The sequence below is a fragment of the Hemitrygon akajei genome, chromosome 6 (assembly GCF_048418815.1).
Source record: "Hemitrygon akajei chromosome 6, sHemAka1.3, whole genome shotgun sequence".
In the NCBI taxonomy this organism is placed as follows: Eukaryota; Metazoa; Chordata; class Chondrichthyes; order Myliobatiformes; family Dasyatidae; genus Hemitrygon; species Hemitrygon akajei.
The window spans coordinates 133,026,867-133,315,224 of record NC_133129.1 but is presented as its reverse complement, the minus strand read 5'-3'; the positions used below and the strand labels follow the sequence as shown (position 1 = coordinate 133,315,224).

General features: G+C 41.1%; 4 protein-coding genes and 1 long non-coding RNA gene across 9 annotated transcripts in view; 1 reads left to right on the top strand and 4 right to left on the bottom strand.

Moving 5' to 3' along the window:
• The window catches only part of LOC140729489 (anoctamin-9-like), a 128,133-nt gene extending 41,795 nt beyond the window's left edge, over positions 1 to 86,338 (bottom strand). For 2 of the 4 annotated variants that reach the window (XM_073049271.1, XM_073049274.1), the window contains exons 1-14: positions 86,117 to 86,338; positions 71,727 to 71,795; positions 65,193 to 65,306; positions 56,028 to 56,164; positions 54,415 to 54,476; positions 52,110 to 52,174; positions 44,975 to 45,063; positions 31,116 to 31,250; positions 26,386 to 26,482; positions 25,976 to 26,036; positions 25,286 to 25,368; positions 24,085 to 24,189; positions 14,763 to 14,927; positions 14,161 to 14,197 (exon numbers count right to left, since the gene is read on the bottom strand). In XM_073049271.1, the coding sequence (XP_072905372.1) occupies positions 14,161 to 14,197; positions 14,763 to 14,927; positions 24,085 to 24,189; positions 25,286 to 25,368; positions 25,976 to 26,036; positions 26,386 to 26,482; positions 31,116 to 31,250; positions 44,975 to 45,063; positions 52,110 to 52,174; positions 54,415 to 54,476; positions 56,028 to 56,164; positions 65,193 to 65,306; positions 71,727 to 71,795; positions 86,117 to 86,245 (1,348 nt within the window). In that variant the 5' untranslated portion in view covers positions 86,246 to 86,338. The remainder of the gene's footprint in view (positions 1 to 14,160; positions 14,198 to 14,762; positions 14,928 to 24,084; positions 24,190 to 25,285; positions 25,369 to 25,975; positions 26,037 to 26,385; positions 26,483 to 31,115; positions 31,251 to 44,974; positions 45,064 to 52,109; positions 52,175 to 54,414; positions 54,477 to 56,027; positions 56,165 to 65,192; positions 65,307 to 71,726; positions 71,796 to 86,116) is intronic. The other 2 variants (XM_073049273.1, XM_073049275.1) reach the window with 2 other exon arrangements.
• A 40,671-nt stretch (positions 86,339 to 127,009) lies between these two features.
• Positions 127,010 to 136,564, bottom strand: tssc4 (tumor suppressing subtransferable candidate 4). 2 transcript variants are annotated; one of them, XM_073049269.1, is made up of 3 exons: positions 136,156 to 136,564; positions 134,073 to 134,145; positions 127,010 to 128,655 (listed from the first exon to the last, which is right to left on the bottom strand). In XM_073049269.1, exon 3 carries the CDS (start codon positions 128,574 to 128,576, stop codon positions 127,533 to 127,535), a length of 1,044 nt encoding a protein of 347 aa, XP_072905370.1. In that variant the 5' UTR covers positions 128,577 to 128,655; positions 134,073 to 134,145; positions 136,156 to 136,564; the 3' UTR covers positions 127,010 to 127,532. The 2 variants fall into 2 exon arrangements, with proteins under 2 accessions (XP_072905370.1, XP_072905371.1); XM_073049270.1 differs by lacking the exon at positions 134,073 to 134,145.
• A 150-nt stretch (positions 136,565 to 136,714) lies between these two features.
• Positions 136,715 to 276,031, top strand: slc67a1 (solute carrier family 67 member 1). The gene is made up of 10 exons (XM_073049268.1): positions 136,715 to 137,054; positions 181,268 to 181,365; positions 192,867 to 193,012; positions 193,104 to 193,236; positions 233,686 to 233,795; positions 236,039 to 236,149; positions 241,115 to 241,215; positions 268,004 to 268,105; positions 269,076 to 269,196; positions 271,389 to 276,031. The coding sequence occupies exons 1-10, from the start codon at positions 136,944 to 136,946 to the stop codon at positions 271,553 to 271,555; spliced, it is 1,200 nt and encodes a 399-aa protein (XP_072905369.1). The 5' UTR covers positions 136,715 to 136,943; the 3' UTR covers positions 271,556 to 276,031.
• On the bottom strand, positions 194,263 to 211,685 carry LOC140729487 (uncharacterized). The gene is made up of 3 exons (XR_012099338.1): positions 211,353 to 211,685; positions 209,924 to 210,083; positions 194,263 to 194,845 (listed from the first exon to the last, which is right to left on the bottom strand). It is a non-coding gene; the product is annotated as an uncharacterized lncRNA (long non-coding RNA).
• Positions 276,032 to 277,615: 1,584 nt separating the features above from the next.
• On the bottom strand, positions 277,616 to 279,399 carry phlda2 (pleckstrin homology-like domain, family A, member 2). The gene is made up of 2 exons (XM_073049267.1): positions 278,873 to 279,399; positions 277,616 to 277,939 (listed from the first exon to the last, which is right to left on the bottom strand). Exon 1 carries the CDS (start codon positions 279,294 to 279,296, stop codon positions 278,886 to 278,888), a length of 411 nt encoding a protein of 136 aa, XP_072905368.1. The 5' UTR covers positions 279,297 to 279,399; the 3' UTR covers positions 277,616 to 277,939; positions 278,873 to 278,885.
• Positions 279,400 to 288,358: the final 8,959 nt, after the last annotated feature.

Genomic DNA, 288,358 nt, shown 5'->3' with positions numbered 1-288,358 from the left:
CAGAACCCGTGGGTTCTAAATGGACATCCCTCTATTCTGAGGCTGAGCCCTCTAGTCCTAGATTCCCCATATAGGAAACATCCTCTCCACATCCACTCTATTTATGCCTTTTAACATTTGGTAGGTTTCAATGAGATCTTCCCTCATTCTTCTGAATTCCAGTGAGTATAAGCCCAGAGCCATCAAATCCATCATATGATAACCCTTTAATTCCAGAATTATTCTCACGAACCTCCATTGAACCCTCTCCAATGTCAGCACACCCTTTCTTTGATTAGAAGCCCAAAACTTCTCTCAATACTCCAAGAGAGGCCTCACCAATGCTTTATAAAGCTTCAACATTACAGCCTTGTTTTTATATTCTAGTCCTCTCAAAATGAATGACAACATTGCATTTGCCTTCCTGACCATTGACTCAACCTGCAAGTTAACCTTTAGGGAATCCTGCATGAGGATTGAATGATAACACAGTATTTCATCTGTCTCTTCTTTGCCCATACTCTTAATCTGTGTAAGTCTTTTTACAGCTTCCCTGCTTCTTCAAAGCTACCCGCCCTTCCACCTATCTTTGTTTTGTCCACAAACTTGGCCAAATCATTGACATATATGTAAAAAGAAGCAGTCTTAACACTGACCCCAGTGGAACACCACTAGTCACTGGCAGCCAACCAGAAAAGGCTCCCTTTATTCCTATTCTTTGCCTCCTGCCAATCAGACAGACCTCTATCCATGCTAGTGTCTTTCCTGTAATACCGTAGTCTCTTGTTAAGCAGCTTCATGTGCGGCACCTTATCAAAGGCCTCTAAACTCAAGTACACAACATCCATCGATTCTCCTTTGTCTAACCAGCTTGTTATTTTCTCAAAGAATTCAAACAGATTTGTCAGGCAAGATTTTCCATTGAGGAAACCATGCTGAATTTGGTCCATTTTATCAGGTGCCTTCAAGTTCCTCATCCTTCATCTTCCCATCCACTGAGCTCAGACTAACTGGCCGATAATTTTCTTCTGCCTCCCTTCCTTCTTAAGGAGTGGAGTGACATTTGCAACTTACCATTCCTCCAGAGCTATTCCAGAGTCTAGTGATTCTTGAAAGATCATTACTAATGCCCCCACAATCTCTTCAGCTACCTCTTTCAGAACTCAAGGATGTAGTCCATCTGGTCCAGGTGACTTGTCTACCTTTAGACTTTTTCAGCTTCCCAAGCACCTTCTCCCTCGTAATAGCAATTGCACTCACTTCTGCCCCCTGACACTTCTGAACCTATCTTTAGAATACTTCTTCTTTGAGATCAACCTTTCCTGCACCTTCTGAATTTCTCCTAGAAATTCCAGCTATTTCTATTTTGCCGTCATCCCTGTTAGTGTCGTCTTCCAATCAATTTTGGCCAGCTCCTCTGTCATGCCTCCATAATTCCCTTTACTCCACTGTAATACTGATACATCTAACTTTAGCTTGCAGGGTGAAGTCAATCATATTATGATTATTCTTTCCTAAATTTCCTTTACCTTAAGATCCCTAATCAAATCTGTTTATTACACAACACCCAATCTAGAATTGCCTTTCGCCTAGTGGGCTCAACCACAAGTTGCTCTAAAAAGCTAACTTGTAGGCATTCTAGAAATTCTTTCTCTTGGGATCCAGCACCAACCAGCTTTTCCCAATCTTCCTGCGTACTGTAATCCCGCATGGCTATCATAATATTGCCCTTTTGACATGAGATTTATATCTCCTATTGTAATTTGTAGCCTACATCCTGGCTACTATTTGGAAACCTGTGTATATATATATTCCCATCTCCCATCAGGGTCTTTTCACCTTTGCAGTTTCTTAACTACCCATACCGATTCCACATCTTCCAATCCTATGTCACCTCCTTCTAAGTATTTGATTTTATCTTTACCAACAGAGCCACTCCACCCCCTCTGCCCTTTTGATACAACACGTATCCTTGGATGTTAAACTCCCAACTGTCAAGCTATATAAAAGCTTTCTCTACATCAAACCAAACTGATTCTTTATTAACTTGGTCCTTATGAATACCAGATTCCAAACTTAAAACCGAGTCTATGATCATTCTCCCTTCATGAAATCCAGTTTGGTATACAGTTAATTTTCCTGGAACCAAACCCCCATGGATACGGAGGGTGGACTGTACTTTCCACAAAATAAGAAAGCCTTGCTATAGCCATTCATTCCATTATCTACATACTGTACCTGTGAACTCTCAGTAAAATTGGAAGGATCTGATTGATCCCTTAACAGGTTTCAATATAGGGATAACAACTGCTGATTTCCAGGAAGGAGGAAGTGTTCCTTTAGGCCATATTGTATTAAAGAATTCCAAAACCAACATAAGTTTCAAACTTGATAACCATGTAAACATATTATAACAAATATCATCATTCCCAGGTGATGTTTGACCAGAACTATCAATAGTCCTTTTAAGTCAGCCAATATAAATTCAACATCCAAACAGGAACTGGAGCAGTTTTTTTCTCAGCAATCTGAGAATTGTTTGCCAAAACTGTTTCTCAATAAAACATCTCTTCTTTACATAAATTGCCGAATTATGTACACTGAGATACAGTATGTTTTTGCAAATAATTCTGTTGTTCAGAGTCAGTACCTGAAACCTTTACCCCACTATATATAATTGATAATGCATCAAGTTTTCTAAATCCAATCCATTTTGCATATCATAACCCAAACTTCCCCTCCCTGGATATCTTTCCCTATGCTATCACAGTACATTCTCCAATATATTTTCTTTGCCCTGCTCACTACTTTTCTCACTATGGCTCGAGCTCTTTTATATTGTATGAACGACAATGGCTGAAGTTTCTGAAAGCAGTTTGGAGGGCACAGGAAAAATACATCCTAAAGATGAAGATTAGTTGAAACAGTGGATGAGGCAAAAGAGAAAATATAATATAGCAAAAACTAGTGGGAAGGTAGAGGGTTGGGAAGCTTTTAAAAACCAACAAAAGGCAACTAAAAAGGCCATAGAGAAAAGATGAAGGTCATGGAGATTGCAATATGCAGGATTGGGAGAATCAGGTTGGTGCTGGATCGCAAGTGAGGGAATTTATACAGTCCCTACAAGATGGCTTTTTAGAGCAGTTTGTGGTTGAGCCTGCTAGGGGAAAGGCAATTCTGAATTGGCTGTTGTGCAATGAACCAGATTTAATTAGGGAGCTTAAAGTAAAGGAACCCTTAGGATACAGTGATCGTAATATGATAGAATTCACCCTGCAGTTTCAGAGGGAGAAGATAACGTCAGATGTATGTATTACAGTGGAGTAAAGGAAAAATGAGGTAACTGTAGTTGTCGAGGGAAGTCAAAGACAGCATAAAAGCAAAATGGAAGGCATATTTTATAGCGAAAATTAGTGAGAAGTTAGAAGTTTGAGAAGCTTTTAGAAACCAGCAGAAGGCAACTGATAAAAACCATAAGGAGAGAAAAGGTGAAATATGAAGTTAAGTTAGTCAATAATATAAAAGAAGGTACCAAAAACTTTTTCAGTTATATGAAGAGTAAAAGAGAGGCAAGAGAGGATATTGGACAGCAGGAAAATGCTACTGGAGTGGCAATAATAGGGGGAAAAGAAATGGTGGATGAACTTAATAAGCATTTTGCGTGAATCTCCATGGTGGAACACACTAGCAGAATGCCAGAATGTGTAAGTACCAGGCAACAGAAGTGAGTGTTGTTGCTATTACAGTACTAAAGAGAAGATGCTCAGGAAGCTGAAAGCACTGAAGGTAGATAAGTCACCTATACCAAATGATCTACACCCCAGGGTTCTGAAATGGATAGCTGAAGAGATTGTAGAGGCATTAGTAATGATCTTTCAAGAATCACAAGATTCTGCAATGGTTTCCAGAGAACTGGAAAATTGCAAATGTCACTCCAGTCTTTGAGAAGTGGGGGGGGGGGGGGGGGGGGGGGGGGGGGTCAGTAAAAAGCAAAGTATATGCCAGTTAGCCTGACTTCATTGGTTGATAAAATATTGGAGTCCATGAATAAGGATGAGATTTCGGGGTACTTGGAGGCACATGATAAAGTAGACCAAAGGCAGCCTGGTTTCCTTAAAGGGCAAGTCTTGCCTGACAAATTTGTTGGAGATCTTTAAGAAAATACCTGGCAGGATAGAGAAAACAGAGTTTGTGGATGTTGTTTACTTGAATTTTCAGAAGGCCTTTGACAATGTGCCACACTTGAGGCTGCTTAAAAAGATAAGAGACCATGGTATTACAGGAAAGATACTAGCAAGGATTTAGAAGATTGTCTTGTTGGCAAAAGGCAAAAATTGAGAATAAAAGGGGCCTACTCTGATTGCCTACCATTGACTAGTAGCATTCCGCAGAGGTCAATATTGGGAACCCTTCTTTTCACGTTCTATATCGATGATTTGGATGACAGAATTGATAGCTTTTTGGCCAAGTTTGCAGACAATACGAAGATAGGTGCAGGGACAGGTAGTGTGGAGGAAGCAGGGAGTCTGTAGAAGGTCTTAGACACATTGGCAGAATGGACAAAGAAGTGGCAGGTGGAATATAGTATAGCGAATCAAAAATCAGAGGTGCAAAGGGACTCGAAAGTCCTCGTACAGGATTTCTGAAAGGTTAACTTGTAGGTTGAGTCAGTGGTAATGAAAGCAAATGCAATGTTAGCATTCATTTCAAGAGGACTAGAATATAAAAGCAAAGATGTGATGCTGGGGCCTTACAAGGCATTGGTCAGAGAGCACGTGCAGTATTGTGAGCAGCTTTGGGCCCCTTATCTGAGAAAAGATGTGCTGGCATTGGGGAGCATCCAGAGTAGGTTAATGAGAATGATTCTGGAAAAGAAAGGGTTAGTGTATGAGAAGCTTTTGATGGCTCTGGGTCTGTACTTGCTGGAGTTTAGAAGAATGAGGGTGGGGGAGTCTCTCAACTATCTATCAAATATGTAATTGTCATTTGAAACCTATCAAATATTGAAAGGCCTAGATAGAGTGGATGTGAGAGGATGTTCCTTATAGTGAGAAAGTCTAGGATCAAAGGGCACGGCTTCAGAAGAGAGGGGCATCCATTTAGAACAGAGATGAGGAAAACTTTCTTTAGCCAAAGGGTGGTAAATCTATGGAATTCATTGCCACAAATGGCTTTGCAGGCCAAGTCATTGCGTATATTTAAGTCAGAGATTGATAGGTTCTTTATTAACTAGGATGCCAAGGGCAACAGGGAGAAGGAAGGAGAATGGGGTTGAGAGGGATAATAAATCAGTCATGATGGAATGATGGAGCAGACTCGATGGGCCAAATGGCCTAATTCTGCTCCTATGTCTTATGGTTCTATGGTATGAAAGTTGAATAGGAGTAACACTGCTTAACTTTCCAAAAAGCCTTATTCTACTCCTTCGCAGCTCTTTTACATTCATCCACCCACCAGGGAACAGCTCTCTTTTTATTATCTCCCAAAAATCTGGGAATTGTTTGCTTAGCTATTGAGTTGAGTACACTGCACAAGTTATTACTCAACTTGATAGCCTCCAAAACCAAATGATCATATAAACCATCAAATACATCCTAGTTTGTCTGTTCTAAAATTTCATGTTGAGATATGAGAAACGTCCACATCTATTCCCATTGTACAGATAATGGGGAAATGATCACTCCCCACTGTTGTATTGTGATACATTTCAGTTACACACACCTGTTATAACCTCAGATACCAGCAAAAGGTCTATAGCAGAAACAGTGTCATTAAATAGATTTCTCCTTGTACTCCTACCATCATTCCAGCACACCAAACACTTTTCTTCCAGAAAGTCTTCCATTTTCCCATTTCCACCCACACTTCCCAATATATTACAAGGGGTTATAAAAAAATATTATCCGTACTTTACTATTCTTTTCTCAAATTTCAACCACAATCGACTGATAAGCAACTCCAATTTCCATAAGTCTATGTGCTATCCTGTTTTTGACAAAGGTAGCCACTCCTCCTTCATTACCCATTTACAGATTGTGTCTTATATCAACATAATCTTGTATCTTAAAACTTAAACAAGATTTCAGCCAGGTTTCCTGCACACTTAAAACATCAGGTTTATTTGGTAAATCTTCAATAAATGGCTTAAAATTATTGGACCATTAGCTAAGATCAGAAAAACCATCAACAACCTGCCTTTGAAGTCTGAACTTTATTTACTCCTCCTTGTAAAGCATCATTAATAACCTATAGTTTTATCTCTAGATGTTTTCTACAGCTTAATATAATTTTAATCTTTTTCTGTCCTACTTTTAGTTTGTGCTGTACAATTTACCACATTTGCCATAACAGTGACAAACTTTAGTTTATCAACAATCAGAGTTACCTTTGTTATACAATTATGCACTTTACATACTGTCTTTAATCTATATATTTTAGGTCCTATTGACACTGTCTTCTGTACTTTCTGCAGAGCCTCTGCATGTAAGTCCATTTCCACACGAAAACACTGCACTTCACACTTTTCTTATATACAGGCCACCATTCATAAATAGATCAAAGTTCCCCTCCACAGTTGCAATAATCATGTTCTCCACCACATCTACCACACCACTTTTTACCCTTACATACAACTGCTACACAGCCAAACCTCTGGCAGCGAAAGCATCTCAGAGGGGACGACACATAGATTGAAACCATATAACTCATACAATCTAAATCTGGTTACTTTTTCCATCAAATGTGATCAACACTGATAAGCTAACTGTTCTCATTCCACCACAAAACCCTTTTAAATGTCTAGCATCCATAACTTTTCCCCTGACTATATTATTTTTAACTTGATCCATGAATACATATAGAGGCACTTCAGATATTATTCCCCAAACTACTGTGTTCAATATAACTCTGACATGTTACTTTCCTTCCTCCCACAGCTTTTAACCCCAAACTTTTTTCATATTGATAACTATCTTTGCAAAATATTAAGAGTGCCCCATCTCTTCAAGGTTTTGCACCAACAATACCTCCCTATGCTTTTTCCAAATCCTTAGTTAGTCTAATTGGATTGATACCAGAAACAGGACCACATTCAAATCTCAACAAAACCTTAGACTCTTTCTTCCTTATTTTAAATTTAAATCCTATCTACTGCCTTCATCACTGAATGATAAGCCACTACAATCCTTAATTGGCTGCTTATTTTACAGTTTCCTAGAAACCTGTCATTCGCCTTCCTCCATACAACTACTATTACCCGATATCAGCTCCCATTTGCTACCTCAATCTTCTCTGTCACTTCCTGCTATCTCTACCTCCCCTTCCTCACTGACAGCAACTCCCAACAGCAGACTCAGTCCTTTGCTCCAACCCCCAACTTTTTTTGTGCAGACGTCACAGTGGAGACCTACATAGATTGATAATGTACATCTTTTTACTGTGTCTCAGTACATGTGACAATAATAAACTAATTGTTAATTATGCATTACCCACAATGTGGGAAATTGGCTATACTGTATATATTCTGACCACAAAAAGCAAGACAAATCCAAGCCAGCCAATTATCACAAAATCAGTCTGTTCTCAGTCAGCAAACTGATGAAAGCTACCACAACAGTCTATCAAGTGACAATTACACATCAGTAGCCTACTCACCAACACCTAGTTGCATTCCACCATGACCACTTAACAATCAACAAACTGATTAAAGTTACCACAACAGTGCTATCAAGTGACAATTACACATCAGTAGCCTACTCACCAACACCTAGTTGCATTCCACCATGACCACTTAACAATCAACAAACTGATTAAAGTTACCACAACAGTGCTATCAAGTGACAATTACACATCAGTAGCCTACTCACCAACACCTAGTTTGTGTTCCACTTAACTCCAGAACTCATTGCAGCTGTGCTCCAAATATGGACCAAAGAGCTAAGCTCTGGAGATGAAGCAAGAATGACTGTCCTTGATATGAGGAACCAATAGATTAAGTATGGCATCAAGGCAACTTTATAAAGGTTGAAGTCAATGGGTGTCAAAGAGAAAACTCTTCAATGATTGGAATCATATCTCACACAAAGGAACATGGTTGTGGTTCTAATAGGTCACTCATACCTCTGTTAAAAACATGGGTGCATTAAGAACAAGAGTGATGAACTTAGAGTATGGATCAGTACACGGAATTATGAAGTACCATTACCGAGACTTGGCTGTTTCAAGGGCAGGATTGGTTGCTTGATTGTTTGATGTTCCAGGGTTTGGATAATTTAGAAGGGATAGGATAGGAGGCAAGGGTGGAGGCGGGATGTGGCATTGCCAATCAGGGATAGTATCACAGCTGCAGAAAGGGAGAATGTCATAGAGAGATTATCTACTAAGTCAGTCTGGGTGGAAGTCAGAAACAAGAAGGGGGTGACAGAGACACTGAAGAGCAGATCAGTAGGCAGATCTTTGAAAGGGGCAAAAAAATTGGGTTGTTTTCACACTTCAACTTCCCTAATATTGATAGGCAGCTCCTTGGTACAAAAGGTTTAGATAAGTCATATTTTGTTAAGTGTGTCCAGGAAGGATTCCTGACACAATATGTAGGCAGACTGACTGGAAGAGAGGCTATAATGGATCTAGTATTAGGCAATAAAACCTGGTCAGGTCACAAAGAAGAGAAAATCGGCAAATGCTGAACATCCAAGCAACACACACAAAATGCTAGAGGAACAGCAGCCCAGGAAGAATCTATGGAAAAAAGTACAGTCAACGTTTCAGGCGAAGACCCTTTGGCAGGACGGTCAGGTGACAGAATCCTTGGTGGATATGCATTTTGGACATAGTGACCACACTCCCTAACCTCTAGGTTAGCTATGGAGAAGGGTAGGAGTAGATACTGTGAGAAAACATTTAATTAAAATGGTATTAGGTGTGAACTTGGGAATGTAAATTTGGAAGAAATGTTCTCAAGTATCCTTAAGTAACCTGCACATTTTTGCTGTGGTGCATTTCCTTGTTAAAGAAGAGGTAATAAAGATAATCTTGAGAATTATAGACTAGTGAGTCATACATCATTGGTGGGCAGTGAAGAAGATTCTTAGACAGGATTTATGACAATTTGGAGAAGCATAGTCTTATTAGGAGCAGTCAGCATGGCTTTGTGAGGGGCAAGTTTTTCTTCATGAGCTTATTGAGTTTACAAAGAGGTGACAAAAACTGATGAAGACAGAATGGTGAATTTGGTGTATGTGCATTTTAATGAGGCCTTTGACAAGAGTCCCCATCGTAGGCTCATCTAGAAAGTCATGAGGCATGAGATACATGGAAACTTAACTGTGTGGATTCAGAATTGGCTTGTCCGCAGAAGACAGAGTGGTAGTAGATGGAATGTATTTTGTCTGGTGTTCTGCAGGGATCAGTTTTGGGATCCCTCCTCTTCATAATTTTTATAAATCTCTTGGATAAGGAAGTGAAAGGGTGGGCTATTAAGGTTGCAGTTAACACAAAGTTTGGTGATGCTTTGGATAGTGAAGAAGGGTGCAACAAGATATAAACAGAATGCAAAGCTGGGCAGAGAAGTGGCAGATGGATTTCAATCCAGAAAAATGTGAAGTGATACACTTTGGAAGGTTGAACTTGAAGGCAGAGCACAAAGTTAATTACAGGATTCTAGCAATGTGAAGCTACAGAGTGATCTTGGGTCCCAAGTCTACAGATCCTGCAAAGTGGCCATGCATGTTGGCCAATAAGATGTTTTGTGTGTTTGTCTTCATTACTTGGGGTACTAAGTTCAAGACCTGCAAGGTAATGTTGCACCTCTGTAAAATACTGAATAGATCACACTTTGAGTATTGCGTTCAGTTGTAGTCGTTTCATTATGGGAAGGATGTGGAAGTTTTAGATAAGGTACAGAGCATATTTACCAGGATGCTACCTGGATTGGAGATCATCTCTGGTAAGGAAAAATTGCATGAGCAGGGGCATTTTTATTTGGAGTGAAGGGTGATGAGAGGTGACTTGATTGAACTGTACAAGATTGTGAGAGGCATACACAGAGTGGACAGTCAGCACCTTTTCCCCAAGGCAGTATTGACCAATACCAGAGGATATCTGTTTAAGATGAATGGAGAAAAATTTATGATGAGCTGTCAGAGGTAAGTGTTTTTTTACAGAGAGTAATAGGTGTCTGGAATGCACTACTAGGAGTGGTGATGAAGGCTGTAACAGTAAAGACATTTAAGAGACCCTTAGGCACATGGATGTGAGAAGAATGGGCTGCATAGGGTTAGATTGATCATGGAGTAAGTTGATATAGGTTGCATAATATTGTGGGTTACGGCATATTGTTCTATGTTCTTGTATCCCGGCTGTGCTAATCCTTCAGGAGTTTATCCATATATCTTCATCAATGCCCTTCCTTCCATTATGAGATCAGAAATATGAATGTTTACTGATGATTGCACAATGCTCAAATCTACTTGCAACTCAGCACATGAAGCAGCATTTAGATAGAAGGCAAGACTGTCAGAAAAAACTGAGAGAGCCCAACAGGAACTATCAGATCCACTTAATCAGATGTTATTTTCATTCTCTGTTGGGTGGGTTTTAAAAGATTACTAAGAATTTCCGTTTCAGACATCCCTACTAAATGTCAACCTTGAAGAATAAAGCATAAATTGTTAAGATGTATTTGTTGAAATTTTTTTCATTTCCTCATTTCTGGGATCTAAGCCATTGTTTTATGGTTTCATTTCTTGAAGCTGATCGCACTTCCTTGTCATTAACAAGGGATTAAATATTGTGAAAAGATCAAAGACATCTATCTTACAGAATTGTAGGCCTAAGAAATTGATTAGCATTGCTAATAACTCATATAGGGAACATGATTTACTAACAGGTGACTGTTTTAAGTTCAGCTAAACATGTTGTGGGTACTACAAGAGTGGAAGGAGTCACAAGCATAGAAAGATGTTACATGCACATCAACAATGGAGTTAAGCCATTTAGTGGGGTGACTCACTGGACCAGGGACATTTCACTCCACCCCAATAGGTATAATATGTGTAGAGTAGCTAATAGAAATCCCATTAAAGCTAACAGTAAACGAATGAATAGACTGCAGTAGAAGATATATAAGTGAATTGCATACGTCATGTCATGACATTGCCACATGATACATGCACACCTTGCTTAAGATACACATGACATTAGACTTGCATTTCTGACTCCTTTGTTTTTGTTTCACTTAATTTTATGTTTTGAAGTTAGAAAACGTAACAAAATATGTGATTTGTGTTAATAATCAACACAACCAAAGATGTGCTGGGCACAGCCCACAACTGCTGTCCCATATTCCAGTGCCAACATAGCATCCCCATGGGACTAAGGAAAGACCATGCTGCTCAGAGGAATCATGAAAGTGAGGAAAGCAGTGGGCCATTTTAAACAGTTTTTGAAGGCAGCATATCTAAGAAAACTTGTAATTTGTTTATCAGGCAATTACTTGCGAAATGTAGCTTGGTTTTAAGCTGGAAGAGAATTCAAGAAGCTTCAGGAAAGTTGTAAGTATTCGGCTTTTGTGAGTATAAAGAACCAGAATCTACTCTGTGGATTAAAGTTCTTGCATGAATTTCAAGTGGGAGACAAGAAGCTGCTGTAAAAGTAGATGCAAAGATGCGAAGTCCAGTTGGATGAGTGGAGGACCAAAAAGAAAGAAGCGATAGGAAAACAAAAGATTCAACAGATGATGTTGTGGATGAGGAAACCAAGAGGATAGATCAAATTGTAAAGGAAGCAATAGAAGGATTAATAAGAGAATACTCCAGTGAACTAAATGCACCTTCCCAAGATCCCGATGCAATCCTAGAAAGAAAGAAAAGGAAAAGCAAGAGGAGGATGACCTAAGTGCTATGGACTTGAGAAACTGAGTTACAGAGAAAGGTTGAATAGGTTAGGACTTTATTCCCTGGAGCGTAGAAGAATGAGGGGAGACTTAATAGAGGTATATAAAATTATGATGGATATAGATAGAGTGAATGCAAGCAGGCTTTTTCCACTGAGGCTAGGGGAGAAAAAAACCAGAGGACATGGGTTAAGGGTGAAGGGAGAAAAGTTTAAAGGGAGCATTAGGGGGGCTTCTTCACACAGAGAGTGGTTGGAGTGTAGAATGAGCTGCCAGATGAAGTAGTAAATGCGGGCTCACTTTTAAGAAGAACTTAAAACAGGTACATGGATGAGAGGGGTATGGAGGGATATGATCCAGATGCAGGTCTGTGGGACTAGGCAGAAAAATGGTCTGGCACAGCCAAGAAGGGCCAAAAGGCCTGCTTCTGTGCTGTAATGTTCTATGGTTCTATGGAAATGGCAGAGGATAAATGAGCCCTAATTTCTCGAGAAAATTAGCAAATTCAGAGATACTCATAAAAAAACTAGAAGGAAAAAAAGGAAGGCAAGAAAAAGAAAAACAAGTTGAAAAGGCCCAAAGCAAATCCAGAGAGAAAAACCAAGAAAAGGAGAAGAAAGGTGTCCAGAGCAGTCAGAACCACCTCTTGCAGTCTCAGCATCAACTACTACAACCACCATGGAGGAGGCGCCAGAACCTATGGTTGTTTCACAGCCACATCTTATCTACTGAACACAGTGATTCCCCTTGTCAGGAAAGACGTTATCCCACAAGAGTAATCCTCCACAGCAATTAAATCTCTAGGCCTAAATGGGACAATTTAAAATGTACTATGCTGTGGAAGTCTATTTAGTAGTTGTATTCTATAGAATGCAGTATATATAGTTGGGATGCATTCTATATTGAATTGGAGTTTATTGCTAAGCAGGGAGGACTGCTGTGTGTATTTAATATTTCATTAGTAGTAAATATATTGTTTGATTAAGCTTTCTTCTTCATTAAAATAATTAATTATGGATTATATGCAAAAAAGTGAATTGCATGCATGACACTACCATGTAATACATGCACATTTAGCTTACAGTTAACACGAAGTTAGATACTTTATTCCCTTATTTTCCTTGCAATTAATTTTATGTTCTGGAGTTACAAAACATTACAAAATATGTAATTTGTGTTAACAATCAACACAAATAAGGATGTGCTTGGTGCAGCCTATAAGTGCCAATATAGCATGCCCACATGTTCAGCAGAACAACACAAACAACAGTGATAACAAGAAAACAAGCTAACAACAGCACATCAAACCCCTTTTCCACTCTCCTATCCACTCACACACACAGACAAGCCTCCAACCCCAAGACAGGTTGTCTCCGGGCCTCTAGTCCTTGGCCCTGGAAGGATGAAGTGGTTTGTTTCATGTTAATAATATTTGAAATGGAGATAAACATATGTTCACAGAGAGTAATTGTTGGCTGAGTTCACAGCAACCACTCATTCACATGTTTCCCATGAGATAAAGAAAAGGAGGGAAGATAAAAGCAGAAGAGAGAAATCAAAAGAATTTTAGGATGTATGTTGTACACATTTCTCTGACATTAAATGCACTTATTGCACCTATTGAAAAGTCATGGAATTGAGGAAATGAGAGTGGTGGAAATAAAGACGGCATGTGATAAATGGCATAGTGGAGAGTAACGTTGCACACCTATGCTGTGTTGTTATCCAGTCATGCCTCACCCCATAATAGTTATCAGGAATGTAGACTTTGCTATCTAATGCAGTACTAAAATTTTGTATTTTTGCTGCTTAATGTAAATCAATGTGTGGCAATCAGAATGAAAGAAAAAACCTACCAGAGGTCCTTTAAGTCCCATATGGTTCCCAACTTGCTGTGTGGTTTGCCCCTTATGTTACTGTGACTAAAAGCAAAGCTGGTAGAGGGGATCTTTCGATCTAATTTTGCAAGGTAGAAGTGTGTGCGTGCAGAGTACAGGCCATTTGTCCATGATGTTGTGCCAAACCTTAAACCTACTCCAAAATCATTCTAATACTTCCTCCCACATAGCCTTCCACTTTTCTTTCATATCATGATGTCATTACCACTACAAAATACAGTGGGGAAAATTACATCCCTGCTGAAGACCAATCATAACAAGTGGTGCCAAGTCCAGTCTCCCAATGTGATCTCCATCTGAAAAAGGTATAAACTCCTCAAAACATTTTCAAAATGCTTTTAATACACATAAGAAGGTGCCTTTTCCTATAACCCAGATTAGAGGCATACATACCTAAATCACATAACTTCTTCGCAAGTTTGCGATTAATCTGTAACACAAAAACGTCAGCAATTATTTGACAATGAAGTGACATATTTTACAAAAGGATAGTAGCCAGAGTAGGATTTGCCTTTAAGATGCTAATTTTGTTTGTTATTAATTTATTTTTCCATCCATTCCCCTATCTCTTTTTCCTCTCCTTTATTTAAAGATCAATTTCTATTTTTTTCTTGTCCTTCTATTAGGGTGTTCCATGTGCCAAGGACACACGTAAAAGATTCAAAACATTTTCTTTAACTTTCCAGTTGTAATTTTAAATGTATGTTCACTAGTATTTAAAATGCATGTAGCTCATTGAACAGTGGGATTGTTTTATTAAAATCTCTCATAATTTTGAACTTATCCAATAAATTTCCCTTATGAATTTGGGAGCAAAGGGAGAATGTTAGTCATTTGCTCTATTTATTCACTAAACTTAGGTCTTATCCATGTACCTCAGTATGTATCACAGGCGTGCATAAAGGTTTTGTAAATTATATACAATAAACTCTTGCTATTACAATAAAAATAAAATGGAATCCTGATAAGAAAAAAGAAGACTGCCAATCTCATACCTTAGTCATGATGAGAATTGTAAGGAAATGCAACAAAGCACCAACAGCCACAGCAGCTGTATAGGCATGATCACTCAGAAACTCTGATGAAGATTTTGTGAACAGGACAGCAACAATAACCCGAAATATCACAATTCCAAGAGCAATGCCAATGATTACTGTAATCTGTAAAACAGCAAGAAAATCAGACTGAGCAATTATACATATACGTAGTTAAGGAGAAGTAATGTAATGTGGATAACATGGTAGGCAGGCAAGTATAACGTATCAATAAGGATCACAAAAAGCGCAATGAGTAATCCAATAGCAAAAATACTACAGATTTGAAACACAAACACGAGGAAATCTGCAGATGCTGGAAATTCAAGCAACACACACAAAATGCTGGTGGAACACAGAAGGTCAAGCAGTATCTATAGGAAGAAGTACAGTCGACGTTTCAGGTCAAGACCCTTCATCAGGACTAACTGAAAGAAGAGATAGTAAGAGATTTGTAAATGGGAGAGAGAGGGGAGAGGGGGAAATCCAAAATGATAGGAGAAGGCAGGAGGGGTAGGGATGAAGCTAAGAGCTCAAATGTTGATTGGCAAAAGGGATACAGAGCTGGAGAAGGGGGAGGATCATGGGATGGGAGGCCTACGGAGAAAGAAAGGGGGAGGGGAGCACCAGAGGGAGATGGAAGGCAGGCAAGGAGTGATTGTGAAAGGGACAGAGAGAGAAAAGAAAGAAAGGGGGCATGCATAAATAAATAAGGGATGGGGTAAGATTTGAAATAAAACAAAATGCTAGAAATATTCATTAGCTCAGGCTGCAACTATGGAATGAAAAGTAGAGTTAAGTAGATTTGCCCTTCATTTGATAGTCAGATGAAAGGTCATCAGCTTGAAATGCTAACCCTATACTGGAAGTTCTAATGTCAACCATGCAAGCTTAGACTCTTCTGCTAGAGTTTGGTATTCCATTTTTATGGAGGTTTTGAAGAAGTGACAACTTAGACTGCTGGACTAAGCTTGGGGGTCAGTCGTTCTGGTGCAAGAATCTGTTTGTGCACTCCCAGGAGGAATGCAGGTAGGTAGAGGGGCAGGTAATTTTGAGGAAGTACAGAGGCTACAGAATGATTTAAACAGATTAGGAGAATGAATGAAGAAATAGCAGATGGAATACAGCAGTGGTTCCCAACCTTTTCTATGCCCCACACCCCTGGGAAATGTTTGATTAATGTTCGCACCCCCTACAAAAGTAATATCACATTTGAAGATGAAGAAGTCTAATTTCTAATTATTGAACCACATACAATACTGCGGGTGAACAAACTGAACTTAAAAAAATAAGCTTTTAACTCCGTGCATAAAATGCAAATATAAATTGAGCGATTAGATTCGAATTTATTCAGAAAAAGTTGTAAACAGTAAAATCAATCCCAATTGTGAACGTAAAATTCAATGACTTCTTTGCTCCTGCTTCTCATTCAGGATTTTGTCAAAACGTGGAACTTTCTTGCTGATTGCGATCTGCAGGTCTGCCTGTGGATTCAGGCGATTCTTAAATTTTGTCTTGATTGACAAAAGAGAACTGAATCCAGATTCACACAAGTATGTTGTTCCAAATGGAATGAGGACACTGAGTGCTTTTCCACCAAGTCTTGGGAACATATCCAGTGCTGCACACCAAAACTCCTCCAAAGTCTTGCTTTCAAATTGCATTTCAAGAGCTCAATTTGTCCGCAAATCAATAAGATCTTCCTTCAGCTCTTCATCATCTGACATTTTCTCCAAATTGTAGGAATATGGATTCATGATCCATTCTTCTGAAATCTTCAGGTCTCCAGCAGCAAAACATCCATCAAACGATTCTGACGACATTTCCAAATGAGCCACGATTTCTTGACGCACAGTAGGAGTTATGGATCTAGCATCATCAACCATCTCTTCTAGTGAAGGAAAATTAGAGAGACTGCCTCTTTCCATCCTTCGATGCCAAAGACGTAACTTTTCTTTGAAGGCATTCACCTTTTCACAAGGCTTCAATTTGTTTATCCCTTTTCCTTGAAGAGAAACACTCAGGTCATTCATACGAGTGAAAATGTCAGCTAAGTAAGCCAGCATTTGGGCGAATTCCTGTGATTCCATTGCCCCAACCAGATCACATTCACGCTCCTCCAGAAAAACTTTAATTTCTTCCCGCAGTTCAGAGAAGCAGGTTAAAGCTTGTCCTCGTAACAACCAAAGGACTTCTGTGTGGAAAAGCAAAATTGAACGCTCACTTCCCAGATCCTCACAAAATGATTTGAAGATGCGATGGTTCAATGCACGCCCCCGATCCAGTTGATGATCTTCACACAAGTATCAAGGACTTTCTTCAAATTTGGAGGCAATGTTTTTGATGCTAAAGCATGCCAATGAAGAAAACAATGGGTAACTTGCAAGTCTGGAATCTCCTTTTTCATCAATGCAGAAAAGCCAGATTTATTTCCAAGCATTGCAAGTGCCCTGCCAGTGCACACAGAACCAATGACTTTGATATCTAAATCATGTTTGGCTAAGAAGTCTTTCACCAGCTGCATCACATCCTTTGCAGTTGTGTTTGTGTTCAGATCTTTACAAAGCAGGAGATCTTCCTTCACAGCACCATCATTGACATACCTCACTAATGTGATGAGTTGACTACAACTGGAGACATCAGTTGACTCATCCAACTGAATAGAGATTTTAAGAGGGCTAGCTCTGACATCTGAGATGACTTGGTCCAAAATATCTTCACTCAAATCACTGATTTGGTTGTGAATGACATTATTTGATAGGGGCACCTGTTCAAAATTTTTTCTTGCTTCTTTGCCCAGGATAATTGTTGCCATTTCCAGTGCACGTGGCTTGATGAGATCTTCTGCAATTGTATGGGGCTTCTTAGATTTGGCCACTTTATATGCCATTTGGAATGAAGCAAGAAGTAGTGGTTTTTCAACAGAAATGAAACCTAATTTTGGAAGAGTTCCTTGTGAATCAAAACGAGCTCTTTTGATTTTCAATGACCCAACATCATGTCCTTCAACATCAGCTCTGCCATGCTTGTTCTTGAAGTGCTCTTGAAGCTTGGATGGCTTCAGATTTGAGTTGGAAAACACAACGCTACAAAGAATGCACTGGGGTTTTTGCAAACCATCATTTCCTGTTGTGCAAGTGAAACCAAAGCACACATAGTCATCATTCCATTTCCTTCTTTTTGACATGATGAAGGGTTAATGAAGGGTTAAGGATAAAGAGAAAAATATGAGCTAATATGAGAAAAACTATCTGATTAAGTCAGGGATGACAGCTTTACTCAACCAGACAAGCCTATAGCAAAGTATCGCAAGAAATACGCTTTCAAATATTATATTACGATGTTATCTGCGGTTACGCCAAGATAAATCGTCAGGTGGAAATGCTACGGGGACGCATCGTGACTTTTTAGGCTACTCTCTACTGAATTTACACACCTACTTCCGATGATTACCGGAGATATGAACTCCCATCACACGATTCAAAGTCCTTGGTGCTAACCATGATACCTCCTCAACTAACACAATTCAAAATTATCAACGATTCAAGAAAAAAACCTTTTAAGAGAAAAAACACCTTTGAAATTCAAAAACTTCTTTAATGCATTGAGACAAATACAAATGAATGACTGCAGCTGCTTTTTATCAAAATGCGGCTTTTTAAAATTTTATAATTGAATAATTTACCTACTGTCTGCGGGTTTGGTTTTAACGTGAAGTTGTTACTCAATGGTTGATTCGGGATGTATAAAGATTTTGGCATTATGAGATGATTTTTAACTCTGAGATGTAACCTTCTAGCTAACATTGATGAGACTCCTCAACTCTGAGGTGTAACTTCCCAGGTAACACTGATGAGAATCCTCAACACTGACTCGGGCAGCGGGAGACTGGAGTGAGTTTACGTCTCTCTCGACTCAGGCAGCGGGAGACTGGAGTGTGCTTGGAAATAAACATTACTATCACTTCTCAAGGCACACTGGCAGCTGGCTGAGTGATGACTCGTGACTCGTCACTCAAGGACACAAGCCACTCTTTGTCGCACCCCCTGAAATTCCATCTCACACCCCCTGGGTGTGCGGGCACCCCAGATTGGGAACCCCTGGAATACAGTGTTGGAAAGTGTATGGTCATGCATTTTGGTAAAAGAAATGAAAGGATTGACTATTTTCTAAATGGAGAGAAAATCCAAAAAATCTGAGGCACAAAGAGACTTGGGAGTTCTTGTGCAGGATTCCCCAAAAGTTAATTTGCAGGTTGAGTCTGTGGTGAACATGTTAATGCAATGTTAACATTCAGATCAAAAGGACTAGAATAGAAAAGCAAGAATGTAATGTGGAGAATTCATAAAGCACCAGTGAAGCCTCACTTGGAGTATTGTGAACGATTTTGGGCCACTGATCTTAGGAAGGATGTGCTGAAACTGGACAGAGTTCAAAGGAGGTTCACAAAAATGATTCCAGGATTGAATGGCTTGTCATATGAAGAGCATTTGATGGTTCAGGGCTTGTAGTCGCTGGAATTCGGAAGAATGAGAGGTGGCTTCATTGAAACCTATCGAATGGTGAAAGGCCTTGATAGAGTGGATGTGGTAAGGATGTTTCCTGTGGTGGGAGAGGTTAAAACCAGAGGACACAGCCTCAGAATAGAGGGGCATCTTTTTAGAACAGAGATGAGGAGGAATTTCTTTAGCCAGAGAATCGTGAATCAGTGGAATTCTTTGTCCCATGCAGCTCTGGAGGCCAAGGCTTTATGTATATTTAAGACAGAGGTTGATAGATTCTTGATTGATTAGGGCATGAAGGGATACAGGTAAAGTGTAGAGAGAACAGAGCAGTGAGCTAAGTACACATCCTTGAGGTGCACCAGTGTTGATTATCAGCACTGATTATTCTGAGGACATGAAAGAGGTGTGGACGGTATGTTGCTGCCAAGGTGCCAGGATCAGGGATGTCTCAGATTGGGTCCACAGCATTTTAAAGGGAGAGAATGAACAGCTGGAAGACGTGGTACATATTGATACCAATGACATAGGTCAGAAAAGGGATGAGGTCTTGAAGAGAGTATATAGGGAGTTGGTGCAAGACTCAGGAATTGGTGCAGGCGGCAGGGTTTCAGATTTGTGGATCACTGGAATCTCTTCAGGGGAAGGTATGACCTGTACAAAATGGGTGAGTTACACCTGAAATCAAGGAGAGCCAATATCCTTGCAGGCAACTTTGCTAGAGCTGTCAGTGAGGGTTTAAACTAATTTGACACAGAAGTGTGAACTGGAGTGATAGGATTGAGGATGGCGCAGTTGGTAGACAAGTAAATGCAGTGTGACTGATATTATGAGGAAGAACAGTCAAAATTCAGTCAGTGGGATGAGTTGAAGTGTAACATGGGGGCAAAGTCGAAAAGGGTGATGAATTCAGGACTGGAACTGTCCCATTTGAATGCGTGCTATATATGGAATAAGGTAGATGATCTTGTAGCGCAGTTAGAGATTAACGGGTTTGACCGTTTGGGCATCACTGAGCCATGGCTGAAAGAAGATTACAGTTGGGAGTTTAACATCCACGTATACACATTGTATTGAAAAGACAGGTAGTAGGCAGAGATGATGAGGTGGCTTTGTTGGTAATAAATGAGGGGATCTCATTGAAACCTATCGAATATTGATAGGCAGAGATAGAGTAGATGTGGAGAGGATGTTTCCTCTGGAGGGGAGTCTGGAACCTGAAGGCACAGCCTCGGAATAGAGGAATGTCTCTTTGGAACAGAGATGAGGAGGAACTTCTGTAGGCAGAGGATGGTGAATCTGAGAAATTCATTGCCACAGATTGCTGTGGATGCCAAATCACTGGATATACTCAAAGTGGAGGTTGATAGATTCTTGATTAGTCAGGGCATCAAAGATTACGAGGAGAATACAGGAGAAAGGGTTGAGAGGGATAATAGATCAGCCATGATGGAATGGCAGAGCAGACTCGATAGGCCAAATGGCCTAATTCTGCTGCTATGTCTTACAGTCTGAAATGCTGGAAGAACTCAGCAAGTCTGGCAGCATCTATGGAGGGGATAAATAGTTGAAGTCTCAGGCCAAGGCCCTTCAGGACTGGCAAAGAAAGAGGACAAAAGCCAGAAAAAGAAGGTGGTGTAGAGACACGGAACACCGACTGTTCATTCTCCTCCATAAACATTGCCTGTCATGTTGAGTTCCTGCAGTATTTTGAGTATGTTGTTGAAGAAGTAATTAATATTAGTTATTTTCAATTCATTTCTGTGTGTCCAAACTGCTTTCGAATTGATCAAGTACTTCTGAAGTGCAGTCATGTAGTACAGGAACAGGATTGAAAACAACTCCCAAAGAAGCAACACTGAAACTACATTGTGCTTTTTTTTACTCAGAAGTCATCCTGCATGGAGGATTGTGCTTTGTCAAAATTTGTTACTTGTAATCGTGGGAACAGGAAGTGAAAGTGGAGCAACAGGAAGCGAAAATGTATGAGGAGAAAAAAGTTGTAAGATTATGATAAGGGACATCATTACTGCTTGTACTTGTGTATGAAATATAGATCTTAGATTCACTTGAGATCCCACTTGACCAGCACATGTCAGCAACCCTTGAAAACTTCTTCTTAATCTAAGTAAAAGGCCAATATAAACCATGCAGAAAGGCAAAGGGAGCTGATGCTTCGGTATTTTAATAGAGGCATTGTGGGCTTCAAGTCACAAATCTCTTGTTTGGCAGTAATTCATCTCTTTTTTAAAATGCTAGCTATGTTAGAACTGTCACATAATGGTGCTGTTAGATTTCCTTCACCGGAAACACTACAGTAGGTCAATTTGGTAATTTTTAATACTCTCAATGGCATTTTCAACAAATATTGACTTCCTAGTGATAATTAATGAGCGATAATGATTAAAGATAACCCCAAATCTCTATTGTAATCAATTTTCCACTCTATTATGCCTTATCATCATCTGCCTGAAAGTCAAAACTAAGTGATTCACCATACCAAACACTATTTATATCCAACTAAGAGCAATGCCTTATAATCCCATGCATGTGTCCCCTTAGTGATTACTTCACATAATGCCTTTAAATCTTATTACAGTTATAACTATATGTGATCGTAGCCAAGCTGGTGAGTGGTTGCTTCTTTGGAGTGAAAGAGGTACAGAAGGCTGTCAAAAATGACTTTAAGCAAACTTAGCCCATATGACCTATTGCCATTATGCACCATTTCATTCTGAGCAGCCCCAGCCATTTGAATTTTCTTATTGAGTGGCAATTGAGGACACTGCAAAACTAGTCTTGGTGAAAGCATAAATAAGACATAAGATTAAAGAGCAGAATTAGGCCATTTGGCCTATTGAGTCTGCTCCACTGTTTCAACATGGCTGATCCAATTTTCCTCTCTGCTCCAATCCCCTGCCTTCTCCCCGTATCCCTTCATGCCCTGACCAATCAAGTATCTTTCAACCTCTGCCTTGAATATACATAAAGATTTGGCCTCTACAGCTGCCATGTGACAAAGTATTCCAGTAATGCACCATTGTCTGGCTAAAGAAATTCCTCCTCATGTCCATTCTAAATTCATTCTAAAGTCCCCTCTATTCTGAGGCTGTGTCCTCTGGTCTTAACCTTTCCCACCACAGGAAACATCCTCTATATATCTAGCCAGAGTGTCCAAGACTTTTGCACAGTACTGTGGCAATTTTACGTATTGCACTGAACTGCTGCCGCAAAAAAAAATCATGACATATGTGAGTGATGATAAACCTGATTCTGATATGGGTCTCTATTGTGGACTGAGAATAGGAAGGAGGCAGGGAGAGGGGAAAGATGGTTGGGAAAAGGGGAAGGGAGAGGGGAGGGAACAGGAAGTACCAGAGACATTCTGTAATGATCAATAAACCAATTATTTGGAATAAAATGACCTTGCCTGGTGTCTGAGAGCTGGGTGTGTCTGCACCCATGCCAACCCCCTCCTACTCCTGGCACTCCTCTGCCACCTGTACCACACCCCTCCTGTGGCACTCCACCATCACCATTCCCAACATCTTTTGCTCCCGCTGGATTTACAGACTTGCTGTCCGCTCCACATCGACAAATACAGTACTGTGCAAACATCTTGGGCACCCTACCGAGATATACGTGTCTAAGACTTTTACACAATACTCTATACCAGTGATATTAAACCTGATTCTGATTTCCTGCCTGTTCCTTTACCTGTGGACTCCCAATCACTACTACACTTCTCTTCATCCACCTTCATTTCTGAGCCACAGAGCCAGACTCAGCGGCAGAGATCCAGTCACCGTACCTTCCCCCTGATAGATCGTCCCTCTCCCAATAGTTTCCAAAGTGGTATACTTATTATTGAGGGGAATGGCTAATCATCTACAGCATCAAATATGGGTCAAATTATGTCATTCCCTGTGCAATACTCTTTTTGGAGCATTACTGAGGAAGTTGGTTCATATTTTCCTTCAACTGTCCATCATTGGACACCCTTTTGATGATTAAGTGTCCATAATATAGCTCTAGACTGTAATCCCACTCAGGTAGGTCCAAAATATACCTTTTATTCTTTGAGTGCCTCCTTATTACACAGCTTTGATCTTTGTATCCCAAGTATCTCCTCTCAGACCTCTAGTCACCACTCATCCTAAGTCTCTCTATTCCCCTCAACGTGTATACCCAACTCCTTTTCATTTAAAGATATTTGCCATAGAAACACTGGTATGCCCACACTCTGACCATTTATCTGACCACCCATAAATATCAAATAAATAGACACTAACAACCAACCCCTACCCACTAAATTTCCTGATAAACCACAGCCCCAAAGTACCAACTATATTTTTCCCTTTGTCCAATCAGCTAATCCCTGATCAACATAGGCCACAACCTCCCCTCCAACCAACTGATTAACGCTACCTCCTCCTTGAAGTGCATACCCTCATATCTAGCTACTTACTTGATCACTATTTCAACCCAGAAATAGGCTCTGATGCTGAGTGTAGAACCCACCTAATCTGACCAGATTACCAAATCACTGATTCAATTTATACCCAAATCCTATTCAGTCCTATAAAAATGCTAAGTTTTTTTCAGTCATCTTAGTGTCAGCTAAATCTAGGTGCACTCTTGTTACCCCAAAACATCTGAGAGTTCATATACTATCTGTACAGCATACCATTATTATCTGTACAGAGTTTTACCATTGCAATATCCTTTCTTTGTAGTTTGTATTATCAATTTCTAGTTAATATAGTGACATATCTACTTACCAGAATACATGCCAGCAACATGACTATCGTTGTGCGTTTGTACGAATGTTGATATTCTTTAAGTCGGTTAGTAGGGTTGTATATTAACCCAAGAATCAAATCCTCCTGGTGTATAAAATAAATCCATGTTGAGATTCCATTTTTTCATAACCCAGTAAAAATAAAATTTAACTAAGAACCAAGCCAACAGTTAAGTAAGAAACCTCTACCCTAAAGTTGGGGAGTGTATGCACTGTAAAGCTTATTTGTCTCTGTTAATTGTTCCTTTGGTCCTAATAGTTATTGATAGTGTATTTTTCATTGAGGACCCTCACAGTTAATGATGGTTCTCAGTCAATTCCATTTTGAAACATGGCAACTAGAATGGCCATGGCCATGGCAGCCAGAGGCAGAAATCTTCCCAAAGGGAAGAGGAAGGTCAATTAATATCTGAAAGGGAATCAGTGTAAGGGCATCCTTTTCAATTAGGATTGAGTATCAGATTGGAGGTTGTTCATCTTGTTTCAGAGAGAAAGACAATTGATATATTGCCATTAATCAAAACTATCAAAGAGTTATGGATAGAAGCAGGGACGTTGAGTTAAATTGGAGAACAGTGATGATTGTTTTGAATGATTGAATCATTTTAGCAACAGAATAACCTACTTCATTAATTAAATTGGCTCTTCAAAGATTACAAAAGGAACTGGGAATTACAGGTTAGAATGACAGATTTGCATCAGGTACACATAAAAACAATCAAGATGGCAGAAAAAGAACTAACTTTTAAATTGATGTTTAGTTTTCATTTTACAGCCATTTACTGAATGTAGGAATGAAATACAGCCATTTCAAGCTTTCAGAGCTATTGACGGTCATTGCATTAACAATATGCATTAAGAAAGTATCTTATATTTTAATTATCAGGTTATTTTCTATGGCAACCTAGTGGTATATTTTGTTCAAATCCAAAAAGTTTACAATAATTAGGTGTTTTAGGACTTCTTAATTGAACTAAAAGTCATTGACCAGTAAATCTTGGTGATTCACAACTCATATTGTATCTTATAAATCCCCCAAAATTGTAAGATGATTTGTGCATTAATAATACCCTCGTAATGTGCATTGTAATTATTAATCTTCCAGCAAATCCAATATTGTAATCACAACAACTCTCAAAACATAAATCTAATGTTTGTAATTCAAAACATGAACATTTTACCTCATCTTCATCCCAGTGATACAAATCCCACGAGCTGACAGCTTTTGCCCGGGCTCTTTTCCATATCTCCAAAAATACTGTAGCTATGTTTTGAGAGAGAAATATTTACTGAATCTATTGATGTTCTATAAGTAAATAATAATGGACCATTATTAAGTGAAAAGTCAATATAAGTTTCATGTGATAAGGCTGAATGTTGTTTAATGAGCACTTGCAATATTAAAGTGACAAGTAGTAGGATGCATAAATTCAGGAAATCAGGTTAATCCATTAAGTTATATTATTGTAGCCCTTGGAAATGCTACAAATGGCTTCATTTTACTGGCCTAGGGTGCAGAACGATCTGCCTGAGTCTCCACTCCAGACCATTTACCCTGCTGTACACTGTACATATTTATGAGCAGATAAGGGCAAGGTTAGGTCTAGTTGTAATGACTACTATACTTATTGTTTGCCCTTGCACACAAGAAACCAGCTGTTTGGGTGTACTCTAGTTAACTGATTTTGCTTGATTTTGATTTTGCTATTCTGTCAATAGGGATTACTGAATTCAGAATGTTGAAGAAATGGTATTTATGGTACAAATGTTTTGTGATTTCCATTGCTGTTAACTTCAAATTTAACACCCAGATCTCTTTTTTATATCAACAAATAAGTGGAAGGTAACATTGAACTGAAGAAAATACATACCCCAGATTGCCATGATCATTGCAAAAATAACAGTTACTTCATGGTCAAACAGTTGTGTAACCTGCAGGAATAGAATTAAAGAATTAGTCAACAGAACTGTTCACAAATGACACAGTGCATGAAGTCATTTTAGCTTTTCAATCCCGATGTATGAATTTATTCCTTGCTTTAGCCAATAATAAAGCAGAGCAGAGAACATAGATATGAGCAACATTTTAGTGAGGAGGTCTAGGAAGCAAAATGAGACAAATTTCAATTTGCTGTACAGCAATGTAAAATTAAAAGAAAAAAATTGGACTGTTGCACAAAATGGTGCCAATGTGAAAAGCCAGTGGTTGTTACTTGTTGTCTTATCTGGAATGGGATCAAAACATTTCCATCTCACCTCTGCCTTCCTAAATATACATTACCTTTGCATAGGAACAGGTTTCATTGAGCCTCCAGAATTGACAACGTTGATCACACAGTGGGCACATAACAATGTCAGTAGCACTGCAAATTTCCTTACTGGTTCATGGAAAGAAAAGACAACCAATTAAACCTGTGAATAAAGGTTAAAAAAAATACAGATGCTGGAAATAGGACATTTAAAAAATAATATATGAACACAGCAGGCCAAGCTGCATTTATGGAGGGAGAAAATGAGTTAATTAACCCGCATCAACGTCGAGTCTTTCCAAACATTTGCCTCGGAGATTTCTTCCTTTTTCTTGAAACATAGTTTGACCACTCCTATTGCTAACAGAGGCCTTGGCCATATTTCCTGACCTCAGGTCTCAACCAATCTCTTCCCAGACAGAGGAAGGATAACATTCACCTACTCCTCACTTTCCTCCCCTCCAGCCTGCATATTCAAAGGATCTTCCCTCAAAATTTCTGCCACCATCAGTTTTCACCACTAGATACATGTTTTCACTAGCATTATCTAACTGCTGAGTGTTTTCTATAGCTGTTTTCCATAGCTCTGTTTTCCATCGTTTTTATGTGTTCCTTTGCCCATATTCCCTCTGCATGCTCTCATTAGCCCACCAATCAGATGGCTTCATTAATAGCTAATCACCACAACAACTCTGCCCTCACTCTATCAAAGATCCTTCCTTCTACCTATCCTTCCACACTCTCTCCTCAAATTAAACCTAACTTGCTTTCTTTAATTGTCAGCTCTGGCAAAGGGTATTTGACCTGAAAAATTAACTCTGTTTCTCTTTCCCCAGATAATGCATGATCAAGCTTGGTATTTTCTGCATTTTCTTCATTATTACAATTAATAATAATTATTATTATTATTATTATAAATACTTTATAGATCCTGAGTGGAAAATTCTTATGTAACAGTAACAACATTTAAAAACATACTTAGCCGCATATTAGTCTGTATAATCTTAACTGTAATATATGTAACAGGTTCATTGTTGACTCAAAGAAAACTCTTTCTATTGGTACTGCATCCATTTGAGTAGTACTCATAATCCAACCTTCAGCTTTGGAATTCCTCATCAAAAATGCTGATCTGCTTTCTACACCTCTATCCATTGTTTCAGAGGTTTCAAAGGTACATTTAATGTCAGAGAAATGTATACAATATACTTCCTAAAAAGCTTTTACTTCACAACCATCCACGAAAACAGACGAGTGCCTCCAAAGAATGAATGATGGTTAAATGTTAAAACCCCAAAGTCCCCCCCCCAGCTCCCCTCCCTTCTGCATGTAAGCAACAGCAAAGCAAAAATCCTCCCCCCCCCCACCAGCAGAAAAAAAGCATTGGCTCCGACCAAACCGTGCTGCAAAGCCACAAACTTGCAATACCCCAATGACTACTCGTTCACCAGGTATTCAACATTCCTTCCAATAATTGTAATTCAATAATTTTGAATTGTGTTGTTTTATTAGTTATATTTGAAAAATTGAACCAAATTTAGCAGGTGATGAAAAGCAGCTTATGAAATCTGCCTCTCCTATGCACAGACAATAGATAATAGGATAACCAATAGCTATTCCGACCGAGTCAAAATAAATATTACCAAACAATAGTGGATGAAATAATCAATAAGACAGATGAAATAGATGTAAGTGTATTTTTAAAAAATAAACTAGTGAATCTGCAGATGGAGGGGTAATCTAAGGTTGGAAAGTTCAGTGTAGAGTCCTAATGGAAGTTGAGTTGCTGTGTTGGGTCTCATTGTAACAGAGCAAGGTAGCTAGAAAAGTGAGTGGATTAATGAACTAAAGTGACAGACAACCAGAAGAGGAGGTCGGTTTCTATAGACTAAATACAGATATTCAACAAATGATCAGCTTATGTGTGTTTGGTTTCTCTATCGTGAACACTGGAAAAAAATACACCATATCGAAAGAAGTGCAAATGATGCATAGCTTTCGCTAGAAGGACTGTTTGGATCCTGTTTCCTAATTCTGATGAAGGGTCTCAAACCTGCAACATTAACTCTGCCTTTCTTTCCACAGATGTAACCTGACTTGCTGAGTGCTTGCAGCATTTTCTGTTTGTTTTCTAGATAATTCTTCAATAAAATTTCTATAGTCGTCACAGGGCTATTGATTCTAAAGTAGTTTAGGCCAGTGTTGGAACTGCAGACTTTTTCATATTTGGGACAGGAGTTCCCAGACTGAACAGTTTCAGAAGTGGCATGCTCCCTCAGCCACTTACACATCTCTTCTCTGAATTGCTGCTGGATGGATTTGCACCTCTCAGTGCCATCTCAATTGCTATTTCTCCGTTTAGAAAGGTCATTGTGCAGAGATTCCAGCAATCAGTGGAGATGTTGCATTTCAAGAAGGCTTTATTGTAGACCCAGGACCAATATCAACACCCTACCATAGATCAAGATAGAGTAAGACTGTATTGATACTTAGAGCTAGTGCAGTTTCAGCAGAAGCACAAATAGTGGTACTTCCAAGCCTGGGGTAGCATTGATATCCCTTGTAATGATTCTGTTCCCTATTTAGGTTCTGCATTTACTGAGAAGAGAACTTGTCCACTACTATGTACAAATCAAAGCTAAATGGAGATCAGTTAAAGTTTTGGACAATAGTAGTGAATCTATGGCATGCATGTGCAAAAATGTTGTTACCACACTGCATGCAGTACTTCCCCTCAATTTTTTAAATCCTATTCATAATAATAAAGATAGTGATTATCTTTACTGCCAAATCAAGCAGTGATATTTTTAAAATGTGGTTACACTTTTCAGCTTGATCAGAATGTGAGATACACCACCAAAGAAACAAAAACATTCAAATCATGGGAGAAGTGGCAGAGATTTTCAAGAGTGGAGGGTGAAAGATTTGGCATGATTAAAAAGGGTTTTGTGAAACAGTAGTGTGCAGGACTTCCTCCATAAAGCAGAATTATGATACTTTTCATAAATGGCTTTGTGATAAAAGTGAGCAAGAACAAAACAAATACAAATTTTCTCAAGAAATTGGCAACAAAAAAATGCAGTCAAATATTTTGATGGCATTTATTTCACTCAGTTCCAACTTAGGTGCTGCAAATTTTGAAGTTTCAAAGATCATTGTTCAACATGGAAAAGCACTCAGTGATAGGGAATATGTTCAGGAATCAGGACTGGAGTGTGGTCCTTTGATCAGATGACATCCATTGGTAGGCTTTCATTGTAATGGAGGCTTGGTTACAAAAGCCAATCTTAAAGAACTCAAGAAATGATGGAAATTGTAAGCAAGGTAATTAATTTTACTTCTGGGTTTGTTTTTTTAAAAAAGAGTTTTAGTATTTAACAGCAAGGTGAATGTGATGTACACAGGACTATTTATATATTAGTGATGTTACATAGAAAACCTACAGCACAATACAGGCCCTTTGGCCCACAAAGATGTGCCGAACATATCCTTAGCCGAGAAATTACCTAGGGTTACGCATAGCCCTCTATTTTTCTGAGCTCCGTATACCTGTCCAAGAGACTCTTAAAAGACCCTGTCGTATCCGCCTCCACCACCGTCACTGGCAGCCCATTCCACCACTCTGCGTAAAAAACTTAACCCTGACATCTCCTCTGTACCCACTTCCAAGCACCTTAAAACTGCACCTTCTCATGCTAGCCATCTCAGCCCTGGGAAAAAGCCTCTGACTATCCACACGATCAATGCCTCTCATCATCTTATACACCTTATATGTTTGTTGGCTTAGAAGGGGTTCTGTCCTTAAACAATTTATTGCATGTTTGAATGAAATTCATCTGTCTAAGAGAAATGAGAAAAAATTCTTGTCAGGACTTATATGATGTTTAAGCAACACACACAAAATGCTGGAGGAACACAGCAGGCCAGGCAGTATCTATGGAAAAGAGTACAGTTGACATTTTGGGTCAAGGCAGTTTAGCAGGACTGGAGAAAAAAGATGCAGAGTAGAGTTAAAAGATGGGGAAGAGGGAGGGAGAAACACAAGGTGATAGGTAAAACTGGGAGGGGGAAGGATGAAGTAAAGAGCTGGGAAGTTGATTGGTGAAAGAGATACAGGGCTGGAGAAGGGAGAATTTAACAGGAGAGGACAGAAGGCCATGGAAGAAAGAAAAGGGGGAGGAACACCAGAGGGAGGCAATGGGCAGGCAAGGAGATAAGGTGAGAGAGGGAAAAGTGGATGGGGAATGGTGAAGGAGTGGTGGGAGGGGAAGGGTGCCATTACCAGAAGTTCAAGAAATTGATGTTCGTACCATCAGATTGGAGGCTACCCAGACAGAATATAAGGTGTTGTTCCTCCAACCTGAGTGTGGCTTCATCATCACAGTAGAGATTCAGTACACTGAGTGAATGACTCCAAAACAGGAACCTCCTGATAGATCTGTTCCTGGCTTCAGCCATTTCTTCCAGGTCGATACCAAAGATACAAAACCCTAAATCTAACTCTTATTTTCCTAATTCTGATTTTGGCATTTACACTTTTGCACTCAATACTACAGGTGCTCACTGCTTCTGCATCTATTGTAATTATTACAGTGAGAATATTTATATATTTTACTCGGGTCATTTAGCCTCATGTCTGTACAGCTGTGATTGAGCTGGTGATCATCAACAGTCGGTACAAAATCTCTATTAAAAATTATTATGATTTGAAATACTAGCAATTCATCTACCCAGTATCTGGAAGACAGAAGTAATACCATACCTCACTTGATTGTTTTCAAAAGATATAAATCCATATAGAAAGACAAGTACTCCAGTTAGAGCAGCAGGGAGCAACATGGTGTTGTACCAGCCAAGCCAGGCAAAATATAAGGCAATCCGTTCTCCAAAGTAGTCCCTGCAAAAAGAGACATACAAAAAGTTGCATTTCTACTATTGCATTTATAAATGTATGAAAGACATAGCAATAGAAATTATTTCTGCAAATATCACATTTAGTCTTAATAAAAGGGCTGAATCAGTACAGTATTGAGCCACAAAACCATGAACCACAAATTCAAAGTTCAAAGTACTTTTATTTTATATATATTGTTACGTACCCTTGTCACGTGACTGGGGTTGAAGCTATACTGGACTTGAGGTAATGGTCTTGTGATGGTGGAGTGATGTCATTTTCCTGCCAGTAGAGGTCATGTGACAGGTTTTTTTTTACAGGGTATAAAAGGAGGACCCCTCCCTGTGAGGAGGGGCAGTTCGTGGCTGGATTTGCCATGTTGACTTCATGCCACTGCGTGATTTAATGTTAAGACGCAGTTTAGTTGAAAGATGAAGTTTTATCTAATGCCTAAAGTTTAAAAGGTCATTGCCAGCTGTTTCTTTATAATACTGCTAGTTGAGAATCACTGGAGAGTGAAGATCGGAGTTCGGGAGTTAAAAGATCGAGGAGAATCGATTTCTATGGTGAAACAGGTTTGACCTTGTTTGATCCTCATTCGGAAGGAATTCGTTGACTGTTCTCGTGTTAATCCCTGTGAAATAGCAGAAAGGATTGGGAACAGTTCTGTAAAGGAAAGGTCAGTGCCTTTAAGCCGTTCCATTTGTCCATCTACGTAAATTCTTTGTGGGAAAAGTTCGATTTGGGAACCAAAGCAACACGACGTGAAAGAGAACTTAAATCGTCTTAAAAAGTCTCTCCTTAAATGGACTGTGAGCATTTTGAACTTTTGCAATACTACTTTGAAGAACTGTTTTTACAACATCGCTTTAAGAACTGTTTAAGCTGCCACACAGCAGCTGATTTCCGGTTACGTGAGTGGTTTGTTTACTTTTGGGGGGTTTGTTTTCAGTGTTTAATAAACGTGTTATTTTTTATAAAAACCCCTGCCTCACTCATATATTTATTGTTGCTGAGTCTGTAACATAAATATGGGGGCTCGTCCAGGATTGGATCATTTGAGTTTAAATGCTTGTTAAATTTTGAATCGGTGTTTTGGAAACGGGGAATACTTGATTCTTTTGTTTGATTGGCTTGTGAGTGGTATTCAGCAACAATGAATATTGATGAGTTTCTGGCTTCGCCAGATGCGGAGTTGTTAGCGAAGGCAAAAAAAACTGAGGTGTCTGAGATAGCTAGTAGATTGCAACTTAAAGGTGTTTTGAAGTCTACATCAAAGGCTCTAATACAGAGAAAAATCGCGTCACACTATGTGGATTTGGGTGATTTTGATGAATCGATTTTAGAGTCGTTTCCAATAAGTAATCTGGAGATGCCGTTGCAAATCGAACAAATGAAGTTGGAACAAAGTAAAGCAGAATTGGAGCGTTGCAGGTTAGAAGCTGATCAGAAAAAAAGGGATTTTGAATATGCAATGACGGAATTAAGGTCTGGGAATCAGTCTTCTGGTTCTAGAAAACCATTTGTTGCTAGTCAAGAAATTAAATTGGTCCCACCATTTAGTGAAACAGAAGTGGAAAGAGATTTACAACATTTTGAAACTATTGCTCAGATTTCAGAGTGGCCGAAAGATAAATGGTCAGTGTTGTTACAGAGTGTAATTAAAGGCAAAGCACAACAAGTTTATACAGCTTTAACTGCTGCGCAAGCACTTGATTATGATATTGTGAAAAAGCATATTTTAAAAGCATACAAATTAGTCCCAGAAGCGTATAGAGAAAGATTTGGAAGTTTGAAGAAGTCTGTGGAAAAAACTTATGTGGAATTTGCCTATGATAAAGCTGTGTGTTTTGAGAGATGGGTTTCTTCTAAAAATGTAAATGAGGACTATAATACATTGAAAGAGCTGATTTTAATGGAGGAATTTAAAAGAAGCATTCCTGTTGAAGTAAGGACCTACTTAAATGAGAGGGATACTGATACATTGCAGGACTCTGCTAGATTAGCTGATGAGTATGTTTTAATCCATAAGAATAAATTTCCTCAGGGCAGAATTTTTAAGAGGAAAAATAACACGGAGACTCAAGGTAAATCAGAAAATAAATCAGAAGTTAATGAGAAAGGTAAGGAGGAAGGAAAACCTGTGAAGGAAAGACAGTTTGGTCCTATTTGTAACTATTGTAAGAAACCTGGCCATGTAATAGCTAACTGTTTCAGATTGAAAAAGAAAGAGAAGGAAGCAGTTCCAGATGCTTGTGTGCAACATACTGAGGCACCTGTAAAATTACAGGGTTTGATAAACACAAATGAGATTTTGTTAGAGTCTGACCAAGTTAAAAAGGGATATGATCATTTTATAACTGAAGGGTTTGTATCCTTGAAAGAAGGATCTACTCTGGTGCCAATAAAAATCCTTAGGGATACTGGAGCTTCTCAATCACTGATGTTAGACAGTGTATTGAAGTTTAATGAAGAGTCTGATACTGGTGAGGTAAATTATATAAGAGGTGTTGGGAGTGATTTTATGCTTGTACATTTGCATAAAGTAAATTTAAAGTCAGGGTTAGTTACAGGATTTGTTAAAGTAAGATTACAGCACAGCTTACCTGTGAAGGGTATTTCTTTATTGTTAGGTAATGACTTTGCAGGTGGACAAGTTTTTCCTGAAGTGCATTTGACAATGGAGTCGGAGGAACCAGAGATGAATTCTAACACAGATTCTTCCTGTGTTGTGACTAGAGCTATGGCTAAAAAGATTGATGTGCAGAATGAGGTTGTTACTCATGTCTGTTTAACTCAGGATTTGAGTTTTGAGGATGTGTCAGAGACTTTCTTACCTTCGTTGTTTCAACAAGATTCTTGGAGTAAGTCTGACTATGAAGATTTATCTCTGTCTCGGAAGGAGATGATAACAGAGCAGAATAGGGACCCTGAAATTATAAAATTAAGGGAACAAGCTCTACTAGATAGTGAAATTGAGAAGGTGCCAGTAGGATATTACTTGGAAAAGTGAGTGTTGATGAGGAAGTGGAGATCACCTACAATTCCTGCAAGTGAGGAATGGAATATTGTTTACCAGGTAGTTGTCCCTAAAGTTTATCGAAATGAGATTTTGACTTTAGCTCATAGTGTGCCTTTAGGTGGACATCAAGGGGTAAGGAAAACTGTGGGCAAGATTTTAAAACATTTTTACTGGCCTGGTCTAAGAAAAGATGTGGCGATGTTTTGTAAAACGTGCCATTCTTGTCAAATTGTGGGTAAACCAAATCAAGTTACACCAGTGGCTCCATTACAACCTATTCCAGCATTTGGTGAACCATTTTCTAAAGTTATTGTAGATTGTGTTGGTCCATTACCAAAGACAAAAACTGGTTATCAGTATTTGTTGACTATCATGTGTACTTCGTCTAGGTTTCCAGAGGCAGTACCACTTAGGAATATAACAGCTAAAACTGTGACAAAGGCCCTTATAAAATTCTTTACTTATTTTGGATTACCTAAGGAAATACAAACTGATCAAGGCAGTAATTTTATGTCTGGATTGTTTCAACAGATAGTTTATAAATTGGGAGCTAAGCAAATCACTTTGTCTGCATACCATCCAGAATCGCAAGGTGCCTTGGAGAGGTTTCATTCTACCCTCAAGAATATGATTAGGACATATTGTGTGGAAAATGAAAGTGATTGGGATGAGGGTATAAACTTACTTTTATTTGCAGTAAGGGAATCGGTACAAGAATCTTTAGGTTTTAGTCCATTTGAACTTGTATTTGGGCATAGAGTTAGAGGATCTTTAGCTTTATTAAAAGAACAGTGGATTAGTAAGGAAATACACACTAATTTGTTGGACTATGTTTTGAAATTTAAGGACAGGTTACATAAAGCTTGTAGCTTAGCCAAGGAAAATTTAAAATTGGCTCAGGAGAAAATGAAAACTTGGTATGATAAAGAAGCTAGGATGAGGATGTTTAAGCCTGGAGATAAAGTGTTGGTTCTTTTTCCAGTGCAAACGAATCCTTTACAAGCTAGATTTCATGGTCCTTATGAAATTGTGTCTAAAATCAATGATGTGGATTACGTGATAAAAACTCCAGATCGTAGAAGGTCAACACAACTTTGCCATATAAATATGATAAAACCATATTTTGGGAAACAATCTGATACTGTGACTGTTGTGGTTAGTGAGAATGAGTTTGATTTAATGAGGAACATGATAGATGATTCATCTGAATTTCATTCTAAGTCCAACATTGTTTCTGTTAGGTTACCAAATTCAACCATTCTGGAAAATATTGATGAGAAATTAGCACATTTACAGCCAGAGCAGAAGCAACAGATGAAGGAATTAATTTTTAAATATAAGGATTTGTTTCCAAATGTTCCGAGGAGGACTACTATAGCTTCACATGATGTAGATGTTGGAGATGCCAAACCTATTAAACAACACCCATATAGGATGAACATAGAAAAATGTGAACTTGCTGAGAAAGAAATTAAATATATGTTAGAGAATAATATTATTAGACATTCTAACTCGAATTGGAGTTCACCCTGTGTTATGGTGCCAGAACCAGATGGTAGTATTAGGTTTTGTACGGACTATAGGAAGGTGAATGCTGTAATGAAAACAGATGCATATCCAATTCCTAGAGTAGATGATTGTGTAGATAAAGTTGGAAAAGCAAAGTTCCTTACAAAGATTGATTTATTGAAAGGGTATTGGTGTGTTCCATTAACGGACAGAGGTAGAGAGATTTCTGCATTTGTAACTCCATCTGGGTTATATGAATATAATGTTCTTCCATTTGGGATGAAGAATGCCCCAGGTACTTTCCAGAGGATGATTAACTCTGTAATTCAGGGATTGAAAGATACTGATGCTTATATTGATGATTTAGTGACAGGAAATGATACTTGGGAAGCACACATTATTGCGGTGGAGAAATTGTTTGAAAGGCTTTCAAAAGCTAACTTAACTATTAATTTAGCTAAGAGTGAATTTGGACATGTCACTGTGACTTACCTTGGTTATGTTGTGGGTCAAGGTAAGGTAGCTCCGGTTCAGGCAAAAGTTCGGGCAATTTTAGAGATTCCCACTCCAACGGGGAAAAAGACTCTCAGAAGATTCTTGGGAATGGTAGGATATTATCGAAAATTTTGTGAGAATTTTGCTTATGTTGCCCTTCCATTAACTAACCTTTTGCAGAAGAATGTGAAGTTTGTGTGGACAGTGCCTTGTCAAGAAGCATTTGAAAAATTGAAAACAGTGATATGTCAACAACCTGTGCTTAAGGCACCTGACTTTGAAAAACCTTTTTCATTAGCTGTAGATGCTAGTGATGAGGCTGTGGGAGCAGTATTAATGCAAAGGAATGAGGGTGATGAGGTTGATCATCCAGTAGCTTACTTTTCTAAGAAATTTGATAATGTTACGAATGTGCCACAGCTCTGAGGGGCCGAAGGGTGCGGGGTAGCCCCCTTCTTTGTGAGAATCGCAAGATCACTATTAAGTCAGTTCAGGAGACCCAGGAAATGAGAGAAAGACATGCAGAATCCACAAAGAGTTTGGAATGTGTCCTGGCCTCCGAAAGGTGGACCCAATGATACCGGCTATTGTCTCTTGGAGACGGACTTGTGTATTGCATCCTGTACGATGCATCGAAGCCCCAGGCAATGAACCGAGGAGGAGGTTGGTGGAGGGATTGCATCATCCCAACCTGATTGACACCTGAGACCCTGTGAGTCAGGATAAAAAGAGGGTCTGTGGGAACAGCCCCTCAGATGCACCAGAAGAAACGCTAGCGATCCCGTAATAGCAAAAACCAGTGGAAGGCCACGTGCGTCCGTTTCCATTTGCCCCGGAATCGGTGGCCTTTACCACGGAAGAATGGTTTTTAGCTAACAACGGGGAAATCAAATCCCAACGACTCTCGAAGGATTGACATCATAAAAGGAATGGGCAAGTTTTAACCCGTCTTTCTCTCCAACCAAAGAGCTGCAGCTGGAATGAACTAAAGTGACTTTTATATTTCCATCGCACAATACGTTATCCCCTAGACAACGATAGAGCTATTTCTTATTGATTATTATTATACCCGCGCTTTTAGATTTAGTATTGACAACGTATATTATTTGTATGTTTGCATTGATATTATTTTTGTGTATTTTTATCAATAAATACTGTTAAAAATAGTACCATCAGACTTCAACAGACCTCTCTATCTTTGCTGGTAAGTGACCCAGTTACGGGGTACGTAACAATTGGGGTTCTCATCTCAGGATTTGACACCAATTTGGGAGGCCAGTGAATCGGGCTTGTAAGTCCAAACTTGGATCTGGTTACGCGGGTAGCCAGACGGGAAACCAGCAAAGATGGACGTGGGTGAATTTATAGAAAATCCGACTCTGGAGGCGCTAGAGGCGGCCACCAAATCAGATTTGATAAATTTGGTGAAGGGGTTAAACCTCGCAGAGGTGAGGTTGTCAATGAAAAAGCGGGAGGTGCGAAGGGCAATAACTCAGTATTATATTGGGAAGAATGTGTTTGCAGCTGAGGTATTGGAAAATATCCCTGAAAAGGTACCAGCTAGTGGGACGGCTCAGTTAGAGTTGGAGAAATTAAGGTTGGAACATGCAATTAAGTTAAAGCAGCTGGAAGCAGCTGAGAAGGAGAATGAAAGAGCTGAGAGAGAAAGGGAGCATGCGCTCCAGCTAAAGGAGTTAGAGGTGAAACGGGAGCAGGAAAGAGCTGAGAAACAAAGCGAGCACGAAATTCAGTTAAAACAGCTGGAGGCAGCTGAAAAAGAGAAGGAAAGGGCCAAGAAGGAGAGGGAGGCAGAGAAACAGAGGAAACATGACTTGGAGATGGAGAAGTTAAGGCAAGAGCAACGAGTTCAGGGGTCAGACCGAGAGGAGCGGTTTAATGTTAGTCGGGAGTTGAGGTTAGTACCTCCGTTCAAGGAGACGGATGTTGATAGTTATTTCTTGCTTTTTGAAAAGGTGGCAGTGAAGCAGAAGTGGCCCAGAGATCAGTGGGTGGTGTTGTTACAAAGTGTGTTAAAAGGGAAGGCACAGCGGGCATATACGGCATTGTCCATGGAGGAGGAAGAGGAGGAGAGTTATGACAAAGTAAAGGCGGCCATTCTCCGGAGTTATGAGTTAGTACCTGAAGCGTATAGACAAAAGTTCAGGAATTTAAAGAAAGGGTGGAATCAGACGTATACTGAGTTTGCCTATGAGAAGGGTGTGCTCTTGGACCGTTGGTGCACAGCAGAGATAGTGGAAGAGGATTATTGGCGTCTCAGGGAGTTAATTCTGATTGAGGAATTTAAAGGTTGTGTTTCAGAGGATATCCGGATGTATTTGAATGAGAAGCCGAATAAGTCCAGCTCAGAATTTGCTAGGTTCGCAGATGAATATGCTCTAACCCACAAGACAAAGTTTTCCTCGAATAAAAGTTCCCAGAGAGACCGTGGGAACGATCGAGAAAGCCCACCGGCTGAGGCAGAGGTCCCGCCGGGAGCTCGTGGTAAGATTGAGGGGGAAAGGCAAGACGGCCAGAGATTTCCGGGCTTGACCTGTTTTAATTGTGGAAAAGGGGGGCATATTGCATCTAGGTGCTTTGCTCTGAAGAAAGAGACAGGAAAAGGGAAAGCAGCAGTCCCTATTGGATGTGCCGTGGTAATCAGTAAATCAACAAGAGAGCCCCGGGTAGACAGAGTACGAGAAGGGTCTGAGACTTGTATGTCAAACGGAACCGTGTCTGTGAGGGAGGGAGGTACCCCAGTTCCAGTACAGATCTGGAGAGACACGGGGGCTGAACTATCATTGATCAGCAGTAAGGTACTAGATTTTGGTCGCAAGACGGGAATGGTAGCTGTGAAAGGAATAGGCAAAGGGACGGAAATGGTGCCCTTGCATAGGGTCATTATGAATTGTGAGCTAGTCTCTGGACCAGTTGAAGTGGGGGTGCGATCAGAATTCCTGAGAACTGACGCGGACGTCCTTCTGGGTAATGATTTAGCCGGTGGTAGGGTTTGGTCAGCAATGACGCTGACGAGCCGGCCGGTGAGCGTTGCAGCCCCACCCCTAGCGTCCAAGATCTATCCCGCATGCGCGGTTACTTGCAGCATGTCGAGAAAGGCAGCTGAGAACGAGAGCAGTTTAAATCTGGCCAGTATCGATTTGGCCGAGACGTTTTTACCGACCCTGTACCACGACGGTTTAGAGGGTGGTAAAACGAAGAGTAGTAAAGTGAAAGAGAGTAAGGGAGAGGTGGTAGACCTGCCCTTAGCAAGGAGAAAAGTTCTAGAGGCAGGAGATAAAGATGAGAAACAGATAGAGCTGTTAAAAGGTCCAGAGTTGGACATGGATGATCTGTCTGGTTTGGCAGAACTGTTTGAAGAAGTTGAAAATTCTAAAGGTGTTCCCGATAATGAAATGAGGGCAGTCCTAGATGAAAAGGGTGCCCTTACCTTGAAGAAGTCTGCTGGGTTGGCAGATGAGGTTGTTTCAGCCCGCGGGGTTGAGTTTACTCCGGAAGGGAGTTGCCCAGAGAGTAGCTGGGAGAATCAGGGGAATTTAGAGTTTGGACCGGGTACGGGTATTGAAAACCTGGAAGAGGCAAATGTCCCGTTGGAGTGTGTCCAAGATGTGGATGCACATGGTACTGACCCTAGTAATGAAGCTCAGAAAAAGTCTGAGGTATTTGATTCAGTTGACAAGGAAGGCAGTCCTTGTGGGTCAGATAGACTTGGTTCAGCGAAGAAAGGGTTAACCTTGGTAATAGTGGGAAGTGAGAGTTCCCAGGTGTTTGTGCTCGAAGGTGTGTTAAAAGTTAATGCGGAGATCAAAAGTGGGGAGATGAGTATCATCATTGAAGGAAACGGGAAATATGTAGTTCCCCAATCGAATGAAGAAAATTTAAAACCTGCGGATCACTTACAGGTTGAGTTGGAAGATGACGGGGCCCCCCATGCTATTGTTATTCCAGGGTGTGGTGTGAAAAGGCAGAATTTGAAATGCTGCTTGAACAAAGAGTTCGAACTGAAAACTAATAGCCTGAAGGGTCCTGAAGAGAAAGCTAGCAACTTGCGTAAAATTAAAGAATTGGGTGGAAATTCAGAAGATGGTCTAAGTTTGGGACACAGTGTTGATAAAATAACTCCTATGAAAGAAGCGGGCGAAAGCCTATTTCGCCAGGGTACCCAAGCTCCCCACGTGGGAACTAACCGGAAAAGAGACGAGGGTTAATGGGGACGCCATTTTTAAATAGCAGAAACCGGTTTTAAGGGATTTCGACAAAGCCTGTGAATAATAAAAGACAACCCCCATGGAAGCCTGCCTGTTAAGTTTGAAAGCAACATAACGATTAGTATTTGCATGAACTTTTGTAGTATACACGTAAGCTTAAGATCACAACTCTTTAGTTTTATTTGCTGAAGAAAAAAATAGGTGGTTACTAAATTGGAGTCTGATGCTACAAGACTTTAGTAGGGTACAAGATGTTAAGGTATTAAAGGAAGTGACAATTGTAATTGGTAACCATCTAGATGCTGAGTTGAATGTATAACTGTATTACTCTGTAGTGAAAAGGAAAAGCTTTTGTATTGTGTTAGATTCTAAAATCCTGTAAGACTCTGTACTACTTCGTTTTCACCGCTGGTGAAAACGCTTTGAAGAAAGGGGGTGTTACAAATGTGCCACAGCTCTGAGGGGCCAAAGGGTGCGGGGTAGCCCCCTTCTTTGTGAGAATCGCAAGATCACTATTAAGTCAGTTCAGGAGACACAGGAAATGAGAGAAAGACATGCAGAATCCACAAAGAGTTGGAATGTGTCCTGGCCTCCGAAAGGCGGACCCATTGATACCGGCTATTGTCTCTTGGAGACGGACTTGTGTATTGCATCCTGTACGATGCATCGAAGCCCCCAGGCAATGAACCGAGGAGGAGGTTGGTGGAGGGATTGCATCATCCCAACCTGATTGACACCTGAGACCCTGTGAGTCAGGATAAAAAGAGGGTCTGTGGGAACAGCCCCTCAGACACACCAAAAGAAACGCTAGCGATCCCGTAATAGCAAAAACCAGTGGAAGGCCACGTGCGTCCGTTTCCATTTGCCCCGGAATCGGTGGCCTTTACCACGGAAGAACGGTTTTTAGCTAACAACGGGGAAATCAACTCCCAACGACTCTCGAAGGATTGACATCATAAAAGGAATGGGCAAGTTTTAACCCGTCTTTCTCTCCAACCAAAAAGCTGCAGCTGGAATGAACTAAAGTGACTTTTATATTTCCATCGGACAATACATTATCCCCTAGACAACAATAGAGCTATTTCTTATTGATTATTATTATACCCGCGCTTTTAGATTTAGTATTGATGACTTATCTTATCTGTGTGTTTGCATTGATATTATTTTTTGTGTATTTTTATCAATAAATACTGTTAAAAATAGTACCATCAGACTTCAACGGACCTCTCTATGTTTGCTGGTAAGTGACCCAGTTACGGGGTACGTAACAATAAGCATCAAAGAAATTATTCGACAATAGAGAAGGGATTGTTATCTCTTGTTTTAGCTTTAGAATATTCTGAGGTATATGTTGGTACAACTCAAAAACCACTCATTGTTTACACTAATCATAGTTTTTCTGAGTAAGATGAAAAACAAAAACAGAAGATTATTAAATTGGAGTTTGATGTTAAAAAAGTACAATATTGTGATAACTCATATTAAAGGTAAAGATAATGTGGTTGCTGATTGTCTATCTCGATGTTGAATGTACAATGTAATTTTTTTATGGAGTGGTTTTTTTACAATTGTAACACTCCTACTGTATGGTAAGATGTTATATGATGATACTGTATTGTATATTGTGTATGTTATAAAATTTATACATTTGTTTTTCTTGTAAATGTTAAAATTTTTGTTCTTGACAGAAATTCTTTTTTGGAGGGAGGTGTTACGTACCCTTATCACGTGACTGGGGTTGAAGCTATACTGGACTTGAGGTAATGGTCTTGTGATGGTGGAGTGATGTCATTTTCCCGCCAGTAGAGGTCATGTGACAGGTTTTTTTTTACAGTGTATAAAAGGAGGACCCCTCCCTGTGAGGAGGGGCAGTTCGTGGCTGGATTTGCCATGTTGACTTCATGCCACTGCGTGATTTAATGTTATGACGCAGTTTAGTTGAAAGATGAAGTTTTATCTAATGCCTAAAGTTTAAAAGGTCATTGCCAGCAGTTTCTTTATAATACTGCTAGTTGAGAATCAGTGGAGAGTGAAGATCGGAGTTCGGGAGTTAAAAGATCGAGGAGAATCGATTTCTATGGTGAAACAGGTTTGACCTTGTTTGATCCTCATTCGGAAGGAATTTGTTGACTGTTCTCGTGTTAATCCCTGTGAAATAGCAGAAAGGATTGGGAACAGTTCTGTAAAGGAAAGGTCAGTGCCTTTAAGCCGTTCCATTTGTCCATCTACGTAAATTCTTCGTGGGAAAAGTTCAATTTGGGAACCAAAGCAACACGACGTGAAAGAGAACTTAAAACGTCTTAATAAGCCTCTCCTTAAATAGACTGTGAGCATTTTGAACTTTTGCAATACTACTTTGAAGAACTGTTTTTGCAACATCGCTTTAAGAACTGTTTAAGCTTCATTGCTTTAAGAACTGTTTAAGCTGCCGCACAGCAGCTGATTTCCAGTTACGTGAGTGGTTTGTTTACTTTTGGGGGGTTTGTTTTCAGTGTTTAATAAACGTGTTATTTGTTATAAAAATCCCTGCCTCACTCATATATTTATTGTTGCTGAGTCCGTAACAATATATATTGTGCATTCGGGTGGATGGAGCTCATCAGCCTGGGAAGGCAGTCCATCAAAGAGAGGGAAAACTCTGATTTCAAACCTCTGCTGTCTTGCAGCCATACCCACTCATGGGAAAGGCTTCGGGAGTAAACCCTGAGGACAAATCCAGAGCTGGAGTCCCTAAGGCAGTCCGACGTTGTCTTCAACCTCATTCTGGCAACTCCTGCGATGACACTGGTGCCAAACTGTATCAGCCCTTGCCCTTCCCTTGGACAACATCGGTGGCGTGGAGAGGGGAGATGTGCTGCATGGGCAACAGCTGGTCTTCCATATAACCTTGCACAGCCCTGCGCCCTGGAGAAGTCCTTCCAGGCACAGATCCATGGTCTCGCAAGACTAATGGATGCCATACATATATTATGCAACCTTGAGATTTGTCTCCTTACAGGCAGCCACAAAACAAGAAATCTGAAAGAACCCATTTTAAAAAAGACTAACAAACACCTGATGCAGAGAAAGAGAGAAAAAAACACAAATTGTGCAACAATAAAAGCAAAGAACGGCATTCAGAACCAAAGGTAGTCCATAGGCATGAAGGCCAGAGCAGCTGGAGCAGTACTACAGCCTCAGCCTTAGTGCCGCAGAGAATGGAGTAAAATTTGTAATAGAGCAGCAAGCAAAATTGGCCTAACCCTTGCCTCTGGTCCTGACACCCTGCTATTTCAATCCATCCAGTCCAGCATTTAGATCATCCAAACATTGGGTCATCCTTTGCACTAGGATCAGGGCCCTGTCACATTGATACACTCTGGGCCTGGAGCTCGTCGCCATGTTTCAACCCAAACCCGACCTTTCCAAACTGGCCAGCCACTTAAATCAATCAGATCTAGATCTCAGTTTAGGTGAATGGGTTCCGAAACTCCTGCACTCCGACTTTTCTCTGCTTCGCAAGCCCCAACTCCATCACAACCATTTCTCAACCTCGCTCTGACCATAAATTCAAAGTTCAAAGTACTCCTTGAACATGCCTCAACCTTGCTCTGACTTTGCATCGCACCTGCATGTCTCGACCCTCGAGCCAGCCTTGCCTTCGCTCGCCTCTTCATTGGTTGTGGTGAATGTTTACCACTACTTTCACAGAGAAAGTATTATTAATAAAGTGATTGGTTGTACTTCTTGCTTTATGAACCATTAGTAAGTTGTCATCCATCTTCAGTAGTGCCATCTTAAACCGCTTTTTCATATGAAAGCCAATGTCTTAACCTATTAAACTACACAGATCCTTAGAAATGTTGCAGCCAAACAATGAAAAAACATTAAGTGATGAAAAGAATTTAAAAATAGTAATGTTATTTTCCCCATTTCCCTATTGTCATTGTCCTTAACTGAAATCAATTGAGAAGAACTGGCTTAGATGATTCGTGCAATTCACTGCAATTTTGCACTCAGTGATTGGAATCCATGAGTGTTGATGCACAGATAGGATATCTGAGACATCTACTGTACACCCTTGATTCATGCACAGCATCATGAATTCATAGGCACATGACAGAAAATTTCAACTATTCCACTTGGACTTGGAGTTGCCAGCCTTCTCTTCCAAGATCCCAGGACAGTGAATATAGAGAATCAGCATAATTTTGTTGCTTTTGTACTCTGTACCTCTTCCCAAATTATCCAGGATTCCCTATCCCTTTTTGACCACATTCCTAACCTCTTCTCCCACTTTCTACTGTGTGCATCTTCTCCTCTGGTTCTGTACCCACTTTGGTACTGCACTTTTTCAATTAATTTTGTCATTTTTGCTCTCCCTACTAGAATGCTTTACATATTACTCTGTGCAATATTGTATAATTTCATTCAACAGCACACATGTCTACAAACACAGTTTAAAGTTGAAAATCATACAACAAGTTTCACTTTACCTTATTTCATTAATGGGTTGTTTCTTAAATAAGCATTTCCACTTCGCCCATTCATGTCGCAACTTGCCTCCTTTCTCAGAATTATTCTGCTATGCAAAACAAAAACAAACCAGAATGTCAAAAGATTACTCAAATTACTGAGGATTAACAACATCTTTTGCAAATTCCTATCTTTCCTGCTAAAAATTTGCATGACTGGGCTCTTCTATCATGCAGCAGAAACATACTGCAACACTTTTATTGTGACAGATATCTCAAGGGCCTTCTCCAGAAACGTGAAAACACATGCTGAACATAAATAGAATGGAAATAACTCGAAAATGGGTTGATATTTGGTTTGAGTTGTTCTCCGATCTCGACAATCCATTTGAAACGTTTTGACACCATACAAGCAGAAATCATCTGTGCACTGTTCACTTATGGTGTGTCCTCTGAATGCTTGGCTCTTATATACTTATCAATTATTTGATCAGTCATCATTACTTGATGATGACCTTGAGATGCTGGTGTTCAGCCCCTTTCTTGAAATATCACAGTTCATTTGGTGAGCTACTTCTGCGTGGGTGTTGCATAGAATAAGTCAACATTCAGTCATTATAACAGTTCAGAGATTTAGATCCAGTGATGATGAAGAATGCTGATTTACTTCTGTCCAAATGATTTGAGATTTGGAGAAGAAACTGCAGATATGATGCTATCTGTCTTATTGACAAAGAACAAATATCTGGGAAGTGCTCTCTAAGCAGCTTTGTAAATGGCATGTGTTGTGTATTTAATATTTTAGTAATATTTAAATCATCTTGTATATATATATTGGTTGATTTAGCATTCTCGTTCATTTAAATGATTCATTATGAGTTATCTGTATAAATACCTGAATTGTATTTGTCATGACACTACCACATGATATATATGAGCCTCACTTAAAATTATACCCACATTGCTGGACTCCTGTGTCTTCCTTTGAATAGGTTTAATGATTTGAAGCTACAAAACATAACATTGGCAATAAGGTACTTTTAAAATGAACCCAATACGACTGTTGACCTGTTAAAACACAGCGAGAGATGGTTAAAGAAGGACATGATCGTGTATTTTTTTATAAGGCAGAAAATGGAAGAATTCATGGATTCATAAAGAGTGAGCACCAGGTGATAATAATCATAAATAAAAGCAGAAATGGCTAGCTACGTAGTAAAAAATTGTCGTGTTTGATTACACGAAAGGTAACTGGAATACCTATGCTGAGCTAAATCAACAATATTCTGAAGCAAATGAAATAGCTAATGAGAAATAAGTGCTTTGAAGTTTAACTGCTCCAACCAAACCAGCAGAAATGCAGGAACATTTAAACCTAAGCCATTGTTGATTACAGAACACTTTAGGTTTCAGAAGTGGAATCAAAAAGAAGGGGAATCTATTTCAGCGTAAGTGATTGAACTGAAGAGATTATCTGTGCATTGTCAGTTTGGTAATGGGCTTAATGATGCACTGAGAAATTGTTTAGTTTGTGGAATCTTACAGAAAAAAACATTCAAAAATGGCTCCTAACTGAAGCTCAACTCACTTCTAAATGGACAGATGAAAAAGTGTTTCAATGGAAACTGCAGACAGAGGCACAATTAAGTTGCACAAAAATGTAGTGTCTACACAGAAACCAGCCTGGCCAAACAAATTGTGTTACCATTGTGGCAGGGGCTCACATACACCAGACCAATGCAAGTTTAAAGTCAAAACTTCCAGATAATGCAACAAAATAGGACATAACCAAAAAGCATGCTGCATAGAAAAGATAAAAAGCCAAGTTACATTTCAAAAAGGAGCACAAATCTGCATGCTGTTGATGATAAATCTGATAATAATGGGAGTGACACAGGACTGCATAGCCTTGAGATTTACAATGTAAAAATTAACAACAGACAAGCAATATGGCTAATGCCAGGAGTGAACAGCAAATTAATTAAAAAGTAATTAGATACTGGTTCAGCTGTTCCAGTCATTCCACAAAATGAGTTTGAGCAGCATTTCAAAGATACCAAACTGAAGCCTGCAGATTTCCAACTAAGAACGTATACTGGAGAAAAGATTACTCCTATGAGAATGACATTCGTAACTGTGAAATACAACAACTAACTAGCCACATTAAGCTTGTATGTGGTAAAATAAAACAGGGCCAGCACTGTGTGGGCTGACTGGCTGTGGCAACTACAATTTTATTGGAGATCCATCCACAATTTCCATACCACATCCCCTACAATGAGCCATTTGTAAGCAAATTCAGAAAGGTTCTGGATGATGCCACAAATGCCTCCATGCTGTAAACCATGAACAGTTGCCCAACAGAGGAAAAACAGGTGTTGGTATCAATCCCTGTGCCTCTAGTTGGAAAGCACATTGGACAAAGGAAGGGCCATGCTGCTCAAAAGAGGCATGAAAGTGACAAAAGCAGTGTTCCGGCTACAACAGTTTTTGTAGGCAGCGTATCTGAGAAAAGTTTTGATATGTTAATCAAGTAATTACTTGCTGGAAAAGACTTCAAGCAGCTTCAGGAAATTTCAGCTTTTGTGAGTATAAAGAACCAGAATCCACTCTGCATGTATTCAGGTTATTGCCTGAACTTCAAGTGGGAGACGAAAAGCTGCTTGTACAAGTAGATACAAAAACCAAAGCGCAGCTGGAAGAATGGGAGGTGAGGAAGAAAGGAATCATCGGCGATGATAAGTAGAGAATTTGTCAGATGATGTTGTGGATGCAGAAGCCAAGTGGAGAGATCTGATCGTAAAGGGAGTAATAGAAGAATTAATAAGAGAATTCTCCAGTGAAGTGAATGCCCCTTCTCAAGGACAAGATGCTCAAACCATAAAGTGAGAAAAGGTCAAGAACCGTCAGAACCACTTCCTGCAGCCTCAGTGTCAACTCCCACAAACACCATGGAGGAGGCCCCAGAACCTGAGATTGTTTCACAGCCGCTAGTCTCACCTGCCAAGCAGAGTGACCCCCCTTTCACATAAACAATGTTCTTCTCCTGCTGAAGCATCTGAATCCAACTGGAAAATTTTAATAGGCATATTGGAAGGGGAACTCCAGCTTCAACCTGCCACATCGTGTTCACGTCCTGAAAGGACAAAAATGCCCAAGTCTTGCAAAGCTCCACTTAAATCTTTTGGCTTCCAGTTATTGAATAATTTGTATGTTGCTCAGAGATCAATCCAGCTGTTCAAGACATTCAATTTTCTGAGTTGCTTCCTCTTACATTGATAGTGCAGGCACACTTCCAGATCCCAATCTGACCAAGTTACAAAAGTGCAGAGTTTTGTATAAGGAGCACACTGCTGAGATCCATTGCACAAGAGTAAGGAATCCTCCACAGTGATTAAATGGGATAATTTAAAACTTACTCTGCTGTGGATGTCTATATAGTAGTTGTACTATATAGGATACTGTGTATATAGTTGAGATGCATTCTCTAATGAGTTGGTGTTTATAGCTAATTAGGGAGGAGTGTTGTGTATTTAGTATTTAAGTAATACTTGAGTAATCTTGTATATATACATTGGTTGATTAAGCATTCTTGTTTGTTTAAATAGATCATTAGAAGTTATATGTATAAATACCTGAATTGCATACAACACGCTACTGCATGATACATGCGTGCCTTGCTTAAAGTAAACACAAAGTTAGACCTGCATTCTTGGACTCCTATGTCTTCCTTTTAAGTAGTTTAATGCTTTGAAATTACAAATCATAACAGTATATACTGCACTTTTTGTATTCTGATGCAGAGGGAATGAATGCTTAAGGTTATAGATAGGATACCATTCAAGTGGATAGCTTGTTATGGATTTTGTCAAGTGAAGTTGGAGCTGTACTCATCTAGTGCAATGGGAAGTATTTCATTCCACTGCTGACTTGTGGAAAGGCTCAGGGTGAAAGGAATTTACTCATTCACAATCATCTCTGACACTCCCTTGTAGCCATGCTTTTTTTATCTGTCAGATCTAGTTGTATTTCTGGTCAAAGGTGAACTCCCTCAAAATATTGGTCAGGAGAGACTCAATGATTGCAAAGCCATTGGATGTCAAGAGCAGGTGATTAGACTCTCTCATGTTATAGATCACAATTGGCTATTGTTATTGTGGTGAAGATGTTTGTTGCTACCTACCAACCTTTGCCTGAATGTTGACTTGGACCTGCTGTTCGTACGCATAACTTGTTGATGAGTTACATAGAAATTGAACATTGTACAATCATCAGTGAACATACGGGAACATAATTATCTTGTCAGTCCTGACTAATGTATAAATTAGTGAAAACTTTCAGGTAATAGATTAATTATTTGACTATAATTCCTGGTATATATTTTAACAGAACTTTTATCTGGGCTCAATTTGTATATACAGCTGTTCATTTTGAAAGGTTTCTTCCACCAGTTTTGAGTTTGGACCCTGCAATATGATTTGATTGTTCTATCCCAAATATTTACTTAATTACTGCCCATTATACTGCTGACATTTAGGGCAGCAATGAAGGTCCTCCATCTCTGTCTGTCCTTGCCCATCTTCTCTATTGTGCTGTAGGTGTGGTTCAGGGTCCTCATTTCCATCTCTACAGCATGATGCTAAGTTGTACTTGCTCCCCCTTCAGGAGTTTCCTCTGCCCTTCAGGAGTCCAATGATGTGCTGTCTTGATGATGGAGTTGGCCTCTCTTCTCATCACGTACAACATCCATCTCCAACATTTCTTCATGATGATTGTGGCCATGTCCTCTTGATGACACTGAAGAGTAGGGTGTGGTTGGAGAGCTTTCTTAACCAGAAAATGCAAAGGATCTTCTGGAGGCTCATGGTGTCGAATGGTGACAGTCGTTCTCTGTCATGTGCCAGCATTCTGACCCATACAAGAGTGTGGGCAGAACACAACTCTGGTACAGCTTCACCTTGATGTGGACACTATACATAGTGATCCACACATGTTGGTCATTGATCTGAAGATGCTTCTAGCTTTGCTAGATGTCATCCTTGGCTCCACCATCCTGCCAAATGATGCTGCCCAGGTAGGTGAACCTGCCATATGGCTTGAGGGGAGGAGTAGAGTCTCCATTGAGGTAATAGATTATTTATCTTACTATAATTCTTGATATATATTTTGTCACAGAGCATTTACCTACCTATGCTTTGACGGAAGGAGTAGACTCTACATTGAGGGTCAAAGTCTATGTCTTGCTCTTGCTGACTCTTGGGTCCAGCCTGTCCACCAAAGGTACGTAGGCATTGAGTTTTCTCTTGCATGTGCTAGAGTGTATGTGATAGTAACACGAGGTCCCACATAGTTGTCTATAAAAGTAGACTTATCATCTTTACAGTATGGGGCTTTATCATGAAAAAAATATTGCTGATAAAACAAATGAAGATAATTGGGCTAGGGACACTGCTCTAAAGAACTCCTGCTGTGATAATTGGCCTTCAACACCTAGATTCATCCTACTTTGTGAAAGGTACTGTTGGATGTTAATCCTTAGATATCCATTAACATAAATTTTATTTGGCTCCTTGATGCCACATCTGATCAAGTTAAGCATTGATATTCACACTGCATCTCTGGAATTCAGTTCTTTGTTTCACAATTGAACAACGGCCAAGGTGGGCCTGGCAAAAATCTGACTAATGGTGAGTAAGTTATGGATGAATAAATGCCACTTAAAAGCACTTGGCAACACTTTAATCATTTTGCTAATGACTGAGAGTAGTTACTGTTTAAGTAGTAATTAGCTGCTGCATAGAAATACCAGGATAGTGAAAGGTACATGGAATGCATGTAAAAAGTAATTATTTTGTATTTGTATATTTTTTTGTACAACTTGATTTATAAATGGGTGGCATGGTAGTGTAGTGGTTAGCACAACACTTTACAATACAGTCAACCTAAGTTCAATTCCCGCCGCAGCCTGTAAGGAGTTTGTACTTTCTCCTCGTGATTACGTGGGTTTCGTCCAGGTGCTCCGGCTTCCTGCCACGGGGCAAACACATCCAGTTGATAGATTCTTTGGTCACTATAAAATTTGCCAATGATTAGGCTCAGATTAAATCAGGGTATTGCTGGGCTATGTGGCTTGAAGGGCCAGAAAGGACCTATTCCGTGCTGTATCTAAATAATAAATAAATAAATAAAGTTGGCTTTACTTTCAGAGTATTTGACCTTTGGCTGCTTTTGTTTTCCCACCATTACCAGTTTGATGGTCAGCAACAAAGATAAACATGGGGGTGTTGAAGAATGGGGATTTGTGACCGTCTTCATTGATATCTTAACATGATTAGTTGGCCATGGTCAGTGCATCCTAGAAGGATCTCAAGCTAAAAGTTGATAGCAGTCTGTACCTTGACAGCCACTGCAGTGCAGTCCATGAACAGCAATACCGCAAAGAGAATTGCTTGATGGGGATGACATTACTCTAACAATTTTTTCTTTAGTTCTTTCCTTAAAATTGCAGCTTTTCTTCAAAAATTAAATTATTATGAATTTTATTTGTTGCCTTTATTCAGAGTTTCACTGGTAACTCTATCAAGGCTACCCTTCTTTCATTAATAATGACACAAACTTGATTGGAAAATTTTTCCATTTCCTAGGCCTCTGCTTTCACCTTTTCTCCTTCAGGAAAGAACAAGGATAGGGTTCCCCTAGTCTTTACCTTCTACTCCATGAGCCTCCACATTCAACAGAATATTTCCTGCAATTTCCATGATGATGACATTATAGCATAGTTACACTTAGATCTTCTTTTAAAACACGGTAAAATTATTTTAAAAGATTGTTTTCTTTTTTATTAAGTTGAAGGTAGAGCTCATTAAACATTACACAATCCATCAATGAAACAGATTCAGTCTAATTCAAGAGAATTTCAATGCAGTCATTTCATGAAATGTTAAATTAAGATCATATCTCCTAGTTCAAATGATTGTAAAAAAAAAGATTTCTGCGACTATTGGACTAAAACCAGATTAATCATTTCATTTATTGGCTGTTGGTTTTCACTATAGAATTGCCTGGTAAATTTGCCTACATGCAAAAATATTTCATTGTATATGTTCCCACACATGATAAGGCACCAAATAAATGCAGAATAAAGAATATTATTTACCTCATGAAGAGGGAAGACTGCCTGAAATGCACCATCTTTCAATAACTTCCTCAGAGAAATGCTGTCTAAAATGAAATTAAAACATGAAATAAGATATCGCTCTGTTTCTACCAATAGCAATGCAGTCATAAATCACCACTTTCTAGATGATTGCTGACCATTGCAAAGCACATTTACACAAGTTTCCAGATGGGGAGTCAATTCTTCCAAAATTAGACATGGGTGAGGTTGAAAAAATTAAAAAGAGATACAAAGTCAGAAAAACTGTGAAACCACACATGGGTTTTAAGTTTTAGCGCAAATGAAATAAATGTGATGCAAGACAAGAGATAAAAATAAATATAACTGGAAAAAAGCAAAATGATCTGGATGATTACAAAGTAAGTATGGATTAGATAAAAAAGGGCGGCTGGTAAAAGAAACAATGGCATTTGGCAGTAAAAACAAACAGTTAGAAGAATAAGGAGAGAGAAATTCAAGTTAGTGGTGTTATGTACCCCTAGGGTTCATATTTTCTGTGGACAATCACTTTAAAATGTCGGGAGAATGAGACTGGCTTTTGGATACTGAGCTGTTACAAAGAGAGAGGGAGAGAGAGAGAGAGAGAGAGAGAGAGAGAGAGACCTGGTGAAGGGTCTCGGCTCGAAACATCGACAGTGCTTCTCCCTATAGATGCTGCCTGGCCTGCTGTGTTCCACCAGCATTTTGTGTGTGTTGTTTGAAGTTTCAGCATCTGCAGATTTCCTCGTGTGTGTGATAATCCTGGCCTGGGTTGGTAGTTTTACCACTTGAAGATGGTACCTCAATGATAAACTACTGTTGGTGATAATCCATATGTGGATTCTGTTTGAGTATCCTGTGGCCACCACTTTGGGATGACCCATAGCTGAATTCCGGTGTGAATTCCACTTGGGTTGAAAGGATATTCATTGAAGATCACTGTCGGTGATACTTCGTGTGTGGAGTGGAACGACTTCAGAGATAAAACCTACTGCTATTGTTATTTTGGAATATGGACATAATTGCCTTCTCACAACATGCGCCTTTGGATTACAAATCTCTCTCTCTTACCAACAACAGCAACCTCGTGCATTGAACTGACCTTTCTTACATATAATCGTAAGACTGTACCCATTTACCCCTAGGTTTGAAAGAGCCTGGTTTTGGTTCCTATTTCAACACTTCTGTATATATCATTGCTAACCTGTTTCATATATTTTTGCATTTTATATTACTGTATTGCGTAGTTTACTAATAAACACTATTAGTTACTAGTGATACCAGACACCAAAGAATTTTCCATTTCTGATGGTTCTTTAACCCGGTCACGGGATACGTGCCAGTGGTAATGAAAATGTATTTTTTGTGTAGTTAAGAAGGAAGTACATGATTGGCCTTAGTTTATAAAGTTAAGAATTCCCAAATACTTTAGCAAAAACCCTCTGAAACTATAATGCACTGTTACCCCACAGCACCTCATCCTTCTACCACATCTCATCCTTTCATCCAAAATTATCACTTCATATCTCCATTCCATCCCATGTTTGCCCATTTCACTTCATCTGTGTCCTCCAAAAATGAGTCAATCTGCTACCTTTCTGATTTGTGTTCTATGAACCTTAAAGTTATGTCCTATACATTTCAGTCAAAAAAATGTTTATAAACTATTTCTAAAGCATTTAAGGAAACAATAATCTTACTTAATCCAGATAAGCAGACTGTCAAGATCAACTTTAATATTACAGTAAATATTAAGCAAGCTGGTGCACAAATGAGTGGAGATATGGTTGGGAATCTCAAAACTGCAATTTTCTGTGAGTGGTATGGTTTCTTTACCTTTGTACCTATTGTATGTAAAAATTACTATGTTGCTTTGGTGAAGGTGGGAACATGTAGAAAACAGTACAGCTGCTCCTGGCTAAACAATGGCACCTATTTATCCAGCCCTTCTCAACTCTACTTACCTCTCAAGTTTGCCTGAGACTGGTAAAATCTAGCTTACAGAGATGACAAATAGAAGATGTAGTACAATAGAAGCACGTTTTATAGGAACAATAAAATTTACCTGAAACAAAATAGCAGAAGTCCACTAAGATCAACAATGAAATTGGTATTGTGATAATTATAGTTATTATTGCAAGAAATATTATTTAAAATAGAATTTCCACTGATTAATTTCAAAATTAAGAGCAGCCTTCATAACTTGAGACAGCAATGTACATACTTAATTGCACACCTGCAACTTTGTGGCATTAGTCAATTTGTCCTACAGGCTTCTGTATATTAGTAAAAATATGTTGTTTACCCTTTTTATCACCATTCTTTGGACACTTTGTTTTCCACAGAATAAAATTTATAATTCGTATTCTGCAATGAACAAAAAAATTAACATATTAGCTGAGGGTAATATGCAAGAATTCTCCAAAAATGACAAATGCTGTATCTATAGAAGAATAAATGAACCCACTCAGTCTTCTCAGAGCACTTGCATTCTGTGAGTTATTCATTTTAGTCTGTAATTTTATGGATCATTTCTTGATAATTCTGGATTATTTGCACTTATGAATGCCATTAGTTTTATCTATTTATAATTCTGAGAAAAAAATCATTGCTGTGCATGAGATTCCATATGGCTTAATTAAAGTTCATACTAATATTCGTGTGTGTGTGTGTGTGTGTGTGTGTGTGTGTGTGTGTGTGTGTGTGTGTGTGTGTGTGTGTGTGTGTGTGTGTGTGTGTGTGTGTGTGTGTGTGTGTGTGTGTGTGTGTGTGTGTGTGTGTGTGTGTGTGTGTGTGTGTGTGTGTGTGCGTGCGTGAGAGAGAGAGAGAGTGAGAGCGACCAAGTAGGTCATTCATTCCATTTTAAAAAAGTTGAAACAGAAATGTGTTAGTGAGTAACAAGTCCACCATATGGGTGGATGTGTGGGGTTGAAAATGCACATGTGGAATGGAAATGGTCATCAAGGGTTATGAAATCTTGACAGCTTTTGGAGGGCAGGTTAGAGAGATATATTTTACACACATACACACTTAAAACTGCTAAATGATTAGGTAGAGCCATTTTCCCAGATGGGTTCCCAACTTGCATTTAATTCTGCTTTGACTGCCTTTAATAAAAGATCTGTTGTCCCTGCATGTTTTGTTACTAGCTTTGCTTCTGTTATTTGTTTTCTTAAGCAGCAGCCTCTAAATACTACAGTGGTGAAGAAGATTTTGAGGAAAAGAATGGGAGTGAGTGTGATAAGAATAAAGAATAGGATTCCTTATATACAGCAGCGATGATGGCAGGCAAGGGATATGACATGTATAATGGTGTGTTTGGAAAAAATACAATCAGACTCAACCATTTGCCCTATATATGGCCCAATATTGCTCTGGCTGAACAGTATCATTAGGATCCCAGGAGAGGACAGAGAAAAGAAACCCAGCAGTAAATGAACAGTGGAAAGCAATGTTGCACGGTTGATAGTAGAGTTGAAGTCATCCAAGACACGTAACTCATTTACCAAGGATAAAGTCTCTTACAAGAATAATGTAAAGAAGGGACATTTAAACAGGAACTTCAGAGACTTTGAAGAGTTACAAGTTACATACAGCCAGGCACTGAAAAAAAAAGATTGGTAAATATGGTCAGGACTTTGGAAACATGGCATAGGGTGGATGGTGGGGATGTGATACAGCCATGAAATTGATAAGTGCCACATCTGTCTACAATATTACATAACTATTTAGAGATGATGAGTATTCTTAACTGCTCTCTTCAATGATCAAATACAAAATTATCACTTGTAGTCTAATTGCACATTATGGTTCCAAAATGATCTGTCTAACTCCATTACTGCACCTTATATAATGATATGAATCAGACATACTTGACAAATTATTGAGTACATATAAATAATTAGATAATGTCAATACCTGGTTGATTCTGTGACACTGTGCAATTTACAAACAGCATATCTTCCCTGAGACACGTTTGTGTGATGAATGTACTCCTTAAAGATCTCCTCACGAGCTTCAATTCCAAAATACTGATTCTGGGAATCTTCTTTTTTCTGAGATAGAAGGAAACTGTTATGCTTCCTTAAATTAGTTTGCATGTTTTTACACTTTAAGTATCACTTTTATGAAAGTAAACAATAGAAATTGTTTGAGGATTTAGGAAAACTGGATCCCTCTTTTGTATTGCATGCCAAAAACTATGGATGCTGCGAAACTGAAATAGAAACAGGAAAGTTTTAGAGATGTCAGCATAACAGGCAGCATTTTTTCATGGTACATACTTACTCAACCACTGGCAATGTAACACCTGTCCAACTACCTCACCCCTTCCCACCATCCAGGGATCCAGGCAGTCTCTCCAGATGAAGCAACTATTCACTTGTACTTCTTTCATTTTTAGAGTAATAAATTCAGTATGCCCTCTAGATTGGACAAACCAAAACCAGATTGAGTAATTACCTTGCAGAACCTCTTTGTTCAGTGCATAAATATAATGCTAAGATTCCAGTTAACTGTTGTTTTAGTTCTCATAGGCATTCCCACAGTCTTTGATCTATCTGTATTTGGCTTTCTGTACAGTTCAAATAAACCCCAATGTATGTTCAAAAAGTGACAATTCATTTTCCACCTGGGTCTTTACACTACTTGGAACTCAGTGTTGGTTAACCGGAACATATGCATGAGGAGATTGTCATCTTTGTTTCCCTTGTAAGGAAACATCTGAAAAGAGGTAAACATTTACTGCAGTCAGTAAATATAATGGTAGAAAATAGAGTGGATAAAAAGTGGTGCTATGCCTCAATTTAATTCTCTAAATCTGTCAATTTACCCATAGAAATCGTCTAATAAACCTTGGGGAGGTGACATTGTGAAGGATATTATGAATGTATAGTTCAAACAGACAGAGCAAGTGGAGGTAATAGTGAAAAATAGCAAACAGCTTCCTGGGTTACCAGTTCCAGTATTCCACAACTGCTTATGAAAGAGATTTCCCTATGACATGGAAGGAAGCCATTTGACTCATCGAGTCTATACTAGCTTTCAGGGAAACCCCATTATTCTAATTTCCTCACTTATCTTCCTGTGACTTATTTGTCATATCACCATCAACTCTGCACCAACTAATATGAGAGGCAATACATAGTAGTCAGTTAGCCTAAAATGAGCATAGGGAGAGACAACACACCAGAGCAAATTCCGATCAATTACAGAGATAATGTGCAAACTCCACAGAGGCAGCATTGGAGGTCAGGATGGAGACGTGATTCAGCCGTGTTATCTACAGCTCCTTTGTGATTTGATTTGATTTTATTTTATTGATGTACAGTGTAGAATAGGCCTTTCCAACCCTCTGAGCCATGCTGCCCAGCAATCCACCGATTTAATCCTAGCCTAATCAAAGAACAATTAACCAACCAACTGGTATGTCTTTGGACTGTGGGAGGAAACCAGAACATCTGGAGGAAACTCAGAGGGGCACAGTGGAGAATGTATAAACTCCCTACAGGCAGTAGTGGAATTGAATCTGAGGCACCTGTACTGTAAAGCATTGTGCTAACTAAGCTACCCTACCACCACATTTAGAAGCTACTGCCACATTCAGAATATGCTAATAAATAAACAAAAGTTTGGTATAGGAGTACAAAATACTGCAAGAGTTATCATAGAATGTACTGCATGAGCATTTCAGATTTATTGAGTATGGGATTGTCAAAATATTAAGCAAGGGAGTTCAAAAAGACAAAGCGAGCAAGTTAACATTAAGTTCACTTTATATTATCCCTTTACAGAACTCTGCAGCTTCCTGGTTTACTATGATTTGTAACTTCAAAGCATTAAAAGAAGACACAGGATTCTGGGAATGAGGGTTTAATTTAATGTTTACTTTAAGCAAGGCACGCACATACCACGTGGTAGTATGATGACATATGTGATTAACATTTTTACATGGAATGCATAATAAATTATTTAAATGAACAGAATGCTTTATCAAACAATATATTTGCCTATCACCACAATAGGTCTACAGTGGACGCAACCTCATTGGCTCTTCAAGTGGCCTTAACTCTCCTGGACAATACAAATACCTATGTCACGATGCTGTTTATTGACTACAGCTCGGCATTTAACACAATCATTTCTACAGTTCTGATCATAAATCTCCAGAACGTGGGTCTCTGTACCTCCCTCTGCAAATGGATCCTTGAATTCAGAACCGGTAGACCACAATCTATGCGGATTAGAAACAACATCTCCACCTCACAGACAATCAACACTGTCGCACCTCAGGGCTGTGTGCTCAGCCCACTGCTCTAATCTCTCTAGCACCTCTGACTATGTGGCTAGGCACAGCTCAAATGCTATCTATAAATATGCTGACAATACAATCATTGTTGGCAGAATTTCAGATAGTGACAAGGTGGTGTACCAGAGTGAGAAATATCAGCTAGTTGAGTAGTATCGTAACAACAACCTTGCACTCAACATCAGTAAGATCAAAGAACTGTGGACTTCAGAAAGGATAATCACACAAGGGAACATTCACCAGTCCTCATAAAGGGATCAGAAATGGAAGGAGTGAGCAATTTCAAAGTCCTGGGTGTCAATATCTCTGAGGATCTAACCTGGACACAACATATCGACATAGCTATAAAGAAGCTATGACAGCGGCTACTTTTCATCAGGAGTTTGAGAAGATTTGGTATGTCTCCAAAAGAACTTGAAATTTTTGACAGATGTACTGTGGAGAGCATTCTAACTGGCTGCATCACTGTCAGGTATGGGGAGGCTACTGCACAGGATCAAAGTAAGCTGCAGAGAGTTGTAAACTTAGTCAGCTCCATCATGAGAACTACCTCCACAGTATCCAGGACATATTCAAGGAGTGATGCCTCAGAAAGACAGCATCCATCATTAAGGACACCCATCACCCAGGTGATAACTTGCTCTTGTTGCGGCCACCAGGAGGCAGGTACACACTCAAAGATTCAGAAACAGCTTCTTCCCCTCTACCGTCTGTTTTCTGAATGGACTCTGAACCCACGGACACTGTCTCACTAACTTTTGTATTTCCATTTTGCACTACTTACTTAATTTAACTATTTAATATATATACCTACTCTAATTCACAGTCTTTTCCCATTGTTATGTATTGCATTGTACTGCTGCTGCATAGTCAACAAATTTCATGACATATGTGGTGATATTAAACCTGGTACTGATCTGATTTGGATATATACAAGATTACTCAAACATTACTGAAATATTAAATACACAACACTCCTCCCTGCTTTGCTATAAACTGCAGGAAAATAAGAATGCATCTCAACTATATACACAGTATATTATATAATACAACTGCAATACAGACACCCACAGCATAGTAAATGTTTAAGTCATCCCACTCAGGTTGAAAGATTTAATTGCTGTGGAGGATTTCTTAGTGTTGTGGGGTAACGTTGTTCATGACAAGGGGGATCTCCCTGCTTGTCAGGCAAGACTTGTGGCTGTGAAAACAATCCCAGGTTCTGGTGCCTCCTCCATGGTGGTTGTGGGAGTGATTCTGACAGCTCTGGACACCTTTCTTCTTCCTTTTACATCTTCTAGTTTGTGCATCTTGATATTAGGAAGGTTCATTTAATTCTTATTAATCCTTCTATTGCTCTCTTTTTGATCTGATTTCTTTGTTCTCTCATCCACAACTTTTTCTGGCTAATCCTCTGTTCTTGTATCTCCTTTGACTCCTCTCTTTCTGGCCTTTCATTCAACCAGCTGGGCTTTAGTCTTTACATTTACTCTCAGAAGCAGCTTTGTGCCTCCCACTTGAAGTTCATGCAATAACCTTAAATGCACGCAGAGCAGATTCTGGTTCCTTGTACTCACAAAAGCTGAATGCTTGCAACTTTCCTGAAGCTCCTTGAGCTTCCAGTTTAAAGCCAAGCCACATTTCACAAGTAATTGCCTGATGAATATATCAGAAGCTTTCTCGTTGCAGACAAAATCTGGGAGTACAGTTAGACGAGAAGCTTAACTGGACTGCCAACACAGATGCCTTGTGCAGGAAGGCACAGAGTCGAATGTACTTCCTAAGAAGGTTGGCGTCATTCAATGTCTGTAGTGAGATGCTGAAGATGTTCTATAGGTCAGTTGTGGAGAGCACCCTCTTCTTTGTGGTGGCGTGTTGGGGAGGAAGCATTAAGAAGAGGGACGCCTCACGTCTTAATAAGCTGGTAAGGAAGGCGGGCTCTGTCGTGGGCAAAGTACTGGAGAGTTTAACATCGGTAGCTGAGCGAAGGGCGCTGAGTAGGCTACGGTCAATTATGGATATATCTGAACATCCTCTACATAGCACCATCCAGAGACAGAGAAGCAGTTTCAGTGACAGGTTACTATCGATGCAATGCTCCTCAGACAGGATGAAGAGGTCAATACTCCCCAATGCCATTAGGCTTTACAATTCTACCGCCAGGACTTAAGAACTTTTTAAAAGCTATTATTAAAGCTTTTTGAGATGGTGATTTAGATGCATATCATATTTTTTTACTGAGTTAAGTATTGTATGTAATTAGTTTTGCTACAACAAGTGTATGGGACATTGGAAAAAAAGTTGAATTTCCCCATGGGGATGAATAAAGTATCTATCTATCTATCAATCTATCTAAAAACTGTTGTAGTCAGACCACTGTTTTCATTACTTTGTCGCTGAAGGTCCTTCCTTGGTCCAATGTGCTTCCCAAACAGTGGCACAGAGGTTAGCACCAACACCTGTCCTCTGTTGGGCAGAAGTTCATGGTGTTCAGCATGAACAAAGTCATGACATCATCCAAAATCTTTCTTAAATCACTTTCAGTTGACTTTATTATAGGAGATGTGGCATGCAAATGGTGGATAGATCTCTAGCCAAGTTGTAGTTGCCTCAGCCAATCACACCTCCACAATGCTGGTCCTCTGTTTGTACCACATAAATGTTCAATGTGACTTGTTGGCTGTTGTATTTCACAGTTACGAATGTCATTTCCACTTGAGTTACCTTTATTACTGTATAAGTTCTTAGATGAATGCCTGCAGACTTCTATTTACAATCTTTCAAATGCCTCTCAAATTCATTTTGTGGAATGACTGAAATAGATGAACTAGTGTCCAATTACATTTTAATTAATTTGACATTCACTTCTGTTGTAAGCCATATTGCTTGCCTGTTACTAATTTCCACACTGTAAATCTTAAGGCTACACAGTCCTGTGTCTCTCTCATCATTACCAGATTCAACAACAAGGCGCAAAATGTGTCCAGTTTTGGCTGGGCCACATATAGACTGTCTGTGGACACGATAAGAAGAAAACCAGATTTTTCATCAACAGCATGCAGATCAATGCTCTTTCTTGGAATTGCAATTTGACTTTTGCTTTTTCTTTTCTCTGTGCAGTTCATTTATTTTGTCTGCACAACAGGTTCTTTGTAAGGTGTCCAAATTTGTTGCATTTTCTGCAAGTTTCAACTTTAAATCTGCATTTCTTTGGTGTATATAAACCCCTGCCACAATAGTACACAATTTGTTCAGCCAGGCTGGTTTCTGTCTACATGCTGAAATTTTGTTCATGCTCCACTTCCTTTTGGTTCTGCTGATGAAACTTCAAAGCAAACTGTATGCCTTTAAACCCAAAGCATTCAGCAAAATTGTTTCTCAATGGTTATTTCATTTGCTTCAAAATATTGTTGAATTAACTCAGTATACATGAGCCAGACACCCATTGTGTAATCAAACATGTCAATCTTTCCAATATAGCCAGCCATTTCTGCTTTTTTCTGATTATTATCACCCTGTATTTACTGTTTATGAACATTTGAATTCTTCTGTTTTCCGACTTTTGAAAAAAATTATCGTGCCTTCCCTGCCAAAGAACATGTGCTGCACTCTATCAATTTTCAGGCTGTGCCTTCTTGTTCTGGACCCCCACTATAGGAAACATCCTCTCTACATCCACCTTATCTAGTCCTTCCAACATTCTGTAGGTTTCAGTGACATCCCCTCACTTTTTTCTAAATTCCAGTGAGTACAGGCCCAAAGCTGCCAAATACTCCTCATATCTTAACCCCTTCATCCCCGGAATCAGCTTTGTGAACCCCCTCTGGACTCTCCAATGACAACATACCCTTCTTGAGATATGGGACCCAAACTGTTGACAGTACCCAAGTACAGCCTGACTAGTGTCTTATAAAATCTCTGCATTATCTCCTTGCTTTTATATTCTACTCCCCTTGAAATAAATGCCAACATTGCTTCTTTACCACAGACTCAACCTGTAAATTAACCTTCTGGGAGTCTTGCACAAGCACTCTTCACCCCTCCTTTAACCCTGTGATACTCCATTAATGAACCTTCTGGGAGTCTTGTACCAGGAATGAAAGGGTTATCATAAGAGGAATATTTGATGGCTCTGGGTCTGTACTCGCTAAAATTCAGAAGGATGAGGGGGATCTCATTGAAACCTTTCAAACGTTGAAAGGCTTAGACAGAGTAGATATGAAAAGGATGTTTCCCATGGTGGGAGAGTCTAGGACAAGAGGGTATAACCTCAGGATACAGGAGTGCCCTTTCAAAACAGAGATGCAGAGAAATTTCTTTACCCAAAGGGTGGTGAATTTATAGAATTTGTTGCCACATGCAGCTGTGGAGGCCAGGTCATTGGGTGTACTTAAGGCAGAGAATGATAGGTTCTTGATTGGACATGGCATCAAAGGTTACGGGGAGAAGGCCAGGAACTGGGGTTGAGGAGAAGATTTTAAAAAAGGATCAGCCATGACTGAATGGCAGAGCAGACTCAATGGGCCAGATGGTCTAATTCTGCTCCTATGTCTTATGGTCTTATGGACTCCCTCTGCACCTGTGATGTTTGAATTTTCTCCCTATTTAAATAATACTTCCTTTTACCAAAACGCATTGTTATACATCTCCCAACACTGTATTTCATCTGCCCATTCTTTCAACTTGTCTGTCCTACTACAATTGCATTGCTTCCTCAGCACTACCTATCCCTCCACCTATCTTTGTTTCATCCACAAACTTTGGCACAAAGACATCAATTCTATTATCTAAATCATTGACAAACAATATGAAAATACCGGTCCCAATACTGACCCCTGAAAAACACCACTAGTCACTGGCAGCCAGCCATAAAAGCTCCCCTTTATTCCCACTCACTGCCTCATGCCTGTCAGCCTATCCATGCCAGGTTACTTCCTCTAATGCCAAAAGCATTTTATCTTCAGCCATCCCCTCTCTGCCGTCATCCCCGCCAGTGGCCTCCTCCAATCCACCTGGGCAAGCTCCTCTCTCATGCCTCCGTAATTCTCTTTATTCCGTTGTGATACTGATACACATAACTTATGCTTCTCCCTCTCAAAGTGCAGCATGAATTCAATCATATTATGATCACTGCCTCCTAAGGGTTCCATTACATTAAGCTCCCTTATAAGATCTAGGTTATTACACAACACCTAATTTAAGATAGCCTTTCCTCTAGTAGGCTCAAGCACAAGCTGCTCAAAAAAGCCATCGCATAGGCATTCAACAAATTCCCTGCCTTGCAATCTGACACCAACCTGATTTTCCCAATCTCCTTGCATATTGAAGTCCTCCATTACAATTGTGACATTACACTTATTACATGCCTTTTCCTGCTCCCTTTGCAATTTCAAGCCCACATCTTTGCTACTATTTGGAGGTCTATATATGATATATATGACTCCCATAGTGTTTTTTTCACCCTTGCAGTTACTTAACTCCATCCACAAAGATTCAACATTCTGACCCTATGTCACCTCTTTCTAAAGATGTAATTCCATCTTTTACCAACAGAACCACACCACTGCCTATTCCTTTCTGCCTGTCCTTTTGATACAAGTATATTCTTTAATGTTAAGCTCCCAACTATGGCCTTCTCTAAGCCATGACTCAGTGATGCCCACAACGTTATACTGACTAATCTCTAATTGCACCATGAGTTTGTCCACCTCATTCCAAATGCTACGTGCATTTAAATACAGCATCTTCAGTCCTGTATTCTTCACCCTTATGAATTTTGCCTCTGTGGTACAATTTAACCCTTTGCTCTGTCTGCAGTTGTACCCATTCATTGGCTTGTCCTTCCTTACGTTCACGTTGCACTTATCATCCACTTGTAAACCAGTTGATTCATCCTCAGGTCTATTGGTTCCCAACCCCCAACATGATAGCTTAAACCACTCCCAACAGCTCTAGTTAACCTGCCCGCAAGAATATTGGACCCCCCTCCGATTCAAGTGCAACCCATCCCTTTTGTACTGTTCACACCTGGTCCAGACAAGGTCCCATTTAGCCAGAAATCTGAATCCCTGCCCCCTGCTCTAATTCTTCAGCCACGCATTTATCTGCCACCTGATCCTATTCCTATCCTCACTGTCCGTGTCACAGGCAGCAATCCCAAGATTACTTCCTTTGAGGTCCTGCTTCTCAGCTTTCTTCCTAACTCCCTGTATCCTGCTTTCAGGACCGCCTCTCTTTTTCTAGCTATGTCATTGATACCAATATGTACCATGACTTCTGGCTGCTCACCTTCCCTTTTCAGGATTTTGTGGACACGTTCAGAAACATGGTGGCCCCTGCCCCTGGGAGGCAAACTACCATCTGTGTTTCCTTTTCGTGTCCATGGAATTGCCTGTCTTATTCATCTCTGAGTAGAAAAATAGCTTAACATATAGTGGACTGTGATTATTTTTGAAACTTTTACTGATCCATGCTTGTAAAATTCAAGTGGATTCCTAACTTGAACAAACAAATAATGGAACTTGGATTAGGACCATCCAGTCAATACAGTACTTCTGCCCTGTTTGTATATCTCATCAGTTCTACACTTTTAAAATTCCTCTCAAAAATCCTTACAAAAATCATTATCAGTTCAATTTACATTAAGTGTTTCAACCAGTCATTATTTATTAAATCTGTGTCAAAATTCTATTCAATGAAAGTGTAATTTTAAATCTTAAGATATAACTTTTACAGTTAAATTCATTCAGATTTCACATTGATATAATTCTACTCACCATTATTCGGAAGCCCTTTTCATTTAATTCTCTCAGATAAAGTTGCCTATTATTTTTATTTTTGTCATTGGCATTCTCTGTTTTTTTCGCTACTAGGACAAAGTCAATGTTATCCTGAAAAATAAATACATAATGATTCTGAAAATGGGTTTAGAATGTCAAAACATAGCAAACATTTACATTTTCCTACAGAGCTCCATCTCCCTTCAGACTTGTATTTCATTTGGACTGAGCATGTTTGCCAGTGCTGATGTCCTGCAAATTCTACTCTGAGAATGCTTAAAGTGTCAATATAAAGGGAGCTCAAATTCCTGCTCTTCGTCATAAAGGGCTAACGTTGGGGTAATACACAGGAAAGCTTATTTCCAGACTGATCTGATAGTGTTCTTTAGAGCATATAATGTGGTGTATTTTCTGCATTGAACTCAAACATCACACGAATGGTCAACTATTCCATACTATATCAGTGGTCTGTGTAAAAGCCCAAATCGTCTCCAAAATGACAGCAGTTGGTGAAGTTCTTGTATACAGCATCTTGCATCTCTTTTTATGATTTATCTGTCGGGAATACTATTTCAGAGCAATGTAGCATGAGTTGAACTCTGAAAGTAATTACTGAGTTAAGAAAAGTTTTTAGGTGGTTACAGAGCAACTGGGGTTCTCCCTATCTAGTCAATGAACCTGAATGACGATGTTCAACTGAGTAAAGAGAGAAAACATGATACCTACTGTTAGAGTGATTTTTGGGTTTAGAACATTTACATTTAGCAATCGCCAATTTTCAAATCGGAATGTTAATTGTAGATTTAATTTAAATGAACAATACCTTCCTAAAAGCCATGAAACAAGAGACCAGACAATGCTGATTAAAATTCATTTATATGACTGTGGTGTGGGTGAAGTTTGGGTGTAGTCTCAAAGAAAACATTGTAAATATGGAATTGTCCTTTGAATGCACATAAGATGTGTGTAGTGCAGGGCATAGGCAGACTTTTTGACCGAAAGCTTCTCCATTTGATGCCTGCTGTATCTTGTTTTGTCAAATAAAGAGGCTGCTTCATATCTACCAGTACTTTTCTCTGGTGACTTCATTCACACAACAACATTTGGTGTCAGGAGTGGAATGGTACATGGGCAACTACCGGGACCGCCAGCAATGAAGAACGATTTCACTCTTTTAAGGGGGAAGTGAAGCAGTGACTGTGGGGAGGTGAGAGTAACTGGGAAACAATAATGGCAATGATTCAAAGAGATGATGAGACAGCCATGGATTATGCAGATCCTAAATATTGAGCATATGAGGAATATTTAGGGTTGGATAATCCAGTGAGGGACAACCCAGTCTTCCTGAAAATGATGAAGGTAGGCCTGAGCTCAGCACACTGGGAAGCTTTAGATTTAGGGATAGCAGCGGGGTTGACCTACTCTGCGATAGTTTCAGGGGCCTGTGAGATAGACCAAAGAAAGAAAGAGAAATCATAAAGTAGCTACAGTGGATGCAGTTGCTGTGATGTCGCAGAAGGTTTATTTTGTGTGCTGGCAGCCACGACACGTAGCAAGGAACAGCTGGAATAGGTGGGGGAGGGTAAATCCGGTGATATACTACAGCTGTGTCCTATCAGGACATGGTTGGTGCCAGTGTTCAAAAAAAGAGGAAAGAAGAACAGGTGACAGTCACAGCCAACACACAATTGCTCACCCCACCAACGCCCAATCTGACTGTTGATCAGATACTAGAATTAGGGACGTGGCTTCAAGATTTGGGGGAGTAGATTTAGGATGGAGATGAGGAGAAACTGCTTTTCCCAGAGACTGATAAATCTATGAAATTCTCTGCTCAATGAAGCAGTAGGGCCTACCTCAGTAAATATATTTAAGACAAGTTTGGATAGAATTTTGCATAGTAGGGGAATTAAAGGTTATGAGGAAAGGTAGGTAGGTGGAGATTGAGATGATTGAATGGTGGAGCAGCCTCAATGGGAAGATGGCCTACTCCTGCTCCTATTTCTTATGTATCAAAGAGCTGGTGAAGTCGGCGCATAAGTCAGAAAAAGATGTGGCGGCAGCCCCCACTGCCAGTGCTGGTGACTGTGGATGTACACAAGGGCATTGTTAGGGCACTGGAAATGTGATATGTTAGTGGATACAGGGACATTGGTATCGATAACTGACCTACCCTTGCCAACAACTGGACAGACTACTTATTTTACAGGTGTAGGAGGAAAATCAGTGAAATAAGGAAGAAGTGAGTCACAGATACTCAAAGTTGGTGGAATGTAGGTTCCAGTGTATTTCTAGGTGTTACCCAATAATGAGGGCACTATCTTTGCACTGGACATCCTAAGAGAAGCAGGGGCCATTATAGATTCAGGAAAGGGAGAAATAGTATGGACAAGCCGGGGGCAGTGAACACGTACAACCAACAAAGAACACAACATAGCCAGTGTAGCTTCACTGGCAGCAATTCAGGGTATAGTGAAAGAATGAAAATGCCAGGGGATACTTAGAGAGATTGTGTCAACTACTAACTCACCTATACGGCCAGTAAAGAAGCTCGATGGATCGTTTTGGTTAACAATAGACTACACTGCCCTTAATAGCAGGTCATTTAGGGGCGATAGCCAGTGTTTTAGAGATACTGTGAGATAAGGGGTTTGAAGTCAGTCGACACAAGGCTCAGATAGGAAAACAAACTGGACAGTATCTCGGCTACATCACTTCACAGAGGAGGAAGGACATGTCAGATGACAGACATTGGCAATCAGCTTCATGCCCCAGCCAGTATTGGGGGCGAGTAAGGTAATAGGTCTATTCAATTACTGCGTACTTTCTGTGTTCTCTGCACTAGTAGCCCAGATACAGGCCTCAATGAAAGGAGGGAAGCCCCCTCTGGAGGAAGATGGGTGTGAGTTAAGGAAGGCTTTTACAGATATCAGGAAAGCCATGGTCTCTGTAACTGTGCTAGGATTAGTGGGTGTGGCTCACTCCTTTCATCTAGATGGCAGCAATGAGGGAGGGCACTATCGATGCAATGCTCCTCAGACAGGATGAAGAGGTCAATACTCCCCAATGCCATTAGGCTTTACAATTCAACCGCCAGGACTTAAGAACTTTTTAAAAGCTATTATTAATGCTTTTTGAGATAGTGATTTAGATGCATATCATATTTTTTACTGAGTTAAGTATTGTATGTAATTAGTTTTGCTACAACAAGTGTATGGGACATTGGAAAAAAAGTTGAATTTCCCCATGGGGATGAATAAAGTATCTATCTATCTATCTATCTATCTAAAGTGCAGTGGTGCAGGACCACGGGGACACAAGAAGGCCAGTGGCATATTATTCAACCAAAGAGACACCCATTGCAGTAGAACGTCCCGGCTGCATAGCAGCTTTAGACTGCACTACCTGGGCCCTGAGAGAAGTGAACCAGCTGTAATGATGGGACAACTCATACTACACACTCTCCATACCATTGCAGAGCTCATGAATACAGGGAGTCTGAGAGCAGTCACCAACAGCAGATGGGCAGGTATTCAGCACAGGCACCTAATACGACAACTGCTGGAAGCAGTGAGTCTGCCAGGAGGGGATGGCAGTAATTAAAGTAAAAGTTCCCCAGAAAGGGGAGGGTACGGAACAGAAAGGAAATGAGTGAGCAGACATCGGTGTGGAGAAGGCAGCAGAGGAACGAGAGGCCATTGAAATTGCAAGTGTGCGGGAAGAACTGACTGAAGTCAGTTTAGCAAGATTATATGAAGGTTTGGCAGAAGAGAAGGAAAAAGGGAGCAAAGGAGGAGCTAGATGGGAGCTGGACACACAGGGAGGAAGGAGTCTCTGTGGACCCACCGTGTATTAGGCAGATACTAAAGTTATATCATGAGGTGATACATCAGGGAAGGCAGAGCATGATCTCAACCCTCCTGCAGGACTTGTGGTGCCAGGGAAGGGAATGTTGAGAAATTATGCCACCATTGTGTCAATTGTACCCAGCATAACCCTATGGAGGCATAAAGCTGCAGCTGGCAAACCAGCCACAGCTGAGGGGACCCGGGAAAACATCCAGATAGCCTTCTGCTAAACAGCAGGAGGAGAAGCTACTATCTTGTAATCATGGATCACATCACCCGGTGGGTAGGGGCTTTTCCAACAAGGAACTGCAATGCCAGCACCACTACATGGATAGTTCAGGAAATCCTCCCAAGGTGGTGAACCCCAGTCCAGGTAAACTCAGAGCAGGGAACACATTTCACAGGGCAAGCAATGAAGGAAATGTACCAACTGTTAGGGATTTGACAACGGTTCCATGTACCCTACCACCCTCAGAATTCAGGAATGGTAGAAAGGATGAACCTAACAATCAAGAACACCTTAGCCAAAGCTATTGCTGAGACAGGAAAGACACGGGTTGATGTTTTACCAGGAATCCTGATGAGATTAGAAGCAACCACAAACCGCTTGCTGGGTTTCACCCCCTACTAATTATTGATGGAGCAAGCAATGTGACTCATTTATTGGGTAATTGTGGGTTTTGGTGAACTGGGTGTTTCAGGGATAGAATGATACAGTATGTGAAAGACCTTTGTAAATGTAATGTATGCATCTGTTTCTTTTAGAGCAATGACACCCCCCCCCCACCACCACCTTATCACTACATATTAATCTGTTGTCTACGCATGTTCGTTGTCCTCTCTCCCTTTCTGCAATGTGAATAGATCAGTTAAAGCCATCTCCTGTGTGCGTGTTTTTATTTAGTTGCTGTGTATTTGTGTACAGACACAACAAATTGCCGACAGGTACAAATCTGAATGTCAGAGAATATCACCAACGGCACCGACAGTTACGGGATTAAATACGAAGAGTTAAACGGCACAAGAAGGCTGTCACAGACACTAACAAACGTGTGAGTACCATGCATAGTAACAGTGAAAGACACGCTAAATTTAAAGTGAAAATAATGTAGGGATGGCTTCATTTGGGGAAGTTGACAAATTTGATAGCACTAATGAAGGCTGGGAGACATATAACAAGAGGGTTGAACTGTACTGTAATGGGAACAACATAGAGGAGCAAAAAAAAAGCGCCCCTACACTTCTTAACTTAATGGGTGCAAGAATGTACAGTCTCTTACACAACTTAGTAACCCTTGAAAAGCCAGCAAGCAAGACATTCAATGAAATTGTTACAATTTTACAAAGTAACTTGAGTCCTAAAGTAACTGAGAGATTTAGATTTTACAAAAGGAACCAGTCAAAAGATGAAAGCCTTTCTGAATACATTGCAAAACTGCGTAACCTTTCCCAGTGCAGGGACTTTAAAGATGGACCTTCTGATGCATGAAGAGACAAGCTTGTATGTGGCATGCATAGTCAAAGCACTCAACTGAGGTTACTGGTAGAAAGCGACCTAGACTCAGAACAGGCATTGACAATTGCAATATCGTTAAGAGCCCAGAGCAGAACTACAGAAAAGGTGGTTAGAATGTGAAATGGACAAAATGGTGTACAAAGCCAAAGATGTTATCAATGTGGTAAATCCTTCCATGTTGCAAATGACTGCTGGTTCAGAGAAAAAGTCTGCAGAAAGTGTCACAGAAAAGGTCACAGAGAGAATGTGCAAGGCAGACAAAAACCAAACCAAGTGAAAAGTCTCAAACACAAAACACACTGCAGATGCTGTGGTCAAATCAACACGTACAAACAAGCTGGAGGAACTCAGCAGGTCGGGCAGCATCCGTTGAAATTAGCAGTCAACGTTTCGGGCCGAGACCCTTCATCAGGACTAAAGAGGGAGGGGGCAGGGGCCCTATAAAGAAGGTGGGGGGAGGGTGGAAGGTGCCAGGTGAAAAACCAATCAGAGGAAAGATCAAGGGGTGGGGGAGGGGATAGGCAGGAGAGGTGAAGAAGGAATCTAAGGGGAAAGCCCTATGGGTAGTGGAAGAAGGCAGAGTCATGAGAGGTGATAGGCAGCTGGAAGAGGAGACAGAGTGAAAGTGGGATGGGGGGAGGGAGAGGGAGGGAATTACCGGAAGTTGGAGAATACGATGTTCATACCAAGCGGCTGGAGACTACCCAGACAGTATATGAGGTGTTGCTCCTCCAACCAGAGTTTGGCCTCGTCATGGCAGTAGAGGAGGCCATGTATGGACATATCCGAATGGGAATGTGAAGCAGAGTTGAAGTGAGTGGCAACCGGGAGATCCTGTCTGTTGTGGCCGACAGAGCGGAGGTCACCACTCACACACTCCAACTGGTCACCAAGGGAACAGCCAACAGGCATAAGAATGAAGCCACATTTCTGAAGACTGAATGACAATGTTCAACTGAGAAAAGAAAAAAAAACATGATACCTACTCTTCAGTGATGATTGGGAATGTCAATAGCTCCATTAAGATACTTATAGTTCGATGTAGAACAAGTGAGCACCTATGGGTCACAACCTTTAGAATTCATGCCAGTAGAATGGCAGCATTCACAATTTTCAGAATTACTTATTTTTTTATGATTTATTCAAATATTTTAAAAATAAAATTACCTGTATATTATTATCCTCAATTAGTGGGCCCTCCTCTTCACTGCAGGGTACAATGTTAATCATTTCATTCTGGTAAAAGAAACATTAGATAAACTGATATATATGCTGCAGTTTAGTGTTCACATCTGTAAATATAGAATCTTCATGGATATCATTGCCTAAGGTACTAAATTCCAAAAACTGCAGGTTATTTAATAATAAAATGACATGCTATTTTTACTTTATTGATTACCTTTCACACCGAAAGTTTGGATAAAATATCTGAAGAATGTAAGTGCCATTACTAACAAGGAAATGACATGGAACTTTAATTCTGCCTTTTTTTAAAAATCATAGGAACTGAGAGTAAATGAAGGCTAATGTGGTCTTTTAAAATAAAAGATTGGCAAATTAATTTGTTGTCCTAAACAATCCTTTAGCAGTTACACATCCTCATCTGAAGTCATTAAGTGGATCTCCAAGCACAGCATACAACTTAAATATCCAGCTTAAATATCTACACACAAGTAGAGTTTTGAAGTTTATTTTTTAAGCTCATAAATCCCAATATGAAAAGTCTGATACGTTCAAGGTCGATTGAGTATCTGCAAGCCCAAACATACCTACTGGTAATGAGTAACAAGGACAGTTCCTGTTGTAGACTCTGGGATAAACTAAAGGAAGTCATCAAACTTATTATATGATTGATAGATCCTGCACACTAATCCAGAAAAATGTTATCAAAAATTGCCAAGAGCATAACAATTCACTACCAATATTCCTTCTTCCATATGGCATCAACTCATCCTTTGTTTAAGTGTGTTATCATGAAAATATAACTAGGTTTCCTTTTTCACTGAACAATTATTAGATAATATGAACTTTAAAATAAGAGAAAAATAAAACTGATTGCTCTGGGGAGGAGAGTGTTGAATATTTAATATTTAAGTAATATTTGAGTAAACTTGTAAATTTGTTGTTGATAAAGCATTATTGTTTGTTTAAAATAATCATTACGAATTATATGTATAAATACGTTAATTGCATACGTCATCACGCTACCGCGTGATATGTACCTGCCTTGCTTGAAGTAAGCTCGAAGTTAGACTCACATTTTCAGATTCCTTTGAAATAGTTTAATGTTTTGAAGTTAAACAGACCCAAGTAATATAAAGTGTGAAGTTACGTTTTGAATTTTAAAACAGACCCATGGTGGCTACCAACCTGTTCAAGCGCAGTGAGACTTTCGAACTAAATATAAATGCAGCGAGAGCAACTGCGAGTAAAATAAGCACAGCCCAGCACATGGAGAGATGGTTGACTTTTTAAAAAAGCAGCCAGCACATGTTCTATGGAAGGGAAGGCATGTTTGATTGCTCAGTGGGTAGTTGGCTCAAGTGTACTAAACTATTGGAACAGTATTTTGAAGCAAATTAAAAAGCCAATGAGAGTCAAATGCTAATTTTGCTGCGTGCATTGAGTTTAAAGGCATACAGTTTGCTTCGAAGTTTGACAGCTCCAACCATACCATCAGAAATTAGGTTTGTTGCTATTGTAAAAGTAGTGCAGGAACACTTAGAACCAAAGCGATTGTTTATTGCAGAACACTTTAGGTTTCATAAGTGGAATCAAATAGGAGAGTCCGCTTCAGCTTACATGGCTGAATTGAAGGGATTGTCAGGATTGTCAATTGAAGGAGCATTATCAGTTCAGTAATGGGCTTAATGATGCACTGAGAGATCATTTAGTTTGAGGAATATGGCTTACACCAGAAGTGAACAGCAAATTAATTAAAATGGAAGGCTCAGCATTAAAGAGAAAGATATAAAGATTCCAGTAATGCCCAATTGTTTGGCGTAACAGCTACAAATTTCTTATTTTCCTTTGTTTATTCATTTTCAGGAACTGGGCTGGGTAAGACCAGAATTTTATCATCCAACTATGTATGTTGAAAAGGAAATGGTGAGCCATCTTTCTGAATTGTTGCAATATTTTTATTAAAGATATTTCCTCTATGCTTTTGGTAGGGTGTTCCAGAAACAATGAAGGATTAGCAATATGTTTTAAAGTCAGGATAGTGTGTAACTAAAGAGAACCTGCAATTGGTAATGTAACCAAACACCTGAAGCCCTTGATTTCTTAGTGTTAGAGATGACCAGTAGAGGTGGAGTAAGAAATTAATAGTTGTGGTGAAATTCAAACTGGATATTATTGAGCAGATCCTTGATGAATATTTGTCATTGCTGGTGAAACCTTCCATCACTTTGAGAAAACTGATTGGGCTGTAATTAACCAGATTGGATTTGTCCAGCATTTTGTGAGCAGAATATACATGGGCGGGAGACGGTAATGCTCTGACTATGGTATTCTGGTGGTGACAGAACTTAATATTTAGGATGGAAGACTCTGCTTCAATCAAGTCAGCTACTTTGTCTCAGATGGTGTTGACCATCTTGAGTTTTGCTGCAGCTGTACTCATTCTGCAGAGCAGAGGACATGCCAGAAAATATTTCAGACCTACCTTGTGAGTTATGGAGAAGCTATGAGGTGTGAAGTAATGAGTTACCCACTGTAGGACATCCATCATCTGATCTGCTCTTGTACTCACTGTGTTGACATTGCTGGCTCAGTTTGTCCTTGTTTATCAGCAAGTTGATGGGGTGATCCCAGAGACTTGTGTTGAAGATGGTTACCAATGGTACATTTCACAAACTAATCACTAGATAACACACACAAAATGCTGGTGGAACACAGCAGGCTAGGTAGCATCTATAGGAGAAGCACTGTCGACGTTTCGGGCCGAGACCCTTCGTCAGGACTAACTGAAAGGAAAGATAGTAAGAGATTTGAAAGTAGTGGGGGGAGGGGGAAATGCGAAATGATAGGAGAAGACCGGAGGGGCTGGGATGAAGCTAAGAGCTGGAAAGGTGATTGGCGAAAGTGATACAGAGCTGGAGAAGGGAAAGGATCATGTTCCACCAGCATTTTGTGTGTGTTGTTTGAATTTCCAGCATCTGCAGATTTCCTCGTGTAATCACTAGATAAATTCAGTTTTCAATTGTGATTTGTATGATTATAATTGTGGTGAATTTTTAAACTGACTTTTTTTTCCAAGCTTGCAAAATATGAAATGCTCAAGGGGAAGTTAAATATAATTCAAAAATCCACAATTTCAGCTGAATTAAATCAGTACAGTGACATTGGGACAGTTTTTACACAATGACCAGAATTTTTTCTTTGATTCCTAAAGTTGTCATAGCCAGAGGAGGTAATGGGGATAAGCTCCCTCTATTAAATGCTCCCAATGCCATGCATCTCAAATAGTCTCTGACACACAAGTCTAGATGCAGGCCTTCACGTGTGGTTAGCTTGGAGTCCCTAAGACAGTCCTATGTTGAGTTCGACGCTGATTCAACACTGATGGATAGATGCTGCCTGACCTGCTAAGTTCCTCCAACATTTTGAGTGTGTTGTATTGGTCTTTGCCGTTCCTTTAGATGCATCAGCTGCATGCAGAGCGGGAGCCTGCTGCACGGGCAACAGCCTGCTCTCCATATTGTACTCTCCTGGCTTGTAGATCACATAGACAGCTAGGACACAATATACACGGTGACTGGCACATGTGCAAGCATTTGGCATTTGTGGAAAATATGTATCCCAAGTAAGCCACAAAAACCTGATGGAAGCCAAATTATTCTGCAACTCTTACGGGGAATTGCAGCTATTGAAATTTATTTGAATTATTCACAGGGAAGTTAAAATTCAAATTGAGGTTTGAGATACCATTGAGGAACAAAATTTGTTAGAACAGCAAGTGTCAGTAATAATAAAGCTGAGTGTGATTTAGAACAGTTAGTTAGAACAGTTATTTTTATCAATTAAAGACACCTAGATATATCATACTGCAGCGAGCATTCGGTCCATAATGACACACAAGGAAGCTCGTTAAACTCAACAACAGTTTTATTGTGATAAACACAAAAACAGACCAGGCACCATGACCCCAACCAGTCTCATACAGATGGGGGAGATGAGCCATCACACACCTTGATTACAGTTAGGGTGACCCATAAATACACAAGCGAATAACTAAGCTACAATAACCCAAGCTAAAATGTAACAATAAGTGAACTGGAACTTACCACCACAATCCCACAAAGGCATTTTGACACAAGAACAATTAAAAGAAATGCAGGGGCAGGCTGTCGATCACCCCCCCCCCCACCCAAAGTGCCACTCTGCCCCCACCCAAGGGGTCAGCAACCCCAGAGTCCATAAATGACAAAGTCCAAAAATTCCGGTGGGGGTCGGTACTGTCGCCTGGGGTGCTGGGGGATTCTGGAGCCCTGTTTGTGTGAGATAAAGAGGCAGGGCACCCAGAGTGTTGGCAAGGGCCATCATGGTGCCAGCCGGTCCTGGTGCAGCACGACTGCCTTCCGCTGTTCAAGCAACCGCACCCAATATTCCACATCAGAGATGCAGTCGAGCACCTCTCCCAGCCCCTTCCAGTGGCTTCCCAGCCTGGGGGATAGTTCCTTCTTCTGGGAGGGGCAGTAGACCCATACTGGGGCCCCCACCATGTACTGCTCACTGGTGCCCTAGACTGTCAGCCCGGCTTCTTCTGGACCGTGCAACCATCGCAGCAGTGCAAGAACAGCTCCACATCCTGCCTGTACCAGGCCAGTAGAAGCATTCGCGCAGCCTGCCCAATGTCTCTGCAACTCCGAAAGGGCACAACTGCTCTGCCCGTGACTGAACGAAACTGTAGAGCGTTGCGGACTCAGCACAGCACATTACAGAAACCAACCTCCACTCCGTTTACAGCTCTCTCTGCCTTGGTAAAGCAGCCGACATAATGAAAGACTCTACCCACCCTAGATGTTCTCCCTTCTGCTCTCCCTCACTGAGCAGAAGATACAAAAGCCTGAAACCATGTACCATTAGATTCAAGGACAGCTTGTATTCAACTGGTAAAGACTATTGAACAGTCTCCTTGTACAATAAGATAGACTCTTGACCTCACCGTCTACCTTGTTATGGCCTTACACTTATTACATGCCTGCACTGCACTTTCTCTGTAACAGTAACACTTTATTCTACACACTTCATTTCACCTTGTACAAAATACACTGTTGTAATGAAATGATCTGTATCAATTTTTCAGGAAAGATTAACCATAGATTTTTTGACAGGTTGCTCAACATTGCAAAGATATTTCCATCAACATGGTCCTATCAAGTACCCTAGCAATATTTAATAAATTATTAGATGCTATAATGGGGGATTCTGGGTTTGTAAACTGGTTGACTGGTTAACTGTTTGTTGACAAACCAGTTCTCCTTGGAGCGACGAAGGATGAGAGGTGATCTGATAGAGGTGCATAAGATGATGAGAGGCATTGATCGTGTGGATAGCCAGGACTGAAATGGCTAACACAAGGGGGCAAAGTTTAAGGTGCTTGGAAGTAGATACAAGGGGTGTGTCAGAGATAAGTTTTTCACACACAGAGAGGTGAGTGCATGGAATGCACTGCCAGCAAAGGTGGTAGAGGCGGACACAATAGGGTCTTTTAAGAAACTCTTAGATAGGTACATGGAGCTTAGAAAAATAGGGAGATATGAGGTAGGGAAATTCTAGGCAGCTTCTAGAGTAGGTTACATGGTTACAAGAGCCTGTAATATGCTGTAGACTTTCTACGTTTCTATGTTCTATGTTAACTTATGCAAATCTGTGGTAATTAAGAAAAGCACTGACAAGAAGAGACATGTTTCAGAAAGTTTCATCACATTGCAGTTTGAGAGAATTTGTTGCTTACAAGAAATGATCAATGCCTCACATAGCTTCCTGTTTTGATTCAGCCTGGGTTTCACCCTGTTTCTATAGGGTTACTTTATCAGCTATTCAGTACTTTTTAGTTGGAGAATTTCAGATACAAGCTCTATCACATCCCTTTCATCTATTTATGACCTCAAAATAGGTCAAAGTTACTGTCACTTTATTGTATATGTTTGAACATATTGCTAAATGGAATAAATTGAGCTTCTGCTTCATTATAATTTTATAGCATGCTTCATTACAATAAGTATAATTCTAAAATAGGATTATTTGTTCATTTCCATAGATGCTGCCTGACCTGCAGATATTCCCCAGCAGTGTATGTGTGTTGCTTTGAATTTCCAGCATCTGCAGAATTTCTCATGTTTCTTTTATGTTTTTCTTATTATGCAAGTATATTGTGTTTATTTCATTACTTGGATAGATAGTTATTTATGCATATACAGAAGGGGTCCCAAGGCTTGGTTGTAAGATTCTGTTGTCAATTTCCAAGACCACATCCATCAAGCCAACCTACATTGATATTAATTAATCTTAGTTTATTTTATTAGAGTCAACAGGATTAAAAATCCTTAAAATCCATAAAAGAGGTGCTGCTGACAGTGGTCAAACTCACTCAAGAAGTGATAAGCCCCAGCTCTAAAAGTCTAGTGGCTAAGTTTGTGTTTTGATGGGTTCAGCACCATGATAAATCCACTTTTTTTTTTACAGCTGTGAACATCTGCTTTCCTTTTTGCATTGTTGATTTTTATTGACTCTTACAGTGTTCAAAGAAAAGATGGCTTCTTTACTTTATCAAAGAAAACATTGTAATAAATTAAGGATGCCAAAACTATAGAAGAAGTAGTAACGTTAAAATGATTTACTAGACTGATTTGAAAAAAATGATTGCTTTTTGGTGTTCATTGAAGCTGCAGCAAAGGGAAAACAAACCCTCCTATTTACCTTTTCTCTCTAATGGAAGTGCCATGAACAAGAGGACATAAGTAAGAGGCCAATCATTTAAAACGGAGGTGTATAGAAACAGGATTATAGGACCCCGAACACTAGGCCTTAAACTCTGTTTTCACTGATTCACAAACCTAGAGGGTCGTCTGAATTTGTTTCTCCTCCCCACACGAAATCCAGCTCCAGAACCCACCAACAACTTGCTGACCTATGGGAGGGGGTGCATTGTCCACTCTCTGCTGGTCCAAAGTCCGACATCCAATCACAGATGTCCTATGTCCATGTCCGCTGGTCTTCGAATGTAGATCAGAGAATTAGACTCCAGCCTGACCTCTAACTCCCCCTCATCCCTGTCCCTAAATTCTAACCTGACTCATAACTCCTCTCTCTGTCTCCAAGACCATCCTTACAAACCTAAAATCAATTAAAACTCAAACAATTAAATAAAACAACAAAATCTAATAAGAGGGCATTTTTCCTAAACTAATAGAATTTATTGTAAGCTACAGGCCTTCGCTCAGCTAAGATAGGTCTAGCATTTGTGTGTAAATACTAGTGAACACCATTCTCCCTCATCCTGATTCTGGCCCCAGATTAGAGCTAAGCAGCTTTTTCTATCACAACCCGAAGACAACATTTAAACTTCAAACAATATTGTTTGATGGGCTTATTTGTCTAAGATTGAAAGTTGTTTTTTATACTTTGTCTATAAACTTCAGAATTTTCATTCTATACCTACTTCTCCACCAGCTACTACACATTTATCTGCTTAGAACTGAAAAAATTGCTGTGCCATTTCCAAGGAAAGTTAAGAATCAAGTGTCACATACAAAATGCAGTTGGAACGCAGCAGGCCAGGCAGCATCTATAGGAAGAAGTACAGTCGACGTTTCAGGCCGAGACCCTTCGTCAGGACTAACTGAAAGAAAAGATAGTAAGGGATTTGAAAGTGGGAGGAGGAGGGGGAAATTGAAAATGATAGAAGAAAGGAGGGGGAGGAGCTGGAAAGTTGATTGGCAAAAGGGATACATAACTGGAGAAGGGGAAGAATCATGGGACGGGAGGCCTAGGGAGAAAGAAAGGGGGAGGGGAGCACTAAAGGAAGATGGAGAGCAGGTTGGAGGCTACCCAGACAGTATATAAGGTGTTGTTCCTCCAACCTGAGTGTGGCTTCGTCTTGACAGTAGAGGAGGCCATGGATAGACATATCAGAATGGGAATGGGACATGGAATTAAAACGTGTGGCCACTGGGAGATCCTGCTTTCTCTGGCAGACAGAGTGTAGGTGTTCAGCGAAACAGTCTCCCAGTCTGCGTCAGGTCTCACCAATATATAAAAGGCCACACCGGGAGCACCGGACGCAGTATACCACACCAGCCGACTCACAGGTGAAGTGTCGCCTCACCTGGAAGGACTGTCTGGGGCCCTGAATGATGGTGAGGGAGCAAGTGTAAGAGCAGGTGTAGCACTTGTTCCGCTTACAAGGATAAGTGCCAGGAGGGAGATCAGTGGGAAGGGAAGGGGTGTGATAGTCAGCTGGTGTGATATACTGCATCCGGTGCTCCTGGTGTGGCCTTCTATATATTGGTGAGACCTGATGCAGACTGGGAGACCATTTCGCTGAACACCTGCGCTCTGTCCGCCAGAGAAAGCAGGATCTCCCAGCGGCCACACGTTTTAATTCCATGTCCCATTCCCATTCTGGTATGTCTATCCATGGCCTCCTCTACTGTCAAGATGAAGCCACACTCAGGTTGGAGGAACAACACCTTATATTCCGTCTGGGTAGCCTCCAACCTGATGGCATGAACATTGATTTCTTTAACTTCCATTAACACCCCTCCTCCCCTTCTTACCCCATATCTTATTTATTTATTATCCCCCCCCCCTTGTTTTCCTCTCTCTGCCCCTCTCACAATCACTCCTTGACTGTTCTCCATCTCCCTCTGACAGCATGGCCCAGATAGTGGGAATCTTTGATGATAAATGTTGCCTTCTTGAGGAAGCACCTCCTGTAGATACTTTTTGATGGTGGGGCTGCAGCTTTTTATTTTCCTGTGCATTGGATTGCCTTACAAGACCATAATGCAACCAGTTAGCAGACAGTCAAAAGTACATCAGTAGAAGTGTGTTCAGTTACATGCTGAACGCCCTTCACCTTCAAAGTAAGTGAAGACGTTGGTGTGCCTTCCTTGTGACTACTCGGTGTGCTGGGCCCATGACAAGTCATCTGATATGTGATTGCAGAAGAACTTCAAACAGCTAACACTTTCCCACTGCTGATGTCTGGATTAGCCTGCCGCATTTTCACTTCCTGAAGTGTCACTGAGTGAGAAGTTGATGCTGTAGCACCATTCAGCCGAGCTGTGCTCAGCTACATAGTTATGAGTATATGGAGAGTATAGCGGCTTTTACTTGCATTGTCAAATAAATACTGGCTTGGCTTAACCCCATACAGGTTAATGGTTTCATTCTGCCTGCTCAGTAAACTGATATCCATATACACCTTTCATTCCTTGGGCAATTACTATTACTTAATAAATGGACATTGCTTTTTCAACCTACTTTCCACAATAACCTTACAAAAGTCCTCCAGGTTATTCAGTTTTCCTCACTGCTTTTAATGAATTAAAAATTTTCTCATTGACAAAATTTTCATACCCATTTTTTTAACTAATTTGGCATTTTCTATTTTTATTTCAGATTCCCAGCATTTACACCATGTATTTTGCCTATTTATTTTTACAATGGCTGTACCCCATCCATCTACATTCTGTAAAAGATAAAATTATTCTATGAGTATTCTATGGACCCAGTATTTCTAAAGTCTCACTTCTAGGTTGACTTATTTGGTAAAAAGAGTAAATTACAAAATATTGGATGATTAACGGATACATAAATGGTTAGCGTGGTCATTCTATTTATTCCATCTTATATAATGAACTCAAAGAGATGGCAAATGCAGAGTGTATTTCTCTTGTTCATTGCTGATAATTACAAGCAACATCAACATAAAAAAAGCACTGGGCAAAGAACGTTCAGCACATTTCTCCCACAACATCCTCATATTATCTCCCTATTGAGCATTCTAGCTGAATAATTTATTTTCACTCATGAATACTCAAGGGAGTATTCTGGGCAAATGGTTCCTGATTTCCAAAAAGTAGAAATCATTTTCCGACTTGCGTATCTTTTTAACATCAACTCAGTCCAGCTGCATCTATAGTAACCATTTCCCTCCCCCACCCCCTGCCCTGCAACACAGGAAATATTAAATAGAACTTTTTTTTGACTCTAAGCAGTAACTAGTAGATCACAAAAGAGAAAACAACTAGGATGCACAACAGTTGTAGATCTACTACTGCACATCTCATAATTACTGGAAGATGTTTTCCAGACATCTCTGGTATATGCACCTGGACCGAATGCCAACTCTGGTGCCCAATCAAATGAGCCAGTCTCTGATCTGCAGTTTGGTCAGATTAGTGCTATACCAATGCAGAAATAAAGAATGTACTTGGTGGCAATTCTCTGCACAACAGCAAGCTAAGAATAAATTCATTCATGCCCAGGCTCAATATGTGAATCTGGTTAGCACCCACTTTCTTTGTGGTAGAGAATTCCAAAGACTTACAATCCTCTTGGAAAACAAATTTCTCATCTTTTTGGCCTTCATGTTCTGAATTTCCCCTACCAGAGAAACCATTCTCAGCTAGGTAACCATCAAAAGATATAGATTGTCAGATCCTCTTATTTCAATATGATCATCCCTCAGTCTTCTAAATGGTCCAGAGAATATAGGCCAGTATTTCCTCAGTAAGGCAATGTCCCTAGATATTAATTGAATTGTACTGCTTCCAGTGTCTTGGCAATTTAAAATTATATTATTGACTTATTTGAAAATATCCAAGTTAGCTGATAACACCCAGGGTAGATGGGAAATGAAACTGTGGGAAAGACAAAAAAAAAGTCTTCAAAGAAGATAGATCAGGGGTCACCACCCTTTTTTTCCCACGGACCAGTTTAATATAGACATTATTCTTGCAGACTGGTCGACGGTGGGGATGGGTGGTGGTTGTTAATCACGATCGGAATATAGGCGACTATGTAAGTCACTTATAAGTCAATAGCATCATAAAATTTTAAGTAACATTTGGATATTAAACACACAGTGCATATTTTCCTCGTATGAACATATAAAATCATTGCAACACATCAATATCGCTGAATCAGTGGGAGACCTGGGCTTATTTCCCTGCAACAACATGGTCCAATCGAGGAGTGATGGGTAACAGCGATACTTGAAGGGGGTTCCTTATGTCCAGTCTATTCCATAATTTAGTTTTCATGGCTCTCAGCACTTGCTTCTGTCCTGCTTGCTCACATTTTTTTCCCGCTCAAAAAACTCAATGGGTTTGTCTTTAAGTGCAGGGTGCTTGGCCTCAAGGCACCGAAGCAGTTTTGAGGGCTTCATTGCCTCATTAGATAGTCTCCCACCCGCCTGCCGCCAGACACCTTGGTGAAGTGCGGCTGGTCGTGAGTGGGATGAGAGGATAAGGTAAGGGCCGGAGGTCCCCGTGGTGGTCGCAGTCTGGAGAGAGCGAGCAGGAGTGTGACAGGGCATTCGCCCGCCCCCCTTGTAGGTAGGTAGGATCTATCGGCCGACAAAAGTTTGGCTCGAGGGATGACTTTCAGTAGATCCCAACGAGTTAGCTGCTCTGCTACTTTACGCAACCCTGACCCCGAATTAGATCGTCTGCGAATATTTTAGCACCCGGTTCCCCACGAACATTCGGTGTGGTAAACAGGTTTAGAGGCAGCGTCCATCTGTCCGCGCTCCAGGCCAGTAGCAACAGCACTTCTCGCCCGCCACGCAAGGTGGCTGGTTACCCGAGACCAACCAGTGATCCCTGGCACTAGGGTATCACTGCGTTTGGGCGACTGATGACCTTGCGTGCGTTCAAGTTCAACAGTGGGCGTAACAGGGAATGAGGAAAGGTACTGACTCATATTGTTTCGTATCACCAAATCATTATCATTTCCTCACAGCCCAGTAGCACATGATTTGCGGCCCGGTGGTTGGGGACCACTGGAATAGATAGTAGGCTAACGGGATGTGCAAAACATTAGCGACTAGAGTATAATGTAGGAAACTGTGAGATTGTCCACACTGGTAAAATTAATATTATTTAAGTGGTGAGATTAACAAATGCAGCATTCCATGTGTGATCTTATCAAAGCCTCATACAACTATAACAAGACTTTTCAAACACACACAAGACGTTTCAGTGTTTTAAGTCACAGCTCCTGCAATAAAGTCAACATTCTATTCCTATTCAATTGTTTCTCCACTCCACCCTGACCTTTTTCCTGAACACCCAAATCTCAAACATCAGCATTCAGTTACATATAAAGTTTTTCTGATCCCTCCTTCCAAAGTGGATAGCCATGTTTCCACACGTTATACTCATCCTACAATCCTTTTATGCATTCAATTAATCTCTCCAGTTTCGTTTGCAAACATTTTGTGTCCTCCTTATACTTTCTTTCTCTCCCTATTTCAGTGTCATCTGCAACTCAGATATATGACCCTTGGTACCTTTATTTAATGCATTACTATAACTTTACATTGTATGAACATGGCGCTGCTCCTTGTGGCTCCCTATCTTTGCATCTTGATATCTGTGATAATAACAAACCAGGTATCAATTACTCTTCCTTCATACCTAATAACTTTAAGTTTAACACTCTAGATTTGGACTGATGATTGTCACTAAAACAGAATGCAAAATCCTATATTATGAATACATTTACAAATAATCCTTTATAACATTATTATTTGTTTCTTGCTAGTTCTAAAGCAGCCTGTTCACTTGAAGAGTCCACCATAACAAACTGTCATAAAGTATTTCATCAAATCATCCACAAATCGGCCTTTACCAGTTTGATTGTGTGTGAATATTAAAGTTGCCCAAGATTATCCTATTACTTTTTTTGTGTAAAGATTTCTGCCTTTGTTCATTTGGCAGCTGTGTGTGTAAAGGCTATTATTTCAAACCTAATCGACTGCTTTGTCGATTTGTTTCATCGGCAAAGTAATGGAATTACCTGGAGGCTATCCATTTTAATTCCTATCCCCAATTCCGTTCTGACATAGATGGTTCATGGCCTCCTCTTCTGCCATGATGAGGCTGCTCTCAGGTTGGAGTACCAACACTTCATATTCCATCTAGCTAGCCTCCAACTTGATGGCATATAATAAACTTCTCCAACCTCCGGTAATTTTTCCCTTCCCCTTTCCCCTTCCCTCTTGTTCAATTCCTCATTCTAGCCTCTTACTTCTTCTCCTCCCCTGCCTATCACCTACCCCTGGTGTCCATCCTCCTTCCCTTTTTCCCCCATGGTCCACTCTCCTCTCCAATCAGATTAACAGATTCCTTCTTCTCCAGCCTTTTGCCTTTCCACCTATCACCTCCCAGCTTCTTACTTCATTCCCTCTGGGGGTGGGGGTGGGCAACCTACCTGGACTTCACCTATCACCTTCTAGCATCTTCCCTCTCCCCTTCCTTTCCAATCCTGATGAGGGTCTCTGCCGGGAACGTCGACTGTTTATTCACTTCTACAGATGCTGCCTCACCTGCTGAGTCCTCCAGCATGTTGTGTGCATGTTCTGGATTTCCAGCATCTGCAGAACTACTTGTGATTAGGTCAAACTCCTGGATTTCCATTTGTGCCTTTAGTTCACCTACCTTGTTAACACTGCTTTGTCGGTTAAGCTAAAATCCCTTTATCTTTGACATTTCACTAACTTTCCTTATTTAACACGGCTGCTGCATTGTTGCATTATCCTTTTCTGTAAACTCCCCTTTTGTCAAGCATTGCTGCACGTTGGCCCGTCTCTTCCCTTACAAAAGGTTCGCTAACACAAGACCTGCACTACCACAAATTTAACTCTCCGATTTCCTTCAACTATGTACCATTATGCACGTGAAGCTAAATGATACCCTGACAGAAAAACATAAACGAAATTGAACTTTTATTAGTCGCGATAGGTTTGCAAAATCGGGCGGTTCCTACTGCTCATCTCGTTGTACTGAATTACCTGGACTTGAATTGATAAGGAGGCCGAGCACATTATCCTGGTGGAGTATTGGCCAACTCCGTACCAACCTATACTCGGAATGCCCAGGAAACTGGGAGCAGGGCAATCTCCCTTTCAGGGCTCAATGTCAGACTATCCTGCTCTGAAATCAATAATTGTCGCTCTTTCCGTTTCCTTCCCAACAAATCAGTCTTTCAAAACACTCAAAACACTTTCACAATTGTACGTGATATTTCAAACACTTCAACCTTCGCTGTGACCCGGAAAATAACACTCAGCCCCTATCTTCACATTTATTTTTCTCCGGTTTTGGAGAATAAAAAAGCAAATACAAGAATATATTGAAACCGAGAGGCGTAATTCTATTTCTCCTAGTCAATAGGTTCAAAGTACCTGTCACACCCTTATGTTTGGAAGCTTTATTTATCAAAAAAACTCAGGCGTTTGTGCTGAAGGAATAACCGCGGTTCGAGACAGGTAAACGCCTGAAGTTTGACGGAAACAATTGGTATATTTGTAGACTTACCTGCTCCATTATCTCGGAGTGCGATCTCGTGCGCTGGAGTGTTCCCAAACTAAAGGTTAAGTTTGAATCCTGCCGATGATCAGTGTCCAGATTGGAATTAGCAGTAGCTCCCTTCGAGGGACATCTCATCCACTTGGCTAACAACCGCTTCTGTTTTCTTAGCTTTCTGATCGCTACGAGAAACCTCTCAGTTGCACAGCCTTATGTTCCCAACAACCCTCGGCTACGACTTCCTCATTCCGGGACCGTGCAGCTTGAGTAATCTCGTGCGAACCTCAGAGCTCGTTCGTCCTACTTTAAGTTTCAAGCTTGGAGTGAAAAGCCCGGTTCCTTGGAAATTTCCCTGAATAGCCAGAAAATAAATTATCAGAGACGTGCAGCATTTGTGGCAATCCGCGATAGCAGAATCCCGTTACTAATTTAAGATTCACTTTTCTATCCCACATGGTGTCAAGGAGCCTCCACCATTTAGGGAAGATGAAACTAATTGGGAGGAAATCTGCCCCATGTCATTAGCGTATAACATCTATATTTGGATCCTGGTTTGAGAATTTTCCAGTAGATGCCCATACTTGCTAGAGATGAGTAAGGGTTAACTCTAGCATTGGAGATTGTGAGGAAGAGGAGTGGGGTTACAGTTCTACAATGCTTTCCAAAAGTAATTGACCTCATCCCCCAAGGAAATGGCCATCACCCATTCCTGCTTCTCTTCATTACCCAGTGACTCAAAGCTGAGGTGTACTTTAGTTATTTCCACATTCATAGATCTGGTGGTATTCAGGTTGTGTGCAGGGAAACAGAATTAATGGTTCAGGTTGATGACCCTCCACTTCAACATTTGGGAAAATTTGGAAGTTCAATTATTGGGAGAGAGGCCATTAGAGCAAACAGAAAGTTTGTGATGGAATGGAGACCATAATGAGGTGGTACCAGAATAAGGGTGTAGATGTCAGGGCCACCTATCTATAAAAACACAGGAGATGGCTGAGGTTATTAATGTCTATTTCTCCTCGCTGTTTACTAAGGGGAATATCATGGATGCTGAAGAAATGATGGTAATAAGTAGGGAGGTCTTGAATCATTTACATATTATGAAAAAAGAGCACTTGAAACACATCAAGGTGGACAAATCCCAAGGACCTGGCCAAGTGCAACCACGGAACTTATGGGAAGCCAGAGAAGAAATCAGAGAAGCACTTGTAGTGATATTTGCCTCATTATTAGTCACTGGCAAAGTTCAAGAAGATAGGAGGGTAGCCACTGTTGTTCCATTCTTCAGGAAGTGTAGCAAGGACATGCCAGGGAACTACAGGCCAGTGAGCCTGATTTCGGTTAAAGGGAAGTTACTAGTTCTGTGGGACAAAATCTACCATTGCTTGGGTAAGTCAAGGTCCGATCAGGAATAGTAAGTGTGTGTGGAAGGCCATGTCTAATGAATCTTTTGGAGTTTTTCAAAGGGTTAACTAAGAGGATAAATGAAGGTAGGTAGGGCAGTAGCTGTTGTCTATGTGGACTTTAGTAAGGCCTTTGACAAGGTCTTGCATGGTAGGCTGATCTAGGTTAGATTGAGGGGCAACTAGTGAGTATTCAGAATTAGTTTAATGATAGGAAGCAGAGGGTAATGGTTGAAGGTCAATTTTCCATCTGAGGCCTGTGACTAGTGGGATGCCACAGGGAATGTTGGAACATGTATTACTCATTTATGTAAATGATTTGGCTACAAATGTACAGGGCATGATTAGCAAGTTTACTGATGAAACTAGATCAGGGAGCCTTGTTACTGTGAAGTTGGTTGATCATTTATGGGCATGGGCTGAGGAATGGCAATTAGATTTCATCTTAGATAAATGTAAGGTGATGCATTTTGGAGAGTCAAACCACTGTAGGGTTTATATAGAGAAGATTTAAGTCTGGCACTACTTACTGGTTTGAGTGACAACTTGCTGGATGCCAAAGAAACAAAAAAGCAACTAAGTGCTTCATTATTCACACTTTTTTCTGGTAAATGAACATAGCAAACAGTGGCCAGTGGTTCCGTGCTGGAGCAGATCTGAATCACTTGTACGAACTGGCATTTTTGCTGTGTGGCTAGAGTCTCGCTGGAGCAGGACAGTTGCAACATGTCTGGACTAGAGTTGATGGAGCGGACTCGGAGGCCATTCAATGCTGCAGAGCCCAAGTGAGGTATGAAAAGATCCAAGGTTTGATTGATTTAAAGGCCAAGCCAAATTGGAAAGGGTGGATAATTGGATGTGGCGGAGCCAGGGGAGGCGGGGAAAGATCTGAAGTTTGATTGATTTAAGTGCTGAGTCAAATTGGAAAGATAGGGTATTGGCCGTATTGAGCCAGATTGCAATGCTTGTGGTGTCGGGGTCGGAGGCAAGAGACGGACTGGTTCAGCTCGCTGATCTAGGGGATCTGCTTGAATCTGTGCTGGACTGACGCTGTGGCCTGCAGCTAGTAGGCTTCTGAATCAGTTTGGTGATGCCTGGCATTGCGAACTTCAGTTCTGAATACTGTTTGCTTGCTTTATTGTTTGCACAATTTGCTTTTTGTTCCTCTCTTTGCACATTGGGTGTTTGTTTTTAATGGGTTCTTTTGGGGTTCTTTGTTTCGTGGCTGCCTGTAAGGAGTAAATCTCAAGGTTGTATAATATATACATAATTTGATAATAAAACATACTTTGAACTTTGAATGGCAGGGTCCAGATGAGTACTGTGGAACAAAGGGACATGAGAGTACAAGTGCACAGTTTGCTAAAAGCCGCCATGCATGTTGACAGGTGATAAAGAAGGTGGTTTGCATACTGGCAGTAGGGACATTATGTCACATTTATGTACAGCATGTTATTGGTGAGACTGCACTTGGAATATTGTGTACAGTTTTGTCGCCTTGCTAGAGGAAAGACTATCTGCTGGGGAGGGTGCAGAATAGATTTATGAAGATACTGCCTGGACTAGAGTGTCTGAGTTGCAGGGAGAGGTTGACCATGCTGGGTCTTTTTTCACTGAAGTGCAGGGGAATAAAAGTTGGCCTCATAGAAGTTTATAAAATATGAGGAGTATGGATATTGGACTGTTATAGTCTTTTCCCCAGGGTTGGGGGGTCCAAAATTGGAGGGCACAGATAAAAGATGAGAGGGAAAGATTTAAAAACAGACCTTTTTATACAGAGAGAGGCAAGTACCTGGAATGAACAGCCAGAAGAAGTGGTTAAGGCAGGTACAATTGCAATTTTTAAGAGGCATTTGGATAGGTGCATGGAGGGGAGGGTCGTGGTGGATTATGGTCTGAATGTGGGCAACTTGGACTAGCAGGGAGGATGCAGTTGTTGGCATGGACTAGCTGTGCTGAAGGCCCTGTTTCTGTGCTGTGTAACTCTACGATAGGGAGCAAGGTAGAAGTTCACATATTGCATGTAGAAACCAGTCAAACTATCAGTCTATTAAAATTGCTTGGTCAATATTCTCAAATACGTCCTCAAAAATAGATTTGTTGAGTCACAACACATTTTTTTTCAGTGTAGGAGATATAAATATTAAGTGTTCAGTAAGTTACTCTGAAAGCATATAACCTTATAGTCCAATTTGGTCATATAACCCAGGTCTTCCTGCCACAGCCAGGTCTCATCACATAAGAAGCTTCAGTATTGTTGTACTGTTTATTTTTTAACTTGTGTCATAAATGCACCTCATTATTTGTTAATTTATTTGTGGTAATATTACTTTATGTGTTGTGTCTGTAAGTTATATGTCCTGTGTTGTGAACCTTGGTTTGAAGGAACATTGTTTCTATGGTGGCATACAAGTGTACAGTTGAATGACAATAAACTGCACTTGATAACAAAAAAATCTGCAGATGATGGAAATCCAGAGCAGCTCAGACAAAATGCTGGAGGAACTCAGCAGGGCAGACAGCGTCCATGGAAATGAACAAACAGTCGATATTTTGATTCTTCGGGACTGGAAAGGAAGGGAGAAGACACCAGCATAAAAGGGTTGGGGGAGGGGAAAGAGGATAACTATAAGGCAATAGATGAAGCTAGGTGGATAGGAAAGGTAAAGGGCTGGAGAGGAAGGAATCTGATAGGAGAGAGGAACATAGGAGAAAGGATAGGAGGAGAGGAACTGTGGGGTATGATAGGCAGGTGAGAAGTTATAAGAGGCCAGAGTGGGAAATGGAAGAACAGGGGAAGAGGAGAGAATTTTTTTTACCAGAATGAAAAATCAATATTCATGCCATCAGGTTGGAGGCTACCAGACGAAATATAAGATGTTGTTCCTCCACCCTTGGGGTAACTACATCATGGCACAAGAGGAGGCCATAGGCCAACATGTCATAATAGAAATGGGAATCTGAATTGAAATGTTTGGCCACTGGTAAGTTCCACTTTTGGCAGAGGGAGTGGAGGTACTCATCAATACGGTCCCCCAACTTACAACAGGTCTCACCAGTGTAGAGGAGGCCACATCAGGAGTACCGGACACAAAAGACAACTGCAGCAGTTTGCAAGTAAAGTGTTGCCTCACCTGGAAAACATGATAAATTTCATATAAGGTTAACTTAAATGCTAGATTATATCACCTGAAATCTGTCTGTACATTGTATGTTTTCTAAAATTTAAGGTCAGGGAATTTGGGCCTGGAGCGCTACTCAGTATCATGGATAAAGAAATAATTAAATGTCAGGAAACAGAGCAGGAATATGCTGGTCTTCCTTACTCCTGCAAGAGGTCGTGTGGTTAAACTTTAATCTGCCTTGCGTAAATGTAATGTTTACCTACTTTAACTGATCTTCAATAGCAATCCAATGGTTGTAAAGTGCTATAGATTGTTACATGAGATGGTTTCTTCCTTGTGTGACTTACTGATACCACAGTGTACTAATGGTGGAGAGATAAAATGGTTAGGGGAGTGTGACAGGATGCCAGCAAGCAAATGCCATTCTCCTAGGTATTGCTACAATTGCATATATCTAAGCAAATACACAGTATTCTATCACACTGCTGACTTACAGGCAGACTAAAGGCTTTGTTGTTCATTACTGAACAACAGCTTTGACCTGCTCTTGTAACCATAGTATTTATGTACCTTAGTCCAGTTGAGTTTTTGGTCAGAGCTGTTGATAGCAGAGGACTCAGGAATGGTACCAGCATTGAATGCCAAGGTTTGATTATCTTTTAAATGGAATCTATATGTCACAAGCCAAGCCAGCAATTATTGCTTGTACTTGGACACCACATTGATGCAGTTGGGTAGAGTGGTACAATGGTGCAATGGTGCTGCTGATAGAGCCACTGTCCTAAGAGCTATATAGCAATACAGCATGGAAGCAGCTCCCACGACCCTTCCAGTCTACATTGACTAGAGGATCCTCCCTGTTGTCTATATTCAGCCCATAACTCTCTAAGCCCTTCCCTCCATGTACCTACAGTATCTTTCCAGGTACTCACTACAACCATCGAGAAGTTACCTCTCAGCACTCTTTTAAATCCTTCCCCTCTTATCTTGCATCTGCACCCTCTAGTTTTGGATTCACCAACCCCGGAGCACCTCCTGGTTACCTAGGTACATTTCAGTCCTCTGTTGCTATCTGTGTGGAGTTTGTCTACATGGGTTTCCTCCACCTGCTCCAGTTTCTTCTCACATCCCAAAGGGTTAAGCACAATAGGCAGCGATTCAATCAGAGAGAGGAGAAATGGGTTAAAAATTCTATATCTGAATGCACGAAGTGTCAGGAATAAGGCAGATGAGCTTGAAGCCCAGGTGCGAATGGGTAACTATGATGTTGTTGGGATAACGGAGACATGGCTGCAGGGAGATCAGACCTGGGAAATGAATGTACAAGGGTATACGTGCTATCGTAGGGACAGAAATGTGGGCAGAGGGGGTGGGGTGGCCCTGTTGGTGAGGAATGAGATTCAGTCCTTTGCAAGGGGGGACATAGGGTCAGGAGAAGTAGAGTCTGTGTGGATAGAACTGAGGAAGAGTAAGGGCAAAAGGACCCAAATGGGTGTTGTCTACAGGCCACCAAACAGTAGCATGGATATTGGGTGCAAGTTGAATAGGGAGTTAACATTGGCATGTGGCAAAGGTAATGTCGCAGTAGTTATGGGGGATTTCAACATGCAGGTGAACTGGGAGAATCAGGTTGGTGCTGGACCACAGGATAGGGAGTTTGTAGCGTGCCTACGGGATGCATTCTTGGAACAGCTTGTACGAGAGCCGACCAGGGACAAGACTATTCTGGATTTAGTGTTGACAGGATTTGATAAGCGATCTCGCAGTAAAGGAGCCATTAGGAGGTAGTGATCACAATATGATAAGCTTTTATCTGCAATTTGAGAAGGATAAGGGCAGCTCGGAGGTGTCAGTGTTGCAGATGAACAGGGGAAACTATGCAGCCATGAGGGAGGAGCTGGCCAAAGTTGACTGGACGGATAGCCTAGCAGAAAAGACAGTGGAACAGCAATGGCAGGTATTCTTGGGAATAATGCACAAGGTGCAAAATCAGTTCATCCACCAGAGAAGGAAGGATTCAAAGGGGGGAAAGGGGCTTCAGTGGTTGACAAAGGAAGTCAGAGACTGCATAGCATTAAAAAAAAGGAAATATGACAGAGCTAAGGTGAGTGGGAGGACAGATGATTGGGAGGTTTTTAGGGAACAACAGAACTTAACTAAAAAGACAATACGGGGAGAAAAAATGAGGTACGAACGCAAGCTAGCCAGGAATATAAAGGAAGATAGCAAAAGCTTTTTTAGGTATGTGAAGAGAAAGAAGATAGTTAAGAACAATGTTGGGCCCTTGAAGAATGAATTGGGTGAAATTGTTATGGAAAACAGAGAAATGGCAGAAGAATTTAATGAGTACTTTAGATCTGTTTTCACTAAGGAAGACACAAGCAATCTCCCAGATGTATGGATGGGCCAAGGACATAGGGTAACAGAGGAAATGAAACAGATTGACATTCGGAAGGAAACGGTGATGAGAAGACTGATGGGACTGAAGGCTGACAAATCCCCAGGTCCAGATGGTCTGCACCCTAGGGTACTAAAGGAGGTGGCCCTGGAAATTGCGGATGCATTGGTAATCATTTTCCAGTGTTCCTTAGATTCAGGATCAGTTCCTGAGGATTGGAGAATGGCTAATGTTATCCCAATTTTTAGGAAAGGAGGGAGGGAGAAAACAGAGAACTATCGACCTGTCAGCCTGACATCGGTGGTGGGAAAGATGCTAGAGTCCATTATTAAGGATGAAATAGTGGCATATCTAGATAGCAGTGATAGGATTGGGCTGAGCCAGCATGGATTTACCAAGGGTAAATCATGCTTGACTAATCTGTTGGAGTTTTTCGAGGATGTAACCAGGAAGTTAGATGGGGGAGATCCAGTGGATGTAGTGTACCTCGATTTTCAGAAGGCATTTGATAAGGTCCCACATAGAAGATTGGTGGGTAAAATCAAAGCTCAGGGCATCGGGGGGAAGGCATTGACATGGATAGAAAACTGGTTGGCAGATAGAAAGCAAAGGGTAGCGGTGAATGGGTGTTTCTCGGAATGGCAGGTGGTGACTAGTGGGGTGCCACAGGGCTCGGTATTGGGACCATAGCTGTTTACCATTTATGTTAACGATTTGGATGAAGGCATAGAAAATAACATCAGCAAATTTGCTGATGATACTAAGCTGGGTGGCAGTGTGACATGTGATGAGGATGTTAGGAGAATTCAGGGTGACTTGGATAGGCTGGGTGAGTGGACAGATACTTGGCAGATGGCGTTTAATGTGAATAAGTGTGAGGTTATCCACTTTGGGAGTAAGAACAGGAAGGCAGATTATTATCTGAAGGATATAGAGTTGGGTACGGGAGTAATACAAAGAGATCTCGGGGTCCTTGTTCATCAGTTACTGAAGGTGAATGAGCAAGTGCAGCAGGCAGTGAAGAAGGCTAATGGAATGTTAGCCTTTATTACAAAGGGAATTGAGTACAAGAGCAAGGAAATCCTCTTGCATTTGTACAGAGCCCTGGTGAGACCACACCTGGAGTATTGTGTACAGTTTTGGTCTCCAGGGTTAAGGAAGGACATCCTGGCTGTAGAGGAAGTGCAGCGTAGATTCACAAGGTTAATTCCTGGGATGTCTGGACTGTCTTACGCAGAGAGGTTAGAGAGACTGGGCTTGTACACGCTGGAATTAAGGAGATTGAGAGGGGATCTGATTGAAACATATAAGATTATTAAGGGATTGGACAAGATAGAGGCAGGAAATATGTTCCAGATGCTGGGAGAGTCCAGTACCAGAGAGCATGGTTTGAGAATAAGGGGTAGGTCATTTAGGACAGAGTTAAGGAAAAACTTCTTCTCCCAGAGAGTTGAGGGGGTCTGGAATGCACTGCCTCAGAAGGTAGTGGAGGCCAATTCTCTGGATGCTTTCAAGAAGGAACTAGATAGGTATCTTATGGATAGGGGAATCAAGGGATATGGGGACAAGGCAGGAACCGGGTATTGATAGGAATTGATCAGCCATGATCTCAAAATGGCGGTGCAGGCTCGAAGGGCCGAATGGTCTACTTCTGCGCCTATTGTGTATTGTCTATATGCAGGTAGGTAGATTAATTGGCCACTGTAAATTGCTCCTATTGTGTGGGTAAGCAGTAGAGTCTGGGGTGAGTTGATGGGAATGGGAGAAGAATAAAATGGGATTTATGTAAGGTTATTGGGTATGAATGTTTTGTGATCAGCAAAGACTCGGTGGGCTGAAAAGCATGTTTCTGTGACCCTGATTGTCCTTAAGAAGATGACATTATCTGCCCTCTTGAACCACTACAGTCCTTATAGTGAAAGCACTATCATGGTATTGTTGGGGAGAGAGATACAGGATTTAGAGTTACTGATGACCAAGGAAGCTCAATAACATCCGAGTCAGAACGGTGCAGCCTAGAAGGAAATCTGAAGCGGGTGGTTTTCCATGTGTCCCTCTCATTTGTTGGTGTTAAAGGCTGTGAACTTAGGAGGAGCCTAAGTCAGTGTCTGCAAGTGTAAAGTGTAAAGGTGGGGTTTGGGTACCAATGAAGTGAGCAGCCTTGACCTAGATGGTGTCAATCCCCTTAAGTGTCATTGGAGCTACATTCACCCAGGTAAGTGGAAAACATTCCATTAAAGTCCTGATTGCTGCATTGTAATTGGTCAGGAGGTAAGTCACTCACTGAAGGATAAACAATCTCTGCACTATTCTTGTAGCCACAATATTTATGTGTCCATTCCATTTAATGCTAGGATTGTGGCAATCACAGGACATTGATAGTAAGCTAAAGCCAGTTAGACTTATTTCATTGCCTGGCAGGTTTGTAGAATGGATGATATTTGCTACTTATCATTCTAAGCCTGAATGTTGTCTTGCTGTAGGTCGAGGTGTGGATTGATTTAAATGCTGAAGAATTGCAAATGAAATTGGGCATGATGTAAGTTATCTATTTTTTAGCCTTCTGATGGTTGGAAGGTCGTAGATGAAGCAACAGAATATGGTTAGGCTAGGACGCTGCCCTCAGGAACCTCTGCTGTGATTTCCTGGGTCTAAAATGATTGATTTTCAACAATCACACCTGCCTTTCTTTGTGGGAGGTATATCTCTGAAAGACTTTGAGGTCTTTTCCCCTTGATGCCCACTGACTTTAATTTTACTTGGGCTCTTTGATGCCACTCTTGGTCAGTTGACTCATAGCTGTCAATCTCAGTTCACATCAGGAATTCAGTTCTCACTATGAAAATATCTAGAACTGAGTGATCTTACTGAAACTGATTATTAGAGAGTAATGCCACTTGATAGCACTGCTGTTATCCCTTTCCATCATTAGGCTGATAATTGAGAATAGTTCGATTGAACGGTAATTAACTGGATTGGATTTGCCGTGCTCTTTGTGATGTATATCGGCAAGTTTCCATACTGTCAGGTAGGAGCCAGTGCTGTAATAGAACTGGCACAGCTTGGGTAGAGGTACAATGAAATCTGGAGAGAAGACCTTCCAAACAACAACTAGGATGTCATCTGTATCCATGTCAGACAAATGTTGTGGAAAAGCTGGGTCATGTACGTGTTTATATTAGGGAGTAGCATGTCATACTTTTGTTCCAAAGTCTAGGCCTAAATTCTCAGGTACTCCTGATTTTGGGGATGTAGGAATAACTGGCAAGTTCAGCTTTTATTATAAGTTGTTAATGTCTTTAGGAAGTTTTAGAATTAGAATTTTTTTATTACATCCATCTCACAACATGAGAGAGTAAAAAATCTTTATATTGTATCTCCGTTGCAATGTTGAAGCAATAGGGAAGGGAAATGTGGGAGGATACTGCCCAAACACTAAGATTGTATACCTAATTGTTTTTTATCATGTATGTAGTCAGACACAATGTGCAGTCAGATATGCAAAAAGATAACTGTGTATTAATAATTCTGATGGCCTGGTGAAAGAAGCTGCCCTGTAGCCTGTTGGTCCTTGCATTAATGCTGCGATACCGTTTGCCAGAAAGTAACAGCTGAAACAGTTTGTGGTTAGGGTGGTTTGAGTTCCTGATGATTCTGCGGGCCTCTTTTATGTACCTGCTGCTGTAAATGGCCTGAATATAGGAAAGTTCACATCCACAGATGCACTGGGCTGTCTGCACCACTCTCTGCAGTGCCCTGCGATGAAGGGTAATACAGTTCCCGTACCAGGCGGTGTCACAGCCAGTCAGTATACTCTCCATGGTGCCCCTAAAGAAAATCATGAGGATTTGGAGACTCATGCCAAACTTCTTCAGCTGCCTGAGGTGAAAGAGGTGCTGTTGTGCCCTTTTCACCACACTGCTGGTATGTACAGTTCCAGGTGAGATCCTCAGTGATGTGTACACTGAGAAAACTACTCACCCTTTCAACTACAGTTCCATTGATGTCAATAGGACCTAGCCTGTCTCCATTCCTCCTGTAATCCATGATCAACTCCTTCATTTTTTCAACATTGAGTTTGTCCTTATAAAGAAGGTATCCCCATAATGTTACTGATCAGGAGTTCCATTATTTAGATTAGGCGACAATGAAGGAAGAGTGAAATATTTGCAAATCAAGGTGGTTTGAACTTCTGCCTTCTCTGCGCTGCTCTCAAATTCTTCTTATTGCTTAACCTATCCTAATGATGCATCTGCTTCCCTGACAACTGGAACAGGGAGATCAGACTGCAGCTGTCATCTGTGAACATTCAAGTCAATGAAGGAAAATCAAGATAGTAATATCTTGAAGTGAATTCTGCCCAATTTACGTACATAATTTGGAGAGGAAATTGCAGTTGATGGCATTCCTGTCTACCTGCTGCCTTTTTGTTTCCCAATGATCATGGTTTGAGTTTTGAGGAGTCTTTGATGAAACCTTAGCCTTCTATTAATGTGCATAAGTGCTGCTCTATAGCAAGTTGATGACAACTGCCATAATTCTGATGATGATTGAAAATTGCTGGTTTTCAAAAATCACATTGTTTTCACTTCTCTGCTTTTTCCTTCCTCTATGACCTCATTCAGCCTCTATCAGCCTCAGCTCTCCACACCTTTCTAGTTTAGGTTTCCTGAGCATCCCCAAATTTAGTCACTCCACTGCTATCTTTCCAGTATTTTGATGACTATACTTGCGCTCTTTCCCGCTCTCATACAGAACTCAAAACTAACTGCTTTCACTTTCGCTTGTTTCATCTCAGACAGCCATCTCCAAGAAAGCCAGGTTGATGATTAACACCCATTACAAACCCACAGATTCCCGCAATGATCTGAACTACACTTACCCCTGTCCTTCGTCCTCCAGTAACTCCATATTATTTCTCACTCTGACTTGCTGAGTATTTCCTGCTTCTGTTTTAAATAATACTGATTTCAGCCATGGTTGGAGCTAACCCAGCAATCTGCAAGGTACAGTGAATTCTAAATCTCTAATGTGCTTCCTTCTTCTCTTCTGAACTCTGAGCAGTGTTATGAATTATAATACACACATTCAATAAACATAAAAATGTAAAGAATAACCTTCCTGCAAAAAATTAACCTTAATTGGAAATTATCAGCAATCTAACTCGGTTTATTGCAATTAAAGTTCAAAGTAAGATTTATTATCAGAGTACATACATGCTACCACATGCAACTCTGACTTTCATTTTCTGTGGGCTTACAGTAAATCTATAAAATGGTAACTGTAAGCTGTAAACATCAGAATTTAAGCACCAGTGTTTTGTGGCATTCTATCACCAACACAAATTGCCAAGATCGGAGAACGACTCACTCCAACTGTGTAAACCTTATACAGCCTTGAGAGTCGTCTCCTTACTGGCAACCATGGAACAAAGAAACCCAGCAGAACCCATTTTAAAAAAAGACCATTGAACACCCAATATTCAGAGAAAAAAAAACAAATTATGCAACCATAAAAGTAAGCAAATAGCATCCAGAATTGAAGTTTATGTAAGTGAATCCATAGACACAAAACAAGGCATTCCTGCAACCGATTCAGGAGCAGGCCTCAGTCTCAATGCAGTGCAGAGCCAAGTAAATGTGGAGCAGCGAGCTGAACTGGCCTGTCCCTTGCCTCCGGCCTCAACACCCTGACCTTTTCAATCTAACCTGCTGCTTAAATCATCTATACCTTGAGTTGTTCCTTGGTCTTGAACCCAGGCCCTGCCGCTTCAATATGCTGGTGCCCCGCTGCCTCGAATCGGCCTGTACACGACCCTTCCAATTTGGCTCTGCGCTTAAATTGATCAAACATTGAGTCTTTCCTTGCTCTCAGGCCCAGGCTCTGCATCGACTCTGCCTCTCCTCAGTTCTGCCACATCAAATCACCTCCAAGTCTGCTCCAGCAATGGCCAAACATTGGCTCATTCCCTCCTCTCAGGGCCGGGCCCCACCACCTCAATTTGGCCCGCCATGTCACAACCATAATGCACCTTCAAGACAGAAATGCTAGGTCATGCAAGCTGTTCAAGAGCTCAATTCTGAAAGGGGAATTACAGCAATCGTTTACCAAAAAAAGTGTTATTAATTAAGTAGGTAGTTGTTTTCTTTGTTTTGTTCTGACTGAAAATGAATAACCACAAATCAGGAGGGGTGCATCTAGCATTGTCAACTCTAGCCGAATGTAGGGTTGCTATGGCAATAAGCTGTTCATGAAGCATGCTGATGTGGGCTATTACAAAGAAAGAAAAGTTGAAAACCTGTGAATCTTGTGGTTGGTGCTGTAAGAAGTATCCAGCAGATCAGAGAGCAGAGGGTGAAACAAATTAAATTCTCAACAGAACTAGGAGTGGTTAAAATACTTTGAATTACTGAAAAGGAAAAGAAAAGGGAACACAGGTAATGTCAATGCACTTTGGTGAGAGAAACCAAAGGGCAGACTATTATCTAAACAGGAACTGCAAAGAAGTGAAGTGTGAAGGGGTCTAGGTGTACTTGCACATGAACCACAAGATTAGCAGTGGTTAAGAAGCAAATGACATATTGGCTTTTATTGCAAAACGGTTGCAATTTAGAAACGTGAGAATTTTATTACAATTGTACAAAGTGTTGGTGAGGCCACACCAAGAGTATTGTGCATACTTCAGTGTAGTCTGCCAGAACACAAAGTACATCAGATATTTTATAATCTTAAGAACAAATAGCAGGCAACTCAATACGACTTCAGTAGCTATTATGATACTATCTACTTCAATATTTTGTGTTTGACAAATGCTTCTTTTGAATTTCATTATTACAATGGGAGCATACTATGACAAGACTCCTCTGAATGTTCAGTTACCTTTGTTCAGATAAAGACATTCACACACAAATTTATGAAGGCCAATGTGCCAAGTGCTCTCTTTATGACCCTATCTACCTGGGACATCACATTCAAGGAACTATGGATCTGTATTCCCAGATCCTTCTGTTCTACTGCACTCCTCAATGCCCTACCATTCACTATGTATGTCCTGCCCTGGGTGCCCTCTCAAAGTGCAACACCTGATGCTTGTCTGCATTAAATTCCATCTGCCACTTTTTACACCATATTTCCAGCTGATCCATATCACGCTGCCAGCTATGATAGCCTTCCTTGCTGTCCACGATACCCCGAATCTTGGTGTCATCTACAAGATGCAGTTTACCACATTATCATCCATATTATTAATATAAATGACTAGCAACAAACCCAGCAGTGATCGCTGCACACCACCAGTTACGGCCTCCACTCAGAGAGGCAACCATCTTCTACCACTCTATGGATTTGACCAATGTTAAATCCAAGTTATTATTTCATCCTGAATGCCAAGTGACTTACCAATCTGGAGTACCTTCCTATGTGGGACTTTATCATTGGCCTTGCTAAAGTCCATGTAGACAGTATCCACTGCCTTGCCATCATCAGCTTTCCTAGTAACCTCATTGAAAAACAGGTTGGATCATTAGGTTGGTTAAGCATGATCTACCATGCAAAAGCCATGTTGACTATCCCTATTCCAACCCTGTCTAACCAAACACTTATATGTCCTATTCCTTTAACACCTTCAAATAGTTCATCCACCAGTGACATCAGAATCACTGGCTTATAATTTCCTGGCTTATTCTTAGAGCCTTTCTTGAACAACAAAACAACATTAGCTATCTTCCAATCCTCTGGTACCTCACCTGTGGCTAAGGACATATCAATACTTGTGCTAGAGCCCCTGTAATTTCTGTACTAGCCTCCCACAAGGACCGAGGGGACACCTTGTTAGGCCCTGTGGACTTATCTACCCTAATTTGCCTCAAGACAGCAAGCACTCCCTCTTCTGTAATCTGGACATGGTCCATCACTTCACTGAAATTTTTTTTCAGTTGGCTCGTCTCCTGAGTAAATACAGAAGAAAAAATCCATTTAAGATCATCCTCCTTTCTGTCAGCTCCATACTTAGATGACCATGCTGATCTTCAAGTGGACTAATTTTGATCCTTGCTACCCTTTTACTCTTGATAGATCAGGATTCTCCTTCACCTTGTGTGCCAGTGCAACCTCATGCTTTATTTTTGCCTCCTGATTTTCTTCTTAAGTGTTCTGTTGCATCACTTGTAATCCTCAAGCACCTCATTTGTCGCTTGCCGCCTATATCTGCTATACACCTCCTTCTTCTTCTTCACCAGGGCCTCAAAATTCCTCAAAAACATAGGTTCCCTAAACCTGTAAGTCTTGTATTTTATTCTAATAGGAACGTACAAACTCTGTACACTCAATATTTCACTTTTGAAGGCCTCCCACTTACCAAGCATCCATTTGCCAGAAAACAACCTCTCCCAATCCACATTCTTTCTGCCAGATCCTTTCTGATGCCAGCAAAATTGGCCCGTCTCCAATTTTGAATCTCAACCCAAGGACCAGACATAGCTTTCTCCATAATTATTGTGAAATTATGATCACTAGATGCAAAGTGTTCCCCTATGCACTCTTCTGTCACTTGTCCTCTCTCTTTCCATAATAGGAACTCCAGTATCACACTCTTTCTGGTTGGGACCTCTATGTAACAAATAAGGAAACTTTCTTTAACATATTTGACAAACTCTATCCCATCTAGTTCTTTTACAGTATGAAAGTCCCAATCAATATCTGGAAAGTTAAAAGCACCTGCTATCACAACCTCATTTCTCTTGAGGTTATTCTGCTATCTCTCTACAAATTTTGTTCTCTAAGTCCTGCTGACTATTTAGAGGTCTATAATATAGTCCCAATAATGTGGACATCCCTTTCTTATTCCTATTTCCACCTATATAGCCTCTGCAGATGAACTCTCCAGTCTATCCTGCCTGAGCACTGCCATGACATTTTCCCTGATGAATAATGCCTCCCCCTCTACCACGTCTAAAGCAATGGAACCCTGGAACACTGAGCTACCCGTCCTGCCCCTCCTGAAAACAGTCTTACTAATGGCTACAATATCATAATTTCACATGTTGAACTATGCTCTAAGCTCATCTTCAATACTCCTTACACTGAAACAGACACAACCCAGAACATTAGTCCCACCATGTTCACCTCTTTGTCTGCAGGCTTAACAACTGCTTTTCCCACAACCACTCCACTAGCTACCCTAGCACTCTAGTTCCCATCCCCGGCAACTCTAGTTTAAAGCTCCCCACCCCTACCCTAAGCAGCACTGGCAAACCTTCCTTCAAGACTATCAGTCCCCCTCCAGTTCAGGTGCAAACTGTTCCATATGTACTCTAGGTGAGAGCCCAATGATCCAAAAATCTGAAGCACTCCTTCCTGCACCATCTCCTTAGCCACATGTTAAACTGTACTATATTCCTATTTCTAGCCCCATTTGGAGATGATTACGGGCAGCAGTGGTAAGAACACCCTTTGCAAGACCCCATTACCCTTCCTGACTATGTCATTAATATCAACATGGACTACAACCTCTGGCTCCTCCCCCTCCCCTTAAGAATGTTGTGGACTTGATCCAAGTTATACTTAAACCTCCATCTGGAAGGAAACATACCATTCAGGAATCTCGTTCTCTTCCATATGATCTCCTGTTTGTTTATTTCCCTAACTAATGAATCCCCTATCACTACTGGTTAAGGAAACAAATAGACAGAAGGTCATATGGAAGAGAATGAGATTCTTAAATGGTATGTTTCTTTCCAGATGGAGCTTGTCAGCCACAGTTGACAGCTCACCTAGGAGAAGGAAAACTCTGATACCAAACCACCACTGCCATGCTATACCCACTCAGAGGAAAAATCTGGAGCTGGTGTCACTCAAACAGTCCTACATCGAGTTCGATGCTGACTGGCAACTCCTGTGACACCGCTGGTATCAAACTTATTGGTCTCTGCCGTTCATCAGCTAAGTGGAGAGCGGGAACCTGCTGCATGAGTAACAGCTTGCTCTTCATATGGTCCTTCGCTGGGTTGCATACTAGCTTGTGTATCACATAGACAGCTAGGGCACAACATCCACGGTCGACCCTGACGAATGGAGGGCTCGGGACTGTTTGCCTCTTCTCTCCCCACCCCCTTACCCTTCTGAGTCACAGAGTCAGACTCAGTGCTAGAGAATGGACTGCTGTGGTCTTCCTTTGCTAGGTCACTCTCCCCAATAGTATCCAAGACAATATAGTTGTTATTGAGGGGAACAGCCAGAGGGGTACCCTACACTGGCTGCCTATTCTCTTTCCCTCTCCTGACAGTTACCTAGTTTCTAATGTCCTGCACCTTAAATGTAATGAGCTTCCTGTATCTTCTGTCAATCACCATTTCAACCTCCCCGATGATCCAGAGTTCATCCAGCTTCAACTCCAGTTCTTTAACACGGTCTATAAGAAGCTGAAGATGGATACACTTCTTGCAAATGTAATGGTCAGGCATACTGGAGGTCTCCATGTCTTCCTACTGTCCTAACATTCCCACTGCTCTGACTGTGCATAAGAAAAAAGGAAAGAAAGAAGGAAGGAAGGAAAGAAGAAACAAAAAAGGAAAGGAAGAAGTAAATAAGGAAGGAAAGAAAGAAACCAGAAACTTATCTTAGTCTCCTTTCCTCCTAGCTGAAGCCTCTTGAGCCAAAGCTTCACTTTCCCACTCTAACCGGGGCCCCCTCCAAAAAATGGCTGATCTGTTTAAACCCAACATCTTTTCAATGCCCCAGCCAAGTGTCCAATAACCCAAATGATCCCAAGCTCCAAAGAAAGTTCCCAACATGATCTGCTTGCATTTTTAAATCTGACACTTACCACAAACAATAGCTCAAGTGATCTCAAACTCTACTCTGCCTTCTGTAAAAAATTAGAAATAGAGGCCTAATGTACCCAACCTGTCCCCATTCCACAAAACTGTCATTCTGGAACGAGGGGTAACTTTTCTCCACTTCATATTAACATATTGTACTATTACTTAAAACAGCTTTAATGTTGAAGCATTCTTATTCATGCATTATGCACGAGACCTTTTTCAAAGTTTAGGCTTAAATATAAATATTACATACGTATTTGTGCTCCCAAAATGGATTTTCATCTCATGGTATTGATAATGGCTAACAGACAAAAACTTATGTCAGGATCCTGTTCATCGGCTATAGCTCAGCATTTAACACCATCATTCCCACAATCCTGATTGAGAAGTTGCAGAACCTGGGCCTCTGTACCACCCTCTGCAATTGGATCCTCAACTTCCTAACCAGAAGACCACAATCTGTGCAGATTGATGGTAACATCTCCTCCTCGCTGATGATCAACACTGGTGCACCTCAGGGGTGTGTACTTATCTCACTGCTCTACTCTCACTATACCCATGACTGTGTGGCTAAGCATAGCTCAAATACTGTCTATAAATTTGCTGATAATACAACCATTGTTGATAGAATCTCAGATGGAGATGAGAGGGCATACAGGAGCGAGATATGCCAACTAGTGGAATGGTGTCGTGACAACAACCTTGCACTCAACTTCAATAGGACGAAAGAGCTGATTGTCAGTAAGACTTCAGGAAGAGTAAGACAAAGGAACACATATCAATCCTCATAGGGGGATCAGAAGTGGAGAGAGTGAGCAGTTTCAAGTTCATGGATGTCAAGATCTCTGAGGATCTAACCTGGTCCCAACTTATCAATGCAGCTATTAAGAAGGCAAGATAGCGACAGTACTTCATTAGGAATTTGAAGAGATCTGGTACGTTAACAAATACACCCAAAAACATTCTGACAGGCTGAATCACTGTCTGATATTGGGGGGGGGGGGGGGGGGGGGCACGGGTAGCTACTGCACAGGGCCGAAAGAAGCCACAGGGTGTCATAAATTTAGTCGGCTCCATCTTGGGTATTAGCCTACAAAGTACCCAGGATATCTTCAAGGAGCAGTGTCTCACAAGGACAGTGTCCATTATTAAGGTCCCCCAGTGTGCAGGGCACGCCCTTTTCTCATTGCCACCATCAGGTAGGAGCTACAGAAGCCTGAAGGCACATACTCAGTGTTTCAGGAACAGCTTCTTCCCCTCTGCCTTCCGATATCTAATTGGACATTGTCCATGAACACTACGTCACTTTTTAAATATATATTATTTCTGTTTTTACATTATCTTTAATCTATTCAATATACATATACTGTCATTGATTTACTTATTTATTTTTACTGTTTTCTTTCTATAATATGTATTGCATTGATCTGCTGCTGCTAAGTTAATAAATTTCATGACACATGCAGTTGATAATAAAGCTGATTCTGAATTCTAGATGATGAAAACTAGGGCCAACAAAGACCACAAGCTCCGACATTTACTGAACAAAATATGTTAAATCACAACTCTACAGCAGTGTATTCAGGGAAGATTGCTGTAACAAATTAAGCTAAAAGCATGTTGATACAAGTTACAAAATAATTTGGCTGATCCATGTTTGGCAGTTTTCATTGTGTTGGTACAGGGCAGGGACTCTAGTGAAGTGTAAGTAAGGAGAAGTGCATAATGAAAAAAAATTGCAGATGCTTGAAATCTGAAAGAAGAAGAAATGATAGATATAACCGATAATTACTATGTTTACTCTGTTACTTCCCAATCTTGAAGATACACTGGGAAAGAATGCAGATCTGGGCAGAAAGAGGGCACTGAGTATTCTGAAAAGAAGAATGAGATTTTAAAATTTGAATCATTGCTAATTCATGAACCAAGTAAGCAAGGCATGAGTTAATAGGGAAATGGGATGTGATGTAAATTAAGATATTGTCAGCAGAGTTTTGGATGAGCTGAAGTTTGAGGTGGCAAGGTAATAAACTATGGGACTTTATAACAGCCAGTAACACAAGCCATTTATCTCCAAGGTGCATCAGCACTAAAGGTGCATACTGTGACATTATAGACTTCAGCATGAAATGTTCAATAATTTCATATGTTATTTATAACTGTGGAAATGTGCCATTTAACACAATTATATGATTTTCCTGGTTTAGTACAATAGTGTTTCAGCAAGCCTGTCCTTTCAATGTTTCCATGTCTGATTAGTCTGAAGGAAAAACTACGAAACACATTTAAGATTATCTTTTGCTGCTGCAAATAGGTTAATTCTTCTCCATGCATGTATTAATGTATTTTAAAGTGTGTTATGTGAAATTTGATGCTAAATGCAAGGGAAATTTTAATGTCAACAATCCAATTGTTTGTCCAGGAATGGAAATTGGGGTTAAGACCTCATTACTTTGGGATCAGATGTGTTTTTATAAACTAAATCTGCAAAATTTACTCTCTTGTTAATGTAAGGAAACATTATAACATAGACTAAGAGGACTGTGGGTCTTTTGATTCTTAGGATTTATCCCAATTCCTGGATAACTGGGGTATTTAAATTTTAAAATATTGTTGCTTTGTTGGAGTATTCAACGAATAATCACATCAGCCAATTTTGTTTCACTTTCATTGGGTCAGCATCCTCAGCACTGTAGCTTGTTTTCCTGATGATAATTTCATCCTCTATGATCTATCCTAAATGTTCATTGTAAAAATCATTTTTGCTCCAAGTTTTGTACATCTGCTTATACCTTACATTCTATGCATAAATCTTGCTTACAAAATATTTACTTCTAACTGCCAATTCTTTTAAAGTTATGCTTATTTACTTGTCATATTGTGAATTATTCCAACCATGGACTCTATTTGATTTACACAAATATCAATAAAATAAATGCAATATTTCATATAAAATCCATTTCAGATGTTAATTAAGGAAGAGGTTGCAATGTGTCACCTCTAGATACCCACCCACTATATACTGGCAAGGGAAGCTGATGAATATCAAGCTTTGGAAATGTACCTAGAAGGAAAAGACAGTGTGTAAATGATCTCTCCCAGGTGGTACTCCATTTGTCTTCAGTGCAAAAATGTTTGGGAAATCAGTACAACTTAGTAATTTTACTAAGTTAATAATTACTTCAAAAGCAACTTAATAATTGCTTCAAAATGGATGTAAATGAGGGTGTTCAGGCAGAAATTCTCCCAACATTCTGTCAATTAAGTGCCATTTAAAAGAGAATTTTTTTTTAAATCCTGGTTATTTCTCGTTCCCCAATGATATCCTTGCACTCCTTGACATTTCCACCTCTCCCACCCCTACCCAAACTAACCCCCTGGCAAACCCCAGTTCTTTTCTTATAAAACAGCAAACATTGGCTCTGCGGACCACAATCTTCAACTGGGTGTAATGCAACTATCATCATATCTGGTGTGGTTGTAGGTGCTTAGCTTGGACCATGTGTGGAATGGAGCCAGTGTTCAGGCTCCCCAGATACATCCACTTGGGCAGAAGAACCTGCTTTTGATGTCACCCTATGTAAATTATTGGCTCTCTTTCATCGTTCTTTCTGCAGGTCAGAGCAGTTCAATTGACTGGTATCCCATCTACCACGCTAAACATGAATTCCTTCAACTATCAGTGTGTACCATTTGCAAGTTGTACTGCAATTACTTGCCTGGCAATTCCAACAAAACGGCCCAAACACATCACCTCTATCACCAACAGAGACAGGGAATTAGACCATAAGACATATGAGCACAAATAGGCCATTTGGCACATTGAGTCAGCTCCACCATTCAGTCATGGCTGATCCTTTTTTACCCTCCTCAGCCCCACTCCCCGGCCTTCTCCCTGTAACCTTGGATGCCATGTCCAGTCAAGAACCTATCAAGATCTATGTTAAATGCACCCAACAACTTGGCTTCCACAGTTACCTGTGGTAATAAATTCCAGAAATTCACCACCCTCTAGCTAAAGAAGTTGCAGAACCTGAAGCTCTGTACCTCCCTCTGTAATTGGATCCTCGACTTCCTAACCGGAAGACCACAGTCTGTGCGGATTGGTGATAACATATCCTCCTCGCTGACAATCAACACTGGCACACCTCAGGGGTGTGTGCTTAGCCCACTGCTCTACTCTCTGTATACATATGACTGTGTGGCTAGGCATAGCTCAAACACCATCTACAAATTTGCTGACGATACAACCATTGTTGGTAGAATGTCAGGTGGTGATGAGAGCGTGTACAGGAGTGAGATATGCTAACTAGTGGAGTGGTGCTGTGGCAATAACCTTGCACTCAATGTCAGTAAGACAAAAGAGCTGATTGTGGACTTCAGGAAGGGTAAGATGAAGGAACACATAGCAATCCTCACAGAGGGATCAGAAGTGGAGAGAGTGAGCAGCTTCATGTTCCTGGGCATCAAGATCTCTGAGGATCTAACCTGGTCCCAGCGTACTGATGTAGTTATAAAGAAGGCAAGACAGCGGCTATACTTTATTAGGAGTTTGAAGCAATTTGGTATGTCAACAAACACGCTCAAAAACTTCTATAGTTGCACTGTAGAGAGCATTCTGACAGGCTGCATCACTGTCTGGTATGGAGGGGCTACTGCACAGGACCGAAAGAAGCTGCATAAGGTTATAAATCTAGTCAGCTCCATCTTGGGCACTAGCCAATGAAGTACCCAGTACATCTTTAGGAAGCGGTGTCTCAGAAAGGCAGCGTCCATTATTATGTATGTCCAGCACCCAGGGCATGCCCTTTTCTCACTGTTACCATCAGGTGGGAGGTACAGAAGCCTGAAGGCACACACTCAGCGATTCAGGAACCCCTTTGCCATCTGATTCCTAAATGGACTTTGAAGCTTTGGACACTATGTCAGTTTTTTTAAAATATACAGTATTTCTGTTTTTGCACATTTTTTATTCTATTCAATATAGGTAATTAATTTACTTGTTTATTTATTATTATGTTTTATTATTTTTTTTTTCTCTCTGCTAGATTATGTATTGTATTGAACTGCTGCTACTAAGTTAGCAAATTTCATGTCACATGCCAGTGATAATAAACCTGATTCTGATTTAGGAAGAAGTTTCTCCGCTGCTCTGTTTTCAGTGAATGCCCCTCTATCCTGAGGCTGTGCCCTCTTGTCCTAGACTCCCTTGCCACGGGAAACATCCTTTCCACATCTACTCTGTCTAGGCCTTTCAGCATTCAAAAATTTTCAAAGAGATCTCCCCTCATTCTTGTAAATTCCAGCAAGTACAGACTCAGAGCTATCAAATGGGTCTCATATGTTAACCCTTTCATTCCTGGAATCATCCTTATGAACCTCCTCTAAACCCTCTCCAATGCTATCACATCTTTTCTTAGATGTGAAACCCAAAACTGCTCACAGTACTCAAGGTGAGGCCTCACCATGCCTTATAAAGCCTCAGCATCACATCCCTGCTCTTGTATTCAATCCCTCTTGAAATGAATGCTAATATTGCATTTGCATTCCTCACTACTGACTCTACCTGCAAGTTAACCTTTAGGATGTTCTGCACAAGGACTCCCAAGTCCCTTTGCATCTCAGATTTTTGGATTTTTGCTCCATTTAGAAAATAGTCTGCGCGTCTATTTCTACTAACAAAGTGCATGGCCATGCATTTTCCAACATTGTAATTCATTTGCTACTCTCTTGCCCATTCTCCTAATCTGTCTAAGTCCTTCTGCAGCCTACCTGTTTCCTCAATACTACCTGCCCCTCCACCAATCTTCATATTGTTACGAAGGATGAACAGCTCTGATGGGCAGAAGGATGCAGAGTTGCCCATATTCCCCCCACCCCCGGGAGAATCACAAACTGTTACTGTTACCATGCTGCTAATGAGAGAGAAAGAGAGACAAAGGGAAAACATACTGGGACTGGAACATCTGCTTCAGATAAGGGAGAGATAACACCAGGAGAGAGAGACTTGTTGTTCCACCATATTATGACTCCTGAAAGACTTATGGCTCCAGAGAGGGCTGTTTACTTGGTACCATTCTGTTCATTCAAATTCCTCAGTGGACAGCCGGAGTGGGCTGGTTTGATGGGCTAAGCCATTCAAAACTGATTGACACCTGAGAACCCGTGAGTAGGGATAAAAGTGAGGTCTGAGGAGACACCCCTCAGACACACCAGGAGACACACTAGTGAGCACTGCTTGAGTGTTGGAACCCACGAGAAGGTGTGGGGCATCGGAGACCGAACAAAGGATCGGTCAGTTTAACTCACAGTGTTATTAGCAGGGCCGGTGGGGGCTTGTGTGTGTGTCTGCCCTTGCCTGGGTGACGAGTCCACCACAGAAGAACGGTCTAGCTGAAGGACAGAGGGGTCATACCTGAATGGCCACAACAACACATCGACGGATCAAGAACATAAAGGAAGGTTTGGCTGACTGTAGCTGTCACTGTTTGGTCGCTCTCTCTCTCTCTCTCTCCACCGATTAAAACACAAGAACCAACAACTACCTCAGCACGTATGAACTGAACTGAACTTTATATTCACATATGACAATTCATTATCCCCTAGACATCGATAGAGCTTGTTTATTATTGATTATTATTATACCCACACTTTTAGGTTTAGTATTGCTAACGTGTATTATCTATATATTTGCATTGTTGATATTGATTTGTATATTTTACTAATAAACACTGTTTGAAAATAGTACCACCAGACTCCAACGGATACTTCTTTCTCTGCTGGTCAGACACCCAGTTACGGGGTACGTAACAATATTATCTGCAAACTTGGCAACAAAGCCATCTATTCCATCATCTAAATCATTGATATAAAAGGAATTGTTCCCAACATCGACCCCTGCAGAACACCACTACTCACTGGCAGATAGCCAGAAAAGGATCCTTTTATTCCCACTTGCTGCCTTGTACCTATCAGCCAAAGCTCTAACCATGCCAGTAACATTCCTGTAATGCTATGGGCTCTTAACTTGATAAGCAGCTTCATGTGTGACACCTTGTCAAAGGCCTGCTGAAAGTCCATATATACAACATCCACTGCATCCCCTTTATCTATCCTACGTGTAATCTCCTCAAAGAATTCTAACGGGTTCGTCAGGCAAGATTTTACATTCAGGAAACCCAGCTGACTTCATCCTATCTTGTCCTGTGTCACCAGGAACTCCATTACCTCATTCTTAACAATTGACTCCAATGTCTTCCCAACCACTGAGGTCAGGCTAACTGGTCTATAATTTCCTTTCTGCTGCCTTTCTCCTTTCTTAAAGAGTGGAGTGACATTTGCAATTTTCCTGTCCTCTGGCACCATGCCAGAGTCCGATACTTTTTGGAAAATCATTTCTAATGCCTTCACAATCAGTCCCTATACACCTCCATCCCCCACCAGGAAGGTCTCAAAGCTCTCCGTTTCTTTTTGGACACCAGACCCAACCAGTTCCTCTCCACCATGACTCTCCTCCATCAAGCAGAACTTGTCTTCATTCTTTATAATTTTTCCTTTGGCTCCTCCCACTATCTTCAAACAAAAGGTGTAGCCATGGGCATTTGCATGGGTCCCAGTAATGCAAGCCTTTTTTTTGGCTACATGGAAGCAGGTGCTCGAGAGTACCCCAGTGGCTGTCCCCCTTCATAATAAGTACTCCTGCTTGAGTACTGTTGGGGGGGACAGCCTACCTGGGGGAAGCAACAGTGGTCGTGCCTCTGGCACAGAGTCTGGCCCTGTGGCTCAGAAGGGTAGGGAAAGGAAGAGGATGGCAGCAGTGATAGGGGACTCTATACAGTAGTTAGGGAGTCAGATCGGTGATTCTGTGGACGCAGGAAAGAAATGCAGATGGTATTTTGCCTCCCAGGTGCCAGGGTCTGGGATGTTTCTGATTGCGTCCACGATATCTTGAAGTGGGAAGGAAAGTGGGAAGTAGTACATATTGGTACCAATAACATAGGTAGGAAAAGGGAGAAGGTCCTGAAAACAGACTACAGGGAGTTAGGAAAGAAGTTGAGAAGCAGGACCTCAAAGGTAGTAATCTAGAGATTACAGCCTGTGCCACGTGACAGTGAGTGTAGGGGTAGAATGAGGTGGAGGATAAATGCATGGCTGAAGGATTGGAGTAGGGGGCAGGAATTCAGATTTCTGGATCATTGGGACCTCTTCTGGGGCAGATGTGACCTGTACAAAAAGGACGGGTTGCACTTGAATCTGAGGGGGACCAATATCCTGGTGGGAAGGTTTGCTAAGGCTATTGGGGAGAGTTTAACTTAGAATTGCTGGGGGGTGGGAACCGAACTGTAGAGACAGAGGAAAGGGAGGTTGGCTCACAAATAGAAAAATCTTGGAGACAGTGCAAAAGGGAGGATAGGCAGGTGATAGAGAAGGGGCGCACTTAGACCGATGGTTTGAGATATGTCTATTTCAATGCGAGGAGTATTATGAATAAAGCAGATGAGCTTAGAGCGTGGATCGGCACTTGGAGCTATGATGTTATGGCCATTACAGAGACTTGGATGGCTCAGGGACAGGATTGGTTACTTCAAGTGCCAGGCTTTAGATGTTTCAGAAAGGATAGGGAGGGAGGCAAGAGAGGTGGGGGCATGGCACTGTTGATCAGAGATAGTGTCATGGCTGCAGAAAAGGAGGAAATCATGTTGAGGTTGTCTACAGAGTCTCTGTGGGTGGAAGTTAGGAATAGGAAGGGGTCAATAACTCTACTGGGTGTTTTTTATAGTAACAGGGACATCAAGGAGCAGATAGGGAGACAGATTCTGGAAAGGAGTAATAATAACAGGGTCTTTGGCATCTTCCTAGATTGAGGGGTTTAGATGCGGTGGAGTTTGTTAGGTGTGTTCAGGAAGGTTTCTTGACACAATATGTAGATAAGCCTACAAGAGGAGAGGCTGTACTTGATCTGGTATTGGAAAATGTACCTAGTCAGGTGTCAGGTCTCTCAGTGGGAGAACATTTTGGAGATAGTGATCACAATTCTATCTCCTTTACCATAGCATTGGAGAGGGATAGGAACAGACAAATTAGGGAAACGTTTAATTGGAGTAAGGGGAAATATGAGGCTATCAGGCAGGAACTTGGAAGCATAAATTGGAAATAGATGTTCTTAGGGAAACATACAGAAGAAATGTGGCAAATGTTCAGGGGATATTTGCATGGGGTTCTGAGTAGGTACTTTCCAATGAGAAAGGATGGTAGGCTACAACATCCCTGGTGTACAAAGGCTGTTGTAAATCTAGTCAAGAAGAAAAGAAGAGCTTATGAAAGGCTCAAAAAACTAGGTAATTATAGGAATCTAGAAGATTATAAGGCTAGCAGGAAGGAGCTTAAGAAGGAAATTAGGAGAGCCAGAAGGCATTGGCGGAAAGGATTAAGGAAATCCCCAAGGCATTCTACAAGTTAGTGAAGAGCAAGAGGATAAGACGTGAGAGAATAGGATGAGATCAAGTGTGACAGTGGAAAAGTGTGTATGGAACCGAAGGAAATAGCGGAGGTACTTAATGAATACTTTGCTTCAGTATTCACTATGGAAAAGGATCTTGGAGATTGTAGGAATGACTTACAGTGGACTGAAAAGCTTGAGCATGTAGATATTAAGAAAGAGGATGTGTTGGAGCTTTTGGAAAGCATCAAATTGGATAAGTCACTGCGACTGAATGGGATGTACCCCAGGCTACTGTGAGAAGCAAGCGAGGAGATTGCTGAGCCTCTGGCAATGATCTTTGCATCATCAACAAGGACGGGAGAGGTTCCGGAGGATTGGAGGGTTGCAGATGTTGTTCCCTTATTCAGGAAAGGGAGTAGAGATAGCCCAGGAAATTATAGGCCAGTGAGTCTTACTTCAGTGGTTGGTAAGTTGATGGAGAAGATCCTGAGAGGCAGGATTTATGAACATTTGGAGAGGCATAATAAGATAAGGAATAGTCAGCATGGCTTTGTCAAAAAGCAGGTCATGCCTTACGAGCCTGATTGAATGTTTTGAGGATGTGACTAAACAGATTGATGAAGGTAGAGCTGTAGATATAGTGTGTATCAATTTTAGAAAGGCATTTGATAAGGTACCCCATGCAAGGCATTGAAGAAGTAAGGAGGCATGGGATCTAAGGAGATATTGCTTTGTGGATCCAGAACTAGCTTGCCCACAGAAGGCAAAGAGTGGTTGTAGATGGGTCATATTCTGCATGGAGGCCGGTGACCAGTGGTGTGCCTCAGGGATCTGTTCTGGGACTCTTACTCTTTGTGATTTTTTATAAATGACCTGGATGAGGAAGTGGAGGGATGGGTCAGTAAATTTGTTGATGACACAAAGGTTGGGGGTATTGTGGATAGTGTGGAGGGCTGTCAGAGGTGACAATGGGACATTGATAGGATGCAAAACTGGGCTGAGATGTGACAGATGGAGTTCAGCCCAGATAAGTGTGAGGTGGTTCATTTTGGTAGGTCAAATATGATGGCAAAATATAGCATTAATGGCAAGACTCTTGGCAGTGTGGAGGATCAGAGGGATCTTGGGGTCCGAGTCCATAGGACACTCAAAGCTGCTACGCAGGTTGACTCTGTGGTTAAGAAGGCATACGGTGCATTGGCCTTCATCAATCTTGGGATTGAGTTTAAGAGCCAAGAGGTAATGTTGCATCTATATAGGACCCTGGTCAGACCCCACTTGGAGTACTGTGCTCAATTCTGGTCACCTCACTACAGGAAGGACATGGAAACCATGGAAAGCGTGCAGAGGAGATTTACAAGGATGTTGCCTGGATTGGGGAGCATGCCTTATTAGAATAGGTTGAGTGAACTGAGCCTTTTCTCCTTGGAGCGTCAGATGATGAGAGGTGACCTGATCGAGGTGTACAAGATTATGAGAGGCATTGATCGTGTGGATAGTCAGAGGCTTTTCCCCAGAGCTGAATTGGCTAGCATGAGAGGGCATAGTTTTAAGGTACTTGGAAGTAGGTACAGAGGAGATGTCAGGGGTAAGTTTTTTACACAGAGAGTGGTGAGTGTGTGTAATGGGCTGCCAGTAGCGGTGGTGGAGGTGGAAACAATAGGGTCGTTAAAGAGACTCCTGGATGGATACATGGAGCTTAGAAAAATAGAGGGCTATGGGTAAAGCCTAGGTAGTTCTAAGGTAGGGACATGTTCGGCACAGCTTTGTGGGCCAAAGAGCCTGTATTGTGCTGTAGGTTTTCTATGTTTCTATGTAACAGGAGATTGGTGTGCACTTTGTCCAGGTTTTCACACAGTTTTTTAAACATTCTCTAGTGAACTGGTCTTAAAGCTATTAAATAACTTGCTTCCTGAATCTTTCTATCGACTATGAATTTATTTTCAAAAGCTTTAATCTGTTTGTTTTCAGATTCCAATAGTTGTTTAAAGTAATCAGCACTTTTACGTGTCATATGGCTGTGATTTGTAGGTAAGTGTCTGTTCAACTTTGCTGGAGCCATTGCTACATTAGTGAGTTGTTTGCCACAGACTCGGCACAATGGAATAGGACAACTTGGTCACCAGTCCATGAAAAACCCATTGATCAGTAGCTTTCATTGTGATGACTGACATTTTTGTGTCCATTGTTGCATTAGTGCAGTGAAATGACTCAGAAGATTGTAACTTTTCATCATTAACCTTATCAGAGTTGTCCGTAAGCTGGACAATAACACTGGACTGGACCGTCTTTAGAATGAAAATTTCCCTCCAATTTTCTACTACACTGGTAGTTTGTTTGTTCCCATAAGTCAGTCGGCGGCACGTAAGGGAAGTTGGGGGAGGTAATTCAAGAGGGAGAGGTTGACGTCACAGCCCAAGTTTTCCGAGTCCATTCAAGGCTCGGAAAACGCACTTCACGCTCATCAGCCTACCATCCTTCCCTCTGTGCAATACAGCACTCACTAATTATCAACGGCCTCCCCTATCTCACATCAAAAACTGAGAAGGGACTCAACCAAAGAAACAGGGTCCATATGCGTACTGCCATACCGTGTGAGATGTCTAATGAGATTGCTAACGGGACTGCTTGCTCACTGCTCACCACTGTGAGCACTACATTGTGCTACATCACGCAATGTGCGAAGTTCAAAAAATGATGTTTGTTTTAATAACCATCTCCCACAGAACCCCTTGCGCTATCTCATGGAACCCCAGTTGAGAAACCCTACTATAGATGACGAAGTACTGTATTGCTCTTCGTCACTGGTCAATTTAATAATAATTCCTGCCATCTCCACCCTATTTTTTTGTCTTTTTTTCTCTTCCAGTGGCTCATCCACTAGGATCTGCTGAGAGAGTACTCCACCTAGTGGCTGGAGTCCAATGAAATCAGGGACTCACTTCCCAAATGCCACCTATGACAACAATTAAGTAATCCTTTGGCTGCATGCCATTTTGTTAAAGAAGGCAGATTTTGTTGAAGTCACGCCAGTCACTCCTATGTTCTATTTTTGACCTTCTGGGAAGTTGTTCTATCCTACTGTTGGCCACTCTCTTTTCCGTAGAGCTGCCAGGGGTTGAAAGAAAGCAGACTAAATACAACACACATTTGTGAATGGACTTGAGCATTTCCTGAGTGTCACCCCACAGCCTCAAAGTTAAAAAAGTAGTAGATTTGTTTTTGGAGATTGGAGGTGGGGCAGATTTAGCGGAGAGGAATTGATTCCAAAGTGAAGATGGCTGGGAGAATGAACAAGAGAGCAGCTTGAGAGAGAGTTCGGGGAAATCAGTATTTGTGGTGAGTGGTAGTTGCATTGTCTAATCAGTTTTTTTAACATAGAAAATCTGACCTGATGTATGTCTGTAGCGCTCAGGGGAGTACTGAGGAGTGAGCAAAACCTCGATGTGTAGATAATCAATATACAGAGGGTAGAGAGGATGCAACAATGGGCCTCCTCTTAAGAGAATGGGGTAGGGCAGGTGATTGAAGTATCAACGGAGGAGTATATTGCTACCAGTCACCATAATAGTTCAAATAATTTTTAAATAGTTATGGAGAAAGCTAGGAATTTAACGGCTTAAATTGGAACAGGGGTTCTTTGAAGGCATTAGGTGGAGGTCAATTGGGTGAGAATATTGTAGGTAAAGGGATATCTGCTATGTGGAAAGTTTTTACAAGTATGATATCCAGAGTCAGCGACAGCATGTTCCTGTTAGGGTAAGGCTGGCAAGTTTAGGGAATCTTAGCGGACAAGAGATATCAAGACTCTTGACAGAAAAAGGAAGAGGTATACATCAGGTTTAGGGGTGAGGATAAAGTGAATCTCTTGATTAGAAATATAGGAAACACTTAGCAGGGAAATCAGGAGGGCAGGAAGAGGGCATGAGAAGCATCTGTAGGCAAGTTTAAGGAAAAGCCCAAGAGATGCTTCAGGTATACTGCATGGGTAGATAAGAATTGATTAGGGATAGCCAGCATGGCTCTGTGCATGAAAAATTGAGTCTCACAAATCTATTAAAGCTTGTTTTTAAAAAAAGTAACCAAGAAGATTGATGAGAGAAAGGTACTGAAGGATGCCTATGTGGACCTTGGCAAGGTCTCATAGGAAAGACTTGTCTGGAAGGTTGGATCACATGGGATCCAGGGAGAGCCATAATTGATTTGATGGTAGGAAGCAGAGGGTGATGGTGGTAGGGTTTTTTTTGGCCTGTGTCTGGTGTGGTACCATGGGGCTTCAGCGCCTATTGTTGTTTGACATTTATTTAAACAATTTGGCTGAGAATATACAAGGCATGGTTAGTAACTTTTCAGATGACACTAAAGCAGGTGGCACCATAGACAGTGAAGATGGTTACCAAAACTTACAGCGGATCAGAGAAGCAAGTGGACTGAGAAAAAGCAAATGGCATTCAATTCAGATAAATGCAAGGGGTCTAATTTTGGGAAGCCATGCCTAGTTAGGACATTTACAGTGAACAGTTGTGCTTTGAGGAGTGTTGCAGAACAGAAGGACCTCCAAGTACAACCACATAGTTTCCTAAAAATGGCAACACAGATAGATGAGGTGGTAAAAAAGCCATCAGGCATGCTAGCCTTCATTAATCAGGATGTGATGTAGCAGTTGTGTAAGGTGTTGGTGAGTTCTTCCCTGGAGTATGTTATTTATTGTTTTAGTTGCCTTTTATAGGAAAGGTATCATTAAGCTGGAAAGAGTGCAAAGAAAATTCACAAGAATTTTTGCCAGAAATTGAGGGGCAGGGAGGGGGTGGGCAGGCTTGGACTTTGTTTCTCTGAGCATAGGAGACTGAGTTTATAGAGAAGTATAAAAACATGAGGGGCAGAGACAAGGTGAAAACACACTGTCTTTTTCTCAGGAAAATGGAATCAAAATCTAGAGGGCACAAGATTAAGGTGGGAGGGGAAAGATTTAAAAGGGACCTTAGGTGCTGTTTCTCCACTCAAAGCGTGCAGAGGGAGGAAGTAATTGAGGTAGATACAATTACAACATTTAAAAGACATTTGGACAGGTACATGGATAGGAAAAGTTTAGAGGGATACATGCTAAACATGGGAAAATAGGACTAACCTTGATGGATATCTTGGTTGGCCTGAGGGCCAGTTTCCATATTGTATTACTTAATGAGTCTATTTAGCACTCGTTCAACCTGTTCAGTGAGTACATCATGGCAATGCATGATCTAAAACAAGCTGAAACAGGAATCAAATTGTAGGATTATAGTGAAGATGATCTAAGATATAGAGATTGTGCTGGCCTATTGCTTGAGAAATTTTAAAGAAAAATTACTGTGTTTGCTAAAAAGACTTAGCAGTCCAAGCATTAGCTGTGGAAAGAAATGCAGATTTAATGTTTCAGGTCGAGAACCATTCATCAGAATTAGGAAGGCGAGGTAAAAAATCAGTTTAGTGTTGCAGATGGGTGGTGGTTGGAAGTACAAAGAGATTATCACTGATAAACTGAAGCCAGCTGGCATATTTAATATCACGTGAAAACACTTGCATGCTCTTCACCTTATTCTGCAACAACACCAGCATAGATCATCATAAAAATGACTTAGTACACAGTTGTTTTTATCCTTTGCCACACTCAGAATTGGATGGAAACACTGGCCCCACCATGTCAGAATAATCCCTTTTTACCCTCTTAGCCACCCGAGCCATCCACCTTCTTGCAGCTACCATTGGACGGGAGGTACAGAAGCCTGAACTTCCATATCACCAGCTTCAGGAACAGATACTTCCCTCCAACCATTCTGTTCTAGAACCAATCTGTATGATTCTAATCACTCACTCAGTAATATCAACACTATGACCACTTTGCACTACAATCGAGTTTTTGTTCTAATTTTTCCTTTATGTATAATTTATGTTCGATTTATATATTTTTTGTAAATGTTATGCCTTTAATCCTATGTGCCTGTGATGCTGTTCCAAGTAAGTTGCTCCAAGTATGCCTGAGCATACATGTGCTTGTGCATGTGACCTTGACTTTGATCAAGTATAGATTATGTAAAGTTTACTCTTCCTTTGGACAGAAATGGGGAAGTACAGATAAAGTTGAAAGCCATGTAATATTAAGAATAACAGCAATATCAGCATTGATCAAGATGAGAGTTAGAGTTAATGCAATGTCAACTGAATGAAGAATAGTCAGTTCTTGAGTTTTCCAAATTATGCTGCAGGATGAGAAAGTTAGAATTTAAAGATTAGAACTGAATCACTTTAAATGTGATGCTGGGGAAAATTGCTCGAAATCCCATGGATGACTTCTATCATTCACTCATGTGCCAAGTCTATTTGTTCCCTTTAGGCCATGATGTTCAATAGAAACTAATGCATTTTGAACATATTGCCACTATTAGATGAACTCAGCACCTTCTATGCTCACTTTGAAAGGGAGAACACAACTACAGCTGTGAAGATTCCTGCTGTACCTGATGACCCTGTGATCTCTCTCAGAGGCTGATGTTAGGCTGTCTTTAAAGAGAGTGAACCCTCACAAGGTGGAAGGTCCAAATGGAGTACCTGGTAAGGCTCTGAAAACCTGTTCCAACCAACTAGCAGGGGTATTCAAGGATTTTCAACCTCTCACTGCTACGGTCCGAAGTTCCCACTTGCTTCAAAAAGGCAACAATTATACCAGTGCCTAAGAAGAATAATGTGAGCTGCCCTAATGTCTATCACCCAGTAGCTTTGAGAGGTTGGTCATGACTAGACTGAACTCCTGCCTCAGCAAGGACCTGGCCCCATTGCAATTTGCCTATCACCACAAAAGGTCAACGGCAGATGCAATCTCAATGGCTCTCCATGTGGCTTTAGACCACCTAAAGCCGCAGCAACAACCTAGCACTCAACGTCAGTAAGACAAAAGAACGGATTGTGGACTTCAGGAAGGGTAAGATGAAGGAACACATACCAATCCTGATGGAGGGATCAGAAGTGGAGAGAGTGAGCAGTTTTAAGTTCCTGGGTGTCACGATCTCTGAGGATCTAACCTGGTCCCAACATATTGAAGCAGCTATAAAGAAGGCAAGACAGCAGCTATACTTCATTAGGAGCTTGAAGAGATTTGGCATGTCAACAAATGCACTCAAAAACTTCTATAGATGTACCTTGGAGAGCATTCTGACAGGCTACATCATTGTCATGTATGTTGGGGTGGGGGTGGGGGGGGGGTTGCTACTGCACAGGACCGAAACAAACTGCAGAAGGTTGTAAATCTAGTCAGCTCCATCTTGGCTACTAGCCTACAAAGTATCCAGGACATCTTCAGCGAGCGGTGTCTCAGAAAGGCAGCGTCTATTATTAAGGACCACCAGCCCCCAGGGCATGCCTTTTTCTCACTGTTACCATCAGGTAGGGGATACAGAAGGCTGAAGACACACTCAGTGATTCAGGAACAGCTTCTTCCCCTCTGCCATCCAATTCCTAAATGGACATTGAACCCTTGGACACTACCTCACTTTTTTTAAATATATAGTATTTCTGTTTTTGTGTGTTTTTTAATTTATTCAATGTACATAAACTGTAATTGATTTACTTATTTATTATTATTGTTTTTATTTATTTTTTCTCTCCTATATTATGTATTGCATTGAACTGCTGCTGTTAAGTTAACAAATTTCACGTTAATACCAGTGATAATAAACCTGATTCTGATAGGGATAGTACCGTCAAATAGGATTAGAATAGATGGGCAGAAAGGCTGACATGGATGTGGTGAGCCAAAGGGCCTGTTTCTATGCTGTACAACTTATTAGTATCAACTAAACTAGGTAAGTAGTAAAAGGAATCAAACTAGAGGTGACATACAGGAGAAAATCAATTTCATAAGTACAGGGAATTAAGGAGAATGGAAAGGGACTAATGAGATTGTTCTGTCGGGAACCTGCATGATCCTATGGGGCCAAAAATCTTTTTACTCTGACTTGATAAGAACTAAATCTTGTCTGTGCATCAAAGAATAAAAGATATCTTGGAAATTGGTTTGTATTGTCATATGCACTTAGATATAGTAAACAAGTAGTTTTGCATGCTATTGAGCTAAGTCATTCCAAAACAGAAGTACGTTGAAACTGTATAAAGGAGAAAGCAATAACAGAATGCTGAATATAGTGCTATAGTTAGAGATTGTTCAGTATAGGTAAACAAAACACATGATACTGTAGAATGAGAGATCAAGGGTTCATCTTTATTGTACAATAGGTCTATTCAATTGTTTTATAACAGCAGGATAGAAGCTATCAATGAGTTCGGTTGTTTGAGTTTTCAAGCTTTTCCATCTTCTTCCCAGTGGATGGGGGAAGAAGAGAGAGTGACCAGGGTGGGAAGAGTCTTTGATTATGTTGAAAATTAAGTTAATGTGAAGTAAGGCCATTTTGTGTATGTTTCTTGGTGTCTTCATCCCAGTCCCAAGGATTAGAATCATTATTACCTTACAGTTTGCTTATTTTGGTACACCCTGCCACCTAGAGCAGCAAGCTGTTCAACTGTGCCATTTACCTGTACTGTGAACTGCATGCATTTTGAATATTTTATTATCTTATTTAAGGTGATATCTTGATGTTTTGTTGTGTGTGATATATGTATTGTGGCCGCACTGTGGTCCAGAGAAATGTCATTTCATTTGGCTGTATATATAGTATGTACAGTCAGATGACAATAAACTTGAACATGTATACAAGTGTCGAAGTTTTCAATAAAGACTCGAATCACCTGTAACAATGAAGATTATTAGTATGTGCCTAACTACAAGCTTTGACTGACTCACAAGGATGCAAGTCTACTGAGTCCTCACAATATAGGATCCTTATTTCTCTGAGGCCTGTGTGGCATGCCATAAGTATCCTTAAATATTACTGCCTTATAATACTTTGCTGGGAGTAACATCTGAGTACATATGTAGCCACTTACCTCGACTGTATACTTGTAAAGTATGTGTCGCTGCAATATTCAAGAATGTGGCATTGATCCCTTGAGATATATTTGGAAGTAAGTGCTGATATGTGGCCTTTCTACAATGCTCATAGGCTCATATAGCATTACAGTACAGAAACAGCCCTTTAGCCTGTCTGTCTGATTTTCTATCTAGTCCCATCTACCTACACCTGGACCACAACCCTCCCTATCTTTCATTCAAACTTCTTTTAAAGGTTACAGTTAAACCTGCATCTTCCACTGGCAGCTCATTGCACCCTTGCCCCTCTAAGTGAAAGAGGACTACCTCAAATTCACCTTAAATATTTCACCTTTTACACAAAACCAGGTTCCACTCCTGTATTAGATGGAACTTGGTGTCATCTTCTGCTTCTTTAGCCCATCCACTTCAATGTTCGATGTGTTGTGCATCCAGAGATGCTCTGAAGCACACTGCTGTTGTAAAACATAGTTACCTGAGTTACTGTCAGCTTCCTGTTGCTTGAACCAGCCTAGGCATTCTCCTCCGATCTCTCTTATTTACAAAGTGTTTTCATCCACAGGACTGCCACTCACTGGATGGTTTTTTCACACCTTTCTCTGTGAACTCCAGAGACTGTGCTACATGAAAATCCTTGGAGATCAGCAGTTTCCGAGATATGCAAACAACCATGTCTGGCACCAACAATCATTCCACCAAAGTCGGTGGAATGTAGGTCAAATTTCTTCCCCATTCTGATACTTAGTCTCAACAACTGAATCTCTTGACCATGTCTGTCTGCTATTATGTGCTGAGTTGCTGCCACATGATTGGTTGATTAGATATTAGCATTAATGAGCAGGGGTACAGTGTACCTAATAAAGTGGCCAGTGTGTGTGATCTCCAGTTCTAGTCTCACCCAACCTGAGTGGAAAAAGCCTGCATGCATTAACTTATCTACACCGCTGATAATTTTCTATACCTATATAAGATCTCCCTCATTCTTGTATGTTCCAGGGAACGAAGTCCAACCTAGTCAACATTTCCCTGTAAATCAGGTCAAGTCCCAGCAGCATCCATATAAATTTTCTCTGCACTCTTTCAAGCTTGTTGATATCTTTTCTGTAGGTGACCAGAAATGCACACAATACCCACCAACATCTTAGCCAACTTCACCATAATATCCCAACTCCTGATTTATGAAGATCAATATGCCACAGCTCTCTTTATGACCCTATTTGCCTGTGATGTCACTTTCAAGGATTTCTAAATCTGTATTCTCAGGTCCCTTTGTTCTACAACTATTCACTGCATAAATCCTACATTATTTAAGGTTGTCGTAGCCAGGGAGGTAGTGGGGGATAAGCTCCCACTACATATTAAATGTTCCTATTGGAGTGCATTTCAAATAGCCTCTGACAACTAAGTCCAACTCCTGGCTTTAATGTGTAGCTTTGCTACTAAGCCCATTTCTACTGACAGGAGAAGGGGCAAAGATGGGTTACTGGCACCTGAATACAAGTCACTTCAGATCAACTGATTTTAGTACCTCATCTAAGAGAAAGAAAACTCTGATTTCAAACCTCTGCTATTAGCACTCATAGGGAAGGGCTTTGGCAGTAAACACAAGGAAAAATCAGGGGATGGAGTCTCTAAGTCAGTACTAGGTTGAGCTCAATGCTGTCTAGCAACCTCTACGATGCCACTAGTGCCAAATGGTATTGGTCTCTGCTGTTCATTTAGATTCATCAGCTGCATGGAGAGGGTGAGCCTGCTGCATAGGCAACATATTGTCCATATTGTACTGGCATGGTTTGCATATCATGTAGCCATCTAAGATGCAATATCCATGGTCAACCCTGACCAATGAGGGGCCTCATAAGTCTTACAAAGACTTTTGTCCTCCAAAGTGTAACATCTCATATTTGTCTGGATAGCCTCCAACCTGATGGCATGAACACTGATTTCTCAAACTTCCATTATTTTCTCTCTCTGCCCCTTCTCTTTTTCCTTTCCCCATTGATTCCCATCTCACCCCTTCTCCCTCTGGTGCCCTTCAACTTCCCCTTTCTTCCACGGTCCTCTGTCCTATCCACTCAGATTCTTTCTTCTTCAGACCCCCCCCCCCCCCCCACTCCTCCACCGACCCATCTTCCCCCTCAGTTTCACCTATCACCTGTTAGCCTGTACTCCTACCTTCCTTCCAGTCCTAATGAAGGGTCTTAAACTGAACCGTCAACTATTTATTTTCCTCCAGCAGTTTGAGATTCTGCAGAAGTTGGGAAACACGTTTTAAATTCCATCTGCCATTTTTACCGCACTTTCCCAGCTGATCCATATCACTTTTCAAAATTTGATTACCTTCCTCACTGTCCACTATGCCTCCAATCTTGGTGTCATCTGCAAATTTGATGATCCAGTGTACCACATTATCATCTACATTATTAAAGTAGATGATAAACAACAGATCCAGAACCGATCCCTATGGCAAAACACTAGTTACAGACTTCCAGTAAGAAAAAAAACATTTTTGGCTAACTATCCTTGATCTAAAATGATTAGGGCCAGAAGTGTTTCAGATTTTGGAATATACAATGAGATAGCTTGGGATTGCCATCATTTCCAACTCTGAATTTTGTCTTACACTTGTTCATCACATATATGTACTTAACAGTGAAAATTATGACATACCATTAATATGATGAAAATATTATCATCTGGAGGGTAACAAAAGCAGCACAGCATCATCGGGATAATACCTGAATCAGCTGTTGACAACAAACAACAGGTTTTCAGTCTCCACCTACGATATCGCGTTTTGATTAAAAGGTTACATTACATTGTATTTGTATTTCACTTTTTTTTAGGTTTTATGTAAGGTATAAAAACCAACAGGATTGTAGACTTGTTCTGGTGCTAGATTTTCATGAGCAATGATCTTTGTAAACTTATCAATACTTTGTGACTAGTAAATGCTTTATCTTTAATTTTTTTTAAATCATGATAGATCTTTGCTTGTTTCATGATCAGCATACTGTTAAGCGACATATGTTCACTCCTGTGCTGATGAATGTATTCTTTCAATGCACGATCAAGATCTTCATTTTTTGCATTATGCAGTGATTTTCTTTTTTCATTAACTTCTGTTCATTGCATATATGAGGTTACTTCTCAGAACTGTCTGCGATGCAAAGAGACCTGGGCATTGTCAGGGAACCTTCCCAGTGCCTTGTGGAATTTTCCATTTGTGACATCATATCAGCACTCGAAAAAAAAAGATTTTGGAGTTTCGAATAAGGGGTACTCAACATGTTCTACCACTGTCTTCTTTTGCTAAGTCAAGTTTACTATTACATCCTGAATGCCAAGTGCTTGAACTTTCTACCAGCCTCCCATGCGGGTCTTTGTCAAAGCTCTTGCTTAAGTCAATGTAAACAACATCCACCATCTTCCCTTTATTAACATTGGAAGACTTCTATAAGATTGGTTAGACATGATCATTTCACAAAACCATGTTGACTATCCCTAATCAGGTTGTCTATCCAAATATTTATATATCCTGTCCCTTATACCTTCCAATAATCTAGCCACAAATGATGGCAGGCTCACCGGCTTATAATTTCCCAGTTTATTCCTAGAGCCCTTTTTAAACAACTGAACATGAGCTATCCTCCAGTCCTGCGGCACCTCACCTGTGGCTAAGATTTTTAAAATATCTTTGCCGGGGTTCTTGCAATTTCTGCATAAGTCTCCCACAAGGTCCGAACAGACATCTTGTTAGACCCTGGGGATTTATCCACCCTAACAGGTCTCAAGAGACCAAGCACCTCTTCTTCAATAATTCAAATAAAATACATGACCCGACCATTGTTTTGCCACAGTTCTATAGACTGGGTTTGTCACTCGAGTAAATAAAGATGCAAAAAATTCATTTTAGACCTCCCCCATCTCTTTCAGCTCCATGCATAGATGACCATGCTGATCTTCAAGTGGTCCAATTTTGTTCCTTGATATCATTTTGCTCTTAATATAGCTATAGAAGCACATGGGATTCTTTTTCATCTTGTCTAACAGAGCAATCTCATGTCCATTTTGTGCCCTCTTGATTTCTCACTCTTGTGTTCTCTTGTATTTCCTGTACTCAAGCAGATCATTAAAGGTCCTAATGATTGCCCTATTAAATAACCTGCTTATTCAATGTTTAATTTTAGTTTTGTCATACCCAAACAGCTCCAAATATCATTTATGTAAACATGGGGAAAGATCTGAATTCCAGAGATAAGGTAATAATGACTTCTTCACAGTGCATTCAATCAAAAACTACCTTCATGGTGTCCAGTAAAACTGAAATCGAACTGCATCAGTGGGGAGAAATTCTCCAATATCTGGATTCATAGGACAGCTTTGTACAAAGAAATATAAGATTGTTTGAGGCCACTCACAAGCCCAGAACAATGCCACAGTGGTTCCTGAGGACAGTACCTTGCTAATTCTATCTGCTTCATCAAAACTCTAGCTGGGGGAGGTGGTGGAGGTTGAAAGATAGGAGGAGCACCATTGATTAACAATTTTATTGGACTATGGTAAACTATACTGTGGCAAGTTCTCAAAGCCTTTTGTTGTCTACAGGTTAAAGTCAGTGTGATGGAAAACCCAAGTGAATTCTAAGCTCAGCACTTCTCAAGCATTACTCACTGCTTGATTAGAACCAAAAGCAATGAGAGATGGACAATAAAAGTTGGTCACGTCACAAATACCTACTTGTGGATTAATTTTATTTGAAATTACATCTACTAATAATTGTTAAGCAACAGTGCATTGTTAACATTGCTGGTCACATGAAATACAATTTAGTACTTTACTCTCAAGCCCTGAATTTTGCCACATAGAAGCTCATGTTAGGGCTTCTCATTCTTTTCGTCTGGGTTTCAAAATAACATTGCAGTTCTTGTCACTTGAAGCATAAAGTGTTTATACATAGTGTACATTTTACTTTCACTACAGTTCAAGATCTTACATTTCTCTCCTTTCCATCACAAACCTGACCCATTTAGAACTTCTCCTGCCTCTCCCTCCCTCGCCACCTCTACATCACACTCCAAACCCTCCCCAACCCCCATAACATACACCTGTGAATACAAACATTGGATAACTGTACAAAATTAATACTACCTTCCTGGGAAACTTAAAGCATGGCCTAAAAGGAGACAGCTCTGTCAAAGGAATATTTAACTAAATATTGATTTTAAGATAATCTATTTAAAATCAAACCATGTGGATATTAGTCATCCTCGCTGTCTTCATTCAATTTCATTCGAATATTCTTCCGATTTCTCTTTCTTACATTGTGAAATATGACTGAGTTTTGCTCCTTCTCTTCTGCTGTTATCTGTTTCCTGTCCTTTGACAGCTCCGCTACATCTTTATCATGCCACCAAGCTTCTGCATCCTGGACTTCACTGCAATCTGAAAGTGCCAGATCTACTGAACTGAGTTCACCGCTCTTCTCTCTCTTCTTGATCACATCAACCTTTTTGTCAGGACTATCCCATTCTGTTACCTCTGGTTTTGATGGCTTTCTGAAAACGATTTTACCAACACCACTGTCAGATTTTTGATTGAAACAGGAACTGGAGCTTTCATTGAAGTCTGTTAGGTCTTCGGTTAGGTCTTGCTGCATGTCTGTATTTTTTTCTTTTTTTCGTTTTTTCAAAACACCCATGAACTCAAGCGCCACTGCTGTATTTTTCTTATTGCTCATTTCTGGAACATCTTCCAAGCTGTATTTTGTCCAGCGTTCTGGATGCAGAAGGAAGTCTGGGACAGAGTGTGGCTTTTTACACAAGACCGTGCTCTGCCTTGCTCTGGCTGGTACCATGACTATCATTTTCTCTGAAGGAGATCCTTCCGTCAGCTTTTCCTGAGGAGCTTGATATGGTGGATGTTTGAATTCTCCTTCAATGATCTTCTTGTCTTTGGACTGAGAAGCATCAAGTTTTACTGCATTCTCCAAGCCACTGAATATACTGTGACTACGTGAAGTGAACCCAGAACTAGCTCCCCGTAACTGAAACAGCTGCAATGGTGGACTATTTCCAGTGATCAGAGAATGATCTGACATGTAATCACATTGCGGTTCAACAAGTGAGTCATCCAGCTCCCAGTCACCTGGATCAGATTCATCAACATGTGATATGGAATTAAGTGACTGTGGATTATTTTCTGAATCAGTTTCACCAATGGATATTACATCATTGAATAATCTGGTTTCATGGTTTGGGTCTGTTAGAAGCAATAGATCTGTGGAAGTCTCCTCATCTACCATTTTATTGCAACAATGGACTGTTGACTTCTGTAGACACTGCAGCAAACAGGTGCTTCCAGATTTCCAGGGAGCTCAAAGCCTGGTAAGGAAAGAACACGGTATTGTAGTTCAGTAGATGGATATTTTAAATACATTGAACCGTTCACTAAGTACATACTTGTGTATTAAAAATATAAGTAATCAATTTTAAATCAAAATATTAATTTAGTTGAAGCAGTGATCAATATTTATGTTTCAGATTTGTCTGATACATTCAATGTCAACAATCCCTCTAATTTTTAAACAGCTGAGCTAACAAACCATTGCTCTGAGCAGGAACTTTTTTTTTTACATGGCCTGCAAACTGTGTGGAACTTTAAATGCGGAGTTTTTTTTGTCAGTCATGCAACATTCTCTTTTCCAAATTCAAAATTTGTTGCATTTGCAATAACAACAGGGTCAAAAGCTTGCCATTCTCTTACCTTATCGTCAAGAAACCTATTACCCAAGTGATTACATACATGTTGAATTAATCGAATAATAAGGCGCGGTATCGGTATCAGAACTTATAGAGGCAAGCAGTTTGTCACTCCAATAAATAGCATCGCCAAGATACTGTGACCGTAATTTGTTAACTATTACTTCTTCATACTGCAATGCTTCAATTATATTCAAATAGCTTTTCTGAAGGAATTTACAAAGAGCTGCCAGATCTTCTAAAACATCATTAAGGGCAGTTAACTCTATTCAAGCAGTAGTTGCTGATTGGAAGGTTACACTCAATAACTTACTCTTTGCAATACTGGATCAAAACTTTAATTCCTCATAAAAGCAGTAATGACAAAATGTCTTAACAGCCATCTTACTTTGTTTATTGGTCAAAATGATAGAGCATTACATTCTGTGACATTAGTTAATTTTTCTAGCTTTCCTTTTCTAACAGATAGCCTGCTGAACATTGTATACACTGCTTGTACAGTGTTTCTACATCCTGCATAATAGATATTTTTTTCCAACATGTCATCTAATTCCAGGTCTTCTCTATTGCAATGCAATGTTGCTCAGACAGATGCCTTACTTGTCAAAGAATTACAGCCATGCCATTATTCTTTCCAAGCATATCATTTAACCTATCTGACATAAACATCACCATCTCTTGAAAATCAAGACTGTTGCTTATTTTTTTAATTACTTCAACAATGGTGATACTGTCACATGCAATTAGTTTCAAGATACCTATAAACAGTCTTATATGAAGTTTCATTTTCCGGTCAAAACTTAAAATAAAAAATTAACATTTTTTCGACTGAAATGTCTGTTCTTTCATCAGCAATTAGTGTAAGGAAAGCAGATTTCTGCAATTCTTCCATTATGTTTCTGAAGCACAAAGCTGATGCACCCAACAAATTAAAATACAACTGACGGACACAATGGCAAAAGTAAAATGTTTTGATGAGATGGCGTCAGCGTTCAGTGAGCCAGCAGTTTCTCAACAATGAACTACCGACTTCCATTCTCTGTTTATTGTTACAATTTGTAACCATGTTGTAACCTGAAATACTGTCAATTTAAAAATATGTTGAAGTCCTAAAATATTTCAAAGTAAAGGTTGTGGTACATTTATAATTTAGAAAGTTTATGGATTATAGTCATTAACACATTAATTACAGGGTATTTCTTAATTTTATGAGCATAATTTCAAAATTATATTAACATTCCAGCAACAAGGCTATGTGTCCGGGGATACTTCGGCTACTGTGTACCCGCACAGCTTAGAGGGAACAGTGGCAAGTACCCACTATTTTGTCTCAATAAAGATCAGCAGACAGAGAGCAATTTAGTGTAATAACATTAAATATAAGCCTAACCAATCATTAATTCACCATTATCTTTCCTCAAAGTATAACAAACTCACTTTCAATCTGAACAAATTGCAGTAAATCATTTGACAGTGATTTCAATTGAATATGGATAATTTATTTTTGAAAAGTAAAAATAATTTAGTATATCTGTATTTAAAACTGTTTACAGATTGATGTACTAATCTGATTACCCAAATTTGATAGTACATGCAAAAGTAATATCCTTAATTTGGTGTTAAACTTCTCCTATCTAAGTCATTACTGTTATTTCAAAGAAGCCACAAATCTTTGCCTGGGCTGAATTTTGATTTTCCCAGCCAATGGCACTAGACAATTGTGGAATTCCCAGTAAAATACTGCTGAGATTACTAGCTCTCCATAAACTTGGGTGTAACATCGTTGTTTACAATCAGTGGTGTATGTTTATAAATTGTCAGGCAGTTAAAAAATTAAAGTTTTGTGAGTAAAATTTGTCTACCTATATGTTTCAGAGTTATCAATATAACTGTTTAGGCTTGTTTCAGAGACACTGCAGTTGCTGGAATGTGGAGCAACAAATACCCTGCTGGAGGAACTTAGCGAGTCGAGGAGTATCTGTAAGGGGAAAGGAATTATTGGCATTTGGGTCAAAACTCTTCATCTGGACTCAGATTTCAGTAAAAATTAAATACTGTGACCGGATTTTACTCTACATATTGCTAGTTGTGGTTCCAGCATTAACAATAGAAATGTTTTTTTCAGGAAGGTAAGTAGTGGTGAGAATTGAACATGTTCAAACTTAGCATAATTTTGGTATCAGGTATCAAACAACAGATGAAAAGTGTAATTTGCATTCCAATAACCTCATGAGCAACTTCTATTACACACAATGCTTTAATCACCTTGGATGAGATTCTTCTTCATTGCTTTTTGGTGAAAAAAACCTACAACATGTAGGTTTAACATTAACTTGGTAAATAGGACTTCCAGTTATGGCGCCGTGCTGAGCGGATGTGTGTCGGAGCCTCTACGAAAAGTTTTGAAATTACATAACTAAACAACTTTGAAATACCTGAACAGTTCCAGTTTGATCTGATTGGAAATTGAAGGAAAGCCAAAATGCCACCGAAGGCAACAAAGCAGACGCAAAAGACTCCGAAATTGGGCCCCTCTTGTAGCCACGTGGTGCAGACCACCAACAATACCGGCAAGAAGGAGGCTTTAACAGGTCAAAGCCAAATCCTAAACACCATTCAAGTAATGAAGGATGACTCTATGTCAAGATTTGAAGGGCTACTGAGCACAATACAAGGAATACAAGCAGATTTGAAAGCTGTTACAGCGCGCATTTCAGAAGCCAACGGGAGAATTAACACCAATCAGGACGATATCGCCTCTTTATGTACTCAGAATACTACTTTGAAAGCAGCTTTGGAGGAGTTAGTGCTTAAACTCGACGATTTGGAAAACCGTAGCCACCGCTTGAACCTTCGCTTGGTGGGACTTCCAGAGAGGGCGGAAGGGTCAGATATGGTCTATTTTTTGGAAAAATGGATTCTCGAGGCTCTGGGTGCTGAAAACTTCCCTGGGCCCTTGCTAATTGAGAGAGCACACAGAATAGGCAGGGCAAACGAAACTGAAACAAAGTCGGCCAAGCGACCCAGGGTAGTGATAATGAAGTTTTTAAACTACGCCGATAAAATTCAGGTTATGAAGGCAGCCAGACTGAAAGAATCTGTACTTTTTGATAATCAAAGAATCAGGTTTTTCCCCGACGTCTCTGCCGAATTACTTAAGCGAAGGCGTGTATTCGATTCAGTGAAGAAAGAGTTGGCCTTGTTCTCGATCTCGGACTTACGATATGGTCTGATTTATCCTGCTACACTACTGGTAACTCATAAAAGAAAACTTCACTCAACCCTGGAACATTGGAACATCTGGACAATGAAGATACATATATCAGGATGCTCTTCAGCAACTAAAAGCTCTGCATTCAACACTATCATTCTCTCAAAACTATACAATAAGCTTCAAGATCTTGCTTTCAATACCTCCTTGTATAACTGAATCCTTGATTTCCTCACTTGCAGACTCCAGTCAGTTCAGTTGTGCAACAACATCTACTCCACAATCTCCATCAGTACAGAGGCACCACAAGGCTGTGTGCTTAGCCCCCTGCTCTGCCTGCTTTATACTTACAACTGTGAGGCTAAGCACAGCTCCGATGTCCTATTTAAGATTGCTGACAATGCCACTGTTGTTGGCTGAGTCAAATGTGGTGACAAATCAGCATATAGGAAGGAGATTGAAAATCTCGGTGAGTGGTGCCACAACAGCAATGCCTAACTCAATGTCAGCAAGACCAAGAGACTAATTATTGACTTCAGGAGGAGGAAAGCTGAGGTCAGCGAGCCAGTCCTCACTAGGGGATCAGAGATAGATAGTCAGCAACTTTAAATTCCTTGGTGTTATCATTTCAGAGGATGTGTCCTGGGCCAAGCACACAAGTGCCATTACAAAGAAAGTACAGCAGTGTCTCTACTTTTTTAGAAGTTTGAAACGATTTGGCATGTCTTCGGAAACTTTAACAAACTTCTATACAGTAGACGTATGGTGGCGAGTATAATGACTGGTTGCATCACAGCCTAGCATGGAAACACCAATGCTTTGAAGGAAAGAACCTACAAGAGGTAATGGCTACGGCCTAATCCATCACAGGTAAAGCTTTCCTCACAATTGAGCACATCTACACGGAGTGCTGTTGCAGGAAAGTAGAATTCATCATCAGGGACTCCCAGCATCCAGGCCATGCTCTCTTCTGACTGCTACCATCAGGAAGGTATTGGAGCCTCAAGACTCACAATACCAGGTTCAGGAACAGTTATTACCCCTTAACCATCAGGCTCTTGAACCAGAGTAACTTCATTCGCCCCTTCAATGAACTGTTTCGATAACCTTTGGGCTCACTTTCAAGGACTCTTCATCTCATGTTCTTGAAATTTATTGCTTGCTTGCTTGCTTATTTATTTATCTATCTATTTATTTATTTATTATTTTTATTTTATTTATCTTTGCATTTATATAATTTGTTGTCTTTTGCATATTGGTTGTCACCCTGTTAGTGCAGTTTTTCATTTATTCCATTATGGTTATTAGATTTATTGAGTATGCCTGCAAGAAAATGAATCTCAGGTTTGTATATGGTGACATATATGTACTTTAATAATAAATTTACTTCTAACTTTGAGAATGGTGGCCAGGCAGGTTGGAGAATATGGTCTCCCATCCATGACCTCACCTGCCTGTTAGCCTGACCATCATGGTAGGTTTTACTGCCACTGACTGCAGCAGCTATAGGGGCAGCAATACACAAAGCAATGATATAACAAATACAAGTTCAGCTAAATCGTCAAGGTTGGATTTTAGTGCCAAATAGAGTGGAGTAGCTTGATCAGCAAACATATTAAGTACAAAAGATGAAGCAATTCACACTGCATCAGAAAATTTTGCATTAAAGTCCCAATAAATGAATCTTCAAATATATCACTTATTGGAACGAAGTTGCCATTTTTTGCCTGATGTTAAACAAAATATTTAAATCCATCAATTACCCTTTGGATACACAACATTACAGCATTCTCCCCTCCAACATCCCTCATTGGAGAAATCTACTTACTTTGTTCTGAGACTGGGCTAGTTTCCCTTCTTCTCGGTCTGTCAAAGCTACCAGAGTCCTGAGCTCACACACACTGCAAAAACAACGTCAGGAGCTCTAAATTAATATTTTTTATTTGCTAATTTCCCCAAGACATAATTTGGACTGTGCAAATATCCAAATAAATGTAAAGACATGAAAAAGAATCTTGTGCTTTCCGGGTATATATGACCCTTACAATTTAATTGTAAATAAGGTGGGAGAGTGGAAACCTGATTGGATGAGGACTAACCAATCAGGAGGGTCGGACAATAGGGATATAAATACCACCAGACATGCTTCGGCATCATCCCTGATGAAGATGGCAGAGTTTGTCATCGAAACGTTAATTATAATTGATACCTGCCCAAGAAGAGTTTAAATGTAAAGACATGTTAAGTTTGAAACTGTTATTTACCACTGCATTTTACAATATTTCACAACATCCATATTAATTAATTTAATAAATCAACTACATATGAGCATTAAACTCTTCCAGAACATGATTCTAAATGGCAAAGAGATCCTCAGTGTCTTGGCCTACCTTTCTCCCCCCTCAATAAACATGATTAAAATTGATTCACCACTCTTAAGCTATTTCAATGTAGTTTATTTTACATCAAATGCTTTTAGATGGATTAAGTAATTTCTTCATTATTTTATCTAAGGTCAGTCAATTTAGGTAACCCTTCCTACGTCAAATGGTGATGAGTGTACACAACTATTCTTTCAGCATATTAGGCACTATGAATGGTCTCTATACCTGCTTTCCTCACAGCCTCAGTAGTATTGCTGAATATTTGTGTAATGTTTGATATCAATCAGATCACCTACAACACCAGTGAAATTCCAGAATATAAATTGCTTATTGATCCCAAATTCCTAAGTGTTCAACTTGAGGCTAAGAGATTTTATTTATTGGTAGTACTATGTGTTACAAAGAACTGAGAGATTTCCTGCCAGTTTCTGTAATGTTGTACTTCAGGTATTTAGCATACTTCATGACCTGTTTCTTTAACCCTCCACCAAGATCATCAGGGTTTGGAAATAATTTGAATTTGATGTTTTTATAAGGGATCAGCATGGGCTAAGGATCTTATCCACTGAACCTGCACCTGCTAAAAACTGTGAACTTCACTCAGTAGACTTCTAAAGTTGGTTAATGAGATATTGTAACAGTAGAAGACAATGTGTCAATGGCAAGGAGTAGGCTATCCAATACAAAGCATTTGTATGAGGTCACTCCAGAAAGATTAAGTTCTTTACCCCGTTAATAGATGGAATTAAATTGTCAATGTTAACAGGATCCTTTCCTTTTACCCTTTCTTGCTTCATTTCCAGTTCTTCACTCTCCCAATACTGTCATGCAACATTTATTTCATTTTCACTCTCATGGATATCTACTATCCCAATTTCACTTTAGTATTCCAACCATGTCTTGTTTATATGAGTTCAAAGCTATTTGCAAAGCATTAAAAAACATAAACCAAACTGTTCCACCCTTTCTCATCAACTTTTAGCCCAAAATATAAGCGAGGGGACTAACCACGCAGGTATCTGTGTGTATGTGTGTGTGTATACACCCACCCACACACACACACACTTTTCTCCAAATTGTCTATTTGTTCACAAATTAATATATTAACATGGGTAGGGAGAGGCGAACTAAAAGAATGCAGAGTTGGGACTGAGTTGAACAAATAAAGTACATATAGATGATAACTGTCGCCTGTGGGTGAGGTTAGTCCTTGGCATATGTGTTCGGCCAGAAGCTGATGAGAGGGGAAGGGGGGGAAGGAGGAGATGGAGGGGAAGGGATACAAGCTGGCAGGTGATAGGTTAAGCCAAGTGAGGGAGAAGGAAGTGAAAAATGGAGTGAAAAAGGTTGAAGAATGACGAATCTGACAGAAGGGAAGTCCATGGGAGAAAGGGATGAAGGAGGGAAAGTGATGGGCAGATGAGGAGAAGGGAAGGGGTAAGCGGGGAGCCCGAATGGGGAATAGAAAAACAGAGCATGCAAAATGACGTTTCTCGCGCCATTCCCTCTCCACCCCTCAAGACTCACAGATTCCGAGTGGTGGACAGGATACTATTTAACTCTAAAAGGACTGCGGTTCTCTGTTCATTAAGCTGTGACTCCGGGTCCATGTCCCTCTGGTTTCAGTGTAGGCCCGATTCCCGCGTACGGCTCAGCACAGTTCCGTTGCAGATCCTTCTCTCGTCCGCGCTCACCGGAAGCGACGGATCAGTGAGGCCAACTGCCTCTGGGAGTTGTAGTCCTTCCCCCTCAATCTACTTGCGACTCCAGCTCCTTACATCCATGTAACTACAACTCCCGTAATCCCTCTCTGAAAGTCTCCCGAAGCTCCGACGCCTTTGGTATAACTTTAGTTTGTGGCGGGCCACGGCGTTTGATGATATTGCCGACCCAGTACGGTTCCGTGACTTTGACCTGGCAGTCCGTGTTCCTGCCCCGCCAGGTTGACAGATATTGGCAGGTAGCTGGACAAGTCAGAGCCAAGAAACCAGATCGTGACCAATCAGGGTGGCGGCCTTTCGGAGTGGGCTGTTCCCCCATCTCGCACTCGGCGAGGCAGCAAGCGCTTGTTTGGTTCTGCCCCCGGCGCCCAGCTTCGTGATTGGAGCGCGCCGGTCAGACCGGGCTGCTCAGGGGGTCAGCTAGCAGTGCCAGTGCATTTAAGTCACAGAGAGCCGATTCTGGATTGCACTTTGATTTAGTGGCTCTTCGTCATGGGCGTATGTCAGTGAGACCTCTAATAGAGTTGTAAAGTTGCCCGATTTTAATTCTATACTGCTCAAAAGAGTGAAACCCAGAGATTCTGTGCCTTGGAGATGATGACCAGTCCTGAGAAAGATGCCAGGGTGGGCTTCGTCATTCTAATAACTCACTTCAACATGGCTCTTTATTCCACTTGTTTTTGGATTCAGAACGGAGTCATGCCGGTGAGTTATAAACTGAGGAAGAGTTTTCTTGATAAGTGATCTGTGATTGGCTGGAATACGGTGAATTTTGTTGCACAAAACTTGAGCCGGGACTGAAAGTTCCTTGTACAGATTTATAACTAAAGTAACTTAAGTTTAATAAATTGGTCTCTATTAACCCGTTTCCAGAATAAAAGCACATTGTATTCCGTCTGCTGTCTCTTGTTTCCTTTTCAAATGGCCGAGGGGGTACAGTTTGGAAAGGAAGCAATACCTCAGCTGGGCGGAGATACTTTTCTACTTATTGTAAAGTACATAAGCGTACCTTTTATATTAATCCCATTTAATTTGTCTTTACTGTGGTAGTTACAGATTCGTCTCCATAACGACGGTTACAAACCACTCATTTTTTAAATTGTTGTTTATTCTCAATGCTAGTTAGTGTGAGCATCTCCCTTGTAATGAATAAAACGGATCAGGTATTGTGGTGGAACGAAAACTATTCTAGATATAAGCCATTTATGCATATCAAAGATTCATTTTATTTTCAAAGTGTGTTTGGAGATTACAACTCTTCTCCATATAGCCATAAAATACAGAAAACCATCGAAGTTACACACGCAAAATGCTGGAGGAACTCAGCAGGCCAAGCAGCAGTCAATGCTTTGGGCTGAGAACCTTCATCGGGGGTGGAAGAAACAGAAGGTGATAGATGCAATCGAGAGAGAGGGAGGAGTGAAGTAAAGAGGTGGGAAGGTGACAGGTGAAAGAAATAAAGGGCTGGGGAAGGGGTTTTCTGATAGGAGAGGGTAGAAGACCATGGAAGAAAAGGAAAGGGGAGAAGCACCAGAGGGAGGTGATGGACAGGTAAAGAGATGAAGTGAGAGGGGGAAATGGGAATGGTGAAGGGGAGGCAATTACTGGAAGTTTGAGAAATTGATGTTCATGCCATCCGTTTGGAGTCTACCCAGACAGAATATAAGGTATTGCTCCTCTAACCCAAGTGCGGCCTCATCGCGATAGTAGAGGAGGCCGTGGACTGACATGTTGGAATGGGAAGTAGAATTGGTGGTTGACCACCAGGGGCTCCTGCTTTTTCTGGCAGATGGAGCATAGGTGCTCGGTGAAGTAGTCTCCCAATCTATATTGGGCCTTACTGTAGATGACCCCAACAGAATCACAAGTGAAGTATTGCTTCATCTGGAAGGACTGTGTGGGGCCCTGAACAGTAGTGAGGGAGGAGGTGTAGGGGCATCTATAACACAAGTTCTGCTTGCAAGGATAAGTGCCAGGAGGGGGATGGGTGCACAAGGGAATCTCGTAGGCAGTGATCCCAGTGGAATGTGGAGGGAAGAAAAGATGTACTTGCTGGTGGACGTTATGGAGAGTTATGTGCTGGACGCGGAGTGGTGTGGTGGTGGGAGGATGCAGTGAGGGCAGACGTGTGAAATGCAAAAGATGTGGGTGAGGGCAGCATTGATGGTGGAGGAAAGAAACCCCATTTCTTTGAAGAAGGAGAACATCTTATTAGTTCTGGAAAGAGAAGTCTCATCCTGAGAGCAGATGTGGTGAAGACGGAGGAACTGAGAGGAGGGGGTGGCATTTTTTTTTTTTTTTTGCAAGTGACAGGGTGAAAAGAGGTATAGTCCAGAAAGCTATGAGAGTCAGTGGGTTTGTAAAAGATATTAGTAGATAAACTGTCTCCAGAGATGGAGACAGAGAGATCAAAAAAGAGGAGGGGGCTGTCAGAAATGGACTAGGTAAATTTGAGGGCAGGGTGGAAGTTGGAGGAAAAGTTGATGAAGTTGACTAACTCCGCATGGGTGCAGGAAGCAGCACCAATGCAGTCATTGATGTAGCATAGAAAAAGTTGAGAAGCAATGCCTGTATAGGCTTGGAACATAGATTATTCCACATAACCAACAAAAAGGCAGGCATAGCTGGGATCAATGCAAGTGCTCATGGCTACACCTTTGGTTTGAAGGAAGTGGGAGGAGACAAAGGAGAAATTATTGAGAGGGAGGACCAATTCCACCAGACAGAGGAGAGTGGTGGTGGATGGGAACAGACTGTGTCTGTTGTCCAGAAAAAAACAGAGACCTTTAAAGCCATCATATAGGGAATGGATATCCATGGTGAAAATGAGCCAATTGAGGCCAGAGATCTTGAAGTCATTGTAAAGATCTAAAGCGTGTGATGTGTCATGAATCTAGGTAGGAAGGGACTGAACCGGGGAGATAATAGGAGTTGAGGTATGCAGATGCAAGTTTGGTGAGGCAGAAAACATGGACATTGATTCCAGCATTGTCAGTTGAAATTATTTTACAAATACACAAAAAGCAACAAGGCAAAGCGCAGATAGATTTACAAATGCCCTCAGAAATGTTATTGAAATTCTGAGACTGATGGATTGGACCGCAGTTCAATCTAACTGTAGTCCAGATTGGCCTCTTTCAATTCTATGTTTTTTTTCTCCATGTTCTCACCCATTCTTCCTTCCTGGACAGGTAGGTTTATGGATCTTGAACCATAGAAGTAGTTGAAAGACATCAGTTTCTCTTCCCCCCCCCCCCCCCCGCATGAAAAGAAACAAAATCAAGCAAACCCCAGCCCTTTCCTCTTACAAAAAACAACAGATCACCCACATGGAGAAACAATAACAAGAACATCAAGCCCCAAACCCTCAGCCTACCAATTGGCAACAAGGAAGAATGGGTGAGAACATGGGAAAAAACATGGAATTGAAAGAGACCAATATGGACTACAGTTGGATTGAACTGCGGTCCAATCCATCAGTCTCAGAATTTCGATAACAATTCTGAGGGCATTTGTAAATCTATCTGCGTTTTGCCATGTTGCTGTTTGCATATTTGTAAAATAATTTCAATTGACAATGCTGGAATCTGAAACAAAAATAGAAATGCTGGAAATATTAGTTTGTCTAGCAGCATATATGGAAATAGAAAATGGTTAATGTTTCAGGTCAATCTCAGAACTGGGAAGAATGGGAGGGGTCAGTTTTCACAACATAAAGAATTACAAAAGACTATATGGAGATAGGAATTAGTTTATTATTCTCACACGTACCAAGATAGTGAAAAGATTTCTTGCACAGTGTTCCAACAAATCAAATCATTAAACAGTGCATTGAGGAAGAACAAGTTAAAACAATAATAGAATGCAGAATAAAGTGCATTGTAGGTAAACAATGTGGTGCAATATAAGAGTGGTGGATTGTGGGGTCAAGAGTCCATCTCATCATACTAGGGTCTTAAACAGTGGGATAGAAGCTGTCTTTGAGCCCAATGATAAATGCTTTTAGGCTTCTGTATCTTCTGCTTAACAGATTAGGTGAGTGCTAACCTTTAATGAAGCATTTTAAAGAAAGAGGTTGAGAAAGAGACTTCAGCATCTTTGTGGAAAGCATTGACAGAGAAGTTTACCTGAAATTAAATTCAATGCCCATTCCAGAAGGTTTTATTCAATGCCCAATCCAGTTGGATAGTATGATATTGTTTTTCTAATGACATTGGGCCTCACTATGGCAGTGAAGGAGGCGCACCATGGACTGTTTGGAATGTGTATGTGATTGAAAGTTGAATTGGAAAAAGGAAGCTCTGGATCATCCCTGTAGACTGAACACAGGTGTCTGAAAGTGATCACCTAATCTTTTTTTTGGCCTGTGCAACATTGGGGAGTCCACATTGTGAAAAATTAATGCAGTGGACTAGGTTGCAAGAAAGTTGGTGTTTCATCTGAAATGTTTGTTTGGATCTTTCCACAATACCTTTGTCTCTAACATGTTTGTTGCAATGATGAGTCGTTCAGCTCTGGTACATCTGAAATGTCAAGATGTAAGAGATTGCAGATGCTAGAATCTGGAGCAACAAACACTCTGCAAAAAGAACTCACCAGTTCGAGCAGCATCTGTGGAGGAAGGGAATTATGTCCATCATTGAACCCTGATGAAGGATTTTGACCCAAAACTTCATAAATTCCTTTCCTTAATCTGCTCAATATGTTTAGTTCTTCCAGCAGATTGTTTGTTGGATCTCATGTCCTCCTCCTCCTCCTTCTCTGCTATAGTAGATAAAGCTTTTATTTCCTCTATTTTCCACAAGTGCTCGTTGCTTCTCCCTGGGACAGAACAATGATAACATTCCCTGCTACTCTGACAACTCTGAACTGATCGCACCAGAAATCACATGTTTTCCCAAATTCTCCACCATCCCCTCCATCCTTTTGCATTTTTCAAGGATTGCTCATTTCATGATTCCCTGGTCCACTCTACCATCCCTACCCACCATTCCCCAACCTGCAGCACATTCCCATGTCACTGGAGGAAATGCAACTGCTTTTGTTTTTTTGGCCACTATCCAGGCACCTAAAGAAACATTCCAGGTGAAACAGCAATTCATTTGCACTTCTTCCAAACTAGTCTACTGTATTTGGTATTTAGAATGTGGTCTCCTCTGCAATGCAGAAAACAAAAGCTGATTGGTTGACTGCTTTGCCAAGTTCCTGTGCTCAGTCCACAGGACTAACTGTCCACTTCCTGCTGAATTGCCATGGGTACTTTAGTAGGCAACATTGTTTTAAGATGTTTACAAAATCTATTAATACTCAAGATCGACGGATCCTGAAATGCAGACTCTGATTGTGTGTGCAGTTTCCCTTTAAGAATAAGGAAGGGAGGAAAGGATGCTGGGCTGTAGGTAAAATTGAACCAGAGAGGTTTTAGACCCACCTCCCACCCACCCCACTCCTGATTATCATTCTGCTGAGCATACAATCTCTGGAAAATAAAGCTGAAGGCCTCAAAGCAAAATTGCTGCAACAGAGGGACATCGGGGACTTCTGTGTACTCTGCATCATGAAAACTTTGCTACCTTCTACCATTTTTGGATACAGCACTGCAGCTCGATGGTTTCGACAATCACCATAAAGACAGGATAGCTCAGTCTTTTAAGGGCAGAGGAGGTGGAGTATGCTTTATAATTAACTCATCATTGTTCACATACGTGGTGGTCTTAATCCAGCTCACTTGACCTGGAACACCTAGTGGTCAAATATCGTCTATTTATCTGCCAAAGGAGTTTTCCACCATCATCCTCGTAGTGGTGTATATTCCACCTCAGGCCAATGCCTAGCGGGCAATAGGAAAGCTAAACTCCATAATCTGCAGGCACAAAACTATGCACTCTGATTCCTTCCCTATAATTGTGGAGGATTTCAGCAGTGGCAGCCTGCAGTCTCTAAACAACTACCACCAGCACATCACCTGTGGAACCAGAGGAGCTACCACTTTTGAACACTGTTTTACCATCACCAAGAATGCTTACTTTGCCATCATTCACCCAGACTTTGCGAAGTCTGATCACCTGGCTGTACTTGTACTCCTAGCATATAGAGAGAGTAAAGACTGAAGCACCAGAGGTGAGGACCAAGGAGGTATGATCAGGAGAGGTGGAAGAGTGAATACAGGACTGGAGAATATTCAGGAATTCATCTTTGAGTCTGAGTGAATACACCACAGTTGTCACTGACTTCATCAACCGCTGTGTGGATGAGTGTGAGGTTTCAAGAACACATTGGACATAGCCAATTCAAAAGTCATAGATGAACCATGAGATTTGTACTTTGCTGAGGGTTAGATCTGTGGCTTTCAAGACTGGTGATCCAGAACTATACAAGAAGTCCAGATACAACCTACAGAAGGCTACTTTAAGAACAAAAAAGCAATTCTGATTGAGACTAGATGAAATCAGATGCAGGTCAGCTCTGGCAAGCCATTTCCTATAAAGTGAAACCAAACATCATAAATGGTGATGCTTTACTCATTGATGAGCTCAACGCTTTTTATGCTCACTTTGAAAGGGAGAATAAAACCATTTATGCAAATCCCTACACCATCTAATGACCCTGTGATCTCTGTCTCAGAGGCCAATGTCAGAGCATCTTTCAAGCAGGTGAACGCTCACAAAGCACCAGGCCCTGGTGATGCACCTGGTAAGGCTCTGAAAACCTGTGCCAACTGAGAACATCTTCAATCCCTTATGCTGCAGTCAGAGGTTCCCACCAGCTTCAAAAGGGTGACAATTATACCAGTGCCCAAGAAGAGCAAGGTGAGCTGCCTCAACAACGGTCACAGAGTGGCACTTCAATCTGCTATGATGAAGTGCTTTGAGAGGTTGGTCATGGTTAGTATCAGCTCCTGCCTAAGCAGGGACCTGGACCTATTGCAATTTGCCTATCACCACAATAGGTCTACAGCGAATACAGTCTCACTGGCTCTCCACTTGGCGTTGGATCACCTGCACAATAATAATACTTACATTAGCCTGCTGTTTATTGAATGCAGCTGAGTGTTCAACACCATGATGCATAGAACGTAGAAAACCTACAGCACAATACAGGCCCTTTGGCTCATAATGCTGTGCCAAAGATGTATTCACTTTAGAAATCTAAAAAGAGGGAATAAGATATACTTACACATTTATATATTGGATTTACTAGGTTGAATAATCCCAAGGGATTCTGTAGATGCTGGAAATCCAGAGCAACTCACATACAAAATGCTGGAGGAACTCAGCAGTTCTGACAGCATCTATGGAAATGACTAAACAGTCGACATTTCAGGCTGAACCCCTTCATTAGGACTGGAAAGGAAAAGGACAGATGCCAGAGGAGAAGGTAGAGGGAGAGAAAGAAGGACTAGCAAGAAGGTGATAGGTGAATCTAGGTGGGTAGGAAAGGTAAAGGGCTGGAGAAGGAGTCTGAGAAGAGAAAGGGAAGGAGGAGGGGGAATAGAGGGAGATGATAGGCAGGTGAGAAGTGGTAAGGGGCCAGACTGGTGAATAGAAGGAGAAGGAAGAAGGAGGGGAAGAGAAAATTACAGGAAGGAGAAATCAGTGTTAATGCCATCAATTTGAAGGCTACCCAGAATATATATATTTTTTGCTGCTTCACCCTGAGAGTGGCCTCATCATGGTAAAAGTGGAGGCCATAGATTGGTATGTTGGAATGGGAATGTGGTTAGGAATTAAAACGGTCTCTGGGAGGTCCCACTTCTGGCAGATGGAGCAGAGGTATTTGACAGAGCACTCTCCCAGTTGATATTGGGTCTCACCAATGTAGAACATTGAATACTTGCTTGTTCAGAATTAATACACATAATATAGACATTTATAGGGAGTGCACTTGTCAAGAAACAATGCAACATATATTGTTTGAATGTATGGTAACCTCAGTTTTAATCAAAAAGCTCCAAACCCTGGCCCTCTGTACCCCTCCCCTCTGCAACTGGTTCCGTGACTTCTTCACCGGAAGACCACAGTCAGTGTGCATCGGAAATAGCATCCACTTCGCTGGCAATCAACGCTGACACACTTCAAGGATGCGTGCTGCTTTACTTTCCCTACACACACAATTGTTGGCTAGGCACAGATCAAACACTATCTATAAATTTCCTGATGACAACTGTTGGTGGCTGATTTTCAGATAGTGATGAGATGTACAGGAGCGAGATAGATCAGCTGTTTCAGTGGTGTCATATCAACAACTTTGCACAGTATGACCAAGGAATTGATTGTGGACTTTGAGGAAGGGCAAGTCAAGGTAATACACACCAGTACTGATAGAGGAATCAGAAGTGGAAAGGGTGAACAGTTTCAAGTTCTGGGTCAACATCTCTACAACACTTTGATGCAATTACAAAGAAGGCAAACAACAACTAGATTCCATTGGGAGTTTCAGGAGAATTGGTATGTTGCCAAACACACTTGAAAATTTCTACAGATGTACTATGGAGAACATTCTAGCTGGTTTCTTCACCATCTGGTATGGAGGGAGCCACTACCCAGGAACAGAAAAGGCTGTAGAAAGTTGTAGACTCAGCCAGCATGGGCATTAGCCTCCCCAACATTCAGGACATCTTCAAAAGGCAATGCCTCAGAAAGCTGGCAACCATCATTAAGTGCTCCCATCACCCAGGACATGCTCTCTTCTCATTGCTACCATCAAGGAGGAGGTATAGGCACCTGAAGAGAGAGACACAACATTTCGAGAACAACTTCTTCACTCTGCCATCAGATTTCTGAATGGACAATGAACCCATGAACAATTCTTCAGTATTTTCCCCCTCTCTTTTTGCACTACTTATTTAATTTATTTTTGTATATATATTTCTTACTGTAATTTATACGCTTTTTTAATTACTTGTGTATTGCAATGTACTGTTGCTGCAAACCAACAAATTTCACACAAAGTATACTGCAGATGCTGTGGTCAAATCAAGACATACAAACAAGCTGGATGAACTCAGCAGGTCGGGCAGATGCTGCCCGACCTGCTGAGTTCATCCAGCTTGTTTGTACGTCAACAAATTTCATAATGTGCCAGTGACATTAAACCTGATTCTGGTTCTGATCATTCTGAATGCCACGCACATTCTGATCTATCTGCTTGCAACCTCCTTCACTGCCATAATGAAGCCCACCATAAATTAGAAGAACAGCATCTCATTAACTGTCCAGGCATTTTGCAATCTTAGGAATGCAAATTGACTTTTTAATCTTGAGGTAAACAGTTTTCCCATTAATATGTTTAAATCCCTTTCTCTTTAAAATGTCTTGCTAACAGTCAGTACTCATGCACTTCATCATCTGGTCTGTCTTAGCCTATCTCCATATAAACTTTTGTCTTGCACCTCACTCCTTTCCACCAGATCTGCTTTGTAAACTGTAAATCGTCCACTGTCTTCTCAATTCTGAGCAAGGGCCTCTGGAACAAAATATCCCTGTTGTTCCTTTCCTCAGATGCTGCTTGTTTGACTACTTCATTCCACCATTTCGATTTTTGCTACAAGTTTTCCCCAGGGTACTAGGTTGAGGCAAGTTCTAAGGCTATATCCACACTACGCGGGATAAATCCATAACCAAAGCTTTTTCTCTTCGTTTTTACCCTCCGTCCACACTAAAACGGTGTTTTTGTCCCCCGAAACCGGAGCTTTTCAGAAACACTTTCCAAGGTGGATATTTTTGAAAACGCTGCTCGGGCAGATCAGTGTGGACGGAGTAACCAGAGACTTTTGAAAACGCTGTCAGATGGCTGCGCGCTATTTCATTGTTTTCTTGAACGCAACCTAACAATTTCAGAACAGATGGCAACGAGACTGAAGCCAGAAGAGTTAGAAATGTACTCACCAAATACTTTGACCCATAACTTACTAAATAGCTAAGTATACTATACTCATTTTGCCTTTTTCTGTCCTTGCTCGTATGAAGGTGGTTTACCTATTTATGCAAGTACTTCTCTGACAATAGATGTGTAACAGCCTAATGTAACATTGTATGGAAATACAAGATAACAGTGATGCAGACATGTTTTATACATTTAATGCTTTATTAATTTTATTAAATTATTTTTTAAAAATTTATTAAATTTTATTAAATTCAGACTCCATTCCTCTGACTCACGACCAGTCAGTCACTTAACTCTCCTCCTTCACAAAGTCCAGCTCTCAACCCTTGTTCTGGCTGTCAGACCACACACATAATGCTTTATTAATGCAACAGAGTTAGTCAGTTTTTCAATGTTCGTCGTCAGCCGGGTCATACAGTCCGTGAATTCCCTGTCGGTTGCCTCCATAGGCTCCAGTATTTGTTTTTTTTAGTTTTAAGTTCTCCCACGTGAGAGCCAACAGTTGTCTGTCATTTTAAGTTTTTCTGGACTGTAACTACACAAATGTGCACTTTTACGGCGAGATTCGACACCAAACATGTCGCTTGTTTTCAGTAAATGTGTCTTGTGCATGTACAGCAGGAGGAGATTCGCCAAAATCTCCATTTCAGTGTGGATAGAGATATTTTTTTTAAACGCATAGTGTGGACGCTTATCGTTTTTACGCGAAACCGGTGTTTTCAAAATTATCCGGTCCAGTGTGGATGTAGCCTAAGTCTTCTGTGCATCAAGTGTGGAGTAATTCTAAGTGAGAACAAAAGGTTTGTTAATCAGAAATACAACATGTAGATCATTGATGTCTATATAGTAACAATTGTACTGTTTTAAATACTTATGTACTCTTACTACTTTTTCAGCTGCTCCATTTGACACTGGGTGATGTGGTAGGGTGAGAATATGCTAACCATGGTCGTTATGCTATAAGTGTTCGAACTTGTGTTGATAGTGTTACGATCCCCGTAACTGGGTCACTTACCAGCAAAGATAGAGAGGTCCGTTGAAGTCTGATGGTACTATTTTTAACAGTATTTATTGATAAAAATACACAAAAATAATATCAATGCAAACATACAGATAATATACGTCGTCAATACTAAATCTAAAAGCACGGGTATAATAATAATCAATAAGAAATAGCTCTATCGTTGTCTAGGGGATAATGTATTGTCTGATGGAAGTATAAAAGTCACTCAGTTCATTCAGGCTGCAGCTTTTTGGTTGGAGAGAGAGACAGATTTTTAGAACTTGCCAGCTTTTCCTTTTTATGATGTCGATCCTTCGAAATTTCGTTGGTGGCCTCTTCTTTAGCTAAGCCGTTCTTCCGTGGTAAGTCCCACCAATTCCTTGGCAAATGGAAAAGGATGCACGCGGGCCCCCACCGGCTGTCGCTATTAAACGCTGTCACAGGATTTCTAGCGTTTCTCCTGGTGCGTCTGAAGGGGTTGTTCCCCAGACCCTCTTTTATCCTTACACACGGGGTCTCAGATGTCAATCAGGTTGGGATGATGCAATCCCTCAACCAGCCCACTCTGGTCATTCCCTGAGGGCTTCAATGAATAGTACAGTACTCGATACACAATTCCGTCTCCAAGAGACAATAGTCGTTATCAATGGTTCTGCCTTTCTGGGGGCCAGGACACATTCCAAACCCTTGTGGATTCTGCGTGTCTCTCTCTCATTTCCTGGGTCCCAGACCTGAATTAATAGCGATCTTGCGATTCTCAAAAAGGAGGGGGCTACTTTGTACCCTTCGGCCCCTCAGAGTTGTGGCACATTCGTAACAACAGACTCTGGTTCACTATTGGATTTCAAATATTTTGCTATGCCGTGGATGGTGAATACAAGTCAGGAGTAATCGATAACTGAGTCATAGCACAGCTGCCAACCTGTTTGATTTACAGCTGTTTGGAATGGAAGACTTACAAAACATTTTTTGGGGGGAAAGAAATCCCTTTTTGATGGTAACCTCTTTAGAAAGTCTTGGCTGGTCATTTTCAGGATTGGATCAATGTTGACCCTAATGTAGATGCCTACTGCTGATGAACTGTTGTCTGTTATAAAATTTTCTAAGCTGCTGTCTAGGTAAAACCAGCACACAGAGACTGTGGCTGTTCCTTAAACATTTATGACTCTAAAATAAGGGTTATCCATATTTTTTTGTTTCATAACAATGGCGATAATGACTGGATAGTGCCAGATCAAACACCATTGAACCACTGAAAGGTGAACTTGCTTCTGACAAAGTGTTGTAATTCTGGATGACAGTGATAATTTTCCATTGGTCATTTACATAAAGTGTATTCATGCACTTGCTTAGGTATGGCGTCTTTCTGTACAGACAACATCTGTTTCTGTAACTGCAAAATTTCATCCTTGATTTGAACATTGAATTATATGCAGTTCATGCCTGATTCCTCGTATATTAAGCATGGTAAATGCATCACTCATTTGTGAACAAGTTTCCTCAATATTGCTATTTTATTATAACAGTAAAATTGCCCTACACTGCATTTTGGAAAAGGTGAACGGTTAGGGTTAGTGAGTTATTGTTTGACCTTATCTCAAATAATAATGAGACAGCCTACAGAGAAGAAGACATCACCCTAACACAGTGATGTCAAGAAAGCAACCTCTTCCTCAATGTTAGAAAATCAAAGGAGCTGGTTGTGGACTAACCCATGGAGATGGGCTAACCCATATTGGCATCAATGTATCTAGGGTTGAGAGGGTGAACAGCTTTAAATTCCTTGGTATACACATCACCGAGGACGTCACTTAGTCTGTACATACTGCCTGTGTGGTGAAAAAAGCACAACAGTGCCTCTTTCACCTCAGATGTTTGAAGAAGTTCAGCATGAGTCCCCAAATCCTGAGGATTTTCTACAGGGGCAGAATTGAGAGCATCCTGACTGGCTGCATCACTGCCTGGTATGGGAACAGTACTTCCCTCAATCGCAGGACTCTGCAGAGAGTGGTGCAAGCAGTCCATTGCATCTGTGGCTGTGAACTTCCCACTATTTAGGACAGCTCTGGGCACCTTTTTTCTCTAACAATCAACTCTGCTCCCCTCAACTGATTGATGTGTCATCTCCAGATGACATAATCTCCACTATGTAGGAAAGGGGTCTAGTTCTGTCCTTAGTCTTTACTAATTCTGTAAATACTGAGGCAAAAAAAAATTAATTTAAGATCTCCCCCAACTGTTTTGGTTCCACACGTGGAATACCATTATGATCTTCCAGAGGACCAATTTGTCCCTTGCAATCCTTTGCTCCTAACATATCTGTAGAATCCCTTGGGATTTTCCTTCACCTTGTCTGCTAATGCAACCTCATGTCTTCATTTAGCCCTCCTGATTTCCTTAAGTGTTCTCTTGCACTTCTTGTACTCCATAAGCACCACATTTGTCCCTGACCACCTTTACCTGCTATGCACCTCCATTTTTTTCCCTTAACCAAAGCCTCAATATCACATGAAAACCAAGCTTTCCTAAACTAGTTATCTTTACTTTTTACAAACAAGAGAAAATCTGCAGATGCTGGAAATCCCAACCATACACACAAAATGCTCGAGGAACTCAGCAGGTCAGGCAGCTTCTATGGAAAAGAGGATAGTCAACTTTTCAAGCCGAGACCCTTCATTATGACTGGAGTCAGAGTTAGAGGGTGGAGGAGGGGAGGAAGAAACACAAGGTGATAGGAGAAACTTAGGGGAGGGTAAGGGTGAAGTAGATTGCTCAGAAGTTGCTTAGTGAAAGAGATACATGGTTGGACAATAGGGAATATGATAAGAGAGGACAGAAGACCATGGAAGAAAGAAAAAGGAGGAGGAGGAGCACCAGGCAGAGGTAATGGTCAGGTACGGAGATAAGGTGAGAGTGGGAAAAGAGAAGGGGGAGCATTAGCAGAAGTTTGTGAAATTGATGTTCATGCCATCAGGTTGGAGCTACCCAGACTGAATATAAGGTGTTGCTCCTCCAATCTGAGTGTGGCCTCTTCGCATCGGTAGAGACTGACATGTCAGAATGGGAATAGGAAGTGGAATTAAAATGGGTGGCTGCTAGGAGGTCCCCTCTTTTCTGGCAGACAGAGCGTAGGTGCTCGGTGAAGCAGTCTCCCAATCTATGTCAGGTCTCACCAGTTATACAGGAGGCCACACCGGGAGCACCGGATACCCTAACAGACTTATGGATGAAGTGTTTCCTCACCTAGAAGAACTGTTGGGGGCCCTGAATGGTAGTGGGGGAGGAGGTGTAGGGGTAGGGGGTAGGTGTAGCACTTGTTTTGCTTGCAAGGATAAGGGCCAGAAGGGAGATCAGTGAGAGGGATGAATGGACAAGGGAGTTGTGTAAGGAGTGATTGCTTTAGAAAGCAGAAAGTGGTGAGGAGGGAAAGATGTGCTTGGTGGTGGGATCCCGTTGGAGAGGACGGAAGTTATGGAGAATTATATGCTAGACACAGAGGCTGGTGAGATGGCAGGTGAGGACAAGAGAAACCCTATCCATGGTGCAGTAGCAGGAGGATGGGGTGAGGGCAGATGTGCACGAAATGGAAGAGATGCGGTTGAGGGCAGCATTGATGGTGGAGGAATGGAAGTTCCTTTCTTTGAAGAAGGAGGACATCTCCTTTGTTCTCAAATGAAAAACCTCATCCTGAGGGTAGATGCAGTGGAGCTGGAGAAATTGAGAGAAAGGGATGGTATTTTTTGCAAGTGACAGGGTGGGAAGAGATATAGTCCAGGTAGCTGTGAGAGTCCGTGGGTTTATAATAGACAATCGGTAGATAATCAGAAATAGAGAGACTAAGGAAGGGGAGGGAGGTGTCAGAAATGGACCAGGTAAATTTGAGGGTAAGATGTAAGTTTGAAAAAATTGATGAAGTCGACAAGCTCCGCATGGGTGCAAGAAACAGCACCAATGCAGTTGTCGATGTAGTGTAGGAAAAGTTGGGGAGAGATAGTAGTGTAGTCTTGAAATATAGTGTTCCACATAGCTGACAAAAAGGTGGACGTGGCTGCACCTTTTGTTTGAAGAAAGTGGGAGCAGCCAAAGGAAAAGTTTTAGAGTGAGGACACTCTCTTGATGCACACATCTGCTTGGAGGGGAGTGCTGGTGGAGGGGAACTGGTGTCCAGAAAGAGACAGAGAGCTTTGAGGCCTTCCTGGTGGGGGATGGAGGTGTAAAGGGACTAGACATCCATAGTGGAAATAAGATACTCGGGGCGAAGGAACTTGAAATCCTTGAAGATCATGTGAAGTATCACAGTTGTAGATAAGAAGGGACTGAACCAGGGGGATAAGCTGAGTCGAGGTATGTGGATAAGGTTTTTACTTTTGATTCTAACAGGCACATACAAGCTTTGTACTCTCAAAATGTCACTTTTGAAGGCCTCCCACTTACCAAGTACACCTTTGCCAGAAAACAGCCTGGCCCAGTCCCCTTGCCAGATCCTTTCCAATGCCATAAAAATTTCCTTTCTCCAATTTAGAATCTCAACCCATAGACCAGACCTATCTTTTTGCAAACTTATTTTGAAACTAGGTGCAAAGTGTTCTCTTACACAAATATGTGGTCTATTTTTGCCTTCTGACAGCTGGAATTATTCTGGGTAATCAAGAAGTAGCTGAGGACACTGGATTTGGCAAAACCAGCGATATCGTGGTTGTGTTAATGGGCTGTACTACAACTTTATCCCCGTCCTTGGCAAGGAAGTTTCGGTATAACTAACTCTAGTAGAAAGGAGAATTACCAAGATGTCTCTTGTGTATATAAAGCAGGACAAATCCAATTCTGTCTTTTACCGTGTTTCACCAACAAAATGATAGAACATATCATCATCATCATCATCATCATCATGCAGCAATGACTTGCCAATAAGTTTCTTTCTGGTATTTTGTTTGAGATTTACCAAGTCACTTGCCTGTAGTTCTCATGTCCTGCAACCTTGATCTCCAACTATAACCATCTTTTGAGTTATGTACGACTTAACGAGGTAAACTGTTCTTCTAGGTGACCAGTTTTCCCTCGAATATCTATTGCCTTCAATTTACTAGGGATCTTTCCTCCGTATCATCAAGGGCTGCCATGATGTCAAGAGCAGCTATTAATTCAAATGAGTTTAGTTCGTTTGCCCACAGTTTTACACAATTCAAGTTTTGATTTTCATCTATTGAGTTATGTATGCATGATATTTGTGCTGCTTAAAGTACTAAAGGGATATTTAAATTCATAGTGAGATATAATGGAATATGTAATGAATACTGAGGGAATTCCAGGTTTATTTTTCTCTAACGTAGATACTGGCATTTAATGGCCAGTTTGCTTTCCCTTCTCACTGATGAAACATGTCATTAGGAAATTGAAATAGTTTTGATGAGTTGAATGAAATGTTATCCAATAATGTCAAAAGATAATTTGCAGTGGAATTCAATAGAGTGATTATGCAGAAGTGTTTTGCCTCATGTTCATGTTGATAGTGTTAGTGATAATCTTTTGCTGCCTGGGAGCATTTGCATGAGATGATCTTTTTTGGATACTTTTTGGTTAAGGTGCCCTAGGTAGTAGATTGAGCCCAGTACATCACAGGTGAAGCCCTCCCAATTGTTGAGCACATCTACATGAAACACTGTCATAGGAAAGCAGCATCCATCATCAGAGATCCCTACCACCAGGTCTTGTTCTTTTCTTACTGCTGCCATCAAGTAGAAGGTACAAGAGCCTGGGGACTTGCAGCACCGGGTTCAAGAACAGTTACTACCCCTTAGCCATCAGGCCCTTGAATAAAAGGGGATAACTACACTCACTTGCCCCGTCATTGAAATGTTCCTACTCCAATTATCTCCCCTTAAGGGCTCTTTATCTCATTATCTGAAATTCTCATTATTTATTGCTATTTATTTATATATGCAAGTGCACAGTTTGTCTTCTGCACTCTGGTTGATCTTTCAGTTGATCCTTAAAATTTTAATAATTTTTGGTGGTATTGTTCCAGGGCTTTCAGATGCCTACTCCATGTGGTGCATTATTCAGCTCCATATTCTAATGTAGTAAGGACAACTGCTCTACAGACAAGTTTGAGGTGCATCAGCGTTGATTGTCAGCGAGGAGAAGGGGAAATGAAGGATTAAGTTGCAGCTCACCCTGCTGTTCTGGGGCACTGGTATGATTGTCACCTTTTTGAAGTAGGTGGTAACTTTTGACTGCAGCAGTCAGAGATTGAAGATGTCCTTGAACACTTGCCAATGGGTTGGCACAGGTTTTGGTGCCCTACCAGGTACACCATTGGGGCCTGACATCTTGCAAGAGTTTATCCTCTTGAAATATGTTCTGACAATGGCCTCTGAGACAGAGATCACAGATCAACAGATGCAGCAGGATTCGCACAGGTGTAAATTTATTCTTGCTTTTAAAGTGTACATAAAAAGTATTGAGCTAATCTGGAAGTGAAGCATCGCAGCCATTCGTGAATTTAGGTTTCAACTTGAATGGAAATAATGGCCTGCAAACCTTGCCAGAGCTGACATACCTCCTATTCCATCTATAACCTCAATTGGAATTGTTTTTTGCTCATAAAATAGTCTGCCATAGGTCATACTTGCATAGTTCTGGATCACAAGTCTTGAATGACACGGATTTAGCCCTCGGCAGACTACAAATCTCCTGGTTCATCCATGAATTTTGGTTTGGTTTTGTCTGGTATGCTTTTGAAGGCACACACACTCATCCACACAGATGTTGATGAAGTCGGTGACAACAGTGACATTATCATTTAAATTCGAAGATCAATCCCCGAATATTGATCATACCTTAACCATACTTTTGTGGTCCTCAGACTTTGCCTGTGTGCCAGAAGTAGAATAGCCATGTGATTGGACTTGCCAAATTGCAGGCTTGGGATGCATGGTAAATGTTCTAGATGGTGGTGTAATAGTGGTAAAGTGTGTTTGCTCCTCTGGTTCCATATGGGATATGTTGATAGTTGGTAGTTTCTTCAAGCTTGCTTGGTTGAAATCCCCTGCAATGATCGGGAAGGCATCAGGGTGTGTTTTATCATGACTGTTGATAATTGCTCAGCTCCTCTAGTGTCTGCCAGACATTGGCCAGGAGTGTAGTGTACACTGCTGCCAGGATGATGGTGGTAAACTCCCTCAACAGCTAAAATGGAGGACACTTAACAGTGAGATGTTCCAGGTCAGGTGTAGTTTCAAATGGCTGCAAAATGTATGTCATACTGAAACTACTTCCCCTTCTGTGTCTCATTGGATACATTTTAGGTTTAGGAATTTAAGAGGCAAGGCAGAGCAGATTTGTGGGGCTGATATTTATTAAGATCACAGCTGATCTGATTGTAACCACAACAGTGCATTCCCAACATTACAGAAGCATACCTTCTGATCATTGCATTCCATTCCCTTTGCAATAAGCAAAATTTTGTTAGCTTACCTAATTACTTGCAGTACCTGTAAATCATGTACTGGGGGAAGGAGACTCAATTCTACAATCTCTCCCCATTTTGACAATCTCTCATTTTTCCACATTATACTTCAATTGACAGATCTTTGCCCATGCAATTTACTTCCTCATCCCTTCTGTAGCCTTCTTGCATCTTCACAACTTAATTTCCTATTTATCTTTGTGTCATCTGCAATCTTAGCAGTCATGCAATAAGATACAAGAGAATTAGGCCACTTGGCTCATTGAGTCTGCTCCGCAACTGATGAGGTTCTGAATTGTGAAGGTGTCCGCTCTCCCACAATTATAATGGTACAACTGCTGCCCCAGAAAAGCATAGGACATGGACTTTCTTACCAACCACTTATTACACTAACAGTAGCAGTGTTCTGTCAGTATACAATAGGTTTCAATAGGTACATTTAATGTCCAAGAAATGTATACAATATACATTCTGAAATTCTTTTTCTTCGCAAACATCCATGAAAACAGATTGTCCCAAAGAATGAATGACAGTTAAGCATCAGAACACACACGCACACGCACAGACACACGCACACACACACGCACACGCACACGCACACGCACACGCACACACACACAAACAGCCCCCCATCCCTTCCCCACTAGCATAAAAGCATCGGTGCCCTCCATTAAGCACTCAAGAGTGCAGCAAAGCATCAATAAAAACACAGACTTGCAGTACCCCAAAGACTACTCATTCACCCAGTAATTTGACATACCACAGGCTCTCTTTCACCCTAATAAGGGAAAAAGAGGTGTCCCTGTTTCACGGCGAGAGGGGAGACATAACAAACAACTCGTTGATTTATGATGTTAAAAGTTTGTTGCGTCACTTTTTCCGAGCTCTGCACCCAGAAAGGCTCAGGTCTGTGGACACACAGCTCACGGCTGCTCCGATGTTCCATATTCTCCCGCGACACCGTAGTCAGGGGCACCGGCCTTGAATCAGCCCATCTCCAGAGCCACGGAAACCTGGCATCCTGAAGGTGCACTAGTATTCCAGGCCACATCCTTGGAATATCAAAAAGCGGCCAGTCATGAGGCCCTGAGAGCAGGTCCCATTCCCGCAAAGGACCCAAGCCAGAATGTAACTCCAGGTCAGAGTCTTCAAAAGAACCTTGAAAAGGGAAAAAATAAAGAGATATCAAAGATAGAAATAGAGCTGTTTCCAAAGATGTGAGCAAAGGATTTTCTGTTTAGTGCCATCATCTCTTCACTCTGCCCACTGTTACCTGCCAGAACTGATGATACTATATTTTATTGTAAATCCATTTTAAATTGATCATTCCTTCTAATAAATATAGGATGATAAAACATCACTTTTAATTGTGAGCAAGCAAGTAAACAGTAACAACAAAAAACAGTTTCTACATTAAACAGCTTTCAGTTCTTGGAATTTTCAAAGATTTTCTCACACTATCAATAATTAGGATTATCCAAGCACAGGAAATTATCTACTATCAAATTATGCAAAGTTCCACTGCTCTGTTTGTGGAGTTTACTGCAATTAATAGCCAAGTTAATCAATTGACTTAATTGTCCATTTAATAGGTAAGCAGAATATGAACAGTGGCATGGTGGTAGTGGGCCTCTTGGATCTTATGAAACATTGGTAGTTATTTCCTATGAGCAAATGATTGGTTTTCTGAATGAATTAGTGACTTGCTTTGAGATCCAAGATTGCTCAGTTTTTTTTTACCCATTTTCATGTTGCTTGATAAAGAGAAGTTTGTGCTGCCAAACACTGAGGTAAAGACAAAAGGAAGCTATTTTGGAAAGTAAGGAAAGACACAGAGACAAGGTCTGACACAGCATATGCACACACGTGCATACACGTACACCGTAGTTGCCTTGGATGTAAACCGAAGGCATTTATATAATATTTATTTTGTAATTTATAGTAATTTTCATGTCTTTGGCCTGTACTGCTGCCACAAAGCAACAAATTACACATCTGATTCAGAAATGTTGAGGCTAACCAGCAAAAGACCCATTTGTGCCTTCTCTGCTTTCTGCTATCCAGCCAGTTATCCATGCCTATACTGTGATCTTTTCTACAATAAAATTTATCAAGTATCTTCTGGGAAATGCAAGTGTACTGCATCCTCCAGTTCTCCTTATCCACAGCACATGTTAGTTCAAAGAATTCTAGTAAATTGGTCAAATGGTATTTCGCTTTCACAGATCCTGAGATGCCATTTGAAGAAGATCTGGGAAGGTTATTGTTGTCAGTATCCCTCCTCCATCTTTTCCATTTCCTGTTTTGAGGAATTTGTTTTGTGTATATTGATTAGCATGTTTTTCCAACAGTTACACGATGTAGTTTAGTAATTAAGATGTTGCTAAGTGAAGAACAATTAAGATTTCATCGGTTAAGAACAGATGAACTTACCTGAGAATTGGCTGAAATTAAGATCTAACTGTTTATGTAAGTGCTGAACCAGGCTAAAAGCTGAGTAAGGGAAGAAGAGCAGAGGAGATCTGTATCAAGCAGGAGTGATTAAGTGGCAAAGGAAATGATCTGTGGTAATGGAAGAATAAGAACATTAAAGGTAGGTCCAGAGGTTACCGTAGCACTGGACAGAACAGTCTGCCAGTGTGAAAATAAGCCACAGCAAGAATAGTGTCCTTCACTGTGGGTGTTTATTTCATTTAATAAAGTGTCCCTGTTCATTTAAATTACCAACTGTTTTACATGATCTTCAATACATTATGAATGGAGCTAAATTATTAATACTGTAGTTAACCACAGTTTTGCTGATTTGAAGAACTGCGACGTCCAGTCTGGAGTTGCTCGGTGGAACACAGGCTTTATTGTGGTCGACTGTAGATTGATAGTGCGAGTTTAGGGACTGTTTTATTCCATGTTTGTGATACATTTCTGCTTGCTGTCTTGTGTGGGACTGTTGGTACTGTGCTTTGCACCTTAACCCTGTTGTAATACTGTCTTGTTTGGCTGTATTCGTGTATGGTTGAATGACAAGTAAACTTGAATTGAACGTGGGAGCCTTGGTTGAGGGAATGACTCTGATGTGAGAGTAAAAGTGCATAAAGACTTGAAAAGCTGCAGAACTAATTCAAGGCAGTTCAGAAATGCTGAACGGCCAATGAAAGGAAGTGGATGAAGTGAAGCAAGAGATTACTTGAAGAATAAATTGGTTTGGTGTTGTAAGTTCTGTGGATGTTGTAAGTACATGGAAAGTTGAGAAAACAGATGCCCTGCATACAAGAAACAAGAGCTCACAATGTGAACTGGATAAATTTACCAGGAAAGCATACTGAAGCAGGCATCAAACACTTGTGCAGTGGCCAAGACAAGTTGTGCTGCAATATAGATGAGGTCAGCTCCGGATGGACACAAGGTACCCAATCTCAATAATCAAATCATCATTCTTGTGGAAGGAACGCACATTGGATATATCTTCAGGAGATTGATGCGGAGCAACCAGCGGCATTTCTGCTGGGGAACAACATGTAAGGTTCTCACAAAAGCAGCAAGCAACCTTGAAGCAGTCCAGTTGATTGCACGTTTTCTTGAAAGTATTATACTAATCTGCAGATGGGATTGATAAAGCTACAGCTTTACAAATGCCAGGATCATGAAGATTTCTTCAAAGCAAGCAGTCACTTCAGTCATGTGTTGTGGTTTCTTGAAATAACCAGGAGACGCAGAAGGTTCTTCGAGAAGTTTAAGCCTTTATTTGCAAACAAAAGCTGAGACAATTAATGAGCGTGTCACTAATTGTCCGCCGAGCCCTGGTTCACAAAATTCTTCATAGTAATTTCTTATCTTAGTTTCATTGGCATATACTTGCTCTAGTGCCTTGACTGGTTCTCACACCATCACACCATCGCACGATCCTGTCTAGTCTACTCCTTGGAACACGTGTCCCCCTTCCCGGCCTTGACTGGTTCCCATACCATTACACCACTCCACGATCCCGTCTACCACCGTTATCTCTACATGCTTACTTTCACTGTTAACTACATTCTTAAGGCACTGAGCTTACTTTCACTGTTAGCTACATTCTCAAGGCACTGATGTGTTCAATAGTACAGGGACAATACAGAGATTACATTCTGGCTAATAAGTTGGATACATAGTAGATAGCAAACACAAGGCTGTCACATAGTTCTGGCCACACAGCAAACGTTGCAACTTTATTCTCCAATATAATCTCCCCTTTGAGACCCATAGGGCCTCACACAGAGAAAGAAGACTAAGAGTCTGCGCACAAAAGCCCCAATAAAGTCCAGCACTTATTCCCAAATCTCGGGTTAAACTATAATTTTCTGCGCCAAGACCTCAAAGTATTCTCTCCCTGTTGCCCTAGGCCGCTGAGTCAAAAACCTGTCCCTTTGTATCTGAGACAGGGGGAAAAAAACTCAGACGCCCTTGCAATCTACTCCCACACTGTCGTTTTGCTCTTGTTCATCCTGCAGGTGTTGTAGGCTGTAACAGTACTTCTTCGGTGCTTCTTTCTCCACTAAGCTTGTTTCAGTAATCTCCACGAGCATCGGAAATTGTTTGGTTGCAGCACGCACTACAAGAGACTTGACACAAGGAAGAAAACAGCACAGAACAAGCACACAGCTCAGCAATACAATACCGACAGTCATTGCCATCTTTAGTCAGCCATACTCCCCATCCTCCGAGTCTACTTTCTAACCAGTCAAATAACTGATGTCCAAACGCTGCATTCTGTTTAACTTCCTTTCTGAGACTTTTCAACTTATACATTGCCTTAGTAAACGATCCTTCTGGACTAGTGTTATTTGGTATAAAAGTACAGCACTGCTCTCCAAACATCACACAAACTCCTTTTTCTGCCAACAGCCAGTCCAATGCTTGTCTATTCTGCCACACCATTTTGCTAGTTACATCTAACTGTTGTCCCAAGGCCTCCAATGCATCATTAGTGTAGTTGATGAATCTTTGCTGATTGTAATATATATATAATTTATCCATTCAACATTCTTAATAGTTCCTATCAAGGGTAGAAATGCTTCGAAGCCTGCAGCAATCTCATTCCTCGCCTTAAATTCGTTAGGTATACCTCTCGGCTGACCTAAACTATCTATCCAAATCATTGAGTCGGGTTCATATTTTCTCCTTTTCTGTAATAGTGTCTGCTGTTCAGAGATATCAGTGTTGAAGTGTACTTCTGGGGATACTATAACTTCCTGAAGTAGCATAACACGTATACACGAACCTGCCCAATTGAGGGGAAGCGTGGATCTCAGACCCCCTTCCTCACCACACAGCCACCAGGTGTCTGTTAAGGGGATGGTCTGGGCGTCCAATGCACCTTCGGGTGGAGGGGAATCTACTATGTGTCTTTCGCCTGGGGTCACATTCCACATCTGAGTGCAGCTACCTCTGAAATGACCCACTGAACGAGCACCTGTCCATGTAAAACATTCATAGCTCAACTGATACTGCATTCTCAGCTGTTCCAGTGTAGGTGTCTGGCTCTTTGTTCCTCCTGTCTGTCTCCTGCTAACTGTTCCTCCGCATCACTTACCTCGGACTCCTCACCTGATTGTCCTTGCGGGACTGCCCTCGTGCAGTGGTTCAGATGGTACCAGGTGGAGCGTCCTTCTACCTGAACTGCGGTGGGTGATGCCTTGGTCACCGTAAAGGGTCCTTCCCTTCTCGGCTCGTTCCACTTTCTCCGAAAAACTCGCACGTAAACCTGTTCTCCTGGTTTGATTAGTCCTTCCCCTTGTACAGTCTCCAGCTCTTTCTGTTTTTCCTGTGCCTAAATAGACTTACGTATCATAGTTAGCTGCTGCATGTATTGTTTCAATTCTATTTCCAATTGTTCCAAACTAGGTCCTTTATACGGCCCTCTCCACTGGGGCACTGGCATGGGCCTCCCAGTGAGCATCTCATGCGGTGCCAGGCATGTCATTCGATTAGTTTGTATGCGGTAACTCATCAATGTTAACGGTAAAGCATCGACCCAATTAAGTTTAGTGTCTGCACAGATTTTGTTCAGTTTGACTTTCAGGGTTCCATTAATTCTCTCTACCATGCCCTGCGTCTGAGGGTGGTATACACATCCAGATCTTTGCTTTATCCTCAGCGCTTGTAGTACCAATTTGACCACTTTTTGGATAAAAGCTGAACCATTGTCTGAGCTAACTTCTGTAGGTATTCCAAACCTTGGGATCACTTCATTTGTCAGATATTTCGACCTCTTTCTTTGTCCCTACCATATCTACACTTACTATTATTTTAATGCAATTGTTGTCTTCTGATATCCACACCTCCAGCGTGATTTTCCTCCACACTGTTACGGTTTCAGCACTCTTAACTAAGGGTCTTTAGACTGATATCCCTTGTTTACCAACAACGTTACGTGGGGCGCAGCCTCCGGTATCCTGTACCATTTTTCTAAAAAGATGTTCCACTTAACTTGTAAAGCTGCCCCTTGCTTTCCAATTATCACAGCCTCCCCTTCCAGGTGCTGTTGGGTACATGCCTCCACGTGCCATCTCTCCTCTAACTCCCTGTTCTGAGTCTCGTCAAAAATCACTGTACAATGTAGCTCAGATTTGGGCATTACAGCCCTGGGTAATATAGCCTGCACGCCCTTGTTCCATTTTTCCCAGGTTTCCTGAATCTGATCTGCTATGTCTCCTATCCAAAAGACATTAGCCTTCTTGCCTTCTCGCACTATCAATTGAGCCCCTGCTCTTTCCACACTCAGCCCATTTCTGGTGCATTCTAATTTTAATTCCAGTTTCAATAAGGCATCTCTGCCTAACAAATTAATCAGAGTTCCTTTAGATACTAGCACCGGCAAAACAATTCCTTTATTTCCCATTCTCAGCTGCACTGGAGCCGTGCACTGTGTCAACTGTGTTTTCCCCGAGAACCCTACCATCTTAATAAACTTTCCTGACATGGGAAGGTGAAGGGCATACTGTGGCTGTACACAAGTGTACGTGGCTCCAGTATCTATCATCATTGGTGTCAGTTGCCCTTCTAACATAACCTGAACAATGAATTCCTCTTCTGCCTCCCTTGTTATCATTGGGTAATGTCCCTTCCCACTCAAGTTCTCGGGGCACCCCTAATACCTCCCATAGGGGTTCACAGGTCTGCATGGGCCTGTGGGGGCTGGTCCTTAGCTAAACTTTAGATCCCTTCTTATTGGTTCCTGCTGGTGTGTGACAGGCCATGGTGTAAACAGACAATCTCTTCTCATGTGACCTGGCTGATTACATCCCCAGCACAATCTCTCTACCTCTCTTTCCCCCTGTTTCCTCACTGGTCCCCTCTGCCCATAGTTCCTCTGTCCCCCTCCTTGGGACTTCCAGTCCTGTCTGGGCTGTTTGAATTTAGTCTGTTCCTGATAGGGCATTTGTGGGAATGCTCCTCCAAAGACGTTGATTATTGGCATGGGGTTTTCCGGCCCTTGTCTTACAGTATGATCGGTTCCTCCATATAGCGGTGCTTCATCCAGTTCGATGGCTGTACTCGGACCGGTGGTGCTGGCAGCATCTTTTTGCTTTTCTCTTTTTCCTTCTTTTTGAGTTCTTCGAGCTGCATTTGTGTTAACTTTCTTTGCACCTCTTCCTGCTGCTCAGCCAACCTTTGTTTGTCTTTCCGGTATTTCTCAACCGCATAGACTACGTGGTCTCTAAATTCTTGTGGGGTCATTGACGTCAGCCCAACCACTTCCTTCAGTTTGGATTTAACTTGCGGAGGCATTGCATCCAAGATGCTATGTCGGAACAGTGAAGTCATAAATAAGCTATTTTGCACCTCTTGCTCAGTCTCCAGTCTCCACCTTTTCAACTGGTTTTCTACGTAGGCTGCTGGGTTTTCAGTGTCTCCCAGTGGATCCCCCTTTAAGGCTTTGGGGTCTACTTTGGGTGGATAAAGCTTCCTAAGGGCCTGCCATACCCTCTGCTTCACTCTGTCGAACCCATCTCCGTCATTTCTCGGGTCGTTCGGGTTTATTATACCAGCCATTTCCATTAGTTTGTTAAATTTGGAGGTTCCCATCAACCTTATCAATAGTGCCTTTAAATCTCCCATAGCCAATAATCGTCCCACCATTTCTTCTTCAAAGGCTCTAATCCATTTCCCTGCTCCTTCATGTAGACTGGGCAGAGTGTTTTCAGCCCTTCTAGGTATACCCCAAGGGATATACTGCACTTGTCCTGATCCTTTTAATAACAATGGCATCGGCATCATTCTTCCTCCTTCTTCCCACCTGCCCTGGCTCTCCTCCTTGCCTGTCTCCCCATCCATCTCTGGGTATGTCTTTACTGCCTCCCACACAAATTTCTCCAGGGTCCTCTTCTTCCCTCGGTCTCCCTGTGGAGTCCTTCCTTTCTGTCCTGATTCAATACTTGGTCGGCCCCTGGAGTACTTTTCACAGTTCCTCTGGCAATTCCCTCTCAGTAACTTCTCCCTGCATGTTTACTGTACCCGTCAACATGGGGCACTGCTTAGGGTTTCCTTCCTCATAATAGGGAGGGGACCTTTCTGCTTCTTTCACATCCGGTATGGAGCTGAAGCCAGCTTCTCACTGTACCTCCCTCTCTCTCTAACAGGCTGTTTCTCCAGTACCTTAGTGTTTTCCTCGCTTGTAATCAATATTCTACCTGTCCTTGTTTCCTATTCCGTTCTGCCCGTGCAGTCCTCTACCTAGAACTTTCCACAGAACTTTCTCTTTGCACCTCGTCTATTCAGACCCTTATCTCTTAAGGCGGTATCCACGAGGATTTTTCTACTTTTCCTTTCCCTGCCCATTCAGACCTTCATTTCATATGAAGCGGTATCCACAGGGACTTACCAACACCACGTGGAATTTTTCTTCACTTAACTTCTTATTAGCTTATTTGTATTTACCTCCACTGCAGTGTTCTCGATCAATCCTCTGAGCCTCCTGTTAACCCCCAATTCTGCCAGATTCTTTGGACCAGAGAGACCCTTCAGCAGTGGTTCCACACTTCTGAGTCTCCGAGACCTCCCCAAAACCAACAGAATTCTTAGTCCAAATTATCGCAAAAAGCGCTTACCTTTTGTTTGGGTGCACCCTTAATTCTGTCAGCCTTGTGGGGCTAGAGGACCAGGAAGCGTTCCCAATCTGCCGTTTCCTTTCCGCGGGTCTCTTTCCGGTCCTGCCGCGGTCGCCAATTTTGTCGTGGTTTCTTGAAATAACCAGGAGACGTAGAAGGTTTTTCGAGAAGTTTAAGCCTTTATTTGCAAACAAAAGCTGAGACAATTAATGAGCATGTCACTAATTGTCCGCCGAGCCCTGGTTCACAATATTCTTCATAGTAATTTCTTATCTTAGTTTCATTGGCATATACTTGCTCTAGTGCCTTGACTGGTTCTCACACCATCACACCATCGCACGATCCTGTCTAGTCTACTCCTTGGAACACGTGTCCCCCTTCCCGGCCTTGACTGGTTCCCATACCATCACACCACTCCACGATCCCGTCTACCACCGTTATCTCTACATGCTTACTTTCACTGTTAACTACATTCTTAAGGCACTGAGCTTACTTTCACCGTTAGCTATATTCTCAAGGCACTGATGTGTTCAATAGTACAGAGACAATACAGAGATTACATTCTGGCTAATAAGTTGGGTACATAGTAGATAGCAAACACAAGGCTGTCACATAGTTCTGGCCACACAGCAAACGTTGCAACTTTATTCTCCAATACATGCAGATAAATATGCAGATATTGTCCACGAGGCATGGAAACCAGAAATTCAGGACAGCTGAAGGCAGGTTAAATTTAAGAAATAAAAGATGAGTATGCCAAAGGCCATTAGAAATTAGTAGTTAGTAGAAGTAGGAAGCAACTGGAAATCTAAGTTGAATTCAAAATATTCAGCATATAAATCGTGCAATCACCCTAGTACAGAGGAATCTGCAGAGTGAACAGCAAATACTTTCTATTTTCAATTTGGTATACAGTAAATGACCCATAATACCATTAAAATAACTTAATTCCCAATTCATTTTAGGCACTTAGCAAACAAAACAACGCCTGTGTTGAAATGTAACTATGCTTACTTCAAGTCACTAATTAAATGACGGTGAACTGATTGTAATGTTATTGGATTGAATACCCATGGGTATCAATAATAATATATTAATAAAATAATGTAAAATAAAATGCTACTGGGTGCCTACTGCCTTCGCAGTGCATATGTACAAAACTATGCAGCAAGTCAAATACCTTCTCAAAAATCGCCAGAGTCTGAAGCTTTCCTCAGGGTTTTTAATGAGATCTTACTTGTGAAAAGATATTGTTATTTCAAGGACATATAAAGAAAGGATGGAGATGCGTGGCTTCCCACTATGAGTTTCAGATTGAATCTAAATTAGCCCATGCAGGAAATGATACATTTTATAAACAGTTTATATACAGGATGTGCTGTTCATACGAGACAAACTTGCATACAAACTGAACAGCGCTTCTATAGGCCAGAAATCTAACTGCCTGGTGTCCATAGGATGTCAAGCTTAACGACTGAAACTAAAAGTCAAATGATAATTTCATCAAGTCTTTGGCGAAAGAAGGATAGTCTTGGAGACTGGTCATGAAAACAGTCTTGGTACACAGTCTCTAACCATCCTCACTTTGAAAATACTGGCCTTTAGTGACATTCCTGATGGGGATCAGCAAGAATGCTGGGCCAGTTAACCATGAGGAGAGTCTGAGCTGATTGGCTTGCTATCCTCATGGGACATGATCAGCCGGGTTGAGATCAGTAGGAACATAGTTCTATTGGCTCTTCTGGGTTGTGGATATTGGCTTACATTGGTCAGGGAGATTATGTTGCAGTTGTGTAAGTTATTAGTGAGGATGCGCTTGGAATACTGTGCATGATTTAGGGTCCTGTAGATGAAGGTGTGGATGAAATGGACAGAGTGCGGAGTAAATTTGAGGATTTTACTAGGACTAGAGGCCCTAACAGTGAAAGGTTGGTGAGGCATACCTTTACTCCTTTGAACACAGGAGAATGAGAAGCAACCTTATAAAATGTTTAAAAGTTTGGGAGGCATTGACAAAGTTTCTCTTCCCCAGATTCAAGATTCAAAACTACATTGAAACATACAGTACAATGTGTTATTTCCATTATCGACCAATACACCTGAGGGGCAGCATGCAAGTGTCACCACGCGTTTCAGCATAGCCTGCCCGCAATGCTCAGAACAACAACACAGAACGTAACAAGAGCAAACCAGCCCTGTTCCTCCCCCCTCACCCATGCACATACAGTCTTTCAACCCCAAGACAGATCATCTCCAACCTCCAGTGGAGTGAGGAGTCTGAAACTGCTGGGTATAGATAAGGAGCAAGAGAGGAAAGAGTTAAAGGAGACTTGACTGGCAACTTTTTCATGCAGAGGATGGTGAAAATGTGGAACAAGCCTCCAGAGTAAGTGATTGAGGCAGTGTCATTTAAGAAGACCCCCCCCCCCCCCCCGGATATGTACATGGAGGGGAGGAGCCAGGAAAGATGTGGTCTGAATGCAGGAAATTGGGACTAGCTAGGTGGAGAATATGGTCAGTATGGACTTGTACAGGGCCTTTGCAAGAATTGTCCCTTTAACTTTGTGTACTCAATAATTATTTTTAAAAAACAATAACAAACATCCTTTAATTTTATAAGATTGAAGGGCAATATGGTAGTTTTAATATTTTTTATTACTTAGAGTAGCCTGGATTTTGCCACCATCAATGAAGGAACAATATTATTGGTGTCTCTCAGTCTCTTGGGAAGCTGTGACAATCTACTGTATATGTACAGTATATCTTGTGGTCTGGTGCCCTCTACAGTGGATCTGTAGCATGTACAATATGACAGAAAACTGGCTTTTACAATTAATCTATCCTCCATTCCAGCAGAGCCACCTCTGTAGCTAAAAAGGAGTAAAACATTTTTGTCATTCCCTCTTATAATACAACTCTATACCAGACTTACTTTTCAAGTGCCAAGACTCATTTGCTTTCAAGGCACTTTTTGTAGTCCACTTAACTGAAATCATCTCTCAGCTTCCAGCCTTAGCCAAATTTAGAACATATTTGAATTTTCCAAAAACATGCTGAAACAAACATAACCAGAAAAGTGGTACTAATTTTCTCTGCCCTGCTTCATTCCCTAAAAGCAAAACTGAATTGCTTTGCACTCTTGGTGGGCTTGCTAACTGTTGACTGAAATATTCTACCAAATGCAATTGTGTGATTCTGCATCCTCTGTACCAATGTCTCTGTCAATATAAAAAAAGGTTGAAATTCATTATTACTATCCTAGTGTAATTTTTTTCAGAAATTTGTTTACACATTTGGCTCCTGCCTCTCTTAGACTGTTGAGCCCAATAGTACACTCCGCCTACTGTGTAACTGCCCCATTTTTTTTCATGTCCATCTATTTCTTCACCTGATGAACCTTCCAACATAATGTATCATACCACCAAGCAGTGACTGTTTCACCAATATTGCCACTCTGTATTTTGACTGTAAACCGCATATGTACATCAAAAGTTTAAGAACGTTTCCATAATAGCTGTAACAAAGTTCCACGTAACGTATCAGTGTCCTCAGTGCATTTGCCTTATTCATTAAGACTTGCATTTAGATGTCTAACATTAAAAACAAAGGAAAACTTAATTTCCTAATCTTATTCCTATAGGTCTCTAAAAATCTCAAGGTTGCATACAGTATATGTACAGTACTTTGAACTTCGAAATCTCATAAGTTTTCTACTCTACCAGTTTCTCACCCCCCTTTTTTAAAAAAAATTTTTGCTCATTTTCCACCCCCACAGCACTAACTAATCTACCTTGGGACTATTGTTTGTGGCCTGTTAGGGTATAACCTGGTCAGCCTCTACAAGTGCCACTTTCTCCAGATTCATACTGTTTTGATGCTTTCAACAGCCTCTTCTTCTGTCTGGTAGTTGCTTGGTCCTTCTCTGGCTGCATAAACAAGCTGTAGGATGAGTATTTTCTGAAATGTTCTGTCTGTAAACACTCAGTTTTGCAGATGGACTAGAGTGACATCAGGGGTTGGAGAATCTCCAAAGTTTGAGTTCTTCTAGCTTACAACACTTCCTTCACCCCAAGTTGTCCAGGATACTGACTGCCTCAGGAGTACCTATGTACCGCTAAGTTTAGTTAAATCACTAAGTGGAAACCAGAACATCACCTCTTTCCTGCGATTACACTGAAAACTCTCACTCACCAGATTGCCATGTTTCATCCACTTGACAGATCTGTGCTATTTGCAAAAATGATAGTGCGTCTAAAGGAAAACAATCTAGTGAAGGGGAATGGAAATAGCGCTAATAAAACTAGTGTTAGTAAAAATTCTGTTAGAATATGACCCCACATTTATAAAATTAACTTTTTGTTCAAGAAAGGTTAGCTTGCACTAACCCATCCCCACTTTTCTTAAATTAGTAAACAACCCGTGGATGGCTCTAAAATTTCACTGTTAAGTGTATCATTATGGTGAAAGTCATAAACCAGAACAAACTGGACAGTAACCTACAGGCTTCCATATTCAATTGCACATATAGAAACTACAGAAACTTATAGTTTACTGTACTCCATAAAATGCAATATAACCCCAAAACTGAGCCAATGTTTCAAATGCAAAATTGTTGTTTTTCTGTTCACTCATCTACCAATAAATAAAGTGGCTAAATAGAATTGCCTGCCATCTGTTCATCTTTAATAAAGACTTAGAGAAGCACAGAAGAAGTGCATGAGAACAGCACAAGTATCCAGTACAGGTTACAAATTTGCTTTTGCTGTCATTTGTTTCCTTCTGTCATGTGGAGTAAATGAAGTTGGCTGAGCAGTGGCTTCTGTAACAGTGGGAAAGACCAAAGGAAGCCGTGCTGGATCATCAACCCAACACTGCTGAGTGAACATGGTGTGAATACTTCAGTCCTTTTGTTTTGGTACTCCCAATAAATGACTTGCTTTTGTCGAGGATGAAGAAGCTGATGTACTCTCCTCCCGTTAACTGTTGAATTATCGGCCACTATTGAAGACTGTTTACAGTAAGCTCTACAACTCTGTCTTGTCTGCTGATTGTGAGATCCTGAGCTGTGTATGTTGCAGGCCGTTTGGCCTGTTTAACATACATGCTTCACAAGGTCAGCACATAATTTTTGGGTATGGTTAGTGCTGCTTCCAGTATGGTCTCCTGCAAGTTATTATTGAACCTGACTTGATTATCTGGCTTGGCAATGATGTTAGAGTGTGGAGTACGCTGGATTATATCATTACAGAACAGAATGGAAATACTTCTTCTAATGTGATGGTCTACAGTGATCAGTTTTGATCTGGCAAATCTGTTCACGAGAAAAGAAGTAGTAACTGCACCTCCTGAAATAATTGTAGATTGAAGCTTCGTTATAAAATTTGAGCATATAATATGGGCTAGTATTTTTCTGTTGCATTATAAGAGGATTCCTCATTTCAATGGAATATTAAATCAAGTTTACCAATAAAATATCCTGAGGAAGTGAAAAGCTTTGCTTAATAACAAGTAATTGCCTAACACACCTTGTTTTAATCCGTGCTTCTATTTTATTTCTAGTCTTGTGCAAATATGATCACTCAATAAAAATCAGCTGTCATTTAAACCTCACCAGTTTCTTCCTTTTGGTTCCAGATAAACATTCAGTGGTCTCAGTTGGCACCATATAGCCACACTTGTACCTTCTGTCCCAATCCCCTGGGGTTGTTCACACCTCTGCCTGCTATGAAATTGCTTTTCCCTGATTCTGGTGAAAATGATTAGTCTGGAGCTTTAATCTGAGTCTCTTTCAGGAGGTGCTGTCTGACCTGCTATGTATTTCCTGCATTTTCTTCTTTTTTGTAGTTAATGCAGGATCTGGGAACATTCGGAACATTCTTAGACAAACAGCAAAAGGGAATTGGGAAGGTTGAAAGTAAGTCTGGTGCTGCAGCTGGATAGCAACATGTAGTTTTCCTTTTCAAAGGCCTATTCAAATCTATCCCCATATATTCATGATGAGTGCCTACTAATGTATCTCCTGATGACCACCTTGAGTAGTTTCTGGCTACCTTCTTGCTAACCCAAATCTTTCATCTTATGCACTTGCCTGTTTCAAAATGTTAGAGAAGTTAACTTCATTGCATTGTTGAATTAGCGTCTTATTCAGTTATCATCAGTCTTTCTTGTCTGAATGCTTTCTGCTCACTAGACTCTGTTGGGTGGACTAGGAAGTGGGTAAAGAGAGGAAAATCTTCCAAATTTCCTCAATATAGCTGCTGTTGTGCCGCCTTTGTAGCTGCATTGATACGTTGGGTCCAGGTTAGATCCTCAAAGATAATGACACCCAGGAATTTGTAATTGCTCACTCTTTCCACTTCTGAGGACTGGTGTGTATTCCTTCATCTTAGCCTTCCTGAAGTCCACAATCAGCTATTTTGTCTTACTGATGTTGAGTGCCAGGTTGTTGCTGCAATACCATTCAACTAGCTGATGTATCTTGCTCCTGTGTGTCCTCTCATTACCATCTGAAATTCTGCCACAATAGTTGTACCGTCAACAAATTTACAGATGGCATTTGAGCTGAGCCTAGCGCAGAGTCGCAGTCAAATTTTGTGAGAAGGTAAGTAAAGGAAAAGACAAGAGGAAATGTATTCAGACAAATGCACAAAGAAAATAAAAATTAAAATGGAAGTGCAGGAACAAACACGTCAATGGGAATTTACAGTAATTCTAAAGTTAAGGAAGGACTTGGGAGGAAACATCCTGAAACAAACTAAACAGCAGTTTTGGAGTGCTGCCACAATTAGTGAGCCTATTTATTCTCCCACACAACTTGCAACCAATTATTCACATTCTTTGTGCTAAGAGTGCATAATTTCCCCAGATGGTACCATTATAGTGCTTGGCTTTCAGTGCAAACAGATTTTTAGCCCCTGGTTTCTGTTGTGTAGTTTGTTAACCAGCACAGCAGTTCAAGTGCTGCTTGTGGTCTAATTTGAGGGAAACCTAAACATAGACAATAATTCCCTGCTTTTCTAACTTCTGAAATGATATAATCTAAACTTGCATATAAAGAATGGATGCAAGTTTGAGTCAGCACTTCAAAGAAACCAGACAAACCATAACTAAAATTCTTTTTGGTTTTCATCTTTAATGTTGGTGTGAGATAGAATAGAGTTAGCTAAATTCATCCTGATAACACAGAGCTGTTTCACTCCAGCAAATGATTTGAAAACTCCAAAGAGAGCAAGAAGTCGAAACAAAGCAAAAGCTGGAGGAAGAGATTGCACAGAAGGTTTAGTTTGAAGAATTATGTAGAATACACAGACCTTTTTGTGAGGCATGTTTTTATTCACTTTCAATCTCCACCAGACCTCATCCCACCACCTAATGCATCAGAATCACAGAATGGTTTCACCATGGGATGATGCCATTCAGCCCAAATAATTAATGCCAAATATGTGAAGGGGCAATCTTGCTCATATGCCTGTACCCCGGCTCTCTCCTTGCAGTTTTGTAAATTATTTCTCTTCAGATACTTACCTAGTTCTCTTTAGAACACTACAGTTGAACCTACCTCCAAAACTGCCCCTGCCAGTATATTCCAGAACCTAGTCACTCATTGCATGAATACATGGATTCTTAGTCAATCACCATTCTACAGTACTGTGCAAAAGTCTTAGGCACATATATATTGCTAGGGTGCCTAAAACTTTTGCACATTACTGTAGTAACTTCATGTATAGCAGTGTACTGTTGCTGCCAAAAATATTTATGACATATGTGAGTGAAGATATGGGCCTCTGTTGTGTACTACTGAGAGTGGGAAGTGGGCAGGGAGAGGGGAATCATGGTTGGGAAAAGGGGAAAGGAGCAGGGAGAGAACAGGAAGCTCCAGAGAGACATTCTGTAATGATCAATAAACCAATTGTTTGGAATCAAATGACCTTGTTTGGTGTCTCGGGCCTAGGTGTATATGTGCCCAGCCCCTCCCCCTCAGCTTACTGTCCAACTTCACTCCAGTGGTGCTCTATCCTCACCACTCCCAACACTCTTTGTTCCTGCCAGATTTATGTACACACTTTCTGCTCCACATTGACAAGTACGGTACTGTGCAAAAATCTTGGGCACCCAAGTACTTATTAGTTTCTTTCTACTTGGTGTCTTTACCCTGGTGATTTTAAATACTGTTGCCACTTTTTCTTGCAGCCTCCTCATTACAGCAATTCCAGCTTCCCCGGTCTATCAACATTACCAATGTCTTCCATCTCAAAATCATTTTGATAAACATCTTCTGAACTATCAGTAATAGCCCCCACCCTTTCTCCTTCACAATTCCCCATTCCTATTTTCATCTCTCACCTTACCTCCTTGCCTCCTCCTATCTCATCATCTCCCTCTGCTGCTCCTCACCCTTCCCTTTCTTCCATGGCATTCTGTCCTCTCCTATCAGATTCTCGCTTCTCCAGCCCTTTAACTCTTTCACCAATTGACTTCCCTCCCCCTCTCCTGGTTTCACCTATCACTGATTACTATGTACTACTTCCTCCCCTTCCCCCATTCTCTTCCTCTGACTTCCAATCTCTTTTCTCCAATCCTGCTGAAGGGTCTCAGCCTGAAACGTCAACTCTCTACTCTTTTCCATAGATGCTGCCTGGCCTGCTGAGTTCCTCCAGCATTTTGTGTGTATTACTTTGATTTCCAGCATCTGCAGATTTTTCTCTTGTTTGTGAAACATCTTCCACACCTTCTGTAAATACTTTTTTGTAAAATGTGGCACCCAGAGCTGGTCACTATATTTCATTTGTGGCCAGATTGATGTTTAATAAAGGTTCATTATGCATTTTTTCTTTTGTAATCTATGGCTTTATTTGGCTTTGTATATTGTGTTATCAATGTAAACTTGCATGCCTCTTCATATTCATTCATTCTTATTTTGATTCTTCATAGGTTTATGAGTATGTTTCTGCACAACAACTGCTGAATAAGTTTATTACTGAAAATCCTATTCTTTATGCCTCTGAGTTTGGGACACACCTAGAAGTAGAACATTTCCTCTATATTACTCAATTCCATTATTTTAAATACCCCCTCCATTCATTTTTTTAAATAGATCTATCAAGTCACTTCTCAATCTTTTCAGAGAGCTGTTTCACAATCGTTCTATTAAGAGTTGATAGAGCAGAGAGAACAGGAACAGAACAGTGTTGGGGGGGGGGGGGTGTCAGTGGCGTATCTAAAGTATGGCGGGTATGGCATGTGCCCTGGGCGCCACTTGAAGCAGGAGGTGCCACTGAGCAGTTTCTAGTAAAGTCAGACAAGCCATCCTCGGATAGTGAAAAAAGAATTTTCTTCAGATGTATGATCTGTCTTTGATTATCATGGGTGAGGAGCACTAGGATGGCCTTAGTTCACAGCATTGTGTAAGAAGACCATGAAACATTTCTTCACGAAGAAGAAAGAAAGTGGAGCTGAAGGACAGAAGTTGGAGGCGGAGGAAGCCAAGAAGTTGGGCAAGTTCTTCATGCCCTTCTTTGAAAAGCCTGGAACAAGTAGTTCGACACGTTCCATGGAGTCACCTATGCCTACTACAAGTTTGTCAGAATCCAAAGGTGGATCAAGTACAAATGTGTCACAAGCCACGGAAGAAGTCAAGTCAGATAAATCCTAGTATGATGAGATTAAGAGTGAGGCTGCAACAGAGAATGTGGACATGACAGGAGGGGAAGATGATGGTGGTAGTGGTGATGTTGAGTTTATTGACAAGATTTTACCTGACGAGATTGAACCTGACAACACTGAACCTAGTGAACTGGATGGTGTCAAAGAGCCTCGAACTGTCATACCAGAAGTGATTGAAGAGCATGACATTGGACTTCTGAAGTTCAACAAGGATACTGGAAAAGCAATTCTGCCTGACACATTGAGAACAGAAATAATAAAGCTGGGTTCGAAGTATTTCCAGAACAGTGAGGGGCCTTTCCTACCAACAAATAACCGCTCAATGAACAAAACTTGGTTCAAGAGGAAATTGGGAAATGGTCATGGTGAGGAAGTGACTTGCTCATGGCTGGTCTATTCCCCTTCTAAAAAGTCTGCATTTTGTATCTGTTGTCTTCTCTATTCCTGGTCAGACCATCAATCCTCATTGGAGCAGGAAAGTGGATTCAACCAGTGGAAAGCACCGGAAAGGATTAGTGTTCATGAAAATGCCAAGAATCATCGGGAATGCTTCACACAGTGGAAAGAAATGGAAAGAAACAGCTGGAAACAGGAGTTATTGACACGGTATTTCAGTCACAGATTGAGAAGGAAAAGCAGAAGTGGCATGATATCTTGATGAGAATCCTTCACTGCATAAAATTCCTTGTGACTCAGAACCTGGCTTTGTGAAGACACAGGGAGTCACTTCAGCTAGACGATGACTCCAATGTGGGAAATATCCTTGGCCTACTGAAACTGCTGGCCATCTTTGACCCTGTCATAAAAGAACACCTCACTCATTTGGAAAGTCATCCTGGATCCGCGTCTTGTCTTTCACTGGGTGTCCAGAACAAATTCATCCACATGATGGCATCCACTGTTCACCAGGGTTTACTAAGAAGCATTCGTAAAGCCAAGTACTCTGTGGTCTCATGTTCAACTCGATCCCTGATCAGGCATACCATGAGCAGATGTCAGAAGTAGTGAGGTATGTGGAAGTTGATTTTGAGAGGAAAACAGTCCATGTTAGTCCTTCCTTGGTTTTATCCAAATAAGCCAGAAGGATGCTGACAGCTTGGTTGAAGACATCTTGAAACAGCTAGAGAAGGACGAAATGGAGTGACAAGATTGTTAGTCACAGTGATGGTCACAGATAACGCTGCTGTGATGGCTGGGCACAGAAGTGGTGTTCATTAAAGAATAAGTGAGAAAAACAACCTGGCAGTGTTTGTGAATTATGACAATTGCTCACTCAACTTGGTGGGTGTACGTGCAGCCAAACAGGATACAATGATGGTCACATATTTTGGAACCATCGAAGCTCTCTACGTGTTTTTCTCTCGTTCAACACAGAGCTGGGAAAAACTCAAGAACGCCGTGCCTGTGGTTGTTAATTCGGAGTCCGAAACCAGGTGGAGTGCAAGGACAGAAGCAGTGAAGCCCGTCAACAAGTACCTTGAGGAGATACTTCAAGTTCTCTAGAACATGATAGACAATGAAAACGAGACCAGTGAAACAGGAAGTGATGCAAGGCAGCTGTACAACCACATGTTGAATTACGATTTTCTAATTTTGCTAGGATTTTGGAAGGAAGTACTCATTCACATTGACCGTATTCAAAAGAGGCTGCAGGATCCTAGCATGAACTTCCACGATGCTGCCCTGGATTTGAAAGCCCTCAAGAACATTTTTATGATGAAAGAGAAGTGTTGGTCAGTGAGTCACTCGAAGAAGGAGTTGGTCTCTGTCAAGAATGGAGGTTGAAAGACGTCAGAGATGAAAGAAACGAATGGCTGATGAGAACTTGAGAGACGCTGGCTTAACAGCTAAGGAGGAAATGGAAAGAGACATGAAGGAAACACTTGACCGTCTTCACAGAGAAATGGACGAAAGGTTCGCTCGTTTGTATGACACTGACATCAAGTTTGGGTTCCTTCTCGATGCCGAGGGACTGTGTTATGGGGCTGACAGTAACAACCTAAAGAAGAAGTGTGAAAATTTGGGCGAATTGTACAGCTCTGATGTTGATGGACAGCAGCTATATGAAGAAATTTTGGACTGCAGAATGTTGCTATCAAGGCGGGTCAACGTGAAAATATCAAGACCTGAAGAGCTTCTTGAATTTATTGTTCAGTATGGAGATGAGAACATCTTCCCCAATCTTCGCATTGCTATTCAGATAATGCTAACCATCGCAGTTTCCATCACGAGCTGTGAGAGATCATTCAGCAAGTTAAAACTAATACTTTTGTATTTGAGAGCCTCCATGGGTCAAGGCAGACTCTGTGATCTTGCTCTGCTGAGTGTAGAAAGAGAAGAAACTGAAAAAACTGACTGATCACATCATAGACCAATTTGCATCAGTGAAAGCAAGGAGGGACAAGGAGCAGTTATAATTTTCATGTAGTGCCATAATTTGTAAATTAAAAGATTAACGAGCTTGACTTGTATTTTTGAGCTGATATTGTGGTCAAGTTATCTATAAGATGGGTGTCAGATGTTTGGAAGGGACGCAATTTCAGTGCTTGCCATAGGCGCTATTTTCAGTAGATACCCCCCGGGGGGGGGGGGGGGGTCACTGCTACTTGAAAAGAGAGGAACGAAAGATGGCATTTAGCATAAAACAGCTACTGTTATACCCAAAAGATGAGAAAATTCCATAGATAAGGGACAGCCCATTAGAAAATACTATTTAATACTGTGGTAAAATTAACTAATGAGAAAATACTAGCCACTTAATAAAAGAACAAAGCTTCCAGAATTATACTTGGAATAGCTACTAGAGGCATATTAAACTTGTATATATAAAGCAGGGGTGTCAAACTCATTTTAGGTCACGGGCCGGATTGAGCAAAATGCAGCTTCATGCGGGCCGGATCAGTCGGACGCGTGCGAACGCAGCTTTCATTGCCTCCATTTTTTCAGCCTGCTCTCATGTGTCTCAGTCTCTGCTATAACTACAAAGTGTTTCACTTTACAAATTCCGTTTCTTATGAAGAAGACTGCCGAGCAAGACTGCCGAATAAACACTAATTTCCCCATGGGGATGAATAAAGTATCTATCTATCTATCTATCTATCTAAAAACCCTGAAAACCTGGTACCTGAATAAACTCAGCATTAGCCATATCATACGCCATAGGCGCTTCGATTACTGGGGCCAGCTTTAATAGTAATTAGATATTATCTCGCGGGCCAAAGATAATTCCACCGCGGGCCGGATTTGGCCCGCAGGCCTTGAGTTTGACATATATGATATAAAGGCTACTTAAAATAGAAGCAAATGATTGATTGTTAAACTGCAAAGAAAATGACAATTAAAATTAAACAGTCTGAGCCAGCAATCCCCCCACCTTTAATTCTAAATCACACATTTTGAATCATTACATCTGAAAATTCAGAGGCAAAAAATCTTTTGGTATTCATGTTACAAAGTTATCAAAAAAAACTACTTGGGTTATGAAATAGCATAGAGCATATATTCTTCAAAGTATTCATAAGATTGTCATGGACAGATTAGTAGACATACTTCCACAAGTTTGAACTATTTTATTAATGATTGCTTTTAAAGAAGTAAAATAAGATGTTAATTATGATAAGGCATGTTAGTATGATTAATATGAGTAACCGCAGTTTCTGTGAATTGAATGAATCTAATCAGAAATCTCATCCATCAAGTTGATGTATTTTAGTTGCTTCTTTACAAATATGATCAGCCAAGTTAGTAATGGCTTCTGACTCGGGTATTTAAGTACAATGCCTATAATTGCACATGTTCTTCCCCGCCCTCCCCCCCCAACTGCTAAGAGAACATCTAATGCCATATGATTTTGAAGAATCATCTTATACATGGCAATCATTTCTATTGTTACCCTTTCAAAGGCTACAGCAACATTTTTAATCTCTTGTACTCCTTACAACACCATAAAATGGGAAGACAATTGATGTAAAAATCTCCTTCTGAAATGTGTCATTTACTTCTAGACTAATTTGTGATGAAGGTAAGGTGTGTGTATGTTTCATGGCAGGAGAAACATATCCTAAATAACAAGATTCTAACCAATTACATGGAAGAGAGGAGTAGGTTCAATTTCCACACAAAGTACATATTGTTCTATGAACATAGACCATTTCTTATTACCTGGCAGGAGCTTTGTTGGATTGTGATATTTTTGATCGTCAATAATACGTATACTTTATGATTAGGGGAAATTGGCAAAAATATAACAAATAATAATACAATAAACTTCATAATGTCCAGTAGTTGTTAACTTGCTTGGAATCTACTGGCTGGTTAGTGATTTGTTTACTGTACCTTGGCAGCATAAGCACTGTGACAGAGGTTACTAACACATTAACCACTGCACTATTGTCTTTGTCCGGTACCACTTAATAGTTTGCTTGCAATGACTGACATGTATCCACTTTTACCTTCTACTTGCACTGCTGAGTTGGTAATTAACAGCCCTTGATAAGGACCTTCCTATTGAGCTCCCAGTGCTTCCTTATGCAGTTTCTTAAACAGACCCCACTTGCCAGGAATCAGGGTACGTCCTCCTTCTGTTTGGTGTTCCCAAGCAGCAGAAACCTGTTGAGAAACAGACTGTACAGCTTGGGTTAATTTTACACAATAGTTAACTAAAATCTCTGCCATAATGTGTATATCAGCCTCTCTGAGGTCGAGGACTACCAGTAGTGAGATAGAATGGACTGCTACCACCTCGAATAGACTTGGTTAAGTTTTATTGGTTGGGTTGCTCTGATGCTACCTAAGACCATAGGAAGAGCCTAGGCCATGGTACACTTTCCTCGTGATACTTAGTCAGTTGTTATTTGATTATCAGTTGGCATAATTCCAGATAAACATTCCCAGGGAAATGTGTTTCTGGGTGAGAGTTGAAGTGACATAACAATCTCCATCTAGGGATATAGTCCTTGATCAGAGTTTTTGCTGTGTGCGTGGTTGTCACTTTCCTTGCTGGAATAGCTTACACCCATCTTGAAAACTTGTCCATTATTACCAGTACCTCTGATTCATTCTGGTAAGAATTCTTAGGACGTTTCACAACTTTGGCCATCATTTTGATTTTGATCTTAAACCATGCATACTTATTACTTTGACCGTGATCTCGAAATATTAACAGTTTACAGCTGAAATTTTAACAGGTTGTTGTGAAACCCAAATTAAATTCTTTTTTTTCCCCTAATCTCCGCTGGCTTGCACGTATTTTAATTCGTTTTACACTTCTACTAGCTCATAGAAATTTTTAATTTTTTTTTAATCTGTGCTCCTCTGCTTGCACAAATTTAATTTTTGATGCTCTACAGGTTTGTATATTAAGTCTGTGCTCTCCCAGTTTTGCATGTCGCTCTACTGGGTTATGTTTCTATTTTACAGCTATGCTTTTTTACAAAGCAACAGAGCAATCCTCAATCATGATTTCTATCCAATGATGTAGAAGCCAAAATTAGTTTTCTCTCAGACAATTTGGAATATAAAGAGGAGGTTCTTGCCCCTTTTGTTTGGGTGTGTTTCCTCCAAGCTCCAAATCTTTTCAATCATGTTAGCTGGCTAGGCCAATTGTTGGCTTCTGCTTTAAATCCAAGTTTCTTTTACAAGTCAGGGATGAGTCATAAAACATGTTGCTTCATTATCATTTTAATAAGACTTGATAGAATAAAGAGAATAGGAACAGAACAGCGTCGGGAGGTCACTGCCACTTGAAAAGAGAGGAATTAAAGATGACGATTAGCATAAAGCAATTACTTTTATACCCAAAAGATAAGAAAATTCAGTAGATGAAAGCCAACCAATTAGAAAATACTTACTTAATTGACTAATGAGAAAATGTTAAACAAGAGAAATCCAAGCAACACACACAAAATGCTGGAGGAATTTAGCAGGCCAGGCAGCATCTATGGAAAAGAGTAAACTGTCAATGTTTCAGGCCGAGAACCTTAATCAGGTCTGGAGAAGATGAGAAGTCAGAGTAAGAAGGTGGGGGAAAGGGAGGGAGAAACACAAGGTGTTAGGTGAAACCAAGAGAGGGGGAGGGGTGAAGTAAAGAGCTGGGAAATCGGTTCATGAAAGAGATAGAGGGCTAGAGAAGGGGGAATCTAATAGGAAAGGACAAAAAACCATGGAAGAAAGAAAAGGGGAGAGAGGAGCACTAGAGGGAGGTGATGGGCAGGTAAGGAAATGAGGTGAGAGAGAAATGGGAATAGTGAAGGAGAAGTGCGGCGGAGTGGGGGCATTACCAGAGTTCAAAAAATCGATGTTCATGCCATCAGGTACCCAGACTGAATATAAGGTGTTGCTCTTCCAACCTGAGTGTGGCTTCATCGCAGAAGTAGAAGAGGCCTTGTACTGACATGTTGGAATGAGAATGGGAAGTGGAATTAAAATGGGTGGCCACGAGGATTCCTGGCCTACAGAGAACAGGTGCTCTATGACAATCTATGTCTGGTCTCACCGATATACAGGAGGCCACATCGGAGCACTGGATACAGCAGGTGACCCCAACAGACTTTCAGGTGAAGTATCACCTGGAAGAACTGTTTGGGGCCCAGTATGGTAGTGAGGGAGGAGATGTAGGAGCAGGTGTAGCACTTGTTCCGCTTACAAGGATAAGTGCCAGGAGGGAGATCCGTGTGGAGAGAAAATACTCGCCACTTAATGAAAGAACAAAACTTCCAGAATTATTCTTTGTGTAGCAACTAGAGGCATGTTAAACTGTTATGTATACAAAGGCTACTTAAATACATGCAGACAATTGACTGTTAAACAACAAAGAAAATGACAATTAAAGTTAAACAGTCAGCCTCAACAATGCTTATATTAAATTTCATGCTCTGTTTATATGCCAATTATCCAGATAAAATATCTACAGTGACAGATGCCTCTGGTGTGCAAACAGCTTTGTCACAAAATAATTCACAAAAACAGTCCAAAAGCTTCTGGGGTCAGAAATCTCAGATACCCAAAATTAATTTGTCAGTGCTGTCTCTGAGTACACAATTATTGTAAATACACAAACTATTGATTGCTTATACCTTTAACCATGTTTGATATGCTAAGTGACAATGTCCATCTGGTCTGTCAGCTGCTTCTCAGTCACAATGCTGCAAATAACTTAGTCATGTTGCCTGGTTTGATGGAAGCCAATTAACACAACCCCATATCTTAAAGTTTGGCTGTTGCATATGCAATTTCTTAGTCTGTGAAGCAGCTTGGACTTTTAACTTCAATTTACTGCTTGCAATTTACACCAAAAAAATGAAAGCTAATTGCAAGCTTTGTGAACTTATTTAGATTTACTTTAAGAACTGAAGCCTGGTTCTCATTTGCTATGTTCACATTACTCTAGAATACCCTCTAACACCTATATTAAAATTCATTTGCTGTTTATATGCCAATGATCCAGATGTTTGTCATTTTGTATTTTGTCCCATTTTTAACTACAAGCCCCAATTTAAATCAATTGAAAATTTTAACATTGTACTTCTGATTCCTGGTGTCAAATTATTTGACTAAACATATGAACTTACTGCAAGGCACTATATTCCACTCCTGTTTGGTACCGATTATTGGTACCGTCTGATGCTTTTAAAGTACTGTTGTGTGTTCTGCTGTTAATTGCATCCTGAATTTAAACAATTTTCTTCTCAGTATTACACTGGCAGCAATGTTTCTATGTAACAAATGTGGAGAGGATGACGTCTGTCAGAGCTGTCGTCTGTTTCAAAACAGTGCACAGTATTATCCCAGATTCTAACACTTAATGTTTTGTCCCCAGTATTTGTCAAAGAAGTTGGGGATGGATGCGGTCATGTTTGGTTATCTACAGACAACGTTTGCCATTGTCCAGCTTCTGGGTGGACCTCTGTTTGGCAGGTAAATATTTTGGTCCAGGAAATGATGTTGTACAGGGTAAAACTTTTGTGAAATTTTAGTTTTAGCTGCTATTCCACAAGAACTTAAAGAGAACAATGCTCACTTAACTCCAACTTCAAAGGCACATAGAGTCATAGAAGTACAACACTGAAACAGGCCCTTTGCCACATCCAGTCCACACCAAACCATTTAAACTGCCTAGTCCCATTGAACTCCACCTGGACCATAGCTGTCCATACCCTTCCCATTTGTATACCTATCCAAACATCTCTTAAACATTCAAATTGTACTTGCATGAACCACTTGCAATGGCAACACATTCCATACTCTAACAACTCTTTGAGTGAAGAAGTTCCCCCTCATGTTCTGCTTAAACATTTCACCTTTCACCCTTAATCTATAACCTCTAGTTAAAGCCCCACCCACCCTTGGTAGAAAAGTGTGCTTGTATTTACCCTATCTATACTCCTCATAATTTTGTATACGTCTATCAAATCTCCCCTCAATCTTCTACATTCCAAGGAATAAAGTCCTAACCTATTCAGTCTTTCCTTATAACTCAGATCCATCAGACCAAGCACCATTCTTGTGAATTTTCTCTGTACGCTTTCAACCGTATTTACATCTTTCCTGTAGGCAGGTGACCAAAACTGTCCACAATACTCCAAATTAGGTCTCACCAACATCTTGTACAACTTGAACATAACATCTCAATACTTTGATTTATGAAGGCCAATGTGCCAAAAGCTTTCTTTACAACCCAATCTACCTTGTGTTGCCACATTCAATGAATTACAGACCTGTATTCCCAGATCCCTTTGTCTATACTGCATTCCACAGTGCCCAACTGTTCAGTGTATAAGGCCTACCCTAGTTGGTTCTACAGAAGTGCAACACCTTGCATTAAATTCCATCTGCCATTTTTCAGCCCACTTTTCCAGCTGGTCCAGATCCCGCTGCAAGGTCTGGTAGTCCTGCTCACTGTCCACTACATCCCTGATCATGGTGATATCCACATTATCATCCAGATCATTGATTTAGATGACAAATAACAACAGACCTAGCACCAATCGCTGTGACATTCCACTCCATAGGCCTCCAGTCAAAGAGATAACCATCTACTACCACTCTCTGGTTTCTCCCACAAGGCTAATGTCTAATTCAATTTGCTACCTTATCTTGAATGCCAAGTGACTAGACCTTTCTGACCAAACTCCCATGCAGGACCTTGCCAAAGTCCATGCAGACAACATCCACTGCCTTGCCTCCATCTACTTTCCTGGTAACTTCCTCAAAAAAAACTCTATAAGATTGGATAGACACGACCTACCATGCATAAAGCAATGCTGACTATCCCTAATCAGTCCATTTATCCAAATACTCATATTGGGTCCCTAAGATACCTTCCAATAACTTTCCCAATAGTATAGGCTCACTGGTTTATAGTTTCCTGGTTTATTTTTAGAGACTTTCTTAAATAGCAGAAAACCTGTTTGTGTTGTCTTTTATTCTGACAGGCACATAAAAGCTTTGTACTCGAAATTTTTCTTCCTCTTCTTTGGGATGTATCTATCCTTTTCCTTCCAATTTGCTCCCAGAAACTCCAGCCATTGCTACTCTGCCATCATCCCTGCTAGTGTCCCCTTCCAATCAATGTTGGCCAGCACCTCGCTCAGGCCCCTGTAATTCCCCTTATTCCACTGTACTGCTGATACATCTGACTTTAGCTTGCCGCTCTCAAATTGCTGGGTGAATTCTATCATGTTATGATCACTGTTTCCTATGGGTTCCATTACCTTCAGCTCCCTAATCATATCCAATTTATTACACAACATCCAATCCAGATCTAGTGGGCTCAAACACAAACAAGAGAAAATCTGCAGATACAGAAAATCCAGTAAACATAGACAAAATGCTGGAGGATCTCAGCAGGCCAGGAAGCATCTATGGAAAAGAGTACAGTCAACATTTTGGGCAGAGACTGTTACTCATCTTTTTTTTTCTCCAGTCCTGATGAAGGGTCTTGGCCTGAAATGTCAACTGTATTCTTTTCCATAGATACTGCATGGCCTGCTGAGTTCCTCCAGTATTTTGCTGTGGGCTCAAACCCAAGCTGCTGCAAAAAGCCATCTTGGATGTATTCCAGATTCTCTCTCTTGAGATCCAATATCAACTTGATTTTTCCAATCTATCTGCATATTGAAACTCCACATGACCAAGGTAACATTGCCTTTTTGACATGCTTTTTCTATCTGCAGAAGTAATTTGTAGAACACATCCTGACTACTGTTCGGAGGCCTGTATATAACTCCTTGTCAGTGTCGTCTTACCCCTGTAGTTTCTTAACTCAACCAACAAGGATTCTACATCTTCTGATCCTATGTCACCTCTTCCTGAAGATTTTGTTTCATTTTTTTTTACCAGCAGAGCCATTCCTCCTCCTCTACCTGCCTACCTGCCAGTCCTTTCAATAGATTGTGTATCTTTGGCTATTAAACTCTGAACTAAGGTGGTCTTTCAGCCATGACATGTCCTTTTGAAAGTTCCTTTCACCGCTAAGAACATTAGCATCTAAACACATAGACATCTATGTTCTTCTAGTAGCTGGAGGATTTGGAATTGCCTATTTCATCTCAGTGAAGGCAAGCTCACCAGCTTCTCTGATATTTACCTGCCGTTATTGTAATTAATCAAGGTTGCTGCTATTTTTGATATGACAGCAAAATATGACACCCTCTGGCATTCTGATTTTCAGTTTAATACTGTTGGCCCCTTATATTTTAATGTGACCTTAAATGACTGTCCCTCTACAAGAATTCATGCTTTTACCTCTTCTTCTCCCCATCCCAAAAAAATACAGAGAAGTGCCAACTAAGCAGACTTCATGAAAAAACAGTGCAGTCCAACAATTCAGCCACCAGCCATTTGGTTCCCTTCTAACTTCCATGGGATTCGATTTCTCCAAACTCTTGATTTTACATTTGATTCTATTTTGAACAGTCTGCACAAGGAACGGACAATTATCATCTCTGATTCTTCCTTTAGTCTGCTAACTTACACAGGGAGATATTTGTTTGATTTGCTGGTGCAATACTACTAGTATCTACATGCTAGTGATGAGATCTAGAATCATAGAAACATGTAGCACAGAAAAGACATCACTTTAAGGAATCTTTAATGATTTTGTAAAAGGCTATATCTGATGTATTAAATTTTCCTCCATGGCTTCATCAGAGGCTCAGTAAGAGCTGGAACACGAGTGGTTTTAGAGCAGCAGTAATCCATCAGCTCCTTACGCAAGATGTCAGGTCAGCTGTCCGACTTGTATTTTGATACGTGTCTGCCCATGCTAATGAAAGCTGTGTCTCAGCTAACATTCCTGTCCTTCAGCCCGGCTCTGCATCCTGTCAATGTACCACTGCAACCTACAACAACCCTGCACACTATCCACAACTCCAACAACTGTCACGTCATCTGCAAATTTAAAAAATTACAAAGAGCAGGGGATCCAGAACAGATCCCTGTGGAACACTACTGGCAGCCAACCTCCAGGTAGAAAATTCCCTATTTACTACCACCCTTTGTCTTCTTTGGGCACGCCAGTTCTGCACCCACATAGCCAGGTTTCCCTGGATAGCGTGCCTCCTGACTTTCTGAATGAGCTTAGCATGGGGAATAGTCAAATGCCTTACTAAAATCCATATACACCACATTTACTGCTCTGCCATCATCAATGTCACATTTGCCCCATCCTAAAATAATTCATTCAGGTTCGTGAGGCATGACCTGCCCCTGACAATGCCATGCGACCAGCCCTAATGAGGCTGCTTTTCGATATACATGTAAATTCTGTCTCTTAAGAATCTTCTCCAATAACTTGCCCACCACTAAAGTAGGACTCAGTGGTGTATAATTCCCAGGGTTGGTCTTACTCCTTTTTTGAACAAAGGAGTAATATTTGCCACCCTCCAATCATCTGGTATTACTCCTGTGTCCAATGAGGATGCAAAGATCATTGTCAAGGGTACAGCAATCTCTTCCTTTGGTAACCTGGGATATGTCCCATCTGACCCCGGAGATTTATATATCCCAATGTTTTTCAAAAGTTCTGGCACATTCTCTTTCTTCTCAAGAACATGTCCAAGCATGTCAGCCTGTCCTCACAATTGTTAAAGTCCCTCTCGCTGGTGAATACTGAAGAAGAGTATTCATTAAGGACCTCACCTTTTGGTCATAATTCTAGTCTGTCAATCTTTCCTGAATTTAACTGCTCCATCACTTTGTGCTTGCCTTGGGATATCAAGCTAACGTTTCCTTGTTTTCCCTCCTTTTCCCCAATTGTGGAATTTTCTGTTTTCAGCACCCTGTCGTGCTGACCTGACACAGATCTTGGCGTTGAACTTCTGACATCCTCTTGTGTAGGGACACACAATTTATTGCACAGAATAAGTCATTCATTAATAATATGTGGTTTGTAAAATACCCTGTGATGATGATTTCTTCATCACAGGCTAGTTAGAAAAACTTGAACTACAACATGGTTACTGTTGTCGTGTGAACAAAGTCACGAGAGAGACACAGTTGGTACATATGAAAAGTAGTCTTTTATTTGATACACACATTCACAAATAAGCTGGCAGACATTTGGAGGAGAGGAGGGAGAGGGAGAGTGACTGGCTGACTTTCAGAGCAAGGGATCTGTCTGACCCAACACTACACGATATTTTATATTCTAGATCAAAGGGCAATTCAGGCTAAGGTCAAAGGACAATTCCATATTTACAATGCTTCCTTTGAACTAGATGTAACAGTTTCAACTGTCTGGATCTTCCCACCATCACACCTACATGTTCACAACTATATTACAGACACCCAAATACACAAGTAACAATTTTAAATCAGCATTGTCTGTTCTTATAACTTAGTTCATGGTTTTTAGGAGCCCATTGTTCAAAGCTGCATTTAATCCACAATTCATACTTGAATCTGAAGTCAGTTAAGTTAGTTGTTACATGTGCTAACCCCAAAAGTCACTCTAACAGTTATGATTTTTGGTTTAACTTATTTTGTATTACTACTGAAGGAAACAATCTATTTATGCTAATCACATAGAGCATGTGTTATCTTCAGATTGTATCATAAAGATTGAAATTTCTCAGTGGCAACCAATAAGAGTTTCAATTTTTTTATTTTTGCCACTATCTCATCCATCACCTTTCTATCTGCCCCCCCCCCCCCCGCAATAAAAAGAGAATGTATTCGAACCGCAATAGAGGAGCTAGGGAGAGGAGTGGAAATTAAACAGTACAATTAAAATAGCTAAAGATGAGGCTGTAAATGAGAAAGAGCAAAAATCCAATGAATCTAGATAAAGGAGGAAGCTAAAGTGTAGAGAAAGCAAAAACTCTGACCATATTATTGTATAACTCCTTGGAAGTGTGAGTGCTGGTTAATGGCTAGAAAATTGAGAAAAGCATAAATTTGATAACAAAAATCAGATGTCAGTGGGGTGAGGAGTGCAGGGGGTAGGTACAATGGAGCATTGTCAAGATGAAAATTAATATTTTTTTCAGAGTGAATAAGGAATGATCAGGATGGATTTGATAAAAGCAGATCAAATCTTGTTTTTCTCATTGAATTGAAATACGGAATTCCAAGAAGTCTCTAATAAAGTACTGTACTATGAAACAGTTTTTTTTTGTAAGATTAAACAATGTACTATCAAAGAGAGAGTGGCATATTATAGAAATAAGATATCGGTTGCTTATGAGTGAGGTGAAGAGAAGTTTTCTACCTCCAGAGAGCCATGACTGCAAATATAGTCAAGGGCAAGGTCAATAGACTTTTAGATTCTTGTTTTCTAAACAATCCAAGAAAACTGAATTATGTGAGAAAGCATTGTGGAGATTTTGAATAGAGGAGCAGGTCTGAGGTGCCTTACTGTTCTATTTCTTATACATAATTGCTCAAGGGGAAGCATTCAGGAAATGGTGATTAGTAGATACTCTTTAGAGTGAAGATATGTATGTAGTGTGTTCCCTCAAGAATTAGCAGCATCTTGGATTTTGCTGAGTGGAGCCTGCTGGATGCATTCACTGCTCAAATACTCAATTATACTGCACTGACTTAAGGACAAATCTGGAATGACGAATGGCGAGGCCAAGAGCTTCTTGCATGATGTCAGAGCCTAGGTCATGTGGGCAGACCAGAGCAAGGTGGCCCTTAAAACAGTTTAGAAAAAGGTTTATTAGCTGGCAAATCCACATCCCGATTTTGCCATGTATCAAACTAACAATTTTTTTCAATAGTTCTGAATGACCCGGACATCTGGGATTTGGTCCGAATCTTAGTTGATGTACTTGTGGAGTTTGGACATTCTCTCCATGACCATTGGGTGCTTCACTTTACATGTTGGGAGGCTGTAAATTATACCTTTTGCAAAGTGGCAAAAGAATTGAGTGGGATGTGAAAGAGCCACATGGGCGCCATGGTAATGTAGCGGTTATCTTGACCTGGTAAAGGATTGAAAGTTAACAAGAAACCAGTATTAGATTTCAGGTTTACTCTGAATCTGTTTTTAATATTTTGTTTATGGGCAAAGGAATTTTGCAGAAGGAATGAACTTTGTCTGGTATTTAATAACATTGAATATATTATTTACAGTGTCGAGCTGATTCATTGTCATCCAATTTGCACTACCATTCAACACACTTCAGATTTGTTATGAATGAAAATTGGTGCCTACACTGAATAGAATGCAGAGAATGAACAATATTGAACTCTCCATCATAATGGTTACTCATCAAGTTTTCCTTTGAAAGAAAGGTGTATTATGCTCTTGCTCGTGTGTATCTGTTGACACTAATAGTGAAAAGTATTCAGCAGAATTGAGTATGTAAGGAGGCAGCAAACTGAGCCAAAGTATTAGGTACTCTGCACACCAAAGAATTTCAAAGCAAAAGACATGACTCAGCTTAAAGTTCTTGCAGAATTTATCAAAAGGTTCTGACTAAGTCTTTGAAGGCACTTATACAGGAGGTGTTATTCTATGGCTCCTTAATTCCTTATCTGGAGAAATAAAAGAAAGTGAAGAAATTAGGTTATGGGGCTGTCTTTGAGTACATGATTGCCAGTACTTTGATGTTAAAGCAATTGCATTTGACATTAAGATTGTTGTTTTTCTCTCAAAGATCTGATGATTTGGATATTAACTGCTTTTAATGCTTGGGTGGTTAAGATGCCATTTGTAGCTCCTTGGTGTTCAAGTGGTTCTTTAGCTTATGATATTTACTGTAAGTTCACACTATAACTTCACTTGATTGGTATGATCTGGAGTTGATCTTTTGAATATCCATCCTGATGGTTTGCTTAATTCTTGCAGAAACATTACCATAATTATTTTTGGGTAGAAAAGACATTCATTTTAAATATTTTCATACTGATGTAAAATTACAAATTAGTTAATGTTCTGCTTTTGTTGCATCTGGAATATGCTTATATTTCAGCTACGTTGCCAACCAGAGATGCCAGGTGATTTGTGTGACTACTGTACGCAGTGTTTTCCCTGATTGTCCATTGGCTATCGATGGTCTTGATTTGTAACCAGAAAGGAATCTTTTCTTTTCCCTTTTCTCTTGCTTCTGCATTTAACTCTATACCTTGACTCTGTCTTGCCTCCCTTTGTCCAATCCCTTCTACCTATGGCTATGGGATTGCTTCGAGCGGTGGGCCAGGCCATGTTCAAGGACTGATCAGAGGACCTGAATGAGTATGCCACAGTTGTTGTGGACTTTATAAAAACCTCATGGATAAGTATGTCCCCACAAAATCATTCTGTCTTCTCCAACCAGAAGCCTGGATAAATCAAGAGATTTGAAATCAGCTGAGGGCTGGATTAATGGAGCTCAGGACTAGTGTTCCAGGAAAGTACAGGAGGTCCAGATATGTCCTCCAGAAAGCCATCTCACATGCAAAGTGGCAGTTCCAGACTAAACTTGAATCTCATAGAGGTGCACAACAACTGTGGTGGGGCTTGAATGCCATCACCTCCAACAGAGCAAAACCAAGCAACATAAATGACAAGATTTTGCTCCTAGGTTTCCTTTTGTTTGACCGATAGAATATGGAGACACCTTCACAAAGCCCACAGCCCCTAACAACTCTATATTTCAGTCTCTGAGGCTGATGTAAGAGCAACTTTCAGGAGAGCAAATCCATATCTGGCCCAGGTGGCATAGCTGATCAAGTAGCTGGAGTGTTTACGGACATCTTCAGCCTCTCACTTCATAACTTATCACTAAGCTCCAATACCTGGGCCTTAATACTTCCCTGTGCAGCTGGATCCTCTATCTGCACATGGGCAAACCCCAGTTAGGACAGACTGGCAACAACAAACTATCAACATGGGTGTACCACAAGGCTGTGTGCTTAGCCTCCTGCTCAAGTTCAAGTTTAACTGTCATTCGACCATACGTGTATACCCATGAATACAGCCAAACAAAACAATGTTACTCTGGGACCAAGGTGTAAAATGCAGTACCAACAGTTACACAGCACAGAGCTCCTATAAGATATCAGTAAATACTGTCTCTCAAAAAATGTAATCCAAGACCCTGAGTCCATGAATGTTACAGAAATCTGTAGTCGAATCCAATACAGCTTGTCTTCTGCCGAGTGAACACTGGGGGCAGCACTGAGTCCAGCTTGGACGCCACACTACATTGCCTCTGGTGGAGCGCACCAACTCTGACGCCTCTCTCCTGGACGACTTTAAACAGGTGACACCGCACCTTGAGGCCTGGTCCTCGCTATAACCGAGGCCACGCAGCTGCCCTACCATCCACCAGTAAATCAGACTTGCAGCATTCCACATTAACAATGTCCAACAGGGACTTGCGATCACAAGAGAAACGACTTAAGATGATCACTCGCTGTTAGACTGCACACCTCCTTCATGTACCGATGCCTCGCCGATGTAGGCAGCAGCACAATCCACACCAAGTCCAACTCCTTCAGTTTCTCTGCCAATGAGCAACTCACCGATGGGGTAAATCTGCAGTGCTTTAAATTCTTAATGTCCAACAGGATCTTGCCATCATAAAAAGTACGTATTTTTTAAAAAACTTGACCCCGTAGAAGCTGCTGCGATCGAACGCACCCCCATCTTACCGTAAGACCTCGTCTTACAGGATCTTACTGATTGTGTGGCTGAGTACAGCTCCAACGCTGCATTTAAGTTTGCTGATGACATCACTGTTGTTGGCCAAATCAAATATTGTAACAAATCTGCATAAAGGAGGGAGATTGAAAATCTGGTTGGGTGATACCACAATAACAACCTTTCACTCAATGTCGGCAAAACCAAGCAGCTGATTTTTTACTGCAGTTGGAAGAAGCTGGAGGTCCATGAGCCAGTCCTCATCAGGGGATTGGAGGTGGAGAGGGTCAGTAGCTTTAAATTCCTTGGTGTTATCATATCAGAAGATCTGTCCTGGGGCCAGTATTTAAGTGCCATTTCAAAGGAGGCATGTCAGCTCCTTCACTTTCTTAGAAGTTTGAAATCATTCAGCATGTCACCAAAAAACTCCTATATGTGGAGAGTATCCTCACTGGTTGCATCACAGCCTGGTGTGGAAACACCAATGCCCAGGAGCGGAAAAGATTGCAGAAAGTGGTGGATACAGCACAGCCCATCCCGGGCAAAACCCTCCCCACCACTGAGCACATTTACAGGGAGTGCTGCCACAGGAAAGCAGCATCCATCATCAAGGACAAATGATGATAGGGTGGTACGGTGTTCATCTTCCGGTGCCATTTGTAAGGAGTTGGTATGTTCTCCACGTAACCGCGTGTGTTTCCAAAGACATACGGGTTAGGTTATTTAGCCACATGGGTTTAGTGGGTGGTGTGGCTGAAAGGGCCAGTTACCATGATGTATCTCCAAATAAATAAAGTACACCCACACTCCAGGCCATCCCCTCTTTACAGTGCTACCATCGTGTATGAGGTCCAATGCCTCAACTCTCACACCACCAGGAGCATTTTTTTTAATTTTGGAGATTAAAGCGCAGAACAGGCCCCTCTGGCCACACCACCCAGCAACCCACCTATTAACACGAGCCTGATAACAGGACAATTTACAATGGCCAATTAATCTACTAACCACTACGTCTTTGGAATGTGTGAGTAAACCAGACCACCCAAAGGAAACCCACTCATTCAAGCAGCGGGTGCACAACTCCTTACGGACAGTGTTGAATTTGAAGTCCGAACTCCAGTGTCCCAAGCAGTAAGAACATCACACTAATCACCATGTTACTGTGGCACCCCTCCTGAAACAGCATGGATAACTTCACTCACCACAACTCTGAACTGATTTTAGGGACTACAAATTCACATTCAAGGGGTATTTACAACTCAGTCTCAGTATTCTTTTATTTACACAGTTTGTCTTTGTTTGTCATTGCTTGTTTTTCAGTCTTTGTTTATGTATAGTTTTTTCATAAATTCTATTTATTTCCTTATAAATGCCTGCAAGAAAATTAGTCTCAAGGTAGTATTCAGTAACAAATATATACATTGATCATAAATTTACTTTGAACTTACAATTTCCTAGCCCCTACTGCTTCATCTTCACGATCTAGTCCTTGTACACCTCCATTCACCATCAGGAAAACCTTAGGATGCTCTTTCTTTCTCAGAGAAAGACTCAACAAGTACCCCTCCAGTAACCCACATTCACCAGTCCTGATGCAGAGTCTTGACCCAAAACATCAACCATCCTTTGCCTCCATGGATGCTACCTAACCCACAGAGTTTGCTGTAGTGGCTTTTTTTTTTGCCTCATATTCCAGCATCTCTGGATGCTAAATAAGTTTGTCTTGTCACAATCAACTCTTGCCTATTTTTATTGATGCACTATGGAACACTTTCTATTTGGATACAAAACAGCTTAGGATGAAACTGGTCTGCAATTAACACAAGAAACAGCAAAGAGCTGTATACAATCATGGAAACCAGCTTCCCCTCCATGGACTTTGTCTGTGCTCCTCACAGCCAACATAATCAGAAACCCTAATTAGCCTGGGCATTCTCTCTTCTCCCCTCTTCCACTGGGCAGAAGATACAAAAGCCTGAAAGCACATACCTCCAGGCTTAAGGACAGCTTCTACCCTGCTATTATTAGATATTGTACCTTTGTACAATTGTGTACCATATTGTAATATGATGGACTTTTGACCTCACAACATACTTCGTTATGATCTTGCATTTTATTGTTTATCTGCACTTCACTTTCTCTACAGCTGTTACATTTATTCGGCATTGTTATTGTTTACTTGTTCTAGTTCAGTACCCCGTGCAATGATTTGATCTGCATGAACAGCATACAAGACAAGCTTTTCACAGTATCTTGATGCGTGTGACAATGTTAAACCAATTCCAGTTCCAATCTCACGTTCCCAACAATCTTTGAAATTGTATTTCTATTCTTCTTTCGACAGATTTGGTGACTTGTTTGGAGGCCGAGCGGCCCTCTCACTGGCATACCTCTCCTCCAGCCTTACCAGCCTGATAATGGGGCTCTCAACAAATGTGTCGCTGCTTTTCCTATCTCGATTGCCCTCCATATTCATGCACGGAATGCAAGGTACAGTGTGGTACGTTTTTCCTCCCATTTTTCTGCTCATCTCTCTGGTGCCCAATTTTAAAATGCATTCTTTCCTTTTAACCCCTCCCAGCTGCTCAGATGGTTGTGACTGACCTCTCCTTGGAGTCGGAAAGGACTGGAGAACTGGGGAAGCTTGGTCTCTCGTATGGTGTGGGAATGATCATTGGCTCTTCAGCGGGTGGTTTTCTGATATCTAAATTTGGGTAAGTACATACTCAGGGTCTCCATGCCTCCTGCAAAAGTCAACCTAACAGGCAAAGTTCAAGGTGAAGTTTATTATCAACACATACAACCCTGAGATTCTTTTTCTGTGGGTACACTTATGTACTTGGGTAATCATCATTATTCTTTTGAGCAGACTAGCAAAGAGCTCCTCTATTGGCTAACTGGATGGGTGTTCCAAGTTGTGCTGAGTTAATAGAATAAAAGTTTTTATCTCCTGCGTCCTACTGGAACCTGCAGTTAAGGCCCAATTACAGTTGTACAGTGCACACAAACTTTGCTTTGCCACTCATTGTGTACCTGAGGAAAATGACCTTTTAGTGATGATCTCCTGGGGGAAAAATACCTGCCTCGATTAGAACTGCTATCCAGCATGACACAGCAACTTGAGAAGGGAATGGAAAAATTTGGAGGTCAACCTTGACTTTTTAAAAATAAAGCTGAAGATTGTGTCTCTATTTTAATGAAGCAGTGGTCAAATTTTAACACTTAATGTTGTATCTGTACTAACCTGATGGGAAATTTCCAACTTCAGTTAGTGCAAATCATTCACTATAACTGATTGTTGACTTTTTGATGGGATGCATTTTATGAATCACTGTGCCAACTTTCACTTAGCCTGAATCATGTTTGTTAGCTGATTTTCTGAATGAGGACAAATTAGCAGTAGAAGAGTCACAACTCCTGGCTCTCTCCTTAACTGGTGTGCACGCATGCACTTTCTGGTTGTGTGCAGAGACGACTCACCACAGTGCACACATTGGAGTAGACCAAATAACAGCCACGTTGATCCAACCCTTTTCTGTATCCAGTAAATTCACCTTGTAATGAGCTATAACTAGAGATCACACATGACTTGCTTACTCTATACATATGCATTTTAGTTTTAAGTTATAAAAAGTTTACCCAAGTTAATAAACATGCTCGTTAAACTGTCTTTTTAATTAATCAGATATTGCACCAAACTTTTGTACCTTAAACAATTTAATTTTTTGTTACAAAGCACTTCTAACACATTGAAATGTACAAAATGATTGAGCTAATAAACATTCAGATTTAAACTACAGTGGATTCCAGTTAATTGGGACACATCAGGACCAGTACATTTTGGCCCAATTAAGCAGCTGTCCCAATTACCTGAAGTTTCATGGAAATAATTAAAAAGATATTTTTAAAAACTACGGTTTACCTGAGTAACAAATTACAGTGTGTATTTATATGAAATACAGAGCTAATTAGAACACTACCAAAACAACTACAGTACTATAAAACTGTATTAGTTCCTAATAGTTGTTGATAGAGGAATTAATTTATGTATGCTGAGATGTTCTTTTGATTTACTGTAATTGAACAAAATCAGTGCAGAACTTTTTGCAATTAGTGGACTGCTTTTATACAATTATTTTGTTGATTACATCCTCCAAATCTTCTTTTTCATTGTAACATTTAAGATGATTGTTGATACCTACAAACTCTTTGTTGTTCCTAACTTGTTGAAGTAGTGTAATCATTTCTGTCATATGCTAGCCTGAATGCTTGAAACTGCAGTGGCCAAAACAGTTCTGAATTGTCTTGCTGCTGATTACTCACCTACAATTAATGACAAAAAAAATCACTGCATTTTGAACACAAGCATTACATTTTTAAAGATTTTTTAAAATTTTAAAATAAAGCACTGATGACAAAACTGAAGAGCAATTCATTGAATAGTTTGTGATAAGTTTGTCACTGATGAAAATCTAACACCAGAGCAAGTCTACAATGCTGATGGGTTTTGTATCTTACATAAAACTTATGAAAAGTAAAATACAAATACGGTGTACTGTAACCTTTTAATCAAAACATGGTATTGTAGGCAGAGACTGAAAGCCTGTTGTTTGTTGTTTTTCAACAGCTGATTCAGATATTCTCCCGACTCTGCTGTGCTGCTTTTGTTACCCTGCATGCATTATATTAATTATATGTAATAATTATTACTATTAAGTTCATATGTGTGATGAACATGTATAAGACAAAGATTGCTTACTGGTAGTACCCAAATTCAGAGTCAGAAATGATGGCGATACCAAGCATTAAATATTCCAAAATCCAAAAAAACGTCTGAAACATTTCTGGCCCCAAACATTTTGGATAAAGGGTACTCAACCTGTATATTATATTTCTTACCTGAAAATATTGTACTGTTGTTATTCAGAATGGTCCAGATTAAGACTAAAAATACATCAATGTCAAAAACCATGTTGAATAGAAATAATTATCTCTTCTGTGCTCCCAATTACTATTGCACTGGTCGTCAACCACTTTGATCAGTAATCTTCCTCAGTCACTATTTTTTGAATTTGACTGCATGCTGCACTCATATGTTTTGATGAATAATTTTACTTCAAGGTTCTTACAATGTCAGTGATAACGTTCTGAATTTGTTACAAGTATCTGGGAGTACAGTTAGACGAGAAGCTAGACTGGACTGCCAACACAGATGCCTTGTGCAGGAAGGCACAGAGTCGACTGTACTTCCTTAGAAGGTTGGCGTCATTCAATGTCTGCAGTGAGATGCTGAAGATGTTCTATAGGTCAGTTGTTGAGAGCGCCCTCTTCTTTGTGGTGGCGTGTTGGGGAGGAAGCATTAAGAAGAGGGACGCCTCACGTCTTAATAAGCTGGTAAGGAAGGCGGGCTCTGTCGTGGGCAAAGTACTGGAGAGTTTAACATCGGTAGCTGAGCGAAGGGCGCTGAGTAGGCTACGGTCAATTATGGATAACTCTGAACATCCTCTACATAGCACCATCCAGAGACAGAGAAGCAGTTTCAACGACAGGTTACTATCGATGCAATGCTCCTCAGACAGGATGAAGAGGTCAATACTCCCCAATGCCATTAGGCTTTACAATTCAACTGCCAGGACTTAAGAACTTTTTTTTAAAGCTATTATTAATGCTTTTTGAGTTAGTGATTTAGATGCATTTCATATTATTACTGAGTTAAGTATTGTATGTAATTAGCTTTTGCTACAACAAGTGTATGGGACATTGGAAAAAATTTTGAATTTCCCCATGGGGATGAATAAAGTATCTATCTATCTATCTATCTATCTACTTTCAAGGATGGTCCCAGCTAGTACCTTATTTTTATCTTGCAATATATGTGTGAAACAGCAGAGGGCAGCAAAAGGTTAGCAGTAGATGGGGGGAGAAAACTAGCCAGAGCTACGGATCAGACCAGGGTGGGCCTGGCTGAACTCCAATGCAGGGGAAGAGAGTCAGCCTACATCTTCTTAGATTAGCTAGGTGCTTTTAAAATACAATTGGTATACATCTGTTTTAATGATTAGGGATAGATTTTGACAAAGACTAGTGCCAAGATCAGTGACATCTCAGAGAGGTCCTGAAGGGAGAATATAAGGAGCGAGATAGAAAGTTGAAAAGCAAGACCTCAAGGGTTGTAATCTCTGGATTGATTGCTTCCTGTGTATGCACCATTAAGAGGATTATTTGGCAGATGAATATGTGGCTGAAGAATTGGTGCTGGGGTTAGGGTTTCAGATTTCTGGATCATTGGGATCTCTTCTGGGGAAGGTATGACTTGTAGAAAAAACATGGGTTATACCTGAATTTGAGGGATGGCGCGGAATTTGTTAGGTGTGTCCAGGAAGGATTCTTGACTCAATATGTAGACAAACCAACTAGGCTTGATGATTGGCAATGAACTAGGCCAGGTTCAGATCTGTCAGTGGGAGAACATTTCAGAGACAGTGACCACATGCTCCCTGACCTTTACTATAGCCTTGCAGAGAGATAGGAGCAAATGGTATGGGGAAAATACTGAATTGCAGAAGGATGAATTATAATGCTATTAGGCAGGAACTGGGCAACAGATATACTCAGGGAAATGCACAATAGAAATGTGGGTGCTGTCTGGGGAGAACTTGCTTGGGGTTCTGGATAAGGTTGTCCCAGTGAAGCAGGGAAAGAGATACGGAACATCTAGTCAAGAGCAAAAAAGAAGCTTATTTAAGATTTAGGAAACAAGGATCATGCTAGAGAGATACAGAGTAGCCAGGAAGGAGCTGAAGAATGGACAGGAGTGCTATAAGGGAGCAAGAGAAGGCCTTGGCGAGTAGGATTAAGAAAAACCCCAAGGGGTTCTACATGTATGTGAGGAACAGGAGGATGGCCGAGTGAGGGTAGGATCCATTGGGATAGTTATAGCAAAGTGCCTGGAGATCAAGGATGTAGGGAAGATCCTGAATGAATACTTTGTTTTATTATTCACCAAAGAGACGGGCTTTGACTATTGTAAGGACAGCATAAAAACAGGCTGATATGCTTGAATATGTTGATATTCGGAAAGAGAATGTGTTGGAACTTTTGGAAAACATTAGGATAGATACCTGGCTCCAGACAGGATATACCCCAGGTTACAACAGGAAGTCAGAGAAGAGATTGCTGCACGCTTGACAATGATCTTTGCATCCTCACTGGCTTCAGGAGGAGATAGTTAGTGGCCAATGTTATTCCTTTGTTCAAGAAAGGGAGTAGGGATAACCCTGGGAATTATAGACCAGTGAGTCTTCATTTGTGGGCAAATTATTTGTGAGGGTTCTTAGAGCCAGGATTTATGAGTATTTGGGGAAGCATAGTCTGGTTAGGATAGTAAGTGTGACATTGTAAGGGGCAGGTTATGTCTCACAAGCCTAATTGATTACTTTTGAGGATGTGACAAAGCACATTGATGAAGATAGAGCTGTGGATATGGTATATATGACTTTTAGTTAGGAGTTTATAAGGTTCCCCATCATAGGCTCATTCAGAAATTGAGGAAGTATGGGTTCCAGGGAAACTTGGCTGTGTGGATATAGAATTGGCTTGCCCATAGAGGGCAGAGGATGGTTGCAGATGGAGCATATTCTGCCTGGAGGTTGATGACAAGTGGTGTTCCAATGGAATCTGTTGTGAGACTCCCCTCCCCACTCTTTAGAGGAGATTTACCAGGACATTGCCTGCACAGGGCAGGTCTTATGAAGGTAGGTTGAACAAGCTAGGGTTTTTCTCTTCGGAGCAAAAGAGGAAGAGAGGTGATTTGACAGAAGTGTACAAGATGATAGAAAAAGTGGAAAACTGGAGATATTTCCCCAGGGCAGAAATGGCTTATACAAGGTGGCATAATTTTAAGGTGATTTGAGGAAAGTATAAAGGGAATGTTAGAGGCAAGTTCTTTATACAGAGAGTGGTGGGTGCATACAATGCCCTGCCGGGGTTGATGATAGAGGGAGATATACTAGACGCATTTAAGAATCTCTTAAATAAGCACTTGGATGATAGAAAAATTGAAGATTATATAGGATGTCAAGGTTAGATTAATTTTAGAATAAATTAAAAGGTCAGAATTGGGCCATTTGGCCGATTGAGTCTGTTCTGCCATTCATCCTGGCAGATTTTTTTATCCCTCTCAACTCTATTCTCCTGCCTTTTGCTTGTTACCTTTGACACCTTGACTAATCAAGAACCTATCAACCTCTGGTTTATATATACCCATTGACTTGGTCTCCACAGCAGTCTGTGGCAATAAATTCCACAGATTCACTGCCCTCTGGCCAAAGAAATTCTTCCACATCTCTGTTCTTCTGTTCCAAAGGGACGTCCTTCTATTTTGAGGCTGTGTCCTCTGCTCCTAGACTCCCTCACTGTAGGAAACCTCTCCAAGTCCATTCTATCTAGATCTTTCAGTATTCGATAGGATTCAATGAGACCCCCCCCCCCCCAATTCTTCTAAACTCCAGCAGATACAAGCCCAGAGCCATCAAACGCTCCTCGTACATTATCCGTGTCATTCCTAGGATCATTCTCGTGAACCTACTCTGGGCCGTCTCTAATGTCAGCAAATCCTTTAGGGACACAAAACTGCTCACAATACTCTTGTGTAGTCTGACCAATCAATGCCTTATAAAGCCTCAGCATTACACCCTTACTTTTATATTCTTGTCCTCTCAAAATGAATGCTAACATCGTATTTGGCTTCCTTACCACTGACTCAACCTGCAAATTAAACTTCACAGAATCCTGCACAAGGACGTCCAAGTCCCTATGCACCTCTGATTTCTGAATTTGCCCTGTTTGGAAAATAGTCTATCCTTTATTCCTTCTATCAAAGTGCATGACCATGTACTTCCCTACACTGTATTCCGTCTGACTTTTTGCTCATTCTCCTAATCTGTCTAACTCCTTCTGCAGACACCCTGTTTCCTCAATATGACCTGCCTTTCCACTTACCTTTGTATCATCCACAAACTTGGCTTTAAATCCATCAATTTCATCATCCGAATCATTGACATACAGAATAACGTGAAAAGAAGTGATTCCAACACCAAGCCCTGTGGAACATCATTACACACTGGCAGCCAACTAGAAAAGGCTCCCATCATTCCTATTCTTTGTATTCAATTGTCTATCCATGCTTCTTAGTAATAATAACTACACTCATTTCTGCTCCAAGACACACTCAAATTTCTGGCATACTGCTGGTGTCTTCCACAGTGAAGACTGATGCCAAATACTTATTAAGTTTGTCTGCCATTTCTTTGTCCCCATTATTACCACTCTAGTGAAATTTTCCAGCGGTCCAAAATATCTGCTCTCACCATTCATTTATTTATATAGCTGGAAAAAAAACTTTTGGTATCCTCTTTTATATTATTTGCTAGCTTTCATATTTCACCTTTTATCTCCTTGTTTCTTTTTAGTAGTTTCCTTCTGTTCATTTTTAAAAGCTTCCCAATCCTCTACTTCCCACTAATTTTTGCTATGTTATATTCCCTTTCTTTTCCTTTTCATCTGTCTTTGACATTCCTTGTCATCCAGATTTGCTTCATCCTCCCTTTAGAATACTTGGGATCAACCTATCCTGCGTCTGCTTAAATGTTTCAGAAACTCCAGGCTTTGCTGTTCTGCTGTCATCCCTGCTAGTGTCCTCTTCTAATCAATTTAGTTAGCTCCTCTCTCATGCATCTGTAGTTCCCTTTACTCCACTGAAATAATGATACATCTGAATTTTAACTTCTCCCTCTCAAACTGCAGGGCGAATTCTATCATATAATGATCATGGCTTCCTAAGGGTTCTGTATCTTATCAAACCTGGTTCATTACATAATAATTACCACAAGCTGCTCCAAAAAGCTATCTTATGCTAAAATTCCTTCTCTTGGAATCCAGCATCAACCTGATTTCCCCACCTGTATTAATTTGCCGGTGACTCAACTATTGTTGGCAGAATTCCAGATGGTGATAAGACGTACAGGAGCGAGATAGATCAGCTGGTTGAGTGGTGCTGCAGCAACAATCTTGTACTCAATGTCAGTAAGACAAAAGGCGAGGGAACACGCGCTAGTCCTCATCAAGGAATCAGAAGTGGTAAGGGAAGCAGTTTCAAGTTCCTGGGACCAACATGTTGATGCAATTACAAAGAAGGCATAATAGCGGCTAATTTTCATCAGGAGTTTGAGGAGAATGGTAAGTCACCAAAGTCACTTGCAACTTTCTACAGATATTCTGTGGATAGCAATCTACGGTAACTGTTTGCATTACCACCTGATGTGGAGGGGGAGGCACTGCGTAGGATCAGAAAAAGCTGTAAGTTCAGTCAGCTCCATTCTGGACACTAGCCTCCCCAGCACCGAAAGGCGAAACCTCAGAAAGGTGGCATCCATCATTAAGGTCCCTCATCATCCAGGGCATGGGCTCTTCTCTTTGCTACCATCAGGGAAGAAGTACAGGAGCCTGAAGACTCACTCAGCATTTCAGGAACAACCTCTTCCCCTGCCATCAGATTCCTGAATAGACAATGAACCCATGAACACTACCTCGGTATTTTTTCTTATCTTTTTTCCACTACTTATTTATTTTTTGTTGTTTTTATTATGCATTGCAATGTACTCCTGCCGCAAAGCAACCAATTTTACGACATATGCCAGCGATTTTAAACCAAATTCTGATTCTACCTACAACACACACAAAATGCTGGTGGAACACAGCAGACCAGGCAGCATCTATAGAGAGAAGCACTGTCGACGTTTCGGGCTGAGACCCTTCATCAGGACGAACCGAAAGGGAAGATAGTAAGAGATTACTATTGACTTCTATTATTATTACTATTCTATTACTATTGAACATTGACTTCTCTAACTTCCGTTAATGCCCCTCCTCCCCTTCTTACCCCATCCCTGACATATTTAGTTGTTTCCCTGTTCTCCATCTCCCTCTGGTGCTTCCCCACCCCTCCTTTCTTTCTCCTGAGGCCTCTCGTCCCATGATCCTTTCCCTTCTCCAGCTCTGTATCACTTTCGCCAATCACCTTTCCAGCTCTTAGCTTCATCCCAGCCCCTCTGGTCTTCTCCTATCATTTCACATTTCCCCCTCCCCCCACTACTTTCAAATCTCTGACTATCTTTCCTTTCGGTTAGTCCTGATAGATAGATAGATAGATAGATACTTTATTCATCCCCATGGGGAAATTCAACTTTTTTCCAATGTCCCATACACTTGTTGTAGCAAAACTAATTACATACAATACTTAACTCAGTAAAAAAAATATGATATGCATCTAAATCACTATCTCAAAAAGCATTAATAATAGCTTTTAAAAAGTTCTTAAGTCCTGGCGGTAGAATTGTAAAGCCTAATGGCATTGGGGAGTATTGACCTCTTCATCCTGTCTGAGGAGCATTGCATCGATAGTAACCTGTCGCTGAAACTGCTTCTCTGTCTCTGGATGGTGCTATGTAGAGGATGTTCAGAGTTATCCATAATTGACCGTAGCCTACTCAGCGCCCTTCGCTCAGCTACCGATGTTAAACTCTCCAGTACTTTGCCCACGACAGAGCCCGCCTTCCTTACCAGCTTATTAAGACGTGAGGCGTCCCTCTTCTTAATGCTTCCTCCCCAACACGCCACCACAAAGAAGAGGGCGCTCTCAACAACTGACCTATAGAACATCTTCAGCATCTCACTACAGACATTGAATGACGCCAACCTTCTTAGGAAGTACAGTCGACTCTGTGCCTTCCTGCACAAGGCATCTGTGTTGGCAGTCCAGTCTAGCTTCTCGTCTAACTGTACTCCCAGATACTTGTAGGTCTTAACCTGCTCCACACATTCTCCATTAATGATCACTGGCTCCATATGAGGCCTAGATCTCCTAAAGTCCACCACCATCTCCTTGGTCTTGGTGATATTGAGACGCAGGTAGTTTGAGTTGCACCATATCACAAAGTCCTGTATCAGTTTCCTATACTCCTCCTCCTGTCCATTCCTGACACACCCCACTATGGCCGTGTCATCAGCGAACTTTTGCACATGGCAGGACTCCGAGTTATATTGGAAGTCTGATGTGTACAGGGTGAACAGGACCGGAGTGAGTACGGTTCCCTGCGGCGCCCCGATGACCCGATGAAGGGTCTCGGCCCGAAACGTCAACAGCGCTTCTCCCTATAGATGCTGCCTGGTCTGCTGTGTTCTACCAACATTTTGTGTGTGTTGTTGTTTGAATTTCCAGCATCTGCAGATTTCCTCGTGTTTGCTCTGATTCTACCTGCACATTGAAATCTCCCTGACTGTCATAGTGTTGTCCTTTACACATGCCTTTTCTATCTTATTTTGTAATTTGTACCAACATCCTGGCTGCTGTTTGCATTAGGGTCATAGAGTCCTAGAACACTACAACACAGAAACAAGCCCTTCAGCCCATCTAGTCCATGCCGACCTATTTGCCTAGTCCTATCGACCTGCACCTGGACCATAGCCCTCCATACCTCCCATCCATGTACCTATCCAAACTTTCCTGAAATGTTGAAATAGAACCCACATCCACCAGTTCCGCTGGCAACTTGTTCCACACTGTCACCACCCTCTGAGTGAAGAAGTACCCCATCATGTTCCCCTTAAACATTTCACCTTTCACCCTGAGATCATGACATCTAGTTTTAGTCTTGCCCAACCTCACTGGAAAAACCCTGCTCGCATTTGTGCTATCTGTACCCCTCATAATTTTGTATACCTCTATCACATCATTCGTCTAGGCTCTAGGAAATAAAGTCCTAACCTATTCAACCTTTCCCTATGACTCAAGTCCTGACAACAGCCTTGTAAATCTTCTCTGCACTCTTTTGATCTTATTGACGTCTTTCCTGTAAGTAGGTAACCAAAACAGCACAAAATACTCAAAATCAGGTCTCACCAACGTATTACGCAACTTCAACATAACATCCCAAGTCTGTACTGAATACTTTGATTAATGAAGGCCAATATACCAAATGTTTTCTTTACAACCCTATTTACCTGTGATGCCACTTTCAAGGAATTGTAGATCTGTATTCCCAGATCCCTCTGTTTTATTGCACTCATCAGTGCCGTACTGTTCACCGTATGTCCTATCCTGCTTGGTCTTCCCAAAGTGTAATACTTCACACTTGTCTGCATTAAATTCCAGCTGCCATTTTCCAGCCCATTTTGCTAGCTGGTCCAGATCCTGCTGCAAGCTTTGATAGTCTTCCTTACAATTCACTACACACCCAATCTTGGTGTCATCCTCAAATTTACTGATCCAGTTAACCACTTTATCATTCAGATCATTAATACAGATGACAAACAACAACAGACCTAACATCAAATCTTGTGGCACTCCACTGGTTACAATCTTTTCAGTCAGAGAGGCAACCATCTACTACCACTCTGGCTTCTCCTGTGAAGCCAATGTCAAATCCAATTTACTACCTCATCTTGAATGCTGAGCAACTGAACTTCTTGATCAACTCCCTTACAGAACCTTGCCAAATGCCTTTATTGAGTCCATGTGGACTACATCCACTGTCTTTCCTTCATCAACTTTCCTGGTAACTTTCTTGAAAAACTCTGTTAGACCTGACCTAACAAGCACAAAGCCATGTTGACTATCCCTAACCACTTACTGTCTGTCCAAATACTTATATATATCTAGTCCTATAGAATACCTTCCAATAACTTTCCCACTACTCATGTCAGGCTCACCAGTTTATAGTTTTCTAGCTTATTCATAGAGCCTTTCTTAAGCTACAGAACTACATTAACTATCGTCCAATCCTTTGCCATCTCACCCTGATTAGACATTTTAAATATCTCTGCTAGGGCCCCTGCAATTTGTGCACTAGCCTCCCATAGTGTCTGAGGAAACTCCTTGTCAGGCCCTGGGGATTTATCCACCCTAACTTGCCTCGAGACAGCAAACACCTCCTCTGTAATCTGTATAGGGTCCATGTCCTCACTGCTGCTTTGCCTCACAATCTATAGATCTGTGTTCATCTCCCAAATAAATACTGATGTAAAAAATTAACCTAAGATCTCCCCATCTCTTTCGGTTCCATGCATAGGTGTCCACTGTAATCTTCCAGAGGACAAATTTTGCCCTTTGCAATCCTTTTACCCTTAATAAATCTGTAGAAGTCCTTGGGAATTTCCTTCACTTTGTCTGCTGAAGCAACCTCATTCTTTCTTTTACTCTCCTGATTTCCTCCTTAAGTGTCCTCTTGCATCCCTTGTATTTCTCAAATGCCTCATTTGCTCCTTCCTGCTATGTATCTCCTTCATTTACTTAACCAGGGCCTCAATAACTCTCAAAAACCAAGGTTCCCTAAACCTCTTATCTGTGTCTTTTATTCTGATAGAAACATACAAATCTTTACTCTCAGTATTTCATTTTTGAAGGCCTCCCACTTACTCAATACCTTTGCCAGAAAACAACCTGTCCCAATTCACACTTCCCAGATCCTTTCTGATACCATCTCCAATTTAGATTCTTAACCCCTGCAGTTTCTTAACTCTACCCATAAGGATTCTACATCTTCTAATCCTATGTCACCTCGTTATGAGGGTTCGATTTCATTTTATACCAAAAGAGCTACTTCACCCCCTCTGCATACCCGCCTGTCCTTTTGATACAAGGTGCATCCTTGGAGGTTCAGCTCACAACTACATTCTTCTTTCAGCCACACATCAGTGACCTGTTAGTTTCGAAGTGTGCTACAAGATCATCTGCCTTATTCTGTATACTGTGGGCATTAAAATATAACACCTTCAATCCTGTACTCATTACACAGCTCCAATCTGCTAATTAAATTTGCCAACGACACTACACTGATTGGCCTAATCTCAAATAATAATGAGGCAGCCTACAGAGAGGAAGTCATCACCCTGACATGGTGGTGTCAAGAAAACAACCTCTCCCTCAACGTCACAAAAACAAAGGGGTTGTGGACTACAGGAGGAATGGAGAAGGGCTAACCACTATTGACATCAATGGATCTGGGTTTGAGAGGGTGAACAGCTTTAAGTTCCTCGGCATATACATCACCGACGATCTCATATGGTCGGTACATACGAGCTATGTGGTGAAAAAGGCACAACAACACCTCTTTCACCTCAGAAGTTTGGTATGGGGCCCCCAGATCCTAAGAACTTTCTACAGAGACACAATTGAGAGCATCTGACTGCTGCGTTACTGTCTGGTATGGGAACTGCACTTCCCTCAATTGCAGAACTCTGCAGAGAGTGGTACGGACAGCCCAGCACATCTGTAGATATGAACTTCCCACTATTCGGGGCATTTACAAAGACAGGTGTGTAAAAAAGGGCCCGAAGGATCATTGGGGACCCGAGTCACCCCAACCACAAACTGTTCCAGCAGCTATCATCAGGAAAGCGGTACCATAGAATAAAAGCCAGGACCAACAGACTCTGAAACAGCTTCTTCCACCAGGCTGTCAGACTGATTAATTCATGCTGATACAGTTGTATTTCTGTTATATTGACTGTCCTGTTGTACATACTGTTTATTATAAATGACTATAAATTGCACATTTAGGCAGAGATGTAAAGTAAAGATTTTAATCCTCTTGTATATGAAGGATGTAAGTAATGACATCAATTCATTTCATTTCCTTTTTAATTTTGCCCCCAGGTTATCTGGTTAATTCTTGTCTCTTTCTAAACTTTGTCTTTTTACTTATTCTGGAGACTTTCATAAGCTCTCCTGCATTCTCCTTCCCTATTTATTTATCCTCACTTTTCCAAACTGTTGAGACTACCATTTAGTTTAAAGGCACATTTCAACCCATCCCACTGGCTGCAATTTTACACTGTCATCTGTCTATCATTGCTCACAGTCTCATAACATATTTCATCTACTTATCAACAGTGTATCATCTGCCCCATTGCTCTAGTTCCCATCTCCCTGTCAAATAAGTTTGAACCCTCCCAAACAGCTCTAGCAAACCTGCCTGCAAGGATGTTGGCCCCCTCTCGGGTTCAGGCAAACACAAGGAAATCTGCAGATGCTGGAAATTCAAGCAACACACACAAAATGCTGGTGGAACGCAGCAGGTCAGGTAGCATCTATAGGGAGAAGCGCTGTCGCCGTTTTGGGCCAAGACCCTTCATCAGGACTGACTTCGTCTAACGAAGGGTCTCGGCCTGAAACGTCGACAACGCTTCTGCCTATAGATGCTGCCTCTTGGGTTCAGGTGCTACCCATCCTTCAGTACAGTACAGGTCATACCTTCCCTAGAAGAGATCCCAATGATTCAGAAATCTGAAACCCTGCTTCCTGCACCAATTCCTTGTGTTCTGTGTTCTAAAGACACCTATGATGAGTCTGCTCTTTGCAACACTACCATCACTGAAATCCTGCCAAGAGGGTTTAATATCTCATCTTTTAAAAAAAAGTGCATTACATTTTGCTCTCAAGTCTCTAGACTGGGACTTACTCTCACAGCTTCTGATTCAGAGGTAAGACCTGTACCACTAAGACATGAAGATAGTAAAGGAGCTATCTGTGCATAGGAATGGTATACTCAGACATTGACTATAAATCTCATGGGGGTTATTGCAGCTTATCTGATTCATGCAGTCTCTGAGGTGGGTCCAAGACAAAAATCATATTGTTTGTACAATTATAGTGAGTAGTCTTGCATCAAAGGCGCCTTCACCTACTTATTGACTGGATCTTTTCCCTAAATGTGCCGACTCTTTCTTAGAAGCAGTGATTTGCTTACTAATGACTCATTGAATTAATATGCAAGACTAGGTGAGGATTTTACCATGGAAGTGGGAGTGCGCTATTTGCTTCTTCAAACTGACTCTTCCATTCATTTTGTTCTGGGAAATTTTAATGAAAACGTGGGAAGAACAAAATGTGATAAATATAGTGATCAGTGCAGATGCAGTGGGCTGGAGGTCCAGTTTCCTTTCTCTGTTTATATGCTTCTGTGTTTCTACCAAGACCATGGCTGGTCTTTTCCACCTAATTGTCATGCCATTAGATTCCTTTACCATGCAAAAGTCTCTTTGGTCTTCGGGATAAATAGATTTTTATCTTATGAATGCTCTCAATGGTTTTCTGTCCACTGCCCTCTAGATGGAGATTTTTCAAAGATTTGCAGTTCTCTTGAGTAAAGGAATTTCTCTTCACAACAGGCTTGAATGTCAATCCCCATATTAGAGGCCATTCCTACCCCCAGTACTAGCATTCACAGACACTCATAAAATAGGAAAAAGCAAAATGCTGGAATACACAGCTGCTCAGGCAGTGTCAGTGAGGGAGAAGCCAAGTCAGTGTTTCAACCAAATATAGTTCTTGATTCTCTAGGGAGAGACTACATTACCCTGCCTCTCAGAATCGCACATATTAGTCCACCCTTCTTCACCTCTTCCATAGGGTGATCTCTCTTTGTGATTGTATGGTGCACTACATCTGAGGTTTGTATTGCAAATCCTTTTGGTGATACGGAGAACATGTTTCACCCAATGGTGTCACAAAAGAATATTCTGTATTTTGTTCCAGCATCAACTGGTGGTATAAGTCCAGGCCTCTCCCGCCCACCCAGATCAAAAGGTGAATATTATCCTCAGAGGATGGCACAGAAGACAGAGGTTTTATTCATGTGTTTCTGGCAACAGTATTGAGAAAAATAGCTTTTCTTTTGCAATGTGATCCATGTAGACCAAATTAGATCCAGTGTCCTGGAAAATTTATAACAAGGGCTATGACGAGGGCTTTATTACTTGAGGAAATAAATGCAAGGGCTGGTTTGAGAGTGAGGAAGGGTTGGTTAGTTTAAGGAAGCAAAGATAACCATTTAGATGTAGTTCCAGGCCACAGTGTACAGAGTAGTTTGGGTTACAACAAGCAGAGAATGACAGGAAGGAGTAGAAAGCTTAATGAAATTTGTGACATTGCTATTACACAGTGTCCTCTGGCCCTGATGATATCTGCATTGGAGTTACAGATGGAGGTCGCATGATGTCATGCTACTTCCCTGGAATCCCACACTGATCCAACTGGATGCCCAGTTTTTGCAATATGAGTTATTTGAATTTCTAAAAGAGTAGAGAGATTCTATCAGTGAGCAGATTGATGTCTCGTTGAGTGGGGTATTGTGAGCGGATAGTTGCCCCCATTCAAGTGAGTGGTTGTAGTTCTCCAGGAGTGGAGGAATGGTGTATTTGAGCAGCTAACTGTTCTGCACAGATTGCTGTCCTATATGAGCAGAGAGGAGCAGTTTAAGCAGAACACTACAGTACTCTGTAGAAGCAGAGATTTAGTATGTAGGAACTGCTGTCTCTTTGGTAGGAGCAATAACACCATCTCCCACCCCATTTCCAACTGCACCCCCAAATTTATATTCTTCTGCTTGGATTTTGCAGAGAGCAGTCCCTGAACAGAAAAAGTGAAGACAGCAAGGACCGGACACTGGTATCTGGGATCCGTCAGCTGGATCAGTTTTGTATCTAAAGATTGAAATGGTAGCAGAGTGGTCAGGTTGCCAGCAAGGTGTGTGGCTTCAGCAGTTTACTCCCCAATCCCTAGAGGCCACCATTTTCCTGTCTCAGGTTGGGCAACACAGTCACCTGTGCCCCATGTCCATGATTGTTCACTCAGTGGCTGTGGGTATCAGTTTGAACCTGGTCAATCTATGGCTAGATTTTCTCAGGAATCTCATGGACATCTATGAAGTTTCACGGAAAACAGGAGCACCCTGCCAGCACGCAGTCAGGAGACACTGCAGTGTAGCTCTAACCCATAAAGAAGTACTCTGTATGAATAGAGAAAGGACTCCTTTCTTCCCCCCCCCCCCACCCCACATTCTTATTGTGGCTTCTGCGCACTTCCTTTCCAGCCTTGATGAAGTGTCTTGGCCCAAAACATGTTCAGTTTCTTTCCCTCCTTAGATGCTATCTGATTTGCTGAGTTCCTCCAGCATTTTGTTTGTGTTGCTAAAGTACCTACTGTGTTTTAAAGTTTTTAACTACTCAAATTATTTTGCAATAAATGATTAAATACTGTTGAAATGAGTTCCAAATAAGGGAATTGCACAAGATGACTGATACTGGTGCTGACATTACTGCATGCTCTGCCTTGCCCTCCTTGAAAATGTTGTCAGCGGAGTCTCTGTCAAAGCCCCCATTGAATTAATGTTTGTCTTCATTCAGGTCGTGGGCAGCACGGGCAGGGCTGGGATTCATCACCTTTTACAGGGTTGTTTTCACAGTCAACCAGATTACTTTGTCTCTAGAATTGCAGTCAAGGCAAGACTAGATAAAGACACCACATATCCTCCTATGAAGGATGCTTGTGTAATGGGTACTCACACATATCCCATGTTGTCATTGTTGCCAAGACTAGCTATGTTGAACATTTTAAGTTTACTGGATTTAAATTCCCTGGCTCTTGGGTACTTGTCCAGTAAAACAACCTGGTGTTTGTAGTTGAACAAAACTACGAGGCAACACTCGTCCAATCAGGCAGCATCTGTGGAAAGAAATAGTTAACATTTCAATTCAAAGACACTTAATCACTCTCTAACTTCCTTCTTTAACAGCTCACTGTTATTTCAGTATATCACAGGCATTCCTTTTGTCTCATCTATCTTTCCACCTAACACCATCTTCTTGACAACTAAAAACTGACTATCCCCTTTCCCAGTTTTTGATCTCCAATATCAACTCTGTTTGAGCTGATTCCAGCATCTTTTGTTTCATATTCTAACACCTTCAGGTTTTTTCCCCCAAATATTTTATTCAGTATCTAAATGATGAAGTAAACCATTCATGATAGTTCAAGCCCTTGGCCTCTGGCCTGTGAATCTGAACTGATGAATTAGGGCTTCTCATTAGGGCTGTGGAGGGATATGGGCCTAATGCGGGCAAATAGAGGAAGTGTAGGCAAAGAACCAGCACAGGTGAGGTAGGTCAAAAGGGCTCATGTCTCTGCTTATTTGATTCTATGAAAGTTATCTGAAAGTCCCCTTATATAATGAATAGTGCAAAAAAATAACTAAAATGTGATCATAATCAAGAGGAAATCTGCAGATGCTGGAAATCAAAGTATTGCACACAAAATGCTGGAGGACTCAGCAGGCCAGGTGGCATCTATAGAAAAGAGTAAACAGTCGACGATTCAGGCAGAGACCCTTCATTGGGACTTGAAAGAAGAGATGAGAAATCAGATGAGGCCACACTCGGGTTGGGAGAGCAACACCTTGTATTCTGTCTGGGTAGCCTCCAACCTGATGGCATGAACATCGATTTCTCAAACTTCCAGTAATTACCACCCATCCCCATTCCCCTTTCTCACTTTATCTGCTTACCTGCCCATCACCTCCCTCTGGTGCTCCTCCCCTTTCCCTTTCTTCCATGGCCTTCTGTCCGCTCCTATCAGATTCCTCCTTCTCCAGCCCTTTATCTGTTTCACCAATCAACTTCCCAGCTCTTTGCTTCACCCCTCCCCCTCTCCCAGTTTCACCTATCACCTGCCACCTTGTACTCCTTCCTCCCCACCCCCACCCACCTTCTTACTCTGGCTTCTCGTCGCTTTTTTCCAGCCCTGATGAAGCAGCTCAGCACGAAATGTCAGCTATTTACTCTTTTCCATAGATGCTGCCTGGCCTGCTGAGTTCCTACTGTGTATTACACAGATGTGATTATATATACTGTGCCTTTACCACAACAGTGTAAGTTTGTGCTGATGAACTCCATTTCATGTGATGAAGGCAGGCATGAACATGGCAATTATACCTACCTCTACCCTTTCTTCTGGCAGTTCATCCCACATATCCACCATCCTCTGTACAAAAAAATCTTGGCCTTCAAGTCCACTTTAAATCTTTCCACTCTTGCCTTAAGTCTGTGATCCTCTCATTTTCGATCACCTCGAGCAATGGGAAAAGACTCTCAATATTGTCAGCCGCCTTTGCTCCAGAATAAACAGCCTCAGTTTATCCAGTCTCTTTATGACTCAAACCTTCCATTCCTAACAATATCCGTGTGAAATTTTTCCACATCCTCAATCATATTCTTCCTATCCAAGAGGAAAGAGAAAACAAGTGGTCTCATTCAGGGAGTATGCTGATACTAAAGGACTAAGTTTAAAAAGTGGACCTCAGGAGTTGTAATTAATTAACTATTACCATGATAATTGCTCATTTACAAAGGGATCATGAGATTAGGAATTTTTTTAAAAGGGGTTTCTTTTTACTAAATCACTGGCATGAACATGAATGTTAAATAAAAACAGAAAACAGTGGAATTACTCAGTAGGCCAGAAGGTATGTCAGTAAAGAGAAACAGCATTACTGATTCAGATTCAAGACCCTTCATCAGAGCTAGGAACAAGAGAACCCAAGTTAGTTTTCATTTGCAGTCACCGGCAGTGAATGCCTGGGAGATTGGTTTGGGTTAATTTGGTTCTTTTCATAACAAATGTGAAACCCCACTGGATTCCTTGGCTGCATAAATCTAGGGAATATATACTCCAGTCTCCCCAAATCCTCATGTATGAGCCTACTCTCAAAATCCCATCCCTGATCACTATGTATCCTGATAGGTCAGGCAACAACCCATTAACTTATATCCTAACCTTGGCGAAATTGGATGCCACAGGCCATCGGTGTTTGGTAGTGTTGTCTGCCTATGATTTCAGCCTGAAGTACAGATCAGGGAGTCGGAACATTGATGCCGATCGTTGGCCTGACATGCACATGAAGGGCTGGACAGAGACGGAGAGTGGGAGAGTGTTCCTGCCCCTGGATTCTAAGCCATGTGCCAGTTTTCCATCACGGGGAAGGCAGAGGAAAGGCAAGGGCAGAATCCAGTGCTAGATCATTTGGGAGCTTCTGATAGTGCCATTCCACAAGCTTACTGCAACCTGACTGCTCTGAAGACAAAGCAGTTACCAGAATTGAGTCCTGAGGAAGTGGCAGCTGCTTAATGAGATGACCCCTGCATTGGTACCATTTGTTCAGTGGTTGTGAAAGGGGACATGGCCCAAGTAGACAAAATGAAACACTCTGCGATGTCTTTGCTGCTGAGCAAATGGACCAGATTGAAGTTGAGGAACCAGATTCTATACCGGGTCATGTCACCTCCAGACTGGCCTCGGCATCTTCCTCCGTATACATCGAAGGCACGACTTGCAGTACTCTTCAAAGTCCGGCTTCATTCAGGACCAGTAGACACTGAGCAGTCCACAGGTCTTGTCAACCCCCAAATGGCCGGAATCATCATGTAGTCACTTCAACGCAATCCTCCGATACTTCTTAGGCAGGACCAGTTGTGAACTTAATTTGTGGATTTCCTACTTGTTTGGCATATAAATGGTGATGTCCACGTCATAAAGATTATCCCAAGTTCCACACCTTGTGCAGAATGAGCACATCTTGACCAGAGCATTGATTAGGTTTCCAAAGTTGGTTTAAGTCCCAAAGGTAAAGGAGTAGATTCCTATTCCTGATAACTATGTATCAACCACAGCTGTAAAGATGTGCATTTTTGCTTGTCGTGAAACATTGTCGTTTTGGTGGTATATACTAATGTTGCTTAAGCTGTAAAAACATTAGAAATCAACTCTTACAGAAGAGCAGAACTGGAGATCAAAATCATGTCGATTCCATTTAGAAAGTAGGTCAGATATGGGCATGAAAGGCACATTGTATTTAGTGATTTCAGTAAGTTTTACAATTGCACTCTCTGTTCTGCAGCAACAGTCATTTGACTAATACAAGGCTGCCTTTAAGTAGACCAGATTGGTTTGGACATGTCCCATCATGCCTTTAGACTTCCTCCCTTTTGTTAGATTTAGTATCCATGTTGATGTTTCCATAGTGACATTATCCCAAAATATTTCCCTTGATACCAGAACGTGCCTCAGGTGATAAAGGGAAATCAAAAATGTTGTGGGAGGTCCAGGCAATGATGTAGAAAACATACTGGGCTAAATGCTTAGAGGTCACATTGCAAGGAAATAAAAATGTAAAATATTCATGCCCAGAGATCAACCGCGACTTGTCATTTACTCACTAGGTCATGTCAATACACGACAGAGGCTCATAGTTACAGGTGTGTTCTTTTTTTCTATTTGCCCTGAGTTGATACATCTTAGTCTGAGTGAGGGGTAGGAGTGAGGGATATGGTGATTAGGAGGTGGGTTTCAGGTGGGACATTGAGCTTCACTCATGAAGAATTACATGAGGTACCTGAGATGCAGAGACCCCAGGCAGAGTTGGAAGTGGAACAAAACAAAACCAGGACACTATTCAAATCTTCTGCCTCCAGATCGAGAACCAATATTTCTCACTCTTTAAGTTCTTCTAGTTCTACTCTCTTGACCAAATCTTTTCCTTTTATATCATTTGAAATTTCTATTGAATGGTAACAAGCAGTTTGAATTTAGAAGCAAAACATAAAAAGGGAACAAGAGGCAATGTTCCAAAGTTCAAAGTAAATTTATTATCTAAGTATATATACAGTATGTCACAATATACAAAGCTGAGATTCATTTTCTTGTGGGCGTACTCAGTAAATTGAATAACCATAATAGAATCAATGAAAGACTGCACCAACAGGGCGGACAACCAATGTGCAAAAGACAACAAATTGCAAATACAAGAAGAAAGAAAAAGAAATAAACAAGCAATAAAATTGATAACATGAGATGAAGAGTTCTGGAAAGTGGTTGTGGGAATAGTTCAGTGATAGGCAAGTGAAGTTATCTTCTCTGGTTCAAGAGCCATCTGGTTAATGTACAGGGTACTACACTCCCTGCAGTGTGCGATTATGTGGGTTAATGGTTATCAATAGTATAAATGCTGAAAGCATTCGGAAAGTTGGGCCATACTTGTGGACCAAATGAAAAAGAATAAATTTTCTGATTGCTGACTAAGGAGCACTCTGGTCTATCCATTAACCTGAAATGTTTACTTTGTTTCTTGGAGAGATGTGATTAAGCCCTAGGGTTAATTTCAGGATAATAACTGGCTATACATGTTTTTAAAATCCATTCACACAGTGTGCGGGTGTCTCTGAAAAGGCCAGCATTTAGTTTCCATTATTGACTGCTCCTGAGAAGGTGATGTTGAGCAGTTGGACACCTCTTGAACGCTTTGCCTGATTGAAATGTGGGTTTGTTTTCATCATATGCAGGCAAAATGATGGAAACGCTGCTACAGTACAAACAGGTAAAGAGCTCCAGGATTTTACCTCTTTGACAAAGGAACAGAAATAAATCTCCAAGACAGGAGTAGTCATCCCATCTGCCTCTCCGCAACGTCTTTCCAGGGGGTAACCGATGTGCATTTGAGAGATGTTCATTAAAAAAAAGTGCATTTTATAGATTGTGCCATTCCTTCGGTAAACTTCAATGGTATAGTAATGATAATTGGAATTAGCATGCACACAGCAATAGGCCATTTATCCCTTCAAGTTTGTTCCTGCATTCAGTGAAGTCATAGCTCCTCTATAATTAACCTTACATCCTTTTGATTATTTTCCCCAGATAAATCTTTTATCTCTGATTGACCAAACAAAAATTCCATTTCACGTAAAGTATTTTTTAGCCTTGCTCTTGAAAGGCCCATCTCAAGTTTTTAAGCTATGCCCCCTTAATTCTGGAGTCATGATCCAGAAGAAATATTTTCTTTTGGAGAAGAGGTTGTGGTGGTGAAGGAGTACAAATACTTGGGTGTACCTGGACAACAGACTTGACTGGAAAACCAACAAGAAGGCTGTTTACAAGAAGGGGGTGAGCAGACTTTATTTTCTAAGAAAGCTGAGGTCCTTCAATGTGTGCAGCAGTATTTTGGAAATCTTTTACCAGTCTGTGTAGCAAGTGCAGTCTTCTATGTTGCTTTATGTTTGGGGAGCACCATCTATGCTGGTAATGCAAAAAGACTAAATACGCTCATCAAAAGGGTTCCATCTATCCTCGGCTACAACCCCGACTCTCTTGAGTTAGTGGTGGAGAGGAGGTCACTAAACAAACTGTTATCCATTATGGACAATCAGGCACATCTTCTCCATGACCCACTGAATAAGCAGTGGAGCACCCTAGTGAACAGACTCATTCAGCTCCGCTGTCACAAGGATCGTTACAGAAAACCTATCCTGCCAAATGCAATGCATGTATACAACAGTTCACCTCTGTGTGACAGGAGAACACACATCATAGTACAATAGTCTCTGCTTTATTATTTTGTACATTATTATTGCACAGTATTACACATTGATACATTATTGTATACTATTATTCTGTACATTAGTTAAGTCCGCACACTTCTAAGTGTGTTCTAAATGCTGATGTAACAAAAGAATTTCCTACTCAGTATCAATTAAAGTATGTATTATTATTAATTTCCCTCTACCCTATTACATTCCCTATATAGGAAAAAGACTCTATGTAATATTTTTTGTAAATTAATCCTTGGAGTCTGGAATCGGTCTGATAAATCCTTGCCATGCTCCAACCAAGGTGAGTACATTCCTCCAGAGCTACATGCATTATTTTGGGGTTGTTCTAACCAGAACTTGGTATAACTAAGCATTTATTCCAAACTCTTCTAACCACAATTATTCAGATTTAAGTCTAGCATTCCTCAGTCATTTCTTGATTGACAGATCAGTAAGAGGCTGATTTGAAATTAATTACAAAGTAGCAGAGAACAGGACATTTACATGTATGCTTTGGATATTCACCATGTGTTACAGAGAACTTCTTGGCTATTGGTAAATTACATATAAAGATAATCAGGATTATATTTAACGGGCTATAAGCATAACTTGAAAGGTGTATAAATGGCAATTTCACAGGAATGAGGATGACTGTGAGCTGATCAGAATTTGCAGAGAGTTGACAAGTTTCTTTCAGTATGTGCTATCACCTGATTCTTAGTCACACAAGGTCACTGCTGATAGGGAGATTAGTGCTGAACAGGCCGCGGGGAAAGTTCAGAGGAATGTCACAAAGTCTGTAAGGTATTTCTGTGTCACTGAGGGCATGCGTGGGTTGAATTCACTGAACAGGAAATTAATATAAACCATTCTTCCCATTATGTTTGCACCCCTTTTCTTTCTCCAGAGATCATAGTTTCTAACTCAACTGGCCTTTATATAAATCTAGCCAATGAACATCAAAATGGTGGATGACTTCTCTAAGATTCATCTATTTAGCTCTAGAATTAAAATTTCTTCTTTGTTCCAGCCTAATGTTGTCCTTGTCTGATGCTGAGATGCAGGCCTTTTAGTTACTGCAGCCACTGGATCACAAGCAGGAGGAGGAGGTGGAACTCAGGCTAATTGTTTTCACTCTTTCTTTGATCAGTAGCACTGACACCAATTAAATCAATCATGCTGCCATGCAGTTTGAGTTAAACTGGTCCAGAATATGTAAATAATGTTTATCTGTGCAGCAATCACCAGACTGGAATTACTATCTTTAAGGACATGGGAGGAGGCCATTGGGATATGGAGAGAATTTGCAAACTCTGCTCAGATGTTACTCAATATTAGAACTGAACCAGGGCTGCTGGAGGTGTGAGGCAGCAGCACTGCCTGCTGTACCATCACACATTTGTATTTTGCCTTTGCGGGTCAGCCTTGCACTGATTAATGTTATTTCGTTAGGGGTCGAATGACACTTATTATTTAATTAGGAATCAAAGAATCTAGAGGTTCTTTGACATAGGAAGGGGCCATTCAGCTCATCAACTCCCATCAATCCCATTATCCCTTCTTCATAACACTGAAAAGTTTTACTTCTAATATTTATCCATTTCTTTTTTGAAAGCTACCACTGAATCATATTCCACTACACCCTGATAGAGCATATTCCAGTCAGAACCAGCCATTGTATTTGGGGGCAATCCTATTAAAACTGTGTACCTTGGTCTTTAACCCACCTAATAATAGGAGCAGCTTCTCTCTTATTAAATGGCTTAGTACTCCTTCATCAAATAAATCTACTTTCAAGTCATTGATCTGAAATCTTTTCTCTCTGCACAAACACTGGCTGCTGAGTGTTTCCTGAATTTTTCTACTTTTTCAGGTCACCAGCATAATTTTCTTTCAGATTCACAAGCACGAGAAAATCTGCAGATGCTGGAAATCCAAAGGAACATGCTCAAAATGCAGGAGGAACCTCCAGCGTTTCGCTTCAGATTGCCTTTTTTTTGCTTCAGCTATATTAAATGACTTCTGTTCTCAGGCTAATAACCCTAGAGTTTCTAGTCTGTTCTTGCAGTTGTTCCTCATTCCTGGAATCATTCTGGAAAATCTTTTTTGCACTGCCATTTGGCCTTCACATCCTTTTTAGAATGGGCGTACAACTTCTGATGTTCCCTAACAAATGTTTGATCATCATAATCCCCTTGCTTTTGTTACTTGTTTACAAAGCCTGGGATCCAATGTGCTTTTGATCTCTACTAGTAATTCCTTCACTGTTCGTTAACACATTTTGAAATTTTCCCCTAAATCTTACCCTATACTCCCAGATCCAGATCATTACAGACTCAACACCCCAATGCATTCATTGCAGTATTGGGAAACTTCAACCATGTTTCTCTATTGATAGTCCTACCCATCTTCGATCAGTTTGTCAAGTGTCATACAAGAGAAAATAAAACATTGGATCTCTTGTATGTAAATGTTACAGCTCCACAGCTCTCCCCCCACTTGGAAGCTTAGATCACAAAGTGCCTCACCTCATGCCCTTATACAAGCCCAAAATACAGCGATAGCTAGCTACCACTAAGATAATAAAGAAATGGTCTCCAGAGGCCATCGAGGCTTTGAAGGGCTGCTTTGAGGTTACTGACTGGAATGTGCCTTGTGAACCATATGGGGAGGACATTAACAGGCTTACTGATTGCACCACTGGCTACTTCAACTTCTGTGTCAACTATAATGCCGTCAAGGACTGTTGCCTCTTTCCCTAACAACAAACCATGGGTCACCAATGATCTAAAGGCTCTTCTTAACCACAAAAAGAGAACCTTTAGATCAGGACACTGGGAGGAATTGAAGCCTGTGAAGACGGAGCTAAAGGTGAAGATCAAGATGGCTAAACAAGAATACAGGAGAGAACTGGAGAACATGTTTGGACAGAGTAGTACACAGGAGGTGTGGAGAGGCATGAAGAACATCATTGGCTTCAATCAGCCTAGCTGTAGAGCTTCAAAATGCAACTTTAAATGGGCAAATGAGCTAAACCAATTCTTTAATAGGTTTGACAACTGCCCTTCTGTTCACACCCTCCTCAGCATACCAGTCAGGTGCCGAGGCACAGAATGCTCCCTCAGCACCAGTGCCTCCACTCCTCTATATGGATGAACAACACAGGCTACAACTGTCTGCATCCCCTCCTTGCCCTGCACCTATCATCCACATCTTCACATACCAACTGCTCTTGTCCCGATCTTCACTTCCCCCACCCTTGGCCTTGCATCAACTCTCCAATCATCCTGTACTCACCTTCACTACTGAACAGGCGAGCAGGGCTCTGGGGAAACTCAGACACGGCAAAGCATTGGGACTGGATGGTGTGAACCCCAAGGTCCTGAAGGAATGTGCTGAGTTGCTGTGTGGAGTTCTCCAGAGCATTTTCAATCTGAATCTCTGCCTGGAAAGAGTCCCAACTGTGTGGAAAGCATCATGTGTGGTCCCAGTACTCAAGAAGGGCAAACAAAAGTCTTGAATTGCTACCGTCCAGTGGCCTTGACCTCACACATCATGAACACCCTAGAGAGGTTGGTCTTGGCTCACCTCTGACCCCTGGTCAGATCAGCCCTCAATTCTCTGCCTACCAGGAGCACATTGGAGTCAATGATGTTGTCATCTATCTGCTGAACAGAGTCTACTCCCATTGGATAAGCAGGGCAGCACTGTGAGGATCATGATTTTTGATTTCTCAAGTGCCTTCAATATCATACAGCCCTTGTTGCTGGGGAAAAAGCTCCATTTAATGCAAGTTGGCACTTCCATTGTATCCTGGATAATGGACTACCTGACTAGCAGACCACAGTTTGTACAGCTTCAGAGCTGTGGACTGTATTGGCTCCCTTCCTATTTACCCTGTATAGTTTGGACTTTAGACACAACACTGAGACATGTCACCTGCAGAAATTCTCTGATAACTCAGCAATAGTTGGGTGTATAAAGGGAGGATGCATACAGGGCCCTGGTGGAGGACTTTGTCAAATGATGCAAGCTGAATCATCTGCAACTTAGCATCAGTAAGACAAAGGAGATGGTGATAGACTTTAGGAGACTAAGCATGCACTGCTTTCTGTTACTATTGATGGTGAGGACGTGGATGTGGTGAGAACCTACAAGTACCTGGAGTGCACCTGGATGACAGACTTGAGTGGAGCACTAACACAGAGGCTGTGTACAAGAAGGACCAGAGTCGCTTCTACTTCCTGAGGAGACTGAGGAGCTTTGGAATATGCAGGCCTCTCCTTCACATGTTCTACCAGCGTGCTGTTGCCAGAACAGTCTTCTATATGGTGGTGTGCTGGGGCAATGGCATCAACAGGGGTGATGCCAACAGGCTCAATAAACTGATTAGAAAGGCTGGAACTGTTATAGGAATCAAACTGGACACACTGGAGGCTGTTGTAGAACAGAAAATCCTGGCAATTCTAGACAATGTTTCTCACCCTCTGCATGCTACCTTGGCTGAACAGAGAAGCACTTTTAGTAATAGACTAAGACAACTGCACTGCTCCAAAGAGCGCTATATGAGGTCATTCTTACCCTCGGCCATTAGGCTCTATAATAAGTCAACCTATAGCCGGGGAAGTGATGACCCCTCCTGTTAGACTGCTGAGGTAACTTACATTTTATTCTTTCTTACTTCTCTTCTAATATTTGTATAGTTAACAAATTGTAATGCTACTGTGACATGTAATTTCCTTTGGCATCAATAAAGTATCTATCTATCTATCTAATAATCTAATAAACATAGCAGAAATCCCAATGCACCATTGTCTACCTCCTTCCATTATGAAAAACTACTGTGGCTGTTTCTGCCTATGCTGTTACTCACAGTTTTTAGTTTGAGTTTTACAGATTGGCTTTTTATGTGAATTTTATCAAAATCCTTTTGAAAAAGACTGTACTTTGTGTAATCTATTGTATGATGTTCATAAACCCTCTGTAACCTGATCCAAAAATGCAGTCAGATTAGTCAATCATTATTATCCTAAAAATGGTTATTAGCTCAGCAAACTGTGATTACATTTCTTTTTCTCTGTGATTATTATTTTGAAAAGCTTCCCCACCTATGAAGTTATGCTGACTGGCTAAGCTTGTCCTTGCGTCTCTTTTTGAACATGAATGTAACTCTTGCCTTTGTATTGCCTTCTTATAACCCCACTATTACAAGCTTGGAAGATGCAGGCAACCCCGTGTGCAATCATCTCCACCTGGGCAACTTAAAATGCATCCTATATTGTCCAGGTGACATCCATATTAGCTCTGTGTAGTACTTTATCAATTTTTGTACCTGCAATTACTTCTATTGGGATCTTTGCCTAAAATAAAAACAGGTACAAAGTGCTCATTAGGAATTGGCCATTGTCTGCACTTCCATGCTTGTATCACCCTTTTAGGTCTTATGTCTCCACTTATTTTCTTGTTACTAGTGAACTGTGTAAATGTTCAATGAAGACTTATGTGTCCCTTTTGATTGCTGCCAATCTATTCTTTCTATTCTCTGTTCATCCTTATTTCATTTCTATTTTCCCCAAATAACAAATAACAAGATGATGTGTTTAATGTGCTCCTTCAATTTTATCATGCTCTTTGTCTCTCGTGTCATTCAGGAGAACTAGCTCTGGGTGACCTACCTTCCCCCATATTGTCAGATACTTAAACTTTATCTGGAGCCATCTGGCCATTATTCACCTACAATTCAGCCTGTCAGCCTTTGATTCCAGTTTTTTTACATTAGATTTCTTTCATCTAACTGACTGTATCCTAATTAATAATTTCAACTATTGGAGAGGATCCTTTGGGATGGTATAAGCATTTGGACCGTCAGCATGGCTTTGTGTGGGGCAAGTCAGAGGATTGCGAGGATTTATCCCCACTGCCATTAGGCTACTGAATTCCCTGCTGCTAGCCAGCTCTCATTATGTATGAAGTGCCAGTAGCGTTATACTGTTTACTTTTTAACTTGTGTCATAAATTAACCGTAATATTTGTGAATTTGTTTGTGGTAATATTATTTTATGTGTTGTGTGTGCAAGTTATATGTTCTGCGTTGTGCACCTGAATCCAGAGGAATGTTGTTTTGTTTGGCAGTATACATGTGTATGGCCAAATGACAATAAACTGAACTTGATAACTTGATTGATTGAGCTTGATTCTGCTTGTGTTGGAAGAAATTGGACAAGTTAGGATTGTAATCTCTGGAGCAGCAGAGGCTGAGGGGGAGACCTGATAAGTTTATAAGATTATATGAGTAATAGATAGACACCCAGTGCCTTTTTTTTCTCCAGAGTCAAAATGTCTAATACTAGAGGTCATGCATTTAAGATGAGAAAGGTTAAGCTCAAAGAAGATTTTTAAAATTATTTCGAGCCTTGCCACCCCAGCAACCCTCAATAAACTTGGTTAACCCTAACCTAATCACAGGACAATTAACAGTGACCAATTAACCTACCCGATATGTCTTTGAACTGTGGGAGGAAACTGGAGGACATGGAGAAAACCCACACATTCCATGGGGTGGACGTGCAGACACCCCTTACAAAATGGCACCAGAATTGACCTCCAAACTCTGGAATGTTCTAAACTGAAATAACACTGCGCTATGTGTGAGGTTTTTTTTTACACACAGAGGGGAGTGGGTGCCTGGAATGCACTGCCAGGGGTGGTAAAGGAAGTAAATTCGTGAGAGACATTTAAGTGGCTTGCAGGTGGACACATGAATGTGTCGAGAATGAGGAGATATGGACGTTATGTAGGCCGAAGGGATTAGTTCAGTTGGGTGTATGATTATTAATTTATTTTAGCACAGCATCATGGGCCGGAAGGCCTTTTCCTGTACTGTTCTACATTCTAATTCTGGATTATCGTTTTCCCCTTTCCACAATGCCTTCTTCCTCATTTTTACCAAAACATAAACTGATCAAGAAAGCTTGAACAACACACACAAAATGTTGGAGGAACTCAGCAGGTCAGGCAGCAACTAAACTTGAACATCGTGTTCAAGATTTTCAGCATCTGCAGAATGTCTTTGTGTTTATGATCAAGAAAGCCCTCCTGAATACACCTAAATTTCCTCCGCTTCTTTGCTCTTTTAAGTTTGTCGAAATCAATACTGGGATTATTAGAGTCACCATTATCATCGCTCTGCACATCTTGTTCTCTGCAGATTTCCCTACTTCGCCCTGCCCTCACTTTAGGGCTGAAATATAATCTAGTAGCTGATCTCAGGAAAAAAAGACTCGGGAATTCAAATTAAAACACAAAATGCTAGAAATGCTCAGCAGGTTAGGGAATATCTGTGGGTATATAAACAGAATTAACATCCTATGTGTGTGACTTTGCCACAGAAATGAGAAGAGTTAGTAATTAAACTAATTTTATTTTACAGAGAAGGGAAAGTGTAGGCAATAATGGATAATAGGGTGGAGACCAAGAATGACTGAATGACACAAATGGTGACAAGTCAGCTTAAAAAGAAGGGTGGTAATGATTTCGTAATGACGTGATGTGCCCGGAGGAGATGTATAAATGAAAACAAAGAAACAAAAGCACTGGAGTCATGAGATACAATTCTGCAGAAGTTGGAAATCTGATAAAAAGATAGAACACAGGTAAATGATCAGTAGATCAGGCGGAATTTCAACCAGTTCAGATACAAATCGGGTTCCAGTTAAGGAACTGAACCTGAATATGGGGCATTCTATCTAAACATCTGGGCCTTGATCTTATTTATTTCTCTGGATTATTTATTGATTGATTGAGATACAGTGTGGAAAAGGCCCTTCTAGCCTTTGGAGCCATGCTGCCCAGCAATCCCACAGTTTAATCCTAGCTTAATTGTGGGACAATTTACATAGAAACATAGAAAACCTATAGCACAATACAGGCCCATCGGCCCACAAAGTTGTGCCGAACATGTCCCTACCTTAGAAATTACTAAGTTTACCTATAGCCTTCTATTTTTCTTAAGCTCCATGTACTTATCTAAAAGCCTCTTAAAAGACCCTATCGTATCCACCTCCACTACTGTTGCCGGCAGCCCATTTCACGCACTCACCACTCTCTGCATTAAAAAAAACTTGCCCCTGACATCTCCTCTGTACCTACTCCCCAGCACCTTAAACCTGTGTCCTCTTGTGGCAGCTATTTCAGCCCTGGGAAAAAGCCTCTGATTATCCACACGATCAATGCCTCTCATCATCTTATACACCTCTATCAGGTCATCTCTCATCCTCCGTCGCTCCAAGGAGAAAAGGCCGAGTTCACTCAACCTATTCTCATAAGGTATGCTCCCCAATCCAGGCAACATCCTTGTAAATCTCCTCTGCACCCTTTCTATGGCTTCCACATCCTTCCTGTAATAAAGCGACCAGAACTGAGCACACTACTCCAAGTGGGGTCTGACCAGGGTCCTATATAGCTGCAACATTACCTCCCAGCTCCTAAGTTCAATTTCACGATTAATGAAGGCCAATACACTGTACGCCGCCTTAACCACAGAGTCAACCTGTGCAGCTGCTTTGAGCGTCCTATGGATTCAGATCCTAAGATCCCTCTGATTCTCCACACTGCCAAGAGTTTTACCATTAATACTATATTCTGCCATCATATTTAACCTATCAAAATGAACCACTTCACACTTACCTGGGCTGAACTCCATCTGCCACTTCTCAGCCCAGTTTTGCATCCTATCAATGTCCCACTGTAACCTCTGACAGCCCTCCACACTATCCACAACACCACCAACCTTTGTGTCATCAGCAAACTTACTAAGCCATCCCTCCACTTCCTCATCCAGGTCATTTATAAAAATCACAAAGAGTAAGGGTCCCAGAACAGATCCCTGAGGCACTCCACAGCTGACCGACCTCCATGCAGAATATGACTTGTCTACAACCAATCTTTGCCTTCTGCAAGCAAGCCAGTTCTGGATCCACAAAGTAATGTCCCCTTGGATCCCATCCCTCCTTACTTTCTCAATAAGCCTTGCATGGCGTACCTTATCAAATGCCTTGCTGAAATCCATATACACTATATCTACTACTCTTCCTTCATCAATGTGTTTAGTCACATCCTCAAAAAATTTAATCAGACTCGTAAGGGACGACCTGCCCTTGAAAAATCCATGCTGACTATTCCTAATCATATTATACCTCTCCAAATGTTCAGAAATCCTGCCTCTCAGGATCTTCTCCATCAACTTACCAACCACTGAGATAAGACTCACTGGTCTATAATTTCCTGGGCTATATCTACGCCCTTTCTCGAACAAATGAACAACATCCGCAGCCCTCCGATCCTTGAGAACCTCTCCCATCCCCATTGATGATTCAAAGATCATCGCCAGAGGCTCAGCAATCTCCTCCCTTGCCTCCCACAGTAGACTGGGGTACATTTTATCCGGTCCTGGCGACTTATCCAACCTGATGCTTTCCAGAAGCTCCAGCATATCCTCTTTCTTAATATCTACATGCTCAAGCTTTTCAGTGTAAATTGGTAATTTACAATTACAAATTAACCTACCAACCGTCTTTGAACTGTGGGAGGAAACTGGAGCACCCGGAGAACGTATAAACTTCTTACAGGCATCAGCAGGAATTGAACCCTGGGTCCCCGGTGCTGTAAAGCGTTGTGCTAACCACTGTGCCACCCCTAATTGGTGCTTGTGGCATTGATGCTTCAAAATCAACAGTGAAAATTTGCATGAAATCATGTAAAGCCATTTAGAACATTGAGCATAGAACAGTACAGCTGGAACAGGCCCTGTGGTCCATAACCTAGGGCCAAACCAATCAAATTGGTAATCAAGTGGCTAACTAAACTAACTTCCTTTTACCTACACAATGCTGTTTTGATTTTCCTCTACCACCAATCCCAGGCAGTGCATTCCAGCTCTACCGCTCTCTGTGTAAAATAAAAAAGCGCTCATGTATCCTTTGAAATTACCCCCTCCCACCTTGAATGCATAACCTCTAGCATTAGACGCTTAACGCCTGGGAAAAAGATACTGTCTGGCTACTCTGTCTATGCCTCTTATAATCTTATAAATCTATATCAGATCTTCCCTCCACCATTCAAGAGAAAACAACTCAAATTTGTCCAACCTCTTGTTATAGCACGTAGCATTTAATCCAGGCAACATTCTGTTAAACTTTTTATGCACCCTCTCCAAAGCCTCGACGTCCTTCCTATAATGAGGCAACCAGAACTGTATGCAGTACTCCAGAGGTGGCTTAAATAGTGTGTTATAAAGCTGTAACATAACTTCCTGACTTCTGAACTCAGTGGCTCAGCTAATAAATCCAAGCATGCCATATGCCATTTTAACCACCTATTAACCTGTCTGGGTACTTTTAGGGAGCTTTGAACTTGGACCCCAAGATCCCTCTGTTTATCCAACACTGTTAAAGGTCTTGTCTTTACATTTGACCTACCAAGGTCTCTGCCTATATCTGCAACAGATCTATATCCAGTTGTATTCTTTGCCAATCTTTTATACTATCCACAACACCACCAGTCTTCAGATCATCTGCAGACTTACTTACATTACTTAGTAATGTAGGACCATTGGATTTGATGAGAATAACCTTGGAGCACTGAATGCTCAACCTGGAAGGCTGAGAGATTGTACTGGATGGGAGTGGGAGGACAGAGATAGGAAATAGCCTAGGTTATTTTTGTTGAAACAGGTAAAGCACTTCTTCCTGGCTCAATAATATTGTACTGTCCGGTTAGCTCCTCCTCAAATGAACAAGCTGCTGATGCTGTGGTTGTGCTCAGTTGAGCGCTGAGAAGTGCAACATACTGTATATCAAAGTATGCTCATTTATATTTTATAAGACCTGTCGGCTGATGTAGTTAGGTTCTGTGGCATTCCTCCTGGAAGAGGTGGAGGCAGCTCCCCACCATCATTATGACATTCACTACTGTATCCATTTTGTTTCCAAATTTTCCTCTTTGTAGATCAAAATTTGCAGATGACATTAGGTGAGATAATGCTTATTCAGTACTGTAATGAGAAAAGGAATTAAAAACTTAGAGCTGAGATGATACTTGGGAAAAGCTTGGGAGTGAAAATCAATGCAGTACTTCAAGAATGCAGCGATATGTGGTCATGTATTTTGTGTTAAAGGGCTTGGAATTTAGATATAATGTGTATCTACAACAGATATAATATATTTAGATATAAAGATACAAGAGAGGATGAAGAAGGAAGTTTCTTGAAAGAGTAAGGACAGATTAAAAGCATGTTATATTTTATAACTAGGAGCACACAAAATTAAAACAAATAGGAGAAGATAAATTTTTGTAAGGTAATAGACAATGTGAAGGACCTTAAGAACTCTAGAAAGTGTACACTTTAGATTCGTCACGTGGCTACTAGAGATGAAAAGTTGTTGTTGGGTGAGATGTTGTGACTAAAAATCAGCTCAGAAGAAGCTTAAAGGAGAATTTTAGAATCATAGTGATTCCCTTCCATGTGGAAAGAATGATAGGTGTCATTGGTTGAAGGTTCTTATTAAAGATGTGCAGATCACATAAATATTTATTCAGAGATTTGGAACATTGAATTCTTTGATTTGGACTGAATGAGGCAGGGATATTGCATCTTTTTTTTTAAGAAAAAGTGGATAATTATTTAAACTGTTGGAAAATACAGAACTGTGGGAAAATGAGAAGTAGTATTAGTTTTGGATGGCTGTGATAAACACTTGACAGAGACTGGTATAGTGTATGATCTCAATCTGTGCTAAAAACCTTACCAGGGAAGCATGAAATATGTGGATTAATTTGAAATGGCACAGGCAGGCATAAGTACAATTGAATGAAAACATAACTTGTTTGTGTTCAAAATACAGTTAATTTTAGATATGGTTTATATTTGCACCATGTGATGTGCTTGTGGCATTGGAGGTATTAGGATAGGAGTCACAGTTGTTTTTGACTGCTGAGCAACTCATAGTTCATTCTATGTTTGTTTGGACTTGCACTGTGTCAGATGGCTAATGGCTTGTTGTCAGGTTTGTGGAAGCTGGGAGGTGGGGGGTGGAAGTGGTATATCCTGAACATGTAATGCTGTGCTTAGCCTGCACATAATTAGCTGCAGGAGGTTAATGTCAATATCAAACCACTTCCTGGCACTTGCACACTAAACAGCAGGAGTATTTTTAAATGGTAGGAAACTGGCAAAATGAACTGTTTACCCTACGTGTGGTGTTTTGATATTTTAAAAAATCCTCCTACGCCTGATGTTTCCTTCCTGAATATAACTTCTTCAGAAAATAAAATTATTCTTCTCTCATATGTTTCCTCTGTCATTGCTTGCTGGAGAATCTTGCTGATACCATGCCCAAGTAAACTTTCTTTACATAAAACTCAGAAACTGGTAGTGGCCTGTTCCACCTTGGGAAGAGGAGGACTGGTGAAGCAAGTGACTTCTCAATAAACTTATTATGATTATATGCAGTTGGTCTAAATCTTACTTTATCAAAATATATGGATGAGTTTCTGCTTTCTCTGTTTGAAAGTTAATATATTGGTCACCATTATTTATTGTAAATCACTTTTTCTGAAAATTTCTTAGTGACGAATGTCCTAATTTTTGGTATCAAACCAAAGAAACAGGAACAAAAGAAAATCAAATTTTCAATAATACAAGCAATAATATAGCTTAAAATATACAGACAACTTTCATAGTTCTTTCAATTCTACTGAGCATCTTCCATGCCAACGTTTTTCTCATACTCATTTGAAAAAACTCATGACATGAAAATTCTTGGCTATTAAATACAGAAGCAGAAAACAGAACAATAAAATATTTTTATTGCTACCACGATAAGCAAGGCTAGAGAAGAACGGAAAACAGAGAAGTTGCAAATATTGTTGAAAATTCTGATGACAAAATGCTAAATATTTAAAATATTTCCATTTATTTTTCAGGGATCATTTTGAGCTATAATCCCTGCACTTGATGTTACTAAGGGAATGATAATATGAGAAATGAGTGATTGGCAGTAGAAATCTACAGAAGTGGTTATTGAAAGGAGATACTTTTTTGTTGCTCTCTGAATTGATGTAACTAATTTAAATCCTGATAGGTAGTGAATACAATGATCTATTGGAACATCTGCTATCAACTTTTCACGCCAGCAATTGGGCAAGACACCTATATTGAGTGTCTTAAAGGGAGATGCACTGTTGTTGAATAAGTAATGAACTAAAACTATGCTTTGTCTTACAATCAATACGTTTACCAGTTTTTCTGTGTAACTAAGTGATTAAGCTGTAGAGGAACAATCTTGGAGAGTGCTGGCAGCAGTGGATGGGAAGCAAAGAGCAATATTTCTGATCAAGTTGCATAGAATCATGCATTTGGTTCCCAGCAGTTCAGTATGTGGTAAGCAAACTCAAATAGCAAAGAGCAAGAGTGGCTAAGAGTTCGGCTTTCATCAAATTTCAGAAGGTGATTTCTGTAGGTTCATAACCAGTCATGGGTGAAGAGACAATTAAACAGAGTGATTATTCAGAGCACCCATAAGTTTGTGAGAACCACTGTAAGTGCAGGTGAGAGGTGCAACATGCAGTCAATTAAAAATGCAACTTCTGATGGAACTTTGCCATAAATTTCATTTTGAGCGCTGTTTTCAGAATGGAAAAGTCGCTAACTTGAGTGCCAAAGCCACTGTCATTTGGTCATTTTTCTCACTTGTTTGTTGAACTTTGCTGTGTATCAATATTTTCTGCATTTGCCTACCACATTTAACAAAATAATTAATTGACAGCAACTTACCTTACAACAAGTACATCTTTGACATCTCTCTATACAAATGTAATTCTTCTTTCTTTAAAAAATCGCATCTTTAATTATCTTAATGTTAAATTGTATATCTTTCTTTCCCAAGTTTTTTTTTTGGATTATTACACATGGGCTTCTATTACAACTTAAAAAAGAGTTATAGTGTACTGTGTTCCTCATTTTTGAGAAGGTGCAGAAACTCTTGTGTTTCTGCATGGAGTTATACTGAATTCCTAAGGACAGAAGATAATGTAGGTGCCGAAATCCAGAAAAAAAAACAGAATTCTGGAAGAGCTCAGCAGGTCAAGCATCATTTGTGGAGATGTAATTTGACCCTGCATCAAGGCTGAGAGGGAGCAGAAAAGATTGCTAGTATGTAGTACTATGTAGGTGTGGCAGATAGAGGCTGGTAGGTAAAAGCAGATAGAGAGAGGGGTATGGGACAGTGTAGGTAGGTGATAGGTGGAACGATTGTGAGAAGGGGATGATGAGCAGATGGAGCTAGGTGGGGGAGGGGATGCGAAGGGTGAACAAAGGGAGAAGAAAACAATGTGGATAGGCAAGCTTGTGTAAGTGAAGACAGGCTTTCCTGAAATTGAAAATGTTATATTTATTGCTTGAGTTGTAAGCTACCAAAACAGATTATGAGATGCTGTTCTTCTAATTTGCCTTGACCTTTCCATGGCAATGGAGAACGCCAAGGACAGACAAGTCTGTGTCAGAGTGGGAAGGATAGTCAAAATAACGTCAACCAGAAGTTCAAGATGGACAGTGTGGACCTGGTGCTCTGCCTAGTCTATGCTTGATTTCACCAATGTGGAGGAGGCCACATGACAAACACAAGGTTTGAAAAAGTGCACTCTCCCTCATCACACCTGGAAGAGCTATTTATTGTCCCTGGATAGTTGGTGAGGAATGACATGGGAGAACTGGTGTATTAAGGGAAAATACTGAGAGAAAGAGAAAGGATTGGGGAGGAATGAGTAGACCTGAGAGTGATCCCCACAGAAAGGGGAAGGGGGGGAGATGTGACTGGTGATGGGATTGCACTGGAGCTAGCAGAAGTGGCAAAAGATGATGTTTTGGATGTGGAGCCTGGTGGGGTGAAAAGCGAGCACCAAGGGAGTTCTACTGCTGTTTTGCTGGGGAGAGGGTAGTGAAAACAGATGTGCTGGAAGTGAAGAAAATACAGGTGAGGGCTCCATTGATTAAAGCCATGCTCTCAGGACAGTTCAAAAACCCTAGAGTAGAAGATCTCATCTTGAGAACAGATAACCTACTTGGAGAAATTGAGAAAAGGGGGATGGCATCTTCAGAAGAAAGAGTGGAAACAGCTATAGTAGAGACCTCACGCACCCCCCCCCCCCCAAAACCTGGTACCATCAACCTATCATCCCCTCCACACCTGTCTCCACCTATTACCTGTCAGACTCTATCCCATTAACTTACTATATATTGGCAATAATTCCAGTTACCCTCTCAGTCCTTTTGCGGGTTCTCAACCCCAAACGTTGATGCTGGTTGACCTATTGAGTTCTTCCAGCATTCTGTCTTTGTTCTGAATTGACTTGAGGAGTTACAAAGATTTCAGTGACCCTGGGGTGAGCAGAGATATAATTACAGACTCGAAAAAGTAGTATTTATAATTAACCAGGCATAACCAGATGTCATTAATCAGCGCCCCACCCCTAGATAATGTTCAGTGATCTACACTGAAAATTACAGTCAATAGAAGAGGATGGGATTTAACTTGACTTGGTGGTATTCGCAATTATAATATCTACTGATACTACTCTCCAGAGAGGGCTGTGATAAATAAACACTGCCTAAGTACATCTGCTGGAAATGAACTCCAGCAGAGTTGGTGCCTTCAAAAGAGAAGGTGAAGTACTGTATAAACTGTCCCATGCCGTTATCTGACTGCTCTAAAATCAGAGAGGTGGTTAAATTTAACAGAAAGTGATTGAAGGGGTGTTGATCTACAGCTAACCCTGCCCTTTGAATGTAGTGTAGCTAATTCTGTCTGGATGACAGTCACATTCAGCTAGTGTTGTTAGCTAGATTGTAGAGGAGAGCTAGTGTAATGAAAGGCTAGCATCATTTGAAGCTGTATGATGAACCTTGGTTGAGCAGATGTAAGGTGGAGAGAAGTCCTGTATCATCAGATACGACATGATGGCCATACCATGGAAAAGGATGTGCTTACATATGCTAATCCCAGTGAAGAGATGATACGGACTATCATTAGCAGGCCTTCTAATGAAGGTATAACCAATAGCATTAACGGAGCCATCAATAACAGTATCCTACTGCTCACATCACACTTCTCCAGCAGCCATCCACTTCATCTCCAGATACCTGGTCAGAAGGCAGTGGAGACCAAAGATCAATGTAAGCAGTTAATTCCAAGTGATCAGTGGATGCTGTAAAATGGTTGTGGAGTGCACAAGTGGTCAAGGTCAGCAAGTACATTTACAAATGCATTATATTTCCCTGAGTACTTTTAGCTTCAGGCACTGTTCAATTCACCACACCCATATCACTCACCTCCTGATGGTTGCTATCCAAGCGAGTCATACTTGGCTATTTAGTCTATCACACCCTCATGTTCAGCAATCAATACATACCCACATCTCACAATGAATTCTACACTGTAAAATGTTCAACCATTCATTTTGCATACTCATCCACACAGAGACAGAGGTCATTGGGCCCATTGAAAATGTGTGGCAGCTCTCTGAACATTCCCAATGAATCACATTTTCCCATTTATGTCCTTCTTTTCTCTCATATGCACATAAACTCCACCCAAGTGATTTGTAAACCACACATTCTTTGTTGGACAAGGTGTTGCTGAAATAGTCACGGCGTGAGATTGAGTGTGCTTCCATACACTCACCCTGTGAAGAGGTAAGCCAGCCATCATTGGGCAGCCAATGGCAACACATACTAGTATCCAGAACCTCTCCAGAACATGGACTGCCTTTTGATTCTTAACCTGCAGGTGAGAGAAGTATATGATCTTGCTTCTTTCAGCATAACCTTGTACATTCTTTCTTTAGTAGAAGCACCCAAGAGCTGCGATCAAGCTCAAGGCAGTCCCTGTATTGAATTATTACAGCACAGCAGAAGACCATTTGGCCAATGAGTCTGTGTTGGCTCCAACTAGTGCCAAGCCTTCAGTCCCTGTTCTTTGCATATTTCCTGTTATTGCACATAAGCATACAAGTGTTAACCCAGTTCCCGCTGAAAGCTCTGATTGATTCTGTTTCTACCACCCTAATAGATAGAGAGTTCAAATTCATAGCTCGTCACTGTACAAAAAGAAATATTCACATCCTCAAAATATTTTGCTCAAAACTTTATATCTGTGGTTGAACCATTTGCTAATGGGAACTACTTCTCTTTATTTGCCATATCCAAACCAGTCATAATTAATAAGGCTTCTCTGTTTCCCCTCTTTCTGGGTTGTCAGTAAAATATTGACTTACACTGGTGTACAAGTTCATAGTTAGCAACAGCCTTTCAATAACTTACCTAAGTAAGAGTTATGTGTGTGAGCATAGAACGTGTTTCAGCAAATAGTACAACCAAATAAAATGAAACATTCAAATTTTTGTGTATTCTCACCTGTCACATACCTAGATGTTTCTGTGGAATCAGTACTGCTGTGGTCGTAGCACATGATAAGACATTGAAGCAAGCAAATTCATTTAGTTGTGTACTCGACATTGAACTCTGAACTGGAGGTTTAAATCTATTATTTTAAAAACCAGAGACTCCTGGTTAACCTTTATATTGCATTTGCGTTAACGCAATTGCCTTAACACAAGAGCGTAAAATGTACAAGTAATATATTTTGTCTTCAGATCACATTCACCTTCTGAGTTGTCATGAAGACAAAAAAACATAAATTGAATCCTCGGTTGCAAGAAACAATGGATCAAAGGTCCTTTCGCACATAATGTTCTAACCAATCTTGATAGATGCTTTGCTTGATGTTTAATTAATGACAGGTGTAGAATGCAAATTTATAAGCCCACATTATTGATTTAACATCTGTTACCTCCTTCAGGGAGTCGTTTGCAGCCTACGTTGCAGCAGCAGGATCTGTTCTGAACAGCATTGTAGTGATGAAATATATACCGGAAGATACCAAATCTGTGAGACAAAAAAACAAACCAGGTCAGTTGAGGTTTATGTGTGTCTCAGCACAGTCCAGCCATGACCAGCAGATCTTGTGATAACCTGTCCTGCTTCTGTTCTGTACAATGTTTTATGGCTTAAACTTTTCTTGCCTTAGTCTTCCTGACCAGAAAATTTTGACTTCACGTGCATCAGATGTCTTAGACATTGCATCAAATCGTTGGATGTTATGGAAATCCATTTGACCAGTCATATCTGTGCTGCCTCTTTAAAAGAGGTATTAAATTTAATTCCAGTCCCTATTTCATCCCCATATTCTTGCAAATTCATACACTTAATATGTGTCCAGTTGCCATTAGAAAGCTCCTCTGGAATTCAGTTCCAACATCGTGTTAGGTAGTACATTCCAGCTTCTGACAACGCCCTCTGTGGGAAAAAAATTTATTTCCGTTCTAATATTTTTGCCGTTTATTTTAAACTTTTAACGTTTGGTTATCAACCCACTTGCCAGAGTAAACATTTTTCCTATGTACTCTATCGTGGAGGTCTATTGAAACAAGATATGCAGCATTCAACCTCTGCCAAGGCTGTACTTGTCAGCATCCATCCTCAGGAACTGTCCAAAGATGTTGATTGGTGCAGCCAAAGATATGATTACTGTCCAATTTTTCTTTCCACCCCTAAGCTATACCGAGGTCAAATGCAATGATCCTTTGATTTGGATCAGTGACCCCAGCAGAGAAAGGGATGAAAATCTCTCCCAAATGGTGGATGCTGAGTAAACTGAAACTTTTCAGAATCTGAATCAGAATTAAGTTCAATATCACTGGGATATGTCGTGAAATTTGTTTTTTTGCAGCAGCAGTACATTGTAATACATAATAATAAAACAACTATAAATTCCAAAAAATATATCTTATAAACTTAATTAAGTAGTGCAAAAAGAGAGCAAAATCAGAAGAATGGATAATGAGGTAGTGTAGATGGTTCATTGTTCATTCAGAAATCTGATAATAGAGAGGAAGAAGCTCTTCCTAAAGTGTTGAGTGTGGGTCTTCAGGCTCCTGTACCACCTCCTCAATGAGAAGAGGAATATGCTGGGTAATGGGCGACCTTAATGATGGATGACACCTTTTTGAGGCATTGCCTTTTGAAGGTATCTTCGATGCTGGAGAAGCTTAGCCTGTTGTGGAGCTGGCAGAGTTTACAACTTTCTGTAGCTGCTTCTAATCCTGTGCAGTGGCCTCTCCATACCAGACAGTGGTGCAGCCAGCTAGAATACTCCCCACGACGCGTATATAGAAATTTGCATGACATACCACATATCCTTAAACTGAAGTTGGCAGATATTTGTTAAATAAAGCTTTTAAGGGATAGTGCACAAAGATGAGTTATAAGAGGTGTTACAGATCAGCATAATATACTTGATAGCAGAGTAACTTCAGAGCATGTATGGTCTTTTCCTGCTATAATGTAGTTTGTATAGCTCAGTACTATGTCAGCACTTTTATGTACCAAATCACTGGAGAAGTCATTTTTTAAAAATATTAATAAGCAACAGTGTGAATGATTCTTGTGCAGGAATGTGAGCAGATGAGTACTGTGAGGTGATATAAAATACTGCTTTCAAATGGCTGCTTTGTTCACCAAGGGAATTTGGGCATTGTCAGTCCAGTCCCAAGAGGCACATTTACAAATTTGCATTGCTTTGATAGTTTCATTCAGAGAGATTATATGGAAAAGATGTATCTGAGATCCTGCTCTCCCTAATATTCCAGCAGCATATCTAATAAAGCCATTGGCAACTCTCCCAGAGCATTTGTGGGTGAAGACGTTAAAGGACATAGAATAAAATATCTTAAATTTACTCAATAGATTTTGCTGATAGAGATGAAAAAGAGGAAATCAACCAAAGGATAAGATTCAGCCAGAGACTCATTCCACCGAGTTGTAACACTGAGCGTCATAGGAAGTCATTCCTACCTGTGGCCATCAAACTTTACAACTCCTCCCTCAGAGTGTCAGACACCCTGAGCCAATAGGCTGGTCCTGGACTTATTTCCACTTGGCATGATTAACTTATTATTTAATTATTTATGGTTTTATATTGCTATATTTCTTCACTATTCTTGGTTGGTGCAGCTGTAACGAAACCCAATTTCCCTCGGGATCAATAAAGTATGTCTGTCTGTCTGTCTAAAAAAAATACACGAGTGAGAGCATTTGTGTGAAACACAGAGCATACAAATCGGTGAGCAGTGATATGCTTATTTCATTTCTAGAAATGGCTTCCAGTAAGAGCGTCTTCAATGTGAAAAAAATCATCAAACTGTTGAGCATCCCTGGAGCCGCAGAAATACTTGTTGTTAAAGCCATCACTGGACTGCCAATGGGTAAGTCACCTTTCATTACCTCTTTGAATATGAAAGAGATAGCTGCTGGGTAAGTTTTTGCTCAATGCAATTTATTATTATTGTCTCTGTTCTTCCAATAGGTAAATTACTTCATATTTGTATGTATATATAACAGACAGATCTATGTGAAATAAATTACCACATGCTGTTTTAAAAATGCTAATCATATTATAGTTCTTTGTTTCTCCCTTCTCAAGGACAAAGCTCAGCTATTTCTGTTCATTACTTCAAATAAGTGATATATGTAAGCCCAAACATTTGCGTGTTGGTGCTAAGATGAGGAATGGTGTATCTGTGTCCTACTGTCCCTGGGTTGATGGTGTTAGGCAATGTTTTTAATCAGAAAGTTTGATTTAACAGATTTGTCTGTAACATCAGGAGTTGGGTTGGCTGACATCAGATTAGGAACCTTGTAAAGTGTGGCTTGAATCTGTGAGAATTGAGATAAAGAACATGGTAAATTCAACAAAAAGAAATTTGCAGATGAATGCAGGACTTGGGCAGCTATTTGCAGCAGTGGACAGAATGTTTACTTCACAGAAAGAAGGAAAATGATTGGCACAGCCAAATATAATATGTAAAAATAAACAGATTTGAGGCAGCATTTACTGGTTAAAAATTAATAAAGATTTATATAAATAGGCATTTTTGAAGTGCAGAAGTACGTGGGAGAAATATGACAGATTTCCTAAGCAGTTTGGAAAAGGGACAGTAAATCAAATATTGAAGTTTTTAATTCATCGAATCAGAGCATGATCAAATGAAATATTAGTCAGAAGCCATTCAACCACCATTAGAGCAGCACAACTAGTATACCTTCCCAAGTACTACTTATTGACTAACTAGTAGGAAACAATTTGGTCCATCAGGTCCATGTTAGCTCCTGGCAAAGCAATTACGTCTCTCCTTATTATCCTGCGTAAATGCTACTTGTGAGGTTGAGAGGGATAATAAATCAGCCATGATGGAATAGTAGAGCAGACTCGATGGGCCAAATGGCATGATTCTGCTCCTATGTCTTATGGTCTTACTCTTTCTCCCATTCTCATTATCGCCTCTGTGATTCTTTTGCCACCTGTCTTCTAGACCAGCACATTTTTCAGATGTGCTCCTATTGAAGAGACTCAATGTGCCATTCTCCACTTTGAGCCCTCATGAGCAAGGGATTCCTACAAGTCGATAGGAATGTTGTTATTTTTATCAAACATTCTGAGAATGCCTTTAAAGCAATTTCTCAGTCAAGCTAGAAATTTCTCACAGAGCATGGAGTGCTTGTTTCAAAAGTTTGATGTCAGGCATGTGAGCAATGTGGCCCGCCCAAACAGGCTGTCTAGGTGCCTTCCAGGTGAGTTTTGACACATCACTTGTGAGTCTGCCAGTTTGTCTATGTATCTGGTATGGCCTCCTGTACATTGGAGAGACCTGATATAGATTGGGAGACGCTTCATCAAGCATCTTTGCTCTGTTTGCCACAAAAGGTGGGCTTTCCCAGTGGCCACCCGTATTAATTCTACTTCACATTCTCATTCCTACTTGTTGGTCCATGGCCTCCTGTACTGCCAAGATAAGACAACACTCAGTTGGAGAAACATCTCATGTCCCATCTGGGTAGCTTCCAACCTGAGAACATGAGCATCAATTTCTCTAACCTCCGGCTATTTCTTCCCCTCCTCACTTTTCCATTTCCCATTCTGGTTCCCCTCTTACCCATTCTCTTCACCTTCCCATCACCTCCCTCTGGTGCCCCTTCCCCTGCCCTTTCTCCCATGGTCCACTCTCCTCTCCTATCAGGATCCTTCTTCAGCCCTTTACCTTTTCTACCTATCACCTCCCAGCTTCTCACAGTACCCTCCCTCCTCCCCCACCCACCTGTCTTCCCTTCCATCTGGCTTCACTTTTCACCTTCTAGCTTGTACTCCTACCCCTTCTTATTCTGGCTTCTTCCTCCTTCCTTTCCAGTCTCAGCCCCAGATGTCGACAGTTTATTCCTTTCCGTAGATGCTGCCTGAGCTGCTGAGTTCCTCCAGAATTCTGTGTTTGTTGTTAAAAGATAAAAACTGCACTCTTGACACTTAGCTCATTGTCCACTTAGAACAGTCACCCCAGTCCCTTTGCATACTTTCGAGATATGGCACCTCCAAATTGCAACTAATGCAACAACCAGAAAACTGCACTTAATGTGGTTCCTGCTTTATACCAGATTATTACATTTACAACCTGGAAAATATACAATGATCTGGCATTCAGCAAAGCAATAGTTCAGCACTTGTAACCATTAGAGGAATGGTCAGCAAAAACCTGATGGGCTGAAGGTCCTATTTCCATGGTGTATCTCTCGATGAATGGTTGGGGGAGATTTTAGCTAAAGATTGAGATAATCTGTGTGACGACACAGATTATCTGCTTAGTTATTATGTAATTAAATAATTTTCATCTTGTTGCATAGCAGATTTAGCTGTGGGGTTAGCGTGGTTAGAAACCTTGCCTAATATAATATGTTACTTATTCTTGCAGGTCTAAGAGCAATAAAAATAGCACGTTTGCTAGTTTTGGTGATGTGAGGAGATGTAAATGGCAAAGGACGGTCTGATAAGATCAGTGGTGTTAGCACACTTCCAGTCCTTACAGTGTAGATTTGCACAAGGAATAGTCACCCATCTCTCTGCACACTGGAGTTGGTAAAATGGTGTGAAGGAGGACGCAAGGGTCCCTGACTCAGTTCATCCCCAACAGCTGTGTAACAGAAGACTCTCTGAACTACGGGTTGTATCCAAGGTCACACACTGAGACAGCTATCAAGTGCTTCTGGAAGGTCATCAGCTCAGTGAAAGATGCCCTTTGATCTGCCAAAAACTTGTTGGTCCTCCTGCACTGCAGGATGTCTGTAAGGGAATACTGCTAACTACCATATTCCAGGCTGCGGTAGTACATGCTGATGAGAGATGCACTGAAGCTCAGTGTAGCCAATGCCAAGGCTCTGTGGACGGACCACGTTCTAGGCACCGCAGAAGGAAGAGCTGAGTTGGGTGGGGAAGCACCTCTAACAGTGAAAGTGTATGCACCCTTGGGAGGCCACATAAGTGGCTATGGTGCTCCGGGTTTTACTTTTGCTTTTAAAAGGAGTTTACTGCTGAATGTTTTGACTATGAATGCAGAAGTTTTGCACTGTTACTTTCTTTGTATTTTTTTATTATTATGAACAAAGTTTAGTTTTGAAATTAAAAGAGCAAAGGGTAAATCTCTGAGTTTACTGGAGCAGTGATAATTGTGCTGCAGTTCACATTCAAGACCTTTGAAACGCAAAGATGAAAATGTTATAAGAAGTAAAGAAATGTCAAAAAACTTGCATTTTTCTTGCTTGTTAGTATTTGCAATTCTGTTTGGGAAGTGCCATTAGCAAATTTTGTGTGGCCTCAGTGCAGTCCTTTAAGATTGCAAGTCAGTTAGCGTAACACTTTGCAGTGCCAGCTATAAGATCGGGGTTCAGTTCCACCACTGTCTGTAACAAGTTTGTACCTTCTCCCTGAGACCGCATGGGTTTCCTCCGGGTGCTCCGGTTTCCTCCTACATTCCAAAGATGTATGGTTAAGGTTAGTGAGTTGTGGGCTTCCAAGCTGATTTTATCTGATGCAAGTACACATTTCACTATACGTTTCAACATACATATGACAAGTAAAGCTAATCTTCAATTTCTAAATATTTCATCTTTAGATCCAAATTTATTACATTTAAATAGCTACAGTGCCTCATAGTTTGCAGTTTCTCGGTTTACTGGCATAGTAGACAGCAGCAATAGCCTGACGTGGAGCAGCACTGGAATAGGCTTGCTGGCCCACCAGGTCTGTGTGAACAGGATGCCTAGTTAAACTGATCTCATCCACCTCCACATAGTCCCCCTTTCCTTTCCTGTTCATGTGTCTAAGTGCCTCTTAAATGTTAAAGGGAATATCCTTACTAAATGCTGGAAACCCCAAAAAATCCTCATGATAATCTTCTATTAACTTATCCTCATTCTATTCCTCCTCTTTATCATGCCCAAAGTTATAGTGAGTCTGAAAAATGAGTGCTCGCCTAACCTGCCCTCATTGACATTAGTATACACGCAAAGGCTCAAGGGATAGTGATCAAGAGCGGGAAATTGAGTCATATTTTCTATTTTCCTAGGATGATCACACTGATCATCTAACCTGAGACTGGATCTAGCCTATGATTCATCTGTGTGTGGAATGACTTGTCATCCCACAAGAATAAGATCAATTCATTTTCACTTCTACAGATAGGCGTTTCAACCTAAATAATTGGTGCTATTATTTTCCATTGAAGCATGATGCAGCTGCTACAGAGGCTGCAGACAATTTGGGGCCCTTCAGCCACCCACGGGTTGAGGGATTGGAGCCTGTGTGAAGAAGCCTCTCCAACTTATTACTCATGTGGGGGATCACAGTCTTGCTGATAGATAGAATGTAAATTTTGTGAGCAAATACCTCTTGTATCACAAAAGATGACATACAAAATTACTGAATTAATTTGAAAAGTGTTATGAAGTATATTTGGAGGGAAAATAGTGCTATTCCTAGTTCACATTCATTTTGCATACTGAAAACTAGGTGTGATAGATAAATAAAAGTAGGAGCTTGTAAACTTGCCAAGTTCATTCTCAAGCCCCAGAACAGTGATCAATGTAAAAATTTTAAATTAATTCATGCCTGTTACCTATCTCTTGTGTTTTACAGTAACAATTTGTGATTAAGCATCTATGTTGGTGGCATACAAACTCCCTGTTAAATCAGTCAAAAATTATTTAGTTAACATAAGCTTAAGAACTGCCTCCAATTTCACACTTTGATTAAATAGAGGACTTGTTCAATTTGATTATATTATGCAAAGCTTGTTAAAAAAACATTGTAGAATCTTGCATGATCTGACTATCCTTGTCTGTTGCAGGAGTATTCCAGAGTATGTTTTCGGTTGTTGGTATGGATTATTTCAAACTGGAAGCAGAGGACAATGGCTACCTCATGGCTTACGTTGGTGTTCTGCAAATGGCAAGTGACATTACAGTACCCTATGCGGCTCTGCTGAGCATTACTGGCGATAACTGTAAATATCGGAAGAAATTGCTATTCATATATATTTTGGCACAATATATAAATAATATTGTATTTAAAATAACACACACAAAATGCTGAAGGAACTCAGCAGGTCAAGCAGCATCTATGGAAGTGAATAGATAGTCAACGTTTCGGGTTGAGACTCTTCTTCAGGACTGGAAGGGAAAGGGGAAGATGCCAGAATAAAAAGGTGGAGGGGGAGGGGGAGGGGGCTAGCTGGAAAGGTGATAGGTGAAGTCAGGTGGATGGGAAAGGTCATGGGCTGGAGAAGAAGGAATCAGATAGGAGAGGAGAGTGGCTATAGAAAATGGACAGGGGAATCTCAGAGGGAGAAATCTCTGTGGAAAGCAAAGATGGAGGGGAGAGGTAAAGATATATATTTATAATGTCATTATTAAGCAAGTACAGGTTGTATTGCATTAGATAAATTTTCCTTTCTTCACCACTGACTGGAAAATTGGATTACAGCTTGATACTTATGTTAAGGATTTGAAGTATGATACCTCAGTTAACATGAGAAGAAAGATCTTTATTGTTAGTCAAGACTAGTCTGCAGAGCAGGATCTTGCGACCTTTTTACAATCATGAAGTAATCACTATAAAACATCCAAGACTGTTAGATGCAAACACAGCATTAATTTGCAATGTCATGAAAGAAGAAAAATATTAAGTATATATGATTGCATTAAAAGTGAACTGATCATTAATTAACTAAACAACCAAGATAATCTAGATAATTTAAAATTCAAACATCAGTTTAGTATTTACAAATATCTCCCAGTGGTGTTTTATTTGATAACAGTCAAAGTTATATTTGATGCCCCAAGCTTATAATAAAGATTTAATTTGATTAAGTATCATAGTCTAATCAGTTGTAAATTTCCAGTTTTTCCCTTGTGGTGTGCACCCAGGATCAGTTTTGGCTTTTCACTCTGCCCGTAGGAACATATACAGCAAACAAACTTTGTGACCAATTCTCCTGTGCAGTTCCAAAGCTAAATGTAAAGAGGCTTGATCTTGATCAGTAATATGAGTTTACCCACTTAGGCAGGAAAACTAGAAAAGCAGATATTTTGTGATAGATTGGAAATAATGGCCTTGGGAATCATTGAGAACAAAAATCATTGGAAGCTTACCTGCATTCCAGACATACACCACTTAAAATTTGCCCCTCACAACCCCCTCTTACCTTCAATGCATGCCCTCTGGTATTAGACATTTCAACCCTGGGAAAAATATTCTCTGTCCGCTCTGTCTATGGCTCTCATAATCTTGTAAACCTCTTTCAGATCTCCCCTCAGCCTCTGGTGCTCAGGAGAAAACAACCCAAGTTCATCAAGCCTCTCGTGATAGCACATGTCCTCTAAACCAGGCAGCATCCTGGTAAACCTCTTTTGCACCTTCTCCAAAGCTTCTACATCCTGTATCTGCAACTGATCTATATCACGCTGTATTCTTTGCCAGTCTTCTACACTATCCTCAGCACCACCAATCTCAGTATCACCCATAAACTTACTAACCCACCCATCTACATTTTCATCCAAGTTATTTATATACACCACAAACAGCAAAGGTCCCATACAGATCCCTGCAGAACACCACTAATTACAGACCTCCAAAAATAAGTCACTTCGACCACTACATTCTGTCATATATACACAAGCTAGTTCTGAATCCAAACAGCCAATTCTCCATGAACCCCATGCATCTTATTCTTCTTGATCAGCCTCCCATAAAGGACTTTGTCAAACGCCTTACTAAAATCCAAACAGACAACATTCACTGCCCTACCCTCATCAATCTCTCTCTCACCACTTTGTCAAAAAACTCAAATCAAGTTGGTAAGGCACAACCTACCACACATGAAGCCATACTGGCTCTCCCCAATTAGGCCTTGAGTTTCCAAAGGTTCGTATATCCTATCCCTATAAGTTTATTTTCCAGCAATTTCTCTACAGCTGAAGTGTGACTCACCCGGTCTCCAGGAATTTCCTTTGTTCCTCAGCCACTCTGCATATCTGGAATATCTACAGATCAGATCTTTTGGAAGGAAGAATATATTTGCAGTAGTGTAAGTGGAGCAGTGGTACACCAATTTAATGCCTGGGATTGGTCTATTGTTTGTTTTCTAACTAATTCCATAATTTTAATCTGCTGTTGATTCTAAATTACATATTCTGTTTCATGCAAAGTGTAATGTATAATCTACTATTATAACATGGTTTAAATCCACAGCTTTAGGAGAATTTAATGAAATTTGGTACATTTTTCTCTCTTTGTCTCTGTAACAATCTCTTTTTCTCTCCATCTTCCTCTGTCTATCCATCTTATGCTTTTTCATTCATCTTTCTATTTTCCTGTCTTTCTATCATTTTTTCTATCTTTCTCTCCTCACCCTCTCCCTGAACCCCCACATACACCCTCTCCCTCCCCCCCACACACACCCTCCCTCCCTCCCCGCACACACACCCTCTCCCTCCCCCGCACAAACAACCTCCCTCTCCCCCCGCACACGCACCCCTCCCTCCCTGCCCCACGCATCTTCATTCTCTATTCCTCCCTCCCTCTAGATCTCCCACTGTTTATGAAGCTTTGGCACTAAGTCAATGCCCTGTGTAGTTAACAGTAAATATTTAACAGACAGGTGGACAGGTACAGAGATGGAAAAGGTTTGCAAATTATAAGCTAAACATAGGTAAATGGGACAAGTTTAGATAGACATCTTGGTCAGCTTGGATGAGATGTCCAAAGAGCTTGTGTTGGTTTAACTTTGACTCTATTATGAAAATGCAGAGCAATGCCTATGAGCAGAGGAATCTCAACGTGTGATTTTCATTCGAAGTTTGGGAGTACTTCAGCTGTTAAAAAGTAAATCGAAGCAGCCATTATCCTACTCATCAGCCTCAGCATTGCTTAATCTCACAGCTATACTGTTTGGAGATGGTTGCTTCGTGATTAGATACGGTTGTTCCAGCGATTGATTCACTCTGTAAACCTAATTTCAGTGAAAATAATTGTGAATGAAAACCCGTGGATCATAATGTCCATTTTAATCACCCTTATTTCTGGAAATATGTAGATGTTATTTCCCCAATTTTACTTTGTACTGGAGTGGCCCACATTGTCCAGAGGCTACTCCAATAGAAACACACACAAAATGCTGGAGGCAGCATCTATGGAAATAAACGGACAGTTGATGTTTTGGGCCAAGACCTTTCTTCAGGGCTTCCTATAGAAGCCTGCTTCTACTTGCCCAAAGTAAACTTCCCTAAGCAAACCTTAATTCCTTCTTTGACTGCCAAGGAACCCGGATCTCTCCAATAAACATATACTGACCAAATTTGAGAAAAATGATTGAACTGGCACTTGCAGGCTTTCTCCCTCTACTCTTTCGTCCTTCAACACAAACTTCCCTGATTCTTTTGTTTTTGTGATTCTTCCCAAGTCTGGTCACCCCTGACCTTAGACATCATTCTGCATTGGACCTTACCAATTTTAATTTCCTCTGATGGTTTGTATGAAGTGCTCTGGCAATTTGAACCTCTTTGATTTGAAGAATAATCCCTTTGTTTTAGTTTCCATTCCAGAAGAAAGAGTCTATCCCTGCCTAACCCTGCCTAATCTTTGTAACTTATCCTAATCGTTTAACCATCTGTCTCCCCCTCCCCCATATCATTTGGGCTGCAAGTATCCACCACTTGTTCTATTTCCCTCCCCCCCCCCCCCCACCCCACCACTACCTCAATTTCCTGAATGGCCAATGAATTTCTCTTGAATTCCAGGGCTTGGAATTGAAGTACTTGATGCACCATCAATAACTCTCGGAGACGGGAGGCGAACGATAGGCTTTTATTAGCTGCAAGAGACCACTATTAGCAGCAAGGGACCACCACACAACATCCTGGAGACTGAGGGAGGAGCAGTGCCTCCAATCGCCTTTATACAGGGGTCTGTGGGAGGAGCCACAGGAGCAGTCAGCAGAGGGGCGTGTCCAGACAGGTATATGTAGTTCACCACAGTACTCCACACTGAATCTGACCAGAGTTCTGCACAACACCAACATAACTCCCACCCCTTTCTTATTTCATCCTCTCTCCGATCCCCAGAGTAATTCAGTGTTCTATTTTGCAAGTAACTCCATTTAAACGATATCAGTGAAATTGGAACTGCTCCTCTTTTTCACCTGTGTTGCCCACAGCCAAATGTGATCTGCATTACTCTTGCCGTAATCCTGTAGGAATTCAAATTTACCCTACTACTGATCTCTGTGGCATGTGATTTTTATAAATGACCTGGATGAGGAAGTGGAGGGATGGATTAGGATGCTGATGACACAAAAGTTGGGGGCGTTGTGGATAGTGTAGAGGGCTGTCAGAGGTTGCAGTGGGACATTGATAGGATGCAAAACTGGGCTGAGAAGTGGCAGATGGAGTTCAATCCAGATAAATGTGAAGTGGTTCATTTTGATAGGTCAAGTATGATGGCAGAATATAGTATTAATGGTAAGACTCTTGGCAGTGTGAAGGATCAGAGGGATCTTGGGGTCCGAGTCCATAGGACACTCAAAGCAGCTGTGCAGGTTGACTCTGTGGTTAAGAAGGCATACGGTGTATTGGCTTTCATCAAACGTGGGCTTGAATTTAGGAGCCGAGAAGTTGCAGCTATATGAACCCTGGTCAGACTCCACTTGGAGTACTGTGCTCAGTTCTGGTCCCCTCACTACAGGAAAGAAGTGGAAACCATAGAAAGAGTGCAGAGGAGATTTCCAAGGATGTTGCCTGAATTGGGGAGCATGCCTTATGAAAGCAGGAGGATGAGAGGTGACCTGATAGAGGTGTATAAAATGATGATGAGGCATTTTGTGTGGATAGTCAGAGGTTTTGTCCCAGGGCTGAAATGGCTGCCACACGAGGGCACAAGTTTAAGGTGCTTGGGAGTAGGTACAGAGGAGATGCCAGGGGTAAGTTTTTTACGAGGGAGTGGTGAGTGTGTGGAATGGACTGCCGGCAACAGTGGTGGAGACGGATAAGATAGGGTCTTTTAAGAGACTTTTGGAGCTTAGGAAAATAGAGGGCTATGGGTAGCCTAGTAATTTCTAAGGTAGGGACATGTTTGGCACAGTTTTGTGGGCCGAAGGGCCTGTATTGTGCTGTAGGTTTTCTATGTTTCTATGTTATTTGACATTATACTTTGGGACCACTGCTTCCTGTATCCGCCATCTTTTTTGCTGCCTCTCTGTGTCATTGTCTGAACCCTTAGTGCCTAGGTGGCACACGGGGCCTCTCCTTTCTGTGTCATTGAGTTAATATCCATTTTCTTTGTTCCACAAATCCTGTCACTGTAGATGGTCCAGTTGATGTTCATGAGATCTTCTGATGGCCATGCTGATTTCATGCTTACTCATCAGTAAGATCTCTGTGCTGCTCTAGTAACAGCATTCCTCTTTATTTTTTAAATGATCTGCCATTGTGTGATAGGTGACAAACTAGAGTAAATAAAAATCCATAACAATAGAAGCCACCATCTCATAGAATGTTTGCTTGAAGGTGGAATGAGATATTTCTTTCTATATTTCTGAAGGAATAGTATAGTACCAGAGAAGAAGTGCATTTTAAATGTATTTTTCAGACTTGTGTGCGAAAGTGAAGGTTCTAGTACCCTACAACACTGGAGGAGAGTTTGAAAGACATTATATGGTAAAGATTGTGGTGGAGGTGGAGTGGTGGGCAAGAAGAAGAAAGCAGTGTTGCTTTTAACGCTCTTGAAAGAGTCCTTTAGTCTAGATATGCTCTGGTTTGATAGTACAACAGAGAGAAAAACTGGAATTTTGGGAAAAATAGGTAAGTTGAAAGTAGGATCATGTAAAAGTATTTCAAGGAAGGGTTGCTTACCTCGGCATCGTGTGATTTGGAAGATTCAGTTTCCGTGTAAAAGGATTGGCACACACAACAGGGGTTAACTTCTGTCTTGGTGCCAAGGAACACTTCCACTCCACATATTTGAAACTTAGAGAAACATTCACTATAAGACAAAGAACAAACTTTGTTCTTGTCACAGGAGGAACAGTGCTTATTCACTTCATTTAGATAAATACTTGCTCATAAGATGGAGAAAAGGATTTTTGAATAGCTAAGAGGGCAATACTACTTGATTGAAATTTATATATATATATTTGACAGGAAAGAGAAACTATGAATTATTTCTGCCTGCCATAAGCAATTCTTACTTTTTGTGCATCACATTGCATACACTCCCCAATCTAGTAGCCAGAAATACATAAAAACAAAACTTGACCATTTACAGAAAAAAAAACAATGCTAAGAAATTCCTCTCTGAGGTGGTTCTTCTGCCATCAATGTAGAACTCCTGTGCGTTCTTAATGTGTGGACCTGAGGTTCTTCATACCGTCTCTTATACTTTTCCACTTTGAGCTGTCGGGGGCCAAGAATCCCCAAGAGTTAACAGGATGTTGCATTTTATCAAGGAGACTTTCAGCACAACTGTGAATCTTTTCCTCTATGCTACTTTCACAGCTTTACCAATACCAATCCAGATAACCACTAGATCTGATAAGCCTTACACATTCATTCCACTGTGAACCTGTTGCAGCAGTAGGGGAATAGAGTGGGTCCAGGTCCTTGCTCAGACAGGAGTCAATTCAAGCCATGACCGACCTCTGGAAGCACTTCATTCTGATAGATAATGTTGAGCTAGCTCACTCTGCTCATTTTCAACGTTGGTATAATTGCTGACATTTTGAAGCAGGTGGTAACCTCCAACAACAGAAGTGAGAAATTGAAGTTCAGTACCGACCAGGTACTAGAAACATGCTACACAGAGAAACAGGTCCGTTGGAGCCTGATGTATCGTGAGGGTTCACTCTCTTGAAGGATGTTCTGACATTGGCCTCTGAGACAGATCTTGTGATCATCAGATGCTGTGGGGATTTGCACAGGGGTAGTGTTATTCTCCTTTTCAAAGAGAGCGTAAAAGGCATTGTGCTCATCAGAAAGTAAAGCCATTTATGCTGTTTGAGGAAGTAATGGTATGCAAACCCTAGCACAGCTGTCATGTAGCTGATTGTGTCTCTAGCTTTACTCAGAATTGCCTTTTCACTCTCACAGTAGCCTTCTGTAAGTAATACCTAGGCTACATGTAGAATTCTGGATTGCTGGTCTTGAATGCCACAGATCTAGCCCTCAGTGATTCAATTTGGCCTCCAGTTTGGGTAAACTCAGTGTGTTCTTGAAGGTACGCACTGATTCATGCATATCTTAATGCAGTCAGTGATACGTGTAGCATAGTTGAACGTTGAATCCCTGAATATAATCCTGTCCACTGATTCAAAACAATCCTATAAACTCTCCTTTGACCATACCTTTGCAGTTCTTAGCACTGGTGCTGTGGTCCTCAGACTCTGTATATATGCCAGGAGGTAAACTACAGCCAGGTGCTTGGTCTAGCAGACACGGAATAGCACAGTGAGTGTTCTTGATGGTGGTGTTACAGGATCGAGTATATTGCCTCCTCTGGTTCCACGGGTGAAATGCTGATGGTAGTGGGTCAGAGACTTCTTCAAACTGGTCTGGTTGAAGTCCCCCATCATGGTTGGGAAAAGATCAGGTGCAATGTCACAGTGGCCATCTCCTCCCATGCCACCTTGCTGTGTGCCAGGTGCGGAATGTGCACCACTATGGTAGAGAACTCCCTCGGCAAGTAAAATGGGCAACAATTGACTGCCAGGTTTTCCAGATCAGGGGAGCAAGACTATTGCTTCCTGAACCACCACAACGAGTTCATCATGAAGCAAACACTGTCACTCTGTGTTTGTCTGATGCTGTCATCTGGTCCCTGCAGTGGATAGTGAAGCTCTCAAGCTTAGAGTGCTGTATCCATTGGGAATGAGCCATGTCTCTGTTAAGCAAAGTACACAACAGCCTCTGAAGCTCCTTTGATACTACTTGTTCAATTTTATTTTCCAGAGGCTGCATATTAGCCAAAACAATGGTAGGGAGGTGGTGGGGGTTGGAGGTTTGTATCCTTAGACCCTGTGCTTCAGTTTTACCTCCCAGAGTACTCCCAATCAAACATATTTCCTGAGCTTCCAGCTGCTCCACTTGCTGCTTAAATGGTCTGGATTCCCAAGTCTGCCAGTTCTTAAGATTCCTAGTTCACTTAACTATGTTGAAATAATGTTACTTCCTGCAGTCTCTGTGGCTGCAAACTTCAACTGTAGTGGTTTCAGGTAGGAGCATTTGATGATTCCCTCAGGGACTGCAATCAAGAAGTCACCCTTTTTCAGTGCTGTCTTTTTCAGCGTCAATAAAGAAGACAGGGAGGGGGACATGGAATTTCAGTTGAGGATTCTGATTGCAGAAAACATCGAGTTACTAAAAAGGGATTGTGCAGGCTGGAGAAATGCAAAGTTCCTCCTGGGATTCCTGATGGATCAGTGAGAAGTAATCAAAGAGAACATCAGAGCATTCTTCATCCTCAAGCGTTCAAGACAGAGTCAGAGGGAATTGTGTCAAGGGTAGACGTAGATGTGCCGTTGAAGTCAAAACTATTGCAGTGCAGTGGCTTTTGGGTCCACCTGGTGAAGGAAGCCATCGAAATAAAACTAGAGAAAGTTTTTTTTAACATGGGTGAAGGTCTTGCTCTAAGTAAGGACTGGAATTCAATTAAGAATAAGGTGGGACAGCAGAAATTGATTGGATGAGGACTAATCAATCAGGAGGGACAGACAATGGGGATGTATATAGCACTGGACTAGACATGCGCAGGCATCATCCCTGAGGAAGATGACAAGAGTTTGTCATTGAATCATTGGTTAAAATCAATACCAATACCTGACTGGAAGCCCGAGAAGAGTTTATTTGTCACCTGATCAGTTTTCTATCCCATTCACCCTCAAGTCTGACTTCCTGAATGTGCTGGAGATCTGGCTTGGAGGGGGCAAAGTGTTCAACAAAAATTGGCTTGAGTGTATAGACAAGGTTAAAGCAAAATTTGGACCATGGGAGCAGTGCTCCCTCTGGATGGTAGGCAAGGACTTCATCATATGGTGTGAGGAGCTCTCAGTGATGCTGTACTTTGTGCAGATGTGGCCCATACACTCTCCTCTGCGTGGCAGTCACTCAAGCTATTTTCCATTTCCATCTGGGGATCCATGATGGAGCGGATTATATTTGGTCAAGATGCATGAGTCTCCAGATAATGGGAGAAGAGCACCCGGCATTCTCCTTGTTCTGAATGTCACCTTGGTGCTTGCATATTTCAGTTCTATGACCCAGCCACACACAAAAGTGTCACTGTGTGCTGAGATTTTACCTGACTCAAGTGTTCTGAAGGATGGGCCTGGCCTTGTTGCTGTGTAATGTTCCATTCAGTTAGACCATGCCGTAATACCTGTCCTTCATGAAAAAGATTTTTGAGAAAACCCCCTTTGACCATATGTGATCATAAATTTGGTGGCACATTCTAAATTGCAGGAGTATATGCTGAAGGATGCACTGAAACTTGGTGCGGCTAATACAGGGGTTTTTGTAGGGAAGGTTTGCAATCCAAGGTTATTCTGCTGCTAGATATTGAGCTAAGCCCTGTGTAGAAGCCCCTCAAACACTTGAAGATTTTATTATGAAAGAAACATCATCTGTTAAAGATGATAATTCCTGTCTCCTTGACATTCAACTTGTTCTTCCCAATAAAAAACATATTATCCAATCATTCATTGTAAAGGAAACAGTGGCAGCATTTGATGATTTAAAACGAACGAATACTGGTTGCTTTCAACATTCTCTGAATGTATTATCATTAAAAATGTGGACAGCTTTCTCTGAGGAACATGCACATGGCTCAACTATGACATTAATCAGCAGGTTCATTCAAATGATATGAGCAGTTCTGCTGACTGTGCTGCCAGTAGGCCCGTGTACGTGACAAATAAAACCATTGATTATGATGACAAAGTCACCACCTTGCTGCCACTTCAATAGCGCAGTGTTGCTGCATTATGGATACTCCCTGTGAATCAGAGCTGCAACTCCTTTCTACAGATCTGACAAAATCACTCATTTAATGGTCATCATTCAGAAAAAAATGGTGATATTTACTTTTGTCACCTGCTATTAACATAGATCTATGATTCCAGAGACATATGTATATATGGTATTTCTGCACTATTTTTGAGTCGCTTCAGAAGAAACATGTTCTTGTGAAACGCCTTGGAATATTTTAATAAAGTTAGGGAAGTTGGAGAATAAAACTAGAAAAAATAAATCATTGGCTAATGCAGCATTTTTCTTTTTCAGTGATTGTTTCACAGATAAGCTGATACCTGTCACTGCTTAACAAACCTGCAAGCCTGGCTCATCCTTTATGAACAATGCATTTTTTGTGTGACACATTTTTTGATTTATGATTCATGCAGGTCTTAAATATACCATACCATGTGGCTTCTTGTGAAGGCAAATGCAACCATGTGTGATGTATTCCACATTTTTACCTACACAGGAGTATATGAATGCAATTGACAAACATCTAAAAAGTGACAAGCTATCATTTTGCACATCAGATTGAATAGTTACAATGGAGTACATTAATATGTTCCTCACTTTCAGACATTAATGATATTTGCTGTGTTCTTCCAAAATTATCTGTTTTATATTTAACTTACTATTTTTTTCATAATGATGTTCTTGCAACCTTTGTATTTTATCTTAGGAAGATTTTAATTATTTTGGAAACGAGATAGCATTAAGAAAAACCAAGTTGTAAGTTGAATGTGTCATTCAGAGTCAGTGACTCTGCACATACTTTCTCATCTGGTCTATCAGATCATTGCTGTAGTCACCAATTCAAGTTTTTACTGAGGTTGCTGCTGCTTTTTGCAGGATGTCACCCGCTTTCCCTTTTAGCTCATCTATACTCTTGTTAACTTCACTGCCAAAGCTTTCTTACCTGATGTACTGGGCAGTGTTCTACATTGAAGAAGTGGGCTGCAGATGAAGTGCTGTGGGTTGAAGTTCAGCTACCTGAGCAGGTATCTCTGAAAGGGCTGGGAGAAGTAAGTGAAAGTGAGGTAAAATAATTACTTTTGAAGAGCTGCTTTATTTTAGGTAAAAAGTGAGCTAGCGGGACAATGCAAACACGAGGAAATCTGCAGATGCTGGAAATTCAAACAACAACACACACAAAATGCTGGTGGAACACAGCAGGCCAGGCAGCATCTATAGGAGAAGCACTGTTGACATTTCGGGCCGAGACCCTTCGTCAGGACTAACCGAAAGGAAAGGTAGTAAGAGATTTGAAAGTAGTGGGGGGAGGGGGAAATGCGAAATGATAGGAGAAGACCAGAGGGGGTGGGATGAAGCTAAGAGCTGGAAAGGTGATTGGCGAAAGTGATACGGAGCTGGAGAAGGGAAAGGATCATGGGACAGGAGGCTTCGGGAGGAAAAAAGGGGGGGGGGAAGCACCAGAGGGAGATGGAGAACAGGCAAACAACTAAATACGTCAGGGATGGTGTAAGAAGGGGAGGAGGGGCATTAACGGAAGTTAGAGAAGTCAATGTTCATGCCATCAGGTTGGAGGCTACCCAGCTGGTATATAAGGTGTTGTTCCTCCAAACTGAGTTTGGATTCATTTTGACAGTAGAGGAGGCCATGGATAGACATATCAGAATGGGAATAGGACGTGGAATTAAAATGTGTGGCCACTGGGAGATCCTGCATTTTCTGGCGGACCGAGCGTAGGTGTTCAGCGAAACGGTCTCCCAGTCTGCGTTGGGTCTCACCAATATAGAAAAGGCCACACCAGGAGCACCGGATGCAGTATACCACACCAGCTGTCTCACAGGTGAAGTGTCACCTCACCTGGAAGGATTGTCTGGGGCCCTGAATGGTGGTGAGGGAGGAAGTGTAAGGGCAGGTGTAGCACTTTGTTCCGTTTACAAGGATAAGTGCCAGGAGGGAGATCGGTGGGAAGGGATGGGGGGGACGAGTGGACAAGGGATCCCTGCGAAAAGCAGAAAGGGAGGAGGGAAAAATGTGTTTGGTAGTGGGATCCCGTTGGAGGTGGCGGAAGTTACGGAGAATTATACATTGGACCTGGAGGCTGGTGGGGTGGTAGGTGCGGACAAGGGGAACCCTATCCCGAATGGGGTGGCGGGCAGATGGGGTGAGGGCAGATGTGCGGGAAATGGGAGAGATGCATTTGAGAGCAGAGTTGATGGTGGACGAAGGGAAGCCCCTTTGTTTAAAAAAGGAAGACATCTCCTTCATCCTGGAATGAAAAGCCTCATCCTGAGAGCAGATGCGGCGGAGCCAGAGGAATTGTGAGAAGGGGATAGCATTTTTGCAGGAGACAGGGTGGGAAGAGGAATAGTCCAGGTAGCTGTGAGAGTCTGTAGGCTTACAGTAGATATCAATAGATAGGCCGTCTCCAGAGATGGAGACAGGAAAATCAAGAAAGGGGAGGGAGGTGTCGGAAATGGAGCAGGTAAATTTGAGGGCAGGGTGAAAGTTGGAGGCAAAGTTAATGAAGTCGACGAGCTCAGCATGTGTGCAGGAGGCAGCACCAATGCAGTCATCGATGTAGCGAAGGAAAAGAGGGGGATGGATACCCATATAGAGTTGGAACATGGACTGTTCCACAAAGCCAACAAAAAGGCAGGCATAACTGGGACCCATACGGGTGCCCATGGCTACACCCTTGGTTTGGAGGAAGTGGGAGGAGCCAAAGGAGAAATTATTGAGAGTAAGAACTAATTCCACTAGACGGAGGAGAGTGATGGTAGAGGGTAATTGGTTAGGTCTGGAATCCAAAAAGAAGTGAAGAGCTTCGAGATCTTCCTGGTGGGGGATGGAGGTATATAGGGACTGGACGTCCATGGTGAAAATAAGGTGGTGGGGGCCAGGGAACTTAAAATCATTGAAAAAATTCAAAGCATGAGAAGTGTCTCGAACATAGGTGGGAAGAGATTGAATGGGGGGGGGGGGGGGATAAGACAGTGTCAAGGTATGCAGAAATGAGTTCAGTGGGGCAGGAGCAAGCTGAGACAATAGGTCTACCTGGACAGGCAGGTTTGTGGATCTTGGGTAGGAGGTAGAAACGGGAAGTGCGGGGTGTGGGAACTATGAGGTTGGTGGCAATGCAGGGGAGATCTCCAGAGCTGATAAGGTTGGTGATGGTATAGGAGACAATGGCCTGGTGCTCCTTAGTGGGGTCATGATCAAGGGGTAAATAAGAGGAGGTATCAGAGAGTTGTCGCTGTGCCTCGGCCAGGTAGAGGTCAGTACGCCAGACAACAACAGCTCCCCCTTATCAGCAGGTTTTATAGTGAGATTGGGATTGGTGCGGAGGGAGTGGAGAGCAGAGCGTTCGGAAGGAGTGAGGTTGGAATTGGAACAGGGTGTGGTGAAGTCGAGATGGTTGATGTCCCGTCGGCAATTAGCAATAACGAGATCCAGAGCAGGCAGAAGACCAGAGTGGGGTGTCCATGAAGAGGAGGAGGGTTGAAGACGCGAGATGGGGTCATCGGTGGGGGTAGGAGAGTCCTTGTTAAAGAAGTAAGCTCGGAGACGGAGCCGGCAGAAGAAGAGTTCAGTGTCATGGCGTACGCGGAACTCGCTGAGGTGTAGGCGAAGGGGGACAAAGCTGAGGCCCTTACTGAGAACAGCGCGCTCTGCCTCAGAGAGTTGAAGGTCGGAGGGAATGGTAAAGACCTGGCACGGATGAGAGATGGGATCAGAGGGGGGAGTAGCGGGACAATGGTTATGTTAAGAATTCCAGAATAGCTGGGCCTGGTTGCTGAGACCTCTAACAATTTGCAGAATGAAGGATATCCAGCTAGTCCTTTGAGAGAAGCAATGGAGGACACAGGATGATTTATTTTCTAACTGTTAGAAATAGACATCCCTCATACCAGTGGTTTCTTCAAAATGCTAAATCTAAAACCCGTATGGATTCCAGGTAACTGAATCAACCCTTGGGTCACAAAAGTCCTAATTCATTCATTGCTATTGTTGCTCTTAGCCCCTAAAAAACCTGTATCTTTAACTGTTTATTTATTGAGATAGAATGCAGAAAAGGTCCTTCTGGCCTTTTGAGCACCCCCCCCCCCCACCCCTTCCAGTAATCCTCGAATAAACCTTAGGCTAATCACGGGCCAATTTACAATGACCTAGCAACTGGTACATCTTTGGACTGTGGGAGGAAACCGGAACATCTAGAGGAAACCATTGTTTTTTTTCAATAACCTGTCTCTATCCTCCACAACATTGACATGCTCAGCTTCACAGTTGTGGGGTTTTCAGGATTTCATTTTCCTTCACTAAATGGACTGATTCTTTAGTCATTACCTCTACTTTTTCCAACAACCTTCCGATATCTAGTTGGTCTTTGCATACAATCCTAGATAGGTATACATACACCACATACACCTTCTGTATGGTTTCCACATGAACTTTTTTTTTTAGCGAGTGGAGTGGAAGGTTTGGCTGAATTTCTCCCCCAGAGAACCAAGCTGTTGGCTAATTCAGGTGACCTGGCAGTGTGATTTATTCACTGAAGTAATAAAATCTCTTTAATATCCGTGCCACTCTTACAGAAACATTTTTCCTGTTCAGAATATCTTGGTTAGCTGATTATTCAACATCAATTTTTCTCTTGAACTTTTGATAACATGTAGCATTAAATCTTCAAAGGAGTTTTGAATTGCAAAAATCCAAACTAGCTACGTGCTTAATTCTAATACAATTTCTTTCATACATTAACTGCCAATTGTGATACTGTACTGAACTTGAAATACCTGTATTGCTTCTCTTTCACAATGGTTAATGCTTTGTCACCTATAAATTTGAGTAAGAATTCAAATTGGGTAGCAATGAAATAACTAAGATTGCAACCGTGGGAAAGATGTGACTTTAGAAGTGCCCAAAGGGAAAAGAAACCACCTGCTGCAAATGTATTTATATGCAAATTATTGTTGCATGTTCAACGGATATAGCTGGGCTGGTCCCATTCCTAAATTGTGGTCTTTCAATTACGTTTGGTGGACAGATCATTCAAAGTTGCTGCAGGCATCAGGAAGTGGAAAGAGCAATCTTAAATGCCATTCATTCAACAGCAAAGGATCAAGCATCACCAGGATAAGCACCCAGTCATGCTATTGAGAGAACTGTTTCAAGCTGAATATAATGTGGAGACATAAAATACTACAGATGTTGGAATCTGGAGCAATAAATATAATGCTAAGGGAGCTCAGCAAACAAGCAGCGTCTGTGTGAGGAACTGGAGTGAACATGAAATCCTGATGAAGGATCTTGACCTGAAATGTTGACCATCCATTTCATGCCTAACCTGCTGATTTCCTGCGGCAGTTTGTTTGAATGGAATGTATATAGGCCTGAGAATATGCCCCAAAAATATTTTTCTTAGTGTTTGAGGTTCAATTCTACCTTCTCAGCATTATGATCAGAAGGAGACACAAGAGACTACAGAAACTGGAATCTGGAATTAAACTGCTGGAGGAACTCAAATGGTCAGGCTACTTCTGTGGGTAAAATGCATAATTGGCATATTAGGTTGAAACCTTTCATCTCAATAGTAAGGGTTAGAGGGGAGGTAGCCAGTATAAGGAGGTAGGAGGCGAGGGGTAAAGCAAGACCTGTCAAGTGATAGGGTGGATCCAGGTGAGGAGCAGATGAGTGGTAAATAGAGTCAAGTTGGGGAGAGAGAAGGTTGGGGACAGTGACAAAGTGTAGTACATGCCCTTTAGCCCACAATGTTGTGCTGACCCTTTAACATACCCCAAGATCAATCTAACCCTTCCCTCCCACATAGCCCTCCATTTTTCTTTCATCCATATGCTTAGAAACAGAAAACCTACAGCACATACAGGTCCTTCGGCCCACAATGCTGTGAGAATATGTACTTGCTTTAGAAATTACCTAGGGTTACCCATAGCCCTCTATTTTTCTAAGCTCCGTGTACCTATCCAAAAGTCTCTTAAAAGGCCCTATTGTATTCCCTTCCACCACCGTCGCCAGCAACCCATTCCATGCACTCCCCACTCTCTGCGTAAAAAAAACAACTTACCCCTGACATCTCTGTACCTACCTCCACACCTTAAAACTGTGCCCTTGTGTTAGCCATTTCATCCCTGGGAAAAAGCCTCTGACTATCCACGTGATCAATGCCTCTTATCATCTTAGGGGGACAGATAAGAGGTTCTGTGGGAGAGATTGAGAATCTTGGATGGTCTGTTGTTACCTCCCTGGTGCCAGGGTCTGCGGTATCTTGGATCGATTTCTCCGTATTCTCAAGAGGGAGGGTGAGCAGCCAGATGTCGTGGTCCATGTAGGGACCAATGACGTGGATAAGAAGAAGGAGGAGGTCCTGCAAAGAGGGTTTAGGGAGTTAGGTGCAAAGTTGAAGGACAGGATTGCTACCCATGCCACGTGCTAGTGAGGCTAGAAATAGGAAGACAATGCAGCTAAATACGTGGCTAAGGAGTTGGTGCAGGAGGGAGGGCTTCATGTTTCTGAACAATTGGGCCTTGTTTCAAGGAAGGTGGGACCTGTTCCGATGGGATGGGTTGCACCTGAACTGGAGGGGGACTAATATCCTTGCCGGAAGGTTTGCTAGTGCTGCTCCGGGGCGGGGGGGGGGAGGGGGGGAAGGGAAGTTAAACTGGATTTGCAGGGGGAGGGGAACCAGAGTGTTAGAGCAGATAGTGAGGTGGAGGAGAATAAAGGTCATGCAAGAACTGCAAGTATAGTGCATGGAGTAAAGCCAGATCTAACATATAAAGAGGCTTTGAGGAAAAAGGTAGAAGGGCTAAAAGTTACTTCAATGCAAGAAGTATCAGAAACAAAGGTGATGAACTGAGAGCTTGGATACATACATGGAATTATGATATAGTGGCCATTACAGAGACTTGGCTGGCACCAGGGCAGGAATGGATTCTTAATATTCCTGGATTTCAGTGCTTTAAAAGGGATAGAGAGGGGGGGGAAGGGGAGGAGGGGTGGCATTACTGGGCAGGAATACTATTACAACTACAGAGAGTGGGTAATATAGCAGGATCTTCTTTTGAGTCAGTATGGATGGAAGTCAGGAACAGGAAGGGAGCAGTTACTCTATTGGGAGTATTCTATAAGCCCCCTGGTAGCAGCAGAGATATTGAGGAGCAGATTGGGAGGCAGATTTTGGGAAGGTGCAAAAATTACAGGGTTGTTATCATGGGTGACTCTAACTTCCCTAACATTGATTGGCACCTGATTAGTTCCAATGGTTTAGACTGGGCAGAGTTTGTTAAGTGTGTTCAGGACAGATTCCTGTCACAGTATGTTGACAGGCCAACTAGGGGGAATGCCATACTAGATCTAGTATTAGGTAATGAACCGGGTCAGGTCACAGATCTCTCAGTATGCGAGCATCTGGGGGACAGCGACCACTGCTCCCTGCTCCTTAGCATTATCGTGGAAAAGGATAGAATCAGCGAGGACAGGAAAATTTTTAATTGGGGAAGGGCAAATTATGAGGCTATAAGGCTAGAACTTCAAGCTGATTGATTAATGCATAAATTGCACAAATATGTGTGGCTTCTTGCACTTAACTGTTGCATTGCTTCATAAACTTAGCACACTGATCTCTGCAACTATTTATTAAATGCCTCTCTTTACCAACTCTTGTTCTGACCTAGACTTGAAGATTTTTGGTTTAGCATTCCCTGCCTACACTTATGGACCGATGGATTGCTGCACAATTAATAGCTGAGGCTTTGGGTTGATGTGAAATATGACAATCAATGAAGAGCATGTATTTCCACAAAATCCTGGCCAATACAGTAATGTAGTGGTTAGTGTGACGCAGTTACAGCTTGGGGACTCAGAGTTCAATTCCAACACTGTACATTCTCCCTGTGAACATGTGGGTTTCTTCTAGGAGCTCTGGTTTCCTCCCACAGTCCAAAAATGTACTGGTTAGTAGGTTAATTGTTTATTGTAAATCGTCCTGTGATTAGGTTAAGGTTAAATAGGTGGGTTGCTGGGTGGTGTGGCTCGTTGGGCCAGAAGGGCCTGTTCTGTGCCGAATCTCTCCATAAAATAAAACATTATTTCCTCAGCCTGCACCCACTGGAAAAGCAAACTGTCATTTATCTTATTGATGTTTATGAGCCTTTGCTCAATGTGAATTGCAGAGAATTGGACATTGTATTTTGCACAATTATTCCATTCAACACTCAGTTCCTATTGCGCTTTATGCATTTTATAGCAATTTATCTTCTGCTGAAACCACCTCTGACTCTTTTCCGTCTAAACTTTTTATATAATTTAATACTTTCTACCTCATTTATTTCTATCCAACTATGCCTGGTGCTTATCTTTGGGCAAAAAAGTTTCCTTTGAAGCCCTTATGTATGAGTATCTATATTTGATTTATAGCCCCTGTTTCTGGTCATCTCTCAAGGTGTATCACCTCTCAAGGGTAAAGGGACCAATCTGTTCACAATCTGATTTGTTACATAGCTTAACCATTTAACAGAGGTTTCCTTCATTTCAATCCTGTTCCTCAAGAAATGAGCACTATTTTGTTTGCTGTTACATGGAGAAAGTGCCGATTGGGGACGGATTCCTACTAGTAGGATTCCACGCAGGCTGCAGATCAGCTATACAAGGTGTTTAAGGAAGTGGGGTTTTAAACTCCCAATACCGACTATCTTACTGGCAAATGTGCAGTCTCTGGTGAATCAAATCGATGATCTCAGAGCCAGGGTGCTGAATCAGAGGGACATTAGGACTGCGTGTGTCCTTTGTTTCACGGAATCCTGGATAACCCCTTCCATACCAGATGTAGCGATTCTGATCAACAGGTTTACTATACACTGTCAGGATAGATCTAAAGAGTCTCTCAAAAGCAGAGGGGGAGGAGTATGCCTCATGATCAACTCTTCTTGGTGCACAAGTATATCAGTGCTGCCCCAATTCTGCTCACCAGACCTGAAATATCTAGCAGTTAAGTGCCATCCTTTTTACCTACCAAGGGAGATTTCCGGGATCATTTTGACAGCAGTATACATTCCACCTCAGGCCAATGTCAATCAGGCTTTAGATGATCTGAGCAATGGGATCAACATGCACAAAACAGCACACTCTAACGCTTTCACCATTGTTTTGGGGAGATTTTAACCAGGCCAGTCTGAAAAATCACTAAGCAATTACCATCAACGGATCACTTGCAATACCAGAGGAAACAACACACTGGACCACTGTTAGTCCACCGTCCAGAATGCCTACCGTGCTATTCCATGCCCTCACTTCGGGAAGTCTGATCACCTGGTTGACTTCAGCAGAGACTGAAGACTGCAGCACCAGCAGTGAGGACCAAGAAGGTATGGACAAAGGAAGCACGGGAGTGCTTACAGGACTGGTTTTAATTGGTGGATTAAACTGTATTCAGGGATTCATCTTCAATCCTGGATGAGTATGCAGTAGTTGCTACCGACTTCATTAAAACCTCAGTGGATGAGTGGGTGCCCATAAAGACTTACTGTACATTCCCAAACCAAAAGCCATGGATGAACCAGGAGGTACATCGTCTGCTGAAGACTAGATCTGTGGTATTCAAGTCTGGCAACCCAGGCCTGTATCAGAAAACCAGGTATGCTTTGCAGAGGGTAAAGAGACAACTTCAAATGAGGTTGGAGGCGACCTCGGGTGTACAACAACTCTGGCAGGGTTTGCAGGACATTACTTCTTACAAAGCGAAGCCAAATAGCATGAATGGCAGTGATGCTTCACTACCAGATGAACTCAATGCCTTCTATGCCCGCTTTGAAAGGGAGAATATAACTACAGCTGTGAAGATCCTTGCTGCACCCAATGACCCTGTAATCTCTGTCTCAGAAGCCAATGTTAGGCTGTCTTTAAAGAGGGTGAACCCTTGCAAGGCGGAAGGTACACCACCTTGTCATTATCTGGGATTCTGCCAACAACAGTTGTCATCGGTGAATTTACAGTCAGTGTTCATTTGTGTAGATTTAGTGCATGGTTCTCAAATACCAAAGTCATTTGAGAAACAATTGGAATGTATTGTTTATTGTCAGGGAACTGAATGCACTGTTTAAAAATAAGGAGTTGCTCATTTAAGACAGAAAAGAGGTATTTTATCATTTGTGAACTCACATTCTCAGAGGTGTGTCGAAAAAGTTTGTGGATATTTTTAAAGGACAGGTGGATAGATATTCGATAAACAATGGTTGGATTGTTAAAAACTTACTGTAAGTAGATAAGATTGTAGAATGGAGATTACAGTCAGCTCTGATCATATTAAATGACAGAGCAGGCATGAGGGTCTGCGTGTTGTTCTCCTGTCTTTAATTTGTATATCTGTCACCACCACCACCACCTCCCCCTCCCAAGACTGAAGGCCCTTTCTCCCATCTTCAGAATATTTGATCCATCTGGACCTCTCTTTTCAGCCTCTTGCTCGCTCTAGATTTATTCATCACTGCAGATATGCTATTGACCATCTTACCTTTTACACTGGCCACACACAGTTCGGCATATACATGGTCCAGTGCCATGCTTTCAGTGGTTTCATAGGTGCCTTGGTGCGGAGACCCCATCCTTGAAAAGCGCAATTGTAGCATTTCACAGCTAGCAAGGCTGGGTCAAGACTTCTCAGCTGTGAAATCTATGAGGCTTTTTAATAGTTTTCAAATTCCTCTGATATTACCTTGTGAGGCAGTCAATCCGGGTGCCTCTGATGGCAGGTCCCTGAACTTACATTTGGCAGCTCTTCTCACCTCAAATCATTCTGTCGATTTACAGACAGCAGAAAGAGCCAAGTTCATCAAAAACATGCAGAAACATCTTGGGTAATCAAAAACATTGCACTAAAGCAGAGTAATTTTTTTTAAGGAGACCACTCTGTACAGAGTGTACCAGTAGAGCACACTGACAGTGAGGTGCCATTTTGTCCGTAATTCCTGAAATACTGTATTTGAAGTCTGGCAATTCAACCCAACCCAATGAGTGCTGCCAGAACTCAACAATGTATAAACCTTTACACTTATTAAGCAGGTAAATAAGTAATACCTCAAAGTAACATATTAGAGCCTTTACTATCATCTCTTCGGTTGGTTGTCCATTGTATCTGATGATAAAACAGCAACCTATGCAGGAGAGTTTTTAAGGTGAAAAATCTCTTGCACTGGATCAGTTATCCAGTTATCCACTCTCTCAACCTGAGAAGTCTGGGTTCAGCAGTACGAGTAGCCATCACAACAGGGGTCTTCTTCAGTTGCAGTGGATGATCATGACTTCTGTGCCTGTCACACCCTTCACTCTAAATGAAGCTTCATTACAGAACCTCCTTCCTGGCCATTGGACCTCACTGTTGATTTCATTCACCCGGTCTGCTGGAGCTGACTTTGCATGCTAGGTTAGACATATCCCTTTCTCACCAGGGTTTGAGACCTGCCTGTTGAAGCTGTGTACTGGGTGTGGCAGTTGTCGCATGCAAACAGCTACTTGGAGCCACAGATGAGATGAGTATCCAGTGGGAACCAAGGGTGAGTAAACTGCCCCAGAATGGACATTGCAAGTCCCTTCATCAGAGCTGCTACCCCTTCCTGTGCACCCCATTCTCATTATTTTAACTTTGTAACCCTCAGGCTCGCCCAGCTCGTGTTCGTCTAGGGGAGCAGCCTTCGGCCCTGCCAAACGTTTGTGTGGATGTTGTGTAATGTACCCCCAGTTGCAAACCCACAACACAAAATATCAGACAGTACACCATATGTAATTAAATGATTGAACTTTATGAATATTAATCTGAATGTAGGGTTAGTAATGAATATAAAAAAGGGCCCAAGTCAAGTCAAAGTCACGTTGGAGCTCAGTCAGTAGTCATTCTTCCACCATTGGTCTCCTCCGAGGGTTACCAACCTTCAGACCCTCAGATCCCAGTCCACTCTGTCCAGTGGTCTGCCAGCTCTCATCACACACGTCCTCCCTCTTCCTCTCTTCTCAACAAAAGACCGCGAAGAAAACATCCTCCAGATACACAAGACAAAACAATATTCATTTTGCTAACATGCATACTACAGGCCTGTTATCTCCAGCCATGACCCAAACATTGCTGCTCCAGAGAAACCGTTAACTCGGCAGTGAACATTACAGAGAAGCCATTACACCTATATAGATGAGAAAAAGCGAAGTATCCTTTCCTATTTGAGCTTGCAATGTAATGATGGTTGATGAAGCATAATTAATCAGTTTTTATATGTTTTCCAAGTTCAAAGTAAATTTATTATCTATGTTTACACCATATGCTCCCTTGAGATTTATTTTCTAGAAGGCATTTACAGGGAAAAAAGAAATACAACAGGATTTATGAAAACTATACATAAACAAAGACTGACAAACATCCAATGTGCCGAAGAAGACAAAATGAACTAGTAATAAAAAAGTAAATAAATAATACTGTAGAAATGAGTTGTAGAGTCCTTGATCGATTGTGGAGTCAGCTTAGCACTGAGGTGAATAAAGTTATCCACATTGGTTCAGAAACCTGATGGTTTAGGGCAATAAGTGTTTCTGAATCTGGTGGGATGAAACCTGCTGTTTCTGTACCTCAGCAGTGAGAAGAGAGTATGGCCTGGATGGTGGGGACCCTTGATGATGGATGCTGATTTCTTATGTCAGCGCTCCTTGTAGATGTGCCAGTGATGGAGAGGACTTTGCCTGTGATGGACTAGGCTGTATCCCCACTTTTTGTCGATATTTCCATTGCTGTTTCCATACCAGGCTGTTATGCAACCAGTCAGGATATTCTCCACTGTACATCTTAAGAAGTTTATCAAAGTTTTAGATGACATGCCAAAAGTACACAAGCTTCTAAGAAAGACTTTGTGATGGCACTTCCATGCTGGTCCCTGGACTGATCCTCTGATATGGTGCCCTAATGAGGACTGGCTCATGGACCTCTGGCTTCTTCCTCCTGAGTGAAAATTCAGCCCTTTGGTTTTGCTGACATTGAGTGAGAAGTTGTTGTTGTTGTGGCACCATTCGACCAGATTTTCAGTCTCCTTCCTACATGCCAATTCATCACCAGCTTTGATTCGGCCAATGACAGTGATGTCATCAGCAAACTTACATGTGGCATTGGAGTTCTACTTATCAAGCAATCATAGATATAAAGTGAGTCGAGCAGCCTTGTGCTGGTGGTGATTGTTGAGGAGATGTTGTTGCCCATTCATACTGACTAGGTCTGCAAGTGAGGAAATCAAGAATCCAGTTGTACAGGGAGGTATCAAGGCCTAGGTCTGGGAGCTTAGTAATTAGTCTCAAAGGGATAATAGTGTTGAATGCTAAGCTGTAGTCAATAAAGAACTTCCTGGTGTATGTACCTTCATTGTCCAGATCTTCCAAAATTGAGTGAAGAACCAGTGAAATGGCATCTGTTGTTGACCTATTGTAACAGTAAACAGGACATGACCAATATGTCAATGCACTTCATCACAGTGGGACTTAAGTGCTACTGGACTATAGTCATGAGGCAGTTTGCCACGTTCTTATTGGGCATGATTGAAGCCTGTTTAAAGTAGGTGGGTACCTCAGACTGCCCAAGTGAGAGGTTAAAGATATCAGTGAATACCCCAGACAATTGATCAGCACAGGTCTTTAGTACCTGGCAAGGTACACTGTCTGTGTCATATGCTTTCCATGGGTTTACCCTCCTGAACGATGCTTTCATGTTGGCCTCAGAGAACAACATCACAGCTTTCTCAGGGGTTGTGGGAGTTCATAAAGGTGCCTCCATGTATTGATGGTCAAAGAGAGAATAAAAAGGTGTTGAACTCATCTGGGAGCAAAGCCTTGTTGTAGAAGGTGATAGCATCCTTCTGTGGTCCACGTTTGGTCCAGAATTGCCACTTCACATGCGAGATGGCTTTCCAGAGGTCATACCTAGCCAACTGGTACTCACCCAGATCACCGTCCCTAATTATCACGAGAAGATTTTGCATGGTGATGAGCTGCTACTCCCGCTATTCCAGTTACTAATCTGCAGGTATTTGCTGCACTAGGGAATCTAATCTAGGATTTTGACAGCATAATTGTAAAGGAACAATAATTTATTTTCAAGATAAGGTGATTTTCTATTTGGTGTTGGGTGCTGGTGGTTATTGTTCCTCTCCACACTTGGTAGCACATCAAGTGGCAGCCTTGCTGTTTCTTTAGTATTTGTCTGTTTTTTACAAGGCTGAGTTGCTAGCTCGCCGCTCAGCCCAGCACGGATGGACAGCCCGCGAGGAGCCAGCTGGATTCAAATCCAAGCCCACTTGCCTCAGAATTCTGGTGCAATTGCCACTACACCACTAGCCGGCTTACTTTTGGTGTTGGTGGACCTCTTGTATATTCTGTAGTCATTGGAAATTCCAACATTAGGATAGTTCTACCTGTTTCATAGCGTAGTTGCTTTTCACAGTCATTTCAAACTGCTTCCTTCCTCTTTTGTCTAATGATAATCATCTCAGATTCCTGCAAGGCAAATGAACAGGACATGCTATGTGCATGACAACAGCAGACAAAAGAGGCGACTGGTTAAACTGCACATAGCCTGGTTTTCATTTCTGATTTCAAGCACTTTTTTTGTACATGTTCAGCCCACTGCTGAGGAACTCCTATAGAGCCTGTGGGAACTGTGTTTGGGAATTTTCAATGCTTTCTTCCAAAGCTTCCGAGAATAACATTCATTGAGTTTGTACTTCCAACAAAAGACTTCTCTTATTCTTATAGTACATTCAGTCAATTGCAAGTAACTTATTTCATATTATGACTCAGATACAATTTCCAGAAAAGCTCCATTGAACAATTAAAAGTCATTATCCTTCTTGATTTTTCCCATAATCTAAGAGCACAGTCCAAATAAACTGTTGCTTGTTTCCCTTCCATTACATGTGCAATGTAAGTTGAATTATTGCTTTGCTGCATTGAAATTGGCTCAGCATATTAATGCAATTGTGAAGAAGACACACCAGTGGCTCTACTTTGTTAGGAGTTTGAGGAAATCTGATGTGTCATCAAAGGCTTGCAAACTTCTACAGATACACAATGGAGAGCATTCTTACCTGTTGCATCACACCCTGGTATGCACAGAATTGCAAACAGCTGCAGAGGGTTGTAGATTCAGCCAGTTACATGAAGGGCCCAATACTTCCCTGCCATCAATGACATCTTCAAAAGACAGTGCCTCAAAAAAACGACATCCATCAATCCAGGACATGCCCTCTTTACTACCATCGGGAAGGAGGAGGTACAGGAACCTGAAAACCCACTCTCAACATTTTAGGAACCACTTCTTCCCCCTGCCATTAGATTTCTGAAGATTCCATGAATACTGTCTTATCATTTGTCTTTGCACTATTTATTTTTGCACAGTAATTTTCATGTCTGGCGCTGTACTGCTGCTGCTCAACAATATGTTATGTCAGTGATAAACTGTTTCTGATTCGAACTCTAACTCATGGCAGCCCCTGACTACAAGATGGAATCTCCCGAACTTTGTCTCAATCCCAGTCCCACAGCAGGTGTTGTGCTAGTCTGAAGAAAGCTGGTTCCTGCACATACTGTGCAAGTGCATGGCCCTGTAACAAGAGGTCACTGAAGGCACCTGTCTCATATTTCCTTGCTCAGCTAGAATTTGAGCTCATTGACGCCAAACAAAAGAAGTACGCAGTGGTGAATGAGAAAGGAAGCCAACTCCCTGTTTTGTGAATGAAGCAAGTAGACTGACTGTGTCATTAGTAAATGATTGAACCACAGAAGCATACACCCTTCAGCGCAGCCTGTGAGTCCAAGTAAACGTGAATACCAGCTTCGTGTACAGCCAGTCTCATAAATTCTGAGTACAGTCAGTTCCACAGATATTTCTTGGGCAGTGTACTTCCATATAACATTTTGGACAATACAGTAGTGAACAAATATAGTGCAGTTAGAACTGGCATCTGGTTTGTTTGCACATCCTTCAACATTGCCCGTAACAAATATCTAGTGCAGAAACTGTAGTCATACTGCTTCAAATTAGCGGTAGTCAAAACTGTTGGCACAGTAGCATAGTGGTTAGCACGAAGCTTTACAGTACTAGTAACCTGGGTACAATTCCCAATGCTACCTGTAAGGAGTTTGTACGTTCTCTCCATGATCACGTAGGTTTCCTCTGGGTGCTCCGGTTTCCTCCCACTGTCCAAAGATGTACCAGTTAGTAGGTTAATTGGTCATTGTAAATTGTCCCATGATTAAGCTAGGTTGCTAGGTTAATCAGCAGTTGCTGTCAGCGTGGCTTGAAGAGCCAATTCCATGCTGTATCTCAATAAATAAATTAAATAAACCCCATGATATCAAAAAGGAAATTAATATTATCTACGGTACACTGAGTCACAGAGTCCTGTTAGTCCTGAGGTCAAGCACCTCAGTAACAATAATTTTGCCTCTAGCGCAGAGGTTCCCAACCTGAGGTCTATGAACCCCTCAGTTTATCCATGCAATAAAAAAGGTAGAGAACCCCTGCTCTAGTGCTTTCATAACATGAAAGTGGGGAAACTTATCCCACGGGTCCAGGTTGGATTCAATCTGAGCTGATAGAAAAATCCCCTTGTATGTTACATATGCCAAAGTTAAAGTGATGTCATTTATTGGTTTTTTTCATATTTCCCTAGATTATGCAAGGGCTGGTAGTTGGATGGCTGACTAAGCGACTAGGAGAACACACCCTACTTCCCTGGTCCATCCTGGTGATTTCTCTAGTAGGTTTAGCCACGGTAAGTGCTGATCTAGTTGCTTTCCATTATGCCGAATGGACTTCTTCAAACTTTGTATTCAAAGCAAGCACTATAAGAAAATGAGTGCACAAGAGTTTAGAGTTCAGTCAACTAGTGAGTCATCTGCTGTGTTACTAAATCACTGCACACATGTTCTAAGTAGGATGCCACAGATATTAAAGAAAAAGTTACATACCAGATTTTTTTAATTAAAAAGCTACTCATAAGCAGTGTCTTTGAGATTAGCCTTCACTTTTTGGAGATTTGAAGTCAACCCTGGAAGGTTTGAATCCTCAGAATCTTGCAATATAGAGAGTAAAAAATTCTAACTGTTGTTAAAACAGAGATTTGAATAAAAGTTTTTGCCTATCATTTCAATAACCTCCTCCCCCACAAGCCAAACGACATGACTGTGGCAGCTGTGCTTATGTCTGTGGCTTTAGCAGCAGGATGTAGCTCATAGCCTGAGGCTCATGTGAGGGAGGGGTCATAGGCTCAAAGGTCAAGGATTTTGTCAATCTTTAAACATGCTCAAGGTGGATTGAAAGCAGAGGGCCTGAATTGCTTTCACAGTTCCGGAAGGCTACAAATAAGGAAGTGGAAGTGCACTGAGACCGGATGCCTTTGAAGTCCTTTGATTGCTTCGTTGGTGGTTTTTGGTTTTCATGCCAAAAGCCTGTGATGATCACTTACAGCTGAAAAAGACATCAGGGATTTCTTCTCACTACACACAAAATGTTTGAGGAACTCAGCGGGTCAGGCAGCATCAATTGAGGGAAACAGTTGACATTTCAGTTTGAGATCCTTCATGGAAAGGAAGAGAGGAGAATCCGATAAGAAAGGGTGGGGGATGGAAGGATGGAGCAAGAGCTGGCAGGTGATTGGTAATCAAATATGTTTTTATAATGCTATTTCTTTGGTTTTATTTCTCCCTGTTCTAAGATTAATCGTTTCCATCTATTTTCCTTAGGCATTGATAAGCAACATCTTCCATTTCTACCTAGTATGCATTCCCATGTCCTTTGGAATCTCTGGATTCTACCTGACCACAAATAGTATCTTAACCAAAATTGTTCCTCCCGCAGACACTGGTAAGTGAAAAAAAAACACTGTAATTATTAACTTTTACTGCCATTGAACTTCTCCTTTTAAATCCTTATCCTTGCTCATGACACATTGCAATTGCAATGTGCAGTGATTTATGAGAGCTTGTCAAAGTAGAGGTGCAATGTTAAATTCCTCAGACCCCTTACTAAATTAACTGATAGAGATGGTGATATTCTTCCGTTTGCCCTGAGCTCCCTTGATATACGGAGGTAAAAAAATTTCAGAACTGAGTTAGAAAAATATATGAAAAGGAAGAATATGCAGGGTTTTAAGAAAAATATCATGGTAGTGACACTAATGAGTTCTTTCAGAGAACAAATATGGGGGTTTTAGAGGAATGTGAGACAAATATAAGGAAATGGGATTAGTTTGGTTGACGCCATGGGCAAAGTGTTTCCGTGCTGTATTATATCTGTGATGCTATAATTGATACAGTGCACTGGTTTAACAGCCTGAATGTCCTCTTTCAAGATGCATAGATCCATAATTTTGCTCCACATCATTACTCATCGGGTCTTGCTCATGTATTAGGAAAGGTCAAAATCAACTGCTCTTACAAAATCCCCTCACCGCCCTCCTCCCTCAGTGAAAGAGTTTGCCAAGACTATTTGCCTTGTCCCGTACATGATAAATAGGCCCTTGAATGAGGTTCAGACGGCAGCCAGTCTCTTTTCCTGAGGCTGCAACTCTCAAGATTTTAATCACATCAAAATTCAGCCTTCAGTATTCTCTTAGTCATCTTGCCTTGACAAGTTTCAGCCATTTTATCTGCAGCCCACATGAATGCATCATAAAGCTTTCGCATATTATCTTGTAAATAAAACTTTTTTAAAACAGCTTTTGGTTCACCACACCCCTGTCTGGTACTTCTCCATTCCTGTTTAAGATCCAGTGTCTTTTGCGCCAGTGTGGTCTCTTGAGATATCATCATGCACATCAGGACAACACAGGAACAGGCCCTTTGGCCCACAATGTTTTGCCAGACCAATTCAATTAATTATCAAATGGTCAACTAAACTAATCCCCTCCACCTACACGATATTCATATCCTTCCATTTTCCTCACATTCATGTGTCTAACTAAACATCCCATAAACGTCTTTAATGTATCTGTTTCTACCACCACACCAAGCAGCGCATTCTAGACACCCACAGATCTCTGTATATACACAAAATTTGCCCCTCACATCTCCTTTGAAATTACCCCCCTCAGCTTAAATTCATGCCCTCTGGGAAAAAGATACTGTCTGTCTACTCTATCTATGCCTCTCATAATCTTATAAACCTCCTATTTTGCTGCTCCAGATAAAACAAACTAAGTTTGTCTAACTTCTCAAGATAGCACAAGCCCTCTAAACCAGGCAGCATCCTGGTGAACCTCTTCTGCACCCTCTCCAAAGCCTCAACATCCTTCCTATAGTGGTGAAACCAGAACTGTATGCAATACTCCAGATGTGGCCTAACTAGTATTTTATAAAGCTATAAATATAACTTCACCTCAAAATCCCCGCCTGATTTTTCTCCAGTTTATACATTGTTGAAGTTCAGAGAGAGTTGCCCTGTTCTTCTTCAGAGATGACCGATATCATTCAATAGAAATAAATTTTAATTAGGATGCCATTGACCCAGTTGTAATTGAAAGGAAAGAATGGGTTTAACCCTAAGTTGGGATGAACTAGCTCATAGGAAGGGTTAAGTTCCAAGGTTTAAACAAAGTTACTTTTGTCTGAATAACAGCCATCTGGTGTGTTGTAAAGGCTGAGGACGTTGAGCTGTTGTTACGGCTGTCCAAACCCATGTCCTTTGGAGAGATGGCCTACAGAAGACAGGTTGTACTGTACTAACAAAGAAATATGGGCAGTAGATGTTGAGTTATTGCTGCTGATGGTATTGAACTACATAGACTGAGCTAGGTTTCTGTACCAGTGAGAGATTTTGACGAATGGCCAAGCTTAGTTACTGTGATGTCAGGAAATTTAGAAATAGGTAGGAGGACTTGTTCTTGTGCTTCTGGAAAGTTGATCTGGTTGAACTATATGGGGTTAAACTTTTTATAAAGGACCTTAGATTATTAATTCATGTCAATGTATAGATAGATTTTGACTTTATGGATTACTTCTGTTGAACTCTTCATTTTTCTGTGTTCATTATTTGATTGTGAATTTGTCTTTCTGTAGGTGCGATGCTTGGGTTGAATATGTCCGTACACTCTCTCATCCGTTCAATGGCTCCCACTATTGGAGGCTTCCTATATCAATTATATGGGTACCCATCTTTCGGATACCTGCAGTTCACAGTCAATTTGCTAGTCTTTCTCTACCTATTTAAAAGGATTTCCAATTGAAATGCTGGAGTGCTATCAACTCTAGGAAGTGTCTTAATCCTTACAGAATGGTCAGTTCCAGAATCTCAATCGTTTAAGAGAATCTAATTAGTAATCTAATTTGTGAGTAATTTCAACACTTGGTGGATCAGTAGTTTAGTACCAGAGAGAAGAGGAAGAATGATGATAGTGGACGTACAGCACATCCAGTGCATTGATTTGAGTTGTGAAGATCAATGCTGAAGATTTCTATGGTTTTTGCTAATCAGATGTATTCGTGACATTGGTGTTCAGCTGATACATGAAGGAAGTCTATAACAAAAAAAAATGAAGACTATCATACAGAACAGAAGTTGCTAATGTTTTCACATAGTTATAGAGCTGAGAGATAATTAATTCTCCAGTTGGGCAGTAGCCGTATGGTTGCTATTGTGCTGCAGCTTTATCTCCTGCTCCTCTTCGTGTTGGGCAATTTGTGGGCATTGTGGTTGATTTGCTTCCCCTCCAGTAATGTGAATTTGAGGCATAATAAGAACCAATGTGGAACTGAAAGGAGGCACACAATTAGGTAAGCGACTAACTGGACTGGGAGTCAGTGCTCCTCCCCTGCTGTATGCACTGATTTTTTAATGCTTCTGATTCTTAAAGCTATTTTGACAGCTCCTTCTCCGTTTTACGTGGTCTTGGGCCTTGGATTCCCAAGCAAGTGGGGATATTACCCTTATAAGGAGTCTATGTGAAACCTAGTGATGACTTCCCCTGTGGCAAGTATCAGGGAGACTCATTGTAGTCACAGTGCCTACCTGTCAAACCTGGACCACAACCATTAGTTGCCCGCACCACAACTAGGCTGGTTGCCAAGAGAATGTTTCTCAGTGATACTTCAAGGGCATTTTATCATCACTAGGGCGTTAGGCAGGATGATCTCTGCCAAACAATATAGTAATTATGCTGCTGATCAAATGATAGATTATTATTTACTCTCTGTGAAATTGAATTCACATTGAGCAAGATTAAAAAGTAGGCAAAAACACCTGAATAATAAATAGCAGGTACTTTTAAGACTCAATGGGTCAGGTAGCGAGAGATAGGGGAAATGGTGGGTTAATTTTTTTCAGGCTTTTGACCCTTTGTAAGAATTGTTGAAGGCTGGTTGTAAAACTGGCTGGTTCACTGCTGGAAAACACAGCACCACCTGGTCAGTCTAACATCGAACTACTGAACACTACAAAGCCACCATAGATTAGACCTGAATTGCATTAAATTAAAAATAAAAGCAGATCAAGTTAACCTCAGAAGGAAGTGCAAATGGTGATCAGAAAAATTCGTACAATGAACAGAAGTTAGTCAGATGTTTTCACAAAATCCTGTAATGATCTTTATAGGAAATCTCAGTTTTTTATGAATTATTCTAACCTTGGTCATACTTCATCATTTCCAGAGTGCTGTTGAATTTTAAGAGTATTGCTGATTTTGCCAAGATTATCAACATTTTCCCTCCTCTTTATCTTTTGCTTCTTGACAGCATTATGTATTTTATCCAAAATTTCATTGCTTAGACCTGTGCTCTTTTCATTTTGGAATGATAAGGGGTGATCTTATTGAAACAGATAGGGATGGGAAAAAAACTGACAGATACAAAAGGATCTATATCTGTTTAAAGCAATTGTCTGAAAATGGTGTCTTCCATGAGCCCCTGTGCATGCCCAGAACTGTCTAACAGAGCAATGTGGCAACTCTGCCCTTGCTTTATCACTATGGGCAGAAATAGCTAATACAAGGGGGCATAATTTTAAGGTGGTTTAATGAAAGTCTAGGAGGAATGTCAGAGGTAAACTCTACACAGAGAGTGGTGGGTGCATAGAACACCCTGCCAGGGCTGATGGTAAAGGCAGATGCATTATGGGCATTTAAGAAGTTCTTTGATAGGCACACAGGTGGTAGAAAAATTGAGGGCTATGTAGGAGGCAAGTGTTAGGTTGATCTTAGAGTTGACTATAAGGTCGGCACAACATCATGGATCGAGGGGCCTGTACTGTGCTGTTACATTCTATGTTCTTAACATTACTGCTCTAACTACTAGTTTTGGGGAGAAAGAAAGGGAACAGAACTCATAGTATGCTTGTACTTCTACCACATGCTCCATGCACACCCAGTCCTTCCCTGAAACCCAGGGAAGATCAGTCTTAAAAGCTTGGAAAGCAAGGGAACAATTGACAAGTCCCAGTTCAGGAAGTCTCAGCCAAGTGGCTCGCAGTGACCTGCTGCTCTTACTGGTTTTCTGTGCTGTATTTGGTGTTTTATTGATAATCTTCATTAACCATGCAGATACAAAGTCCCTGCTGCCTTGGTTTCCCTATGAAATTCAGACAGTAGCATGGAAAACGTCTAGTCACAGCCAGATGTAGAAGAGAACACTGAACCAGAGCATAATGATATACAGGAAGAGGGCTGGACAGCCCTTTACTGAGGACACTTTCACATAATTGATTGTGCCAAATGACCTTGAGCAGATCCGCAGGTTTGAGGATAACTAGATTCAACTGTGCATTGTAACTGTAAAAGAAAACACTCATTTGCAAGGATTAAGGAAATTACACATGAACAGTTCCACACAAGAAATAAATGTTAGCTGACCTGAAGAATTGTGGGACAGGGTATTTGGTGTCTTGGACAGGTGATGTTGGTGAAGGTGAACAAGGAGATGGAGGTACTAATAATAGAACTAAGATGTGGTAAAGGGTGCAGAAAGATATATGAAGGAGAAGATGCACAGTATATTTGCATTTTGGGTCATGTTGTAGATGATTGAATTGATGGAGGTTTCTGATAATTCACAGGCTGACAAAAACAGATTCAGTAATATTGTGAAACCAGCAACAGGCTGAAACCAGAAAGGGAATAGACATGGTTATAGGATCTGTTCATGTGGCAAAGACTTGCTCCAATCAGATAAATGCTATTGCAAAAAAAAGGCTGGGAAAAGAATTGACTCTATCTGAATGTGCTCAAGGAATGGGACATATTAATCCAGTTGGCTATGCGTTGTTGCACCCGTCCCCATCCCAAAGTTTAAGTTTAAGCCTGATTAACGCTGTATACTTCTGGTGATGTGAATTTATTGATCTTTGACAGTTGTAGAAATGTGCCACAGTAAACAATGATTTAAGTCAATATGCTGAATTTCCCCTCCATTTCATTGTTATTTTCTGCATATCCCTTTTGATCATTATCTTGTGGTGTAAATTATAAGTCTGACATTTTTGTATCCATTGTAAAATAGAAGAATAAAGAACTGAATAAGGGTGTCAGACAACCTTATAGCTCCTAAAGTGTCTTGCAAATGGCACACAAATTATTCCAGAAACAGAAACAGAAACGCTTCCCATAAATTCATGTTTTATTTCCAGTGATCCCAAACTCCAAGATTGAATACTGAATTTACTTTAAAGAAATATTTCAACTAAAGAGAATGCTGTTGTTCTTTCTCAGCCTTGGCAATATGACTATTCTTCATCTGTAAATTTAAACAACGAAGGTAACAAATTTAATAAAAATGGAGCATGTCCACAGCTTCCCTCTCTTTACCTCATGTCTTTGTCTAGTAAGGCTGTAGGAGGGGCTTGAATCAATGTCTGCTACTTGAGTTATCAGGGGTGTTTTACTGTATGGCCATCACATCTGAACTCTAATCACATTGATGCTTTTTCCGATGTTTGTCATTCAACACAGTCGGAGACTCAAAATTCAAATTTCTAAATAACTTTATTATCAAAGTACATATATGTCACCATATATGTACTGAGATTTATTTTCTTGTGGGTATACTCAGTCAAACCAATAACCATAATAGAATCAATGAGATGTTGTGGTGACTGAAATTCTGAGCTTCCTGGGTCTAAAGGTCGCTGGGAGGGCCAAGGAGATCAGCAGGGTGCCTGTATTGTCTCTTCAGGGTACTGCACTGCACAACATGCCCTTGCTCACTGTGACTCCCCCCCCCCCCCCCATTAGTTTGTCCCCTCAGTCACCGACCCAGCTTAGACCAGTGGAGCCACCTGTTCCCATCCCTGCTCCACATTACCTGAGCGGTTGGTGACCTTACGTGCCAGGGAGTGTGTGTAGCTTCGTGTTTTGCTGCCAACTACAATCAGGACCTAATGGAAGATGGGACTCCTCTCCCGCCACCCTATTGAACTTCTCACATGGGACAGGGAAACTACACCAGTGGCATTTTTTCTTCACAGTGCTCCCTTAATTCACTGAATAGTTGTTAATTGTGTGTCAACTTATTATCTTTCCACATTAATTTATGCTAGTTTTCACTTTTTAAACTTTGCATAATGACTAAAAATTTCCAACCCCTAATTGAAAAGTTAACTGTGCACTAGAACTAGATGAAATTTAATACACAACTATTAAAGGGCTTTTCAGAAAATATTCCACAATAATGTTTTAAGTTGGATTGTCGAAAATAAATTTTCCTGCTTGGCATTATATTACTGTATCCAATTTCTTTATCCCGTGGATCATTGACCAACACGGTGGCAAGGGGTGAAAGGATGTAAATTTAGAGTAAGAAAAACAGAAATGGACAAATAAACACAAACTCCAGTGTCAAAGGAGCAAGCAAACCAAGGGCTAGTGTTGAGTTAGTACCTTCTGTTTACTTCATATAAATAGAAAGCTTATTTAACTACTTTTATAAGGCTGATTCAGCTGAAAGGTCAGGAAGGTTAAACATTTGGTGTCAGAAATTTTGGTCAGTTACCTTAGTCTGTATTTATAGCCTTTTTTAAGTTTACAGTAGCCTGTTTTGTTGGCACACTGGCAAAGAAAGCAAAGGAAATGCCACTGGTTGTGTCAAACATATCTGTTGATTGCGGACACCGTTTTGTTCTGCCCTGCATTTAGGGTGCATCTCCAAGCATTAAAACAAATTGAACAATGATGCCCCTAGTTACATTACTTTAGCAAAATAGGAAAATAGCAAGTTGAAGTACTCAAATATTGCAGGGATGTACAAGATCACAGTTTGGTCATCTATGAGGATTTCCTTATAATTTAGAAATAAGCTAGGGGAAGTTTTATTATTCGTCATGTTCTGCTTTAAGATTCCACCACACCCTTACATTCAAGAGCGCTGCAACGCAAGAGTTCTCTGGACTGTAAATTACAAAAGGATTTATGTGGGTTGAACTTAGACAGCAGCACTCATCCGTCCCAAATACTACAGCAGTTGGGTGTCACGATGTTTCATTCACACTTGAAAAATTTAAAAGCTTTCACTCTCCTGATGTAGACTTCGGTATCTCCTATCATTTTGGATTTCCCCCTCCCCCTTCTACTTTCAAATCTCTTACTATCTTTTCTTTCAGTTAGTCCTGACGAAGGGTTTCGGCCCGAAACATCGACAGTGCTTCTCCCTATAGATGCTGCCTGGCCTGCTGCGTTCCACCAGCATTTTATGTGTGTTGCTTAGACTTCAGTAAAGACTGGTTTGGATGCTGGAATTGCCTCAGTACCCTGTATAAGCAGAGTTCCCATTCAGAATCTTTGACCTCAGCTGGAAACTACATATGGAATTGAGAGGTCCGTATTTTAAACTTTGTTTCAAAATCTACACCAAATTTGCAGAATGCTGGGTAGTACCTCTTCGTAATTATCATCTATATGATTGAGAGAAAGGAACTATATACGGTAGTCAGTTATTGCTCCCAGAAGGTTACTAATGCATGTCCAGTCTGTGGTCAGAGACCTCAAAGTTCTATATGCCTGGCCACATAACCCTCCCACCCAAACAGTGCAATCTGAGCCATGCTCATTTGCCAATGCGTTGGGATTGAAAGTACTCTTTGTTGGCTTTATAATCTCCTTCTAGGCAAGGGCAGCACATACTCCTCCCAGTCTAGTTTATGTGATCCAAACCCACCAATGTAGGTGTCTCTTACCTACCTCCTCCTCAGCGCAATTAGAGATGGACAATAAATGCTGTCTTTGCCAGTGATAACTATCCCTTATGAAATAGATCAAAAATCTAAACCCACCTTATGCAAATACAAAGACTAAAGAGACAGCAGATTGAGGTTCATTTTTATATTAAAAACTTTTAATAAATATGCAAAATTTAGATTACAAAATAATTTATAAGATGACGACGCAAGATAAATGTTCTTGGATTCTGCAACAGGTAAATAAATAAAGCAGATTTCCAGTCAACCCCACAGGCTCACTTCAGCCAGGTGTCAGGTCCTGAATGTCTGGGGCTGATTACAGCAGCTTGGGTCCTTCTGACAGCAGCAGCAGAGGACGAAACTGAAGTCACTTCAAATGGCTCTCAATCTCCTGGGTGTGTTCATCCACTGTTCACTTACTGATGTTTCTTCCACGATCAACATGACCAACCTAGACAAAGAGCATAGCTGATTAGTGACCAGAATATTTTCTAACAGTCAGTGTCACAGATTATTTTGAAGTGTTTGGTAAAGGTAGCTTTTACACTTGAGAGAAATCTTACAGAATTTTGTCAAGTCCTGAGATGAAAAAGTTTAACTTTTACGTTTGAGATTTTCATTCCAAACCTAGAATGTTCTAGACCATTCATTTATTTCATCATCTTACCTAACCCCAGGGCACTGACTCACACTGGTGAGTCATTCACATAGGGAGTGGGCAGACACCTCCCTGTAGATCTAATCGTTTGCAGGAATGAATCCAGGTGGTAAAGCTGTTAGGCGTGGGCGAAGCTCCAGAGTTCAACACGATCCTGCCCTTACCCAACATCCAGATACCACCCACACATTCTGCCAGGTGTGTGGTAGAAAAACCACCCAACAATCCCGGCCAGCTCTCCCGCCTCATCCCGTTCTGCCACGTTATAGTATCCTGGCGAACATTAGCTTTCCCCACCCGGGGTGTGCGCTGAACATTATCAGCTAGGTACTGAACCCAAAGTAAGGAGAAGCGTTGGGCCGACCTCCCGTTTAACTTGACCAGCCGCAGGCAGATGACAGAAAACGGGAGGTACTGACTCCCCCAACCCGGTAAGTGTACTCAAAAGCCCGCTTATCATGATCCCGGGATCCCATGCTCCCAGGAATTCTGACAGAACTTCTTTACAAACTTTTGAGACTGTCTAAAACAATCCTCAAAATCCGTCAGCTTTCTCTGCACTGGCCGATGACTTGAACTTCCCAGCACGCGGCAAGAAAGGAGGGAGTGTGTGTGTAATGGGAAGTACCGACCCTATCCCGGATGGATAACTTTAATGCCGACCTTCCCCGATCCCACGTTCGAATTAACAAGGCGACCGCGGGTAACGCTAGGCTACGTCCGTACCTGTGGAGTACGCCTAGGGAGCCCTTCCCAACAGCTTCTCTTGCTGGCCTACACTGAGCATCTCTGCGTCCTGTCGCGATCGGAAGCTCTGGATGGCTTTCTTGTTCTTGAACTCAATGACAGCCATGGTGATGGCCGCGTTCCAGCTGCCTTCCGCCAGGCACCTGAAGTCCATCTCTTTGTTGTCGGTGGTGACCACGGTGAAGTAGATGTATTTGCCCGTCCTTTCCACGCAGTCCACCGTCCGGATCTCCTGCAGACTCAGGTCCTTGCTCCGGGACCGCTTCTGGGAGTCCGGGTAGAGCTGGAGGCAGTCTTGGGTCAGCACGCAGTACTTCTTCTTCCAGAGCTGGAGCAGGTTATCGCCCCTCTTCTCCAGCACGCCTTCCTTCATCACCTGGGCACTATCCGCTGTCTTCCTCATCTTAAGAACTTTTAAGTTGAAGCCTTGCCGTAAAGAAGCTAGAACCGGCTCTCCGACTTCTCCCACAGCGGCAGCTCTCTGACTCCGGGCGCTGCCCGCTCTCGGGAGATAAAGGCTTCTGGCGCCCCTCCCATTTCCTGTCTCACTCAGCTGATGTCACCCAGCCTTTGAACAGGAGCTGGAGGAGGGGAGACTGTAATCGGACTCCACGCTCCTTACGGTAAAAGGATTCGTTTCTTCCCAAAGGATCTGATGCAAGCAATCTCTCTCTCTTTCCTCACGTCCTGTTGGCCCCACCAAGCGAAAAGGCTGCGGTCCCCGCCTACCCATGAAGGATCCGCTGTTTGGAAAAGGCGGATTTTTCTTCAAAGGGTGCCGTCGCCGAGTTCTGATTTGTTTAATCCATGGGGAAGCGGTGGCCAGACCCGGCTGCTGACTAAAACACCATGCAACCCTAACGAGGGTCGAGCGTTGCCGACCCCACCCCTCAGGATGAGCCTCTCTTGCCTGGTGTTGGCAGGGTGAAATATTTCAATATACTGGATGACATATATAAAGCAATTTGAAAAAAAAAACCTCTCCATATCTAGTAACTGAGAAACATGAAATACGGATTTTGTTCCAAATGGGGTCGTTTTAGTTTACAGACTCACTTACGGATAGTGGTTCCGTGGTGAATTAGTACAATGCAAGTGCCTGGAATTACTGCTTCACCAGATTGGAGTAAGAAGGTTAAAGAGGTCGACCGCATTCCACTCGCTGACAGGGAGCGGCGTCACACTAATACAGCCAGACTGGGCACATCGTGTAACAGACACTACCGTTTAAAATCATGGTGTTCCCTGACGCACTGTAGAAAACCTATCGTTTGGCGAGCGAAGGGATTTGAATGAGTTTGAGAGGAGATTGCTGAATGGCAACGATTGCTGGGGGAAAGTACAACATCATACAAGGAGTAAAAATAAATGGTGGGAATAATATACAAGGTTACAAAACATGAGAAACGAGATTTCTGAGTATGAAAGTCAGCTCTGAGAGACCATCAGCAGCGATAATCAAACCTTCAGGAACGCCCCAGAGGAAGAATATGGAGGAGCCAGAGTTAAACGGTACAACCAAAATAAAGTCTTTTTGTGCTTGTACCTGGGATATTATATCCAGATCTTGTTGGCCTGAACATCAGAATATTCAGGTTTATTGTATAAGAGAGAAAGGGGAAGCCAAACTGAAAGAGACAGTACAAGACACAGGCCCTTCCACCAACGAAGCCTATAGCAACCACCATACATAACTATATGATCTATATTCCCAATTCCCTGCTGTTCACGTGTCTGTCCAAATGCCAAAGCATTGCTCTGGTACCAGCTTCCACCACTTCCCCTGGCTGCATGTTCCAGTCACCATGTAAACAAAACCTGCTACACAAATCTCCTCAAAACTTTCCCCTCACATGTTAAACCTATCTCCCTAAGTATTTGACATTCCCTATCTACACTTTCACACAACCTCCATTGCTCAGGAAAAAATAATCCAAGTTTGTTCAGACAGTCCCTATAGCTAATACTCTGTAATCCGAACAACATTCTGGGGAGCCTCTCTAAGGCCTCCATGCAGCAAACAGAACTGCCCAAAATCCTCTGGATGTGGCTCAACCAATGTTTAATACAGCTGCAACATGATTTCTCAGCACTCTAAATGAAGAAGGTACACCTTCTTTATCATCCTTTCTACTTTCAAGGAGCTATGGACTTGCACCCCAATGTCACCCTGTGCTTCTAAACGTCTTCCATTATTTTATACTTTCCTCTTCACAGTGCAACACCTCACATTTGTCAGGATTAAATTTCTCTGTCTACATTTATAACTGGTCTATATTCTGCTGAAACTTTTGGCAACCTTCCTCAATATCTGTAGCTCCATCATTTTTTTGTGTTGTCTGCAAACTTACTCATGCGTGTACCTACCTTTTTGTCCAAATCATATACAGTATCACAAACAACAGTATGAGACATGAGCCTCTGCATCCAGCATATCATTCTTTGCAGTTTCCACCATTTTCAACAGGATCCAATCACTAATCTTTACCTCACCCCACTCTCTGCTTCCTGCAGGGATTGCTCTATCTATGATACATTTTTTCAGTTGACCCTCCCCACTGATCTCCCTCCCAGCACTTATCCCTGCAAGTGGAAGAAGTGCTACAACTGCCCATATGTCTCCATTCAGGGTTGCAAACAGTCCTTCCAGTGAGGCAACACTTCACCCGCGAGTCTGTCAGATTCATCTATTGTATCTGGCGCTCCCGTTGCTGCCTCCTTGAGGCTCAACGTAGATTGGGGGACCTCTTTGTCAAGCACTTTCGTTCTGTCTGCAACAAGCAGGATTTCCCAGTGGTCAACTATTTTAATTCCACTGCCCATGGCCTCCTCTACTGCCAATGTAAGGCCACTCTCAGGCTGGAGGAGTAACACGTCATGTTTCATCTGGGTAGCCTCCAAAGTGACAGCATGAACATTGATTTAACTAACTTCCATTAATTTCACCCTCCTTTCCCCCTCTCTTTTCCAAGACTTACCCAACAATGGTTGCTTCCAATCTACTCTCACCGACTCCTACCTAATGTTGAAATCAGTCTTTCTGCTGAGGTCCTTCCGTATCCTCATCCACAATGGTCTGGAAACTTAGTTATATATAACTCTTCCCAAAATGTTCTCCGATGGAAAAATAGTTCACCTCTCCAGGCTCACTTTTGAATACAAGGTCTAATATGACTCCTTTCCTGATCAGATTATCTACATATTGTGTCAAAAAACCCTCTTGGATACATCTAACAAATTCTGACCATCTAAATCTCTGGAACTAGGAAGTTTCCAATCAATACTACGGAATCTTAAAGGCACCTCTGCAACTAACCTGTTGCTTTTATGACCTCCCATGGAGGACATGCCTCAAAAAGGCAGCATCCATCATTAAGTACCCTCACCTCTCAGGATATACCCTCTTCTCATTGTTGCCACTAAGAAGGAAGTACAGCCGCCTGAAGACACACTCAACATTTTAGAAGCAGCTTCTTCCCCTCTGCCGTCAGGTTTCTGAATGGACAATGAAGCCATGAATGCTATCTCAGAATTTTTCCCTCTCTTTTTGCACTACTTATTGAAATTAATTTTCATTTTTATATATACTTCTTTTTGTAAATTATACTTTTTTTGTGTATTGCAACCTGGCAGGGTGGAGATATGTCTCTACAAAAAGAGGTGTAAGGCGCTTCTTCCTTCCACTAGCTGCAGGTCACCTTTGGGCAAGGTGTGGCACCTCCTCAGGCCCCCAATCTGGGTCAAGTGAAGTCATGATGGCAGATGGTCGTACGAGCAGCTGGTGCATATCACAAGTCCTGGTTATGTGATCACTGATGCCAGGCAGACAATCTCTGAAGTGTATTAATAATAGCTGGGGTCACCCGTCTTGTAAAGACACCGCCCAGATGAAGGCATTGACAAACAACTTCTGTAGAAAAATTTGCCAAGAACAATCATGGTCATAGAAAGACCATGATCACCTACATCATACAACACAGAACATAATGATGATGATTGCAATGTACTGTTGCCACATACCTGCCAAAGTGGTCTGTACACACCAGCTGTGCGGTGAAAAAGGCACAACAGCACCTCTTTCACCTCAGATGGTTGAAGAAGTTTGGTGTGAGTCCCCAAATCTTAAGAACTTTCTACAGGGGCACAATTGAGAGCATCCTGACTGGCTGCATCACTGCCTGGTACGGGAACTATACCTCCCTCAATCACAGGACTCAGCAGAGAGTGGTGCGGACAGACCAGCGCATCTGTAGATGTGAACTTACCACTATTCAGGACATTTACAAAGACAGGTGTGTAAAAAGGGCCCAAAGGATCATTGGGGACCTGAGTCACCCCAACCACAAACTGTTCCAGCTGCTACCATCTAGAAAACAATATCGCAACATAAAAGCCAGGACCAACAGGCTCTGGGACAGCTTCTTCCACCAGGCCATCAGACTGATTAATTCATGCTGACACAACTGTATTTCTGTGTTATATTGACTGTCCTGTTGTACATACTATTCATTATAAATTACTATAAATTGCATATTGCACATTTAGACGGAGACGTAACATAAAGATTTTTATTCCTCATGTATGTGAAGGATGTATGTAATAAAGTCAATTCAATTCAATTCACAAAACAACAAATTTCATGACATATGCCAGTGATATGAAACCTGATTCTTGTTCTGATTCCATAACCTGGCGACATTTCTTCATCCGTGGCCTCCATTGATTGTGGACGACCATGGGTACTGGCCTCTGGTAGTCACTGGGAGTGGCCTCTCCAGGGAAAGAGTTGATATGGAGATCCGTCTGTTGCCCATGCAGTGGGACCCCCTCTCCATACTGATGACAGGTCCAAAGGAACGATGAAAGTCGATACAGTTTGGTGCCAGCAGCATCGCAGGAGATGCCGTGCCGGTGCTGGGTACAGCAGCCAGCCACCTTCGGGGCTCCGACTCCGGATTTTTCCTCGGGGTTTACTCCCAAAGCCTTTACCGTGAGCGGGTAATAGTTGCAAGGCGGCAGAGGTTTGAAACCGGAGTTTTCCCTCTCCTAGATGAGCTACCATCCGTGGTTATCGAGTCCCATCTGCACGGAGCAACTGGTTTTAAGGTGCCAGTGGTCCACCTTTGCCCCTTCTCCTGTCAGTGAGAACAGCTCCACGGGGCATAAGAACTATGCCACATGTGAAGGCCAGCAGTTGGACTTGGTTGTCAGAGGCTGTTTGAGACGCACGCCATGAAGAGCATTTGCTTAGCAGTGGAAGCTCGTACCTACTGCCACCCTTTGGCTATGACTACCCTTGGAGCCAACATTTCTTAATCACCTGTTGGTTATTGAGATACCTTTACAATAATCCACTTTTCTTGTTCCTAAGCCCTACCCATATTGCTTCACTCAATGAGCTCTCCAGGATGTCCTCTCTAGGTGCTGCTGTGACATTCTCCATGATCTGTAGTGCAGCTCCATCACCTCTTTTACATCCCGTTCTGTTCTCTGGTCGAAGAAGTTAGAGTTGTCCATTCTAGAAAAGCGTTATTAAGGATTCAGAACAGGATAGATAAATTGAAACAAAAGCAGAAATTGCTGGAAGCAGTCAACAGATCAGGCAACATTTGAGGAAAATGAAACAGAATTAACATCTCAAACATCTGCAGTGTTTCTGATTCTTGACAGAGACTCTTACTCTTTTGGAGATTGCTACAGCTCTTAATCACAGCAAACAGACTCAAACTTAGAGCAAAAAGCAACACGCTTAATAGAGAGCCTGATGATATGCAAATATCTGTGAAAAGCAGATATATAACTAATAATTTCTTATAACCTTTAACACGAGTAAAACGAGTAACACGAGTAAAGTGCCTCCTGTTGTTTGTGGATGCTGCTTGCTGTTGAATCAGAAAAGAACAAGGCAAAAATTTTAAAATATTTTTGTTACAGGCCCCTGAATGAGAACATCCAGCATGCATATATTTTCTGGTTATATGTTACTTATACACTGTCATATAATGGGTATTAAAACTTAGAGTGTAAAATAATCTCTGACTCCCCAAATGATATAGCTAATGCCTTAATTCCTCTCCTTTATAAATATCCTATAAGATCTGTAATAACTTTCAATGCAAAAATGAAAATTGGGGTTTATTGCAGTCAGGTTCCTATTTAGGCATGTTGACAGGCTGAAGAACTGAAAGAAGTCTGAACTCTCCCAACTCAAAGTGCATCAAGTTTTAATTCCCTTTAGGTACAAAAAGTGACACTGGGTGATTAAATACAATTTCAATGGATACAATGCATGGTTCACTTAAATATTTTGGGTGTGGATAAATTGTTCCATGCAATTACACATTTACAATGGAAGCACATTTCAACAGAAGAACAACCCTGAATATTCGGACACCTTTACTGAGACTAGATATTTCACTCTGATATTTGGAAAGCTTCAGAGGACAAGAAAGCTTAGACATCTTCTTTAATCAAAATTTTGTGAAGTGTTGCTCACTTTGTACACAAATAATACAGGTATTAATGAAAGATTAATTGAACAAATGATTTTTGTGATACTGTGGCTAGTTTGGAACCTCCCATGATTTTATCCCAAGGTTGGAGACCCACTGCCCCTTTAGCTGTGATATTTATCTGTCCATGTTATAATGGTGCTAAGTTCAGGATGTTATACTTCCTCATGCCTGGTTCTAATGCATGTAACTTAATCTGTTGTTACTCAGTGTCTAAAACATCTCTCTAAAGTGTCCTCCCTCTGTGAGAACACCGGAAAGTACCTGGTAATTTCACAACTTGTAGGTTACATTTGAAAATTGTTCGAAGGCTGGTTCTTGCTTGTAATAGAGGTAATTAGACTTCACTATACTATAGCTCCATGCTTTCTAGTAGTTAGGTTGGGTTAATTACATTCATGTTTGGCCAATGAAGTTTTAAGAGATATTTTGGATGGGCCCTGTTAATGAAGTTGGGTTTGTAATGAATTGGTGCCTGTTTGACACATGCAGGAAGCTTGCAAGAGCAACACTACTGAAGGCTAACCTGTATCTCCAACGTATAGCGCTTGTGTACTTGGAATAAACTACCTCTTTAAAGAGTTTCTGTCCTGTTCCATAGGTTAGTTCCCAGCTCATAATCCAGGATTTTGACCCAGCTACAATGATGGTAGCGGTTGAGGGTTTGTTTGGGGAGCTGCTTGGCTTTGCCAATTTGAAGGCAGTAGAGAGAGTGGGCTCAGAGTGAGGGATGGGATGCCTTGTCCAGAATGGAGTTGAGCTTCCTGAGCAATGTAGAGGCTAGACCCAGATAGCTTTGTGCATTGTAGACAGTGGAAAGCCTTTGGGAAGTATGGTGAGTAACTAGACTCTGGTCTGCTCCTATTATTATGTTGCTGGTCCAGTGAAGTTTCTAGTCAACGGTGACATCCAGGATATTGATGGTGGGGGAGAGAGCAATGCTAATATGAATCTCAGAAGGTGCTTAGTCATGGAGTCATAGAAAACCACAGCACAGAAACAGGCCCTTCAGCCCATCTAGTCTACCTTTTAAACTGCCTACACCCATTGACCTGCACCAGGACCATAGCCGTTCATATCCCTACCATTCATGCACCTACCTTAACTCCTGTTAAATGTCAAAATCAAGCTTGCATGCTCCATTTGCACTGCTAGCTTGTTCCACACTCTCAAGACCCTCTGAGCGAAGCAATGTCCGTACTTTTATTTGTGAATTGTTGTATTGTAAATACATTAGCTGGCATGGTATTTTCTGGGAGGGCAGGTGAGCAGGTAAGATATAAAAGCAAAATGGAGGAAAATGTTATCAATTATGTATTCTGTATTGTGTCATTCCTTCAATAAAAATATATTTTAAAAAACTTTTCACCTTTCACCCTTAACCTATGATCTCTAGTAGTCCCACCCAACATCAGCGGGAAAAGCCTGCTTGCATTTGCCCAAACTATATCCCTCATAATTTTGTATACCTCTATCAAATCTCCTCCCAATTTTCTACATTCCAAGGCATGAAGTCCTAACCTATTCAATCTTTCAATAAAACTCAGGTCCTCCAGACCCAGCAATATCCTCCATACTCTTTCAACCTTATTTACATCTTTCCTGGAGGTAGAAGAGTAAAACTTGATAGTATACCCCAAATTAGACCTCATCAATTTCTTACACAACTTCACACAACATCCCATCTCCTGTACTCAGTATTTTGATTTATAAATGCCCATGTTCCAAAAGCCTTCTTTATGACCCTATCCACCTGTGACACCACTTTCAAAGAAATATGGACCTGTATTCCCAGATCCCTTTGTTCTGCTGCATTCCTCAGTGCCCAACTGTGTAGACAGTGGAACTGGAACTGTGTAAGACCTACCCTGGTTGGTGCTACCAAAGTACAATTCCTTGTACCTGTCTGCATTGAATTCCATCTGTCATTTTTCAGCCCATTTTTCCAGCTGATTTGGATCTCACTGCAAATCATGATAGCCTTCCTCACTATCCACTACACTCCCAATTTTGGTGTCATCTGCAAATTTGCTGATCCATTTAACCACATTAGCATCCGGATCATTGATATAGGTGACAAACAACTAAGGATCCAGCACCAATCCCAGCAGCACTCTTCTAGTCACAGGCCTGCAGTCAGAGTGGCAACCATTTACTACCACTCTCTGGCTTCTCCCACAGAGCCAATGTCTAATCTAATTTACCACCTGATCTTGAACGGCAAGCAACTGAACCTTCTTGATCAACCTCCCATATGGGACCTTGTCAAATGCCTTGGTAAAGTCGATGTAGACAACATCCACTGCCTTGCCTTCATCAACTTTCCTGGTAACTTCCTTGGAAAACTCTATAGAATTGGCTACACATGACCTTCCAGGCATGAAGCTGTGCTGACTATCTTTAGTCAATCCATGTCTATCCAAATACTTATAAATCTGGTCCCTTCGAATAACTTCCAATAACTTCCCCAGTGCTGATGTCAGGCTCACCAGCCTATAATTCTCTGAATTATTTTTAGAGCCTTTTTAAACAATGGAATAGCATAGGCTATCCTCCAATCCTCTGGTACTTCACCTGTCGCTAAGGATGATTTAGCACCTACCTCTCTGAACTCATTTTGCAGAACCTCATCACTGACCTACCCATGTCATTGGTACCTACATGGGCTATGACTTCTGGCTGTTACCTTCCCACAAGAATGCTGAGGACTCGACCTGAGATGTCCCAGACCCTGACACCCGGGAAGCACACACCTTCTGGGAATCTTGTTCTCATCCAGAGAACCTTGTTTCTGTTCCTCTAACCAGCAAATCCCCTATCACCACAGCTCGCCTCATTTCCCCTCTTCCGTCTGTGTCACAGTGCCAGAGTTCTGATGCCTGTGACTTTCCTCTGCTAGGTCACATCCTACCCCACCCTCCACCCCCCCACAATGGTATCCAAAGTGGTATAC

Excerpts from the sequence above, each read along its gene's own strand:
- tssc4 (XM_073049269.1), bottom strand. The coding sequence starts at position 128,576 with ATGGTAGATGAGGAGACTTCCACAGATCTATTGCTTCTAACAGACCCA.
- slc67a1 (XM_073049268.1), top strand. The coding sequence starts at position 136,944 with ATGATGACCAGTCCTGAGAAAGATGCCAGGGTGGGCTTCGTCATTCTA. Across the intron at positions 241,216-268,003 it reads ACGTTGGTGTTCTGCAAATG|ATTATGCAAGGGCTGGTAGT; the intron begins GCAAGTGACATT and ends ATATTTCCCTAG. Across the intron at positions 268,106-269,075 it reads CTCTAGTAGGTTTAGCCACG|GCATTGATAAGCAACATCTT; the intron begins GTAAGTGCTGAT and ends TATTTTCCTTAG.
- phlda2 (XM_073049267.1), bottom strand. The coding sequence starts at position 279,296 with ATGAGGAAGACAGCGGATAGTGCCCAGGTGATGAAGGAAGGCGTGCTG.